The 269,582-nt window shown below is 42.4% G+C and overlaps 1 protein-coding gene and 1 non-coding gene across 4 annotated transcripts; one reads left to right on the top strand and one right to left on the bottom strand.

Moving 5' to 3' along the window:
* The first annotated feature begins 66,016 nt into the window (after window positions 1-66,016).
* Window positions 66,017-66,131, top strand: LOC134379356 (small nucleolar RNA SNORD22). The gene has a single exon (XR_010023756.1). It is a non-coding gene; the product is annotated as a small nucleolar RNA SNORD22 (small nucleolar RNA).
* A 76,051-nt stretch (window positions 66,132-142,182) lies between these two features.
* Window positions 142,183-268,811, bottom strand: FOXO3 (forkhead box O3). Of its 3 annotated transcripts, none has more exons than XM_063096404.1 (4): window positions 268,735-268,811; window positions 265,056-265,798; window positions 160,519-161,954; window positions 142,183-146,831 (listed from the first exon to the last, which is right to left on the bottom strand). In XM_063096404.1, the coding sequence occupies exons 2-3, from the start codon at window positions 265,671-265,673 to the stop codon at window positions 160,554-160,556; spliced, it is 2,019 nt and encodes a 672-aa protein (XP_062952474.1). In that variant the 5' UTR covers window positions 265,674-265,798; window positions 268,735-268,811; the 3' UTR covers window positions 142,183-146,831; window positions 160,519-160,553. The 3 variants fall into 3 exon arrangements, with proteins under 3 accessions (XP_062952474.1, XP_062952473.1, XP_062952475.1); XM_063096403.1 differs by lacking the exon at window positions 268,735-268,811 and adding an exon at window positions 266,861-267,057; XM_063096405.1 differs by lacking the exons at window positions 265,056-265,798; window positions 268,735-268,811 and adding an exon at window positions 167,362-167,514.
* Window positions 268,812-269,582: the final 771 nt, after the last annotated feature.

Raw genomic sequence — 269,582 nt, 5'->3', positions numbered from 1 at the left:
CCATGGATGGGGACTCTGGACACAGGTGGGTGCAGTGCTCTTGCACTGCTTGCTTGTAATTCCTTCCCTGCCCCTAAAACTTCAGGCATCACCCCAGCTTCCACTGCCCCTTTAGATGGGTCCCAAAGAAAATCTCCCACATCTGCCCCAGTGACTCTGAGAGAGCAGACTTACCCAATGCAGCCTGCTCAGTGCTGCCACAGGATGCAGCTTTAGCTTTCCTGGGATTGAGTCAGGCTCCAGTTCTCTGAGCCACCTAACTCTGACAGGCTTCCCTGGGAAGCCTCTCTCGCTGGCTTGAGATGAAGGAGGTAGAACCCCACACTCCTTTCTCCAAAGAAATTTCCTCACACATCCTCCCCTCCACTCTCTGACACCTTATTTTTAAGCCTAGGTCTGCGTAAGGGGTCCAGAATCGTGGAGGCGGTCTGTATGTGCCTTTGTAACCTGCCCTATGGAGACTCTGCCTCACCTTCACTTGGAACTGATGATTATACAATTACCATCTCAGTGGAAACGTCAGCTTAAAAACCTGTTGTACAGCCAATTGCTAGCTATGGTCTTGCACCCTAGGATCTTGGTCTAAAATAGACTTTGTAAGCACACTTCTGGAACCTGAAGCTAGCCAGCTCAGTCAGCCAGGAAATGTCTGCCCGGCAAATTAGAACAATTGAAAAGAATGACAAGGTCAGAATAATAGGAGGCAATTATGTGAAGCAGTAAAGCTACCCAGCTTACCTCACTGATAGACGCTATATGAAAAAATATTTAGGCACTCATAACAATGGCATATTATACTGACCTGGCTGTTCCTCCATGGTTACTTGATGACTATTTAACAGACTTTTACATAGTTAAGCTTTGTAAGAGGCTTACAAAGAAACAAATTGTTGACATGTTTGATATACCTTTGACTTAAAGAGGAAAACAAAATATTGTAAGTATCTGACATTTATAAAGCACTTTATAGTTTCCAAATTGCTTTCATTTGGAACATTTCATTTCTATTGTTTTATTTGGAGTTTACTATAAGCCTGAGAAGTAGTTCAGCAATTATTATTCCAATTTGACAGTGGGAAAAACTGAGGTTCAGAGAGGGTAAGTGATCTTCCCACAGGCACATAGCTAGTAAAAAGATCTGAGACCTGGTATTCTTGATGCCCAAGTCCAGTGGGCATTCTACCATTGTACATGCATAAATACGATGTTTTAGGCTGAGGCCTCTTGTCCACAGCATTGAGTGGTACTTCCTAGGCTACTGAAGCTTTAAGAAGTGTTCTTTATTTTCTCCTCTCACTTATCCTGCAGTATATGCTGTGTGGGACTACAAGAATCAAGAGGAATTTAAAAATCTTTACATTCGCTTGAAAATGTCTGCTGAATTTCTGGATTTTAGTTAAGGTGAGAATTATATAGGCACTAGATTGGGGAATAATATAATCTTATATACTCTGACGCAAAAGTGCAACGAAATGTTGAACTCATAGAGTCTGGATAAAAAAAGCATCTACTAGTAGATTTTACAGCTTATGTCATAGTTTACATCACACACCTCATATTTAATATCTATAGCTCATCTTGATTTATCTGTTAGATATATTCTTGAAAAGATACAGGTTAAATAAATACTTCATTAATGCTCAAAATTTCCCCAAATGATTTTGATGACTATTAAAGAGGTGTGACTCACAGGGAAAAATATTGCTTCTAGCATGGAATAAAAATCACCAATTTAGAATTCTAATTCACTTCAAGACAATTTCTACTTTTGTCAATATGGAATCATGGTGCTTTAATGATATTTATCACACAATTCCTGTGAGGAGTTCATCAAATTGGTAGCTTCTGCAATCTTTACACACAAATTTAAAGGCACAAATACATTAAAATGCAACTTGGTGGAAATTTACAATGCAGTGAAAATTAACTAACTTCATGTAACTGGATAGACACAAGATTGTGAAATTGTTCTTAAACTTAGCTGAAAAAGTTACATGAAAATCCTCTATTTAATGGGACTCATCTATTACCTGTGCACCTTAATTATTATTTTACTTTTAAGCATGTGATCCCTGCCGACATCACCACCACCCCAGGCCAGGTACTCCATAGAGCAGTCAAGTTGTTGACAGGGAGGCTGATGAACAAGCATCCTTTTAATTACTAGTTGACTATAAAGAGTCTCTAACTCCTTAGTGTGTCATTGGAGTGGGGAGGGTTCTAGTTTTCAGGGAGTGAGTCAGTAGGACTATAACTATGAATTGCTTCATCCTGAACAACTGCTGAAGTACCTCCCTTATGTGAAAAGAGACCAACTATGACAATCAGAAACCCACTGCTCTTTGTCCAGCTCACCTGTGAGACATTACTAAGTGAGCATGCCTGGATCTCCTGGGAGCTTTTGACTGCAAATAACACAATATCCCATCAAAAGTAGCTTAAATACCAAGGACATTTATTGTTTTGTTTAACAATAAATCTGGAAGTGGGATGTTTCAGGGTTGGTCCTGCAGCTCAGGGATCAAGGGACATCAGTCAGGCCTCCCTACATGGTTATGAGATGGCTGTGGCAGCACTAAGTTGTGCATTCTCACAGATAGTGTCAAAGATCAGGGAACAGAGAGAAGGTGTCCATATTCATCTCAACACTGGGGAGGAAAAAAATTCCCAGAAGCCACTTAGCCATGTTGTCCTTACATCTCATTGGCCAGATTGTGTCATGTGCCCATATGCCAGTCCGTGGCAGAGATGAATGGGGTTACTATTACTGTGATTGATTTAGATCAATCAAGGTTCATCCCTTGGGGTTTTGGGGAAGAGCCCAGTTTCTCTGACCATTTTGCTGCCACAACCTGAACCAAACCAATTCTGTTCAATCCTGGCTGCAGAATAGAATCACCTGGAGAAAACCACTTCAAAAACCATCTCTGCCCAGCACCACTCAGATATTCCGGGGGATGTGGGGCACAGGAGGGTGAGTTCAGTGTTTTTTAGAGCTGCTGAGGAAACTGAAATGTGCAGCAGCCAGCGTGGAGAACCCCAGCCCTAGTAAAGGCCAGAGGTCCCCTGTTTGAGAGCCTCAGTCAGGACCCAACAGGCAGCAGAGCTGTTGAAAGAATCCTTGGCTTTCAGAACAGAAGGATTAGAGAGGAGGCTAATTATGCATGACCCAGAGATGAAAAACACTGCCTCACATACTCAGGGTGCTACCCTCAATGTCCCTTCTTCCTGTTACCACGCCATCTGGGGCGCGTTTTACATGTAGTCTACAACTGGCCCCTGTGGCCCCACTCCACTCTCCTCCTGCTCCAAGCCCACGCTACACTCAACAACCAAAGTGAGTGTCATAAGCCAGGGTCCTGGACATACCCTCCCCATCCCCTCTACTCATGAGCTCTCAATGTCAGCTCATTGACCACCAAATTCGATCTCAGATGCCCCATGATCTGCACAACAGCATGTACTTCTATCTTATTATGATAACTAGGATTAATTTGGGGGTTTTATGTAATAGGCCTTGTGCTAAGTGCTTTGGTTATTTAAATCAGTAACTCTTCCAGCCTTCAAGTACTACTCTTATCCTCATTTTACATGCACAGAAGTGGTTTAGTTTCTTCCCTTATCCAGATCACACAGGTGGTAAAAGTGGTGGATCTAGGACTCAAGCCCAGCTCGTGGGCCTCCGGAACTCATATTCCTACACACACAACATGCTCAATCAAACCAGACCACCGCCATCGCCTGGACACCTTCTGCATTTCCCCACTTCTGTGCCTTGGCTTTGGATGGCCCCTCCTCCAGGATACTCAGCCAGGATGTTAACTCAGCACTGGGTGCCCGTCTGGAAGGACTGCAAAGAGGAGCTTACCTTGGAGTAGTCCACAGGAGAGAGAAAGATCAAGGGCACCTGCCCACCTCCTCCTGTCTCCTGTTTTCTGTTGGTCAAGTTCATGGTAGATCTAGTCAGCATCCACCTTTTGTGGCTTTCTTTAGAAATGCCCCATGGCCCAGGAGGAGGAGCAGAAAAAGTGTGGATGGGGATGACTAGGACTGAGGACAGCCGGAGGATGAGGTCTGAAGGGGCAGGCCACAGGCCTAAGGCTGGATGGGAAGTGAAGGGAGAGGAGTGGTGGTCTGTGAGGGCAGGCGAGGCTGGAGAACAGAGGTGACTCAAGGGTGCCAGGCAGACAAGGCGGGCTGAGGAAGGGAAGTGAGAAGTGTGCTTGGTGGAAAGAGTCCTGGACTGGAAGTCAGGAGACTTTATTAATTCAAGTGCTGCTTCTGTCACCCCTTAGCTGTGTGCCAGCAAGCACATCACTCAATAGCTACAGCTCTCTTTTCCTTGAGATGTGTAAGTTGATCTAAATGACCCTCAAGATACAGCTGAGATCTGGCATTCGTGGGAGGAGGCTGTAGTCAGAGAGGGGGCTGAGGGCTGGAGATTTCAGAGGTGGCTCTGATGTGAGAGCCAGATGACGAGGTCCAAGGTGTGGCCTGGCCAGTTACTGTCCTGGAGAAAGTCAGGGTAGTCGGAGGCCCAAGGAGGCCAGAGGATGCACAGGGAGGGGATGGAAGGAGAGAGGCCTGTCCTGTCAGTAGTTTGTACCCCAAGACCCACACGCTGTGCCAGTAACACTTGTGTGCAGAATGATTTGTGTGTGCCACCCATAGAAGCTGGCAGCACAGAGAAGGCTGCGAGCCCCAGGGCTTGAGGCTCCAGAAGAGATATGCTCCTGCTTCTCTTGTGTGATGATGGCAGTGAGTTGCTCTTAGAAGGAACCCCCTAAGCAGTCTGGTGACCCGTGGGTTTAAAGGAGGTCTCCCAGGACACTTATTTGCCTCTCCTTGGTGCTCACATTGTTTTTTTTTTTTTTTTTAATGTACTTATATACTGTTGAGTTACTAGCCCAAGAATATATTATCTTGGCAATATGACAAGAAGGAAAATTTAAATAAAGAAAAGTTTAATTTAACTGTGATCACCCAAGGAAATGTAAAGTCCAGCTACAGGTTTCAATATTCAGACAGAAGCAATTCCAGCAGGTCCCAAATCTAGCTGAATACATCTGGGCTTCTAATAACAAGATCTTTATGAGCTGAAGATAATAAGCACACATCTTTGTTGACATGAGAATACTGGTACAATTCTTTGTTATTTAGATAAAATGTATTGCATAAATAAGGTATATGATATTATCTGCCAAAAATGCAGAAGTTGTAGTCACAAAAATTTAAACCTCATGATAATCATTGCACTCGCAAATTACTTTTCTTCATCAGAGCTCAAAACACTTCAAATTTCATAGAACTACGTACACACACACACACACACACACACACAAACAATGCATATGAAACAGGGGAAATGTAAATATGGTGATGGGTTGTGTCAATCAAAATCCAGGCTGTGGTATTGTACTATAGTTCTACAAGATGTTACCATTGGGGAAACTGGACAATTGGTGCATGGGACCTCTTGGGACCTTTTTATATTGTTTCTTATGACTGCACGTGAATCTACAATGATCTCAAAATAAAAGTTTTAAAAAAACCACTTCACTCTCTCAATTCCTATTTCATCTCTCTCTGCAAGGCTCATAGGTGAAAGGCGATGCAAACACAGAGGAAATACCATTTTGGAAATAAATAGGAAGACGATCCCATGATGCAGTGTGGATAAAACAATTTCCCTCTGAAACTTGAAAACCAATAGACTAGCCTTAATCACCCAGGAAGAGTGAATTTGAGTACTGAAAGTCATTCAGTGAAATTATTCTTTCTAGGCTTTTTTAAGTTCACACACAGAGAATGTCATAATGAACAGTTGTGTTGATCACCATTCTTATTAGGGTATGAAAGGAAACAAATTTTTCCATTTTCATTTTGATTCTGAGAGCTCAAATTCAAGTTTTTCTGTTTTTATTTTGATTTTGAGAGCTCAAACTCAAATCTTTCTGTTTTCATTTTGATTTTGAGAGCTCTGACTCAAATTAAGAGAATAAATTCTTGGCATAGACAGCAGTGTCCATAGCAGCTCATTTTCTATCAGGAGCACAGACTTCCTGGCTCCTCTAGGACCTGCTGCTCTCTGTCCATTGGCTGCAGCTGCCCTAGGTCTCCCACTGGTCCTTCCTTCCCCTGCCCTCTAATTAAGCCTCCAGGGTCAAGCCCCCCCACAACCACTTGCTCACCATGTGATGCACCATCTCCCACGGCAGCCTTGCACCCAAATGAAAGCTCTGCCAGGCTTTGCACTAAGTGGCTTATGTTCTTAGGAAGGGATGTGATTGCATCTTCTACCAGCTGGTCTCCTAGAGCAGTTCCAGACAGAGCATGCTGCAGGTCTCCTGCCAGGAACGACCCTGAGGTCATCATCAGCAATGGCGAAAGCTCATCCTGAACTGATCAATGTCATTTCATGTTTTCCAAGCACTCGGTACAGGAGGTCCCTGTACAGAGGCACAGGTCTTGCTTTCAAGGACCTTACCAAGAAGAAAGATTCATGCCTCTGTAGGAAGTTTTCAAAGCTGCCCCAAACCATTTCCTTTCTGGTCATCGTTTGTTCCCCTGTGTATTATGCTTCCAGGTCATCTGGGTCACAGAGTGGGAAACCAAGAAGAAGAGAATGGCAATGCTAAGTTAAATAGATTGGTGATCATCCTCACAGCAGAGATCTTATCCTTCTGGCTCACCTTTGGGCATCCTCAATACCAGAATGGCAGCTGGAACATATAGACGTTCAATAAATATTTGTTGAATAAATGAACAAATGAACGTGAGCTTGAGAATGTGATATTCAGGGTCAGAGTGTCAAAATGTGCAACGCTTATGTGCCAGGACATGGTTCCACTGCAGTCACCCCCCAGACCCCCTCTATCCTCCCCACCCTCTGTCCTGCTGGTTATTTCTGGGAGTGCCTATGGCTGTGCTGTCTCATCTGTATTCAGGAGAAAGTCTGCTCCCACCCCTGCACTCCTGCCAGCCCAAGGCCCCTCACGTGCCCAGCTGCAGGTGCCCTTCCTTCAGGAGAGTGTGCCTCTGCTGGCCTCCCCTCTGTGCATCCTGGGGTGGGAGTGGTGGGGCAGTTTCTCCTGATTCTGTACCCACCTTGTCTCTGGGCTCTGAGGCCGCACTGCTTCTGCCTGGAATGTCCCAGACAGAGCCACTCACAGAGCACCCTCAGCTTCTCACCTGCACCTCCTGCACACAGGCCTGGCTTAGGGACAGACCCTTCTTCATCTCTCTCATTTCCTTGTCTCTTTTCCTTTCTCTGCAGCAATAAACAAACTCCTTCCTTTTCCATCCCATTGAGCCAAAATCTCTCCTACAAACAGAGACCTGCAGGGGTCACCAGCCTCCCAAATGAAAAGTCAGCAAGGCCGAGGTGAACCATCTGGGAAAGCACCAGGCTATGGGCCTGGGGTCTGAGCTGAGGCCTTGCACTTCTGTTGTTAACCACTTTGCAATGGAAGAAATTTGGGGAGCTCCGTGGCCTCAGTTTCTGGGTCTGTGAAGTAAAGTGGGTCTGTGGTACCACAAGACATTTGAGGGAGAAGACAGTGAAGACAAAAGGCACAGGAAGGAAATGGAGGGGTGGGGGAGTGAATGAATAGCAAGAAAGGCAGGAAGAGAGTGTGACTCTGGGCGCTGGGAGGAAACAGCCCTCCCCAGAAGCTGCGGAGGGTAGCCTAATGGTGAGCGCACAGGGAGAAGAATCCTCTTAGGGTGGGCTGGCCACACTCCTGGCCAAGATTTTCTAGAAGAAAGGCATTAGTCTTACTCATTACCTTCCACTGATATTAATGTTGTTAGTAAAATGCAGCACCTGGGTTTCTGCATTTTTCCCAGCTTTAACCACAGAACTGGGCCTTAGCTGTGCTTGCATTGGAGGAAAATGAAACTGAGGTTGGAGTAACCTTCGCGGCAGGATGGATGCCACAGGTGGAGTTTCAGGGTCTCAAAGTCTGAAAGGCAATCGAGTTCTCTCCTCACTTGTTTCTCCTCCTCCTGCTCCTCCTTTTCTTTTTCTTTCTCTTTTCCTTCCTTCCTCCCTCTCTCTCTCTTTCTTCCTTTTCTTTCTCTGTTTCTCTCTCCTCCTCCTCGTCTCCCTGCCCTCCCCTCCCCTTTCCCCTCCTCAAACAAAAATGTAACCCCAAACTACTGACTTTCTCTTCAGTCTATCGACCCTTACTGGCTTCTGTGGTTATATAAGCTCTCCATTTTGGCATAGTTGAGAATTATTTCTTCCATTATGTAGCAAGGCCTAGGTGGCCCAAGGGACATGTTTTTCTTCCTCTTCCCAGTCACATTTACCTGAGGCCCCAGTGAGATTTCTGGAAGAAAACGAAACATGACGGCCTTTGGGACTGATGTTCAGGCCCTGGGAGACCAGGGAATACATGTCAGTGGTGGGGGACACCTTTTTAAAAAATTTTGTTTTAAACTCTTTTGTTATTAAGGTGGAATTCACATAATGAAAAATTAACCATTTTCAAGTACACAGTTCAGTGGCATTTGGTACATTCATAATGTATACAACCATTACCCCATCTAGCTCCAAAACATTGTCATCACTCCTGAAGGACACATTAAGCAGTCACTCCCAGTTTCCCCTTCCTCCCAGCCCCTGGCAACCATCAATCTGCTTTCTGTCTGTCTGGATTTATCTATTCTTAACATTTCATATAAATGGGATCACATAATATGCAACATATTGTATTTGGCTTCTCTTATTTGGTATATATTTTTCAAGGCTCATCCATGTGTCATTACTTCATTTCTTTTTAAGGGCTGAATAATACTCTGTTCTATGGATATACCACATTTTGCGTATCCATTCATCAACTGATGGACATTTGGATTGTTTCACCTTTTAGCTATTGTGAATTGTGTTGCTATTCATGTACAAGTTTTTGTGTGGACGTAAGTTTTTATTCCACCTCTGAGTGGAATTGCTGGGTCATATGGTAATTCTATGTACAATATTTTGAGGAAATACCGAACTGTTTTTCATAGGGCTGCACCATTTTACATTCTCTCTAGCAATGTTTGAGGGTTCCAATTTCTCCACATCCTAGCCAATGCTTACTATTTCTCATGTTTTTGACTGTAGTCACCCTAATGAGCGTGAAGCGCTATCTCGATGTGGTTTTAGTTTGCATTTCCCTGATGTCTAATGATATAGCGTATCTTTCCATGTGCATGTTGATCATTTGTATATCTTCTTTGGAGAAATGTTGATTCAAGTCATTTGGCCATTTTTAAATTGGGTTATTTTTCTTTTTGTTTTTGGGTCATAAGAGTTCTTTATATATTCTGGATATTAGGTCTTTTTCATATGTATGATTTGCAAACATTTTCTTTCATTGCATAGGTTTTCTTTTCACTATTTTGACAGTGTCTTTTGATGTACAAAAGAGTTTTTAATTTTGATGAGGACTAACTAAACTTTTTTCCCCATGTGTTGCTTATGCTTTTGGGATGATACCTAAGAATCCATTGCTAAATCCTTGAAGATTTTCTCCTGTTTTCTTCTAAGGGTTTTATAGTTTTAGCTCTTACATTTATGCCTTTGATCCATTTTGAGTTAATTTTTATACATGGTGTAGGTAGTGGTCAAACTTCATTCTTTCACATGTGGCTCTCCAGTTGTCCCAGCTGTTGAAAAGGGGAGAAACTTTTCTGAGGCAACAAGGCATTGTGTCACTTAAATGTCCTTTGATGCAGGGCCAGGGGAACTGGAGTCGTTTTTCAGGAAAAAGGGCTATATGTTCTTGAGGGCATGAGTTTATTAGAGAGCGACTACACGGTGGTTGCTGTAATGTGCTGAGGTAACAGAGCCCACTCCTCCTCAGGCAGGACAGTTTCAGCAGACACCTGAAGCGTGACATGAGGGTAGGGACAGTAACCAGAAGAGAGGTAGCTAGCTCTTGCAGGCAACAAAATCTAAGTATGCTGAGGCAGTAGCAATGGTGGCTTTAGGCCACCAGGGGGCAGAGCAGAGGTAGTTACCAAGCGGGAGTACATTAAATGGTCACCGTGGAGCACTTTACAGCCAGAGGGGCCTCTGCTAGCCGAAGTAAGGGACTTAGAAAACATTGGCTTCAGCATTTCCACTGGTGGATGCTTGGAACCGAAAACTATTTTTGATACTTTTTGCTTGTCCTCCCCCAGGACGGCACAGCCTGGAAAAGCAAGAGTTACAATTAATTTCCCTTTTCAAAATGCAGTTCAAAAAAGAACTTTCTGTTTTCCAGGACCCCAACTTTCTGTGAGAAATTCTATACTAGCATTCAAAATTAAGCCATGTTTGCCAAAATGTAAATTTCTTTCAATGGCTATTTTCTTAAAAAAGTGACTGCTTATTTTTGTAGCAGAGAAAATAAGAGAAAAAAGGAGGAGTAATTTATCTGAAAAATAGCAATTTTATTTTGTGGATGTGTTGTCCCAAAGGACAACCTGCAATATTAATCTATTTCAAATTTTTCAAATGTCAAGAATACAACAGTTTACATTTACTGTCACAAATTTGGAGAACATTTTTCATTATGCAGTAAGCAGAACATTTGAAATTAAACGTTCAGCAATGTTCAGACAAATGAAGAAATCCCCTCCCCCAGGCCATCCGTTGACATAACTAGGACAATCCAATATAATAACCCTCTAAAAGGATTAATTCTGCCTAAAACCAGCTCCTGAGGAAAACCACATAGCACTTTCTGAAACAGTCTTGATAACAAGCACATCTTTATTACATTTACAACCCTTGAGGCTGGTGCTGACGATGTCTCGAAGGCCCTATGACAGCGCTAAACGTGGAAGTCTTCACAATCAGAATCCCAGAAAAAGCTCAGTAATAATTAAAATCTACAAAATAAAACAGCAATCAGGTTCTACTTTGCTTCTATTAAATAAAATATTGAAAACATACCCATTGCTGGCGATGGGGTAGTGAATCTTATCCACACATACACTGCAGATGGTAATGTAAAACAGTGATGCTCGGCAAAGCCATTTGAAATTTACATGATTCAGAGATTTACATTAGCTAAAAGAAGGATAATGTTTTATGCCTTTTAACACAAAATTAATATAAGAACTTCTGTAACCCAGAAGCCTCCTAAATATCTAGTTAGGGTGGTGTGGTTAGGTGAAATACAGTGTGCCCACTTACTGCCTATAAAGGCAAAGAAGAGGCATTGAGATATGCAAATAATACAGTATTAAGAGGCATAAGGAGCTCTGTGAGGCAGGAGGAAGAGCAGAGTTACAAATGCAGTTTTTCTTCTGTTACTTAAAGTATCATTAACATTGGTACAATGATTTTTGTTTCATAAAAATGTTAAATAAATTGCAGGGAAGTCCCATTATTACCTTTGGGTTATATGCAAGAGGATACAAAGGCAAGCATATATAGCATTTTGGTTTTTAAAACTTTAAATTTAGGCTTGGCTTGGTTTGGTTAGACTAGTCTGTGATTTGTTTCCATACAGGATTAAGTTACACCTACCCATTAGGCCGTGGTGGTGGGGCAGGGGGGTTGGGGGATAGCAGGGTAGCTCATGATGTCAAGCCATTCAGTGGAAATGCTTAGGGAGAGAGACAGTAAGGGCAGACTTCTGGAGAAAGGTCCTTGAGCCATCACAAGGAAGATAGTGGTAGAAAGGAAGCTGAGTTTGCAGCAGAATACCACTTCTGGAGCATCTTCCATATTTTATATTGTGTAACTGGTACACTGGGGTGCATGGCAGACAATACAACACCCTGGTGTTTTGCAATGCAAAGTATCTACTGGTCCCCTACTGTTGTAGAGATGGTTTTGCCTACATGACAGCAATTCTTAACTTCTTCCTTGCAGAATTCCTGGTAATGAACAACAGAAGTCACTCAAGCTAGTTTAAGCCAGAAAGGAACTTATCCAGGGACATAGGGAGCTCACAGAATCCCTAGGAAAAGTGGAAAATAATGCTTGAAGGCTACATAACCTGGAACAATACCCAAATTGTACCAACAAACCGCTCCAGTGGAGACCTGTGCCCGTTGCCACCTACAACACGGGTGCTATGCACAGGATGTTACCACTCAGCTGTCTCTGAAAACTGGACTGTCTTTCCCCAATGCTCCCCCACATTCACCAGAGAACAGATTCTGCCTGGTACCTAATTCCTCACTTGGCTTGGGTCTGAATTCAAGTCTTATGCAGGTGTGTCTGCATGGTGGCACCTAGGTAGCCTGCCTGCACCCAACACATCTGCCCCCTGGGAAGGTGAGTTCTGCTTCTATCTTTAGCGCAGGACTCATAATGTGAGAAATTCCTCAAATATGGGGAGCCTCAAATGTGACAAATGTCCACTATTTGCTCACAAAACCCCACCCAACTTTGTCCCGTTGTCCATTTTACTCTTTGTGGCATGGGCTCTTGGGAAGCCTGGCCCCATTCCCAGCTATCTTAATTAAGGCAACTGTGGAAATTCCATTTCCCTTGATGGTTACTCACAAAAGAGGCATGTGACCCAGCTGTGGCCAATGAGTCACGAGGACACGTTAGCTGAGGAATTTCCAGGAAAGGTTTCTTAGTTCTTCAAAAGAGACACAAGGACACAATAATTCCTTTGTTCTGCATCCGGATAGTGGTGTGCGAGGACTGAAGCCCAGAGCTGCTGCAGCCATCCAGTGACTGACACTTAAAATGGCAGAGCAGAAAATGGAGTTAATCTGGATCCTTGATAAAATAACTTGACCACTCAATCAACCAACCTGTGTCCATCCTATCTCAGAATTATTCTTATGTAAAATAATAACATTTCTTTATTGTATTATTTGTGCCAGTTGAGGTTTTCTTGTTACTTGCAGCCAAAGCATCCTGATCTATTCACTCTGTGTCCAGCACTGCAACGATGGCTGTGACAGACAGGGACACAAGGCATGTTCATCTCCTTGAGCCTGGGGAGTCTGTGGATGTTGATTGGTGAAAATAAAATGGATGTAAAGCGTGGCCATATTTGAAAAGGCCCTTCTGAACAGCTCTCCCTCCCAGAAGTGAACCCAGCATCATTTTCCTTCTGCACCAGCACCCTTTTTCCATTTGTGGAGTTTCCTTTTGTCCATTATGTTCAGTAATTGGAAACAACCTGCCCTATCACTGAGAAAGCTGAAGGGGTTTCTGGAGGTTCTTCCTAGCAGATAGTTCCTGTCACTCCCGGAGCAGCCAGGAGCAGGCTCAAGACCCAAGCTCAGCCAAGCAGACTCTTTCTCCCAAGGCTTTACACTCCAACTGAGTGACTCGGGCACAGAAAATAGTGATGGGTGTTCATTCATCCCAGAAAACTCCCACTCTAGTCCTACTACTTGCCTGAGACTGCTGAGTTATTCTAGCTGCCTGGTTGCCCAAAGCTGTCTTGGAGGAATATCTGTACTGTTTCTAAAACTACCATGTTCCCAGGAAACAGAGATTTCAACCACCCCACAACCCCAGTAGTCTAGGTAGAGACATTCCAGTGTGAAAGCTTACACACTTGAAGAAAACCCAAATTAGAATCTTATGAAAATTCCACCTCTTTCTTTCTCTAAGGATTGTGTCAGTGAATTTATACTGAAGTGTTCTTTATATGTGAAATCCATCCTATTTCTTCTTCTTGCACCCCATCAAAATTGGAGTGTTTAAATTATAAAATAAAAGGACTGATATAAAACAAGCTGTTAAAATTAAATAAACTCACCAAGAAGTTTACAGATCAACTGTTCATGAAATGTTTAGATTTATAAATTTCAGGGAATATTGGTATCCCAGATCTTTGCTTGTTGGGATCTTGAGGACAATTATTTGAAATATTTTTTAAAGTATTTTATTTCCAGGAACTGTAATAATGAGAACATTTGACATCCAAGGGCAAGAGAAATAAATATTGAGGATCTGGAAGAAAAAGAAAACCTTTTCATATCTTTTTTTTTTTTTTTTTTAAAGGATGACCGGTAAGGGGATCTCAACCCTTGGCTTGGTGTTGTCCGCACCACGCTCAGCCAGTGAGCGAACCGGCCATCCCTATATAGGATCCGAACCCGCGGCCTTGGTGTTATCAGCACCGCACTCTCCCGAGTGAGCCACGGGCCGGCCCTTTTCATATCTTAATTTGGAATTTTTTACTTGCATAATTTTTTAAAACTGTGGTAAAATACACATAACATAAAATTTACTATCTTAACCATTTCTAAGTGTACAGTTCAGTGGAATTTTTTAAAAATTAGACAATTTAATGTTTTGGGTTTATCAAATATATTCCCATAAATATGCTAACATGAAGGCTTGGACATTCTCAAATAAAACCAAAATTCTTTAGTCTATTCCCTGAAGAAATGTTAGTTAAAAAGCTCAGTACTAAGACTGCATTACGGTGATGACCTCTCTTCTATTTTTGAACATTGAAACAAATGAAAATGATACAAGAAATTGAGGGACACATTCATGATGCAAACCACTTAATTTCTCATTTTTAACCTCCAGCCAATTAAAAATGCTGGTTAATGTTCAGCGGGTCTTGCTGTAGTTGAATGGAATTAAATATGAACTATTACATTTTAAAACTTTTGCTATGGAAAATTCCCAGTGGGTACAAAGTGAATAGAACAGTATAACGAACCCCCATCTACTCAACTCCCCACTTCAACAATTATCAATATTCTGTTTTTGTTTGATCTATATCACCACACCCCACTCATGTACAGCCAATTATCAGAATTTTTACTGTTAGTTCTTTTAGATAAAATTTTAACACATTCAGATGTGCAAATATTAACTGTACAATTTTGACTATCTTTATGCCAATACCACACTGACTATATTAATGTAGCTTTATAGTGTATGTCTTGTATAGAAGGTGTATTAGTATCCTGAATCTGCTGTAACAAATTACCAAAAACAATGACTTCAAACACAAATTTATTCTCTTAAAGTACTGGAGGGCAGAAGTCTGAGATGAGTGTTAAGGGTCTAAAATCAAGGTGTAAACAGTACTGGTTCCTTCTGGAGGCTCCAGGGAAGAATCCATTACTTACCTCTTTCACCTCTGAAAGGCTGCCAACATTCCCTGGCTTGTGGCTACATCACTCCAATCTCTGCTTCTGTCCTCATATAACCTCTGACTCTAGTCCTACTGCCTTCTTCTTATAAGAACCCTTATATTCATCTCACCCAGGTAATCTAGGATATTCACCCAGGATATTCTCTTACATCAGGGTCCTTAATGCATCTGTAAAATGTCTTTTGCCACATAAGGTAAAATATTCACAGGTTCTGGGGATTAGAACATGGACATCTTTGGTGGGGGGACCATCATTCAGCCTACCACAGTAGGTAAGCCCTTTGTCCTTATTCAAGAATGTTTTGGCTATTTTAGGCCTTTTGCATTTTCACATATATTTGAGAATGGAGGGCAATTAACATATTAAAAATATTAAGTCATCCAACATATAAACATAGTATAACCCTTCATTCATTTAGGAGTCTCTTAATTTCCATCAGCAATATTTTATAGTTTTCAGCATAGAGGTTTTGCAATTCATGTAGAGGTCTTTTGTTAAATTTATTTCTAAATATTTTATAATTTATTGCTCTTATAAATGAAATTGTGTTGGTTTTTATTTTATTTTTCAATGATTTTCTGCTGGTATATAAAAATATAAATGATCTTTATAGATTTTGTATCTTGAGATCCTTGCTAAACTCATTTTTTAGTTTTAGATTTTTGCTGTTATGATTGCTAATTCCTTGGATTTTTCTATGTAAACAACCATGACACATGCAAATATGGACACTTTTACTTCTTTATTAATCTTTATAATTTTTATTTTGTTTTCTTGCCTTGTAACAACTATAGCAATGGCTAAGACTCCCATACAATGTTGAATAGAAATGGATCCAAACTTCAAACTTTATCTTCCCCATGGGGGTCAGCCACTGAAATTCCACTAAATTTCAGCTGTTTTTTCAATAGAGCCATGGGGTGTTTCCACACAAGTATTATCAAATGGTCAGCATAAAATTTTGTTTTATTTTTTAATAAAGATTTGGTATTTCCTACCTCTGGGTCTCCTTCCCTTCCTAAATCTCCCCTCCCTCAGACTCTGCCATCTGATTCTCAACCCAGTGGGCTGTGGATTTTCATCCTCCCTAAACCGTGCACAGATTGGGGAGTTATCGAAAGCAAAAAGCAGCTGCAAACTAGCGAACCTCACCAGGGTAGATTCCTGTCTAGTTTCTCTCAGCTTTTGGTTATTATTCAGTGCTTTCTAATAGTCCTTTTTATCAATAACTTTTCCAGATATCATAATTGTCATTTGAGAAGGGTTTTCTAATGAAAGTCCTCTGTCACTATTGGGTATTATTTTTAAATATCCAAAATACTAGAAGCTGTTTATCAAGAACCTTAAAGTTACCCAAATGCTCATACTGGGATCCCAGCTTTTAGAGGTTACTTCAAAAAGTCTGTGGAAAAATAAAATTGAAAGATAATATGAATCTTTCCATCAACTTTTTGAAGTGCCCTCCTACATAGGACAAAGTAAAGCGTAATCTGGCCTCAGTACAAAAAAGTATACTGAATATGTATAAAGAAACACAAAGTACATTCCTTTGATGATGGCTCCTGACAATTCTGCTCCCTTTTGGCAAGGCGATGTAAGATACAAGACAAAACAGTCTGGGGTAGGTGGCATGTGCCAGTATGGGGATCCAAACTGTTGACCTTGGTGTTATAACACCATGCTCTAAACAACTGAGTTAACCAGCCAGCCCTGCCATATAACTCATCAGTAGTGAGCAGTGAGTATCCCACATCCAAGTCCTTGGCCCAACCAGCCTACCAGCAGCTGATAGCCTTAATTATGAGAACTTCAGGAGGAAAGATTTGTGTGGAAGGTGGACAATGGAACGATACACAAACAGATGCTATATCCCATCCAGAAACAGAGAACTGCAGGCAAGGTGGGAAGAAAAGTGCTTTGAAGGACATATGATTTCAAGCATGAAACAAATGGTTACACTTGACAAGGGGGTGATGTAGGGAGGATGAATGATAGGAAAAAAGGAGAGAAAGTATCCCTGTATGCCTATTACTTTCATATCCAAATTTCCTAAAATAACCTCTATCAATATCCCCCTTTATAAATTCAGATTGAGGCTTAGAGAGGTAACCAGCTTAAGTGACTCTAGTATGTTTCACATACCACCAGGGCAATGGTTGTAGATTTTTAAAAGTTAAAGTTCAAGTTGCTAAATCTTTTGCCTTTGATGGATGACAAAGTGGTTACTAAAGGCATTCAAGAGACACAGAGAAAGTGCCACTGTTTAAAAATCTCTAACTGCTCTACACATGCTCATAATCTATTAATCAATCAACCCTCTAGTCAGTTAATTAGAGTTTTCAGTGTATTAAAAAGCTACTCTTAAAAAATAAAATCTATTCCTGGGAGGCTTGTATATCAGTCATGCACATCATCCTATTAATGATTCCACTGACCTGGCTTTCCTCTTACTAGCTATCTGAGATACAAATGTGACATCTTTTGGGAGTGGAAGGGAAGAAGGTCGACTGTGGAACCAGTGGCACTTGGCAGAAGACTTTGGGGGAAGCACAGGGAGGCATTAGGCACCAGAGAATATCATGGCTTTCAGAGGGCAGAAAGAGGGAAAATGTCAGTTATCAAGAAGATGTTAAAAACTATTTTGCCACTTTTAACTTTTCTGGGGTCTTTGTGGTGGCAACTTTCACTACCATAATAACCACTGTTGAAAATCTTGCATGTGATGCTGCCATGAAGAACAAGTTCTTATGATCTGTCTTTCTCACAAAGCTACTCTCATTGGGTTGACTTATGAAAAAAAATAAGCATGGTGCTTACAGAGAGCTGGACCACAGACTTAACTGAGGGTTCTCCTGCTACTCTATGGATTCAAGCACATGTGGCCCATCATGGTGGGTACTGGATTAACTAACCCTAAATAAAAGAGGTGGGGTGAAGTTTCTGGCACACAGGCACTAAGGGACTAGGGTTAGATTTTGCACATACTGTGAAACGTGTAGACAGTTGTGTTCCCTTCTTGCCTTGGTCCCCAAGAAACTCAGAGCCAAATTTAGAACTTCAAGAATTTCTGGCACACATTTCTGTATACTAACTTTACTGTTGTCTTTATCTTACTATTCCACCCTTATTTTCCCTTTGCCCTATCTCCTTGTTGTTTTTAGTTTGAAATATTGTGTATATTTGTATAAAACCAACTCAAATCCTCTTGGGAGTAAGATGAGGGGAATAAATAAGTAAGGCCTCTTTAGATTGTCTTTTAATAGCCTGAGCATACATCTTTATTTGGAAAGAACTGGAGCTATTTGGTATTCTTTGTCAAATAAGTTAAAGAGTAAGCCGTGCTTTTAAATAGGAAAATGGGGGACTGCCCTTATTGCCCAGCAGAAGGCATCCATGAGGTCCTAAGTAGGAGCCACGGGCAGCTCCCACCACCTGGCAGAAGGCAAGAGGACACACAGGATCCTGGATAGGAGCCATGGACATCCCCCACTGCCTGGCAGAAGCCAGAAGCACACCAAAAACACCACTTCTGCGTGGGTGGCCCACCACACCAACACCACAGCCACAGCTGCTACAAAAGCAGCTCACTGCCACAGTAGCAGCCAAAGCCACTGTGCAGGTGGCCCACCAGACACTCGACATTGACACAAGGAGAGTCACTAGTGGACACCAGAAAAAAGAGAGGAAGTCTCTCTCCTCTAAGCCCAATCCAGAGTAATAGAAGAAGCAATGCTCTACCAGATGTCCAAACATCAATGTAGAGATACTAAAATGCAAAAATACAAAAAAATATGATACCACCAAAAAAATACAATTATTCTCTAATATCAGACTCTATAAGCAGGAAAATCCTTGTAATGATGGAAAAGAAATTCTGAGCAACAATTTTATGGAAACTCAATAAGATACGAGAAGACTCAAAGAGACAACATAATGAAACAAGAGAAAAAATCCAGGATGTGAAGGAGGAAGTTTACAAAGAAATTAATACCTTAAAAAAGAATGCAGCAGAACTCATGGAACTGAAACATTCACTCAACAAAATAGAAAACACAACTGATAGCTTAAGCAGCAAGCTAGACGAAGCAGAAGAAAGAATTTCTGATCTTGAAGATAGTCTTTGCAAAATAACACAGGCAGACAAAAAAAGAAAGAAAAAAATAACTTTAAAAAGTGAAGAAAATCTAAGAGGCTAGCAGACATCCTTAAGCACAAAAACATTCAAATCATGGGTGTTCTGGAAAGGGAGGAGAGAGGAAAATGCAATGAAAAACTAATCAATGAAATAATGATGGAAAACTTCCCAGGTATAGAGAGACATGAAACTTCACATCCAGGAGGCTCAAAGATTCCAAAATAGATTCAACCCAAAAAAATCCTCTGTGAGACACATTATAGTCAGATTGGCAAAACTCAAAGACCAAAAGACAATCCTAAAAGCAGCAAGAGAAGAGCATCAAGTCACATATAAGGGGGCCCTTATCAGACTAACAGCAGACTTCTCAACAGAAACTCTACATGCCAGAAGAAAACGGAATGATATATTCCAAATATTAAAAGAAAAAAAAAATGCCAGCCAAGAATATTATACCTAGCAAGGCTATCCTTCAGAAATGAGACAGAAATGGTGTATTTTCCAGACAAACAAAAACTGTGGGAGTTCACTACCACATGACCATCCCTACAAGAAATCTTCAAGGAAGTCCTGCATGTAGAATTCAAAAAATGATAATCCCTACCACAAATACACAAAAAAGAACAAAACCCTCTGGTAGAACAAACATGTAAATGACAAAGAGGAAACTAAACCTTACCACCTCAAAAACCAACAAACATCAAAGACAAATGATAAAGGGGGAAGAAAGGAACAAAAAATATTTAAAACATCCAAAAAAATTGATAAAATGTCAGGAGTAAGACAATACCTTTTATGAATAACACTAAATGTAAATGGATTAAACTCCCCACTCAAAAGACACAGACTGACTGACTGGATTAAAAAGCTAGACCCAACTATATGCTATCTTCAAAAGACTCACCTCATCTGTAAAGACACAAACAGACTAATAGTGAAGGGATGGAAAAAGATATACCACACAAATGGAAACCAAAAATGAGGAGGAGTAGCAATGCTTTTTCAGATAAAATAGTCTTTAAACCAAAAAACAAAAAAAGACAAAGAAGGCCACTATATAATGATAAAGGGATCTATTCAGCAGGAAGACATAACAGTCATAAATATATATGTACCCAACACTGGATCACCCAGTTATATAAAGCAAACACTATTAGGCCTATACAAAGAGATATACCCCAATATAACAATAGTAGGAGACCTGAACACCCCTCTCTGAGCACTTGATCATCTAGGAAACAAATCAATAGAGAAACACAGGATTTAAACTATACTCTAGACCAACTAGATCTGGCAGATATCTAGAAAATATTTTATCCAACGACTACAGAATATGCATTCTTCTCATCAGCACATGGAACATTCACCAGGACAGACCATTTGAAACAAATCAAGTCTCAACAAATTTTTAAAAATTGAAATCATTTCAAGTTTCTTTTCAGAGCTCAATGGATTGAAACTAGAAATCAATAACAAGTGAAACTCAGGAAACTGTATAAACACATGGAAATTAAACAACATGCTCCTCAATGACCTTTGGGTCCAAGAAGAAATTAAACAGGAAATCAAAAACTTTCATGAAACTAATGAAAATAAATTCATATCATACCCAAACCTGTGGGATTACTGCAAAATCAGTGCTAAGAGAGAAGTCTATTGTAATAAATACTTACATCAAAAGAATAGAAAGATTTCAGATAAACAACCTAACACTACACCTCAAAGAACTAGAAAAACAAGAACAATCCAATCCCAAAATTAGTAGACAGAAAGAAATAATTAAAATCACAGCAGAACTGGGCCGAGCCCGTGGCGCACTTGGGAGAGTGCTGCGCTGGGAGTGCAGCGACGCTCCCGCCATGGGCTCAGATCCTATATAGGAATGGCCGGTGCACTCACTGGCTGAGTGCCGGTCACGAAAAAGACAAAAAAAAAAAAAAAAAAAATCACAGCAGAACTAAATGAAATAAAGACCCAAAATATGATACAAAAAATCAATAAAACAAAAAGTTGTTTTTTTGAGAAGATAAACAAAATAGACAAGCCATTAGATAGGCTAACTAAAAGGAAGAGAGAAGACATGAATAACAAAAATCAGAAATGAAAAAGGAGACATTACAATCTATACCACAGAAATACAAAGAATCATTAGAGACTATTAAAAACAACTATATGCCAACAAATTTGAAAACCTGGAGGAAATGGATAAATGTTTGGACACATACAAACTATCATCACTGAACCAAGAAAAATAGAAAGCTGAAACAGACCAATAACAAGCAACAAGATTGAAGCAGTAATCAGCAGTCTCCCAACAAAGAAAAGCCCAGGACTGGATGGCTTTACTACTGAATTCTACCAGATATTTAAAGAGGAACTAACGCTAGTTCTCTTCAAACTATTCCAAAAAATTGAAACAGAGGCCATTCGCCAAACTTATTCTATGAGGCCAGGATCACCGTGATACTAAAATCAGAAAAAGATACAGCAAAAAAGAAAATTAAAGGCCAATATCTCTGATGAACATGGATGCAAAAATCCTCAATAAAGTGTTTGCAATCACAATACAGCAACACATCAAAAAAATTATACACCATGATCAAGTGGGATTCATCTCAGGGATGCAAGGATGGCTTGACATACTCAAGTCAATAAATGTGATACACCACATCAACAAAACCAAGGACAAAAACCATATGATTATCTCAATAGATGCAGAAAAGACATTTGACAAAATTCAACAACATTTCATGATAAAGACTCAGAAAATTAGGTACAGAAGAAAAGTATCTCAACACAATAAAAACCATACAACTCATCCTGAAGGGGATGTTAGGAAGGGGAACAAGACAAGGATGCCCACTCTCTCCACCCCTATTTAACATAATATTGGAAGTACTAGCTTTGGTGAATGTTGAAGCAGTGACTGTAATGAACTACTTAGAGACAATAACAGTTGCAACTGAGGGAATAGGAGTGACCATTCACTAAGCTAGTGAAGGCTGAGTCAAAGTCCCATGGATATTTATTACGAAAGCTGTGAGAAAAGTATGCAAACAGGGGTAAAGGCGGGGGGGAGCCCCCAGGGCAGAACTTCCTGAAATTTTATTTGAACCAACTATACTGCATACTCCGTTGAGTTCAAGGATGCAGCAGTTTCTAACAGCTGGTGTTATCATTTTGAGAAATACTGTGTGCAGCACATCCCACATGGGTACTGGCACCTTGTGTCTCTTCTGGCTGTGGCCAGAGGTCATGGCCATCCTCTTAGCAGAACATATCACAAGATGTTAACCCTCTACAACCAGCCAGAGTGATCAGGCAAGAGAAAGAAATAAAGGGCATCCAGGTTGGAAAAGACAAAGTCAAACTGTCCCTGTTTGCAGATGACATGATCCTACATATAGAAAAACTTAAAGCTTCTACCAAAAAACTCTTAGAGCTGATAAGCAATTTCAGTAAAGTTGCAGGATACTAAATCAACATGCAAAAATTAGTAGCATTTCTATACTCCAACAATGAACTAGCAGAAAAAAAAATCAAGAAAGCAAGTGCATTTACAACTGTCACCAAAAAAATAAAATACCTAGGTATCAATTTAACCAAGGAGGTAAAAGATCCCTACAATGAGAACTACAAATCACTGTTGAAAGGAATTAAAGAGGACACAAAAAGATGGAAAGACATTCCATGCTCTTGGATCAGAAGAATTAACATCATGATGATATCCATACTACCCAAAGCAATCTACAGATTCAATGCAATCCCCATCAAAATACCAATGACGGTCTTCACAGAAATAGAAAAAACAATCCTAACATTCATATGGAACAACAAAAGACCTTGAGTAGCCAAAGCAATCCTGAGCAAAAATAAATAAATCTGGAGGCATTATCTGACTTCAAATGATACTACAAAGCTATAATAACCAAAACAGCATGGTACTGGCATAAAAACAGATACTCAGACCAATGGAACAGAATAGAGAACCCAGAAATCAACCCACATACTTACAACCAACTGATATTTGACAAGGGAAACAGGAGCATATGTTGGAGAAAGGACAGCCTCTTCAATAAGAGGTGCTGGGAAAACTGTACATCCACATGTAGAAGGATGAAACTAAACCTGTACGTCTTGCCATATACTGAAATCAACTCAAAATGGGTTAAAGACATACAGAAGACCCAAAACTATAAAACTTCTAAAAGAAAACATAGGGGAAACACTTCTGGAAGTAAGACTGGGAATACTTTATAAATAAGACCCCAAAAGCACAGGTAACAAAAGAAAAAAATAAATAAATGGGATTATCTCAAACTAAAAAAGCTTCTGCACAGCAAAAGAAACAGTTAACAGTGCAAAAAGACAACCTACAGAATGGAAGAAAACATTTGCAAACTATGCATCTGACAAGGGATTAATATCCAGAATATTCAAGGAACTCAAACAACTTCACAGTAAAAAAAAACAAGTAAACTGATTTTAAAATGGGCAAAGGAGCTGAATAGGCATTTCCCGAAGGAAAATATACAAATGGCCAACAGACATATGAAAAAATGCTCAACATCATTAAGCATCAGGGAAATGCAAATCAAAACCATACTGAGGTATCATCTCACATTGGTTAGACTTGCCAGTATCAAAAAGACAGAGAATACCAAATGCTGGCGAGGATGTGGAGAAAGGGGATCCCTCCTACACTGTTGGTGGGACTGTAAATTAGTACAACCATTATGGAAAACAGTATGGAGTTTCCTCAAACTACAGACAGAACTACCATACAATTCAGCAATCCTGCTGCTGGGTATATACCCAAAGTAACAGAAATTATGTCAAAGGGACATCTGTACTCCCATGTTCTTTGCAGCTCTATTTACAATAACTAATAGTTTGACCCAACCTAAATGTCCATTGACAGATGACTGGATTAGGAAAATGTGGTATATCTACACAATGGCATACGACTCTGCCATAAAAAGGAATGAAATTCTGCCATTTGCAGCAACGTGGATAAACTTAAAGAAAATTATGTTAAGTGAAATAAACCAGGTACAGAGAGAGAAATACCACATGTCTTCATTCATAAGTGGGAGATGGAAAAAAAAAAAAGAAAGAAAGATACAACAATGACAATAATTCCTTGGACATTTGAAGAGAGAAAATGGAACTAAGGCTACCAGAGGTGGGAAAGGGTCCGGTGGTGGGAGGAGGGGAGTGGAGACTGTGTAGGGAGAAATTGGTAAAGGGCCACAAAAAAAGTTCACATTGTGTAGTGATAAAATTAAAAATAAGTAAATAAATAAATAGGAAAATGATTTTTACACGTACCCAATGGTCTCCTGCCCATCTCAAAGCTGTTTCCTTTGGTTTTTCAAGATTCTTTTCTATCCAGATCAAATTCCTCTATTAGCCTTTTCTGATTTGGATTTAGTTGTGTCGACTAGCTTCTAACTTTATGAAAGTAACAATTAGAGAAAATGAGTAAAAATTGCAGAAACATCACACTTTGGTTTGCCAAAATAATGAAAGTTTTATCCTGAAAAGTGATGAAATTAAAAAGTCGTCTTACTTGGTAGGTTATGGAGTTCCTAACCCTGAGGGCTTAAGTAATTTGCACAGACAACTTCCATGATGGTATGGGCACAAACCTCTAACTACCTTATAAAAAATTATTTTTTGTGACCCACCAAAAACCAACATACATATATTGCAAGACAAAATGAGAGAAATGCCATGAAGACAGAATAGCACTTGAGAATGCAGAAGAGGAGAAGGTCTGGTTTGGGGGCTGAAATCAGCACAGTCTTGGAAGAGCAGAGCTGGAGAAGGCTGTTATTTCTACATAGACAACAGCAAAGAACCAGTGAGGCTGTCGAGACCTGCCAGAGAGATCGCAGGAAGGGGGACTCACTGAAGGATCTGTAACTGGAGAGTGGTGTGTTCTATAGGATGGTAATAAAATTTTTATTTAATTTTATTTAGTTCCATATTAGGATTTGAGGTGGTTTATGACAAAAACCACAAAACTATTTTTTTAAAAAAGAAGTGGAATGAAAATTACGTCTCAACTTATACTCCTGCAAACTGAGAATGAACCAGTCTATTCTTAAGCTACCATGGCCTTGTTTTGACCCTACAAGGTATATAAATAACTTGAATCATGAAGAGAAGTAACCAGAAGTCAAAGAGCATGTTTGGGAGGGCAGGTCCCCTTAGCTAAGCAACGTGACATTTTAACCTCCCTGCTTTCATTTGGATTGCCGGGGTCCACCTCTGAGAAGAGTGCTGATATTTTAATAGTATTGTTACGCAACAAGCTTCCTTTTATTTTACCAAATTTTCTCTCTGACTTGCAGCTTTCCTGACACTACCAGATTCCCTGTCAGGAATAGCTCTTAAATTAAATTGCTTCCTTGACTTCTCCAGCATCTAAAGTTAAGGAAGCAATATGTTTCTAATTCTCTTTTGGGTTCTTGTTCTCAAGTCAAACCTTTTGCTCTGTTACGTTATTGATGCTGCATTTTATGTCCCCAAAATGCCTGTCATGGCTTTCCTATACAATACCTTTATTAACAAAAAGGATGATTTCAATGACACATTTCCTTGGCAGACGTCTTATCAGTAGAGGTAAAAATAACACAGAGGTGGAGGGAAGGTAAGGGATAAGAAATAAGGCCAGGAAGTTTGGTACAAAGAAATCATGAAATATCATCTAAAATACTGTCACTTGTATGATAACGAATGTATTTAGGAGTCTCAGGGTCAGGGACAGGCGAGGAGAGGAACAACTGAAGGAGGCAGGAAGGAGGTGGCGCTGCCTCTGGGTAAGGAAGTGAATGTGAAAGGGGCAACAGAGGCAGGAGCTCCTCCTCCCACTGGCTTTTTTGGGACCAGGCGCTGGGCCACCCTCCTTGGGGAAAACGGGACCATTAGGCTTCTGGCTCCCTCCCCCAAAGTTGCCTAGGGGCCACAAGACCACCACATAGGCCTGGGACAATTCCAGGGACACTTACTGACCCAGAGCCCTTGCTCTGAAAATGGAACATTTCAACCTGACCCTATTGAGACCGAAAACTCCTTTCAGTAGAGCAAAAGCCTTTCATTTCAGTTAACAATAAAAGCCTTAAAACATGAAAGCCTGGCAGGGTAGCACTTTCTGTGAATAAGCTGGTTACCTTATCCCTCCCTCTAGCCAAAGGGGGCATGGTTGGAGGGGTCTGGAGGCTGCCCTCAAGGTGGGCGGTCAAGAGAGAGGGAGGGTTTGCAGAGTGAGTCTACAAGTGAGGAGGGACCTAGAAGGCATCACAACTTCGGGGAGACACCTGGTCACCTTCTGTGGAGTGGAGACAGAACAAGCTGTGCCCTGGGGCGTTTGGGCCCAAGGCAGGCATTGCTGGGCCACATGACCCCCCGTTTTTTAACGTAAATTAACCCATGGCCAGCAAGCAACGTTTCAAATGGCAGAGCCTCTATCGGTCTTTCCGGTCTTTCCGTTCCTCTTTCCTGCCGATGGCAGGCTGTCCTCTGGTGGTGTAGGTCCAGGTACCGCCAGCTACTGTTTTCATGCAGGCGTCACAGTGCTAGATCCGCCTAGTTTGTCTCTTCATTGTGATTTTGCTACAGAAGGCGCAGGGGTACTTGGCTACAGGCTGATTTAAATTTTCTTCACCGTTTTCCTGAGAGAAGAAGCCCTATAACCAGTCCTGTATTACTGAAGATTCTGACCCACCATGTCTCCACTACAAACTACCTGTGAGCCCAGCGAGGAAGCCACCCCCTTTATTTTAATGTCAACCAATCATTGTATAAATTGACTTCGTCCCCAGGAGATTTGTTCATGAGGTAACATAAAATTTGCTATTTTTAAAGTAACTTATTTACATTAATTCAGAGAGTGGTATTTCAACCATTGAAACATTAATACACAGACTCAAAAAGCAAAACCCAGGCAAAACCCAGTTCAGAGTGCTGTAGAGGGCCAGGTTCAAGGTCAAGATGAGAATTCCTGGGGAACAATCCCAGAGCCCCCTGCTTCACTGCCAAAGGATGCTCCTTTCCTTTACACACCAGCTTTCCTGCCTCAAAACAGGAGCTGCGTGCTTTACAGAAATGTGAGGTGTGTGTTATCCTCCTCCTAAGGCAGCAGGTAAGGCCCTCACTGGAAGCCACGCCACTGGGAAGTACAAAGCTGGGGTTGAAGCCGGGCCGGGGAGACTGTGGTCCTCTTTCCCCTGAGCACAGTGTCTGTGGCCTGCGGGGCCTGCCCGTTCACCCAGGGCCCAAGGAGGCAGCCCTTCTCGTGGGGAGTCCACCCTTGGGGGACAGGCAGAGACCTTCTACAGCTGGGCTTTGGGCTAATGTTTGTGAAAGGGCCCCTTTTTAATGGGAGATCAGTCAGGATGAAGAAGGGTCTGCCTGCCCTGCCCCTCCACCCACCCCGGGTGGCTGGGACGGGGGGAGGCTGGGCCTCTTGACCTGGCCAGTTACTCAGACATTCCAGCATGATGATTTCCCTCCTTCTAGAAGTGCGGAAATCACCTTCTAGATTTTGTCTTATTTTCCTTTTCAATATGTGTGATGCAAATGACTGTCTCTAATTATCAGAACAAAATATTAAATCACACCTTATAGCTCCCCGCTGACTCTAGCGGTCATCTATAGTCTTTACCTTGGTCTTCATTCCATTTTCTTCAGGACAGTGCTTCTCAAATGTGGCGTGGGGGCCAGCAGCATCCTCGCCCCCTGGGATTTGGTTACAAATACAGATCCTCAGGGCCCACCCCAGACCTGCCCAATCAGAAACTGGGGGTAAGGCCTGGGAATCTGTGTTTCAGCAAGTCCTCCAGGACCTTGATGCAGCTAAGGTTTGAGAAGCATGCCTCTGAAGACTATAAATGACAAATTAACTAGTTTCTATTTAAACCTCCATACTGATAGAATGAGATCCTGTGCTAAAGTGTTTACACGTTTTGGACACCTTTGTGGACCAACCTAAGTGTCTTATCAGCTACTAGACCTGCATCCGCTCCCAATCACTCCTCCTATAACCTGCAATTTTCCCTTTCAAAATCTACCTGGCCTACATTTCTTAGGGCCCTAATTTCTGAGACCAATTTATTAGTTAATGTTTTGTCCCTCCATCCTCACCTTGGCTAACATGCTTTTCAACAGGGAAGACATTAATTAAATAAGCACACAAAAATAATGCAAAGTAATATTTTGTTTTTTTGCTTTCTATGAACTCACAACCTTCTCCCTAGCGTGACTGGAACAGAGGACTAGAATCATTTCAGAAACAATACAAACAGAAAAAAATTAATATTAGGTTCTGGTATCCAAAATAAGAGTTGAAACAAAATAATAGGCTTGAAAGTCAGGCCAAAAAAAAAAAAGATATTCTAAAAAATTAGCTCCTTCTTAACATATTAAAGACTATGCATGGTGAGGTATTAGATCATGAACGTTTACGTAATGGAAATTGCAGGTAGACAGCAATGGGGATTTTTTTTTAATCCCATCCCTCTGGCTCTGAGGAATGATGGGAGGTGGAAGGAGCTCTGTCAGCTCTGGGGCCTACTCACCACTCTCTGGTCTTGGCCCAGAGGAGGTGTTCAGGCCAGACTGAAGGAAACCCTGAAGATAGGAGGGCTGGGTCCTGTTCCCCATCTGGGATCTTGGTGGGGACTGCTGTAGAGGTCAAAATAGGGCAGCCTTGCATTGTTAGAGGGCAGAGAGAGGGTCTAGTCTGTCCTCTTGAGCATCCTTTTGCTCCCATGAGCCAGGAGATTTGCCAGGGCCCTAATGTGACTAGGAGCAAAATAACCTTGCAGCAAGGCCGTGGTGGCAGCCTGGGCCAGGTCCCAGAGGTACTGTGTGGCAGGGACTCAGACCTATCTGTGATGACGGAGAGAGGCAAGGAGACACTGGACCCACAGGGAGGGCCAGTGGGCTCCCAAATCGGCTGAAAAAGACCACACCAGGAGTTCACAGAAAGCTGAGACCAGCAGAACACCAAACCAGCTCAGCCACATCTTGGGGGTAACCAAGAGTGTTCACACACAGAGGTCAGCATGAGGCCAGGAGGCGCTTCCCACCCCCAACTGACATGACATCCGTAAAGCCTCTCCTGCCCCACCCCAGTACCCTGCACCAAATACCTTCTAAGAGAGGAGCAGAGGAAGGAGGGGAATCTGGAAGACGGAGCAATTTAACCATGAGACAGAAGTTACCCTGAAGAAACAGTATTTAAATCATGGCATCTAAGTCTTACAGTGGTTGGAGTCAACCTAGTTTCTCTTTCTCACTACCTAGTGGATGGGGGGCTCGTGAGAACAGTGGTAGACGTTATCTTTGTACACATGAGTGTAGTGATCAGAAGTCCTGCTACTCCCTGGGCACCACCTGGACTAAACTTGGTACTCTCATCCTGTTTATTTTCCATAAACTAAGCCCCATGCCTCCCCTAGAGGAGCCCGCTGATACCCAGGAGAGAGTATGGGGTGTCAGGATCAGGGAAAATGTTAGACCCACTCAGTTTCCTTAGTTTCCACCCCTACCAAGTTATATTTCCAACACATGGTCTCACTCTAAGGACAGGTGAGAGGCTGGAGAGGGCTGGGGGGGTAGGGGGGGCATGGAGCAACTCCAGGTTGCAGGCAGTTGTAGGAGGCACAAAGTACCAAGAACTGCAGGCCTGGAAGGCTGGGGGCTCCGAGCTCATCCAGTTCAATCCCCTCACTGAACAGACCAGGAAACTGAGGCTAACCAAATCGTAAAAGCAAGACTTGAGCCCAGGTTTGGGGCTCCCTGTCTTTTGCAGCCCTCCCTGGGGGAGGGGGCAGCGGCTGAGGAGTGGGCTCCACGGAGACACCGGTTCCTGTCGCCTTTCCTGCCCTTCAGGCAGCCTTGAGAGTGGAACCCAGTTCCAGTTCGTTCTGTTCTTTTCAAAATAAAAATAAAAAATTAACATTACAATTTCAATTAACCTTTTCCACTGTTTGGCATCATCCTAGTCCCTGGGTTCTGTATTCCTCTAACCACAAATCATACTGTTTGCCTGTTAATTGGTTGTAAATCAAACCTTTTACAGCCTATTAAATCACACCAGATTGACTAGGTTGCTTTCGCAAAGTCAGCATTTTAGGCAAACATGGTCGTTCCTTCTTGTCTACCAACTTTGGCAACGGGGCAGAGTTTCTTTGTGGGGATTGTGGACATTAGAGCTGACCGTATTTAAGGCTCCAAGCTAAATTTAGTCCTCCCAGCTGGTTGTTATTCCAGCAACTAAGTGTGGGCTTGCCCAGCTGTATTTTAAGCTGAGCACCAAATTTCCCTCTGTTTGGTTTTGTTGTGTTCTGCAGGATTTTGCTTTAGCTACCAAAAATATAAAGGATTTTCTTGTGGATTTTTAAATAAATAAGTTCAACCAGAGTGAGCAAAAACCAACCGTCCAGCACGGACATGGGAATCTGAGATTTGAAGTGACCTGTCCAGCTAGTGAAGGACACTCTCTGACTGCCAGGTTAATTGTCTGAGATCAAGGGAATAAGGAAGGCCTTGATTGCTAATTTGCATGTTCAGAAAGCTTACTGTTAAGAAGCACTTCCAAAATGTTCAAAACCCTGTGCTTAAGTACAAAACAGTGTACATCTTATGCTACCATCTGTGTAGGAAAATAGAAAATATATGTTTGTATATGCAGATAATATTTCTGGAAACACTCACAAGGAGCTGGCAATGCTGATTGCCTCTGGAGAGAAAAACTGAAAGACTGAAGGCCAGAGGGTTGTGTTATTTTTTTCTTTTTGACTGTGTGTATGCATTACTTACAGTTTTCATGCTTTAAAAATGTTTTATTTGGGTAGTGCATCTGTCCATTAACATGTAAAATCACGGCTTCATTATTCCATATTGCCACAGCGGTATGTAATGTAGCACCTTCCAACTCAAAAACTCTTGGGGAGAGCAAGCCAAGAATTACAAGTGTGTGAGCACATATACATGTGTTCACAGCATACACGCGTATGCACACGCAGTGACACGCTTCATTTTTTCAGCACATAATTACACTCGTGTAGGTTTTAAAAATAGAGCACTGAGTAAAAAGGCTGGAAGCAAAATGCCAAAATGTTAATAATACTTAATTCTACATGGTGGGAAAATGAGTAATTGCTATTTTCTCTTTTATATTTGTGTGCATTTAAAAAAATTCAACCCAAAGTTTTCTCCTAAAAATAGCTTCTGACCCTGTGTTTTTTAAAGGTAGACTCTGACACAGGAAGACTGTAAAGGAATCCACATAGGAGCAAGTTGCCAAATTTTAATATTCAGTATCTTATTAGAAGCACCTGGATTTCTTCTAATTTTCACTTTTTTGACATCATTCAGGGATGACTCATATTTGCTAACGTCTCACCCTTAGATCAGCTCATTTCAGCTTAACAAATGCTTATCAAACAAGTATTGTGGGCTTACAGAGGACTGGGTGCTACGGGTACCGAGATGAATGAGAAGTGACGTAGCTCTATTCATGTAGGAAATAATTATCTTTTCCTTAAGAATTTTCTGAAGCAAGACAACGTTTGCATTGACTCTAAGCTTTAAATGCAATGCTTTTCAATCATCAGAGTTCCCTGCAGCCAAGGCTTCACGTTCTCCTCCTGCAATCTTCCCACATGGCCTCATTGTTCAGGCTCCATCCTCACTTGAAGGACGGAGGCGGGACAGGGTGACCTTCAAGGGCCGTTGGATCGCTCTCTTTTGCTGGCTAGCCCCATGCAACAACACAATAAGACTGACACGGTAACATGGTAAAGAAAAAGAAGACAGTGAATCCTGGAAACTGAGAACCAAATTTATTAGCAAAGTAATCAGAGTATATTCTACTTTGGCATTGTAACCTCCTTGACCAGTTGTGAACTCGAGGCCAGTGTATGGACCATCTCAGTAACTCACTCCCAGCTGTATCTAGAAAGAGGCTAAATGCTGTGGCCCGGGCAGAAGGTGGCAATGAATGCAGGTGAGGAAGGGCCCTCTGGTTCTTCACCCTGACTACTCACTCACTCCCCTTTGCTGGTTGCTTTTTCTCCCTCTAAATGTTGGGACAGCACCAGAGCTCAGTCCCCAGACTCCTTTTCTCCCTGCACTTGCTCCCTAGGTGATCCCATCCACTCTCACAGCTTAAATACTGCTCTATGCTGAGAACCTCGAATGTCAGGGATCCAGCCTGGATCGGTCCCCTGAGCCGCAGGCTCCCAATTCCAACCCCCTCCTCACCATCTCCACTTGGGTGTCTAACTTTAAACAACACCTCACCTCCCACTCGGTACTGCTCCTCTCAATGTCTCCCCGTTTCAGCTCCTCCAGCCTCCCAGTTGCTAATGCCAAAAACTGTGGTGTTATCTGCGATTCCTCTCTTCCTCTCAGGTGCCACCTCAGATCCATGAGCATAGTATGTTGGTTGCACTTGTTAGATAAACTCAGGATCCAATCCCTTTCTCGTCACCTTCCTGCCGTCACTCCAGCCCAAGCCACCCTCCACCTGTTATGGCAATACCTTCCTTACTGCCCTCCCAGCTTCCACCCTTGCCCTTTGCCACTCTCTTCACAGGATCGCCAGCAGACTGGTCGGTTTAAAACACGAGTCAGGTTATGTTACTCCTCTAATCAAACTTTAAGGGCTTCCCATTCATATCACTCAGAATACAAGTCCAAGCTCCTCCAATAGCCTGCTGATGAGCCTTACACGATCTGTCCACTGCCCCCACCATTGTTTCTCTGAAGTCATCTACCACTGACCCCCATACTCACTCTGCTCCAGCCGCACGGACCTCCTTGCTATTCCTCTAAACACAAGCATATTTCCACCTCAAGGCCTCTGCACTTTCTGTTTCATCTATCTAGATCATTCTCCCTGTATTCACAGATTATCTTGTACCTCCTTAAGATCTTATGCTCAAATGCCATGTCTTCAGGCAGGCCTACCTTGACTTACCCTGTTGAAAACTGCAACACCCTCCCCACCCCCAGCACTCCTTTCCCTCTTCCTTGTTTTATCTTTCTCTTTACCACTATAGGATACACTCTATATCTTAATTACTTAGTTATTAGTTATTATCTGCCACCACAGTAAAAGCAAACTGCTTGAGGGTAGAGATGTTTGATTTTATAGTTCACTACTGTACACTAGTGCCTGGCACATGATAGGTACTCAAAAAAAACTGTAGGATGAGTGTTGTTTTTAAAAAATACTTGAACTTGGTCTTGAGGGGACGATGGGGGTGGTGGGGACTACAGTGACCACCACCACAGATTCAATTAATTACCCTGAAGGAGTCCGGTCAAGACAGTGGAATAGACAGTCCCCAGTGACACACTCTACCACAATCAACGAATTTACAACTATTAAAAAGCAACAACAGCCAAGCTGGGGCCACTAGAGCTCAGGGGAAGAGGAGAGACCTACAGAGTGCATGAAGGCGGGAGAAGCCACAATGAGAGAAAGAAAGGATGACTCCCACCACTTCAAGCCCCGGCTGCTTCAGGCTGGCCTTGTTGAGCACATGGAGCAGGAGCTGGCAAAAGCCACAGCTGTGCTCTTTGGATGGTGTTGTTTGGAGGCTGCAGGGGAGAAGAGGGCCTTGGTGGCCCTCGGGCCTACAAGACCACTAATCGGTTTCCTGTGGAACCACATAGGAGCAAGGAGCCACAACAACTGAAGAAAGGAGCCTCTCAGAGACCAGTGAGTCATCACAAGGGACTAGCACATGGCCTGTCCGATGGGAAGTGTCTGGAGTGCAGGAGGTAGGGGATACTGGCCCACTAGGGGAACACTGGGGCACAGCAAGGACAGCTGATCCACTCCCCAATCAGTCCAGGACCGCTCAGTGGAGACTGGTCAGGAATAAAGATCTGCAGGGGGAGCAGTTTGCTGAAAAGACTCAGGCCCAGACCAGAGTTTCCACACAACCCAGGTGTACCGGACCTCACAAGACCCATAAGTGCTTACAAGGTCAACAATTAAAACCTGAGCTGCACAAAAAGCCTTCCCTAGGGAATCGGCAGCAAAGCAGCAATTTAGCTCAACCACAGGGCTCAAGTGCTGGTCCCCATGGGAAGTTCCCCTTCTGGAAGTGGGCAAAGGACAGCAAATTGTTCCAGTGCAGAGTTTAAGGGGTGCGAACAGTGAATAAACCAACTCAGAATTGAAAGAAAAAACAAAATACCTACAGATTACAGACAAAGTTTGATATTAACTAGTAAAGGTCTAACACCACCAAAGAACACCTATAAAACCTAGAAGGACTGGAAGCCCCCTGGGCTCCCAAGCCAGGGAAAGGGGAGGGCTGGGGGCCTCAGCCATGCCTCCTGACATCCACAACCAGCCCAGCGATGACCAACAAGCCACTGTAGGAAGTTCCCCAGGCTTCCAAGCAATGGTGGTGGGGGGCCAAGGGCCTCAGACATGCCACCCCCGACATCAGCAGCCAGCCCAGCAGTGACCACCAAACCACTGCAGGAAACACCCTGGTCTCCCCTGCAGGAATGAGGGGGGTGCCACAGGCCTCAGCCATGCTCCCCCTTCTTCCTCCTTCTCCCACCCTATTTCCTTCCTTCCCCTTTTCCCCCTCTCCCCAACTGCTCTGCAACATCTTAGAATGTAAAAAAGTATATATATTAATAAATATAAATAAAACAATGAGCCCCACATCTAGATCTCTGACCTCCAAATTTATATTACTAGCTGCCTGATTAATGTATCTATGTGGGTGTTCTGGGTTTATACCTCATGCAGCAATCTTTTTGTATTTCTCATATCAGATATAGTAGGTCATTACCTACCATTCACCCAGTCATCCAGATGAGAAACTGATCGATTACACTTGTGTAAATGTGTACTGAGTACCTATCCTGTGCTATCCAGTAGGTCAGACACTAGCACACAGGGCACTGCACATGGCATCTTTCCTCAAGGAGCCTAGTTTGGTGCAATAAGCTTGGTGATAGAGAAATGTACAGGGTGCTATTGTCCAGTTTTCCATTTTTCTACTTTTTATGATTAAAATAGTATATGCTCCTTATAAACAATTTTATTAAATAAAGTAGAAAATGAAAGTCACTGTAATTTCACATTCAACAGAGAATTGCTACTAATAGGTTGGAGTACAGTATATTCCTTGTGTTAGTCCATTTTGGTGTTGCTTATAACAAAATACCTGGATCTGGGTGATTTATAAAGAAAACAAAATTTATTGCTTACAGTTTCTGAGGCTGGGAAGTCCAAAGTCCATCTGGTGGTGGTGCCAGTGACCCAGGGGTCTCACATTGCAAGATGGTGGAAGCAGAGAGAGCAGAGAGGCAGACACTCTTCTTTCACAGCCCTCAGAACCATACCCCTGACCACCATTTTTAATCCATTCACCACGGCATGGGGCATGGTCCGACAATCCAATCACCTCTTCAAGGCTCCACCTTTCAATTACCATAACAGGATTTTTCATCCTCTTAACAGTCACAGTGGGGGCTAAGCTTCTAATACATAAAACTTGGGGGACACAATTCAAGCTTCAGTGAGTTTTGGGGAGACATAATTCAATCCATTACATTCCTCTAGACATTTTTCTCTATATATTTAAAGATAGCTAAGACTTACTGAATTCTTACAAATTCTACCAACCTCTAAGCTTTAAAATTAATTCATATTAACCTCACAATGATCCTCTGAGGTAGGTACTATTATTATTCCCATTTTACAGACAAGGAAACTGAGGTTGAATGAGGTCAAATAAGATCCCACAGGTTGTGAGGTGCCTATCAGTCAACTTAGGTTGAGTTATGCTAAGGTAACAGGCATCTCCAAAGTCTCAGCAGCTGACAATAACAAAGGTTTGTTTCTTGCTTATGCTAATTTCAACCATAAGTCAGCCGTGGCTCTGCTCTGTGTTGTCTTTGTTCCAGGCCCCAGGCTGGAGCTGAAGGAGCACCCTCCATCTGGGGCTTAGCCGACCATCACAATTCAGGGAAAAGAACACAGCAGAAGCAAAGGGTAGCTCTTTAAACATCTCCTTGGAAGGGACGTATATCACTTCTGCTCTCCTTTTATTACCAAAGTAGGTCATATGACCAGCGTGGTATTAATGAACAGAAAAGAGTAACCTTCCCCCAGGGAGGGACAGTAAAGGTTTTTCAACAATAACACAATCCACTGAAAGTACTGAGCTGGGATTTTAACCCAGTGACTCTTCAGAGCTTAAAAGCTTAACTACCATACATATATATTTTTAACCCTAAAAGTATAAATTCTACACAAACTGCTGAGTAACCTCGTTTTTCATGTAATTTATATTGGACATGTGGCTGTATCAGTTCATGCAGACTTATTCTCTTTTCAAGGCAGCGGGGTTTCACATGGGGTATCCCCATCCTGCCTATTGAGACCCTCTTCATTCTTCAGAATCCCCCCAGAACCTCGCCCCGAATGCATCCCGCTTCACCAGCATTCTTGTCATGTTTGCTCTGCACCTCACTTGTGTCACCTAAGTGCTTGTCTTAGAGTTATTTGTATACACGTCTGTTTCCCTCACCAGATTTTGAGCACCTCGAAGCAGGAATCATATCTACATATAGATAAAGACTTTTATCTTTCTGTTCCTGGGAGTGCTCAACAGAGACCAGATACCATTTGTCTATTTTGCAGTTTTGTGGAATTATCTTCTTCGCTATCTCTGTCACTTCATTGCCTGCATTGTTCCTTTTGTTTCAATTATATTGGTGACCCCTTCAGAAGTCATGCAAAATTTGTTAAAGGAGTCTTCCAATAGTTCTGCTTTCCCATACTCATGAAAATTACATCAGCAATATCAACATTAAGGAAACAAAAGGGCAATATTACAGGAGAAACACAAAACAAATATAATAATTGCTCTAAATCCATATCATCATCAAGGCTTCCCCTCCCCTCCCTACAGCAAAAGATGCTGAATGAATGGTGCCTAATCTTTAAGAACAGAGCTGTCGGAACAGTGCTGGGGGCTGAAGCCCAGAATGAAGCTGCAGTGCCAGGAGTCCTCGCTAATTATCTAAGAGAGGGTCTTGCCATATGCACTCAAACATGCAGAACACTCTCAGGGTTGAAAAGCTCCCTTTCATGTGCCCAGAATGTTTATTTTTTTAAGAGTGGCAAATAAAAATGGATTTCTAATCTGCATCACAAACAGGCAGCACCATGCTTTGAAGGAAAGCTGTTCTCTGACACAAAGGCCATGGCCATCTGGAAGAAAAGCCACCCTCCTAAGCAGATCAGCTGAGGTTCCATTGCACTGGGGCGGATTGGTCCGGAAACAGGCATCTTGCCTTTATTAACTTATCCCATCGTTAACAGTAATCAGCATTGTCCTCTCCATCTAATTCCTACTGAGCACCTGTGTATGTGGCATTGCACAGCCTCTCCCTGGGAGACCCTAAGGACAAATGCGGCATCCGCTCTTGTCCCAAAGCCAGCTTTGTCAGCAGGAGGTACTTTGGAAAAGTAGGTGTGAGCAGGACCAAAACCAACCAAACCCAACACAATTTTTTAAAGTGCAGGGTGTGTGTACAGGTGCACTGTCAAGCCCTTGCTGATAACAAGGTGCTCTCAGGGGCCTCCCCTTCCTTCCTCATGACCTGTCCCCTGCTCAGGCCCCTCAGTGATGCAGCCAGATTTCTGCCCTCACCTGCAGTGCGACCAAGCTCTCGCCTCAGTGCTGAGCCTGCTCCTGCTGCAGGGACCCAGGGAGGGTGTGAAACCAGCTGTCTGCTGGCCACATGGACTGTTATCACCACTCACCACGCCACTTCCTGTCACGTATCCTGTGCCAAAGCTGTGTCAAGCCCCTTACATTTTTCACAGTGTCTTTAGCATCATTTCCTGAACCTGCTGCAAAGACGGCATCCATGCTGAGAACTCTTCTGCAAAGTTTCAGTGGTTACTGGGGCCACAGACTTCCAGATGCGGGAGCAAACACTATTCTCTTATCAGTGAGAGAGGCCAGCTTTCCTGTGACACCCCAGTAATTGGCAAACCAGAGCAAGTTTGTTTTTATCTAAGCAGAGACCTGATCTTCCAGTAAAAACAAAACAACAAAACTCATTTAAGAATGGAACCATCCCCTAGCCCCCCATGATTTAGCACTAGATGATTTTCTGCAGCCTGCCTCCTTTCTTGAGTCTACATGGAGGGACTAGAAGCTTGGTTCAATGCACAGGTGGTGAGCGTGTAAGTCTCTGCTCAGCCCAGCTCACTGTAAATAATGCAGCCTGACAAGATTTCTCCTCGCCTCTTGCCTCACCCTTTCGGCCCCGCTTGCTTACATCAGCCTGGTCGGATTTAAATAGCTAATTGTGCCATGTTCTCCTGGATACAAACCACCTGATTGGCCACCTCCCCAGCTAGCCTCTACCTACTGAAAGGCAGGAGGTAGAGCTTTGGGGCCAATGGCTGCTAGAGCTCAGCTATTGCTGGAGTCCAATGGGTTTTCTGTCACTAAGGGAGGGAAAAACTTAGAGGCACGAGAGGTCTGTTCACGCATGGCGATACTTGCATGCCTGGGCAATAAATTGTGTTGTGTTAATCGTACTACGTTCTGGGTATAAAGGGGAAAGATAGTGAATATCCTTTGTTCTCTGCTATTCAACTACAAATAGATTAGACAATCAAACTCAGCGGTTAACTGATGGAATCATTTCAGCTCTAAGGGGGAAAAAATAAATGATGAATAGGAAATCTCTGGAAACTGCAGCCTTTCCCTTTTCTTTTTAAAGATAAGTTAGCTATGTCCTTGGGGCAGTGAAACATTGCATAAATATCAAGCTGAGTTTAACTCCATTGTGCTCCACAATGGACACTTTTAATTATTTTAACTTTTTTTAAAGAAATGAATTATGAGTTAAGCAGTCTGCTAAGCCATGTCATCTTCAATAAGAACCCTTGCAAAGAAAAAGGCTGTAAGAGAAAACTGAGGAAGGTAAGAGCGAGACTAATGTAACCCACCGGAATCATATCATTCTAGAATTTTAATTAAATAAATTTAAAAGCACTGGAGAGCCATCTGCACAAATAATAGGCTGAAAGTTACGAGGCTGTGTTTAATACTGTAATCCTTGTTTAAAGGAAAACTGGAAAACCTTAACCCTATATGCAATCTGCAAAGAACATAAACACAGTGGAAGCAGGAGATGTGCACAGAGAGACCACTGGCTTCTGATTTAGGAAGACTGTTATTAAACTCCTGGAAGAAGGTGTGAGGTGTGAGATAAGGTAAAGTGGAAATTATGCATATGTCTTTACAGAGAAATTAAGCCACAATCCAAAATGCTGTGTTTTAAGTTTATAGAGACAGAAAGTAGATTTCTCTACTACAGAGACAGAAAGTAGATTTCTCTACTATACTATAGAGACAGAAAGTAGATTTGCCTAGAGCTGGGAGGTGAGCAGGGGCAGACTGGGGAGCAACTGCTAATGGATAGGGTTTTCTTTTGGGAGATAATAAAATGTTCTAAAATTAGTAGTGATGTTTGCACAACTCTGTGAACCTACTAAAAACCATTGAACTGTACACTTTAAACGGGTGCATTTTATGTTATGTAAAGTATACTTGATAAGGCTGTTAAAAATGCAAACATACATATATAAATGGCCAATAATCATAAGAATGTTTGCATTAAAAAAAATTAAGCCACAATCAATTTAAAAGATAAGAATAAAACTGAAAGCTCATTTCATTTTATAAGGAATAAAACTAATCCCTGTAAAGTCACCTACTTATATGACGAGATACTTGGGATAGACACTACATGGTCTAAATAGTCACTATTGAGCTAATTAAGGCCTTTTGTAAGACCCCACAACCTTGTCAGGCCAGGCCTGGGTACTTTCATTGATTAGGGTAAGCATACCAAAGCATACTAAAGCATACCAAAGAACTATATTCAGGAACGCACGGGTGATAGGTTAAAAAAAACAATCCACTTTGGATGTAGCTGAGGCCACTGGGTGGAATACTTTCACAGTCCTAGCGACATTCAAATGTAGGCTTCCAAATCTTAAAGCAAAATCAGATAACCATCTTATTCCGAATAATTAATACATAAACTGCAGTGACTTTATACTTCAGGGCTCCCTAAATGAAATGTGATTTTCCTTGTTGTGATGTAATAATGCTGGGTAGAATGTTAGTTACATTATTTTTTATACTTTTTGTATATTTAAACTATTTCACAGTTTTTAAAGTCTACATACCATTTGACCCAATAATTCCACTTACAGGAATTTATTTATTTTTATAGATATGCTTATATATTAGCATTGTTTATAATAACAAGATTGCAAACAACCTGAAAGTTCCTTTAAATGGTATGGATATTATGCTATATCCATGCAGGAGAAAACCATGCTGCCCATCCTAAGAATGAAGCATCCCTGACCACACTCCCCAATACATTGTTAGAAACAAAAGCAAGGAGAAGAACAGAATATACAAAATGCCGCTGTGTGTGTGTGTTTTAAAGGTTACAAATGAAATGTATGCAGGCAATATCTTTAGAATGCTGTACCCTACCCTACCCCCCCTCACAAAAAGGATAACAGGGGTGGCCTCTGGGGAGAAATAGGGTGGCTGGGAGACCGGGATGTGAGAGGAACTTGCATCAATGTCTTCACCAGGTTTTTAGTTTTTTTCCATTTAAATCAAGTTTATTGATACAGCATTTCATGAGTTTTGACAAGTGGTTGTTATGCTCTTTTGTACTCTGATCTTATGCATGTATTACAAAAAATAATTTTAAGTAAAATTATCTGTTTGAGCCAGATCCTTCAGAAGTTCTACAGCATAAAGCCTTTACAAAAATACTTTCTTTGGTCTGTGCACTAGTATTAGAGGTCACTTTGGGAAGATCAGTTATTCCAATCTTAAAGGTAAATGTCTTCTATGACAGTGAATCACCTGGGAAAGCTGGAGAGTGCAGGAGAAGGGAGGTGACTGGGAGAAGAGAGAGCCAGGGGCTGCCCTTGCTTCTAAGAACTGAAAGCACCTCTGCCTAGCACAGAGGATGAGACTAGAAATATCTTTTTTTATAATCACCATATCAAAAGGCAAGGAGGTCCTTCTGAAACACTATAACCCAAAGTTTCCAAACCCTTCTAGATACATAAGAATTAATCAGTGTGCTAAGGCCAATTTAGTGTTGTGACTGTGCCTTCTGCCAGCTTAGGAGGTGGATTCCATTTTGCCTCAAGTGGTTTGAAACTTTCTATGTCAACTTGGTCAGGGGACTTTGGCCCCTGCTCTGTCAGGAAGGCCCTATGAGGTACCAGAAGCAAAGTAAGGAGGACTGTGGCAGAGTATGGTAAAAGGGCTGGGACTCCACAGAGCAGGGACATGGCGAATTAACCCACCAGAGAGAGGTGAGGCCAGAAGCCAAACATGTGTGAGGAAGAGGTTGGAGCCATTACGACGGTCCTCCCTGAGCTACCTAAGGCGTGACCAGCTTGTGACCAAACATTGTCATATCATATACTCTAGTTGTCTCACATTCGCGGAACCTGTTTCCTGACCTAGAACACAAGCTTCCCAAGCAAAGAGAACCTCCCTCCTTCTCTTCCTCTCCCTCTTCCTCTTTCCCCTCCTCCTTTGATCCCCAAAACACTCAGCAAATGTGAAGAAAGAGAAAGGAAGGAAGGAAAAATGAACGCACAGAACTATTGCCTAAATGCCAGTGGAGTTGTTAAGGTAAGCATATAGTAACGTGAATATAGAATTTAAATTAGAGCAGAGCTAAACCTGAATGTTAGCCTTTTGGACAGTCTATCTGGAGGAGTTACACACTAGACAGGTGGGTGGAAGTGTGACTTCCTCGTGTCAGCTGACTCCAGGAATCACTGAGCACAGAGGGCAGCCCTCCAGACCTTCCCGCCCTTCTCCCGCTCACGTGGGGAAGGTAAGACCGCTTTCCTGTTGGTGCAGCCCACCCAGGGATGGATCCAGCTCCACCACTGCCTGGCTGTGCAACCTTGCACAAGGTACTTAACTCCTTGTGCTTCATTTTCTTCAACTAGATAAGAAGGCTAATAAAATTACCTCCTTCACAAGGTTATTATGAAGACTAGATTTAACATATATAAATATAAACATATATTAATAGAGGTGTGTGCTTAGCATACCAGACACACAGAGCCCATATGAGAATATTAACCATTATAATTATTCACATCACTAATTCCTTAAGGTTTCCCCCACCTGAAGTAGTTTAGTGACATTAACAATGGGCCCACCATTCTGCCAATAACTCAAGCATTCTCTGTGCTCTGGGTAATGATGGCATGTGCAATATTATGTTGCAGGGGACAGACTAATTGATGTTGCTTCATAGAGATGGGATTGCTCTACATTATGGTGGCTGTACAATCAACAAGACCCTCCAAGGAGGGTCTTCTTATATGACCCTCTTATGAGAACTTCTTATATGCACTGCACATATAAGGATGATGGTCACTAAAGTGTGCTTACAGGAAGACCCCATTTTCTGTGACAAATATCACAAGAGAAAGAATTCATGAGGACAGCCGAGTAAAGGCAGCATTTGCCATCATGCCTCAAGCATGAGGCAGCCTCATCTTTGCAGACACTGGCTACCCTCAGCAAAGGCAGAGTAATCCTGCATCAGTGTATTATATTCTTCCAATGGGCTCATCTATCTAATGTGAATTCAATTTAGAGGATGCTGCCAGACAGAATTAAACATATTAAGTTTGAAAAATTACAGGGAAAGTGTGTTTATAATAGTACCATTTTGATTGAATCAATTTTCTAAGCATTTATCTTTTAAGAGTCCTAGAGGTCTTTCTTATAGGGTGTGCCTCCCAGAAAGACTTTGTGTTACACCATCTGCTGCAAGAAAGGATCCCAGAATGTTTTATTTGGGGTCTTCAATAGCTGTCCAAGGGGACTGCTGAAGAACAAAAGCGCGTGAAATATCACTTACCACAGACATTTCCACAAGCAATTATTCCATTCCTTACCTGTATTAATTATTAATCTGTGTATTCTAGGGAGGTCAGATAACAGAAAAAGGGTTATGATGGGACATGATTAATGATAACTTCTCAAATACTAAATGAGGATAACCCACACGATGGCAACAGTTCTGATTAAGATACTTATACAAGAAATAATGACAATCTTTTATGAAGCACCTGATATTCGCCAGACTTTGCACAAAGCATTTTATGTATACCATATCATTGGTTCTTCATGACAATGATGATGGGTATATTTTATAGATGATGAAAGTAAGACTCAGAAAAACTCCATGAGGTTAAAATAAGTTGCCCAAGTCCCATAACTGGTTAATAGCAAAGTTCATTTGAACCCAAGTCTGGTTGATTCCAAAGCACATACTGTTTTGCATCATACTGACCTCTCAGTTTCAACAGGTGAAAGTGAGACAGTGAATTATAATCATGAAATATGTGGTCTTTTCCCACCACCATTTTCAGAGGATATTCTCTTAACATAAATCCAATCATTTGACAAATATTTATATTTAAAAAAAAATTGTCACCTTAGGGCCACTCTCTATTTTTACAGGGTCTGATTAGGAGAGGTATAGTGTCTTTTTTATGAAAATATTTTTCCCCTGTATGAAACTCCAGTCCTCCTTTTAAGATTGAGTATTCTTTTTGAAGAGAGTCAACTCCCTTAATTTATATTAAATAAAAAAAGCACAAAGAACTGGAATATAGAACTGAAAAGTATTTGAAATACAGTTCAGAATATTTTTTTAAGTGACAAAAATAAGGACTCTGGGAGAGTAAAACGAGAAGATATAATGTCAACAGGAGTCCTAAAGAGAAAAGCTAGAGAGAATGCAATTTTCAAAAAGTTGAGGGATCCTAAGATGGCGCTGGCTGCGGCAGTTGGCGCGGAATAGCTGAGGTGGAAAAGGTGGCCACTAGGCCTTAGGCAGCCGGGAAACTTGTGGACCTTCCTCTTGCCGTCTCTTAAGGGTGGACCGCTGCTGGTGGCCGGTCGTGGGGGCTGACCGCCACGTTGCCCCCGGCAGGAGAGGCTGCCTCACTTACAGGCAACAGCTTTGAAGTGTGGAGCAGGAAAAGAACTGATTCTTAGCTACAAAAGCGAGTCTCTAAACAGGGAACACGGCGCCAGGGCTGCTGTGGATGCAGCCAGGATCCCGGAGGCCGGGGCCGCGCTGAAGGCGGCCATCTGCCCTATTCAGGATTCGAGGTTTCAGGCCGGCATAAAAGAAGATTCCTGGGAGCGCCCGAGCTGCGCCGCTGGACCGAGTGAGCAGCCCGAGGTGAGTGACCCCTGGCCGGCCCTGCTGGGGGGCGGATGCCCGCCCGGCTTCTGCCTGCCCCACCGGGCCACTCAACAGCCCCGGGGCTGCCTCCATTTTCTCTGGTGGCGGCAGCTCTGGCCCGGCTCGGCCCAGCCTGTCCTCCTCGCCTGGCTTGGCTCCTCACTGAGCTCCTCCTTCCCACTTGCTTGCCCTGGCGCGGGGCTTCCCAGGGCCTGCAGGCCAGCCTCCCCTCCCACTCCCTCTGCAGTTCTCTGGCAGGGCTGGTGGCATGGGGCATCCCCGGCCAGCGTCAGGAGGGCAAGGAAGTATGGGCTGGGCCAACTGTCACTCCACCGCACCCTAGGCTCCAGCCCCTGGTAAACTTCCTGTTACCGGGAGGCAGACACCATCTCTGCGGCCACCAGTTCAGAAAAACGCCTAACTGATTTCTGGTTAGGAATAGTGTGGTCAGAGAGTTCCCGAGTTCGCTTGAACCTGCCAGAGAGCTGACTGCGGGCAGGCACCAGACTCGGTCCACGCTGAGGGGATTCAAAGGTGAACCATGTGCTGCGGCCTCCTCCCCTGAGGAGCTCACGCTCTGGTGTAGGAGATAAGACAAGTACACAAATAACCGCGATACCAGGAGGAAGGTGATAAGTCCCAAGAAAGACCTACACAGTGCTACAAAGGCACCCAGAGTGACTGGTCGTCTGCGCCTAGCAGACACCTGGTAGACTTCCTGGGTGAGGCGGTGCCGAGCAGGGTCTTGAAGGCCCAGCTGATAGACGAGGGATGCAGAAGACACGTCCCAGCCCAGCCCAGTGTGCACAGAGCGGGGAGACGTCCAGCTAGGGAGGCAGAGACTCAACAGAAACCACACACCCTTTGGGGCCGCCACTGCATGATCCAGTAGCCCAGGCCGGAGCACACAGAACAGGGGGAAGTCCTGCATGGGAAGTAGAAGCTCAGCAGAGACCACACACCCTGCGGTACTGCCCCATGATCCAGCAGCCCAGCAGAGTCCAAGGTGACCAGAAAGGTGGCTCCCCGGAGAGATCCAAGACCTGAGGCAACCACACACACAAGGCACTAGAGGCCAACTGAGCAGTCACGGAGGTAGCCATACCAAATTGGCAACCACAGCAACATCTTAGTTAGTCAATAGACTCAAACCAGTGGACTGTGAAACCCCCTGCCACAATGAATAAACATCAAAAAAAAGATACCAGAAATACAAAAAATCAAGAAAGTACACCACCAAAAGTTAATAAATCTCAAACTCTAGATCCTATAGAACAAGAAGCCCTTGAAATGACTGACAAGGAATTTCGAGTGATAATTCTAAGGAAACTGAATGAGATACAAGAAAACTCAGCTAGACATCATGATGAAACGAGGAAAAGTATACAGGACCTGAATGAGGAAATGTACAAGGAAATCAATGTCCTGAAAAAAAATGTAGCAGAACTTGCCGAACTGAAGAAGTTATTCAGCAAAATAAAAAACACAATGGAGAGTTTAACCAGCAGGCTTGTCAAAGTTGAAGAGAGAACCTCTGAACTTGAAGATGGGCTGTTTGAAATAACACAAGCAGGCAAAAAAATAAAGAAAAAAGAATCAAAGACATTGAAGAAAATCTGAGAGAGATATCAGACAACCTTAAGTGCTCAAATATCCGAGTCACGGGTATTCCAGATGAGGAGGAAAACGGAGATTGCATTGAAAACATATTCAACAAAATAGTGGCAGAAAACTTCCCAGGTATAGGAAAAATCACAGATCTTCAGATCCAGGAAGCTCAACGATCTCCAAACGTATTCAACCCAAAAAGGCCTTCTTCAAGACATGTTATAGTCAAATTGGCAAAACTCAGAGACAAAGAGAGAATCTTAAAAGCCACAAGAGAGAAGCATCAAATCACCTATAAGGGAGCCCCAATCAGGCTAACATCAGACTTTTCATCACAAACCCTAAAAGCTAGAAAGGAATGGGATGATATATTCAAAATACTAAAAGACAAAGATTGCCAGCCAAGAATACTCTACCCGGCAAGGCTATCCTTCCGAAATGAAGGGCAAATAGTATATTTCTCAGACAAACAAAAACTGCGGGAGTTCACTACCACACAACCACTCTTACAAGAAATCCTCAAAGGAGTACTGGGTTTGGTTCCTGAAAAATAACTACCACTGCCATAAAAACCCAAGAAAAATCAAAACCCACTAGTATAATAAAAATGGCATTCATGAAGAGAAAACAAGCAAACAAAAACGCTATCTACAACCTAAGGAACCAACAAACACAGAAACCAAACAGTAAATCAGAAAGCAAGGAACAAAAGACACCTAAGACAACCAAACAACCAATAAAATGCTAGGAATAAATCATCACCTTTCAATAACAACTCTTAATGTAAAAAGCTTAAATTCCCCAATCAAAAGACACAGACTGGCTGACTGGATCAAAAAGCAGGACCCAACTATATGCTGCCTACAAGAAACCCACCTCACCCATAAAGATTCACATTGACTAAGAGTGAAAGGATGGAAAAAGATTTACCATGCAAACAGAAAAGAAAAACGAGATGGAGTAGCTATTCTTATATCTGACAAAATAGACTTTAAACTAAAAACCATAAAAAGAGACAATGAGGGACACTACTTAATGATAAAAGGACTGATCCATCAAGAAGACATAACAATCATAAACATGTACGCACCCAATGTTGGAGCAGCCAGATTTATAAAACAAACTCTATTAGACCTAAAGAAGGAAATAGACACTAATACCATAATAGCAGGGGACCTGAACACCCCACTGTCAATATTGGACAGATCATCTAGGCAAAGAATCAGCAGAGAAACACAAGATCTAAACAATACTCTAGACCAATTGGACTAGGCAGGTATCTACAGAACATTCCACCCAACAACCTCAGAATATTCATTCTTCTCATCAGCACATGGATCATTCTCCAGGATAGATCACATATTAGGTCACAAATCAAGTCTCAACAAATTCAAAAAAATTGGAATTATCCCATGTATTTTCTCAGACCACCATGGATTAAAACTAGAAATTAATAACAAACGAAACTCTGGGCCGAGCCCGTGGCGCACTCAGGAGAGTGCGGCGCTGGGAGCGCAGTGATGCTCTCGCCGCCAGTTCGGATCCTATATGGGGATGGCCGGTGCACTCACTGGACGATACAAGAAGATGGAAAGATATCCCATGCTCTTGGATTGGAAGAATCAACATAGTGAAAATGTCCATACTACCCAAAGTGATATACAAATTCAATGCAATCCGCATCAAAATTCCAAAGACATTTTTCTCAGAAATGGAAAAAACTATCCAGACATTTATATGGAACAATAAAAGACCACACATAGCCAAAGCAATGCTGAGCAAAAAAAATAAAGCTGGAGGCATAACACTACCTGACTTTAAGCTATACTACAAAGCTATAATAACCAAAACAGGATGGTACTGGCATAAAAACAGACACACTGATCAATGGAATAGAATAGAGAATCCAGAAATCAACCCACACACTTATTGCCATCTGATCTTTAACAAAGGCACCAAGCCTATTCACTGGGGAAGGGACTGCCTCTTCAGCAAATGGTGCTGGGATTACTGGATATCCATATGCAGGAGAATGAAAGTAGACCCATGCCTCTCACCATATACTAAAATCAACTCAAAATGGATTAAGGATTTAAATATACACCCTGAAACAATAAAACTTCTTAAAGAAAAAATAGGAGAAACACTTCAGGAAATAGGACTGGACACAGACTTCATGAATACGACCCCAAAAGCATGGGCAACCAAGGGAAAAATAAACAAATGGGATTATATCAAACTAAAAAGCTTCTGCACAGCAAAAGAAACAATTAACAGAGTTAAAAGACAACCAACAGAGTGGGAGAAAATATTTGCAAAATATACATATGACAAAGGATTAATATCCAGAATATATAAGGAACTCAAAACAACTTTACAAGAAAAAAACAACCCAATTAAAAAATGAGCAAAAGAGCTAAGTAGGCATTTCTCTAAGGAAGATATACAAATGGCCAACAGACATATGAAAAAATGCTCAACATCACTCAGCATCCGGGAAATGCAAATTAAAACCACACTGAGATACCATCTAACCCCAGTTAGGATGGCTAAAATCCAAAAGACTCTGAACGATAAATGCTGGCGAGGCTGCAGAGGAAAAGGAACTCTCATACATTGTTGGTGGGACTGCAAAAGGGTGCAGCCTCTATGGAAAATGGTATGGAGGTTCCTCAAACAATTGCAGATAGATCTACGATATGACCCAGCTATCCCACTGCTGGGAATATACCCAGAGGAATGGAAATCATCAAGTCGAAGGTATACCTGTTCCCCAATGTTCATCGCAGCACTCTTTAGAATAGCCAAGAGTTGGAACGAGCCCAAATGTCCATCATCGGATGAGTGGATACGGAAAATGTGGTATATCTACACAATGGAATACTACTCAGCTATAAAAACGAATGAAATACTGCCATTTGCAACAACATGGATGGACCTTGAGAGAATTATATTAAGTGAAACGAGTCAGGCACAGAAAGAGAAATACCACATGTTCTCACTTATTTGTGGGAGCTAAAAATTAATATATAAATTCACACACACACACACACAAAAAACCGGGTGGGGGGAAGAAGATATAACAACCACAATTCCTTGAAGTTGATATGACAAGCAAACAGAAAGGACATTGTTGGGGGGGAGGGAGGAGAGGGAGGAGGGAGGGAGGTTTTGGTAAGGGGCAACAATAATCAACCACAATGTACATCGACAAAATAAAATTTAAAAAAATAAATAAAATAATTAATCAGTTAATTTTTTTAAAAAGTTGATAGCTGAGTGTTCTAGAATTAAAACAGAAATTCTCAGATTGAAGAACAACAAACATTGAATAGAATAAGTAAAATAAGCCCCATTTTGATACATCCGGTGAAACTATGGAGCCATGAAAATTAACTTGAGAACAACTTTAAAACAAACAGAAAAAAGGGCACTTTGTTTGCAAAGGAACAACAATTAGACTGAGTGTTGACAACTCAGTAGGTCAAATTAAAGCCAAAATATAATAGAAAAATATCTTCAGAAGTGCTGATCTAAAATTCTATGCCCAATTATGTTATCATTCAACAGAGAGTGAAATTAAAATATTTTCATTCAGGGACTAAGAGAATTTTCCATTCACAGATTCTTTATGAAAGAACTACTTAATGATATACTTCATGGAAAAGGAAAAATGAACCCATGAGAAAAGAGTCAAGAAGCAATAAATTAGCCATGAGTAATCTAAAAGTGAAGAAAAGAGAACAATTTCATTTACACTAGAGTTAAAAAGAATAAACTAGTTAGGAATAAATTTAACAAAACAAATATAAAACTTATACTATGAAAACTACAAGATATTGTTGAAGAAAAAATAAGAATCTTAAATAATTGGAAGGACATGTTCTTGGATTGAAAGACTTAATATTATTCAAACGGCAGTACTCACATATTCATCTACAGATTCAATCCCTATCAAAATCCCAGCTGGCATTTCTTTGCAAAATTGAAAAGATGATACTAAAATTCACATGTAACTGAAGGAATCCAGAATAGACAGAACAATCTTATATATATAAAAAAAAAAGAACCAAGTTGGAGGACTAACACTTCTAGATTTCAAAACTTATTACAAAGTTACAGTACTGAATACAGTATGGTAATAGCTTAAGAATAGACATACAAATCAATGGAATAGACTTGCAGTCCAAAAATATTTTATTTTTATGTTTTATAAAATTTAGTTTTTATTAAATAAAAATTTTGTTTTAATTTTATTTTAATAAAAATAACTTATTTTAATAGTGTATTTTTATTAAATATATTTTACTTTATTTACCCTGCACTTACTGCCAATAGATTTTTGACAAGGGTGCAAGACATTAAATGGGAAAAGAAGAACCTTTTCCAACAAACGGTATTGGGATAACTGAATACCCATATGCAAAAAAATAAAGTTGGACCCCTTCCTCACTCCATACACAAAAGCTAACTAAAAATGGGATCTCAAACCTAGATGTAACACCTACAACTATAAAATTCTTAGAAAAAAAATAAGGATAAATCTTCATGACCTTGGGTTAGGCGAAACCTTCTTGCATATAACACCAAAAGCATAAGCAACAAAAGAGAAAAAATACATAATTCAGGCTTCATCAAATTTAAAACCTTTGTGCTTTGAAGAACACCAACAAGAAAATGAAGACAACTCACAGAATGGGAAAAACTATTTGTAATCATATATTAGATAAGGGATTTGTATCTACAATCTATAAAGAATACTTAAACTCAATAATAGAAAGACAAATAACCCAACTTGAAAATAAGCAAAGTATTTGAATCTCCAAAGAAAATATACATATGATAAATAAACACATAAAAAGATGTTCAACATTAGTCATTAGGGAAATAGAAACCCAAACCAGAATGAGATACCACTTCACACGCTAGAAAGGCAACAATCAAAGACAGATAATAACAAGTGTTGGCAAGAATGTGAAGAAACTAGAACCCTCATACATTGTTGGTGGAAATGTAAAATGGTACAGCTTCTTTGGAAAACAGTCTGGCAGTTCCCCAAAAGGCTAAATTGAAAGTTACCATCTGACTCAATAATTCCATTTGTTGATACTCATATACACCCAAGAGAAATGAAATGTATGTGTCCACACAAAAACTTGTATGTGAATGTTCATGCAGCATCATTCATAGTAGCCAATAAGTAGAAAAAACCCAAATGTTCATCAACTGATTAATGAGTAAGTAAAATGTGGTATATGCGTGCAATGAAATATAATTGAGCCATAAAAAGTACTGATACATACTGCAACATGGATGAACCTTGAAAACAGTGTGCTATATGAAAGAAATCAGTCACAAAAGACCAATATTGTGTGATTCCACATCTCTGAAATATCTAGAATAGGCAAATCCATGGCAACAGAAGAAAGATTAGTGGTTGCCTAGGACTGGGAGGGTTGGGTGAAAATGGAGAATGACTTAATGAGTCTGAGGTTTCTTTCTGGACTCCCGAAGATGTTCTGAAGTTGATTGTGCTGAAGGTTGCACAACTCTGTGAATATACTAAAAAGCATTGAATTGTATACTTTAAATGGGTAAACTGTATGTGAATTATATTTCAATGAAGTGTTTTAAAAAGAAGCAACTGACAGTAAAAAAAGTTGATAAATATAAAGTCAAAACAAGCATTGACTATATGAAACAACAGTAATAAAACACTAATGGAGATTACAGAAAAAAAAGATAAAACTAAAATAGTAGAAACAGTAATGTGTGAGAAGACTAGAAAAATGATTATAAATAAAACATAAGATTTTTATTTTGTTTGAAAGGAAAGCAAGTGTATTGACTAACTTACAAGACTGTTGAACAGTATGTTTGTTAAATTTAAAAGTAAATATGAAAAAATAGAAATATAGTCATTTGAAGGACAACACAATCAGTTGTACAGAAGGCAGAAAAGGAGAAAAAGCAAAAAAACATGATAAACAGAAAGCACAAAATAAGATTAAAGAATAAGTTCATCATAGTATGTAATCACAATAATATAAATGGACTAAATTCACCAGTTAAAAGCCTGAGACTCAGATTTAACTTAAATAAATGCAGCTATATATGTCGTTTTTTTAAAATTGCATTTTCTAACTGTTCCTGGTAATTAGAATGAAATTGCATTTGAATATCTTCCCTTGTCTTGTTCCTGACTTTAAACAGGATGCTTTTAGCATTTTACCATTAAGAATAATATTTGCTTTAAGGTTTCAGTAGATGCCCCTTTTCAGGTTAAGGAATTTTTTTCTTCTATACCTATTTCTCTAAGAGAAATTATATTCAGAGCATTGAAAGAAAATAACTGTTAATGTGCAATTCTATACACAGTTAAACTAACATTCAAGAGTGGGGATAAAATAAAAAGATCCACCATTTACAACACTATAAAAAAACTATAAGCTACCTAGAAATAAATCTAACAAAAGATATGAAAAATTTTTATGGAGAAAGCTCTAAAACTTTATTGAAAGATATAAAGGAAACCCTTAATAAATGTAGGGTTCATGTATGGGAAGATAATGGGTTTGGTGGCAGTTTTCCTAAATTTACCCTATAAACAGAATAAATTCTGTTCAAAATCTCTGGGGAATTTTTTTCACTTACTTTGATAAGCAGATCAGAAAATCCATTTAGAAGAATGAAGGGCCAAGAGTAGCCAAAACAATTTTGAAACAGTATAAAGAGAAAGGATTTACTCTAACAGATATCAAGACTTATGACAGTGCTACAGTAATTTAAATGCTCTGGTATCAGCATTTGTATAAATAGACAGATTTTCTCAAAAATGTAGAAACACTCACATGGAAATAGGAACTTGGAATATGACAGAAGTGAAGTTGCAAATTAGAGGAGACAGGATGATTATTCAATAAATGGCACTGGAACTATTAGCTAATATATATTCAAAGAGAAAGATTAGATTCATACCTCACCACATGAACAAAAATAAACTTTAGATGTGTTAAGGGAAAGCTGTAAGCATTTAAACAGAACTATAAAAAAATATTTATATGACATACAAGAAGGGCAGGGTTTCTTTAACAAAAGAAAAGCAAAAATCATCACGGAAAATGATAAATTGAACTATGTAATTATAAAAAACTTCTTAATGACAAATGAGTAACAGCAAAGTAAAAAGACATAGACTTGGAGAAAATAGCTGCTTCCCACATTTCCAACCAAGGTTTACGATCTAAAGTGTACAATAAGTTTCCTACAAGTAAGCAAGAAAAAGAGAAGCAATCAAACACCAAAAAGGCAAAGGATATGAACAAGCAATTGGCAGAATGGTCTATACACATGCAAATGTGCTCAACCTCATTGGTAGTCAAGGAGATACAAATTAAGACAAATGGATAATATTTCATGCCTATTAGAGTGGGAGTTTATTTTTAAAACTCTGGCAACACCAAGAGTTAGTGAGAATGGAGAAATGAAAACTTACATCCACTGCTTGTGGGAGCATAAAATGATATAACCACGTAGAGAGCAATTTGGCAACACCTGGTAAAGTTAATGTATAACCTATGACCAACGATACCACGACTATGTGTCTAGAAGTTCCCAAGAGACACGTGGGCCCAAGGAGATATGAGCAAAAGAACGTTCTTTTCCGCACTCCTTCTGATGATTAAAAAATGGAAACCAGCTACCTGACCTTAAGGAGTAAAATGGGCAAGTAAAATGTGGATCATTCGTACAAAGTAACACTACACAGCCATTAAAATGAGTGAACTAATCTATATCACTTACATGGATAAATCTAAACTATGTAATGATAAGATAAAAGACACAAAACAAATATTTATATGTGATACAATTTTCGTAATATTTAAAATACTTGAAAAATAGTACATACTATTTATGAATATATTAAAGATACCAAAATCTTCCTGGTTATGATTCGTACCTATGAAGCAGAGAGAAAAAAGTCTCCTAATACAGGCATCCTAATATTACAACATCTAGAGAGGCCCTTAAACTTATACCTCATAAAAGATAAAAAGGATTTTTTTGAGAACAACTGAGCCACTAATGGGAATTCAGCACTATTTATGTGCTTATGTACAAAGAATCCTAAAGGACTTTCGATGGGTTCCGGTATTAATTGCCAGTTTCTCTTCACTAAGGAACTGGTGATAATAACCCTCCATCAGGGGGCTTAAGATAATGGTTCTGACCAGGTTCCTGTCTTCTTCTGCAGGTGCTGGGTTATTCTTCCTCACCCAGCCTGGTTGTACCAGAAAATCTTCTTCCTGCTTCTGATGGATTCATTCTTGTGTTTCCTTCCACATTCACCAGAAGTATAGGCCTGGCATGCTAAGGTTTACCTGATCATTTCTGTAGAAGTCTCTCCATCCCAGCTCTGCCTCTCTGATAATTGCCCAGGCCTGTGCGAGTGCTATTTGTGGATGCTGCTTCCCTGGGCAAGTTTAGCTTTCCTGTGGGTGCTGCGATGCTGGGAAGAGGGCCTTTAAACCCCCTTTGGCTTAGAGTGATAGAACCATAATCCTTCCTGAGTTACTCCATTAAACACACACATACACAGGTGTGTACACACATGTGCACACACATGCTTGCATATACACACACATACATACACAAATACACGCAAACACAATTATATACAAACACATGAACACACATGTGCACAAACATACATGAAGAAACACACAGAAATACCTATACCACTCCTTTCTCTGCAAGGAGTTGGGGCTGCTTATCACTCAAAATCCAGTATTGTGTAGATATTGTGTGGCAGATTGGACATTACAATGGAACACAGTGGGAGTAACAGAATTTGCTATTTACAACAAACACATAGGTCTCAAATATCAAAGTCAACTGTATGATACCACTGGAACCATTGTAATGGAATACCCCTTCCACACCCCCAAACTCAAATCCTGTGAATTTTCTTTTTCACTTTGGGAGCAGAGTTGATCTAATTCTACTCTTCAGTTCTTATCCCATTACCATTACTTATGGACTTAATGGGTTTGATATTTGCCCAGTTGTTATTTATTCTATTGCTTTTCTATAGGGATGGCACAACAAGATAATGTTTGTCTCTGCTATGTTACACTGATTCATATTTATTAAGCAGCCATCAAATTTTAGGTGGGAATTCGCTGTGGCACCTAGCAGCCAACTGATGTGGACATCTGTTTGATGATGGGCCCAGAGATGTATGTTATATTATTTCCTTTGTATACAGAACTTACCCCACGAGATCACACTCTTGTGGGGAAAAAAAATTGTCTGTTAAATTGGGAAATTGCTCATTTATCATGAATGAGTTAAGGTGTTGTCACCTGCAAGCAGACTGTGAGGTGACTTCCATGAGGACCCCTTTCCACATTGAGACCCAGTCTGTGTGACCAAACCCCACATGCAGGCTTCCCTGGAACCTGGCCCATAGGTGGCAGTCTCCCTTCATTGTTTCTGGACCGCAAACTCGGGAAGGGCAACCTGTGATACCAGTTTCTTTTGCTCTTTTCTTTGGGTTTCCTAATATTTAACGTTCCTTCCACTCAACTGCCCCCTCCTCTGCACAGAGAAGGCAGAGACTAGATTACTAGAGTGGAGCAATTGACAATAGAAACTTCACCTGGAACCAGCCACAGTCAGAAGAGCTGGGTTGTGCCTCTTTGTGCGATTAACTGAAGCCCTCTTGCAGAACTGCTCTGTAATGGCCAGATGAAACGTCTTTATAAACAGAAAATAAAGCTTCCACAAATTGTCATACTTTTAAAAATCAATCACGCTGATGCAAGTTTTTATACTCCCTGCTTTGTCTTGCCTCCCCTCCCTGCAGACACTCCCCCCCCACACACACACAATTTAGGATTAATCTTTGGAGGTGGAGTATAATCAGGCATTCTCCCCCAAATACGTCCCATCCCTTGCCTAGCCTCTTGCGGAGCATATTCAACCAGATAGAGAATAGTCATAGGCAGAGATGAGGAGAGAGTGTGGGGGAGAGGGTATGTGAATCCCTCTGCCCCTCCTATCCTTATGCAGAGAATTACAGCTGGGGAGTCAAAGGGAAACCAACAGGTCGAGAAAAGGGGCTCCAGCTTCTCACCTCCCTTCTACCGCACTCAGCCCGCGCCCAAGGAGGGAAGGCAGGCAGACCGCAGGCACTTCGGGGCAGACCTGCCCAGTGGGTTTCTAATCAGCCTGCACTGCCTGGTCTGGCCCTCACTGTTTATGGAGCCAAAGGGAGTTTAAATCATTAGCAAGTGTCAAAATGCCTGAGGATTGTGCTTGTCTATGAAGCCAAATGGAGTGGTTCATTAGCATTTGTAAAAACTGCCTTGACAAAAAAAAGGTTGAACCTGGTGCTGGGCTGGATTTTGTGTGTTCCACTTGAATTAGCAAGTAGAATACCTTTAAAATCTTATCAACACCTGGATTCTGAAAAGAACACCTGCTAAGGAAGCTGGAAAGAGGCTTTCCCTGCTTCAGGCTGCTTCTCCTCCCCAGACTAGAGACTTAAATTAGATACCTGTCCCCGCTTCCTTCTCCAGATGTGAGTAGGGCTCAGAGATTGCTGCTTAGGCTCAGGGACAAAGCAGATACAGGATGTCCTGAGTCAGCAAGCATTCCTGACTCAGAGGTAGCCGGTGGTCAGCCTGTTCTAAAAGGGGCCAAATTCATGTTCCTCCAAATGACTAGACCCTGGGGTATGTGGGGTTGGAAATAGAGAGTGCAATGGAGGAGGAGGTGGTAGAAGTGGAGGGAGTAGAGATGGGGAGCAGGAGATAAAGGGTGACGTGGAGGTGGTTGAGTTGGCAGAGGTGGAAGGGGTGGAAGGAATGTAGGGGGAGAAGGGGGAGGGGAAGAAGGGATGGAGGGGGAGGGGGAGGAGAGACCTGGCAGAAGCCTGGTTCAAGTTGGAAATTCCAGAGAGCAGCCATGGCTGTAACAGGGGGCCTCTGGCACACACGAGTCTTCTGGGGAACAGTCTTACTCACTGTCCTAGCTGTTTTGCACACACCTGGACTCACTGGATATGTTCTAGAGGAATCAAATCTGACCTCTTCCTGCTAGGCTGACTTCAGGGGAGACAGTCCCTCCTGACTAGCTAGGTGGTGTTCGACCTCACCTGGTGGCTGGAAGCCTGTGAGGTGGGCCAGCTATTCAAGGATGCAGACTCCGGGCACATACCCACAGGGAGCTGAGGTCACCTCACTTTTAACTCTAGTTATATTTGAGGTGGAAAGATCTGGTCATTTATGAGATAGATTCTATCAGGAGGGTCCATTGTCTCAGTGGCCACTTTGATTTATGAAAGAGGAAATCATTACCTGAAAATGAAACTGCAAAAATGCTGTGGATGATAGGGTTAAGAAACAGGCAAAGAAACAGGATTTCAGCTTAATTTCTTCCATCTGAATTAGAGCTTAGTCAACTCTAATTCCATGCATTACCATCCTGCATCTTTCGTTGACATTGGGGTGCATACAGACATGGTGAACAAACGCAGAAGGTCTGAAAACATAGTTTTCCCTTGCTAAAGATCCTTTCCCTTTAAATGCTCTGTGAATTCAGATTTCCTTTCTTATATGAAAAAAGAGCTACTTAAAAGCACCACCAAGTCCTGAAACTCTAGAAGATAAAGCCTTCGCAGGGTATCTATGTTCTGCTGGAACACAAGCCCAGACAACGTTCTTGTGTCATTCCCCACTGCTGACGTCTCATCAGACTTACTCCAGCGCATGAAATGCAGGTGCATTTCCACACCTCCATCGTTTCTGCCTGACCCTCAGCTGATGTCCCTCTCATCCTCCTCCACGTATCCAGATCCTTCTTAATCCTCTGAGTCTGTCTCAAATCTCACTTCCTTTTGAAGCCTGATCCCTCTGGGTAAGTCACCCAGCCCCATCTATGCTCTCGTGGCTCTCAGGAGCTCCATGGCACCTTTCGTGCTCACCACCTTGACCTTCAGCCAACCTGTGCCTGTGCCTGCCTTTCTGCTCCAGATTCTGAAGTTCCTGGAAGCATCCTCCATGTCTCAGTGTATTTCCTGTAATACCCAGCCCAATGTATCCCAGTCAGTAAAGCTCAACAATTGCTGGTGGGGTTTCAAGTCAAACCATGTTAGCTTATGAGAATAAACTCAAGTATCAGGCCTAATCCTGCCCCATTCAATGAAAGAGGCACCACTCATTCATTTCTAAGAGAAGAAAATTAGTCATTTAAGACTTGAAATGAATTAGCTAATGAAGAGAGGGACAACAAATGTTCAGCCAAAAGGAATTACATTGGTCGTGTTGCCAGAGTCACCATGAGACAAGCAGTCTCAGGGCTGTCCGCAATGCAAATGAGACAGCACTTCTGAAAGTAATTTTATAAAATGTCTCAAGAGCCTTAAAATTTTTAAATTACACACGTGGCTCACATTCTATTTCTATTGGACAATTCAGTATTAGACAATTGCATCAAAAAAAGACAAAGAAAATTGCTAGTCACCTAGAATTACTAGTGATTTTAGTTTTGTTCTTTAAACTCTTCTGTACGCTTTCTGTTTTCTCAAGGAACATTCATTTCTGACTGGTGATTTTGGCCCAAGGACTCCCACTGGCCTTGTCATAATTTCCTTCCTTCTCTCTCTTCACAGGGGTCAGATCTTCATCACAGTCTGAGGGCTTTCCCTGCCATTTCTGGCTCCTTCCCCATTTTCCCTTACAGGTGTGTTCCCCAACAAATCACTTGCACATCTTGAAGTTTCAGATAGACTATGTAATCAGCATATCGAATTCTGAAAGAATGTTCTAGTAATATTTTTGTCATTGTTTTATATTTATAGATTAACTTAGGGAGAATTGAGTTCTTTGCAATGTTGAGTACTCCTATCCAAGAACAAAATGTCTTTCCATTTTTAAGCCTTCATTTGCATTAAAAAATTTTTTGTATGTAGTCCTTGCATAATTTTCTTTTAAATTTGTTATGGACAATTTGTTTATTTCTACTGTACATGAGGTCTTTCTTCCATCACATTCTAACTAGTTATTTTTTTCTACATTATTAGACTATTAATTTCCTAATATTAACTCTGTACAAAGCTTCATAAATAAATTTGTCTTTTATTTATAATAGATTTTTAGTTGATTCTCTTGGATTTTTCAGGTAAACAATACCATCTACAAAAAAATGATCATTTTAACCTCCTACTTTCAAGTTTTCATGCCTCTAATTTTTTTCTCTTGTTTAATTATACTGCCTAGTGTTTCAAATACATTGTTAAAAATAATGGTAGTAATAAATATTTTTATCTATTTTCTGACTTTAATGGGACTGTTTCTTTTACTCTGAATTTTTACATCAATATTCATAAGTGAGATTGGACTATGATTTTACTTTTTGTTGCCACTTTTGTCAGATTTTTAATATCAATGTTATATTGGCTTCATAAGAATTTGCACCTTTGATTCTTTTCCTTTGTTCTGAAACAGCTAAAATAGCATTGAAATTACTAGTTCTTTAAAAGTTCATAGAATCTGCCTGAGAAACTCTATGGGCCTATTGCTATTTGGGGGTTAGCTCATTAATAACATCTTCTAATTCCTCCATGTTAATTGGTCTGTTTAGATTTTCTTTCTGTTCTGACCAGTTTCAGCAATATATATTTCCCAGGAAAACAACCATTTGGGCATTTATTTACATGGAGTTAAGGAAAGCAGCCATTTATGATTCCTTCAATTTTATTTCTCAAAATTTTGTATATTTATGCTTTCTCTCATTCTTCTTGATTAGATGAACTATTCTCTGTATATTCTATTATTTTTCCCCTAGAGAACCAGTTCTTAGATCGATTTATTTTTTAGTATTGCCATTTTTCTTTCTTTCTCTCTCTCCTTTTTTTTTTTTTTTTTTTTGGTGGCTGGCCAGTACAGGGATCAAACCCTGGACCTTGGTGTTATCAGCCCCATGCTCTAACCAACTGAGCTAACTGGCCATCCCTTATCATTTTGTTGCTTAAGCTATTTTTTTTTTTTTTCCCTCTGAAAGATGACCTGTAAGGGGATCTTAACCCTTGACTTGGTGTTGTCAGCACCACACTCTCCCAAGTGAGCCACGGGCTGGCCCTTGCTTAAGCTATTTTTAACTGGCTTTTCTTTCTATCAACTGCATCCAAGATAATCCTAGCCACACACACAAAAAGAAGTCTTGGGGACAATGGAAGGACCAATTCTGAAGGGCTGGTATCGCCAAGAGGTCGTACTCAGATGGGGTTTTGCAGGACAGATAGGATTTGGACAAGTAGAGAGGAAGGGGGAGGGTATTTTAGTCAGTGATCAAAGGCTAAGAAGGCTAAGAAGAAACGCAGATTCAGTTACATGTCTTGCAAGGAACACCTAAATCCACCCTGATCTGTACCTCGAATCAGCCTGTGCACTCTGAAATGGGAAGAGCTGGGTGACAAACAGGAAGAACTGTAACTCTAGGGGTCTAAGCCATCTTGTACTTCCCCAAAGTGCAGGACACAAGAATGAGAAAGACTTTTCCTACCAGTGTATAAGAGGTGAGTACCAAAGGTCAAGTATGGGATCTCACCAGCAGGCAGTAAGGTAGACAGGGCCTGGCTGCAGTAAGTACCGGAGTTCTGGAGGCAGCTGGAGTGGCAAAAATATACAAAATAAAGGCGACTAAAAACAACATCAACACACAAAAAAATAGGGATTGGCATCCCCCAAATCAAATAAGGTTGAATTTAAGGCAAGAAGCATTAAACAAGACAAAACACTATGTTTTAGAATGATGAAGGTGTTAACCACAATGAAGATCTAGCAGTTATAAATATATATGCAGTAAATTATACAGCAACAAATTTATAAGGCAGAAAATACAATGATAAATAGAAAAATATTAATGTGGGTATATACCTAGGAGTAGAATTGTTGATTATAGGGAATATTCAGCTTTGGTAGATGCTTCTGAATAGTTTTCCAAATTTTTGTACCCGTTTGTATTCCACCAGCAGTTTATGAGCATTTTAGATGTCCCAAATCTTCTTCAACACTTGGTACTGCCAATAATTTAAATTTTAGTCATTCTAGCACATGCAGGGTTTTATTTCATTACAGTTTTAATTTGCATTTTCCTAATACTAATGATGCTAAAGATTTTGTTGCATATTTTCTCATCATTTGGATATCTTTTATGAAGGGCAGTTCAAATATCTGGCTCCCATTTTTAAAAAAATAATGAGCTGTCTTTAGTCTTCTTACAGACATATGGGAAGTCTTTATACAGTTTAGATATACAGCCCATTGTCAACTGTATACATAACAAATGTCTTTTCCCACTCTGTGGCTTGTATTTATGTTTATTTAGTGGTTTCTTTTAATAAAGAAGAATTTTATTTTAATGAAGTCCAGTTCAATCAATTGGCTGATTTTTCAATATTTTCCTTTCAGATAATTAATGTATTTTCTGGCCTCCCTCAATGCCATGAAGATATTCTTCAATGTTGTTTTTCAAAGCTCTACTGTTTATATTTTACATTAAGGTCTTAATCCATCTGCAATTGATTTTTGTGTATAGCATGAGCTAGGGGTCAAGATTCATTTTTTTCTCATATGTATATCCAAATAACTCAGCTCATTGTTTATTGAAAAGACCATTTTCCCCCACAGCATTGCAATGGCAGCTTTGTTAAAAATCAAATGACTGTACATTTCTGGATCTAGACTTTTTTGTTGTTGTTGTTCCATTGCTCTATTCATCTATACTTGAGGCAAAACCATTCTGTTTTAATTACTGTAGCTTTATAATATGTCTTCATCTTTGGTAGTGTTAAGAAAATGTTTTTTCTTCAAATTCATCTTTGCTCTTCATGGCCTTTTGCCTTTCCATAAATGTATTTTTAAATTAGTTTGTCACTTTCCACAAAAAGCTGGGCTTTTGACTGGAATTGTATTTAATTCTCTCAGAGACCCTATCCCCTTGAATCCTAGCTGCCTTGACATTTCTCCATGATCAAACAGCTGTTTTTATGTATAGATTTATGGTTATTCCTGTTGGAGGGTAGTCTGATACCAGCCACTCCACTGTAGTCAGAAGGAGAAGCCCTTTGTAAGATTTCTAACACAATTTCATAAAAAAGAAGTTTCATGATAAGAAATCTATGTGACAAACTTTTACTCTGCAGACTGTGTAAAGTTAAAATCTTACTTTATTCAACAGGATCCATTTGTCTGCGACTGAGAGAAGGTATAACCCAAATTGGGTTAAACAAACAAACAAAAAAAATTATTGGCTCATGTAACTGAAAAATTCAGGAGGAAGATCACTGTATACAAAATTCCAAATGAAGTTTATCAGGATCCAATTTATCTCCCTCTCTCTGCCCCACTTCCTGTTTGTTGCCATTCTCAAACAGGCTCATGACCATAGATGGCTGTTGGCAACGCCCTGAACTACACCCTTCCAGGTCTGCACCCAGCGGAAAATGAGTGTTTTTGTTCCAGAATACTTGGGGGAAATCTTACTGGCTCTAACTGAGTCACTGCCCATTCCAGGACCAATTACATTGCCATGGTACATCTGATGGGTTGAACAGGTCAGGTTTCTGATTCCCGAGCCAGGTATAGATTTAGCTCCTCTAGAAATCCATGGACTGAGAATGTAGTTCCCAAGCAGGAAGTTGGGGTGTGGTTACCAAGAAAAAGGTAAATGAATGCTGGACAACTAACAGGGCAAATGTCCATGTCACTGGCCAAATCCATTGTCTAAATTTACATTAGCTAAAGGCAGTTGGAAGATCATAGTCTTCCTCCTCTTTCCATGATCCTGCTTCTAGGATTGTGACCTCCCACTGCCTTCACACTGCCACGTGCGTTACACTCATGGTTTCCAGGACACACGCATAGCCCTTCCAATCCTAGCATGTCCTCACCTATGTGTTTTCCTCTCCCTCTTACTCAGAAGCCCGAGCAAAGGCTGGAGTTGGGGAGCTGGTGGATAAGATGGGTTTTACCCCCTCATTGTCACCATCTTCTTTTGCTCTCACTATCCCAACAGGACAGGAATTGATGACCAGGCTGAGCTTCCTACCTCTACTATTTACTGCTCTGATTCTGAACACATCCCTTCACCACTTTGAGTCTTAATTTCCTCAGCTGAAAATGGGGCTAATTACATTCGCTTAACCTCTTTCCAGGCAATACCTCTAAAAAGAGTTCTATAATACAGGGAGAGTAAGCAGGGGACAGGTCTGGAGACTATATCCTTTTGAATGGCTGTTGAAGTTGCCGGTGATGCTTCTGCTAGAGAAATCTTAAAATGTGGGAGTTGTTTTTAAGCATTTCAATGATTGTGAAGGTTAAAAAAAATTTTGAAAATGTTTAATAGACTGAAGCTCTAAAGAGATGCTGAACTGTATTATGGGCCCCAGACAGATCACTGTAAAGCTCTTTTTCTATCCCAAGTGTTGTTTGTGTATCGCACTTGTCAAGGGTTTCCACCCTGGGGAACAAAAGCACAAAAGTTTCACTGAAGTCCTTTGGCCTAATCCTCTTAAGAGTCATTGAAGCCTCTCTGAATTGATCAGAGCTAGTCAAGTACCTTCTTAAGACTGGAGACTCTTTTAAATTTTCCTACTGCTCCTAGTTCTGACAAACCCACTTAAGTTTTCTCACTACCCACCATCGCCCATACCCCACTTGGAGCTAGAGACGTTGCCCAAGGTAAGGTAGCAGGATGTGGCTGGACAGGGATCTTTCTAGAATCCACCCTCCCTCCACAGGGCCAGAAGGAGCTAAGACTGCACAATCACAATGCGTACAGCTGCAGAGGCCTCTTAAAAATACAAGTTTTGACAACCTTGCAAGAAGAAGAGGACAGTGTCTGAGCAAGAGTTGTATGCCCAGGAAGGAGTGGCAGGTCTGTAAGTGGAATCAGGAAAATCAGGTGTGCCTCCTGGCACAGGTGCATAACCCAGGATTGAAGTAATAAGACTAAATGCCTTAGTGATCTTTACATATGCAGAGTCTAGAATAGTGCCTGGCTTAGTGGCCATTCTGTTGGAATTGATGGTTGGGGTGGAAAGGAACTGATAGATTTAAGAGATAGATAGTAGGCAAATAAAATGTGTGACTGGTTGAACATGAAAGATGAGGATAAAGACAGAGTAAGCTATGGCTTTAGATGCAGGAACATCAGCAGGTTAGAAGGAGTTGATTTGGTTGAGATGACTAAGACTTCAATGTACAGCTTTAGTTGGAAGACATGGTAGGTGAGCTTTGGAAACCCTATCAGATATTTTACAATGTGATGTGGTTTCTTAATGGAAAGTTTATATAAAATCCTAATAGCTTTTGACTGTAAAATGTTAAATCAATAGAACATTTCTTACAGAAACTTTCCTTTAGACATATAGCACAGACTACTAGACACCCCCTCCCCAGTTCTTCCTTACTAATGGAATTCTGATTTTGTCTTAAGCAGCAATGAATCCTGCTCAGTATTTGCAGTGTTCCAGCCTCCTTTGCCAGATGACCACCAGACGAAATTAGCCAATGAGACATAAGTGAAAGCTGTTGGGTAGGTCTTATGGGAAAGGTCTTTAAAGAGGGGGCACTCACTAACTAGCATGCACATTTTGCTCTTGGCTCTTGTGAACTTGATGGCTAAAGTTCCAGCAGCCCCCTGATGACCACAAGGCAGCAAACCATATGCTAAAGATGACAGACAAAAAGATTGAAAGCATTGTGAAGCCCTGCATGCCCACCCTCAAGACTGATACTTAACATGAAAAATTTAGACCCTAATTTTTTTTATGTCCCTGTTCTTCAGGTCTCTGTTACTTAACAGCCAAATGCAACTTCTTGTTGATATACCATATTCCTAAAAATAATAAAAGACCTTTAACTTTAAGTTTTAAGGTTTGGCAAAAGTAATAAGTGTCTTAGTCTATTTAAGCTTCTATAACAGAACACCGTAGTCTGGGTGGCTTTATAATAAACAACAAACATTTATTTCTCACAGTTCTGGAGGCTGAGAAGTCCCAGATCAAGGCACCAGAGGATTCGTTGTCAGTGAGGGCCTGCTTCCTGATCTATATATGAAGGGCCATCTTTTTGTTGTGTCCTCATGTGGTAGAAGGGGCAAGAGAACTCTCTGGGGTCTCTTTTATTAGGGCAGCAATATCATTCATGAAGACTCCACCCTCATGAACCTAATCACCTCCCAAATGCTTCACCTCCTAATAGCATCATGTTGGAGGTTAGGATTTCAACATTTTAATTTTGGAGGGATACAAACACTCCATCCATAAAGATGAAAATAAGGTCTTAGTTCTTGATTCAAAACAGCAGTAAGTATCAATCCTATATACTTGTCTATCATTTTAAGAATCTCAAAAGAAGCCTTTGGGAGCCTGGTGACATTAGTCGCTAACACAGTCCATTGGCCTACTCGTACCTCTTTTCTAAAAGAATGGCAGAACAGCATATCTCAAATACTTCATAATTCAAGACTGTAACCCTTGTTCATGACAATCACTTTGAGTTTCTAATGAGGAATTGGTCAATGGACACAAAGAACGATTGTGTATTGTAATGATGAATAAGCTAACTTTACTGATCTAACCACCAATTATTGAAAAACAATGTTGTACCCCCACATGTATGTATAATAAAAAAATAAAATAAAATAATAAAAAATAAAACCACCTGTATATGTTTTCAGTGCCAAAGAGTCTAATAAATTCCAAGAGCATCCAGGCTCTTATAGCAATCACATCCTAGGGAAATCAGTTATTAAGGGGAAAAAAAGAGGCACCGGACACCACATTCACATCAGGCTCCTTCTTGGCCCTTAAAACCAAGTGGACTCACTGGGGTAACTGGGGGAAAGGATGAAAACTTGTTCCATAAGGAACTGTCTGAGGTACATCAAATGCCTGCAGGTAGACAGCATTTGCTTAGCTTTTCTTGGCCTGTCCATTAACAACCGTAGCTAGAATAGCTTTGGTTGTTTTGGATACTTTGCTAATTGGAAACTTTTCTGATTCAGGAGCAGCGTATTCCTGTCTACCAAGGAAAAGTCTCCAGAATTAAGAGGTACTGTTACCAGTAACCTGCTTGTTGGTTCAAAGGTCTAGCACCTTATCTGGATCCCAAGAATAATTTGAAGGAAACTGTAGGTTATGCTTCTGTTCAGCTCCAGGCTGAAGTTAGCAGTCTGAGGAAAGAACACGGTGCATATAAATGGAATCCAAGTCTGTTGGAGGTCATCAGAAAGAGAATTTTCAAGTCTTTTCTTGTACAGCCTAGCTGTTCAAGTTAATATACAACCATTTTAGTTTTCCTAATAAAGCTGCTTTTATTTAAAAAAAATTTTTTCTTTTAAAAACCAGGTGGGAACTCTTGTTTGATTGAAAGCCCATGTCAGAAATGTGCCTCTTTACCACACGCCCAGCTCCACTCGGCCCCTGACCACCAAACTGGCCAGGCCTAACTCTAGTTCTCAGGGGACAGTCTCTGATGGGTCCAGCCCAACTTGTAGATGGGTCCCCCCTTAATCAAGTACATACTGGACCAGGGAGGGGCAGGGCTTTGTGATACAAACAGGGCTGAGGAGCCCACCCATGTGGGTTTGGCCAAGGGGTGTAGCAATTCTTAAAGCTAGAGAGGATGGGCTGTGGGTGCGGAAGGGAGTCCAGACGAAACCCAACTGCAGGTTATAAGAAAAAACAGCAGCGGTATATATGCCACTCAAAATGCAAATACGCCCTTCAGGAAGGTACCCTTTGTAGGAAGCCAGTCTGGTTTGTCCTTGAAACTTCGGGCATCATCTCTGCTGTGCTCTAAGCCTAAGAGATGAGCTTCGTTTTGCCAATAGCTTCTACTGATGGGGGGTTCATTACTCAAGCACCTGAATAGTCCTGGTTAAAAGATAAATTTCTTTTCTCCAGATTTGTTCAGCTGATCTACTAAGTCACAAAAAAAGGCTCTAAAAAGAAAAAATAAAAGAGAAAAATCTCATCCCTTGATAATAATAATTATTGTTTTTTGGTGGCTGGCCAGTGCAGGGATCCAAACCCTTGACCCTGGTGTTACACTCAACCCTTAACTTCCTTAATTTTTTAAAGAAAGAAAGAAAATAAATAAATAAATCCAAGCTCACAGACCTTCCAGCTCTCCCGATTTACTTAGAACAATCTCGCATTCGAGGGTGACCCCGTTTCAGAAGCTGCCTCTGAATTTCTTCCTCATCCCGTGAGTCTTTGGTACTTCAGTGTCCTCAGCTGTGAAATGGAAATAAAACACATTCAAAAGTCTTAGCAAAACTGCATTATTGTGTCCAGACGTACAGAGAGGGACAGGCAGAGCTTAAAGCTTGACTCGAAGACAACAAAGCATGTGTATAGACAGACGCTTCTGCGCCCTCCTGGGAACGGTCGAAAGTGAGTGTTGATGAAGGAATGCTGGGGAACCCCTGCGGCTCCTCTCTAGCACAGCACAACCCTGCTTTACACAGCATTTAGTTTCCATCACGCGCATTCTCCCATTTGCTAGGCTGCTGGTATCAGTCAAGAGACCCCCCTTTAGCTCCAATCTCATACGGTGCAGGAACCCTCTGTACCAGTCCCTGGCAGGAGGTCAGGCTGCCACCACCGCACATCTGACAAGAAGGAGCTCGTCACCTCAGAAGATCCCTCACCCCATCCCTCCTCTGCTCCTGGTTTTACAGCTAAACTCTGCCTCCCTCTAGTTTCGATTCACAGACCTAGCTCTGGCCCTGCAGCTAACCACAGAGATTATGCACTTCCTCATCCTCCTGACCATTTAATTATGTAAAAACCACCGTCATGTCACTGCACTGAGTAGCCTTCTTTACAGGCCATACAACCCCTGACATAGACCATAATTTCCCAACTATTTACCTGGCTCCAGTTTGGCAATGACCTTATTGAGAGCATTCTTCTAGAGCCCAGTGCTCACCTGACTGTGTGTGCAAGCCCAAGGTGGGTCCTTTTTCTGGGCCCTGCACCCACCTCTGTCAGGACAGCCCGTGGTTGTGCTAACTTTTTTGTCAGTCTCCAATCACATTGAGCCTCGAGTCAAAACTCCTAAGTATTTAGCTTTCCCAAATCCTTTCTACATGTAAGCAAGATGTGGATCAAGAGCAAATGCTGCCACTGGTGCAATTACTGTTAAACCCAGGTATGATTCTGTCCATTTACCTTATAGGTTTCATCTACATGTTCCAACCAGTCTCGAGAGCTTCCAGAAACCTCATCTGTCATTTGTCATTGTTAGCTGCACTCTCCAGCTTTGCGGCATTCACAGACTTGACGGGTCTGCTCTTTCTTTATTCTAGCCATTGATACAATGAAATAAAACTTGGCTGTTATACCAAGGGGATGAGCAGGTGTGATTGAATCTGTCTTATAGATTATAGACCTTATTTGCTCAAGGTCCATGCAATGGACCTAGTGCTGTGGAGCTGGCCCTAGAACTCTGGTCTCCTGAAGCCCAGGGTGGAGATTTTCCCACAGTGCTATGGGGCAGCTGCATGGGACACTTTCCTTCCCCAAGCCCTGCCACACCTGAGTGTATGCTCATCCTCCATTCAGCAGGAAGGGTCACTACACAATTGTCAAGGTGAGAAACCATGTTTATTACTTTGCGTGAGTGACACAAAGGGCTACAGCAAACAGCAAAGTTGTTCTCCACTCATATCCACTCCTAGATTTCAAGGGTCTGTGACCAAACCCAGCTAGATACTTCCCCTCCACGTATCCCCCTGTACCTGGCTGGCTCACCATGATGGGACAGACACAGTCAAACCTAGGCATTAAGAGACTTGGGTACTAATGCTCGTTCCACCAGGTATAATTCCTTGACCTTGTTTGACACAAGCCATTTAATTTCACTGAGCCTCAGTTTTCTCATCTAAAGTAAGGGACCACACCACCCTAACTTACAGGGTTGATTTGAGCATCAGAGAGAATGAATATAAAAAATTTTTGAAAACTATCCCATGCTTTGCAAAGGTAGGCATATTGTTATTATCCAATGAATATAAAGAACTCCAAAGTGAGTCAGTGCCACTTAAAATTCCTTTTTAAAGCAGTTCATTGTATCCTAACATATTTATTCATTTCTTTTTCTCTTAAAGTCTCAACAAAAACTGAATATTAAGAATGCGTGCAGGGAGAGCACTGAATACAAATTAACTATTCAGTGTTCTTTAGTGACTTTGGCACGGAAGTGTACACCTATTAAAATACCCCAGTCAGAGCAGGCACATACACTGCTGATAACTCCAGCAGGCAATGACCTTGGCACCATTACAAGGGCAATATTTTCAAATGGATGAACTATTCCTGAACAAAGTGTCCAGTGTACTAGGAATAAACAGGCTTTTCATCAACCAAGCCCGTGTGTTTTCTGGTTCTAACAACCTTTCCCAGAGATAGTGTCAGAGGCTGGGGAGCACCAGGAAGCCGCACATCCTCAGCAACCTGCCAGAGCTAGCTCATCCCTCCTTAAGACTCCTGCAACTGAACAGGCCCCCAAACCTCCCTCCTCTCTTCTGAGGGTTTCATGATTTCTTTCGTGCACTCTTGCAGAAGTAGAACCTAATGCTGCTCTTTGCGCCCCTAGTCAGATCTCAGCAGGCTGGAGGGTGGAAGGTGAGGGTTGGGAATCAGCCCTCCCCGTGGTGTGAAATAGAGCCCTGGAGCCTCATGAGCAAGAGCCTGTGTGGAGGCTCACGTAAGACAGCACCAAGCGTCTTCAAGGCCAATTCTTTGAGAAGGTGGACAACTCACGCAGGACAGTCCAAAACAGGGTACACAACAGGCTTTGAAGACAAAATCCTTGAGACGAAATTCACTGGGAGAGAAAGAAAGGATTCTGGGTTTACAAGAAACGAAGCACACACATGCAAAATTCAACTGGTAAAACTTGCTTTCTCACGTGGGCCATTTAGCTGTTTGTTCGTCATTCATTCCACAAATATTTATTGAGCACCTACTGTGTGCCTAACACTTCTATGTTCTGAGAACACAGAATAAAAAAATCCAAAGTCTTCGTCCACCTTACATTCTGGTGCGAGTAGACAAACAACAAACAAATAATTAAGTAAATATATAGGTAGTGAAAAGTGCTGAGAGGCATAGGCAGTATAGGTGTGGGCGGGCATGAGTATGAATCAGGGAAAGCCTCGCTGTTAAGGCAAATTTGACCAGAAGTCTGAAGGAGGTGAGGGAGTGAGCTATGACTATCTGGGCGAGTGGATTCTAGGCGAGAGCACGCTTTAAACAGCAGGGAAGATAGTATTACAGGAACGGATTGAGCCGAGGGGAGATCAAAAGAGATGAAGTCAAAGGAATAATGGGGAGCCTCATCATGTCAGGCCTGTGCACCATTTTAAGAAGTTTGGTTTCAAATCTGAGTGATCTGGGAAATATTGTAGGGGTGGGAGGGGGGTTTGGAAGAGAAAAGTGAGATAATCCGATTAATGTGTAGGAAGATCATCCTGGCTGTTCTAATGAGAACAGAATGCATACAGGAAAGAACGTGAGCAGAGAGACTGTTCAGAGGAGAATGCAACAATCCAAGCAAGAGGTGGTGGTGCTGGCCTGCACCACAACAGCAGTAGCGTGAGGATGAGATGAGGATCTGGATATTTTTAAGGTCAGACCTATAAAATTTAATAATAATAGGAAGTGGGAAATGAGAGATAGAGGCAAGGATTAGTTCATAGTTTTTGACCCAAGCAACTGGAAGGATGGAGTTAACATTTCCTGGGAAGAGGAAGACTATGGGTGAAACAGGTTTAAAGGCATCAGGTTTTGGATATGTTAAGGGTGAAGTGACTATTGGACACCAAATGGAGCTGGCTAGTAGGCAGTGGGATAAGCAAGGGTTGGGTCCAGGCTAGAGATGTAAACTTGGGAATCAAGGTCGTAGAGAAGGTATTGAAAGCCAAGAGTGAGGTTGATGCTAACAGAGGAGGGAGGACTAACAGAGAAGAGATCCAAGGACTGAGCCCAGGGACAATCTTACACAAAGATCACAAAGGTGAACCAGCAAAGGATATTAAAGTGAGTTAAAGAATTAAAAAGAAAAGGCCTAGAGAATATGTGAAGAAAATTTCTCAAGAAGAAACCATTGATTAACTTTGCCAAATGCTGCTATTTGGTCACATGTGATAATAACTGAGAATTGACTATTGGATTTAGAAATTTTGAGGTCACTGGCAACTTAGTTAGAGCAGGCTTACTTCTCTAACAAATAACCTCCAAATCAATAACTTAGCACAATAGAAAGCTTATTTCTCACTCATGTCACAGTCCAATCAAGTACATGTTTGGTACATGGCCTTCTACATGGTGATTTGGGTACACAGGCCCTTTCCATCTTCAGCATGTGGATTCCATGGTCACCTCAGAAAGGAAAGGTATGGTCCATATAGAAGCATACCTGTGCTCAGATGCTTCAGCCTGAAGGCGACACATTACCCTCCTCACATTCCTATGGCAAGCACTAGTCACATGGCCTCATTTGGATGCAAAGTAATTGGGAAATGTTATTTAGTTTTATACCCTGGAAAGGAAACAGTTTGCTGACCACCTAGCCAGTTTCTGCCACAATGACCTTGGCAAGAGCAGTTTTGGAGGATGGTGGAAGCAAAGACTGATTGAAGGGAGTTCAAGAGAAAAAAGGGAAGTAGAGAAATGAGTGGTAGCTCAAGCGGAATTTGGGATGGACCGAGGTTGCTTGTTTTCTTTCCAGCTTCTTTGCAGAGAAGGAAGTGTGATGTTGCACAGAGAGAAGGGACAGCCACTGGAGGGATAATGTGAGTCACTGGCAAAGAAAGGGATCTAGCTCAGTGGCTCTCAAACTCCATCCTGCACAAGAATCCCCTGGGGAGCCGGTTGAAACTGATCCCTGGGCCCCACCTCAGAGATGCTGACTCAGCTGGTCTGAGTGCGGCTGGAGGATTTGCATTTCTGACGATCTCCTAGGTGTGCTGGAGCTGTCAGTCAGGATTCAGGCCCTCGCTTTGAGTATCACTGATAGGCACGTGGGAAATTCACCCCTTGTAGTCTGAGGCAGAGCAGAGCGGGTAGGCAGAGATGGAGGTGGAAGGTGGGCATGGTGGTGGAAGGATGGGGAACTTGTCAGTTCATTGCTCTATTATCCCAGTAAATTCGGATGCAAGGTCATCAGCCGAGAGTGAGGATGGGGGAGGATGTGTTGAGGGTTTGAGGAGGGAGAAGAAAATGTGAAATTGTTGTCTCGGAGAGTGGGAAAATAGGTGGCATAGAGAAGCTAAATGCGAGTGTCAGGCAAGCACCAGGGAGCCACTTGCAGTTAGTGAGGCTGGACTTAAGTAAGACCTGGCAGCCACACCAGCTGGGCAGGTGCAGACACGGGGGGCGAGAGGAGGATTCAGCCCGGGCTGTGGTTTTGCCGAAAGGTACAACAAAGGGAGAAAGGAGTCAAAGGGAGTTGATGTGTGGGTGGGGTCACAAGGACAGACCAGACCACAGCATGTCAGTGGGTAGAGAGGGCAGTGAGGACTTGCAGGTGGTGGTGAGGGGCTCGAATCAATCGAGTGTGGATTCCAGACGCTGAAGAATCAATGGAGCTAGAAGACCGAGCAGGAAGGAGAAAACTGTGATAGGAGAGTGGGCCGTTTGAAACTGAGGTTGTGAAGGGGACACAATGGTTGATAACGACAAAGTCAAGGGCATGGCCATGGAGCGAGTGGCCAAGACACCACAAAGGACGAGATCGCTGAAGAAGAGCAAGAAGAACTGGGCGGCTGAGTATCAGGACGGTGTTGGTGGGTAACGAAATCACCAGGGATTGTTACCATGTATTGTTGGAAAGAGCACTGAGAGCCGTTGTTTTCAAACCTGGTGCTCTAAGGTGGGGAGGAACGCAAATTCTGGGTCCCCAGGCAAAAATGTCCCCGTGGGTCTCTTTCTGGCGCTGATTGCAAAATAAGCAGAAAACCAGCAGGGGCTGCAGGGGAGATGCTGAGCCAGCCGCGTTTTCCTGGGAAGGGCCCAGCGCCCCCCAGCTGCTTCCCTACTGATGTGAAGAAGTGAGAGCCACGGGGAGACGCCGAGAAACCCGGGGGACTCACGGTGGCCGCGAGTGCTCACTGTAGTTCTCCACACATGGAACCGGGGGCTGCTGATATGACACCTTGGAGTTCATATTGAACGACTGTGCATGTCCCAGTGCAGAAAAGACTAAACACAGACTTTGAGCTGGGAGATCTAGAAGGAATACCCCAGCAGCGTCAGTGGCGAGTGCGAGGGTCGCGAGGAACTGAGGTGGTGGACACCAGCCATGGCCACCAGGGCAGTGCCTCCGTCAGCTCCCCGCCCGAGGAGCCCGCTCCATGACAGGGCTGTGCCAAGACAGAAAACGGCAGCTTTGATCCATCCCCGGGAATGAACATCGTCCCTCCCTGCTCTCACCAGAGCAGAGCTGCCGTCCCCAAGTCCTCACCGTGTGGGAGCTGCACCGAACTGTGCCCAGAACTGTGGAGCGTGTTCCTCCCTCTGCCAGGCCGGGCCCATCCCCGAGGCAGAAAGAGGGCCAGGCTCCACATCGTCCTCTCCATGCACCCCCAGGCAAGAATCCAAGCAAGAACCGGCTGCAGATCAGCGCCCAGGCGTGGGCTGGCGGTGGGGCGGCCGGTGCTCAGCCGCGCTTGAATCCCATCTAGCCAGTATGAGATGATAGAGAGAGAAAGGAAGGACAGGAAGGGGGTACCCCCAAAGTCCACCGTGGTCAGCTCTGGGTCACAGGATTATGGATGACTTTTCCGTTTTCTAAATGTTCTGAAATTAGTATGTGTTACTAATGTATATTTTAAAAAACTCCTCTTAAGTTTGTTTTGAAACACTGAGTTGGATGGGTGAGCCTTGACAAGGAGCACACCAACCTTACAAGACCATTCCAAGCAAACTGCTAAAGACTCAGCTTGCACACAGTGGTGCTCAGCAGAGGCAAGTCCAGGAGACTTGGGTGAGATTCAGTGTCAGCATCGCCTGACAGTCACATCCTCTCAGTTGCCCAATTACAGATAGCCAGAGCCCCCAAACCTGCAGGAATGGAAGAGACAGGAGAGAGAGGATCCTTAGTGTCACCTCCAGTCTGTGACTCTCTGTCTGACCTAGAGTGTGTTGACTGGAGCACCCTTGTGGAGTCCACCTGCCTCATGAGCAAAGGGCATCATTACATTGCTGCTGGCCAGCATAGCAAACAGGGATCCTGGACTACCTAGCCTGAAGTAGATTTCATTTCCACCCCCTGTGGTGTGGATTGTTAAATTTAAGTGTAGTTCCACAATGCTGCATTACCCTTGACCTGATGTCTGCAGTCTGGTTCAAAGACCTCTGGTTTAATATAAACACAATGACCTCGGATCAAGGACACGCCCTAGAAGAAATTGTTAAATAAATAAAATGCATCTTTGGACATCTCCCTGAAAAGGAAAGAGTGGCTACTTTTTATCAGGACACCTTACTTTGTAGGGTCCCACGCAGGTACCCACTGAAGTACTTCCCCATCCTGAGACCCTGTCCCTCAGGATTTCCTTTCTGCATGGGTGGCCTAATCTGAGAGACTCGTTCACATGCTGAGGTAGTAATAGCCAGACATGGTCACACCTCTCCACATATTGAAATTGCATCTTAATTCAGGCCTTTTTCTAGAAAGACGTTGCCTTACCCAAATAAAACGCTAATGATAGAAATTTTAGGTTGACCTACTGGATGTCAGTAGGGGAGGATTTTCAAGATATAGTGAAGGGTCAGGAGTCCCCCTAAAATAATAACACTTTACTTATACTTAAATATGCCTCTGTCAACAAGAATGTTGGCTTACTGGAAGATTAAGCTGCTTTAAATCCTTTATGGAGTGACAAGCGATTGCTAAATAAATAAAAGAAAAAGGAAGGAAGAAAAAGTTGATAAGGAAAGAAAAAAGAAAATAAGGATCTAGTAAAATGGGGGACTGATTCTTAAAACACATATCCATATTCTTTCCTCTGCTTCTCTCATCCTATGCAAGGGGCAAGATTCAAGTCTTACTTTTTAAGTATTATTTTCTAGAACAGCAGTTCTCAAGGATCCTCGGGGTCCTTGAACCCATTTTAGGGAATCCTTGAGGACAAAACTATTTTCATAATAATAAGACACAATCTGCCTTTTCACTCAGTTGAGTCTTCCAGAGGCTGCATGATGTGCGATGACATCTGCTATTGTTTGAATGTCCCCCCAAGCTCATGTTGGAGCTTAATTCCCAACATTGTATTTGAAAAGTGGAGCTTTTAGGAGGTGAGTGGACCATGATGGCTATGCGCTCATGAATGGATTAATACATTTATGGATTAATGAGTTAAAGGATAAATGGTTATCATGGGAGTGGCACTAGGAGCTTTGTAAGGAAAGCAAGTGAAAATGTTGTCACACTCTTGCCCAGCCCTTATTAGGTAATACCCTGGGTCACCACAGGACTCTAGAGAGTCCACACCATGAAGAAGTCCCTCACCAGATATCCTCCCTGGACCTTGGACTTCCCAGCCTCCAAAACTGTAAGAAATAAATTTCACTTCTTTATAAATTACCCAGTTTCAGGTATTCTGTTATCAGCAACAAAAATGGATTAACATAACAGCATTGCATCACAAAGGGTTCTATGGTCCAAAAAGTTTGGGAAGTGCTTTAGACTCAGAGAATTCACAATGTCTATTGGTATATTAAAGGCTTTGAGAAGTTCTGCAGTAAAAAACCTGTTCAACTTATTTAATAAAACACTTCAAATTTATTTGACTATAGAATTTTGGTTTGGTTTAGTTTGGTTAGTTTAACACCCGTTGTTATCATATTTTGGGAAATGCTCCTCCACGGGTAAGATACTAAGCCAGCATTCTTCTGACCAAGGAGTTTATTAGTGATCTGTCATTGGTACCTGCAGTGAATAGTCAAAGAAAGGGTATTAGTATATCAGTATAGTGTAGCAGTCGAGAACAGACCCAGGCAGCCTGGCCAGTTAGCTCAGTTGGGTAGAGTGCAGCCTCATAATCCCAAAGACATAGGTTCAGGTCCCTGAACTGGCCAGCCTGCAAAAAAAAGAACAGAGCCAGACTGCCTGGGCTCAAACCCTAAACCTGTCCCTTTCTACCTGTGACTTTAGGAAAGTTACTTAGCTTCTCTGTTCCTTTTATTCCTCATACATAAAATGGGAAAGATCACACACAAGAGGGTACTTCAGAAAGTTCATGTAAAAATAGAAAAGAAAATACAAACATTTCCATGAACTTTTTGAATAACCCTCCCGTGTGTGTGTGTGTGTGTGTGTGTGTGTGTGTGTGTTAGAACAATGTGTCTTGTTCATAGTAAATGCTATACACGAATTAGCTTTGATCTATTGCTGTGTCAAACATGCTGCTCTAATGTCAGGATTCGAAGCGAGGCCATTAACCAGTGGTGTGACCTGAGACAGGTCTCCTGTCTGCCATGGACTTCAGTTTATCCATGTTTCAAATTAGAAAGTAAGATGGGCAATCACTGAAGCCCTTTCTAGTGCTGATATTCTCTGATCACACACATTCCTTGCAGAAGGTGGCACGAACCTGGGGAATAGCAGGAGAAAGAACGAAGGGAGGTAGAGGGTGGCTTAAGGGCCCTCAGGTCCTGGAAAGCATCAATAAGGGATGAAGGGGCTCACAGAATGGAATGTGGGCCTTTGAGGACAGAGTTCATCTGCTCCCAAGTTCTGCTTCCCACTGACCGGCTTCTCGCCCTGCCCAGGTGTGAAGGAGAAAGAGTCGGGGCTTGCTACCCTTACCAACGCCGCACCACCACTCCACCACACCAGCAGCTAAACTGGCTCTTGAGATGAGGACCTGGCTACAGAGAGGAATATGCTCTTTTGAGGACACTTCCACTCCTGCCCCAGCCCCGGAGAAAGCTTTTGGACATCTAACCTTGGTAAGACACAATAGTGGCTGCCTCTATAAAAATTCCTCCAATGTTACTTGATCACAGTTGGGGATGAAGAGGATGCACAGACTAAAAAAACTAAAAATGTCTGCATAAGACAGAGCTTTGAATTACTGGCAGCTGTAGGCCAAGGTAGAGAGCCCAACATAATGCTTAAGAGGCTAAATTGGGAACATTTGAATGCTTGGTTTTACTTGTGCCTAAAAAAGCAAGTAGCAGCTCAGCTGCCAGATGTTGGAGAACTTCGGCATGAAGTTCGTGGTCATGGTTTCAGCAACACTTTTGCAGGTGACTACACATCAAAAGGAATGACTTGCTTTCCTAAAACTGTTTCTACGGAAAGAGTCTGGTGGCTTTCATTTTTCACTTTCACTGAAGAAGTTAAATTTGGGAACACCTAAAAGAATCTCAACTCAGATGTGACTGACTGTAGGGCTTGTCAGTAAAGAAGGGATTTCTGAGAACTGTGGTTTCATAAGAGCTCGGTTCCCTGTCACTAAGGCCTTTGAGTAATCACTGAACCACCCTCTCCCTAATGTGGTGTATCAGTTAGGAATTGCTTTCAGTTGCTAGTAACTGAACTGATTACAGAGGCTTATACATATACAGGTTTATTTTTGTCATGTCGTGAGAAGTGCAGACATGGGTAACTATTGGCTTTGGCTTAATGGCTCAAGAAAATCAGGGCTGAGTCTTTGTGATTCTTTTAGTCTTTTCTTCATAGCCTCAACATGCCTTTTGCAGCTCCAGCCATCATACCCACATCCCAAACAACAGGAACAAGAAGGATGGAATGGCAAACATAGCTTTCCCAGAAGTCCCATCCAACAACTTCCACTTTCATCTTCTTCAAGAGAGGCAGGAAAGCAGTCTTTTCACTGGATACGTGTTAACTGGAATAACACTGGGGCTCTGTTACTAAGAAAGAAGGTGAGGGTGGGTATCAGATGGGAAAGTAGCTCTTTCTGCATGGGGCTTTCTAGCGAGGAGTATTTAGCCAAGAAATAGCTGCCTAGACTGCTCCTTCTGGAAGAGCTTGTTATGTGAAAGAGCAGGCATCTGGGGGAGACTCAGTTTACCCATGAAACTGACTTCCAGGCCTCTCTCATTCTGAGAGGGATTCCCAAGTCAACTTGGTTAGGAAAGGAGAGTATTCAGGAAATAGGGAAAACTCCGAAAAGCGATGGATTCCCTCCTTGGTCACAGGCATGTGCTCAGCAGCGAGCACACAAAGATGATGTGCACGGTGAGAGCAGACGCTCAGCCACTGCTGCTGCTGGAGTGAGGCAGGGGACCAGTGAAGAAAACATGGCTCGGAACCTTGAGAACCTTACAGTCTAGAAGAGAGAGACAAAACGTGTAAACTGAAAAGTTAGAAAGGCTAAGTAGAAGTCATCCCTGGGCACAGAGAAGGTAGAAGGTATTGCCACCAGGATGCTCCCAAAGGTTTCAGAGAGGACAGGGAAGATGTGGGGTTTGCTGGATGACCAGAGGGGAATGGGGTGTCTTGGGATGGGGAGGTGGTTATTGTCTAGCCACCTGGTAGGGCTCCCTCAACTGGCAAGAGAAGCAGCCCTTGGCCTGAATTCTCAAGGACCATCATGGATCCCAAACAAATGTCATCCCAAGGTTTCCAGCTCTCCATCAGCCATGTAAAACAAAGAAGTGGAATTTAACAAGATCTAACAAAAACCGTGGACAGGCATGCACATAAAAATACCATAGCCAAGAACCAAAATACCGACTTCTGTTACAAGAGGGAAAAAACTCTTTCACTGATGTATAGGGGGATGGGTTGAAGAAAAGGGGACATTTTGTACTGGATTTTCTTCTTGGGCTTTCTGCAGATTTGGGAGCACAAACAGCTAGCAGACAACTGAATTCTACAGACAAGCAAAGTGGGAAGGTATAGGAATGACTGGTTAAGTCTACGCGCTTCCACCTGCTATTCCATGCCTCCAGCTGTTACCATATGTGTACAGATGTTAAAGTCACAATAAATGTCAGGGTGAGCAGCTGTGGAATAATTCACACCTTTGTTCGTTTTCTGGCACCCCCCCCATCAGATCACATTGCTTAAGTAATGGCCCTCCCGCCCTCCCCCTGTACAGCAAGGTCACAGCAGAGAGAACAGCCAGTTTTACTCTTGCGGGAAGTTAGCAGAACTGCAAACTGACTGCTCTGTGCTTTGGATAGGTCATGAAATTTTTAGTCTCTAAAGCTAGCTTTTCTAATGGTTAGAATTTTAAAATATTTCTTCTCCCTAAGGATACCTTTTAATCACACAGATTATCAAGGCACGCAAGAGCAAAGACTGATTCCATTCTGTCTTCAGTGCTGTATTTACATCGTGAGAGGCTGAGAACATGGGAAGAAGTTAGTGTAGTGACTATCTGGGTTCAAATCCCGGCTCTGCCACTTGTTCCCTGTGTGAACTTGGATATGTTATTTAACCAATCTGTGCCTCAATTTTCTCATTTGTAAAGTGGAACTAATAAAAGTGTCTACCCCTTAGCACTATGAGGATTAAATGAATTGACCAATGTAAACTGATTAGCACAGTCCTAGTAACAGATGTTAGTTATTATTAAATAACTAACCCTGAATGTAATCATGTGCTTGTTTACCTTTGTGTCTTCTTAAGGGTTAATCCTTAAGGGTTAAATCCTGTGGGGATCTGCTGTATGTTTGCCCAGTTAAGTTCTCAGCAAGGAAAGGGCCTGGGTCTTCTGCATGCCTCTCTTCTCTCTTCCACTTGTCCTTCCTACCACCAGAATCTTCTATAGTTCAGGGAACAAACAGGTCTGCTGGCCACAGGTAAGTCACTGACCCACCTGTACTCAACAGCAGATGAGGATGGAAGAGAGGCTGAAGGACGGCACAGAACAGGGGTTGGGGGGGCCTCCACTTTTCTGCAAAACTGGTAGAGTTGCTATACTACACCATTGCAGTCTATCTAAGGCATCCAATTATTTGTGCATCTGCTTAAATAGCAGCTTGCTCTCGGGGAAAGAGACTAGCAGTCCTGGCCTAGCCCCTTGTGACACCAAACAGGCCAGCCCTGCTCTTGGGAGCCCTGCCCAGAGGTCTGGTCTGGGAGGAGCAGCCAGCTACACAGAGAGAGTTGGATCCTCTCCATGTAATGGGATTGACTCTAAAAGAACAAAGTTGCTCTCAACACCTGCTCACCCTCTCACAGCCATGAAGGCCAAAAGGAGAATGGGTAATTGCCAACCACAGGCAATGAAAGAAAAAGAAAAAAGTCAGTAGCCATTAGTTCAGCATCTTCCCCACTGCCCTTTCATGGAGGGAGATCAATGCAGGCCGCACCACGCCCGAGGCTGGGCGGAGAGCTGGGAACAGTGGAATGGCTCAAAGGGCAGCAGGAGGGAAAGGACAGAGGGATCTGCAAAAGCAGCCCACGGTAATCTCCTTTTCTGTGTGAGCTAGCTTGAAATGGGTTTCTACGACTTCGTACCCGCTCTCATTTGCAATATATTTTGTGAGAACATGGACCCCAGCACAAGCAGAATGGCTTGATCATTTCAGAGGAGCTGTAAGGTGGCTCAGGTCTCCAGAGGCACTGCAGCCGGCCCAGCCCCATTCACTGACAGGGCCCTCCAGCCTCTCCTTTGCTGACTTTGGTTGCACTACCCAGTGATGGCCAGCCTCCGCAGAGCTCACAAAACAGAACTCAGGGGAGACAGCAAGCATGGGGACACTAGGAAAGGACAGCCTCAAAATCGAATCTTCCTCTTCCATTGACTGTTGCAATCACACCACTAGGCGTTGCCATGATGTTTGCAGAAGGCATCTCTCCTGGTTCCCGCCCAGCTCACACCCACAGGTATGGACAAAGGATGACCAAGTTTATCCTGTGTGACCCCTGCCCACACTCATGACTCACTGAACGAGGAATGCACACCCAGCCCAGGCTGAACCAACTGAATTAGGACCCACCATGAAAGCCTGGGCTTTTGGCTTGAACAGAGGATATACAGTCACAGGAGCCACGGGGCCGCCATGCTTGGCCCTGCAAGCTAGGACCACAGCAGAAGCCAGCTTGCAGAGAGGAGAGAGAGAGAGAGAAACACTAACAGATGGATAGTCAGAGAGCAGCCACATGGAGTAAGCTGCCTGCAGTCTCAGCTCTCCAGACCCCAGTTCTGAATCCAGCCTCACCCCCTGCCATGGTTTCTGAAAGGTATCCTTGTCTCAGTTCAGTGCCTTCTTTTTGCTTACTTGATTAGGTTTCTATTACGTTAGAGTTTCCACTAAGGCAGTGATTCACAGTTTACTGAACGCTTTCATGTGTTATCTTGTTTGGATTTTGCTTCTCACGCTAGGTAGAGGGCAAGGGAAGTCTCATCATCTCATTTTATGGCCAAAGAAGACCAGGTGATGACCGCTCAAGGTCTTGCAGGAAGGGAGGCAGGTCCTTGACCCAGACCCAGCATGACCACCCCACACCACGCCCCCTTGACTCTGGGGGTGTGCTTCCAGGAAAGGGGCCTCTGGCACCAGGGTGTCATCAAAAGCAATGTGCTGCATTCCTAAACACAATCGTGTATTCCAAGGGGAAAATAGGAGTTTTGCTTGATCGTTTGTGCACGGCCTTCATGAGCCTGACTTTGTAAACAAAGTGCATCGATTGAAAAAAGCAGAACCAGGTGTGGTGGAGAAATCTCCCCCTTATAAAAGTATGTGAAACCTGGAATATTATGGTGTAGGGAAAGTGAAGAAAAGTGGTCAGGGCCCCTCAGATGTTCAGAATCTTGCTGAGCACTTGATGTAAATATGCACATGTGCCCAGGTGTCCTGGGTTATGGACTTAAGTATAAAGGATGAGTGGCTCTGATCCACAGTGCCCCCCACCCCAGGGATGCCCTTAGTGGGGGGGGGGACGATGAGGAGGCTGCTACTACTGCTGGAGGCTGTTGCTGTAAGCTGTTGCTACCAGGACCCTTGGGACCCTCCAGGAAGCCACCGCCACTGTTGCTGGATCTGTTGTAAGCTGCTGCTGCTGCTGAGGACTGACCTCATGTCGTCTGCCAGTGGCTCTCGGGATCTTTCCCAATTACTTAGAGCATGGACCTGCGTGTAAGGGGTCTGGTGACTCAGCCTGGCATGTGAGGGGACTGGTGACTCAGCCTAACATGTGAGGGATCTGTGATCCAGTTTGTACAACAAGTTTGAAGGGTCTATGAGCCCTAGCCCAATGGGACAATTGGCTGTATTGGCAAGAATCCGACAATAATCCCAACCAGACAATTAGCGTAGTCTATAGCAATACATATGGTATTATTTAAACATTTTACATACTCTTTCTGAGACACTTGTGAATGATGGGCAGACAGGTTACATTTCTCTTCCCGCCCTTTGCCTAGTCCACACTCTGATGGTGTCCACCTGAAGTAGACTAACTGGGAAATTAGAACTCTCCTGCCAGCATGTGTGTGTGCTCCAACACACACATGCGAACACATGCACACACACAAACACACATGTTTGTGGATACCATTTTTAAAAAACAGCTTTATTGAGATATCATAGGGAAAATATAGGAAAATGGTCAGGGCCCCTCAGATGTTCAGAACCTTGCCGAGCATTTGATGTAAATATGCACGTGAACCCAGGTGTTCCTTGGTTATTGTCTAATGTAATTGCGCGTGTGTACTCAGATGTCCCGGGTTATGACTTAAGTATAAAGGATGAGTGGCTCTGCTCCACAGGGAGGCCACTACTGCTGCTGGAGACTGTTGCTGCCAGTGCCCTGCAATGCCCCGAAAGGGCACCACCACCACCGCTGCTGCTGCTGCTGCTACTGCTGAGGACTGAGCTCGTGTCATCTGCCAATAACTCCCAGGATCTTTCCCAATTACCTAGCATGGACCTGCATATGAAGTGTCTATGACCTAGCCCGGTACATGATGGGTCTGGTGACCCAGTCTGTACAATGGGTTTGAAGGGTCCCTGTTAGCACTAACCCCTAGCCCGGACAATATGAATGTAAAACTTAGTGTGATTAAAATAATGAAACATTTTGGCTTTAATTATGAATTGCTTTAACAGTACAATTGACTATTATAGGAGTCCGACAGTAGCTCCAACCAGACAATTCACGTAGCTATGCCTAGCCATACAATTGACGTAGTCACTTAGCAATTTTAGCCCAACAATTGGCATCATCAGCAGGATTCCAGGCAGGTAAAATAGCCTGACAACTGGTGTTGTGGGTAGGATGCCAAGCAGGTAGAGGAGCCATTAGCCCCTTGGGAGGGGGAGGAAACATGGCTAGCCTTGGGTATGTGGTGCCCAGTGGCTGCTTTCCTATTGAATGGGGTCTGGCTGTTGCTTATTGTACTGCAAGCCAACATGGACTAGAAACCCCATGAAGCACCACAGTTTCAAGATTGGTAGCAGAAAGCAGACAGGTTGGAAATGTGAGTACATGCCCTGGAGGCTGAAGTACAGCAACAGACCACTCCTGCTCCCAACACCTGGGACGATGATGAACCCAATGGTAAGTTGGGGGAGACTGTGCATCTCCTGAAATGACCTGCTCATCAGAAAGTGAAGCACGAGCAGCCTATAGGACCAGTAGGCAACCCACAAGTGACCCAATTCACTACCTATGTCCCATATACCCAGGTCGAATTGGTTGGTTTGGGGAAACAGTAAAGCAGCAGAAACAGGGAGAGCCCCTGGCTGCTGCAGCTAAGGGACCTAGGGGTGGATGGTGTGATGTGCTCTGGAGAAGATGTAGTAAAGGCATGTCACATTTGTCCAAAGGCAGATGGCTCACTGGGTGCCACTTAAACCTGAGAAAAGAGTGCCACATGCAGATGGGCAGATGACCCGAGGACGGGTGCCCCTACAGTATTTCAAGTATGTTTTAACCTGGTGAAAAGATGGAAAAGTTAACCAACCTTACTATGTACCTGTCTCTGTGGCAGCAGTTACAGGATAGCTGCAGATATGCACAAGGGCAGGACAACCACTCTTTGATGAGGTGGGTGAATGCAGCTTTTCGAACTGTGTGGGTGAACACTGTAGAACTGCCTGAGACTGTGAGTGAATGGCAGGCTTATGCCGAGCTGATTCACATAATTCAGGAGCCGAGCTGATTCACATAATTCAGGAGCCGGGGATGGGGCAGCTAGATGCTAATAGCCAAGACAATGAGAAAGGCCCTGAGGGCATTTCAGAAGTTTGGAGGAGCACCCCTCCCATCACAGACCTTGAGGCTTAGGAGATCTGGGTTTCTCCAGAGGGCAGACCTGAGGCATCACTGCCCTCAGGGAAACTGTTCCCTACATCTCAGCTACTCTGGCTGAGCAGCCCTGCCTTGGGTGGCTCCAAGTGTGGTTCATGCAGGAGCTCTGGAAAGCATAAGCCAGAAACCTTGATGATGGTCAGGTTGTGTTAAGTTTGCAGGCTGGCAGAACATGAGAGCAGTGGAGGCATGGCAGCCTCCACCCAGATTTCAGAAGATGCATAGAAGGCAGAGAGACCTGCTGCAGGGGTGGAGCCGCTGCGGAGGTCATCTATGGAGCAATGTGGAGAGAAAAGTGGGGTTGGGGCCCCACAGCAAGCCTCCACTGGGGAAATGTCTAGTGGAACCAGGATGTCAGGACTGTCACCAGGAACCCAAAACTGTGGGGCTGCTGGGAGCATGTAGTGCCAGCCTGGAAAAGCAGCAGGGACCAGGGCAGTTCAAAGGGCTGCAACTGGCGGAGCTGTAGGATGAGGTTGCCCAATGCTTTGGGGGCCCAGATGCCCCAGTGTGTTGAATGTCTGCCCCACTGGGTTTCAGATTTGTTTGGGGCTGGTTTTTCCTTTCTATTCCTCCTTTTTGGAATGGGAATGTGTACCCAGTGTCTGTCCCACTGTATCTTGGACGTAGATAAACTTGTTTATTTTTTACAAGTACACAGCTGAAAGGAGTTTTGTCTTTAGTCTCAGATGAGACTTTGGACTTTTGAGTTGGAGCTGGAACAAGCTAAAGACTGTTGGGATGGAGTATGTAGTATGTGAATGCAAGGGTCACTTATCCTCACTAAGGGAACATTGGGGAAGATTCTGAATGAGTAGATTGTACAGCGAGGGACCCTGAAGGGGTGGATTATAGGGAAAATATAGGAAAATGGTCAGGGCCCCTCAGATGTTCAGAATCTTCTTGAATATTTGATGTAAATATGCATGTGTGCCCAGGTGTTCCTTGGTTATTGTCTAATGTAATTGTGCATGTGCACCCAGGTGTCCTGGGTTACGGACTTAGGTATAAAGGATGAGCAGCTCTGATCCACAGTGCTCTCCACCCCCAGTATCCCCCTGGGAGGGGGCCACAGGGAGGTTGCTACTGCTGCTGGAGGCTGTTGCTGCCAGTGCCCCTGGGATGCCCCAAGAGGCCACAGCCACTGCTGTTTCTGTTGCTACTGCTGCTACTGCTGAGGACTGAGCTTGTGTTGTCTGCCAATAGCTCCCAGGATTTTTCCCAATTACCTAGCATAGACCTGCATGTGAGGGGTCTGTGACTCAGCCCAGCATGTGAGGGGTCTGGTGACCCAGTCTGTACAGTGGGTTTGAAAGGTCCCTGTTAGTCCTAACCCCTAGCCTGCACAATATGAATGTAAAACTTAGCATGACTAAAATAAGGAAACATTTTTGGCTTTAGTTATGAATTGCTTTAACAATACAATTGGCTACAACAGCAGGAGTCTGACAATGGCCCTAACCCAACAATTGGCGTAGTCTGTAGCAATACAGATATAAATTCTGATACCATGCAATTCACCCATTTAAAATGCACTATTCATGATTTGGGGCCATCATGTTTAATTGTTATATAACAAAATTTGCCATGTTTACCATTTTCAGTGGCATTAATTACATTTACAATGTTGCGCAATCACTACCACCATCTATTTCTCATGAATACCATTTTTTGGTCCCTCTCTCTATTTCCTTTCTTTTTATTTAAGGAAAATGGGCAAGTCCATCTTCCCTCCGGCCCTGGCTTTCCCCGCACATGCACACCCCCTGCACTGCTTTGCATTCCTCCACTTAGCCCACGACGGCCAGCACTTGAAGGCAAGGATTGACCTGAGCATAGGTGAATTTCTACCTGCTCCCAAGTGTCTATAACACAGAATAACCTGCTTCTGGGGTGTTCCTTGGGAGCTAAATTCCCCTGCCTGACGGGGAACTGCTTGAGAACAGAGCTGTATTTCCTCAGTCAAGCCCTGGGATTTGCAGCAGGAGCTCAGTGAATGTCTGCAGAATAGCCTGGGGGCCCCCGAAGCTCTCCCTTACACTGTCTGACCCAGATGCAAGCACCTGTAGGGGGTTCTCAAGGAATCTCTCTCCAGCTGAGTGTTAGATCTTGAATGTTTTCTTTCTTCTTCTCTTTATCTCCTTTGCATTCCTCCTGTAACTTCTCATTTGTCTTATTGTGAGAAAAGAACCTACTGGAAATTCAATCTGATTGGGTGCTAATGTGAGCTCAGCATTTTGATGATCTTCCCCACAGCTGTTGGGGGATGGCACTCTTTACAGGGTATTAAGTACCAGATCCTTATTTCTGGGCTCTGGGGGAAGGGCAAGAGGGTTCCTAGTAATCCATTCAAAGAGGAAGAGATGGAAGAAGGATGAATGATTTTCTAGAAGGGAAAGCACAGTCCTCAAGCAGAACCTCGTGTCGCTCTGCACAGGACTGACATGAACCTGCCTGGAAGGCTCCCAATAAGCCCTATCTTCTCCGCCACCAAAAGCTATCCTTTGGTGATGTCAACACTGTCATTCACCATGAGTATGGACAATCAACAGCCAAGTCTCCATGTGAGGATCTTTTATGTAATTTAATGTACTAGCCTGACAACCCCCCAAAAAGGGGTAATAGCTCCTGGGTGTTGCTTTTCTCTAATCCTGTGATTAGAGAAGAGCATACTGTTGCTAGGTGCCTATTTTTCTACCTTTCAAATATAAAATGACTAATTGTGTATATTTCATAACACATCTGCAAGTACGTAGTTTTTCTTATACTTTGATGCCCTTTAAAATATTATCTGCCAACACTTGGACTACATGCTGGTATGCAAATTAGACATAATAAAGGACAAAGGGAGAAGTTCTTTGCTCTTGAAAAATTATATGTATAAGGTTAAGGAGATTTATATATGACATCAGGGAACTCGGGTTAGAATGCAAAACTTTATAAATGTAATATGTGGCAACAGTACGGATTCTCTGGTATTTTTCCCTGAACAAGATCAAAACTTTTCATCTATGCTGAGGTTTCATTAGATGAAAAAAATTTTTCACAAAATTGAAATGCATAGAATCCAACCTCAGGAACAAGGCAGATATTCTAAGTCAAATGTTTTTCATTGGCGATGCCAAGAACAGGAGCAGTGTTTTAAAAACATATGACTTTGCATTTAAAAAATCAAGTTAAATTGAATACTTCAATGAGTTATTCATTAAAGCTGAGAAAGTGGGCACTTTTATTTTCTGGATAAGGTGGAAATTGCTGGAAAATTCAATCTAATAGAAGAAAATTCACAAAAAAGGAAAAAATTTACACACACACACACTGTACACATACACCCTTCATAGAATTATGAATACTCTATAAACAAAATGTTTTTAATCCAGCCTGGTCAAATAATGGGATATGATTTAGCAGATATTATGACTATAGGAACCTGTCTCTATCTTAGGGCATATATCCCTTTAATATTAAAATAGAAGCATAATTCAGTTTGTACTTGCTAAAGAATCAGAAATCAGCAAAATGTACTCAACACTAAAACAACTCTGATTAGGTTATCCACGATGACTCAAAGGTGCTTTAGGGTCTTGTAGCACTTGGGACCAGTATTACAAACTGTCTTGTTAGTTATGCACTGGTGCAGAATAACAGAGTTCCAGTTGAGTCATCAAATTTCGATGTTCTTGAAAGGTTTCAAGTAGGCAGCAATCGGTCAATCCACCCAGCACACCTAGAAGAGGGCAGGGTCCACATCAGTTTGGCTCAGATTGGGTACACCTTGGCATGGCCCTGGTTATGTACTCGTTGGATAAGTGTTTGCTGAATACTCTTATGAACAAATGAGTGAATAACAGAAACTTAAGTCGGATTTTCTGTTTGAGAATTTCTGCTGATGTCCAAAGCTGAGATGGGTAACGAGTGGCCCCATACTCTGAGATGCAGCTTACCATCCATTCAGGACTTGTTAATAGTCAGCCAAAACAGATGGATATAGATACAGAGATAGTTTTGGATTTATTGTAAGGGATTTCTAGTAAAAAATACAGTGCATTTATTTTCCTTTTACTCATTGAGGGGGAGGGAATGGACTGCTGCTCCCATCTTTGAGCCAAGTAAGAATGGTTTCAAGAGGATCACTGGAGATCCTCTTGAGTTGGGGAAGTTGGACAGGAGCAGAGAGTCTAAAAATCTCCCTTCCTGGTGGATCCTTGCTGAGCTTCAGGGTCTTGAAGTCCTGCCCTGGCTGCCACCATCTTGGAGAGCAAAAAGCTCTTGGGCAAGGCTCGCACTTCAGAGATTGCTGGGACAGAATGTAAAATATTCCCATGGGTCACATGGACTCTGAGGATGGTAGTTGAGCTTGAGTCCTCTTGATAGACCCCAGCCAAGGGCCTTGACTGCTAGGACCAGGTGAACCTAACATTAGATGGCCATGTGGGGTGTCCCATTGGCACGAGAGCTGAAGGGGAATCATAAGAGTCGCCAGAGAGGACACTCTTCCAAGTCCAGCCCAGGACCTGGGAGGTAAGGGTGAGGGGATCCAAGGAACCCACCAACGTGCCTTACAAGAGAAAGAACTGGCATCTGAGCATCTGCATTCAGAGGACAGTGACAGCTGAATGACAACAGCCGCAGCTAAGTGAAGAGGCAGTTTTGCTCCTTTCTCTTTTTTCCCCGCTGTCTGCCCTGCCTTGGGAGCCAGAAGCAGCTAGTGAAAGGCAAGAGACAAAGCAACAACAAAAGACAGACTGTGCTATTTTTCTGGGCTTGGGTCAGGCTTGAACTGGAGGGAAGGGGAAATAGCTTGGAATTTGATGGGAAACTGCTTTAAATGTATATTGGACTGGGCTCTTTTAATACTCTAATATGCAAACAGTTCATCAATACCTGAAAGGGACTGAATAGTTATGGGGTCTTCCTGCGATGCTGACCAGTGAAAGAAGATCTGACAGAGTGGGTTGGAAGGGCAGTGATTCAGGGGGAGGGGTGGGAGAGCTGCTATTTCCTGGTTATACCCCATCAAGTCCAGCCTGTCTGATACATTCAATTCCATTTGAAAGGCAAATGGAAGAATGAATGAATGAAATTCTGCATAATTTGATTGGCATCATAGCTACCTATCCAGTGCCCCCTGCCTACTCTACATAAACAAGAGTCCAGACGAGGTCTTCCCTTCAGCTGCAGGCAGAGGATAAGATGAGGTCTTTCCACCAGCTTTGGAGGTGAGGCTGGGAGGTCACCAGGTCAGTGAGTCAGGGACGGTTGACCTCGGCTACTCCTGACTTCTCCCAGGTGTGCTGTGGGTTGATCATTCACCATCTCCTTATCAAACAGCATAAATGCCGAGTGTTACTTTGGCCCCAATAAGAAATGACTTTCAAGGGGCAAGTTATCAAAATCCAGGTGTGACTTATCACCCTATGTTTGGTACAAAAATAGACACTCCCTGGACAATAAGCCTGAGAACCACTGTAAGAAGTGTAGAAACCCCTACCCCTGTGGCTCTGTGTATCATGGGGGAGCAACCCTGAGCGAGAAGGATGAATATGCCTGTTTTAATCATTTCTCTTGCAATGAGCACAGCACAGGTTCTTTTGTAGAGGTGTCAGTGAAATTAAGTTGGCAGGAAGATCCCTTCTAATCCTACTATTTAAGTGCAGGCTCAAGGTGGGCTCCACAGCACTGTCCTTGTTTCCTTCTGTAACCTGAATGCAGTGCCCTGGAACTGACTGATCACTTGTCTATCTCTTCTTCTAGGGCAGGAGTTTTATTTTATTCATGATTCTTCCCTAAGTGCCGGGGACAGAGTAGACCCTCGACAAATGCTGGCTAAGTGAATGAACTTGATTTGCTCTGATGGGTCTCCCTGACACAGGTGGAGCTGGGTAACAGACCTGTTCTCCAGAGGGAGTAGCTGAGGCACAGGCAGGTGGGGGAGTTTGGCCAAGGTCCCATGGTAAAGCAGGTGGACAGGTGAGACTAGAACAGGCCAATGGGCCTCAAAACATAACTATGAAGCCAGATGTCTCAATCAACACAAGCCAAAGCTATTTGCCTGGAGGCCAGGGCACCTTCTCAGCGCACAGGCTCTTAGCACGGAGCCCCAGACAGTCATAATGCCACTACCTCTGTTTAGTGGCATTTTACAGGTTACCAAATGGTTTCATAGCCATCAACTTGCTTCCTGTTCACAGTGACCCAGAGGGTGGCACAGCAGACATTATCGTTGACATTTTACAGGTCCAGAGAGGTTAAATGATGTGCCTAAGGATGCTCAGCTATTAAAGGAGGAAGGCACAATGACCTCAGATCATGCAATCCCAAATCTGTGAACTTTCCACCAAACCTGGTCAAATCCAACCAAACAAGAGCAGCTGGAGCATGTCCAGGACCAACCCCAAAGTCCCTCAAAGTTGTGCATCAGTGGCAGGAGAGACTTATTTCCATTTCCATGCATCTTTTAGGGATTCCTTCAACTCCACCTCACATGGGCTCACCCGGGAAGCGTGATGACATAGTCCCGCCTGGGCCCCTAGTTGTAGACCAGGAGCCTGTTTGCAGAATCCAGTTCCAAGTTGGGCCTCCACAGCTTGTGCTGTGCCTGGGAAGGACAGATTGCCGGGATACAGAAGTGGCTCTGGAGGGAACACACTTGCCATATGGGAGAGGCTACTGTGCCAGCACTGTCATTTTCCACTCCAAAATGTCAGGCAAGAAGTGAGACTGACAGCCTTCTTCCCCTGGTGTCTCCAATGTGCGTGCTTCTGTTTCTACTGGCAACGTCCAATATGTGTAGTTCTCTTCAGAGGAGCATCTGGGCATAAAGATAAAAGAGCTCCTGAAATTTGGCATATTCAGGGGTCTAATTTACAAAGTTGGGACCAGGATATGGAATGGCTTTCAAGGTTTCGTTCAGATTGTTAAGAGATGCCAAAAGATGTCTTTTTATGTTCAGCTGGCTACATCTCTTAATGTCAATACCAGCTTAATGCCGAAAGTAACAGATGACACACTGTAATATCTTGCCCAGTTAATTTTTAAAAGGAAATTTAGGAAGAGGGCCTGAAATTTTTTTTGTTTTTTAATGACAAAGCATATTTAGACAGACTAAATTCAGCAAGATAAGTAAATATAAGTTCAGAGACTGCAATTTACCAAAACTCATTTTAAAAGCAAGAGGAGACATGAAAGATAAAAATTCTACTTAAATTCAAACAGTTTCCAAGGAAAATTCCTGTAGTCTTGAAGAATAATAAAGGTTCATGAATATATTTGGAATTTCTGAATGGTAGGACTGTTTCCCGAGAGCATTTTTAACATCCCATGTGAAAAATGAGAACAAGGCCTCAATTGTTTGGTAAAGAGCAAAAAACCCTTTGGTTTAAGAAAAAGAGAGACTTACTGTAAGAGTCAAAAATGCTGTAAGGGGCTGGAGTTTTACGTGAAATATGGGTGTTTTTGCCAGAAAATTTTTTCCTTAATGCTACATGTAAAGAATGTATATCACAATCACCTCTATTTTTTAAAAAAAATCCATTTCATGCCATCTTGAATCCTCTGAATTTTCCTTTGACTTACTAGCCCTGCATGAGGTGCAGGGGTCTGGGGCTCTGCTGGGTAGGGCCTGCCAGGCACACTGGGCCAAACCCTTCTCATGTCTTTGTGGGACCCCAGGCCATCTGCAGTTAGCCTCCAAATCCTTGTGCCTTGGTACCAAATGTGCAGAGGAGATAGGGCTCAGGGGGATATTGGGGCCACACCTCGGGAGTTTTGTACCCTGGTGAGAATTTAGAGTTGATTCTGGAGTGGGCGGCAAAGCTTTGGGAGCAAAGGAATGATGAAGTTCTCAGGGGCCCATGGGTGGACTCAGAGGACCCCCAAAGCCTCTGAAACTGTACCCATTCCTGTGCTCATGCATGGTTTGTGCGGGTGAGCTTGAGGATACATCCACAGCTCTCTCTAGTTTCTCAAAAGACCTCCCTGTTCTGGGGCCAAGTTCTGTGGGTGCTCACTGCCACCGCCACCCTTGTCCCCCACCATCTACCTCCCAGACACAGAGCACAAATGATGCTCCTCTGGACACAAGTCAGCCATTAAAACAGAGAGCAGGGGTTCCGGAGGCCCATCCAGGCTCCTGTGGGACACCCTCATCTTTTTAGGTTACCAAACTACCTAAGGGCATTTATTTACCCCAAACTGTAATGTCAAATGAGTGAAAGAATAATTGCCAAACAACTTCCGCAACAAGGTTCAGATTTTGAACTTTTCCCCTTTGGCAACGTCATCTCAATTATTTAAAACAAAGCAGCAAACTCTACCAACCTATAGTTTCCGACTCCTCTGGTGACCCCAAAGCAGACTGGCGCCTCTCATCCCCGCCTTCTCTCTCCCTCACCGCCACCGCCAGCAGCAAACCATAGAACTCGGTTGGGCCTTTTCAATTTTTGTACTTAGTGAGAGTAAATGTGGCCTCCTTCCCTTTACCTCACCCCCTCACTCTTTTCCTTGTCCCTCTTTATTGGGCCAGCCTGCAAGTCTTGCCCCCAGGCTCTTGGTTCTAGAGACCAACAGTAGCAATTGAGTTTTCCCAAACAAAGCCCATGCCCCACCTGACATCAATTTTAGCTGTTTTTCTACAACTATGAACCATTGTCACAGACAGCATCAGGTTGCTAATTAGGAGCCCTTTGCTTCAAGAGCTGGGGGCAGCTAAGTGTCATCTTCAGGGCCCCAGGAAGTGGGAAAGAGGTGCCCAGAGCCTGGATGAGGGCAGGGGGAGCATTTGTTGAATCTTACCTCACCGAAGTGTGGCTTCCGGAGTAGTTTGGCTAATTTCAGAAGTATGGAGGCTGGAGGCCTGAAACGCCACTCAGAAAGGAGTACTTCTTGGATTTAAAGTGTATAAACATAATGAACCAAGCATCTATTACTATGTGCCAAGCACTGGGTTGGATTTAGAGCCTCAATAATGCATGTGTGTCTGCACCTCTCTGCAGGCACTGGATGTTGTTTCCACCTCCTGCCACAGTAGATCCTGTCCTCTCCCTCACCTGACTGTAGGACCCTGCAAGCTGCAGGTGCCTGAGTCACTTTTGAACAACCCCCACACACATACACATAGACACACACACACACCCACAGTGCTCTCACACAAGGTTTTGAAGTTTTGCTTCAAAAAGTTGGCGGAAAAGTTGAATGAAGAGAGAATACAAATCCTTCCATGAACTTTTTGAACACCCCTCATAGATGTCAGTAAATTCACATGAAAGAGAATTTGCTCATTCAGATGTTCATTGAATTCTGGTTATGCATCACTGTGTCAAGCCCTGAAGAGAGACTTAGAGAAATAAGTCCAGCCCCTACACTCCAGAAGTCTATATAACCAGGGTGGATGTGAACAGAAGAGCTAACTTGAGGTAATATGACCCAAGACCTAAGCAAAGGAGGAAGTAAACAAATGAACAGGCATGGAATGAGTCTGGCAAAACTTTTCTCTGACTGGCAGGGCAAAGGTGCCCTGAGGGCAAGGACTTGTTCTACTTACTTCCCCCTCTTCTGAAGAAGCCAAAGGGAAAAGAAGAACCAGCACCCTGGCCCCCAACAGAAGCAGAATGTACCTGGACACTAGCCCTTTCCTCTCTCCCACCTCATCTGTGTGGCTCTGGCAAGCTGGACACTCACCCCGTTTTGCTCAGAAACATGGAAAGGTCAGGACACTCCAGTGTCCTGCAGACAGGTATACTGGGAAGAATAAGATAGGAGGAGGTGGATTTTAAGGGTAAGTTCATAGGTAGAACTGCAAGTTTTCAGAACTTGCCCAAAGTTTTACACACACACACACACACACACACACACACACACACTCACACACACACACTCACACACTCACACCCTCACACTCCATCCATCCATCTATTGCCCTTTGCACTTTGTTTTTAGAAGTAAAAATAAAGAAAACAGAGAGCCAGAGTATTAATGGGGTGGAAGGAATGGGGGGGGGGTCTTCCTGTTTCAATATAAATTGTCAGCCAAGGAAAACAGCACTCTCTCCTCACACTCTCCCTGGGAGCATCCCCTCTTTGCTCTTTCTACAAAGTATTGGGTTTCATGAGAAAAACTAAAACAAAACACACACTACATATTATGAGTTTTTGAGTCAGTACAGTCAGTCCTTCACACATCACCCCTAATCGACTCTCCCCACCCAGTACTTTCTAATTTTAGAACTAAGAGCATGGAACTTGACACTGGGTATGTTTCCATTTACCATGAAAGGCGTGTTTCTCCCTAAACAACTGGAGGGCAGGCTTGGAAAACAGGTTTAAAGACCAGACTTGTAGAACTCTGGCACGGCAATTCTCTGGAAATGTCCACTGTCCCACCAAGAGGCAGGTAGTATTGAGAAGGAATGTGTGTTCTGGCTCCTTTCAAGTGTAATGATTTAATTTTAAAAGTTTCAATTCATAAAATAGTCCAGCTAATTTTCCAAGGAAAATTGGCATATTTTGCTTTTTTTCAGTCTTCAAAGAATATCTGGGCCATGAAAAAAATTTATACTGAATTTCCTTAAAAGACAGTTGGGCAATGTGCCTTATGAGGGAGGATAGAATGGTGAAAAAAGCAAGTTTCGGGGCCGGCCCGTGGCTCACTCAGGAGAGTGCGGTGCTGATAACACCAAGGCCCCGGGTTCGGATCCCATAATACGGATGGCCGGTTCGCTCACTGGCTGAGCGTGGTGCTGACAACACCAAGTCAAGGGTTAAGATCCCCTTACCAGTCATCTTTAAAAAAATAAATAAATAAAATAAATAAAAAAAGAAAAAAGCAAGTTTAACAGGAATATAGACTTTTTTTATGGTTTAGAAATTAGAGATCAGTTTAGCTTCCGTGATATTTACAAATAAAAAACAAAGACATCAGTTTCTTTTAGTTTTGGAAAAAAACACTTCAGCAGACTATAGTCCATTCCTATAGTTTGTAGATTTATAGATTTAGAAGCTATTTCTACAAAAGGAAAAACAAAGTCAATTGTGAAGCTAACATTTCACACCTACATGGGGGTCCTCTTTGTCACAAGTATAGGTCAGGTCCTTTTATTGCCACATCTATAATCAAATAACCAATATTTCCCTTTAATCATCATGGTATAAGGGGAAAAGCCAGAAAACATACTCAATGTAGTTTGGTTTTGTTTTTGTTTTTTTAAAAAAGATGACCAGTAAGGGGATCTTAACCCTTGACTTGGTGTTGTCAGCACCACACTCAGCCAGTGAGCGCACCGGCCATCCCTACATAGGATCCAAACCTGCGGCCTTGGCTTCCAGCACCGCACTCTCCCGAGTGAGCCACAGGCCGGCCCTCAATGTGGTTTTAAAAAACCACACAGGACTCTCGCCTGTGCAGTCTCCCCAAGACCTGCCTCCCACCAGCCCACCCCTCTATCACCTGTCCCCCAGGCATGACCCGCTTTTCTTTCCATTCATCACTGCTACTCCCAACAAAGAACATCTTTCTTCCCTCATGACCAGTTCCTGGGCAAGGAACTGGTCAACTCCTCAACTCCTCCCTTCTTTTTTTGATTTAAAAAAAATTTTTTTTTTATTTTTTAATTTTATTTTGTCGATATACATTGTGGTTGGTTATTGTTGCCCCTTACCAAAACCTCCCTCCCTCCTCCCTCTCCCTCTCCTCCCTCCCCGCCAACAATGTCCTTTCTGTTTGCTTGTCATATCAACTTCAAGTAATTGTGGTTGTTATATCTTCTCCCCCCCCCCCCGGTTTTGTGTGTGTGTGTGTGTGTGTGTGTGTGAATTTATATATTAATTTTTAGCTCCCACCAATAAGTGAGAACATGTGGTATTTCTCTTTCTGTGCCTGACTTGTTTCACTTAATATAATTCTCTCAAGGTCCATCCATGTTGTTGCAAATGGCAGTATTTCATTCATTTTTATAGCTGAGTAGTATTCCATTGTGTAGATGTACCACATTTTCCGTATCCACTCATCTGATGATGGGCATTTGGGCTGGTTCCAACTCTTGGCTATTGTAAAGAGTGCTGCAATGAACATTGGGGAACAGGTATACCTTCGACTTGATGATTTCCATTCCTCTGGGTATATTCCCAACAGTGAGATAGCTGGGTTGTATGGTAGATCTATCTGCAATTGTTTGAGGAACCTCCATACCATTTTCCATAGAGGCTGCACCATTTTGCAGTCCCACCAACAATGTATGAGAGTTCCTTTTTCTCCGCAACCTCGCCAGCATTTATCGTTCAGGGTCTTTTGGATTTTAGCCATCCCAACTGGGGTGAGATGGTATCTCAGTGTGGTTTTAATTTGCATTTCCTGGATGCTGAGTGACATTGAGCATTTTTTCATATGTCTGTTAGCCATTTGTATAGCTTCCTTAGAGAAATGCCTACTTAGCTCTTTTGCCCATTTTTTTTTTTTTTTTTTTTTTTTTTTTAAAAAGATGACCGGTAAGGGGATCTTAACCCTTGACTTGGTGTTGTCAGCACCACGCTCACCCAGTGAGCAAACCGGCCATCCCTATATGGGATCCGAACCCGCGGCCTTGGCGCTCCCAGCGCCACACTCTCCCGAGTGAGCCACGGGCTCAGCCCATTTTTGCCCATTTTTTAATTGGGTTGCTTTTTTTTTCTTGTAAAGTTGTTTGAGTTCCTTATATATTCTGGATATTAATCCTTTGTCAGATGTATATTTTGCAAATATTTTCTCCCACTCTGTTGGTTGTCTTTTAACTCTGTTAATTGTTTCTTTTGCTGTGCAGAAGCTTTTTTTAGTTTGACTCAACTCCTCCCTTCTACCTCATTCCTCAAAACAAGAAATAAGTAATCCCTTCCTCTTTAATTTAAAGGACTTACTGCTCATCCCTCTGTGAAGGTCGATGGTGGGTGGCGAAAGTAACAAAGATGAGGAAGACATCAAAGTTCAAGGAATCTCCCCACGCTGTCCAAGGCATGCCTTGATCAAGCCTGACTTTTTCCTTCTTCTGTCACCTTCTGTAGCTTCTTTCTGTTGGTACTGGATGTTCAGCAAACCTGTAGATTCTGGCACTCACCTTAAAATTGGTCTGGGTTCCCTGCTGGAAGAGCTCTCGGAATTCTTGGCTATTGTCTAAGGTTCACCTACAGACGCTCCTGCTCCTCCATCCCGTGCCTGCAGCAGAATCGGCCAAACAATCACAGATCAGTTTCCTAGTGAGCCTCGACGCTGCCCTAGAATCCTTCTTAACAAGGTGCTATAAGCAGCCACTAAGAGCTCTTTGGATTTGGAGTGCAAGATGGATTTATTTGTCATTCCTGTTCTCCCTTGGCAGCTGTCCTGCTGCTCTGAGTGAGACACATTCATCAGCCAGTTACGAAGTTTGTATCCACCTGCCAGTAAAGCGTGGCTTCTTTGCCTCTGGTCTTAGAAAATGTCTTTAACAGACAGCCGTTTGGCCTACTCACCCCAACTCCCCACCAGGGTGTGCCAGGACTGAATTTTTTAGCAAATGTAAATGTTTACCCGATTAGGGCATACAGATGAGTCAGAGGCACTACCTATAAGAAATTTGAGACATTTGGTCTAAACATAGAAAAGTGAGTTCACCTACTGCAGATGGAAGGGTTTATTCAAGTGAGTGGAGGCGATGGGTGTGCCTGCTTTCCACTGGATGCTCTTCGGAAGACGTGAACTTGGCGAGCCGGGCTCCTCGCATGCATGAAGCGGTGGAGACAGTGACTGAGACGGTGAGTTTCCTGCATGCTCGTGACCTCCACTGCGGCTAGTTTGTGGGGCACTTGGAAGAAGTTAAAGCAGGGTGTGCATATCCAGTTTATTTTAATGCAGGCAAAAAAAAAAAAAAATGGCTAGGGCGTAGAGAAAACTTAGATTCACCAAGCAGCATCCTCAGATCCAAGTCTTGTTAGAATTAGCGTGCTCTGAGGTGGCCCGTGAGGTTGTGCCTTCTTGCTATGATATAAATCATCTGGATGCATTAAATTGAAGCTGCTGGAGAAAGGAGAGCTTTTCTACTGTGAACCTGGAAGTACAGGCATCCAGATTCACACAGGCATGTGGTCTGCAAAGAGAACAGAGCCAGCCTGTCTTTCCCATTCCTGAACTGCCCTGGGTGCCACAGAATTGAAACACTGCAGAGCTATTTGGAGAAAATGAAGTCACAACTTAAGAAGAGTCATAGATTAAGTGATATGAATCCTGCGTAAGTTTCTCTGGCTGCCTCTGGAGTTTAAGCCAGTGTCGGTCCCACGAGGGTGACTCAGTTTCGTGAGATTGACCACCTAGGAGACACAGTATTTCTGAAGCCTTGGAGATACATGTCAGAACCATAGTTGAGTTGTCTGCCATGAGCCGAACTCTATGCCTCACTTGTATCACGAATTGGCTAGAGTCAAGTTAAACCCACATCCGAAATTGAAGCATGTTTTTAATTTAATACATCCCATAGTGCTTGAGGATAATTCAGACTTCTAAATACCAGTAATCTCTTGATTTGGCCACAAATGACTCAAGACTAATTCTAGGCCATAAACATATTACAACCTGAAAAAAATTACTTGGACTGCTTCTGTGTTACTGATACATGTTTGAGTAGCTAAAACCATTTACTATTAAATGTGTCATGCAGCAGCATACACAAATATGGATTTCTGATGGGATGATTCACAAATGAAAAAGAAATTACACACTCCTCTCTTCAGGTAATGCCTGGGCCTAAGCTCTCTGGAGTCTACATATTGCTGAAGTTAATGTTTCTCCTTTTAACTCACTTTTCTTTTCATTTCAGCCAAATAACTTTTACTTAAATTCAATAAGACCCAAGGCTTCGGTTTCTGATTCCAGTTGGAAAAGCCCTTCTAGTTTCACTGCCATTTGCCAAGGTGATGTGATCGACACATCCAGTGACTAGCAGAGGGCCTGGCCCTTCCTGTTGTGGGTCATTAGCCCCTCCCCCAGCCTCCACTTCTCCTCACAGCCCCCACCCCACCCACTCCCTGCAAGCCATCTTCTGGAATTACTCTGAATTCACCGAGGGACGTGGAACCATCCCAGTGGCCCATTCCTTTGATCCTCCGCCATCTTGCCCTCCATTCCTGACACTATGGGAGTCCTGACTAATATCGTTCATCCTCCCAGGCTGGGTTCTCTGGCTTTTCTGTGGGTTTCACTCTCTCTGCCAAATGGGCCTCATGCCTCGAGAAATTTGGGCACCTTTTCCCATTTATATAAAAGGAAGATGCGGAAAAGAGAGCATTTATTAGAAAAGAATCCCAGATAGTCCATTTCTGGATCTGCCACTAACTCCCTCTGTGGCATGAAAAAGGTCATATCCAGGGTCTCTGGTTTCGCTTCTTCATCTCTCACAGGACGGGTAGGGCTGGGACACCTCCAAGGTCCTGCCCAGGTCTAGCAAGATAGAATCTACCCTCCCTGGGCGAGCCCTGGAAAGTGGCCTCCACGGACCTAACCCCTTGTGGTGGAGGGGACCAAGTGGCTGGTACCGCCCTGTGCATGGTACCCGAAGAGGCAGTGAGAGGAAGAGCAGAGTGACAGAACTTGGTGGGGCCTCCAGCTAGAGCTCTGAGAAAAGGACAGATGAAATAACAAGGAACATTTGTGTGGCACTTCGCAGCTTAGACAGGCTTCCACTTAAGTCGTTTAGAAGGGAGGGGAGCATTTCCAGCACAATCTCCATTTTACAGACAATAAAGTTGAGGTTCAGAAGCTGAGTGACCTGTCTAAAGTCCCACAACTAGGAAATGGTAGAGCCTGCCTCGAAATGTAGCTCTCTTTGCACTGCCCTGGGATGACTAAGTTCCTCCTTGACCACTTGGCTCTTCCTGACACTGACCACCCCAGGGGCAACAATACGACTTGGCCCAATGACCCTTCACCCTGCCATGCCACCTTTCAGGCCGCAGAGTGCCTTGTGGGGACATTTCTTTTTTTGGAATACATTTTTACTCTACGCTACTATTATTTATGTTCTTTAGTTTCATTTATCAAAGCTTTTCATCATGTCTTTACAACTTAATTTCACCTCTAAAGAAAAGTCATGGACTTGTGGGTGGGGAAGAGGCCCAAAGTGAGGGATAGGTTGACTAGGATCTTAAATGTGAAACACAGACAGAGCAGCATTTCTTAACCTTAGGAAGTATGGCACTCTCTTTTAAAAAACAAGTACAACAAAACCCTCAGGCCTCTTAGCATTGATTTAAATTATTTTCACAATGTTTTGTTTCTTGAATATGTCCAAACTAAACATAAAGTAGATATGAAATTAAATAAAAAGCTCCTCAAGTTTATGGCTCTCAGGTAAGTGTCTAGTTTTGCTGAAACAATGTAAATTTAACACTGGATTAAATGATAGCTGAAATGTGGTCTGCAACTGTTTGGCACTGGACTTCAGTAATGCTATTAGCAGAGGACACCTGTGCACCCGGGTACATCGTGGGCACTAATAACTTCAGGGCTTTTTTTTTTTTTTTTTTGCTACGTCAGGGTTGTCAGATTCATACTCAACCAAAGCTATGCCAGGAGCAATTCCTGAAATCCTGCTCTAGTTGTGGCCATCTAAGACTTCTGCCTTTCCCATTTGAAGACGAGGTTCATGTCCTGCTGGCCAATTCTTGTTGCAAGCTGTTATATAAAAGGAGGTAAAACATGACTGTGTGTGATATGACTGCATCCATGTGAATGTTGACTTTTGTGTCCAGCAGGCTGCCATGCCCAGGTCTCCCAGTTCTCAGGGACAATGCCTTTGCATTTGCAAATGCAGCCACGTGCCCTGAAGAGCAGGCAGCTCTCAGGTCTTGGTGGTCACTCAGGTGATCCAGAAGAGGCTCATATAATTTTTTTTTTTTGGATCATCATTACAGAAATCTCACTACTGCACAGACCTGTGGAGAAGGGATGGTTTAGAATACAAGATGTCAAGTCACATCTTGAGTTAAAATTCTACCTCTGCTTTTTGATAACTCTATTGCCCAACTACAAGCCACCTAACCTCCCTGCACATTAACTTCTCCATCTAAAAACAATGGAAATGATAATGCTTGCTCCTCTAATCTGATGGAATTGCTACAATGCAGTAGTTCTCAAAGTGTGGTTCCCAGGCCAGTGTCAGTAGCATGACCTGGAACTTGTCTAAAATACACATTCTACCCCAAACCTACAGAATCAGAAACTCTGGGTGAGGCCCAGCAATCAGGTGACCCTAATGGCCTCCAAAGTCTGAGAAGCATTGCTGTAAAACAGTGAGCTGATGACTACAGTGTCTGCAGACTTGCCTGCATCATCACTTTGAGAACCACTGTTCTCTATAAATGTTGGTTACTATCTTGTCACGCAGGCTCCCATGAAAACACAAACACCCCCAAAGTGGCAAACACCTTAAGTTTTAACAGGTGTCAGTCATTCTTAACAAGCATAACAGATGGTTAGCTAAGAATCAACCCTTTCCAGAACAGAAACTTAGGAAGGTTGTCAGTGTATGGTGGACAAGGGACCAGGAGGGAGAGAAAGGAAAGGAGCTTGGAGTCACACAGACTTGGGGTTGAACTTCAGCTCTGCATTTACAAGCTACATGACCTCAGGCAAGGACATCATAGGGATTATGATGATGACCTCCATAGGGTTATCGGGAGGATTAAAGGACACACCACATACAAAGCACGCAGTGAAACGCATGGTTCGTGCAGGTATTCAGTAAGTGATACCTAACATTAGTAGCACGGTGTCCAGGCACTTGAGACTACTGCCCACGACTGGTCCTCACTCCCACGTCGCTCACTGCCCCTCCCTACCACCCTATCTATTATTGTTATCACTAACATTATCCCCATCAACATCGTCACCCCTTCTGCCTGAGTTTCCTGACCACAGGCTTAAAACTGCTGTCCTAAGATTAACCACCAAGGAAGGAAAGGGAAGAATTCCTAGAATGACACAGCTGCTTCAAGGTGTGGGCTGGGTCATGCTCTGGTCCCCAGAGGTGGCACTGGTGTGTGCCACATTTTGACACCTGAAGGATGGCAGGCAACCAGAGGAACAGGTCCTTCCTCTACATCCACCCATGGACTGACAACCCCCAGAGGGTGGGCCCAAGGGAGGGACTCAAGCAGAAAAGCACCTGGAAGACAGAGGGAGAAGGCACATGAGGTCAGGTCCAAGCCCTCACAGCAGCCCTACAAGGCACCTCCTGCAGGGGGGCCCCTGAGGGGACCTCCTCCTTTGGGGACAGGTGATGTAGGTAGGATGGAAACCTGGGCCCCAGTGAGAAGCTCCATGTTGTTAGAATCACTCACTCCGGAAGGGGTGAGGCCAGGAGGCCGAACAGGTTCTGTGGTGAAGAACTGTGGGGGCGGCTGGGGAGGCCTCCCTGAGGGCAGCTGTCCACCCACCCCCCTCCTGGGCCTGGAGGTGTGGCAGGTAGGCCTGAGGTGGGCGGAGTGGCCAGCAGCCACCCACGGCCTTTGTCCATTGTTAACCACTGGTGGATCCGGCCCACCCAGATTTTATCTCTCAGGTGTCTCGGGCACCTGTCTGCCCAGGTTGGGGCCTCCAAGATGGGTCATGTGGGCTTGGCTTTTCTTCCCTGGAATGACTCAGGGCCTGTGGGCTGAGAGTCACCCTCAGCTCCCCTTCCACTAATGAGAGGAGGTCAGATTCCTTTAGATTTAGTAAGGACACTCCTCGGGGCTGACTTTTGTTACCCATCCGCAGTAGCAATTCTCCTTTAATGAGCAGAGAGCCACACCCTTCTCAGAGTGGAGAGTGGGGGTGGCCCTTCCAGGTGGCACGTGAGCAGGGCTGATTTCACAACGGCCAGCCCACAGGTGAGAGACTTGACAGGCAGGCCTGGCGTGAGCAGTCTGGGAGGGACACAGCCTCCTGGGCCTGCTGGGCCAGCCCTCCCGGCCCTCCCACCCAGGCCCTCCCACCCAGGCTGCAACACCTCCGAGCCCCACCTGCGCAAACAGCTGCAGGGCAGTGCTGCTGCCGCGTGGGAGGCGGAGGAATGGTGGAGGAGCTGGGCACTGGGGGCCCCCGTCGGACTCGACTGGACACCAGACGAAGCCATCGGTGGGAATGGCGCGGCCGGAAGGCCCCCCTGCCATCCGTCTCTCCATTCCTCCGTGCAGCGCTGCAACCCCAGCAACAGCAGGAAAGTAGTAGTGACCTCATCTGCAGCTCAGGATGGTTGAGGGACACGTCTGGGGTCACATGTTGGTAAGGGGTAGAATGTGTACCCAATCCATGAGGCCCTTTTAAAATTTTTGAACATTTTTTAGAAAATTAAAATTGCACATGCTTCGGGCTGACCCTGTGGCTCACTGGGGAGAGTGCGGGGCTGGGAGCGCCGAGGCCGCGGGTTCGGATCCTATGTAGGGATGGCCGGTGCGCTCACTGGCTGAGCGCGGTGCGGGCGACACCAGGCCGAGGGTTACGATCCCCTTGCCGGTCAAAAAACAAGAGCAAAACAAAACCAAAAAATCGCACATGCTTCTCCGTACTCTCTTTGCAACTTCCTGTGAATCTATAATTATTTCAAAATATGAAGTTTAAAAAGAGCCTATGTGGAGCCCCAATGTACAAAATACTAGGGCACCTCAAAAAGTTCGTGGAAAGGTTTGTATTATCTTTCAATGCTATTTTTCTAGACTTATTGAAGTATCCTCGTATATCAACAAGACACTGTTAGCAGTCTGGAGAGTGGCTCCCCTTTCCGGGGCAGCGTTAACAGGGAGCATGAGGGCATCCAGAGACTGGGATGTTCTGCTTCTGGAGCTGGGGTTGGGTCCACAGGTGTGTTTGGTTCGTAAATACCCATGGAGCTGTGCATTTATGACTGGTGCACTTTTCTGTATAAATGTCAAACTTTCAAAGTTACCAGTATATCAAAATGGAAGTGCTCTAGTTAAACAGGAAGAGGGGCTAGAATTTGCTCAGCTTCTCCTACCCCCCCCCCAACCCCTAGGACCCCGGAATTCTGGGGAGTGCAATTTGGAATCTGGGTTATGATTTCTCCTATAACACAGACCTCAGCCTCCAGCCCTGCGGCAATTGTCCTATTGCCATTTCCCATTATTTCGTTACAAACCGAAGCCCTCAGTTAAAAACCGCCATTCAAATGACTGCGAAGAAGCACATTCATCCTGGGTGTGGAGGCTACCACAGCAGGACGCTGGGCGACAAAGGAGAGGCAGGCTCTTGGTCTAGCACGGGGTAGGGCAGCCTTATATTGAAAGAATCGAGTTACAGTGAAGGATTCCCAAAGAAAAGTGGATACGAAAAGGCATTAATGACGCGAAAGGAATTGGATCAGACTTACAATCACAGAGAGCTGGAAACAATGTCCATTCATTATGTCTTGCAAATAAAAGCCAACTGACAAAGTCCAAAAAACAAACCTCACTCACACTCCAGGTTGGCATGTACTTTCATTTCCACTTTATTTGGCTTTTAGGAAGAGTTCTGGATTGAACGTGCACTTTTGATCAGCATACCTTAGCTGGGTTGTTTCTGCCCTCCTGCTTGGAGGACGCAGCTATGGCTTTTTCCTTTAATACACCAAGTTAGTTTCGGCTGTTACCTGCCCACTACTGTGCCTGGAGTCAGCAGTAGCTGCCAACACAAAACTAAGGGCAGAAGTTAGCCCAGTGTGAGGTTAATTGGACCAAATTAAACCCATTACGGTTTAACAGACTCTCTCAGACGTCTATGCGAAGAAGGCTTAAGTAGGCTCCCCCAGGACTTAGGAAAGTTTGGCGGTGAAGTTGCTCTTGCTGTTTACAGTAGCACGGCCCCTGTTTTATTTATCAAACAGCTACACTATGGACTGCTGTGGGGTGAAGTTGTTAGACAAAAGAGAGTCTTTTACATGATCCTATTTCTAGAAGAAGCTATTTTCTGAGGAGGGTAGGAAGTGACACAAGCAGTGAATCAGACTAATGACCCAACCAAGGAGGGGAGAGGGAAGGGAGCAACACAGGTGTCAGGGTCTCAACTTGGTGACATGGCTTTTTTGTGAGGTTCTTTCCAGTTCAACACCTCGCCAATTAATTTCAAGGAAAGCAACTTGTTTCACTGAATTTTCAGGCTAAGTGGAAAATTCTTTTTTTTTTTTTTTAATGGCATTTATCATGAGAGATGCCCTCCCAGGACCCTTTCTACCTGGGTCCCATCTCCTGCTGAAGAAAGACTGGGAGGTTCCAACTGGCTGAGGTGCAAGTAGCCCATGGTGGCAATAACTCTAGTTACAAAACCCAGCTCCATCTTAGAAAGATGCACCAAAGGGCTGCATCAAGTTGAGGAGGATGACAGTGTGGTTTCTCTGGGCTTTCAGGACATTGGTTTTGTTGGGTACAATCTTGGGTGACATATTTTAAAAGTAACACTGACATATCAGAATCCTTCCAGAAAAGAGAACGACATGGTAAAGTCTGTGAGAGCTGTGTCAGTTGACAAGAACAGAGATGTGTAACCCAGAGAAGAGAGGACTTATCTGGGGGTAGGGCAAGGATGTGGTCCCTGCCAGAAGAGCTAGGACCCCTGGTAGTAGCTCTGATGGGGGCTTGTTTAGTACCCAACTCCTGCATAGGGTTTTCTCATGTTTCCGGCACTGATTTAAACCCAGGACATACTCTGAACTCATACTATGAACTCACATCAACCTTTTGGGGTACTGTTATTACCATCTTCATTTTACAGATATGGAAATAGGCACAGAGAAGTTAAGTCATTTGCCCAAAGTCACACAGCTGCTAATGACAGAGCTGGAATTTAAGCCCTGGGTTTCTCAACCTCAGCACTATTGACATTTGGGGCTGGGTAATTCTTTGTTGTGGGGGGCTGTCCTGTTCATTGCAGAATGTTTAGTGGTATCCATGGCCTCTACCCACCAGACACCAGTAGCATTCCCCAGTTCTAACAATCAAATGTCTCCAGTCATTGCCAAATGTTCCCTGGAGGGTGAAATCGCCCTCAGTTGAGAAGCACTAAGCAAGAGTTTGCTGAGACGGGACAGCCAACTCATGGAGGAGCGAGAGCTCCTGCTCCTGCGCTCCTGATCAACCCACTGAGGCCGTCTACACCCTCAACCCTTTGTGATGCTCATCCTGATGCCCCTGGACCCCGCACTGCCTAGAGACATTCTGCCCCTAGAGGTTGTTTGATTTTTAATGTTTCCAACATTTCCTAATTTTATTGTCATTTGCCACTGTGTCCCAAAAGTTGAGAGCCAAAGGTAATTCTGATTCACTGGGGCAAAAGCTGAGGAAAGGCCTAAAGTTGACCTAGCACTTTCCATAGGTGATCCCAGTGAGGTAGATACTTTTATCCTCATTGTATGGATGAGAAAACTGAGGCTCAGAAAGTTTATGACTTGCCAAGCTTTATGACTTGCTAATAAGTAATGGAGTCAAGATTTGTAGCCAGATCTGTCAGCACCAAAATCCATATGCTCTATGAGGGGCAAAGATTGGGGCAGACACTCAGAGAAAAGCTCAGACACACAGTGCTCGCAGGATAGCATGAGCCAGAGGGGTGGGGATAGGGGACAAGAGGCAGGAGACCTGCTGTCTTCACCCTCCTGGGAGACAGCTTCGTGTCATAGCCACTGTGGCAGGGGCTGAGGCCAGGGTTGAGGAGCACACTTGGGGGCTATGTATGCATGCCATACCCCCTGTCCAGCTCAGGCCCTGTCCTCTCTCTCCTGGACCACTGGCCCCCTCTGCCTCCACTGTGTCCTCTCCAGCTCCCAGAGCAACCTATTGAAATTACAGATCTGCCCATGTCACTCCCTGCTCCAAGTCCTCCATGGCTGTCCTCTCAGAGTAAACGCCTAAATCCTCTGAGACCAGACTCACCCAGCCCTCTTGCTCCCTGACCTAATTTCCCCGTCCCCCACATGCACTCCTCCTGGGTGTTTCTGGACTTCCTCGCTCATTCCCTATGGCAAGCTCTTTGTGTCAAACCAAGAGCTCGAATGGGATATTTGTGAATATGGAAAGTCTTAGAGCCTTTTTCTTTATTGTCTAAGCTCCAGGTTGGCCAAATCCTCTCCTTCCGTGATGTGCTCCTTGTGAGGCCAACATAGTGCCTGTCACATTGTAAGACTCAATTAAAATTTGATGAATGCGTATTTAACAAGCATATAATTTATGTTCTCATCCAAAATGAGAAAATGCCAAGCAGACAAGGCAGGGGCGGGCAGTGGCCAGCAGACAGCACCCTCTGGGTGACATCAGGCCCTTCACCCACACCACTTGGGTTGTTCAACCTCTGGGCACCATCCTCCTGCCCTGAGTCTTACTCACCAGGGTGCAGGGAGCGTGCATCAAACACCTGCGAAAGTCCCTTTAACCCGTCTATACACTCCTTTGCTCTCCCAAGCCACGAACCCTTTATGAAAGAAAATAAGCCTAGTCTTGATGGCTTTCCTGGCTTTTAGTGGTTCCCCTTCCTTAAGTTCATAAAGCCTCTTGTCACTTTACTGTTTAATGACTTAACCCTTAGGAAACAGGGACCCAGCTCTGAACAAATGTGCCCAAGACACATGTAATTATTTTTCAACTTTATTAAGGTGTAATTAACACTCAATAAACTGCAAATATTAAAATTGTACAATTTGATAAATTTTAGCTTATGTTTACACTCATGAACTATCACCACAATCAAGACATTGAACATTTCCCTACCCCCAAAGATTTATTTGTGTTCCTGTGCAGTCTATCCCTTTCTCCACCCCATCCCTAAGCAACCACTGATCTGCTTTCTATCACTATAGATTATTGTGCATTTTTAAAAACTTTATATAAATGGAATCACACTGTACATGTATTTTGGGGGGTGGTCTGGCTTCTTTTACCCAGTGTAATGATTTTAAGATTCATCTGCGTGTTGCATTTAGCAATAGTTTGTTCCTTTTTATTGCTGAGTATATCTACTGTATCAATATACCACAATTTGTTTATCCATTCACCTGCTGATGGACATTTGGATTGTTTCCCGTTTGGGACTATTTCAAACAAGGCTGCTATGAACATTTATGTATAGCTTTTCTGTGGACTGTGTATTTATTTTTCTTGGATAAATACCTAGAAGTAGAATGGCTGGGTCATTTGGTTGATGAGTATTTAACTTTTCAATAAACTACCAAACTGTTTTTCAAAGCAGTTGCACCATTTGATTTTCCGACCAACAATGCACAATAACTCCATTTGCCCCACATTCTGGCCAATATTTAGCATAAGTCAGGTAGGGAAAGTCCTCCAACTTTGTTCTTTTTAAAGTTAACTTTGGTTATCTTATGTCCTTTGCATTACTATATGCATTTTAGAATCATCTTCTCAATTTTTAAAAAGTATCTTCTTGGGATTTTTGATTGAGAATACGTTGAATCAATTTGGGGCAAGTTGTCATTTTAACAACATTGAGTCTTCCAGTCAATGAGCATAGTATAACTTTCCATTCAGTTATGACCTGTTTAATTTCTTTCAACAATAACTTGCAGTTCTGTTTAGAAGCCTTGGACATCTTTTGTGAGATTTATTTCTAACTATTTTATTTTACAGTTTTGTGGTGCTATAAATGGAATTGCTTTTTAAAAATTTTGTTTTCCAATTGTTTGCTGTTAGCATATAAGAATGCAATTGATTTTGTATCCTGCAACCTCACTAAATTCACTTATTAGTTTTAGTAGTTATTTTGTAGATTCCCTGGGACTTTATATATAATCATAATATCTACAAATAGAAACAGTTTTATTTGTTCCTCCTTGATCTTCATGTCTTTTACTTATTTTTCTTCCCTTATTGCAATATTTAGGACCTCCAGTACAAAGATGAGTAGAAGCAGACATCCTTGCCTTATTCCTGATTTTAGGAAGAAAGCATTCAGCCTTTCATTATTGAGTATAATGGTTGCTGTTGATTTTTTGTAAATGTCCTTTATCTGTTTAAGGAAGCTTCTAGTTGCTGGGAGTACTTATAAACGGGCCCGAATTTTGTCAAATGCTTTTTCAACATTGACTGAAATGATTAATATAGAAGGAAAACTAACAGGTGTAATTTTCTGGAGGTAAGAGAAAGTGTGGAGTATGAGATTCTACCACCATGGAAAGCCTCAGACATCTTCGGGAAAAGGAGAAAGAGTGATGTAAACATTAGAAAGAGCGTAAGCTTAGCAGTCAGTAGAGTCCCAGCTCTACATCTTGCTGTAAGAGAGTTAACTTAATCATTTTGAGCCTCAGTCTTCTCATCTGTAAGATGAAGGGAATAATACCTAACTTAAAAAGGTTGTGGTGAGGGTTAAATTTAAAAATACATGCACACTGTCTGGTACATATCAACAATAGACGCAGTTGCATCTGCTGCTGGATATGAAACTCTAGAGGCACTGGTCCTTAAGGATGAAGATAAAGTGGCATGTAAACTGTGGTGACAAAGACAAACATCTCAATCCTCCTTTGGCTGAGGGTGGTGAAAAATATTTATGTGAATGCATGGATAAAGACCTTCTCTTTACTTCTTTCCTTTGTGTCTTGATGATCCTGAGTACCAGATGACTAGGTAAAAAGCCATATATATCCAAAAATGACATTTTTTTTTTTTTAGTAAAACAAAATGCTCAGATGATGATGTATCCAAATCCAGAATATATAAAACCCATCTTTTGTAAGAAAGCTATGAATCTAAAAAGCATTCAATCATAGGTTAAAAGAGAATTCCTGAAGTCTAAATGCATAGTCATAGACCACTCAAATTTTGGATTTCAAATTCAATTTTTAAACTATCTTTAAAATTGTCACAGTAATTGGGTCATCCAATCCTTGGAACAACTTATACTGGGAGTAAGATATTTGAGCATATCTCAATGTATATTAGATTCAATCAGGAATATTAATAGTGTGATGTGAATAAAAGGGTCCTAAGGTCAAGGAAATGTGCACACACTGAGGTGATCATAGTTAAACATTCTTTTAAAGTCACAGGATTTTAGGGCCGGCCCGTGGCTCACTCGGTAGAGTGCGGTGCTGATAACACCAAGGCCACGGGTTCGGATCCTATATAGGGATGGCCGGTTTGCTCACTGGCTGAGCATGGTGCTGACAACACCAAGCCAAGGGTTGAGATCCCCTTACCGGTCATCTTTTTTTAAAAAAAATAATAATAAAAAAAAATAAAGTCACAGGATTTTAAGATATTAATGTGCAAAGTGAATCTACAAGAAGAATATATATATACAGACTGAGGAGTTTCCCAAACATATTTGATTCCAGAACTCACTGTCTCTTTGACAATTCACTGTCTCTTTGGGTCCAAAAAGATAAACTTTAGGAAAGCCTCATATAGCTCTTACTTATACTTGAGTGACATCATATTTCAGAAGTTTTAACCTCCAAATCAAACAAATCAAAATCAAGAATTTGGGCATGTTCACTCCTTGTAAGGAGCCCATCCCTTAGCAATCTCAGATGAGGAAGAAACCTAACATAGAATGCTAACCACTTTGTGTATTCCATCTAAATTAATCATCTTAACATTCCTCTCACATTGGCATTATTATCTCCATTCGGCAGCAGTGGGAGAAAATTAAGTAGCTTGTCCAGAGTCACATAGCTTGCAGAAGAATACGAAAGGGAGTTCAGTCTGCTGGCACTAGGCTAGAAGTTCATTATAGTTGCCTCCATCCACCTGAGGTGAGCTGGTCACTGGGACAAAAATGGACAGAGACACAGGTGCAAGTTCCTCCTGAAGGATAGCAATGTGCAGGTGCAGGTGGCTCACCCCACCCAACCTTCCTTACAGGTGGGGCTTTGGAAGGAAGAGAGAATGAATGCGTAGGTGTTAAGGAACTTTGAGCTCCCTGAACAAAAGGTCTTTGTTTTCTGGAGACACCAGATATTTTCAGAAGCTAATCATCACTCAGAACTGCCATTCCGGCCTCACAAATGTTAGATTTCAGATTTGCAAGGCTTTTAACCCAGCCTTTTTTGACCTTACCATTTACATATGACCAGTACATTTAGGAAGGAAGTAGGCAGAAGTCCTTCCTCAGATGTTCACGTAAATATTCTTCACTATCCCTAGCCCTGCTCAGTTTTAAGTGGAATGGGGAGAGAGCGAGAACAGCACAAGCCTTGAAGATTCAGGAAATTGTGGTGGAGGAGAGTGAGGAAAATGTTAGCCTGCTATTCAAAATTAAAAGTCATTCACAAGGTGGGTGCTTGATTGTATCAATCAGCAAGTCATTGCCAGAGTGTGGAGAGGAAAAGGCCTCACTGAAGGAAGCTAAGTGTAATTTAATAATCCTACTGAGACACGAAACACTGTCCTCAAATGTTTGGAAATGTGACTTCAAGTGTACTTTATCAGTAGAGGGGAGAACTCGGGTTTGCCTTTATTTTGTAGTTGCTGGACCTTACCACACTATCCCCAGGTTCTATGTGAAAGCAGCAGAGAGCTACTAAAACAGGGTCGAAGGTAGTAGAGAAAAGGGAAACATGAAGAAGTAAAGAGGTGAGTAATTTGACAACTGTAGCTACTTTCCCCACAAGGCATCTGCCATATCTGAAGCAGTACAGAGATGCTGAGCAACTCAGCAGGACTCTTGGCAGTTTTACAGAGCTGAGGACACAAAAATTGGAATTCAGAGCTTGTCAAGAGGGAGGGGGTCCTAGAAAATATCCCAGCCTTTCAACTGGAACCTTGAAGGGCCATATGCTGGTAGGAAAGCTAGCCTGGAAACAGACTGGCACTCCCAGAGACTAAAACTCAATCTGAATCATTTCAATCTCAGAGTAGATTAAGGAGATATTCTTCTGGCTAACTGCCTACCAGCAACAAAAGCAAATCCACTCTGGAGGAAGGTATCATCTATAACCTCAAATTATCACTACAATTTTTTACACACGTTAAATTTTTTAAAATTACCAGGCATACCAGGAGATAGAACCAAGTGATTGAAAACCAAAAGAAAAAATGTTATGATTTAAACAGATATGTAGAATCTGTTTTAAGAAGAACCAAATGAAAATTCTAGGAATGATATTAAGAACTCAGTAGAGGGGCTTCAAAGAGAAAATTGAAGAGAATAACTGAAGAGAAAATTCATGAACTTGAACATAAATCAGAAGAAAATATCCAGACATCAATGTAATTGCAGCAAGGTAAAAAGTTTAGAAAATACAGAAATGAGCCTAAGAGATATATGGGACCCTGTGTAAATATTTGTATAATTAGAGTACTGGCAGGAAAGAAGAGAGACAATGTAGCATGTATTTGAAGAGAAAAATGGCTGAGGATTTAAAATTGATAAAAGACATAAAGCCAGATCCAGGAGGTGCCACAAACCCCCAGCAGGTGAATACAGAGAAAAACACAGTGAGGCACATCACAGTAAAACAGCTGAAAAGTAGAACAAAGAAAAAAATTATAAAAGCAGCTAGTGTAAAGCAAAATGAAACAAAACAAAACACATTATGTGCAGAGACACAATACTCAGCTAATTTTTCAACAAAAACAATGGAAGCCAAGAACAATGAAATAGCACCTTTAAAAGACCAAATAATATTAAGAATAATAATGGCTAGCCTAAAATTTTATATCCAGGGAAAATATCATTCAAAAATAAAAGTGAGATAAAGACAATTCTGGTCAGACAAAAACTGAGATAATTTATAACTAGCTGACAGACACTAAAGGAATAAGTAAACAGAGTTTTTCAGGTGTACAGAAAAGAAGTCCAGATAGAAGTAGGGAAACGCAGAATGGAATGAAGAGAGCAAACATGGGAAAACCTAGATTAATATTGACTCTAGGAAATAATAACAATAATATCTTGAGAATTCGAATATGTGTTGAATTAAAATACACGACAATACACAAAAGATAAAAAGGAGGAAAATGGAGTTTCCAAAGTATTCCAATGTCCTTAACATTATTTTCCAGGAATTGTAAAAAGTACTAATTTATATTGCACTTTAATAAATCAAGGATGCATGTTGTAGTATTTAGGTCTAGGAGCATATATTTAATTCTACAAAGAAAAGGAGTCTTGTGCTCATGTTAGAAGGTAGTCTTGATTTGTCTACCTCGCTCTCTGAGAAATTTATTTCTTCCAACAGCCTGATTTTCAATCAACATAGAAAGATTAATAAAATATTTAATAGCAGGAGGAGTTAACTTATAGATCTTGTTATCCCAAGTGACTATACAAGGTTAAAATAATAAATAGATTTTTTTAAAGTTTTGTATAAATTCATGGGTGTTAGTTTCTTAATTGGCTATGAAAAAGAAGATAGGATACTTGGGGTATTGCTCCCACTTTTAACGTTGACTTCCCTGAGGACAACCATGTGGTCCACTACAGGTGGACTTTGGGTCTGACTCTGTGTAGCCTTTCTTAGGTTATTAATAGTAAGCTGGCCAGCAACCTGGCTCAGAAGCATAGGCTTTTCAGCTACCAAGATGAAGTCTCTGAGGATCCAAGTGTTTGCCTCACTACCATTAAATTAATAATATTGTTAAAGACCGTGTGTTTACATATGGGAGCAATCAAGGTCATAACACTTAACATAATTTTTGGAGTTGGTGACCTGGCTGTCCCTAGTTTTAGTCCCAGGTCTACCCCTAATCTGCTAGGAGAAATTGGGCATTGGGCATCCCACTCAATATATCTGAGCTCCTTCCATAAATGGGGATACAAAGACCACGGTTATTTGGGGAGCTGAGAAGTGGTATGAAAGCCCTTGGTCAAGTATGATGCACTGTTCAAATATGAGGTATTGCTATTAGTTTTGTCCTCAAAGTAAAAAAATGGTGCTCTGGTTCCCACATTTTACTGTCAGAAAGATTTCTCTAGTACAGTAAGAAGCCCTAAGACAGAAGAATATTGTGGTCAAAAACTTTGGAATCGGTGAATACCTTACAGCCTTTGGAGATTCCCGGTGCTCATTAGCCTTTTTTGCCTCCAGAAGTATAAACACTCGCCAGCCTCTGAAAGGCCCTGAGAAGTCCTGCAGTGAAGAAATCAGTTTAAGTATGTTTTATCCAGTGATTTCCAACCTAATCTGACCAGTGACGCCTCTTCGTGTAACACCCCACTACACCTCTCATACTGTCCTTGTGTGGCCTCATCCATACTCATGACTTCGGTAACCCTCATACGACAGTGACTCCCCAGCTAATATTTCCAGTCTGGACTTCTCCCCTGAGGTTCAGTCCTATCCACTCAGTAACTTCCACTTAGGTGTCTCAAGGACAACTCAAACTCAATCTGTCCAAAGAGTCTAAAATAAAAATCAGTACCCTCCATCTCAAACCTGGATCTTCCGCAGGTTTCCTAATATGATGAATGGCCCCAGCATCCATCTAATTCCATAAGCCTGAAACCTTGACCCCTCCCTCCCCCGTACCCTTCACATCCCCTGAAGTCAGTCTGTCACAATTTCCTGCCCAATTTACACCCTAAATACATCTCAAGCCCATCCTATTCACTCGAGCCCATTGCCGCCACCCTGGGCCAGGCTACCGTGAGCTCACACCTGGACGATTACAACAGGCTCCTAACTAGTCTCCCTGCTCGCTCTCTGATCCCCTCAGTCTATCTTCCAGGAAGGAGCAGGATATGTTTTCAAAATCCAAGGCTAATTCCTGTCTCTGACCTTCTAACGATTTCTCCTTGCTCTTATGTCCTCTGTGCCCCCAGGTTTCTTCTGTTTCTGCAGATGTCCCCTCACAGGGCCTTTGCGCATGCCTTTCCCAAAGCTTTGAATGTTCCCACCCTGCCCCCACTCCATTCCCTTTGCCTATTTATCTTTTGCTCATCCTCTAGATTTCAATCCAAGTACCACTTCCTTAGGGAAGCTGCCCCCCAGACTTAGGACCCTGGCACACACCCCCACACGGGCATCTCCTTCATTCTGCTTCCCAACTTATACATTTGGTTTGTATCATTTAAATTAATGTCTTTTCTCCCCCACGAGACTGTACCTCACTTCATGAGGGTAAGACCTTGCCTGTTTTACTCAATATTATCTATCAGAAAGCTCCACAAGGATTTTTTTTGTAGGAGAAAATCCCTCTTCTCAACACATCTCACATGTCCATTTCTGCTCTCTCACCTCACTGGTCTCCAACTTCTTCAGAAAACAAAAGCCCAACTATTAAGTTAACTTCCTCTTATATCTCCAAAGATTAAAACATTTTACTGACTTCTCCAAAGAGCTCTTCCACTTGCTCTGTCATCAAACTCATATTGCGGCTGTGCACAGGCTACAGCCCACCTGCTCCAGGAGGCCTTGTGCATGTAGATGGCAGTGGGCGCAGCACCCCCTGGAGTGGCGAGGTGCTGTGACCTGGGACTACTCTGCCTTATCTTTCATCAGAAGGTTAATTATTTCCATCTGATTAAAGTATCTGACCCAGAACAGTTTTGGGGGCTAATTTGTATCAATATTCTTGGCCCCATTGCATGCCCCCAGTGCACACAGACAGAAACATGCTGAAGCATTTGCATGGATCCTCAGGTGAAACGGAGTGCTTTGGTCTGCTTGCTTACTCTGGTTTGGTTTGATTCTCAGGCCAGCCCCTATCTTTCCCAACCTCAGGCCTTAGCACAGGCTGTTCTCTCTGCCCAGGAAGGCCAAGCCACCCACGCCTCTCCTCCTCTCCTGCGGTTGAACTCCTTCCTACCCATCCTCCAGGCCTAAATTTCCACGCTACTTCTTCAGAGGGATCTTTCCTGACAAGTCAGTTTAATGTAGATCACCCTGCTGTTCTCTCTCATAGCATTTCACGCTTTCCCTTCAGGACATCCATCACAATTTGTGTTTCCATACTTACGTGTATTCTTATCTGTTTAACAGTTATCACCCTACTAAACCATAAACTCCATAAGGACAGGGCCAGTGTCTGTTTGCAGCACTATACCTGTTTACAGAGCAGGCATTCATTCCATAAGTGTGTACTGAAAGCAAGAAGCTATGAATGAACCGATGAATGTGGCTGCTCTCAAAACAGCTTCTGAGCCTTGGAAATCTGCCCAGCTTGAAAACAACTCCAAGCCCAAGCAAAACTTAAGGAAGTGTAATTGGAAGAAATTATTTGTGTCTTGAACTTGTCAATGCCAATTCTCTATTTTGATTTGTTTTTTCACCTCTTGGGTTCAGAGTGACCTTGCCAGTCCCTAACCTCCTGGGGCACATACTTCCTTCTGCCCTATAATAATAGGCTGCCTGGGGGCTCACTGGGCTGTTGTTTAAAAAGGCCCCAGGTGGCTGCTCCTCTCCAACTGGATGCAGAGACTGAAGGGTAGAAAGCGGCTAGCCTGAGTGAGCCACAGTGCCAGGACGAAAGCCAGGCCTTTGCTCGACTGCCCGCTGCACCTGGAGCAGCCCCTCTGTCCCCAGCTGAGGAAGTCAGGCGGCCATGGGATGCAGGGCATTTGCCATTCTGATGTTTAAGTTTATACACACAGAGACATGGTTTACTTGAGTTGATAAGAAAGTGCTACTTGGCTGGGCTCCACAGCAAAGCCAAGGGCAAGCCCAGAAGCTCCTTTGATTCTATGCCAATTCAGGAATCCAGTGGATATTAATATTAGTCGATATCACTAATGGTTTCATTTGGCATTTTCATGAGGAAATCTTGGCTTTGCTTGGTTGTGGGGCCAGCAGTTGGGGCCAGCACAGAGAAGGGCGCTGAAATGTGGCAACAGCCCCCTGTTGGTTTGGATGTTCTAAAACCTCTTCCCCAGGCTCGAGTCACCATTAAAACACACCTTCACTTACAGCTCTTTTGCTCAAAGAAGATTAAATTTTAGCTCCTGAGAAGTAGTTTGTCAGGACTTTCTTGATCACTACGTGAATTTGAATTTGGCTTGGAGATTTGTGGTTCTGAATTCCCACTAACCCTGATTCGCAATCACAGACAAGACTTGTGTATGGAATTAATGTCCTTGTTAGACCAAAATCTCTTGGAGGGTGAGGCCTGTGTTCTCTTCACTGAGGGAGTGGCGTCTGCCTCACAGTAGGCTCTCTTATATGATTACTGAATTAATAAACAAATTGGTAAATGATTTAAGATAGCGTAGTTTTCCATTAAGAGCCCAGACTCAGGAACCACGTGCCTGGATTCAAATGCCAGTCAGCTGTGTGACCAGGGGTGGGTGACTTAACTTCTCAGTAGCTTGGTTTTCCCCTCTGTACAATGGGTATGGCATGAATATACCTCCTTCAAGACTAAGGGGAGGACTACATAAGTTAGGCTGTGGACAACTCTCAGAGCAGTGGTGGGTGGGCACGTAGTGTTTCTTCATTGCCTTTTCTACTGACTGTGACATTAAAGCTTGGCATCTGGCAGGCACAAGCTCTCCTCGAATTTGTCTCCTTCTCCTCATACAGTCCTGGAGGAGATGAATTTTGTTGTGCCTGAATTAGCTTGAAACCCTTCATTCTCATTCCTAACTCAAGTGTCTATGTGTCCGCAGGTGGGGTTTGCAAACTGCTCGAGCTGTTTGCACAAAAAAGTGCTGAGTCCCTTAAAAATCTCCCTGTGAGGAGCAAGAAGAGATACAGATTCTTTTTTCTGAAGCAAAGCTGACAATTTATCACCACCTGTCAAAACCTCCCTCTAAGGCATCACTTCTCAAACTTTTAAAACTCTCTCCCTGTCGGCCTAGTCAGAATGACAAAATCCAGAGTCATTCTCAAGAGAGGGGAGTGACAGGAATGGGATGGTGGCTGGAAGCCAGACATATAATGCTTTAGCAGGGAGGGAGGGAGGGAGGGACAGCTGGGGCTCTCAGGGAAAGAGTCTGCAAGCCACCCAATGTAGGCACCCACAGTCTTCAAATGGCTGCTGCTGTGGGTCACTTTAGTTCGGAGGAACTGCTTTCTGCAGGCTGAGAAATCTTTCAATTCTTCATTTGTTTATTCAACATATATTTATCGAGCACTTACTGCGTGCCAAGTACTGGGAGGCAGAAGTGACCGAGACAGACGTCTCCGCCTTCACAAAGCTTGCATTCTCCTATCATTAATGTCTGCCACTTACTGAAAATACTGCTCACCCAGGAAGGGTTCCACTGAACGCACAGAAGTTCCTCAGGGATTCTCTAAGTCTAAGCTACTGTAACATGCCCATGGTTATCAGCATGTCAGCAAGAATCAGTTGGCTTCTTTGGCCATGGGGAAAATATACTGGGAACTCTTCTTCCCCGTGTGAGTCTCAGTCCTGGTACTGGGAAACCCAAAGCTCCAGTCAGTCTGTGCCATGCTCAAGAGTTAAAGCTCCACACCTCAAATCCATTAGGAAGGCCACTATAAAAACAAAACAAACAGAAAATAACAAGTGTTAGAGAGGATGTGGAAAAATTGGAATCCTTGTGTACCGCTGGTGGGATTATAAAATGGTGCAACTGCTATGGAAAACAGTATGGAAGTTCCTCAGAAAATTAAAAATAGACCTACCATATGGTTTAGCGATGCCATTTCTGGGTATATATCCAAAAGAATTGAAAGCAGAGTCTCCAAGAGATATTTGTCCATTCATATTCATAACAGCATTCTTCAAAACAGCCAAGAGGTAGAAACACCCAAGTATCTGTGGATGAATGAATTAATAAACTAAATGTCCTGTATACATACCTTGAAATATGATCCAGCCCTTAAAAAGGGAGGAAATCCTGTCACATGATGCAACATGGATGAACCCTGAGGACATTATGCTAAGTGAAGTAAGCCAGTCACAAAAAAGACATAAACTGCATAATGCCACATATATGAGGTATCTAAAATAGTGAAATTCATAGAAACAGGAAGTAGAATGGTGGTTGCTAGGGGCAGTGGGGAAGGGGAAATGGGACTTGTTTAATGGGTACAGAGTTTCAGTTTTACACGATGAAAAAGTTCTAGATGTTGAATGCACAGCAATGTGAATACTTAACACTACTTAATACTGAATAGTGCACTTAAAAATAGTTAAGATGGTAAATTTTATGTTATGTATTTTTTACTACAATTAAAAAAATGAAAAAATAAAAAGAGCTAAGGCTCCAGTGGCCAGTGGCTGCAGCCCAGACCCAATGGGAGGAGCAGGAGGGGTGTGTAGTGTGTGTAGGGAAGGTGGCAGGTGGGGAAGGTCCTGATCTGCCTCCACCCTGTTTCCAGAGGTCCTGGAAGCCCAGTCACTAGAGAGTCTGGGGTTATTTTTACTTGGAGGAGACCACTAAAGGAAGCGAATTGGGGCCCAGTGGCTGTTGAGTGTCCCTGCCCAGTCTCCAAGTCCTCAATTTTCTATCACAAGAGAAGAAATACAACACAGTGCAGAACAAGCTTCCAACAGTTCAGATCCCATCTCTTCCACTTACTTAGCTATGTGACCTTGGGCAAGGTACCTGATGTCTCAAGTGCCTCAGTTTCCTCATCTGTAAAATGGGGGTGGTAATAGTACCCACATCATAGGCATAGAGCGAGGATTAAATGAATCATCCTATGGAAGCCCTTAGCATTTTGCCCAACATGCTGTTAGTGTTTGGAAAGTCCAGGAATTCTTGACAGGGTTGAAGTGCGTGTGTATGGTGGAATTCATGTAGCAATATAAGAACTGGGTATCCAGGTGGCACTATGTTCAGAGAAAATGTGACTACTTCTCGCTGGGAGAACCTTATCGCCTGAACTGATCCTTCCCCAGTCAGAGAGCAGAGTGATACTGCGCATTATCCAAAGCTCAGCCATGCAAGGCCAACTTAAGAGCAGGTGGAATGACAGCAGGATGGAGGGGTGGCATGTGCCTCCCTAACCATGGCTCCCCTAGACATATTGCATTTTCCTTTTCTGCATACCCACTGCTGGGAAGGAGGAGGCAGCTCAGGTGTGTGGGAGGTAACAGGCCACATGTGCAGGAAGCTGCAGGTGCCTCAGGCTGGGGCCTTGGGACACATGCCATTTCTTGGGCCTGGCGCCTCCCATCCAGGCTCCAGTCTCCTCTGAAGAATCACCCAGTCCAACTCCTGAGGGTGCATTTTAAAACCGGTTCTTCCAGCTATTAACCCTGCAACTCCTGAGATAACACACGCCCAGGTGGAGCTAATTATGGTGGGACAGAGATCAGGACTCTAGGAATTCAGCACCAGCCTCCCTTGCAGGGCTTGGGGCCTCGGTGGGCCTGCACAGGCGTCAGCTCAGAGCCCACATCTGATCAGGACCCCACTCTCTGTAAGCTGCTCCAGGAGTTTGCACCTGGTCTTGAAGAGCTTGGGAATCCTGCAAGGTGACTGCTGAGTAATCCTAACACCTAAAGATGAAGGAGGCGGATGAAGGACCATTTATTGAGCAATTACTCCGTCTGCACTGCAGGGCACTTTACACTCATTATCTCCATTCTCCCAACCATCCTGTGAGGTGGGTTCAATTATTATTCCCATTTTACAGATAAGAAAACTGAGACTCAGAGGTGCTAAGGTGCTTGTTTAAGGTCCCCTGCCTTTGAGTGATGGAGCTGGTATTTAAACCCAGATCTGTCAGACTCCAAATCCTACTCATAGCAGCTTCCAATCCTTGCATCACAAAAAAAGATAAAACGATCAACCTTATGTATTTTGCACTGCCTTATAATAATTGCTAGTGTTAGATGTTGATGATAAGAGCAATGTACTAATGATGTGAAACAGTCAAAATCTTAAAACTTGCCACCTACAATGGGATCAGGTCACTCCTTTTTTCAGAAGTCTTCAATGACTTCTCTACTTACCAGATAAAGTTCAAACTCTTTAGTGTACAATAAAAAACACTAAAGAGAATATGACAAAATGCCAAACTCCTGTTTCCCTTTTCTCTTTTAAGAATGATCTTCAGTCTGGAAAGAGAAAAATAACCCTACAGACTTGGAATTAGAGTCCACGACTGAGAAGATGACCAAGAAGCAGGACAGCGTTAGAAGGGCACCCAGATTTCCTTACCTGACCCTGACGCCCAGCCCCAGTCTGGGGCATGGAGGGAGCAGTAAGTCAGATTACTCAGCTGCTGGTGTTAATCTTCCACAACCAAAGAAAGGGGTTAGGCAAAAGTCCCAGTTTTCAAAAGAGAAAACACTTTGGATACTGCAAACTATAAACCTACAAGCATGAAGGGGAATCCCTGTAAAATTGTAGTGCATGCTATTAAGCAAATAGTTTGTGCCCCTTAGAAATAGGAGCTCAGATGGCTGAAGAGCTATAGGGCCCACTAGAGGAAACAAGTCATGCCAGTCTCTCCTCATTTCCTCTCCCATGGGGTTGCGAGGCTGGTAGAACAGGGAGATGTTGCTGATGTGGTGTATCTGGATTTAGTAAGACAGCTGATAATGCGCCTTGTGACTTCCTTGCAGATAAAATTGGAAAATTATGAGCTAGAGGCACTTTTAGTTAGAAGAACTCATAACTGGTTGAACACATAAACCTGAATGCTTATAGATAGTAACTCAGAGGAGGTGAATCTCTAGTGATGGGCAGCAAGGCTCTGCCCGCAGCCCTGTGGTTTTGGACATTGTTGATCAGTAACTTAAAGGGCAGGTGATGCAGCATCGGGGTGGATAACTAACAATTTGGATGCCAGAAATAGGAACCACACCAAGGGAAACAATGGGCAGGATCTAACAGGATAAAATTTAAGTGGGATAAATAGAAAGTACTGGACTTTGGTTTAACAAAGCAGTGGTGCAGGGTGAAAAGGACATAAGGATTTTAGCTGACTAAAAATGCAATGTGAGTTCATAGGAATCAAGCCATAGTAAGTGGCTCATGGCTCTGCCTTCGTGATGCCAGATCCCTCCTTAGCACCATGTGCAGGGTCCTCCAGATGTGATCTGGCTGCAAGTCATTTGACAGATTCTGGAATGTGCCATGTCCTTGCTCACCTCCATACGTACCTCTGCACATGGCTCCACTTCTCTGGTTCGGCTGCTGGATTCCTCTTCACTCTTTAAGATGCAGCTCAGCAGCCCGACCTGGGTGGAGCCTTTCGAGAAGCCACAGGACACTCACTCCGCGGTGCTCCCTTGTGGCACTCACCACGTTTTGTGAAAATGCTCGATTCCCCTCCTTCACAGAGCTGTACACTCCTTGAGGGCAGGGGCTACCTTGTTCACAGAGTGGGTGTTCAACAAATGTTTGTGGCATGGGTCCGGCTGCCCAAAGGCTCTCCTCCCTTTCGTTGTGCATGTACAGGAATGATGGGCAGAAATGACTTCCCAATTCTGCTCATATGGGGCAGGTCAGAGAACTCAAACATGGGTTTCAGTTCTGGGCCTCACACTTCAAAAGAGATAATGAGGCAGGGCAGAGTGATCCCACAAAAAGACAAGAAGGGTGATAAGGGACCTAGACACTCTACTGCGTGAGAAAAAGTGAGAAAGATGGCACTGTTCAGCCAGAGAGACAGAAGGCTTAGATGAGGATGCGAGAGCTGTCATCAAATGTCCTGCAGACCCTCAAGGTCTGGGGGCCAGGGTCTTCGAGAACATGCTGAAAGCCTGGACACAGGTCTACATGTGGCATGATTTTCACGGCATGGGAGGCAGAGCAGGGTGGTGAAGACGAGCCTGCTCATGCTTCTGGGTGCCGGCTGTGCCACTTACTAGCTGAGTGGCCTTGAGCAAGTTGCTTCATCCCTTGTCTGTTTCCTTATCTGTGAAATGGAGATAAAAATATTACCCGTTTCACAGAAAGATTAAATGTGACAATACACGAAATGTGTTTAGAACAAAGTCTGCCATAGTCAATAAATATTAGCTTAAAAAATCTAAGGGTGTGCCATCCCCCGAAGCCAAAAGGAGTTCACCCCAGAGAGCCATAGACACACGATTAAGAAGCCCTGGCCTCAGCTTCTCTGTGCAGTTGCAGATCCTGGCCACGTGTTTGGCCTGTGAGCATCGTGGGTCCGAGCCTTCCAATTCTTCCTCCTTTGCCTGAGCCCCATCCTCTCAGAGCCCAACTTCTGCTTTTTAAAAATAATTAATTGCCAAAAAGCAATTGTGTATATTTATGGGATACAATGTGAAGTTTTGAGATATGTATACATTGCAGAAAGATTAAATCAAGCTAATTAACATATCCATCACCTTACCAACTTATTGTGTGTGTGTGTGTGTGTTAAGAACATTTAAAATCGAATAGATTTCAAATTGGCAATTTTGAAATAGACAATACAATATCTAATCTCTGCTTTTTAAAGAACCAGCTCACTTTGGCCCAGGCCCATCCTTAACATTTGCGGGGGCTGGGGCAGGAGTACAAATGTCGGTCCCCAATACAAGAAAGTTATATATTAAGGTAACAACTGCTAAATAAAATATGTTCTATCCTCATAACTCAACAACTACACCTTCATAATAACCTGGAAGTCTAGGTTCCAATTTAGAATTCTCAGACTCCTTGAAATTCTGGGTTGGAATGTCATAGCATGGGGAGAGCTGGCACGGGTCCTCCAGCCTCTGGCCTTCAGCCTGTCCCCCTTCTTTTCACATCCTCAGATATATCCGTCATCGTGAGGGGCCTCACATGGAGTGTGTGGGCACCCCAGCCTGTGTGGGGTAAGCTATGTTTACAACCACAGCCTTCTCTTCCCTCTCTACTCCCGGCAAATGGTCACCTCCAGCATATACTATAGGAGTGGCCCATCCTCGGAAGGACAGACAAGGCCGGGCAGGGCCTGGAAACACGCTCAGGACTGTTTGGGCAGGGAGTTGGAGTGACCTGAGCACCCAGAGCCAGGCGTGGGGTGGCCAGTTCCCCTTGGCTCTTGCAATCCTGGCCTTTTAAAGGTGGGGCTCAGAGCAGGGGCTCTGGTCCAGGCCTGAGGGCGGCGCTGTTCCTGGTACCCTTTGAGGCCTCCGTGCCTCCCTTCAGGTGCCGCCCAGCACCATGGGTTAGAGTGGGGACCCAGTGTTAGCCTTCGTGGAGCACCACTTAGGGAGAGAGTGAGATCTTTGTACCCCAGGGTTAGTTTACAGAGACACAGAGGGTGGAACAGACTCAGAGAAGAGGAAAGCAGGGGCAAGTCCTGAGGGCCGCAGCAGGGAGAAGGTGCTGGAGGCTTCAGTATGTGGAGGGAGGCCCGGGAGGCTTCAGGCCTTCTGGTCTTTGGCACTGGTCCTGGGCCTGTTCGCCCTCGGGTCCCTCAGATCCCTTCCTGGCCTCCCCTCTGCTGGGAATGGCAGGGACCTGGCCTTGCAGGCTGCGCTTCCCAGGATGCTGGGCCAGTGGAGGCCCTGGCAAGAGATGGGAGGATGGGTGGGAAGCTGGGCATTTCTTCCCTGCTCTTCTGCCTTGGGTGCCATCTCTGGCAGCAGCTGCATTTCTCTCATGGCCCTGGCTCCTGCTGGGCCTGCACATTCCTTCTGGTGACCTTGGTGCCTGGCCTTGGTGAGCCTGCTGCCTCCCTTGGTCCCTCCTGCCTCAGGCCATGGTGGCTTCCTGTTGTTGCTGATCTCTGGGTTGCCTCACTGTCCCCTGGTTGACTTCCTAACCTTTCTTATCACCTGTGTAATCAACTCCCTGCATTAGATCCCTCCTGTTTTATATCTTCAATTCCATATGACTTCAATTTTAGTATTAAGACCAAAACTAATGCATTGATTACCCACATGTATACAGAGAGGAAATGGTTTCAGAGAAGCTAAATGATTTTCTAACGTTACCAGGTACTAGATGATAGGACAAACAGAATTTGAATCTAAGTTTGCTTCACTCCCTAGTTTGTTCTCTTTCCAATCTGCCTTACTGCCTTTTGGAAATACTGCAGGATGACATTTACTGTGTGAGCAGCTGGGGAAAGGAGAGTTCACGGGGTGAAGACAGCTTCTGACCCCCTAAAATCACTCCAGCAGTCACCTCCTCACTGCTAGGAGCCAGGAATACATGTAATTTCTTAAACTTTCATTTTAAATATTTTCAGAAAATCTGAATAGAAAGAAATTTCACTGAGTCCACACAAGACTATCAGTCAAACTACTGGAAATAGATGTAAACTGTTGGCTTGATGAAAAGCTGGGTGAGACGCTATGACTTTTTGAGAAACAAGAAGCCAGGCTAAAAGGAAATGCCTGCTAGAATTAGGCAATATTAAAATTTAATCCAGTTAATACCAATGCAAACAATTCTTTCCTTCTCCGTCTCTCTTTCTCTCTTTCTCTCTCTCTCTCTCTCTGTGCTTCCTTCACCTGTCTTTTAAAACCTACATCCAGTGGCTCCTAGCAAATACTCTTGCATCACAAGATAGATTGGGGGGTCATTGTTCCCAAGGCAAAGAACTTGTTTTTCCCATTTCATGGAAGGCTGTGGCGGGGAGGGAGGGGCGAAAAAGGGGAGCAGAAGGAAGGAGATTAGGTTCATGGCATAATTTTTCTTAATTTTAAGAAATCTTTTAATTTTTAAAAAAATCACCTGAAACACTTAAGTGGACTAGAATCTAGACTCTACTATGTGATCTGATTTATCATAAGTTTACTTATTAATAATTGAAGGTGTGTCACGGAGTGGCAGGGTCTTTAGTCATTCTGCCCTAGAACAAGCTTGGGAACCACTGCCTTAAAAAGCATGCTGTGAGGACCGCCTGTGCATGCCACATGCATTTTGTTCCAGGAAGGGAGCCACTCTGAGGTCTGGTGTGGTGGCCCTTAGCTTCCCAGACTTGCCAAGCCCCAACTCTCCCGACCCTCCACATACACCATTGAGCACCAGACCACGAGTGCCCCAGCGCCATTTTGGTTCAGAAAACATTGTTGTTCCAAGTAGAGGGAACCTGCTGGAGTTAACATGAGCCATACACATCTCTGAGGGGGTGATTCTGGGGTGACTGGGAAACACCTAGAGGGTTTAGGAAGTGCCTTCCCTGCTCTGGTTTGGGGAGAGAGACTGTGTTGCTGGTCAATGTCTTCTTTCTGTCCATTGCTCCTTGAACTAACCCAAAAAGGCAGCCAAGACCAATGAGTGAATTATTAAAGCTCATCAGCTTCACCTTCCAAGCCTGGGAGTGGAGGAAGAATAGCAGCTCCAGTTAAGGGTGCAGAATCCCTGGAAATATCCTCTGGAGCCTGAGGTCTTCACTCCCCACCCCTCAGGACCTCACTTCATCCTTCCTCTATCCCTCTATCTCCTTCCCTCAACTGTTTGCTAGAGAAGAGGAGTCTTGTCAAATACAGCATAACAAAGACCTGGCCTATCTTGCTGTGTGCTTTACCAAGGACAAAATAATTCCCCAAGAATCAATAGTTGGTGGCATTTGAAGATCCCATCCCAAACCCATCTCATTAAACCAGGCCATTCTGTTCAATATTTGCATCACAGCCAGGGAGGGGTTAATGGGATCCAAATGTATCCTGTAGGTGAGTGTCTTTTACCAATTCTAATAAGTCACCAGTATTGGCAGGTTGCAGGCCAATTTTTCAGAACAGCCAATATTTAATAGACTACCTCAGATGATTAAGTGAAATGATTTCTTGGAGCAGTCCCAGAGATAGCTCTAAAAGTTGTCTCAGCTAATTATCTCAAAACTAAAAGAGAGACTCATAATGCTACTTGCCAGTTTAAATATGGTTTCTGCCAAGATTAAGGCTTCTTTTTTTTTTTTTTAAAGATGACAAGTAAGGGGATCTTAACCCTTGACTTGGTGTTGTCAGCACCACGCTCTCCCAAGTGAGCCAACCAGCCATCCCTATATAGGGATCCAAACCCGTGGCCTTGGTGTTATCAGCACCACACTCTCCCAAGTGAGCCACAGACCGGCCCAAGGCTTCTTAATCTAGGCTCTTCATGCCCAGAATAACCGTGGTTGGGCCACAGAGAGTGAGTGCCTTAGATTTATACAAAGTTTGTGTGCAATTGTGTCCGTTTCCATCAGATCCCCAAGTGGACCCATGCCTCTATAGAGGACAAAACTGCTGACCTGGATTTTCGGTGCCATTTATTTTACTGGTCTATTTCTACAATCTGGTTAATTTTTCATTTTGGTTTCTGCTTTAATCCTCTTCCACTAGACGGCCTTTGCATATGGACCTCTGGACCCAAGAGAGCTCCTAGATGGTTTATCAAACTGTTTTTGCAGCTAAGAAAGAGATGGCATCATTTGTTTGGGAAACTAACACCTCACTGCCCATTCTTCCCCACTTCCCTCCCCTGCAATGTTAAAACAAATCTAAACCTGGGAATAGTATGGCAAAGCTCAGCAACTTCAAAACAAAGACAAGGCCCAACTAAAAAAAAAAAGGGAATCTCCAAGCCTCAAACTACTTCCCCAGTGGTCTTTCCAGTGGGAACTACTAACAAAATTATTTGACAGCATAGACTAACAATGAGCCTGAGCTCCTCCCACTGTGTGCTTCCTAGTGGAGGGGAGGAAATGTCTAAAGTAAAGCGCAGAGAAGTTTCAGGAAAACAAAGAGGAGAAGGAGAAAAGGGAACAACCACAAGCTTGTGTCAGCTGTCCCCGGGTATCAGGGATCTGCTTTATTTGCATTCAGCAGACACCAAATAATTGCAGGTTTGGGCCATAAAAATAAGTTGGGTGACAGACATGAGATAAAGATGGAATGAGGATGATATGGCACTGATGGTCGAAGACCCTGCCAAAGAGAAGTGAAGGGGAGATCTAGGCTACTTGTCCAAAAAAGCAGAAATGTATGCCAAACACCAGGCTGGGCACAGAACGTGGCAATCCCACTTCAACCTCAGCTCTCAGCAGACTCCAGAGCCCGACACTCCACAGTCTTCCGACTCCTCCAGACTATGTGCTTAGTAAACACTGCGTGCCTCTTTCTTGCTAACGAACAAAATTCTGTTTAGCTCCCTCTGTACTCCAAAGAATTTTGTTTCCACCAGTGAAAGTGGTATTGGGTGGCTGAAGTATAGACTCTAGAATAGGTCTACCTCCGTTCAAATCTTGGCCCTGACACCTGGGTGACCTTGGGCAAATCATTTAACCTTTCTGAGCCTCACTCTCCTCATTGTGAAATGGGGATGATGATAATAATAATCAAGATGACCTGAGGTAATGCTAGCAAAGCGCTTGGCAAAAAACGAAAGCAAAATACATGTTGGCTATGGCTATTATTTAACTTAATTCAGGGTATAGGAAGGTCTCACATGGTTCTCACCTATTGGTTCCCATATTGGAGAGGCAGCCTCAGGAGTGTTATAGGAGGGAAAAGGAGGGTAGGAAACATGGAGGTTCCTTGGTTTCATGGGTGGGCATAAGTTTAATCCAACAATAACGATGCTCCTACAGCTGGTATGTAGAACTTTTTGGAGAAATGTTGCAAAATTTAGGAATATGGGAAGCCATTAGCCAGGTGTCCTGTTTTCACTCCTCTCTGGGGGGGAGCTGATTCTACTTCAAGGACATCACAGGCCTCAACTTCCCCCACCTGCCCCCTCCAGAAACGCTGAGGCTGGATGGCCTTATGCTGTTGGTGAAGCAGAGGATGCCTCCCACCCTCATGGTCAGAAGTGCTCCTCTGTGGAGTGCCGGGCCTCCTGCTCATCAAAATCTCTACTCAGTAAACTGTTAAGTATAAATTTTTAGTTCTTAGTGTGACTTGAGTTAATGTGTCATTTTATCTGAGTGCATTTGCACCTTATGCCTTACCTGCACTCTGGAACGAAAGGCTTATGCCCCCATGAAAGCCAAGAAACGGCAATAAGAAGGGGAGAAGTAGTAGGCAGCCATCCCATGAGTCAAAAGAACCCATTCCCACTTCCGGTTCTCATTAGCTGTGTGGCTTAGGGTAATTTATTTTCCCTCCATTGTCCTTGAAAACCTCATTAAAGGGCCTCTAAAGTCCCTCCCAACCCTAAAAATTGTACCTGTGACAGTGGTTTTAATTGGTCCCAGAAATCGCCCACAGGCATATACAGTCAGCCCAGGCAGCTTTGAACACCTCACCCTCCAGGGTGCCTTGACCCCAAGCCCCATGCGAGGCTCCCCTCACCCCACCTTCAGGGCAGGGCCTCACCTGAGCCAGGCTCCGAGGGTGCTGGTTTCCCAGCCCCCTCTCCAGCCTCACTGTGCAGCCCCCTCCCATCCTCCCCCTCCCAATCCCCATTTCCTCTTTGGCAGATTGATGATGCAGTTCAAAGAAGGAAGGATGATATAACAGCTCTCCTTCTCCCTCCCTCTCCCAACCCCCTCTCCCAACCGACTTCACCTAACTGGCTCAGGGCCAAGCAGTTTTGTTCTCCGTGGCCTCCCATATGTAAAAATACTCCAGGCCCCAGCCTCCCGCCTGGAACGTGGCGTCAGCTTCCAAAGCACTGGTCAGCCGTCACTGGTGGGCGGGAAGGAGGCAGCCCTGTGAGGTGCTGGAGTCTAATTAAGTGCCGAGGAAACAAGCTGTAGGCTTCAATTTTAGTCCTGAAAATAGCAAGGGGCCCAGGATTCCTCTCTGTGGCCTGAGCTGTGACAAGATTTGTCTCCCTCTGCCTGCTCAGTGGAGAGAAGTAAGCGTTCACTGGCGGCTGCAGCTGGAGGCCAGGAAGTGGAGAAGGGAGTGGGAGAAACAGGCTTCAGGGAGAGGGAGACGCAGGCCCAGGGGCATGGGATATCCACACTCTTCCCACCCTAGCCCTGTCTCTAGAATGCACTGACATCCAACAGTTCTGGGTCCTACCAAATGTACCTCTGGAGCCCCGAGTGGCTAAGAATGCTAAACTCTGGCCCAAGTTGAGGTAAGGCTCTGGGAGGATAAGAGAATACACATCACAGTTTCATGCATAATCAATCCTCTTGGGCAATGAGGATGAGGAAAAACATCAACAAACGGGTAAGTGGAGATAAAAGCTTCTTCGAGTCAATGGAATGTCTGGCTGGCTCAGTTAGATGTTAGGCTCCTGCGTGAGATCCTGTCCACCTCTCCGCCTGGTGCTAAGGGAACAGGCACGGGAACAGCTAACCACACAAGTCAAGGTGCAAGAAGAGGGAGGGGGTGCGGGAACGGGAATGGAAGGTAGAGGCGGTCATGAGCTTGGCCACTCAGGTAACTTGAGGCTTGCTCGCGCCCTCCTAGCTCTTCTCTCACTAAATTGTCACTGGTGTCCCCCTCCCCCATTAGACCATGTGGGGTAAGCTCCATGGCACAGGGGCTCTCTATTATCCCCTCCCCAGTGCACAGCAAGCACATGGCTGGGATGCTCTTGCTTCTCTGCAGCCTCCCCTTCATAACAGCCAGCGCTGGATTTGCTTTATATTGGCATGAGCACCCTTACCTGCAGCACCAAAGGGGATGGCATGAAGCCATGATCAAGAACAAGCCGAATGAGCGAACACACTCACCCAGCCTGCCTTCTGCACGCCATGTGCCTACTCAGAGGCCACACGGAACTGGGATGAGCCCTCAGCATCCACGCGGCTGTGAAGACAAATGTTACGTACACCTAACAGTACACCAGTGCTCGCTGCTTCTGGAGAATAGTTGGAATAAAAAGGAAGAAGGAACTCAAAGGAAATCAAACTCAGAGGGCGGGAGGGAGGGCTGTCACCTACCACTCTTTTGCAAGAGCCTGTCCATCATGGTAAAGTTGCGGAGTGGGCAGATCCCTGTCCAAAAGCCCCTCCGGCTCACTCTTGCAGAGACCTTCAGCGTGAGTGCCTCCTTCAGATCCCTTCGGTCACTCCATCAGCGCCTTCCAGGCACCTACCACAGCTGCCTGTGGTGGGCACAGTGCAGGCACACTACAGCATGACTAGTGCTGGGGTGGGGGTGCAGAGGGCGGAAGCACCCGTGGCTGCCAGGGGTCATGGAAGGCTTCACTGAGGGGTTGCCCTCTCCAAGCAAGCTGCCTCTCCATTTCTCCCTCTTCTCTAACCCCTGCTGTCAGAGGACACATTTCACTCTCCAGAGCACCTCTGGCACCCTGGTCTCTCTGCTTTTCTGCTCTCAGGAGCTGCCTCAGGGCCCTGCTCGTCATAACACAGTCCCTGTCTCTCAGGCAGAGAATGAGGCCAGAAGACAGGTGAAACTGGGGCAAGAATGATAATGCTGAGAAGTGGGGGGGAGTGGGGTGGCTGAGAAGCACACTTTACCCTCAAGCCCCACCCTGTGGGTACCTGTCCCAGCCCCCGACTGTGCTTGTGGAGACTTGCCACCCTGTGGCCAAATCACAAAGTCCTGATTGGAAGATCCCCTTTTCTAACCAACTGGGCTCAACATCAGTAGCAACACCGCTCCACAAGAAGTGGCAAGTCATTTCCTGCAGGAACCACCAGCACCAGGGCTCAAAAGCCAAGTTCAGACACTAAGGACTCCCTTGTGGAGGGTAAAACCTAGTTCAGAAATAAGAAAAACAAAGTTTTCAACCTGTTTCCTCCATGGGAGATACCCTCTGTGCCCCTCCTCACAGCTGCTAGGCCTCCTTCCCTGGCTGGCCCCTCAATAGGAACTAATGGTCCCCAGCTGTGCCAGTTTCCAGGCCTCCTTGTTAACCCCTTGGTTTCTTCCTTCACTGCCAGAAAAAAAACTAGGTCTCAGAAACCCTGTGAAGTGCTGAGAGGCAGAGGGCCCCTGCCACACATAGTTAAGGGTGTGCGCATTGTACAGCTTCCTTTAATAAACCAAATTAATAATAATTGCTGCCATTTATGGAGTGCCTCCTGTGCTTTACCCACTTGATTATTAGTTCTTCTGTCACCTCTTATCTTTACAGCAACACTGGGAGGGAGGAATTGTTTCATCCACTTCTAAATGAGAACCTTGAGGCTGTGCAGTGGGGCAGGTAGAGGCATGATTTAAACTCGGCTGTTCTCTTTTTGCCCATCTTATCACTTACTTTGAACAAAATCAGATTCTCAAATATGCAGATTAAAGAGATCACCACCACCCCTGTGTTGTCCATCTGTAGAAGTTTTAAAACTTTAAAACCAGAAAACAGTAGGCTGAGAATGGGAAGAATTGGGATTTCTCCCCAGCCAAATGAGCTTGTTGACTTTGGACAAGTACCAGTTTCTTTGCGCTTCGGCAACCTTATCTTTAAAATGGTGCTAATAAAAATATCTGCCTTTCTTCCCTCTTGGGCTTGTTGGAAGATCAAATAGATCCAGTTGGACGAAAACGTTGTAAATTGTAGATGGCCAAGAAGACAGACGATGACTCCCCATGAGACACACCACACTGTAAGACTGAGAGGCTCAACCAGATTGCTTCAGAGTGAGTCTGGTTCTGATCTTCCAATAGCCCTTCATTTTATTTGTTAGAAACAGGCTCTGAGGCATTCTGTACAACCCTGATATTTTTACGATTTTGGAAGACCAGAAGGTTTATCATAATGACAATCTTAAGTCCTTCATGGCTGAATCTGGATGGTTAAACAGGAGACCTGTTGGTAGGAATCAAGTGTGAGCCATTTTCTTTGACCCACCACCTACCCCCTCTTATCACACCAGCACTAAATGAGATTTTTATCCTCCCATGAAAAAGAGTCAGGTCATTAAATCTGGATCACTGAGTTTATCACCAAAACCCAGAAACCCAAATGTTCCTCAGTTGGGGAATGGGTAAACAACCATGGTACACTCATACAAAGAATATCAGCAGTAAAATTAAATGAAATACTGTTACGTGCAACAACGTGTATGAGTCTCAAATGCTTTATGCCAAGTGAAAGAAGCCAGATTCAAAAGGCTACGTACTGTATGATCACATTTAGATGATATTGCTCTGGCAGGGTGTGGGTGTGGGTGTGAGGGATGCTCTTTATGTCCCCATCTCAGAAGAATCCCATAGGGAGGCTCCTGGTACAGTCTTTTCCTTTTCCTCAGGGTTCTGGGAAGAGCCACTTGGGCCATTTTCAGGTGCTCCTGGCCGTCCTCTTTGGGGTGAAAAACATGAGAGAGATGATAGGGATTCTTTGGGCCTCTGGACTGTTTGCAATTTGTAGACACCTTGAGCCTCCTGGCACACAAGAATTTTGCTCAACATCTGTCTGAGCACTAGTGTGAATGAACAGAACAAATGGCAGAGGGAGGTCAGCAAAGCCATGAGGACACCCATGAACAGAGCTGCTGGTCCAAGCCCTTCTCCCTTGCAGCTCCCTTCAGCCAAGGGCTCCCACTCAAGCCCAGGTCTGGATCTCAAGGGTCTTCCAGATCCAATGGCATGAATCCAACCTGGTTTAAGAGGACATATTAGTTTTCCACCACTGCTGTAACAAATCACCACGAACTTAGTGGCTTAAAACAACACAAACTAGGACTGGCCCATGGCTCACTTGAGAGAGTGTGGTGCTGATAACACCAAGGCCATGGGTTAAGATCCCCTTACTGGTCATCTTTTTTAAAAAAACAAACAAAAAACCCCACAAACTTACTATCTTATGATTCTAGAGGTCAGAAGTCCAGAACGGGTCTCCAGAATGGGCTAAAATCAAGGTGCTGGCAGGGCTGTGTTCTTTCTGAAGGCTCTAGGCAGGAATCCATCAGATGCCTCCCTCATTCCGTGACTTGTGGCCCTTCCTCCATCTTCAAAGCCAGCAACTGCCTGTCAAGTACTTCTTACAATGCCACTCTCTGGTTCTGACTTTTCTGCCTCCCTCTGCCCCATTTCAGGACCCTTGTGATTACATTGGGCCCACCCAAATAATCTTTTTAGTAAAAGTCCATTGATTAGCAACCTTAATTCCCTCTTGCTATATAATCTAACACATTCAGTTTCCAGGGATTAGGATGTGGATATCCTTGGGGGCATTATTCTGCTCACACAGAGGACATCCCTAAGTTGGCGGGCATTTTTACCTTTTTCCCACAGGGATTTCTAAACTTTCGTGTACTTCAGAATCATGGGAGACAACGTTTGAAAAGACAGAATTTTATGCTCCATCAGATTCTGATTCAGTACTTCTGGCAAGGACCCAAGGAATCTGAATTTTCAGCAAGTACCCTCATGCTTTCCTGATACACAGACCCAAAGACCACATTTTGAAAGATCTACTTTCCTTTGTCTTTGGATAGGGTATAGTGGCTACATTTTAAGAACCTGATTACAAAATCTATGATCTATGATTTATTGAGCAATTCCAATGTACTAACACAGCTAAGTTTATCAAGCTCTTACTACGTGCCAAATTTTGTTCTAAGTGCTGTCCGTGTGTCATCTCATTTAATTCTCACAATAACACAGAGGTAGGGCTATTATTATCTCTATTTCATAGATAAGAAAAGGGAAGCTCAGGGGGTTAGGTAACTTACCTAACGTTTTACAGGCAAAGCCAGATTCCTATCCATCACCCTCCTTTTATTTTTCTAAAGCTTGAGCTTTAACCACTAACTCTAGCACAGTGCTGACACATAGTAGGCCCTCAATAAATATGTGTTGAATTGCAGGGTGAATAAATAGGTAGGTGCTTTGCATGCATTAACTCTAATCCTCATAAGAATCTTCAAGGGAGGTATTATCATTATCCCCAGGAAACAGACAAGGACCCCTGAGCTTGGAGATTTAAATCCCCATAACTCTGTCTAACTCCAAAATCCATATGCTTCTCACTACACCAGGGAGCCTACCAGCCACAATCCACATGTTCTCACAACAGATTGTTTTCTCGTTGTACATTTATTACTACAGAAAAAGCTTACCATTATAAAACTTATTTTTTTTTGTTTTTTGTTTTTGGCAGCTGGCCAGTACAGGGATTGAACTCTGAACCTTGGTGTTATCTATACCACCAAGCCAACTGGCCAGCCCTGCCATTGCTTTGGGTTCTATAGATTATAAGTGGCTTCTATCAACAAGAACCTAATTTTACTAAATCAGGTCTGAGTGGTGTCTCTACCACCCAGGGAAGATGTTTTTACTCCCTTAGAGGTGGAGCTATTCCTGGGTATAGTCAAGCCTTGTGGGGAGGTGGCCTGAAGCTTTACACTCAGGGAGGCACAAACACAGCAATTAAAAGCTTCAAACCACTCTGGTAGGCCCTCTTTAATTAAATTCTTCTCCAAACACCCAGGCAGGGCCACAACAGTGCCCTGGGCAGGAAGGGGTCTGTTGAGGAAATGCCATCTGGGCCCATCCTAGAGGTAGCAACATCAGAGGGCTCCTCTCCCTCTCTCTCTGTGTGTCTGTGTCTCTCTGTCTCTCTCTCTTTCTGTCCCTCTCTCTCTCTCTCACACACACACACACACACACACACACACACACACACACACAGTCACTCACTCACTCACTCACTCAGGTACCAGAAACAGTTCCCCTTCATTACATGGGCCAGTTCCAGGCTGCTGCCATTCCGTGCTTCCTTCAAACTAGCAGCAAATCACTCTGGCCTCCTGTCTTCATCAAACAGACCTTCCAGCTGAGCCACCATGGGCCCCTGTATCATGTCACTTTTTTAGGATAGAAAACTGGACTCAATGGTACACCAGGAGGGTTACAGGACTGACATCTGAGTAGGGGACACCCCCTCCTCTGAAATGGATGCCACAGAACAAGCCCCTCTCCACTCCCCCTGGGACTCCCATCCTCCTTGCTCCATCTCTACCTCCAAGCCCCCTTTTCTCTCTTCTATCCTTTCTCTTTCTCCATTCTTTCCCCATTCCCTTAGATGCACCCTCTGCCCCAACTCTCTCCCCAGGGTCCCACTGCCTTAATCATGTGGCTTTGGAGGCCTGGGGCAGAAGGGCAGGTTGCAGCAAGGAACAATGAACCTTCAACCCCACCTTGGACTCTGCCTCAGTTTTCCTTCTGGAAAATGAATGTCTTAGCATTCACCAGCTTCCTGACTCAGAGCAGTGTCTGTGGTTCTGATCTCGCTTTGTGGTTCATAAAGGGGCTCATATTTGTGGGCTCAAATGTGGTCCATTTCTGGGCTCACCATGACCTAAGGTGGTCACCAGTCAGCAAGCTGGTGAATGCTAAGTACAGAACATTTGTGAGTGTACTTTGCAGATGGGGAAACTGACACACAGTGAGAGGGGGAAATGACTCATTCAAGGCCACACAGCTTTGGGTGGCAGAGCCAGGACTAGAAACAAATCTTCCCCCTCTCGTCATGGCATTCGAGTTCTTTGTGATAATGACAATGGTTCTATGGTACACAGCAGGCCACAAGAGCAGAAAAACCAACCTTATAAGTGGGTTACCTTTCATTCTTAATTACGATGCAATCTAATTATACTGCTGGAGTTCATTAATGCCAGATTAATTTGTTGTATGTTCTTTTATGATTAAGAAAACAACCACCCATGGAATGCAGGCCAATGAGACGTGTCTAAAGAGAAGAGGACCTCGATGAAGGGCTTGCTCCCAACTTGCTCGAAGTGCTGGCCACTCTCACATGATCCTTACAACCCTGCAAGACAGGCAGCCTTGTTTCCAAAGGTGCAAAGAAGTTAGTTGACTCATGTATCATCATTTGGCAAGGATCAAACTGAGGTCTGCCCATTCCAGAGTTGTTTCCTTCCCCTCCCGCATGGCACAGGCTCCCCACAGAGATGCAAGGGCTTATTCCTATTTTGTGACTTGGCTTCCTCTTCTAGAAAAGCCTGCTCCCTGGTTTCTGTGTACGCTAACGAGAGACCCCCTACCCTACCCCAGCTGCTAACCTGTACAGTGGGGGCAGTGGGGGGGTGTTAGAGCTTCTCCTTTGGAAGAGCAAGTTGCCCCACTTGGGAGGAGGAGCCAGTGACACCCATGAGGCCCCCAAGCCATGGGGACAGTCTGCTCTGGAAGCTGGCTGGCTTGCCCAGGGGCACCCGTGGGCAGGAGACTGGCTAGGAGCAGCACTGCTCTTCCATGCCCAGCCGGGCTGTCCTCCAGGTGGTTGTGCAATCTTGCTATGAATAGGTCTGGGTGTGTGGTTTGAGGCCAAAGAGACCAGACTTGTTTCCTTTGGAGTGACAGCTTCCCTCTGGAATTCTGGGAGGTGAGGGAGCGCAGCTGTAAGGTCAGGCTGCTGACCCTGAGCCTGGGCTGTCGAAGCTGGTGGTGTGAGGGGAGGAGCCTGTGGCCAGACTGGATGGACAGGTTGCCAGCAAGTCTCCTCAGTGTGCAGGAATCACCTGCGTGCCTAGGACTCCTTTTCCCTCCCTAGCAGTTACTAGGGCACCCTGACTCTGAAACCTCCCTCCCATCCTCCACCTCTCATTCCTACTTCCTTCATCTGGGCTCTTGTCATCTTAGGTATGAACTTAAAGAAGTCTGCAGGAGGAAAATGAAAAATATTTGCAATTTTATTTTTAAAATATTAAAATTATGAGGCTGTGGGAAAACAGGGATTCTCATACATTGTTGGTGTTTGTGATGTGAACTGGTACATTAGATCGCAATTTGGTCAGCCTCTATAGAAATTACAAATGTATATTCCCTTTGACTCAGCAATTCTGCTTGGGCATTAATCCTACAAAGATACTTGCACATGTAAGAAAATAATATATGTATAAGGTTATTTGCTGCAGTGTCACTGGTAATAACAAACATTTGGAAACAATACAATGTCCACTATCAACAGGGTATTGCTGGTTAAGTCAGTTACATTATACATTAGTACAATGAAATATGATGTTAACTACAAAAAAGAATGAGGAAGCTTTCTGTGTACTATCTCCTCCATGTGAGAAAGTCATAAAAAAGGCAAGATGCCCAAGAGTGTGTATAAAGTACTTTTTGTATAATAATAAGGTGAAAATAGGAATTTGTGTTTTTATTACTTGTAGGTACATAAGAAGTTCTGGAAGGATACACAAGAAACTTTGGGGTGGGAGGAACTAGGCAGAGAGGGGACAAAGATGAGAAGAAAACGTTCCTTATATGTATATTTTTGTGCTTTCTGGCTTTTTGAATCATGGGAATGTGTTATCTGTCCAAATATTAAAATACAGTGCAACAAAATGAAGATAATGTGACAAAAAATTCCATAACCCAATTGCCCAAATGAACATTTGTCTTTTGGGAACATGTCCGACCACGAGAACCCTCCTTCCCTACTTGGTTTGGGGGAGTTACCCAGTGGATGTATCTTGGTGGGAGGAAGTGCCCCTCTTCCCCTGCTGGAGTAGGCTACCCCTTCCTGATATCTGCCTCCTGCCAGTTGGGGCTGAAGCAGCAGGAGACTCAGATGCTCTCTGACTTTGGTGGCAACAGTGAGGTCCCAAGTCCTATGGTGAAGCCAATAGTGTCCAGGAAACAGGAATTATTTCTATCTTTACATTTTACCTTTTAGTAATCCAGTCATAGCTTTACACTGGTACATACTGCTTGTTTCAATATATAAAGTTATAAGAGCAACAGGTAATTGCATTTCTAAGAGTGCATCCAATATGAGCATTTTCTATGTACAGTTCTCCGTATCTGTGGGTTCCCTATCTACGGATTCAATCAACCATAAATCAAAACTTTGGGAGGAAAAATCAATAAAAAATAATACAAATAAAATATAGCGTAACAACTATTTACATAGTATTTACAATGTATTAGGTATTATAAGTAATCTAGAGATGATTTAAAGTATATGGGAGGATGTGCATAGGTTGTATGCAAATACTGTGCCATTTTATATCAGGGACTTGAGCATCTCTGGATTTTAGAATCTGTGGAGTGTCCTAGAAGCAATCTGCTGTGGATACCAAGGGACGACTATACATGAATAGTTTCCATAGTCATTATTTTAGTAGATGCATAGTATTCCTTTCTTCTGTTTAGGGACTTCGTATACTGTGATCTTCAAAACGTTAATAGGAGGAAGTTAAAGAAAACCAAATTTCCAAAGACAAGAGTTTGCAATGATACTATTCATTTATCAGTCAGGTTCCTTTTTAAGTGTAGTTATCTCATTATCTCTACTTTTCCTCCCTAATACCCTTCTCCCATCATATTCCCTCCAATCTCAAAAGAGGAGGAGCAAAGCCTCTCCACCTCCACTCTTTAGAAGCTGCATTTATCTTTATAAATGCAATACATTCCCACATTGGCAAATTAAAATAGTACACAAGGTGAAGCGTTGAAAGCCAAACTCCCTTGCCTCCCTCCCCAAGACTTACCCATTACCAAGTGTCTTGTGATTTCTTCTAGATCAGAGCTTCCCAACTTGTTCAGAAAGTTACAGGCATGTGAGCAGCATATAGGGCCTGTGGCTGTGAGTCCAGGGCCAGTCACCTGAAACCTGGAGCAGCTTTCTCTGCCTTTCCAGTGGGCCACGTAAATATCATTTTCAGTGGGTGCCATTTGTGGAAATAGTTCTAGAATTGCCATGGCTTCTCACTTCCTCAACATCCTCCTTCTAGAACCCTCTCTCCTACATACAGTGTGCCCCAGGGCCCTTACTAAAGGCCAACTCTGATCAGGTCACTGCCCCTGCTGATTTCCCATACTCTTTATCAACAAGTCCAAGCTCCTTGGTCTGTAATTTTCTGGCAACCTTCTTTTCTTACCTAACTTCTCACCTATATTCTTTGAGCTCTTTATGTCCCAAACAAGCTGGCTATTCACTGTTTCCTGAGCATGTTCCAATCTTCTCTGTCTCCTGCCTTTGCCCCAAAGATTTATCACTTCAGCTAGAAAGCCCAACCCATTTCTCCTTTCAGCTCAAGTGTTAACTTCCTCTGGGCTAGCCCAGCTCTAATTCCTCTGTCCCTGCATCCTACCCTGAGCAGCATTCATGGGACTCATTTGCTTGGGAACACATGCCAGCAGGCCTGCCTATTCCTGCTCAGCCCCTTCAACCCATCTCACCAGGATAGGCACAGTGCCTGGCACAGGTAGGTGCCTGTGGATAAATGAATGTAGGATTCACAGAGATCCTGCGCCAATACAAAAAGTGCACTGAGATTTCTCTTCCCCGAGTTGGGGAGTCCTCAGAGATGGAAGGCAAAAACTAACAGTTCTGAGCCATTACTATGTGATAGACACTAGGCAGAACCATACACACACACACATTTACTTTTCTTCAGGTCTTAAAATTGCTGATGGTCTTCCTCTTTTAATTTTTGAATGAGAAAAATCCAGGGGAAAGTATTCTTCCTCCAGCTCCCAATGTGTCTGGCCCTCTGAGCCCAGTACCACTGCTTCTCTTGAAGGAGATGGAAGCAGAGGTGGAGTGGGCCCCTTTCTGAGTGCTCCCCTCTTCACCGCCCCCACTGCCATCCCCAGGGCTGAGCTGAGAGGCACCTAGAGCACCAGAGACCACTCCACTCCCTACCCCTACTCCATAGCCATCTCCCTTCTTTTCCAAGTCTCAGGCAGTGGTGGTGTGTGTGGCTGGCAGATAGTGGCTATGAATTCTACCGTCTTCCACCTTTGACTCCTGTATTCCAGCTGCAGTGTGGGTGACTCGGCTGATACATGCCAAAGTAGCATTTGCTGGCTTAAAGCTTTGCCCTCACTACTTGAATACTTGCAAAATCAAATCCCATAAGTGTTTTAGACACTAACTAGTCCGAATTCTTCTTTTAAACAAGCTGAAGCAGGGAATCAGCGAGAATTGGCTATTTCTCAAGGTGGAGCAGATAGACTCTACCTAGAGTATAAGCTCACAGAGGGAAGACCCAGGTCTATTCTCTGGGTACCCGTCACAGGGTCTGGCCCACTGCCACACTTGAGATTGACTTAGGAACTGTTGATCATTAGATTAACTTTAGCTAGTTTTTGGTTGCACTTTAACTTGGTTTTGGAAAACTCTCTGAGAATCTTGTAACTGGTAATAGATTTCCATCTTTAATCTTTTGGGAGACAGAATCAAAACTGGGCAGCAATCTCAAGTGAAGTATCCTTTCCAAGTTGGCTTCGGTAATAGATGGTGAGGTTTTACCTTTATAGTAATTAAAACAATGGTAAGGAAAAACTTACGGGAGCATGACTCTTCAACGCAGAATTTATCCCAAAGGGCCAACTTTAAAATCTTTTTCACCTCTTTGATCTGAAATAAGAGCCCACTGTGTTGCTTGGGGCCTTAAATCAGACTCCGAGGGTTTTCTATAAGCTGAAAAATTTTTACAGTATGTCTATTAAAATGAAAAATATAACCCAGGCTACTAAGAATAGTTTTACAGAGCTGACCAGTTAGCTTACTTGGGAGAGCATGGTACTAATAACAGCAAGGTCAAGGGTTCAGATCCCATACTGGCCACCCGCCAAAAAAAAGAAAAAAAACGGTTTTACAGTAGGGTGGAGTTCTCCCTAACTTAATTGAGGAGGCCCTAAATGTACACACAGAGGAAATATTTATGCTATTGCCACCAGAAGTCTGAAGTATTGAGTTTGACTTTCAGTATGCAGAAGGGCATTGTTGATGACCAGTGTTCATTTGCTGGACTCACATAAGGACCATATTAGGGTTAAACCACTGACAGGTTAAAACCTCTAACCCACAGTGAAGGCACAGTCTAAATCCCGCCTCTTTTCTTAAAAACTCCTCCGGGACAATATGACTCAGCACACACCAAAAGTGGCTATCAGCCACCATGAACAATGCTATAAATCTGCTCTTATTAAATTGTCTGGTTGTCTGTGGAGGTCAACAGGGGGCCAGAGAAAAAGCTTACTGGGTTCATTTAGTTTAGAGATGGCATGATAGAGTCTCTCAGCTTTGTGCCTCTCCCAGCCTGTGAAGTAATTCCACAGGAAGACCTTGAGATAAACTCAGCCATTTCATTCCTAAGGAAAAAGAAAGGGGAAGGGAGAACAAAAAGACATGTTGGAGTAAGAGTGTCATTGATGCTTTATTTACATGCGTCAGCATCTCTTTTACAAACTAGATTACGGTTTTAAATGGAATACACAAGGCAATATCTACAAACACCAAGGAAAGTAAGTACTGCATCTCTATTTCATTTGGAAAGGGAAAGATTCCCAAATCAAACTGGTTTTGATCCTTGAGAAGAAAGGCGGCAGAGTTAATTCTGGCAATATATGGTTAGACAAAATCCTCAGTAAGAATGTAATATGATAGTGTTCGCTATGAAACAAAGGATGAGGTGTTTCAAACCGAAGTATGAACTGCTTGATTCTTAGGTGTTGAATATGGCCATGCACCATATTTAATTCTAGTTTGTATGGGGTATGAGCAAGAAATTGAAACAGATAAGACAGTTTTACAGATACTGTATACAGATTTTTTTTTCCATTCATGCAACTTTTTTTCTTAAAAAAAGTTAAACATGTGAAGCCAAAATGCACAATACATTTTTTTTTTTAATAGTAACTAATTTTTCTGGTCCTCTTTCATATCTGTTTACATTTCCCGTGTACACAATGTGCTAGGACAAGTATACAAGAGAAGACTGATTGCCAGGCAATGAGATAATGTTAGAGGAATAAGTGACCAGACAGTTTTTAAAGCAGCTGCACAAGTATTTCTGGAGTGTGGCAGAGGCCTTGTAACCAATCATTCATCAAAGAAAAATACGTACAAATAAAACTAACACAAGGAAAGAAAATATGCCATTCATTCAAACTGCATATAATGTTACCCACTTAAGATTTAGATCAAATGTAATATACTCTTTTTAGTTACTAGGGCATCTGCTTTAAGATCTTGTTTGACAGACATGATTCCAGAAGAACTTTACTGTCCACTCATAGTACCCTGCCTCCCCCAGTCTCCTGGAGAGGCTGCCTTTTTCGTACCTCTTTACCAGTGATTGCATTTCTACAAAAAATTTGTCTAATTAAAAAAAATTTATGTCTAATCATATGATGTTCCCCAACTACAGCAAGAAAAAGAGAATCAGAGTTCACAGCTGTCGGGGTTTTCTTTTTGCTTGTAGAGAAAAAAGGTAACATTCCAACTGCCCCTTGCCAGCCCTTGGCACCAGCATGTGGAATGGAGGACTTGCTTTTTGAATGCTTTACTCCTGATGGTGTTTTCCAAGAGATTCAAATGTGCCTTATTCTTTAGGTGGGGTTCATTAAGTAGAGGCAAAATCTGTCCCTACCATCCTTATACTGTGTACAAGTTTGGAAGCCACCTGAAATCACACCCTGAGACAGGCATATCTGTCCTGAGTTGTGAGCCATGATGTCCTCTCCTTAGGGTGGGGAAGTAACACACACACTGCTAAAACTCAACAAACACACACCAAGTCTGCCTTGTACCACTTGTGTATACATGATCCTCCCATTAACAGGAAAGACAAACTTCTGAATTTTTTTTAACAATGTGTTTCAGCAATCATTTTATTGCAGAGGATGCAATAGAGGAGACCAAGCTCAAATTCATTCATAGTTCTTGGGATATGCTGAAACTGGCGGGCAGCTCTCACACCAGGACAGCGAAGGCTTGTGCTAAAGCTCTTTTCTAGCTTTGGCAAAAGGTATCAGGTTCTGTGGTCTTGAAGAGAACAGAGCCCAAGAGTGCATGTCATGTTGTCAACATCAGGTACTCTTCTAGTTTCCCATCAAAAAGTAGAAGGCTCCCTAGAGCAGCTTATTTAGAGGCTGAGGGTAGCCCGGGATAGTTCTCATCAGGATTCAAATGTTACAGCTGCCAGGCCCTCTGAGGCTACTAGGTATTCTGCTAAGATTCTCCAAATCAGAAAACTTACTGTTAGGAACCGATGACACTCAGAAGGTGACGCAGTGGCTGACAGTTGGCCCATTCTGAAAGCAGGGTCTCAGGGAGCCTGGTCTCTGTGTGGGCAGCCAGCTGAGGGCAGGGATGCCATGATCTTGGACAGGACTAACCACTTGATTCTTGCCTAATCCTTCTCTTGGGGCTGCTAGGTCTCACGACAATGATGCTGCACTTGACTTTGCCCTTGTCTCAGCTCTCTACAATACTCTACACATAGATGCTGTCTGAGTTATTTAAAAAAGAAAACAAATTCCCCCTCCATCCCTGATCTGTTTTGTGGCAGCCCTGCCCACCTCTGTCCTTCCCTCAGCTGTTTCAGATTAAATTATAATCTGGTTCTAGGACATTTTGTAAGATATTCTGCCTGAAATCCAACAAACATAAGGAAAAAAAGAATGAGATCCCACATGTCTGAATGGAATTCAACATTTTAAAGTTGAGAAACATTGGAGGGTTGCCTTTCTCACTCCCAAAGTAGCTCCCAAGGTCTATAAAACTGCAAAGGCAAGGAGCTATTTCATTAGTTTGCTTATTTCTTTGAACTCAGGAGAGAAAGTCTCAGGGTTCTCACGCTGGAAGCAGTCCATATTCTCCCTTGTATCTGATCTCTCTTCACTCCCTTTCCCCCTGCTCCCCACCAGCTGCTCCCATGCCTCTGCAATCCATCCTCACCCAGGGCAGCACCGCTTAGGGAGACAGAAAGGCAGCCCTCTTTCACTGATACTGGACAGTTCTTTTGTACAGCAGACTACTAAAGAATCACGGAAGTGGCTAGCACTATTATAAAGAAATATAGTAAGCAAGTATGGCTCATTGACAAGCAGACCACATGAATAGAATACATATTTTTAAAAATTATACATACTTTTAAAATGAAGATTATAAACGTGTAGCAGTTTAGAAAAGGTGATATGCTACAGGTCTACTATAACCACAATTGCACAATAATTTACAGATTCAGTAAAAGGCAGGGTGAAATCAACAGGGCTATTGCTCAAACATGACAACCCAAGCAAGGCAGGAGACGTGTGACAATACCAAATGGAACTCTCATTATGCAAAGAGCTGTGATTACCACCAATGTCACCCCAGAGGAGTTATAAAGCAAAGGTATACAAGGGGGCCCCTGGCGGATGGTAGTGGGTGCAGGGGTCAGGTGGAACGTCTGTGTTGGTGCCCACTGCCACGGTGCAAGCATCAGCAAGAACTCAAGCAGGGAAGTCTGTGCTGAAATACTAGCCTGTATTCCTAACGCCCATGCATAAGGTTCCATTTTTGTACTGTACATGATAAAATATATTTATACATTTATATGCCTAATGCTTTTTATGCAAAGAAAAGAGTCTTCATATATCACTTTGGAGAAGTATGCATATGCTGTGCTAATCAGAGCATCATTACACCAGTTTTATATGTACCAAAGGTGTTCCCAACTATTCTGTCTACCAAAGAGGGTAACAAATATAACCACACTTTCCAGGTTGAACAGAAAGCACCTATACAGCACCATAACTTTTTGAAAACAAAATGAAATCCACAGAAGCAGGAAAGTAAAAAAAAAAAAAAGAAAGAAAAAGAAAAACTGCCCTAATCTTGTACTTCCATTGCATCACTTGTACAATGACAACCTAAGCGTATTAAAAAAAAATTAGTTTGTATGCTATTGCCTCTCACTCATACACTTCTAGTGATCAGATTATACACAGCAAGGTGGAAAATAATCAAGGATGTGTATCTAAGAGAACAGTGAAGTTACAACTTCCTTAGCATTGACTTGAGTCTGTTATCTTCACACATTTCTCACTGCAAGCTTAATGCTCACCTGTAAGTTCATTTCTCCTGCAAAGCAAAACAGGACTCCTCTTCTCCCCCCATGTCTTTTCTCTTTAAATCCTTTTGTGGCATTTGGCAATGAGTGGAGAGCTGAACTGATTTCTTTCCTGAAAAGACCCTAGTTTCTAACCAACAGACCAACACTGTTTACCACATTAGCTGAAGCTACTGACAGGAGACCAGGCCCTACTGACCTGGCAGCTGGAGACCAGGTGCTGGGGTCTCTTCCACAGACCACCCTGACTCAAAACTGAGAACACACTGGGTCAAACGCCATGCTCCCCTTGTTTCGCCTACGCATGGTTCAGTTGTGGACGGGTGCGCAAAGCAAACAATTGTGCCATTGTTCAGTTTTTAGAAAAGAATAACTTTCTACCAAACAAAAGAAGAAAGGAAATCCCCCTCTAGTTTATGTAATGTGTTAGCTGATGGAGTTCCATGGGCTCAAGAGCTTGTGATGCCCAAAGCCGGAATGGTAACTGGTACATTTTTCTTCTGTTTTTAAATTTGCCAGGGGAAGGATGGTTACCATTTTAACAGAAAAATACTGCAAGTTAATGCGTGTGAAAAACTCAGAAAGTCAAAGAAGAACAAACACAAGAACGACACTTAAAACATCCCATACACCATTGCAATATTAAAACACCACAGAATTGCCAACGGGGGGCTCAAGGTGTGCTCTGAGCGAGGGTGGGCGGTGCTGAGGGTCCTCCGCTGGCATGTGGCTCGTCACCCCGTACAAGGAAGATTTTGCATACTTTATAGAATTCTGTTCAAGGGTAAGTGCTTCACCCGGAGTAAAGGGCCATTAACAGTCTCTGCTGGGTTAGGAAAATGGTGTGGGATTCACAAAGGTGTTAAGCTGTAAACGGTATCACTGTCCACTTGCTGAGAGCAGATTTGGCAAAGGGTTTTCTCTGTAGGTCTTGTGTCAGTTTGAGGGTCTAGAGGAGAAAAGAAAACCAGAGATTAAGGGCCTTCAAATAGCAACAGTGGGCACCTTGGGGTCGCACTTCATCAGCCTCAGTCTCCTCATTCACCCACCTCAGAGTCCAGGGCATGTGCAGTAAAACTGTTTGGCTACACCAGCATCAAAGGTCTGAAAAGCTGAGGACAAAGCGTGAAGACTACTTACCTTATTTCTTATTTTGTACTTATCACAAGATGCTCTAAAGTTGAAAAGCTCAAAAGAAATGGCATCATTTGTTTTGGGAGATGAAAAAAGAAAGGCAGATTATTGGTGTTTTAGTGGGCCCTTTTAAGTTTGGGATGTCCAAGGTACAGATGGGGCTTAGTGCTAAACTTCTGGACTGAGGAGTTTCCTGGGACATGGGACTTTCATGCTAAAACCAGGAAAGCTGGTCACCCTAAGAACATCAGCTATACTTCTAGGGTTCTCTCCCACTGGCTGTGTGGACAAACAGCTTGCTTACCATCTTTCCCAATAATATCCCAATACCAGGGGAGATGAAATGGCCACTCTCTACAAAAGCTTAATAAGTCTGCACTGCTGGGTGTGGGCAGCCTTAACTTGCCCTACCATAAGTCATCTCTAAGTGGGCTGTCTTAAGAATTTGATTTTTATATTAAAATTTTGCAGAGAAAAACTTGTATGACACACACTTATAGCCAAACAAATCCCCCACATCCCATTAACAATTAACATTACTATTATTTTGCCTCCAACAGTTGTTGATGGAAAAGCACAAAGGAGATCTTCTCAGAGCATCTGAATTTACACAAGTCTTATCAGACTTCATGTGACCACTGAGCCCATAAAAGCTAGAGGATTTTTTAAAAAGCATACTCATAGAGATATAACTAAAGGAAATAACATGACAGGCCTCAAGACAAAATCTTTTGTTCATGGAGAGTGTTGGCTGTCATGGCAGTAAAAATATGGCTCTAGGACAAGAAATGGATATAAAAAGTGGTAATGAAGCAACACAAACTCATGATCTTCTCACCAGACAAGGTGAGTAAGTAATGAAAAATGTACCAATAAGCTGACACACACGAACGCATCACAATGTCTGCTGCTCCTCCCTCTAGAGGACGTACCATACGTTCATCCGCAATTTTCACAAGTATACTTGTGACTTCAATCTCTTCTGTGACTCAGTTTTTGCTGGCAATCTTATCCATCACTACTGATATTTGCAAACACAGGACTTGGTATTTATAATAATACATATCCATGGTCATATTTACCCTTCTTATAGCTCCAAATAGAAGAATTTAGGTTGTTTTACTGGAGGCAAAGATAATAAAGCAGGAAAAGAACGTCTTTTCTTCTCACCTATCTCTAGTATTTAGTTACCTTGGCTGATGGTTTTTGTAAAGCAAAATTATCTTAAACTATAAAACAGTGGCTTGCTGATTTCAGAGGGAGAAAAAGCTAAAGTACACACCAGATCTCAGAATCTATGAGGAATTTTACCTGGTAGAGCTAATGCTAGTCCAGCTACTCTATTTGGATCCCAGAAGCATGAACGGACAGGGGCTCTGATACAGTCCTTTGGAAGGAGATTTGGTTTTCTCTTTGACAATAACTCTTAATAAACCATAATCTAACATCGCTATGCAATTAGTCATCAGGGGACTATGGTCCCCAAGTCCTGATCCTGACTTACTGTTAAGTGCCAAGGGAGAAGTTGTAAAGTATTACCTAATTCGGACCCCCTCCCCCAGTTCCCTTTGGTGTTAATTATTCAGCCACGGAAACCAGTGCATAATGGGAAGGTGACACACTTCATTCCCCAAGTACAGAGGCAGCACATGCAGCTTGCTCTAATGCTGGGACTGGGCCAACATAGGAGGGAAGGAGACACAGGGTACCCATAAACCCCCAACATGGCATCATGCTAAGTAGAACAGGCTGTCAGCCCTAAAACCAGGGGCAGGGGGCCCACATGGGGCAGTCTAAAGCAACAACCAACAACAATTTCCAGGCCAAAAACCCATTCCCTCAACAAAAGGCCCAGAATCTTTAGGGAACTTCATCATTAAAAAGGAGATGCACTAATCATCACTCTTTCCCTTTCTGCAGAATGGGGCTGGGGCCACCTGTTACACTATGTCCTGGAACTTCCTCCAAGGTCTCCCAGGCAAGGCCCTCTAAGGGACACCTGCTCAGGAAACTGCCTCTGTGCCTATAGGCTGAGTTGGCAGAAGCCCAGGCCCAGACCGAGAGGCAGCTCTTACAGAGGACAAATTTAATGTAGAAACTCCCACTCCACAGAACAGAAAGGCAACTACTTATCTCTGTGATAGAAGGAAAACTGATTGTAAAATATTGTGAAAACATAAAAGAATCACATAAATACAAGCATCCTTCTAAGAGGAACACCAGAATCACCATTCATGAAGACGACCAAGGTAATAAAAATAATCATAAGGAAAGCAACGACTAATCCGTCTTAGACTTTTAATGGCTCTTTTGTAGCTCAGTGTTTACACGTTTATCTGACTCAACCATGGACAGCAAGAGTAGACGGAGCACATTAAATGATGAAACCAGCCACTCAGCGAGGGATTCAAGGATACTTAGCTGGCGTGCAAGTTTCATGGGTTTTAAGGAAACTCATATCATTCTTACATTGTTTAAAGCATGACATTTTAGTTCACTGCGAGGTTTACATGTACTTGTTGATGCCCTTCTAGTTGAAAACACATCAGATTAAGCATAATTTTTAGAAGGAAAAAGGAAGCATATAGCTGATGAAATTACAGCTGTCACTTCATACTTACCAGGCAATATGCCAATTAACAATACATTTTAAAATATTGTCCTGTTCCATCAGTGACTTTTTTTTTTATTTGGACTGGTAAGGGGATTGCAAACCTCGGCTTGGTGTCGTCCACACCACGCTCAGCCAGTGAGTGCACCGGCCATCCCTATATAGGATCCGAACCCGCGGCCTCGGTGCTAACCACACTGCACTCACCTGAGTGAGCCACGGGGCCAGCCCCCATCAGTGACTTTTATTAATAGGGAGAAGATACTCTCTTCTCCCTCCCTGCCCAATAAATAAGTTTGAAATCAGACTGTTGATGCAAAGAAAATGAAATGGAGAGACCAAATAAATGATGAGGCTCATTCTAAAAATATCCGTAGATGCTGTCATCTGGTCTCTGGTGAGAGCAAGTCCCTCTATAATCTTGGCATCTATAGGGAAGACAAGTTTCTGCCTAATTATCACCACTAACTCACATGATGTTCTAAGAAAGGGAAATGCCTCCAAAAACTCTACACAAAACATAACAACCCCAATGAACTTTAATCTGGGAATAAAACATAAATGTTCCTACTACTATCCTCCCACAACTTCCACTGTGACTTTTCAGTAGCATTTTTATCTTCCTGGCAGAAAAGAAAGGAACAAGACCCCAAGACTAAATATGACATGAAAGGAAAAAAGAGAGCAGGATGAAACTGTCACACCCACAAATCTATGAAAGTTATCAACCGTTTTCTGACCTACAACTAAAAGATGTTCAGAAGAAATGCTGCCTGAAAAAAAAATTAAAATGGAACACTTTCCTTACTGTTTAAAAATAAAAATAAAAATAATTTAAGTCAAACTTGTAATCCCTGGGGCAGGCTGGGGACTAAATATGAAACATTTAGGATAGAGAAGGAATTGATGTTCACTCACTCCACCAGGAAGCCTCACATGGAGGTATGGGTTTCAGAGTTGGAATGTTTCCACCAAGTATGAGCAAAGAAACCTGCCAGCCCCCATCTCTGTTTCACTCCCAGAAGGACTTCAGGGACATCCAATTTGGCATGAGCCACGGTCACCTGAAGCATCCTTCAAGGCTTTTGTAGTTGGTGTTATCCTGAGGGGGGAGAAAACCATCTCTGCAGGTCCTGGGGTAGGCAGCCACATCTAATTTTGGAGAACCAAAATGGCAGCAGTTCCCTTCGAGTTCATCTTCACAGGCAAAACATCACGTGGCTCAGGAAAACATGCAAATGAGCACAACACGCTGGCTTAATTTCATCATTTTTAAATGTCTTCTGGGTTGGTACAGGTGAGGAAGAGTACTTAAGAGAAGTTTGTGAAAACCGGCCTGATGGTCATGGATGGCAGAGGCCTGACTGATGGAAATCCAGCCCTCACCTGCCATGCTGGCCAAACAGTGCCTTCCTCCAGGTTTGTCAGAAAGGAGGAAGTGGGAGGTGCAGCTCTGTAAAAATCCATGTTGGTAAATGCTGTCAACTTGCCATTTTAGGCACTGAACAATTTATGAGGGAAACAGAACATGTATGTAAGTTTTAGCCAGGCTGGAGGCCAGATTTGTATTCAGTTGAGGAGCATCCCTCAAGGAAAGCCAAATTTCCAGGAAACCCAGCCCAGAGGCTCTGGTACCTTCTACTTGGCATGTAAATACTTATTGAGAAGGTGAAGATGTTATAGGAAAGCTTAGATGAGAAACTTTTAATAGCAAAGGTGATGCTCAGGATGATACCGGAAAGGTACTCAACTATACACACTACTTAAAAAAATTTTTTTTAAAAAGTTTAGTTTGTGTAAAAGAAAAGCTTGACTTGTGTGAGTACTGCTTTGTGCTACCGTCCAGTAATTCCTAGGCTTTTTCAAGGTGTCAAGATGCAGCCTGTTTGTGAAGGCTGGTGACAGGCCCCTCAAGAGCCTTTACCTCCAGGACACTTCAAAGCCTGGACCTAGCCTGGTCTGCCCTTTCAGCCAGCCTGTATGCTGTGCTGATAAGACCCAAGGGAAAAACGAGGAGAGAAGTGGCCATCCTACCCCAGCACTTCACAGCTGAGGAACAAAGCGCTGGGGGCACTTGCAGAGAGGCACCTACAAAGTTGCTTAAACTTTAGGAACTACTGATGACTAAAATAAGTTTAGGTTAAGAATGTCTTATCTGCCTTTACAATGGGGCAAGGATTACGTTAACTAATATTGTGTATCCAGAGTTGACTATGGAGACTGACATGGTAGAAGTAAGATAGGTATAGCTTTACTGTCAACAGCAAAGTTGCAGAGATATCTTATTTTCTTAAGATTCTTAGATTTTCAAACTACATAGAGTAAGTAGTAAAGTTTTGGATTATGTTCATTTAAAAAACCATTTTTAAGGCAAAAAGCCTTTAAGGGGCAGTTGAATCCTCTCTGAACTCATGGTTATTTAACCTTAATTATAATATCCAAAAATCTTAGCTGGCAAAGACCCGTGAGATCAAGTTCCACCATCCTCATCCTCACTGTATCTCCGCTGCTACTGCTAGAACCAAAGCCTCTGCTTGTCTGATGGGTCAGGGTCAGTAACACTGTCTGGATGGCTCTTCTCCCCACCTCTGTGACTCACAAATACATTCAGCCAGCTCCTCCAGCCCGACCTTCCCTAGGCTGCCCTCTGCTGAACTCCTATGCCACTCACCTGACACCTAACCATAGTGCCTGGAATGGCTATTTTTTCACAGATTTTGAGCTCCCAATATGTTGAACTCCTTGAAAGCAGAGCAAAGTCTTCAAATCAAATGCTTAATGGAACACCATATAGTGCTGTCTTAGATATGGTATTTGCCCTCAAGCAGCATATATTCCAGCGAGGGAAACAATGTTTTCTTCCTGTCCTAAGTAGCCTGGAAAGTTGAAAGTACAAAATAGGAACATGGTAAATGCTGGCTGAATAAACAAATGAACCATGCTGCTGGAAGAGCCCTCTCTTCCTCTCTGCCAGTTTGAATAGCCAGCATCCTTTTACTGCTACTGCTTCCATGACCTGCTCACATTTGCCAAGAATTAGTCTTATCTGAGTCCAGGCAGAATTTATCGCTTGTGGGGCAAGACCCAGGATTTGTAATGTTTTGGGGGGAAGACGGTTTCTGATTATTAAGTTTCTAAATCTATTTCTTATAAGATGAAATCAATATAAGGCACAAAATTTTTACATTCAACTAATTCTCAAGAATTTACCTTCTCCCATCTTTTCTGCACATATACATCCTTTATCACCAGCCCCCAAATTAAGTCTTACTATTCTAAGTGTCAACTTGCTGTCATTAATAAAGTGACTCACCATTTAAAAACAAAAGGGAACTGTAGTCCAGGAGGAATTGCTTAGAGCCATCAACCATGACCTGCATATCACAATGTTGATGTTTGCTGGGTGTGACCCTATCCTGCATGACTCTTCACTGCATTTACTGGGGTGTGGGGTGTGTGTGGTGGAGGTGAGGGGATGAATGATGAGTGTGTGCAGGCTGGGGTGCTCTAGATCACTTGAGGGTGGGCAGAAGAAGTGTAAGTGTAATCAAAAGTCCATCTAAGGGTTCAGCTTCCAGGTACAGAAGAAAGGGGTCTCCAAATTCCTCTTTCACTGCTTTAGATATATAAGGTTTGCAGAGACAATCTAATTTTCCCAAGTGATTCTGAAATTGAACTTTGAGTTTCACAAAGAGTACAAAAAACTCATCCATCTGTAAGGTATGACCAGGACATACACGTGACACAGATGATGGCCAAGAAGCGACCATTACACCGGTGCAACAGAGGAGAGAAACCAAGAGGGAACTTAAAGGAGACACTCTAGGGTGGCTCCAAGACTGAGAAAGAAAAAGGATTGTCCTGAGGTCAGTCTGGCCAGGTGTGCAGATTCTAGGAATGGGGTCAATCCACATTTGTGTGGCCCTCATCTCACTGCTTGGCATGCACGTGCACCGTAGCTCTAGCCTTCTCTTTCTGGCCACTGATTTCCCCTGAGGAATCAAATCAAATATTCCACACAGACATGAATACCTTTTTTTTTTTTTTTAAATCTTACAGCCCAGACTTCTTTCATCAGAGAAAAAGAAAGGGAGAAGGAGAGGAGAGGAAAGGGAGAGAGAGAAGACACACCAACAACATGCAAACCTTCAATCAAATCAAGACTGGCAATTAAAATTTTATCCTTCAGAAACACTAGAATTACCCTCTGAGACTTCATGACTAAGTGATTCCCATCCTAAAATAAGTGAATATCATGGATTTTAGCAAAAAAGAGGTTATAAGAAAAAAAAAAAAAAAGAAAAGAAAATCTACAGTTAGAGTACGGTCCACATCTATTACTGGGAGAAGAAAAAAAACCAAACACCTGCAACCCAGTGCCCAGTGGCTCTTTACAGAATGGCAGTCCCAGGTTTGACTGCTGCTGCTTTAGGAAGAAAGCATTTAGAGAAGAATAGTCTATTTTCTTTGGGTTTTTACCAACTTAGAGTTGAAAGAGATCTTAAAGGTACAGTGACTATATTTTCTGAACCCCAAATTGTGTCACATTTGTCAAAAAGAAGTAAACCACCAGCTTTTGCAAGATCGAAGGCCACACAGCTGCCAGCATCATGCTGTTCTGTGGCAGTCTTCCTGCTCCCAGGAAAGCCCTAGGAAGGACTGGAACAACTCTTTATGTGTCTGAGTGGCTGGGATGGAAGGCAAAGGTCAGATTTCCACAACATGAGAGGTTCAGGCGAGGCAGCATGAAAAGGGGCAGGGTGAGGCTTTTCCCTCTGTGACTGGCTACTGGCCCCTGACGATACTGACAGGTACCCACCCTAAAGATAGCGGAAGCCGGACAAGCGAGGACTTCTCAGGCAATCCTTTAAGGATGCCAATGGAACACTCTGGGTACCACATACAAATCTCCTCATGCCAACTGTGGCAGTAGTTCCCTTTGTTGGTGGGAAAAAACAGCCTCTCTAATGGGTACCCCCAAATTGGTAGGCAGGACTTCTAAGGGACATCAACTCCAGGAACCAAAGGTTTCACACAACAGGCAATTGCTATACCTTTTTAATGAAAAGAAACTTGGTTGTTTCTAGTTTATTGAGGAAAGTAGTCACTCTTTCTGCCAATAGTGTAAGACTGGTTTGGCTGCTTCCTATACTCTGTATTAACCTCTGGAGCCATTTTAAATCACAATAAACATTAAATAGGTTTTTAAAAAGGTGCCAAAAGACATTAGCTTATATTAGAGCTAGTACTTACAAGAGTTCTGCAAGGTAAGTTTTAGTTTTAACCCCATTTTACAGATAAGCAAACTGAGACTGAGTGACAATGACTGCCATGAAAATGGCAGCCTTTTACAACTCCCACAGCTCCTCTGTCATACCACAGGACCTCGTTTAACTCATAGTGGACTGCAGAGAAGGCCTTTTTTTTTTTTTTAAACCCACAGCTCCCCTTAGAGCAGAGCCCCAGGGATAGTGTGCTGAAGTGGGAGGCTGGCTCATGTCCAACTGTGATGAACTAACCAGCTCTAGAAATCAAACATGAACTCAAGCAAGTGACCTGTGGGATATTTAAAAGAAACCAGCATCTGGACTCAGCCTGAACTCTCTGGTCTATTAATATGGAGCTCTTGAGTAGCAGGGTCTGCATTTTTATCCCCCAAAGATAAATGTGATAAAGGAATAGAACCCATGAAAGTAGGGTTGTCCCAAAAAACCAGGCACGTAAGGTCGCCACACCACATGGGGCCTTTGCTCCAGCCTTGCATGTAGGGGAGACTTTTACTCTGACATATGGTCACAACCACTGCCACCACTTTCTCAACCAGTCCATACACTCCTCGAGGGGGAAGACCCTATTTTATTCACCTCTATTCCCTGTGTCTAGCTGGCACTCAATACATGAGCTTTGCTTAATGAATTCATGCGTTTCTTGAGCATGTTTACCAACACAGGGTCTACCACTTTGCCAGGGAGCTGACTCATCCATGGGTAGAACCCACTCCATGGCTAAGAAACGCTTGATATCTGACAATGGCATGCAAAACACTCAGCAAGAATGGGGAGGAATAGGGCAAAAGATCCACAGTCCTCAAGGGAGCTAAAGACCTTTCAGCCACACTCTATGGCAGGACTTTTCAAGGGGGTTCCTTGGAATTCTGGTCCTATAGCTTCTTGAAGAAAAAGGATTTGATTCAAGATATCAAATAAATTTAGGAAACAATGCATAACATAATGGCCTACCCAAGAAGTTGATGTGTAATTAACTTTTAAGGCTCTGAGAAGTCCTGCTGGAAATACCCAATTTCTCCATTTAACGTGGCATTTCCTAAACTTATTTGACCAATGAATCCATTTCCTACTTCACACCCATGAATATCTTGAGGATCTTGTATTTTAGGAAACATTTTGAGAAACAATGACCTATAGGACTTCTAAATACTAATTTGTAAAACAAGTATTTAATTCATTTTAGTTTCTGAAAGCTTAAACTTCAAACAACTTGGTTGATGGGGGAAAGCAATGCTTTGAAATCAAACGAACACAACAAAACCAGAGTGAAGTGGGTGGTATCTCTTGCTTACCAGAACTCTGCAAGATAAATTTTAATTTTAACCCCATTTTACAAATAAGCAAACTGAGGTGGAGAACCTCCATCTTGTAAGGAAAATCTAATAAACATGTGTCTCCAAACCGGGGAAGAGAACGCAGTCAGCAAACATCCTCCCACCTGCCCCAGAGCCAAGGAGGACCTCTGGCAGGCATTCTCTCCAGTGATGGCATAGAAGTAGATCCCAACAAGCCCCTTTCTCCTATCTCCATGTAAAAAGGTAAGCCTGTGAGCCCTGGGGGAAGACTCTAGTTATAGAAAACATTTACAAGATGCTGACTGCTGAGCATTATGAACACTCTAAAAAGAAGCATTTAATGGGAGCTTAAAGTTTCCAAGAACTACAAGTATTAATTCTGGTGGTTTCTGCCTCATTTATCTATGTTCCACATAAGCTCTATGACCAAAAGAGACCTTTCAGAAAGCCCATTATAAATGCAACTGCTTGAAGCAGGAGCTACTCAGGCTCTGTCCCCATGTTTAGCAGGCTGGCCAGAAGTGAGCACAGGTACATTATAAATCCAACAGGCCCAGGAAGAGCTGGATGTTACTGCTTTCCAAGGAAAAATAACATATATAGGGAGTACACCAGCCTCTGCAAAGAAAACTGCCTTTTGTGGCTGTATCAATTTTCCTTTATTGTCATCAACACTAAAAAGATCCTGACAGTAATTCTCTCCATGAATGACAGTTCAGACTTAGAGCTTTTCAAAAAGGTAAGAATAAAGATTCCTGCAGATGAAGAATTCCTCAGACTGATATACTGTAACAGTCACAAGTGCAAATAACAGAATGCATTCTCCATGCAATACATAACAGATTCATATTTACCACTCATTATATTCCCTAAAACAGAAATACTTACATCAAGAAAAAACATGGCATAGATAGCCTATGTTACCTGTATTTGGTTATTCTTAGTCCTATACCCCAACATAAATTTTAAAGACATAATACAATCACAGCATTCAAACATAAGTCAAATAAACATCCAAGATTTACTCCTTTTGGAAAGTAGCTAACATATAAATTTTAAATGGCTTCCAACACTTGAGCCTGCTGTCTCCACCTGAGTATACCACTATTTCTTTGTCGTTCCATATCATCACATATCACCTCACCAGGGCCATTTCACAGACATAATGTTAGGTTTCAAGTTTAAAATTATACATACTTTGCACCTTTAAAACTCTATGATTCTGTCTTCTGACAGCTGAGAATCCTAATACCTCTAAGAGATTCATTAGTGATTGTGACCAGTGGCAGAAACAGGAAGAGAACTACCCCTCCCCTCTCCACACGTAGGCTTTTCCTGGTGGATGTTTTCCAATCGTTATCATAAAGTACTTTAAACACAAAACTAAATACTGGGCTGGTCCCTAATGGGTCTCCAAATGCCAAAAGATAAAGATGAATGAAAGGGCTTGTGAATTTAGGCATCTTTTGACATCAAAACTAGGATGAGACTGAAACTGCTTTCCCACTGAGAGGACACAAGGGTCAAATTCAAAAGGGCTTACTGGAGGCTTGGGCTTGCAGACACCACCCCAGCTCATGACTATCTCTGTATGTGCAGGTGCAAGCTTTATGAGCACCTGAGAGAAGACAGTCCCATTCATACCCCAGTAGCTGGCACTTATAAACTGGTATGGCTATTTTTTCTTTTCCAGACAGACCCATAGGTTCAAAGGATTTTACACATGGTCTAAAATGAAAGACGTGTGAAACACCCAGCCCTCCAGAGAGGCATCTTACTACAACTCCCAGAAAGACTGGTTGTCAACTGGACAGAACTGCTCTGTTAACGACACAGAGAGGCTCTGGTGCAGGGCCATGTAACATTCTATTAGTAAGCCAAGCAGTTAGTCCAGAGAAATACTTAAAAATAGCCAAACCAAGAAAGTCATTTCCAACTTGTGGGAAGCTGAGGCACTTAATTTGAGAGAAGTGAGATGTGAGATTCTGACCTCAAGCCTATTGTGTGAATTTAGGAGAGTCTTCAATAAAGTGACAACCACAAGTTAAGTAAAAAATACACTTCAGGCCACATATGCTCCTGGCTGTTTAGAGGAACAATTTATTCCAAGGCAAAATGGAAATCCTAAACCCAGAAACCAGACTCCTTCACAGCTCCCCATGTCCTTAGGATGCTACTTCCCTTCGGTATGACCACAGAGCTTCTGGGAAAATTTGGTGACTCTTCATCTTTAACTGAAAAATAAACTCCCCCAAAATGTTCTGAGGAAAAGATGACCCTACGGTTCCATTAGAGCATAATAAGGAAATGCATTATTCCCAAGGTAGTAATTTATTTAAATCTCCTTTCAAAGATTTTTGCACAATCTTTTAGAATTACATATACACAAGAAAGGTCTGCTATTCAACTAAAAGGGAAACAAAACTACACTTGAGAAACTCGACAAAAATTGATAGTACATTTCCTTCTGAACTCATTCTTTCCAACAAACTAGAAAGTGGCCTCCTTACAATTACACTCAAATTAAAACTTGTTTCTTAAAGGAAGACAAACGATTTATTCTTATAAAAGCAAAATATCTAAATTTCTAAAGTCAAATCTCCACCAGTCTCAGTTCTGATATGACACTGAACTGGCTGTCATGGAAGTACTGTCACCCTAATTAGCTTCCATTACAGTCTTTTTTACCATCTCAAGGGCTATTAAATAACAGAAAACAGACGTCTGAGTTCCATTAGGGGTCTGTGTATGCCTGGGAAGGCTGAGAAGCTTTAACATTACAACCCTCTTGACATTCCCCTTTCTACATCTATCCATGAGCTGGAGGGAGCTCACCATAGGAGACCCTTGTAATTCCTTCACCATGGCAGAGAGTTAAACAAGGCTCAAGGCTCAAGTTTTTTGGCTTTGAATTCCATTTCTCTTTCACATTACTTGAAGGGTGTAAGCAGCTTGCTGAGATAGAAACAAACAGAAAGGAGCTGAGGCACAGAACAGAGCCCATTACAGGGGGGTGTCTGGGGTGCAAACCCATTGGCAGAAGATTCCAGTGTTCATCTTACTTCTTGAGGAAGAGAGTTTCAAGGCAAACTTGTCTATTATCTGCTATTGTGGCTCTGGTTCAGAGCATTTCCCATTTTTTTACCATCTAGAGAAAATTAGGAGCTACTATGGTTCAAGCCGTTTAAGAAATATGGATTCCAGCTGTGTGACCCTGCACAAACTACTTAACCTCTCTGAACTCCCTGCTTGCTCATATGTCAGTATACCTAATTGCACCGTACATATTTCAGCTCAGTGTAGTTTTTAAAGCACTTTTGTGTACTTTAGTTCATTTAATTCTTACAATAACCATGTGAAGTTAACAGGCTATTATCCTCATTTTATAAAACTGTAAATTGAGACTCATAGTAAACAACACACCCACAATGGTAGCTGTAAAGGGGTGGAAGTGGGACTGAACCCTTAACTCCTGATTCTAATCAAATGTTTTCCTTGCCAAATCACACTCACTGCCTGATCTTTCTGGTTCCAACAGCATTAAAATATCACAATTTAATAAAAAAATCTCTGTCATCACTCACAAGTCATATCACAGTTTGAAACCTGACATCACTTATAAGTTGGAGAACAAGGAGCTCCCTCATATAAAAACTTGTGTTTTCAACTTAATTCCTTTTTTTTTTTTTTTTTTTTTTTTTAAAATATGTGTAGATCCTGAGTGCTAACTAATAAAGATGCTTAGTATTACAGTGAAGAATAATCTAACAGATCTTGCTTCTGGTGGAAATACTCAGTCCAGAAATGCACATTCTACAGTTTAAGGAGAAGTACCTGTAAATAGTATACACTGTAACACCAAAGACTGACAAAGGCAGCACTGCACCTGAGAGTCTCTCTAAGGGAGTCCTTTGGCCGGGGTTCTTGATCTTGAAGTATGACCTAAGCTTCCCCTTCCTCCCCTTCCTTCTATTCCCCTCCATTCATCCATCGAGTAGGGGGACCTGTGTCACAGGTCAGCAAGAATGACAGGACACAAAGAAGAATGAACTCTCTGAATGTGTGTGTGTTCTTTTTACTGGCAGTAAAATTTCTGAACTGTCACCAAACTATGGGGAGGGGTAACTGACAGCCCTATTTGGTTTGCAGGTACAACTTTGAGATGAACTGGCTGGGAGCGACATTACTGGGTACCGCTGCTCCATGGCTCTCAATGTGGAGCAAAGTTCAAAGTAAAGAGAAAAAGGCTTCCGTTGCTCCCCCATCATCCCCGACTTGTTATTTGTATGCATAGCATTGGGCACTGACCTGCTTTGCCCACTTCCCCTTTCCTCAGTGATCCTTCAGCCTGGCACCCAGCTCTGAGATGAGGCTTGCTTAGCACCAGTGAAGTTCCCCACGTTCAAACCAACAACGTTCTGTGTAGAGATAAGGGAATCAAAGTTAAAATCCAACCCATCAGCATCCATGAGTTCACTACGGATAATGGACTCCATGTCACATTCCAAGCTCCCATTGAACATGTCCAGGTCCAAGTCGCTGGGGAACTTCTCATGGCCCATGACAGGAAGGTTTGCACTAGTTGAGTACAAGGAGGAGCCTGAGAGAGAGTCCGAGAGGGTTTGCATAGACTGGCTGACAGGAGACTGCTGCTGGTGTTTGGCTGACCCAAGGCTGCTGGAGTCACTCAAGCCCATGTTGCTGACAGAATTTGACAAGGCACGGCTGCCACCGAGAGCGCCCTGGGTTTGGTGCTGGTGGTGGAGCAAGTTCTGATTGACCAAACTCCCCTGATTAGGCTGGGCAGCAAAGGACATCATTGGGTCACTGCGAAGCATCACGTTCCGGCGGGAGTTCTGGGCAGACACAGCAGTGCTGGCCTGAGACATCAAGGGGTCCGACTGGGTCATCATGACATCGCTGTGGCTGAGCGAGTCCGAAGTAAGCAGGTCCTGGAGTGTCTGGTTGCCATAGTGTGACATGGAAGAGAAGGTGGCTGGCTTATTCTCTTGGATAGTCTGCATGGGAGACTGGCGCAAGGAGTTCAGAGATGAGGGTCCAAACACCGTGCTGTTAAAGGAGCTGGTTGGAGAGCCCAGGCCAGAGCCCTTGGTGGTGTACGGGAAGCTAGAGCTCCGCTGCATGAGCCCCCCAGTGGGCGAAGGCTGGGACGATGGGAGAGTGATATTATCCAGCAAGTCGTCCATGAGGTTGTCAGCCAGTCCATCATTCAGATTCATGGTGCCTGCCATGTCGGTCAGCCGTGGCAGCTCCACGGTGCACGGCTTGCTGACTGAGGGCGATAGGCTGGCTGAGCTGCTGTAGAGCATGGGGGAGAGCGGTGCATCGTCGTCCTGGACATCATCCAACTCTGTGCTTGCCAGGATGGGTGACAGGCGGCCACTGACTGTGCTGGCATTGGAATTTGTACGCGAACGAAAGTCCGTCCACGCATCCAGCTCATCACTGCTGCGTGACGTGGGGCTGCCAGGCCACTTTGACAGCTGGGAAGGACTGTCATCAGCTGACTCTGGGGCTGTCTGCAAGGCTGCCTTCTTCTTGGTTGCACGGCCCCGGCTCTTGGTATACTTGTTGCTGTTGTCCATGGAGACAGCCCGTCGTCGGGGTGCCTTCCCACTCTTCCCCCCATCAGGGTTGATGATCCACCAAGAGCTCTTGCCAGTCCCCTCATTCTGGACCCGCATGAATCGACTGTGCAATGACAGGTTGTGTCGAATAGAATTCTGCAGAGAAAAGGGAAAATGCAGAACATGAGCCAGAATGGTCCAAAACTGAGCACTCAGAAGAAATACTTAACTGGACGACTCATTCTGAAAAGCCTCCTCAATTTCAAAGGCTAAAAGAAAAAAGAAATGAATTAAAAAAGACAAACACCTGCATGACCCTCCTTGACTTGCAATAAAACAATAACATGTTAAATGCCAGGTTTCGTACTGAGGAGGTGGGGATATGGTTTCATATCCAGGAGAAGTGTATAAGCTCACTGACATTGTTTTTCCCAAATTCCTAAGTTTTATTGTCTTTCCTGTAATTACATTTCCTACACTGAATTTCACACTTGCCATCTATTACCACACCACTCCCTCCCCCTTACTTTGCAACAAACCTCCCTTGCTCTCTGAGGGGCTATTTTATTCTCTTATGGTCCCCTCCTCCACTAGTATAGAGGCAGCATCTACCTTTTCTTAACTACTTCTAGTAACTCAGAAATGGTGTGAATTTTTTTACCTATCCTTTCTAAGATTCCATCTTGTCCTGCCACAATTTCATGCCTTATTATATAACATTTGGCAGATATGAGAAAAAAAATGGTAGAGCAAGTTTTACTGGGTTTATAAAAGAAGTAGGCAAGTCTCTTATTCAGAATAATTTAAATTATTTATATAGATACAATGGGCTGAGCATAGTAACTTTGTTCCAAAGAGTACAGTATGAAAACGGGAAAAAAGAGTAACTTTACAGTGGAGAAACCTGACAAACACTGTTTCAGCTGGGTGATCAAGGTCAACATCAACAGAGATAAGCCATGTTCATAGTATGCATCCTTGATATGACATGATGTAAACGGTACGTTCTTCTGTGGTCTGCCTTCCAAAACCCATAACCCCCAGTCTAATCATGTGAAAAACAACAGACAAATCCCAATTAAGGGACATTTACAAAATGCCTGTTGAGTACTCCTCAAATGTCACAGCCAAGAGGAAACTAAGGAGCATGATAGCTAAATGTAATATGGTGTGCAGAACAGAAAAAGTCATTAGGTCATAATGAAGGAAATCTGAATAAAAATAATAATGTATCAATATTGGTTCATAAGTTGTGACAAACATACCATACTGTAAGATTTTTAACAATAGGGGAACCTTGATATTGGGTATATGGGACCTCAGTACTATCTATGCAACATTTCTTTAAATCTAAAACTGTTCTTAAATAAAAGGTTTACTAAAAAAAATATTAGGGCAAAATACCCTCAAAACCCTAATGACTGCACCCATCTTGCAAGAACCCTCCTCATGGCCTGGTAGATATGCTCAGTTGACAGGGATGACCCAAATTCAGTTCTGTCTCTGCCAGTGACCAACCATGTGACTTGAACAAATAATTTAATCTGTCCACAACAACTGCAGTTCCCCATCTTTATTTTGGTCACAATAACATTCCAGCTACCCCTCCCTGGCAGGGATGATGTAAGGATGATATGTGATAATACACATCGGAAGCTAGTCATGCTATGAAGTCAGGGTGTTCTTACTATTATAAAGCACAGAGTCCAAGGAGAGAGCTCACGTCTGGGGCAGGCTCACTGTAACCTGTAAAATGCTACATCATGCGCAGTAAAAAAGAGGATTTGATGGTGCACAACTAGAACAGCACCTGCAGGCCAGATGAGTTTTAATTTGCAAGGTCAAGATAAAAGGTGTTGCCTGATGCTGTATATTTAAATATGAACAATCTTAAAAGCTACCATATTTTTTTAAAAATTGGCAATCACCAACTGTATTTATGTAAAGATACAAATACATGTGTTCCACCAGAATGTTTTTAAAACACAGAAGTCAGCAGTATTTTGCTATAAGTAAATAACTCAAAATACTCAAAGTGCTTCACATGTACGTTCCCATGAAAGAAGAACTGCAGTTCAGGTTGGGCAATGAGCACTAGCAATTGTGGGTCATAAACTGGCATTTCTACAGGTGCCACAAAGATGCATTTGAGAGAAGAAAATAGGCAACATGCTGAGCATCTGATAAAACAAATGTTACCCAAGAGACTACATATTCTGCTTTCCTTTTACGGTTTTTTAAAAAATTAATGGCATCTCTACTAATGGTTCAGAAATTAACAATTCTTTAAAAAGTAAAACACCTTCTCTATGAAATAGGTATGAAGCATGCTCTTAACATGCACTCTGCAGGGTTCAGAAAGCGGGCAAGTGCCAGGTGGTTCTACTATTGAGTAATTAGATGACTAGATATATTAAATAAAAACTTAAACTCAAATTTCTGGGTGAAAAAAAATAGGGAGGTTCTGAGGCTATGTGGGGCACTGTGGACACCTGTGCCAGCCCTGGCCAGCCCCCTTTGCTCTAGATTCTGGAAAAAGTTCATACCAATACCCAGAATTAACAAGAACGACCAATCGTAAGTATCTAGCTATCCCCCCTTAAAAAAGCATTCAGGGAGGGATATTTTTTTTTTTTAAATGTATTTTAGTTTCACCAATTCCTGAGAAAAAGGATGAAATATTCTATAGAACTCCAAAATGCCCCATATGGATTTTCTGATGGCAATCTATTATTATGACTCTAACTTCCAACAAGGTATGTGTATAATTTTATATAATTACAAGCGACAATTAGTTAAAATTTGGAGACAGATATTAAGCATCTGTAAAGGCATGTGGTCAAGGGGCTGGAAGAGCCACATCCAGGACTAGAACCACGGGTGTCAGGACAGGGAAGGACTGTGGAGACTGTCCACCCATCAGGATACTGAATTGCAAGGGTAAAGAAATGAGGGTCTGCCAGATTACAGCACTATCCATTACTAAGCCATAGGTTTTAGATTCACTCTCCGTGAACCTTATAATAAACCTGCAGAGTTAGTATATCAGTGCCCTAATTGTATACATGAAGACTCAGGCTGAGAAATATTTAATAACTTAACACAAAGTCCCATAGCTAGCATCTATAAAAACTAAATCTGAAATTGGGTTTCCCAACTCTAATCTGATGCTTTTTCTACATCCCTTCACAGACCTGTCACCAAATTATTTAGAAGTCACCATTTAATCTATTCGTGCTAACAGCTAAATAAGGAAACAACTAAAGAAACTAACATTTAAGAAAGAAGAGAGATACAAAATTACAATCTTATTGTAATTTCGTTTATGAAATAGGGGAATAACTTGGTGGATCCTTCCTAAAATATTTTAAAAGGACTTTAAAAAAAAAAATTCTGTCTTTCAGAAAAGCAATCTTGAAAGTGCAAGCTCACTCTACAGCACATGCTTGTCTTTAAGAAAGGCAGATAGCATAGCATTCATTTTAATGAGGGGCAGTGATTACCACACAAACCAATGTTACATAGCCTTAGATTCTGAATCAAAGACCAACTTATTAAATGGGTGATTAGTTTCAGTGTCCAGTCTTTGCCTGACTCTCATTTTAGAGGGTTATTAGTAGCAGAATACATTCCCGGAGGCTTATTACCTACAGAATGCTCAGACAGGTTTTTCTAGTTTCCTTACTAAGACACACAAAAATTGTGCCACCATCATCCTCATAGTCCCCTATCTCAGCAGCCTTCTAGTCATACAGGCTGGCCAGCCATCCATTTATAAAATCCATAATCTGAACGTGGGGCACTGACAAAGGCCAATAAATATGGCTCAGCTGTCCAATTCTAGATCAAATGCTCCTTCACCCTGCCAAGGTCAGATGCCAGAAATGCAATCTATTGTTTTCCTCACAGGTCGTGATTCTAATTACTGGCTTTCCTACCTAAATTCTGGTGAAGGTGGAAAGATAAATAAATAGATGCCAGACAAAACACCAGAACTGCAACGCTTCTCCACACTTTCCCTGATACCAAAAGTTAAAGGTGACATGTTTTCTGTAAGATTTCAAAGGGCCCTTTTCCCACCTCAATCCTAGGAAAATAACCATTAAAAATATTCCATGTTATCTCGGTTGGTTAGAGGGAGGTGTTAGTAACATCAAGGTCCAGGGTTTGATCCCTGTTACCGGCCAGCTGCAAAAAAGAAAAAAAAAAAAAATCTATGGTTTTCTACTAATTCATATAGTATCTTACTGAATAGTCTACATTTCTAAGATTCTACATTTCTTTTGGGATTGGGAGCTAAAGGTAAAGAAGGAATTGTTTGATAGAACTGAAATGATTTTTCTAATCACATCCAAATACACATTTTGAAATACCTGTGAGGCAGGACAACGTTAACTGATCAAAGAATTAGGGATGTGCTTTCCTTAAGGCTAAGGTGATAAGATACACATTACCAACCAGGACTCCTATAGCTCAGGCCATCTGTCATCATGTTTACTTACTAAAGGAGACAAGAAGCTACGATGAACTCAACGCAAAACCATGTGAATAGTTCAGGTTATTTACATCCACTACGTACTTTAGAAATCAAGATTCTGATAAATTACAAGAAAGCAAACATTTAGCTTTGGGGACAAGTATACCAGTTTTCCCCCCAACTTGGGCCTAAAGATTTAGAGAACCCTTCAAACAGCTCTATCACAATGTATCTGAAGAGAGAGCAGAGATAAGAATACTCTCCATCTCACTGTTATGTCAATCTTTTTTATTAAATGATTTACACCCAAGCAAGCCCCACAATGGGGCAGAAACCCATTAGGTGTAGTTAATTAGCAACAGGACTGGCAAATCTGTGTCCTGTGCAATTGCAGCTGCCATTAGTGGCACAAACCTTCAGGGAGGCATGTGCAGGAGGCGTGTGAAAGAGGTGGCATGATGGAATTCACATTTTGGGGTCATGCTGCCTGCCTCACATGCACCACTGCCTAGAGGTCCCTCTGCTTGGCCCATCTTGAAAAAAAAATCATCATTAAGATGACTCTACTTATCAGAATCTGGTAATTATTTTTCTTGCCATAATGAAGACAGTTTTCTATTGCAAGATACATTTATTGCTAATGCTAAAATGTCTATGATCCCTATGTATATGCCAATTGGTGGTGAAGACAGATGGACTCAAAACAGATTAGGTGTCAAGGAGAAGCTGCCCAAAATGAAAAAGTATTCTACCAATAATTTACAAACCGGATAATACACACAAGCAATTTAAGGTGCCCAATGGCAGGAGGCAGTGTGATGCTGAAGAAAGACCAAAGTCTTTGACATCAGCCAGGTCTGTTCTAGAATCCTCGTTCTGGCATTTGCCTATGACCTTGGGCAACTGACTTAACCTCAGCTGCCCCTTTGGTAAAATGGGGATAAAAGCACTATCTCTAGGATCTTTGGGGAGAACAAATGAAGCTCTGCATGCAAACAACTCAGCAGAGTGCCAAGCACAAAAGCAGCTCTCAAAAACTGCTAGATCCCACATGCGGAAGCAGTGACATCACAAAGGTGAACTTACTGTTTTCCGAGCATCACATACTTTAAGCCAAAGGTGAAAGGGCGGCTCCTTCCAGGAAAGTATTTCAAACTTTTAAAAGTATTTCAGAGGTGCTGTGCCAGTCAGGAGTAACTGGTAATTTCCTAACAGTCGCTGCCCTATGTCCGCTTCAGCCTCTTCCAAATGTTTACCTTGTGGAGACTGTCCACTAACCCAGACACCAGCTGTATGTGCTTCCCCTGGAACACAGAGAGGTTTTTGTCTGGAAGCAACATGTGGTATCAATTTATCTTTCTCAGCAACGGCAAAAAGAAATCTACTCACGTTAAAAATAAAAAGGGAGTTGTGTAATTTAACCCTTAAAAGACCCTGATTTAAAAAAAAAAAAAAAAAAGGACAACCCTCATTTTTCTTTTTTCTTTTCTTTTTTTTGGGGGGAGGGGGTGAAGGAGCTGTCTAGAGAGCAGCATGGTTGTCAACTCTGGAGCCAGGCCCACTACCCACCAGGCAGGTTGCAGGCATATCCTAGTACTTACAAGGGATTTCGAGAAGCACTGCAAAGGACTGCCTTTAATTACAGTGCTTATCTACCTTTGTACAAGACCAGCATTTCAAATAGGACTCACTGCTTGACTTGTGGGCACTGACAATTCAGAATGAGGTTACCAGATACCTCAATTCTAATAAACACATCTGCTGAACCACAGATGACAAAGGTCATTTGCACAGTCAATGGAAACCATGAATGAGACCCAGAGGTCTGGGTGCCACAGCAGAGCAAAGAGCCTCAGGAGAGGGCCTGCACAGGTGCCTTTGGTTTATAATGACAGGCTCTTTCAAAGGCAGCTCTCTGGACTAGGCCCTTGATTTCTCTTCAGTAGTTCTTTGCCCTGGCTGCCATCAGAATCACCTGGGGAGACTTTAAACATTCACATCCCATTCCCAGAGATTCTGATTCAATTGGCATGGGTACAGGTACATTTTTAAAACTCCCCAGATTATCCTGATGTGCAATCAGGGCCAAGAACCCCTGGAATTTCCCCCTTTCACTTCCATTTGCTGAGAATCTGATTCCAGCCTAATGATTCCTAGTCTTCCCAGGTCTGGCACAGTCATGTCCTTTAAATCCTAGTTTTCATCATTCACAAGATAACGGTAAGAATTGGGGTCAGACATTAAAGGTGTGATTGTATGTGCAGAGTAAAATGAAGAGTTAGAACAATCTGCAGATAACTGAGACTCAGATCTGCTTTTTCTTAAAAAAATGATGAGGTAAGGAAGAATCCTTGACCTTACACTGCCATGTGGACGGTCACTTCATTCTGCCCTGTGATGCTTCTCCACCCAGCACGCATAAGCACAGACAGAAAAGAGGGCATGTGGACTTTCACAAAACCAGGAATTAATATATGCCAAAGAAGGAAGGGTGGAACAGTATCTAATCGCTGTAATTTTCTTAGACATGCCACAGTCTAGTTTTTAGCTGCCTACTCTTTCCCACTAGATTTTATCTACTTTGCAACTAATATGTTGTTCTTCAAAAGCAAGTACAGAAAGTATGATAGCATAAAGCAGACTTGAAATCAGAAAGTTATTATTCCATATATAATACCAGCTATGATGGCCAAAGACAAGCCTTTGAGATCGAGAAGAAAACGTAAACAAACCTTCATATAAAGAACTGCACAATCAACCTTGATGTGTATAATAAGTTCCAGTCTAACTCCACTTAGTCTTGTCTAAAACTCATAAAAGTTTAAACCATTAGGTGATTTTTTTTTAATGATGTTCTAAAATAGATATTGTCGGGAACTTGGCTGAAAGATTAAATTTTCAGCTAGAAACAAGATTTCCCGTTAAATTTGCTGACAATAATCCTCTATGCACAAAGATCTCCTCTGGAAACTAACATTTGTTTTAAGTTTTCATGCAGTAAGCAAGTGACAGGTTCTGGTGTCTCATTAGGAGAAAAAAAAAAGTAATCACCTCGTGATAAGAATAATTAATCCATTTTCTATCCAAACACGAAGAGACACATGAGACTTTCCTAGGGGAGGAAGGGCTGGGCAGACAATTATCCTGCCCCCCAAATGAAAAAAAAAAATCCTACAAGGGAAGAAAGTTCTCTAAATAGCATGAAAAAGATAGCTACCACTATACTGCTGATACTTTTGCTGCTTTCAAAGTGTGGTTTTTAATTTTTAATTTTTTTTATTTAGCAATCTTCTTTTCCAGCTCTTCCACAGCTGTTTCTGCTCTTGGAGGGCAAGAGGGAACATTCCATTCCTCACAGCCAAACCTGCACTTCCGGCACACAGAGAACCCTGGCAGCCTTGCAACTTCTGCCCACGCCCACTCCCTGAAGCACCCTGCCCCTCCCACCAAACCCTCCCACTTCTAACCCTGTGTCCTTCTGCCCACAGACTGAGGAAGAAGCAGTTAAGGGCATGTAGTCAACGAAATGACAGTCCCCAGAGAGCAGGTTCAAGTTGCAGCATTTGGCTGCCCCTGCTCTTTCTCTAAGCTTCTCCCCTCATGTTATTAAATCCATTTCCCCTTACCACACAGGGCTCAGAAAACACATGCTACTGAAATTCCCTTTTAAGACCATGTACAGCTAGCCATACTAAATGGATGCCTCAAAGGGTTAAAAGCCATAAAGCTATAGAACACTCTTGACACTGACTCTGCAAAGTAGAACAGAAAGTTTTATTATTAACATAATATTCACCTAGATTTAAAAAATAATAAGGCTGCACCTTTCTCCAGTTTGAAAACTTCTCACGTGTAGAAATGGAGAGAATTGGAAATATGCACCCAAAATTCAGGAACACATCAGATAGTTTAGAATTATTTTCATGACATGAGACAAGTGATCAGGGCAGGAAGCACAGTAAAAATATTAGGACTGGGGAAAATGGAGAGGGCTGTAAAACCTTCTTGTATTGTGAAACAAGTAGCCCAAACTTTACAGTGAAAGAAACTAAGGACCAAAGAGGTAGTGGGACATACCTGAATTCAATCAGCTAGTAAATGGCAACAGAGCTGAAACAAGCTCAGATGTTCTTGTCTTGAGGTATAAAAGTAATACCGCCCAGAAACAGAACATTAGTACCAGTGTCTGGATTACCACACCAATTGAAGGGATAAAATGCAGGAAGCATAAAGGGTGGATAATTCCTTCCTTCCTTCATCCATCCATCCATCCACCCATCCATCTTCAGTCTGCCCTGTTTTACAACTTGAGGAATAGAAGTCTGTTTCTTTTAACACAAATTGAGCTCCTTAAACCAGATACCATGTTTTACTGTAGCTTTATCACCTGCCATGGAGCAGTACATAGCAGGTGCTCAAAAACATTTTGTTTAATTAATGAATTAGTGGAAAGGGGGCAGGAGCCACAAAATAGACCTGAATTATTCTTTAAAATGAGATGTAATATGACATGAGACCAATGAATGGTCCTCATGTGAGTGAAGATGGAAGTAAGCTTCCATTACAAAATCTAAAGTAACATCTGGGTTGTTTTACAGTTGACAAGTCTCACCCTGGGTATTAACTTCAGTTATACAACCCAGTCTTCAAAAACATGATGATATATATTCTAATAAGTAGGCTTAAGGTTCTCTACACCAAGGGATGGTAAGAGGGGCAACATGAGTGTGTGGGCTCCTTGATGGAGCAGGCCTAAGCAGAAGGCGCAATCAGGTCCATCCAGGATGAAGAGCTGAATCCCTCCCTCCTGTCTTGCAATGCTATGGGGCCACCATTACTTGGTAATGAGGTTGGCTCAGAGTCCTCAGAGACATACTCAAAGCCACAGACAACACACCCTGGTTCTAAGTCTCCTCCAAGCAAGCACATAAGTTAACAAGGGAAATCCAAAACATAGTCTACTTCACCTGCAATCTGAAGGAAATTAATGTATTTGGTGCCTAGCAGGGCCAATGCTCTGTGCTTGACAAATCTAATCTCATTTTATTTTCACAACAAGCCTGTTGGGAGGAAACTGAGGTGCAGAAAGGTTAAGCAACTTTTCTAGTGGGCAGTGGTGCTAGAAATCAAGCCTGAGGCTAACGCCAAAAGCAAAGCTCTTACCACAGCGCTGTGCGTGTCCCCTCTGATGCCACCAAACTGCCCAAGGAGGAAGGCACCACTACCAGGTAACCAAGGAATGGAAAGCTCTAAAGACTACAAAATCTATGGAATTGAATTAAATGTTCTGCACATGATCCCTAGGATTACCAAAGGCAGGGAAAAGGTGGAAAAATGACAAGCAACGAAGCAAGCCTTGTTGGAACCAGATCTGCCCATCTGCTAAAGCTAATGTTTTGGAAATGACACTTTTTCTCAGACACACCCCAACAGGGACACTACTGGCATGTCCTAATCAGAGCTGGGACCACCACTTTTGGGCAAGGACCAAACATGATTTCAACCGTAAACTGTTAAGTACCCTGCCTTCCTCAGTGGCACATCTGGTGGCTTCTGTGCTCAGAGAGAATTAAGCTGTGAGTCAAGCCACTGCTACCTGGCTGTCCCTGGCAGTGCTGTGCAGGCCCTTACACAGCTGGCACCATGCTGTGGATCCTCAAGCCAGAGACACCAGGCAAATGTCTGCTATTGCCCTGAATCTTGCTATTATGAGGCTTAATCTGAAACAGGGACTCAGCTCTATACTATTTAAAACATGTAATTAGTTTATTACTGAGCCAGAAAAGATTAGCTTGTTTTAAAACTATGTGAGTCTTAAAATATGATGCCTTTTGCCTGCCAGCTGACATGATCAGGATGCTTCTGTTTAACCTCAATCAAAAACTTTGGTAGAAAACTGCTTTAATGTTACATATGCATGCTATTTTATTATTTGTCTTCTGGCATCAAAACCTACAGAAACAGAAATCACTCACAATGCAAGCACATTAAAGCGATGGATGTGGAGGTGCTGAGTGGGTGGGTTAAACAGTTTGAGAGTTTGACATCTGAAATCCAGGAAAACTGCTTTTCTCATCTTAGTTTACAATCCCATCCTTCACATGAAATTTACCAGCCTTAGCATCACACATACAAACACAACTGTTTCCCGCTCTTCAGATGTTATGGCTCAGAAAAAATTCTTTTTTGTCTTGTTATTTCAAGAGCAGCCAATTTCTTTTTGGTAGTTGAAATATATGCCAATGTGTGGGCACAGTCACACAGCTACGCATAGTCCCACACCCTGGAAAGACTGAGAGAGGTGGAGAAACATTTTTCAGCTAGGGAAGGAAAAGGTTTGGGCTAGCATTTAGAAAGCAGACAAGTGTATATGCATTTGGAAGCAGGCTATCTTCCAAGGGTCAGTATAAATAACCCTAACAGTCAGCATAAATCAAGGTGTTACTGCTGAAAGAAGTAGAGAAAGTTAAGTAAATGCCACGCAACAGAATATCTCATGTTGGCTACTGAAAACAAAACAATCCCTGGACTTTTTCTTTATGGGGATGAAGAGTACCACACAGTCAATTCTGCAAAATGACTCAGGCCAATAGCATCCTCTGCCCCCTCCACACCCTATGAAATTCAGCTAATGAAGAGCCTTCTGAGGAACTGCCTTCTCTAACCTCTAACCTCATCTGCACGTGTAGTATTTCCCTGTACTGGTTTTGCAAGATTTTTTTCTTGTTTAAAACCACAGGATGCAAAGTGGCTAATGACCAGTATAATGATACTGCTAAATGCTGAGTTAATCAATCATTTATTCCAAGATAGTCCTGGGTGCCAATTACACACACAGAAGAGTACCAGACAGCTCAAAAATCCACATATAATGATCAAATAAGGAAAGGAAAGGACATTTCCACTGACTAAAGAACCAGGCACTTATTCCATTTTTCTGAAAAAGTATCCACTGAGCCACTCAGATACTCATACATTTTAACTTAAAATCTAGGATGCTCCCAAATGTGCAAGTTAATATTAGCACTGCTCCCTACACTATGATGAATGAAGCAGGTTAAATGTGCATGAGATAAATCAGTTTTTCTAAAGGCCATGACAGAAATGCAATATTTTAGTAATATTATCTGCTAGGCTCTAATCTGCTTCATGGGCACTGCTAGATAAGCTTGAAGGCACTTAGGAAACTGGCAACACCAGCATCAGTAGTGTAATATCGATCACCCCAAGGGAAGGAGGGATATTATTATCTGGCAAGGACAGTCACATAAGAGACTACAAAAGCTAAACATATAGTAGAAATAAAAATTCCTGTAACTGGGTACTCTAAAAGCTAAAAGACTTTAGGAGACAGTTCTTTCAGATCCTATTTATGGCTGAAAGAGGCTGGAGGAGACAGAAGGGTCTCAAGAATAAGGTCAGTTATTCTTGGAGAGTTTGGAGTGAGCCCACTATTCATTCAGCAGGTGACATAGTGCTCCAGGGCTCCCAGTCCCCACACACTAGCTATCAGTGACTCTAAGATGATTCCTGAAGATGCAGGACCCTTGGCCTTATAACTACCTCCTTGGTTGTCTGACTTGGCAGGTTTAGCACTTAGGTTCTCTCCCTCAACTTCCTGCAGCCCGTTCTCTGGACCTTCTGATGCTTCCGACGACACTTTCCCCTTAGTCAGGCTGTTCATTTGCTACCAGGAACTGTGTGTGGGCTCATAGCACAACCAGGTACTAGGTCTTTCCCTGAGGCTCAACAAATCATTGTACTTATAGGGGCCACTGAGATTAATCCCTTCACATCAACACAAGAGAGGAAAATTACACAGAAACAGATGTTGCTGAGCCATTTTCAGGTTCAAAGGTACCTTCAAGTAACATACTTCCAACTTTCTGGGGCATTATGTGGAATATTATTACCCTATATTATTAGCTATTTCTCCAGAAACAAGTTCATCAGGGTCTTTTAAACAGCTGTAAGCTCAGTACTCCAAAGTAAGAAAGACAGCTGAGGCCTGATGTTATATTCTGGATACAAATGGAAGTGAAAATTAACAAATGCATGCTGGGAGACAATCCCCCTGATCTCTAGTGTTTCTGCATGTCTTGCAAGCAAAAATACTAATGGCCCTAAAAAAGTACTAATGGACTATCTTTCAGTACTAATGGCCCTAAAAAAGCATTAATGGACTATCTTTCAAGGATGCTTGCTTGCATTTGCACAATGAACAGCCTTGAAAGATAGTGAGTGTCTCCCTCAGTGCTTACTGCCCACTACAAAATATGTAGGATCCCTAAACTCAGGGTTCCTGCACAACCCACTAGATGTGCAGGCAGCAACCTGGGCCCACTAGTTTCACCCTCATGGGACTTGGGGGCAAGGAGGAAACTGATGCACAATCTGCTATTGCTCATGCTGCTTGCTGTGCCATGAGTGAATAATAAATTCCTTTGCTCTGACCCAAGAGTCTTGTGGCCAGCAGGTTCAAATCTCAGACCCTTGCAGTTTTGACAGTTCGTTGTTTCAGCTTATGAACTGCTGACATTTCCTTTACTACAAATGATGAAATTGGGCAACTCGTCATCAGCCAACTTTCTTCTCTACCCCTACATAAATGAGAAATACAAGATAATGGGATGAAGAAGGAAAGGGGGGCCACCAGCAAGAGAGGCAGACACACATGGTTCTAGCACTCTGTTCTGAGCTGGCTCTGCTGAGGACCCTTAAGGTTTTATGACAATAAGGCACTGGGGAGGGAGTGGGGAAAAAAGAAGCTCCCCAGATGCAGTCATTTTGCAGTGTTCCCTCTGCATCCATCACCATCTTTTTCAGCTGCTGTTCAATGTTGTGGTTTGCTTGTGAAGAGTAGAGTTGAGTGAGCAACAGGTTTAGGTTTACTTCTTCTTACCTTCCTCTTCTGGCAGACACAGGAGCAGACCACCTTATGTCTGCCTTTCCCCCTGTCTCTGACAACTGAGCTGTCCCATCTCAAGGCAGTCTTCATGGTAACATCTGTTGAGTTTCTGCAGGGTCCTGATCTCCATGATGGAGCCCTGGGCCATTCTCAGGGGGAAGAATTTCTCCTTTCTTCTTCCTTGAGTTGTCTACAGGCTGCCCCAATTTAACCCTGGTAGAAACGTTTTCAGGTCTCTCCCCTGCCATAGTGACTTTGAGGTTGTAATGTGTCATGTATGTAAAAACCTAGGGTTCCCTCCTCTTTCCACTTTAGCTCTTCCACCTAAATTTTCTTCATTCTTTTGACGATATTTAGCAGCTTTAGATCTACAACGAGGGAAACATTCTAGGCAGTTCCCGTGAACCAATAGCAAACACATGCAATACACACTTACATACTCTCTCCAAGTTACCAAAAGAAGAGTATTTTCTAGCTTATTAACTATGAACCAGGAGTCTTTGATATGAAATACAAAAACCTTATAAGATTTCATATGCCTCACTTTTCACTACTGATTTAAGCCAGGCATGGTCTGGGACAAAGAAAATCGGTATTTTCTTTTCCCTTCCCTTTCCTTTTGGATAACCTACTTCCATTTTGGCAAACAGAGGAGTATATTTACTATGGTGTTCACATGCATTTACACATCCAATGTCTCTGGAATGATACTGGATTGTTGTCACATGGCCAAATAATGTACTCTTTGAGAAATAATTATCCATCAGAATGCTATAAAATGTGCCAAGAGTTCCATTCTGCTCACACTGTGTGGTATTTTGGCCGCCAAACACAAAAAGCTCTCTTTGGTTACTCTTTACATCAATCAGAAAATTACATTAATTTGCTGTGATGCTACTTGTGGACATGCATAGAAAAAAATGCAGACATACAGGAGATTAGGGTCAACTCACTCCACCTGGGCAGCAGGTCATCAGTATAGGCACTCCAGATACAACAAACTTTACAGAGCAACCCCAGTTTGGGCTAGGTAGCAAGGGCTGCAGAAATAAGGAAGTAATAGCAACAACTTGCAAGTAATAAATTTTTAGTGCTTTCAGTCTAGGGCAGCTGCCAAAATAATTTGGCAAAAGCCTTCATTTTAAAACATCAACTTAAGCTACAGTGAAGTATTCTTACTATAGTAAATAGGTTTTAGTTTGTCTAACTCTACATAATAGGTCTAAAAATAGAGAAAAAAAATAAGGTTTAAAATTTAGATACCATTTGGACATTTAAAGTGTCCTGTAGCTTCTCTATATTATCTTACAGCTCTCTTCTATGTGGTACTATGTTTAGTGATAATTATTAAGATATTTCTTGTAGGGGGAAAAGGTGCAAAAAATATGGAAAAGTCACATAAGATCATATAAGAAGTGGGAAGAGTTAAATAGCAAACATAAGCACATTTAAAAAAAAAAAGTTGAAGATGCCTGGCACATGGAAGACTCTCAATATATTTTCTTGAAAAGATAAATGAATTCCTCCTTTATTTTCTTTTTTGAACTAAACTGTGCTAAGTAAGGTTAACATCTACAATAAAATGCAGGAAATCTAGCACTAAAGAAGTAGACATTCTCTTTCCAGATTCTCTACCTCCAATGAAACCTACCTATCTTTAGTACTGAAAGGCTCAATAATAAAGTATCAGATTTAAATAAACTAGATTGTCTGCTATAAACTTCAGAAGCATTTAGAAGTTCAAAATGTGGGTAGAAAAAAAGTTTTATTAGAAGTTGTACTTGTGCTTCAAGTGGACTACACAATTCTGGTTTAGTAGTAGAGAACACTTTATTTTTAATTAAGATTCAGGAAAATAAACATTTGCATTGACTGGTAAAAGTGTTAAGTGGGTGCACATTTTTTAAAGGATTTTTTATCAATATCTATCAATGTTAAAAATGCACATAACCTTTGACATAGTAGAACAGACTATTCTCTTACTCTTCCTTACTTACAAAATGCTAATTTTTGGCTGGGCCCAGGAAAAAACAAACTACATTTCCCAGCTTTCCTTAGTTAGATGTGATCATGTGACTTAGTTCTGGAAGTGGAATGACATGGAAGTGAAAGAGTTCCATGGAATTTGAGGAAGACTGTCTAAAGGCAGCTGACTCGGCCGAGCTCTGCCTTTCTTCTTCCTTTTGGCTTACACCTAGATGGACCACGAGGAGACCTGGAGGATGAGGATGAAGGCCACCTGCTTAGACAGGGGAGCGCAATTTAAAAGGAGACTGATCCTCAATCACTTTTTCTAGTGGCCATATCAGCCTTAGATTTTTTTCACATGAGAATAAATCACTATTAAGTTTAGGTTTTCTGTTACACATAACCAAACCTGGTTGTAACTGATAGACCCAACAATTCTATTTTTAGAAATTAATCTTACTAATACACCCTTCTGCTTGTGTTATCTTGTGTGTATACACAAGTGTGCTCAACTTCTCTCAACTTCTGCATATTTTAGATTTATAACAAAAAATAGCTAATTATAAAATTCCAAGTATTAATAATGGCAATTAGGTTTCTGATCACATTAAGTAAGACAATACGATAGAAACACCTAGCAAGAAAAAACTTTATGTGCCTACCCCCCATCTAACTTGATGTATGTGTCATCAGGCACTTTGATTATGTGCTGGACACTATCATCTTCCAATGTTACAGCCTGGCAGGCCTAGCAATAATTCTCTTGTCTCCAAACTTTTACAAGCTCTGATGTGGAGGCCACTAAGGATAGGAAATCAGCACATTTGCGAGTAAAGGGGCTATATATATTATGGGGCTATTAACACTTCCTGTTTTGGGTCAACCTGGATTTCAAAGAAAAGAGCACTTTTGGGTATTCAAGACATAAAAATGAAACATGGGAAAGATAGCTTGGAGAGACATACGGTCTTAATTAACTTCTACTGGAAATTAATTTTATGGTAACAAAATATATAAGGTTATTTCTACCAATCATGGGAATTATGCCTGGGCCACTGCTTTAGCAACAATTTTCACATAACTATCAGAAAACATCAACAGCCAGTGAGCACAAAATATCTACACCATACCACAATGTCATAACTTGGACAAAGACTTATGGTCTTCTGATTTTGGAGAAGTCATGAACACGAAATAAACAAAAAGTAAGGCAGTCTCCATTCAAGTTCAGAGCATCAAATCCAAAAATAAAAATGCTATCCAATAAGAAAATTAAAAGTCTCATATCTGAACATTATGGGCTGGTACCCAGTAAGAGTATTTTATCTTAATTCCATACTCCCACTGAACCAAATTGTGGTCAGTTATCCTTCCCTAAAATGAATTTTCAAAAGTTAGGAAGTGAGTAAACAAAAAGCTGTCACAAAGCTCTTCGAATATGAATGCTATACAGGAATAAAACCTTTACTGCATTAATATACCACAGAACTGTCCCAATTTTCCCTGGATATTGAAAACACTGTCTATGAAAGCCTAGTAAATAGGACAGCATTACTAATGTTTATCTGTGCTACTGAGCTGCCTAATTTAGTCAATATGTAAGAAAGAACATGATGGGAAAATAGCCCAAAGTATTGCTAGTTAGGTATGTACTTGTTGGGTTTTAGTCATCGAATCTGAAGACAGGGCCATCCCCAGGAGAAGAAAAAAGATGGCTAATTTACTCAGAGGAAAGGAGGTTACTTAGTAACTGAAATTTTATACACATTTTACTGATAAATGCTACATAGTTGCTCCCCTATGCCTGTGTGGGAAGAAAAACATTTATTTCAGAGTTTAAACTGTCCCTCTAAATATCGTTTAACACCTTCTTGCTATGCTATTGAGTCCACTCCTGATACTTCATAAATCAAACTGTAAAGTCTTGGCCCTCCGAAACTGACCCTGTGGCATCAACACTCCTTGCTAGAGGGTAAGGCCCCTGGGCCAGCACTACCAAACTACTTTGGTGTTTCCCATGAAACTCCTATCATAGAGCTGGGCACTCCACGGACACTCTTTTTCATTGAGCTGTTAACTGCACTAAAGGAAATTTTTAAAAGGAATAAAGCCCTCCAAATCACATTATATGTTTAATGAACTAATAACTGTTTTGGAAAGTAATTTAAGTTTATTAATATTTTTCCTTACATGTAAATGTTTCTATCTTCAAGTCTCAATTTCTTCTTGCTTAGGGATTTGCGCAGAACATCCAGGATGCTCCATCCTGATTGCTTCCCAGGATCTAACACCTGGCACTAACTTTAGACTTCTAATCATTAACTTAGACGACTCTAAGGTTTGAGGTGACCATGGCACAATTCCATAGAAGACCTCAACTGACAGAGGTGGTAGATCTAGGTTGGCAGATGGTAGAAGGAATAAAAACAAAGGTCCAGACCTCCCCCCACCCTCACCTGCACTGTCAGGGCTGGAGTGGTATAGGAAGAACTGGAGGCGCCTTGCATACACACAAGTCATTCAAACAGGTTATTTACTGAGGTCCTTCCATGTACCCAGTGTACAAACATGACTGAACAAACAGACATGGTCCCTGGTCTCATTTATGGATTTTATAATTTCATGGGGTAAGGGAGAGATAAGGGACAAACATTAATTAAAATAAATACATACATAATTAAAAATGCTGAAAAGTGCTCTAAAGGAAAACAAGAGAGTACCGTGAGAGAAAATAACGAGGTGGATTGGGTAGACCTAAGACTTACACTGGAAAATCAAGAAGGATCTAAGACCTGGAGGATGAGCAACCAAGTAACAAAAAGTTACCAGAATAGATGAATTTACCTAGAGAGAAAAATAGAGAAGAGAAAATCTGAGAGGTTCCCCTTGAAGTCAGTCATTCAATATGAAGTCAGGTAGAGGACAGGGACCAGACAAAGGAGAATGAACAGGAACCACTAGATGGGAGGGGAGTGTGGAGATTATGGCCATGAGAACATAGTGCTTCAAGAAAGAGAGAGTGGTCACTATGCAAAGATATAGAAAGAGGAGGAGGCTGAAGGGTATTGAATTTTGGCAACAAAGAGATGATCAGTGGTCACCCTGGCAACAGCAGTCTCAGGAGCACTAGGGGCAGAAGCCAGGGAAAATACCAGCAAGGGATCACTAATAATACTAAAAGTTAACTAAGTGCTTATTATATTCTAAGCACCATTCTAAGGGTTTTATATGCATTGTCTCTTTTAAGTCCTCACAACAATGGGGGTAACAGTGTCCTCATCTTACAGATGAGAAAACTGAAGCTTGCAGAAACTTGCCCAAGATGACATGGATAAGAACTCAAACTAAAAGAAATAAAGAATCATAATAATACATTAAACTTTCAAAAAAGAGAGAGAGAAGAGAACTGTGTTTATTAGAGGTGGGAAAGGGAGAGAGAGTGGGAAGGAGGGCTGGTGAGAAACTAGTTAAGGGTCACAAAGACTTACTATGTTTTGTAAACACAAGTATACTAATTATCCTGATTTGATCACCACATATTGTACACATGTATTGATACTCAATTCTGTACCCCACAAATACATTTAATCAATCAATCAATAAAAGAACTCAAGGGTCTGGCTCTAGAGCCTAAGCACAATGCAGTGAAGGCCTCCAGGGGTGAAAAGAACAGGACCCAGGGCTTACGGGCAGGGATGGCATTTCCCCAGCCCTCAATTCACATGCTGGCCTTTCCTAGCAGAGGACATGAGATGGGGCAAAATAATTCTACAGTCTCTACTGGTACACTGGGGAATGGCCACATGATCAGTCCTCCTTCCATCTTACAAAAATACTATCTAGGGGCAGGTATATCCCAGAATGCATACTTTGATAATTTCCCACTTGCTTTTCCACTATTCATCAATGAGAGATCCCTGAAAATTATTTCATCTTAGAGATAATCTGAGGGGCAAACACAGCTGAACTCTGTGCTGAGGTCAGGTCTTCATTCTTCCTTAACTTTCTGCAGTTCGGCTCTGGATGGTACCACTTTTAATTAGTGGGCACACCTGCTACAGGTTAGGCAAGGGCGAAGCAAAGTAAAACCCATGAATCATTCTTGCTGTCTGTCCTCTCTTCCTACAGTCTGGTCAGGAAGGAAAGTTGAGCAAAGAGAAAAAACTGTTGGATGCCTCTGAACAGTCCTCTTGTTCCACAATCAGGAACACAAACTAACAAAAAACAAAACAGAATAGCAGTTGTTGAACTTATTGTTTACATAGTGAAATTATAAGAATGAACTAAAAACGAAGTCATCCTCTGCAGAACAGCACTATGTAAAAACTGGTGTGGAATAAAATTACTCCTACAGTAAAGCTTTCCATATAAGTTACAAAAAGATGGGGAAATGAATTTGAAAATCTATTTTACGACTCTGTCTCTTTGGATTTCAAAGTGAAGAGCCCTTAGAAATTCTTTAGCTAGGAAGCTAAAATGTACTTATCAGACCATGTGAAATGCATATTATGTTCAGGATTCTTGCAAATGAGCTCAATCTGTATGCAAAGACCAGAAACAAACAAGCTGCAACAATAACAAAAACTGAAGTTGCATTAGTTGGGGATGAATTGACTTTATGGAACCACTAATTGGACTCAGCTGGACTGGGATCAGAGCATTCTACCTGTGTCTCTTCCAGCAATTGTCCAAAGTAATGCAAGTTAAGAGTTAAAATTATAGTCTCGGTGACAGCATGTAGAGGGGACCTACTGCCATACACAAATTATTCCAATTTTTCAAAGTCTTTTGTCATTTGCTAGCTTTGAATTGGGTGAGAGCTTCTGAACTTTTTGGTTTTCACTCTTTCCCTTGATTAGCAAAGTAATACATGTTTATTTCTAAAAATCTGGCAAGATTAGGAAAGCATAAAGACTACAAAAAAAAAAAAAAAAATCATACAATTGACCCTCCAGATACAACCTTTGTCGATTTTGCTACTTATTTTCTAGTTTCTTGTTTATATGGCTGAGAACATCTTGCATGCTATCCTGATCTGCTCACCCCCCACCCCCCAATTAGTGTTATATTACAAGCAGTTCCTCTTGGCAGTAAACCCTTTTAAGTATATTTCTTAAATTTTCACTGACCTGTGCCATTCATTGTTTAGTTGGGTACTGCTCTCAAAGTCTGTATTGATGTTTTATGTATTCCTGCATTCTTCTTCCTAAATTCCATGCAGAACATAAATATGCAGAATGTTCTTCCAGTTAACACATTTGTATGTACAGGTTTTAATACAAAGAGTAGCATTTGTATTCAACACAAAGTTTTTTTTTTAGATAAAAAGTTCTCCTTTATCAGCAAAACACAAGAGGGATTTTGAAGACAGAATGTTACCTGTTGTGTTTTGGGTGACAGCTCAGGCTCTACCACACACATCACACTTGAGGATACCTCTCACATACTCATATTTCAATGGCTGCATATGTACTCCTAACTGCTCACATCCAATCCTGCTTGCTATGGGGGCAACCAAGCCACCAAGAGAAGGACAAGACCCCAAAATGGAGTAAGGCGAGTTACACCTTAAATTTGTATCAAGTAGTCATAATTCTGTCTGGTTGATAAGTTAAGCGTTGTTATCCTATTTGATGTCGGAGAAAAAAATGGCAGAGAGAAGTTGAGACAGAACTTTAGAATGGGAAGAGGTTTTAGAGCTCACCTGACCCAATAGTTTTCAAACTGTTTATGGAGCCAAGAGGTTCTTTAGGGATCTAGTCTGGAGAAGCAGACCAACTCACCAAAATTCAACATGTTCCACCCCACTCAGATCACTGCTGTGGTCCTCTGCATTTGGAAGCAGGTGCCCCATTTTTAATAACAGAATTGTTTTACATGGTGCTTCGCCGTTTTGAACTAGTCTCTATTTCATGGTGTATGGTTTTCTGTTTGAAGCTGCTCTTCCAAGTAGACTGGGAACTCGGAGACCAAGGAATACATTTTCTACTCTTTCTGCACCTCAGAGCAATTGACATAGTTTACATACAGGGTGGTGTTAGTAAATATTTAGAAAGTAAAATCCACAGCTAAGCAATAGGATCAACCAGGACCACAATGTATTGATCATCCAAGTTTTGTCCTCTTAAAATAAGGGAACGCTCTGGCTGGAAGGCCCAGAGCCTCTTCCCCCAGCACCACCAGTCTTCCCTCAGGGCCCCAAAGCCCCTGTGAAGACTGTGGCATTTCTCAGGACTGCATTTGAACATCACTGCTCCACACCACACCTTTATACTCCCTGTCCCACTCATCTCAAAACACCATATAGATGTGTGCAGGGGATACATATAAGCATGCATATAATGACATTACTGGAAATGTGGGAAACGTTAAAATGTTACTTATATTCCAGCTACCCTAACTTAACCATTGTTGACAATGATACATTTTTGTTTTCATTTTTCTTCTGTTTGTTTTGCAAATTTGAAAACATAACTTTCTGTCCTATTCAACTGACTTGACATTGGATATGTATTTACTTAACACATTAAATTTATTAATACTTGTGAGGATTCCAGGATGTTCTTTTTGATAAATGGCTACCTTCTGAAATATGTTGCAAAATTTGAACATTTTAATCATGAAGTAAGGAAAAAATTTTAATGAGGATAACATTAGCTATAGGGGAAGAAGACAGAAAAGAGAAAGAGGCAGAAAAGGGGAAGAGGAAAGAACACACTGCCGACTTTCAGGTGGGGAGAAAAATCCAGGGGAAAGAGAGAGAGATGCTAAGGAAATTCTTGGCAGAAATAGTCTTACCGAGCCACAACTCTAGAAAAAAAACTATATCTATCTTTATCAGGAGTCTGATATGTATAACCAACCCATACAGACTTAACTCATCTAGTACACTTTTATTTATACATCCATGAAAACATTCAGAGGCTAATTACACCATATTGACCAGCTTTGCTCCCCACTATTCTGGGGGAGGATCAAAGGCTGGATTTAGACACTTTTAAGTCTGTAACAAGGTACATGGAAAGCAGGACTCTAGGACAAAACCCTCTGCCTGCTTTCTAACTTTGTGTTCCATATTGTTTCACTGGACCCAGCAGCACCTCAAGAAACTGCTGATTCACATGTTCACACATGGAACTCGATCTTAAAATGGATAACTATTTTCTCAAGTGGGGCTAAAATAGCCAAACAATGAAGGAAGACAAAAGTAGGCACTTAAACAATAACAAAAACCTGTTATATGTGTTTCTCCTTTAATAGCTCAATTTATTTTTTTGCCAACCTTAGGGAAAACTTTATTAAGGGAAGACATAAAGTTTTAAACTGAAATAAAAGACAAAGGCAACTGTGGCAGAACCCTGCCCAACACCCCCAAACACTCTCCCTTTGTAGAAGTATCCTTCTCCCCCAAGTTCATTCCTGCACGGTGAAGAGATCTGCAGATCCATCTGCAGGGCGTGCTTATCCTCAACAGCTGGGATTTACATAGAGGTGGCTCAATGGGACTGCCTAGGAGGAAACTGCAGAGCTGCACAAGTCACAAATTCTTCCAGGGAATACAAATAAGGCTGCATGGGCACAGAACATGAAGTGAGTCCAATGCTCTCATCAGGGGCTGCCAGCCTGGGTGGTTTTGCTTCCTGTGGTTTCTCACCTGGCATGTACCAAAGGAAGGCCCCTTCTTGGGTGGTGAGTTCACTTCTCACAAATGTCCAGTGTACCCTAGAGACCTTCATCCCACTTCCCAGAATGCACAGTGGTGAAGGGTTGGTCTGTTCTAGTCACCTCCTCACTCCGAATCTAGGATATTAGCACACAAGCACTAAAAAAATCAGGGTCTCTGAGATACTTGGTCTCCTGCCTCATCCACGACCACCATCACCATGCCCCCAACATGGGCTTGACACAGGTCTGCCCTATTAGCAGAATGTTTAACTTGTAAGGCATGCTGGGTTCATCCTTCCCTGCTGCTATATGAACAGGTGAAAGTGATCTCCTGTAGAGAGGTCTGGTGAATAAACACAAAGAAGTGAACATCTTACATCCACACTTCCTGAGACATCACATTAACACCTTTATGCGTGCATACCGCACAAGCTCACTAACCCCAACATCTACAGATACACGGTCACCCACAGAGTGGGACTTGGGCACAAGGACCACCTCAATCTCCGGGTCTTCCTCTCCAGAAGCAGGGTGGAGGCATGGAGGAGCTAGTTACGTTTTGGAAGCAGCCCATGAACCCATCCCTCAGAACAATCCATCTTCTCTCCCCTCAAACAGAGAAGGCTTGCCTCCTTAGCTGAGGGGTGACACAGCTTAATCCAACACAGATAATCAATCAGGAGTAGAAATAGCTTTCTTTTGTCTGAGACATCTCATCAAAGGAACCAAAAGCTATGCTTTCTAAAAATCTTCCTTTTTCTTATTGTCTGTAAACACCCCAGTCATTGTAACTAACTCATCCTCCATGACCTAGCCGAATCCCTCAGATAAAAGCAGTAGGTCAACACGTTCCAGAAAACACTAATTCTGCTCTATTTCACTGCCTTTAATTCTGACTGCCTTCCTGCCATCTCCCTTGACCCATGAGGGCTTCTCTCCCATTCCACAACTGTGAGAGTGCTGAGTGCTGGCCATTTCACCACTCCAGCTGCAAGGTGAAATGCCACGGTAAGATGGGCTTCTCTAACAGAAAGAGGAGACACTTGTCAGCGCCTCCTGTAGTTCAGCTCTTGACGTGTCTAACAAAACTTCTAGTTATGAAATCAGCATTTTATTACTATTTTTACTTAATAAATTTTAAACGGACCAAAAAAATTACACAGAATATAACAAACACCCATGTACCCACTGCTCAACTTTAGCAAACCTTAGTATTTTGCCACATTTGTGTCAAATAAATTTTTAATAATTTTTTTAAAGATATAGGTGAAACACCCCGTGTATTCCCTGCTCATTCCATTTCTCTTCCATCTTCCTCACAGGCAGCCTCCATACTAAAGTTAGTATTTATTATATCTATAAAAATTTAATTTTTGCTACATAAGTATATTACATAAAAAATACATAATACTGTTTTGCATGTTTTAAAGCTGCGTAAATGGCATCACACTGCCTATGTTGTTATACAACTTGCATGTTTTGCTCAATTAAAAAAAACTTTTTCTTATGGAAAGTTTCAAACATATGCAAAAGTAGAAAGAATGTCATAATGACCCCCATAAACCCAGCATCCAGCCTCATGGCCAATCTTATATCTATATATTGGTTATTTTATCTATCATCCCCTAGCCACTCACCCCCGTCTGGCCCCCCAATCACTCTGAAACAAATCTCATACATGCAAACACTTTAAAGGTTGAGTTTCTACTGGAGCTGGCTTTTTTCCTAAAGAGAAGCCACGGCAGAAGGGGGGAAAAATCCCAACACACAACCTCAACCACACTAGGAATTACAGTTCAAATCATTAACAGATGGAGCCAATAGGGCAAAAAGGAATGCCAGCTGTGGTTAGGCCCAGTGGTCTGAGCATGAGCTTCTCCTTCCCAGTGGCTTTGGTGCAGGGAGGAAGTCATCCCTGAACCTTTCCATTGCCCACTACACCTCTATCCCAGCTCAGTCTTATCCCTGAATACTTGAACCATACAAGATAATACCCTTTTGCCACCAAAGAGAAACCCCATCCTCACCCTCCTTCATGTACTCAATACCTGAACTGTGTCTCCACATAACTTTATACGGACACATGTAATAGCTAATGTTTACCAAGTGTTTTCTTCGTACCAGGCATTTTTTTTAATGCCTTACATTGCACAATTAACTCATTTTATTGTTACTATTTATTTTTGGAGGGGGGGTGCCTGGCCGGTACAGGGATGCAAAAAACAGCCATCATTATTTTGGTAATTAACTCATTTTATAGTTGAGAAAACTGAAGAACAGAATTCAGTAATTCTCCCAAGGTCAAATAGAGTAACTCCCCCAAGGTCAAATAGCTAATAAATGGAAACATGTACTGCACCCAGGTGGACTGGCTTCAGGGCCCACACTGCCTCCTTAGCAAAAAAGACCAATTCCAGTAGAAATGTAAAAAAGCTATATATACTTGCTGGATGTTTTGGAGGCAATGAAAACTCCGCTAGCAAGTATGTGATAAAAATCTGAGTGACAGAGCCAGACTTAGGGCTGTCTGTGGACTGCTCTGGGCAGTTGGTTCTCAGCTCTTTGATATTCAACTTTTCCTTTTAAGAGGTTGCAATGAAATTGACTTCTGTGTAAGAGAAGTAAAAAACAGTACAAAGGTAGACAAAAACCATTCATTAGTCCAGCTTCTCCCCTCAACTTTACCCTTAACAGCTACTTATAACAGAAAACCGAAAAAGAGCAGATCATGCTATTAATGCCTGAAAACACATGACCATCCTTCATCTTGAGAATGTGGTATCACCATCTCAAAGAGCTCATTGTACTGCATGCACAAAAGGGGGCAGAATTATAATGACCTAAGTATTTGACCTTCATGCAGTAAATGCATCAAAGCTTGGTTCCCTAACAATTTTGGGGCATTTATAATAGAAATTGGTCTTTAAGGAAGAAATGTCATCTTTCTTTTATGAACAAAATCAAGAATTTTACTCAGTAGCTTTTTAGGCTGTATATAACTTAAATGTTATGTTCTTTATAATAAACACAAAATCTTTCTTAAAAAATCAGCAGATAAGATAAACCCTTCTCATCTATTTGCCAATAACACTCCCCCCCCCCCCCGTCCCCACACCCTCTGTTCTCTCTACTGCAGGAGCCAAAGTTCCTTACTCAAGGATTTTTCACTGTGATCACAATGTTTACTTGCAATTTCTAAAGGAAAATAAACACTATTGCCCCAATGTTTCACATTAATTCAGTTCAATATTTATTGAACTAAATGCTGAAATGTAACAGTGAACAAGATACTCAGAGAGCATTTTATTTTGAATATAGAGAGGAATTCTCTTTTTTGCTTAAATTACTGGCTTATGAACCCTCAACTGAGAGGACATCGTCCATCTGAAATTTTAGTTTCTTACGGGGAAGAAAAATTTACAAGGGGTGGTGATTGGGTAGAGAAGAGACAGGTAAAAAAAGACTGTAAAAAGCTAACATGCTATTTTATAGGTTTTAAAAACAGTTTTATAAAGTACACATAAACCATTTTAAAGCTCCAATACATTCTTGGTAAAGTGTAAACCTCTCCATAACATTCCTCCAAAAGAAGGGAAAAAAATACTAAGGTGTCCACTAGAAAGTTGAAGTTTTCTACACTGTACTCCATTCCCATACTCTACATTTACATATGTCAGGCATGATGACCTGGAGAAACAGAGATGGGTGGCACCAGTGGACCACCAGTTCAAACATGGGTCAGCTTTCTCTTCTACTGTGAACTTCATTTGCCATTGGTATGTCTCACTGACTAGATATGGGAAGTTATAGGAGTTTCTGCAGGTCCTATCCTGACTAAGGTGCACTAAAAGCCGTATGAAGCCATGTTATGGTAACTTGAATAATGCAATGCACAGTGAGCTAGGAGAAGAGAAAAATTACTCAAGAAACAATTGTATGGAATAAATCTAGGTGCAGAAAAGAGCATGATTGCTATTGTATGGGAAAGTATTATGTTTCTGTACTAACTTTCAGAGTGCTAAAATTTCAAAGACTTCTTAGGCAATCTCTCATAAATGCAGAAGTATCCCACCAACTGGCTAACTGTTGACCTCTCCTGTTACGTGGCTATACTTTACTTATCCTGTCATCCTGTTGGTCATGGTCTGCTTCCAAAAAGAAATTTAAGGCTGCTGGGACTACAATTTATTCATCTTTGGAGTCCCCACAGTGCCTAGCACCAGGTCTAAACCAAACTCAGTGCTCACTAATATTTTTATTTGTCTTTAATTTAATTAAGGAGGCTTTCCCTGTTGTAATACAATGTGAAGCACGTGGCACTACCAACTAAAAAAAAAGGCTGAACCTGAATCTAATCAAGCCTCTAGAGCTAATTTCCAGTTTCAGGAAATTCAGGCGATAGAGGAACAAGATAATGACACCACAAAAAAACAGATATATCCAGAATGTGGGACATTCTGTAGGACAACTGGCCCAGTTTCTGCAGCAAGTCAATGGCATGGACAGGGGGGGGAGGGGCAGGGAAAGGGAATTGGAACTGGTCTTGATTAAAAGACACAGCACCCAAGCGCCATGTGCAGACCTTGTTTGAATACTGATTCTAACAACCATAAAAGGACCTTTTTTTATACAACGGAGAATTGTTTTTATTACAAAGTGGGCATTAAATGATACCGACAAAATATGTTAACTATTGTTTGGTGTAAGAATATGTCCATGTTTTATCAAGGTACACACTGCAGTATTAGCTGAAATAACTTGAGGGCTAGGATTTGCTTTAAAATTCTCAGAAAAGCAAAAATAGGAAAAGAAAAATCAAAAAGAATAAAAGGGATAGATTAAGCAAATGAGGCAAAATCACGATAACTGTTGAATATATATACTCCATATTTTGAATATACTCCAATTTTTTCATAGTTTTTAAATTAAGGAGACTCAATAACAGTAACTAAAAAATATTTATGCATAAACTAAGCAGATACTTTCAAACCTCTCTAACCACATTCTCATATTTATCAGTGAAGGAACTTAAACTGGCAAACTGTTCATAGATCCTCACACCTGAGATTTTGGGGAAAGAGAAAATAAGAGTGCACAGGCACACTAAAGTCAGCTCTTTCACACCCCAACAGCCAGTATCTGAGAGAGGATCTGCTCCTGAGAAACACCCAGAAATGAGACAACATTCACTTCAGAGCCAGTTCATTGTACAATAGAATCAAGCTTTCCTTTCTGATTACCTCTGCTAAATATTTTTTACAAGTCCAAAACATTTTATATACTTTCAGGTGAGTAATACATAGCAATTCTATCAGCAGTGTCCATCCTTAAAAGAATCCTCTGCTATCCTGTCAGCAGGCCACTTGGCACATTTCTAATACCAGGAAGGGCAGCAGTTACACTCAGGCCTTTTGAGGAAACTCTTGATTCTGATAAGAACAAAACACAAGAAACTTAGGTAGGACAAGAGAGTGTCAAAAGGAACTTTATTGTAAGCATAGCACCATACTTTTCATAGGCTTATTATCTAACTTCCTATCAAAGGTGCTTAAAGACAGGTGCTACTTTATTCATTTTTTTAAAGCCCAAGAAAACCATAGAAAAAGAGCTGGCTCCTCGCTTAATGTCTTGTGTCAGGGGAAAAAAAAATGTTTTCAAAAATTATAGAATCATCAAAAAGATAATACAAGTCTTTCCATTAACTTTTTGAAGTACCCTGTGTAAGACAGGCCCTAATTTATCTGGAAGCAGCTTGACAATCCCAGCCATCCAGAACACTTTCCATGCTGCACTGGTCCAGAAAATCATTCATAATTTACAGACTAAACTCCAATGGTACAGGGATGTGTGTGTCCTGCTTGCCACTATGTTCCTCAGTATATAAAACACGCTCAATTGAATGCAAACAAATGTATCCACAATCCTGACTGCCTCAGTCTTCTGTCTTCTGAAAACCAGATAATTTAGAAAATACTGAGGATTTCTAGAGTCACAAGGAATTCTTGGGCAAGGAGCCTAAGCTCTCTGTGCCTTCTTTTGGTAAAATGGGGATAATAATAGAATTTATGCTACAGGATTAGGTTAATTCATCTCGACCCTCTGTGCTGCTTGAGTTTTATCAGGGAGTTGACTGAGAATATGGTGGGAGAGCTAAGGTTCAAATGCTTGGAGAACGTGAGTGAAGAGAGGCGGGGCCACAAGGATGAAATTCTAAGGGACCAAAGTCTGGAGGACGATGTCTTCTCCTGAGGAAGAATCCGATGGGTCCACAGCAAGGTCTACAGAAGAACTACAGGAAATACAGGAGAGTTCTGGAAACTGGGAAGTCCAAGATCAAGGCACCAGCAGATTTGGCATTTGATGAGGACCTGCTTCCTGGTTTATAGATGGCTGTCTTCTCCTCGTAACTTCACAGGGCCGAAGGGACAAAGGATCTCCATGGGGTCGCTTTTATTTATTTGAAAAATAACTGATTATACATATTTGTGGAGTAGAGTTGAATATCAATACCTGTGTACAATGTGTAATGATCGAATCAGGATAATTAGCACATTCATCATTACAAGATATAATCATTCTTTGTGTCCACTGACCAATTTCTTGCTAGCCCACCTCCCCTTCCCCACTTCTAATAACTACAGTTCTGTTCTCTCCTTTTGGAAGTTCAAGGAACTATTGTGATCTTCCATTTTTTAGCTCCCACTTATGAATGAGGACATAGAGGTCTCCTTTATAAGGGCACTAATCCCATTGTAAAGGAACTAATCATCTTCCAAAGACCCCACCTTCTGATACCATCACTTTGGGAGTTAGGATTTCAACACATGAATTTTGGGGGGACATAAACATTCAGTTCGTTGCACTTTGTATCCATGGAAATTTTCAGAATTTTCTCAGAAAACCTAGAAGCTGAGTTTTACAAATGGTTCCTAGAGTCAGTACCCTGGAATCAGATAGGCTATGTTCAAATTCACTTACTAGCATGCTTGATCCTGGGACAAGTTACTTCTCTGATTCTTGATTTTCCTCATCTTTGAAATAGAATGATTATGGGAATTAAATGAGGTAACAATGTATGCGAATGTAGTTTGTAGAGTGCTATTTAAATATTAGTTGTTATTCTTCTCTTGTCTTATTCCCTAGAAGATTAAATTGGATATCTTGTTTAAAAAAAGAGAGAGAGAGAGAAAGAGAAAGAAAATACTGATGGTCCTTGATGATAAACTAAGTTCCAGACTTAATTTAAGAAACCAGTCTAATTTAATACATTTTAGAAAGACTGCTACTAAAATATCTAAAATTAATGGGCTTGGGTATTTACATATGTTTTTAAAAAGACAAAAACAAAATCTTCTATCTAATGAAAAGCAATAAAGGATCCTAAAGCCCAAGATTATTTTCTGCATTCTAATCCATTATTTAACAAACAGCCTTTCTGAAATGACTACTTGAGGAGTATAATGACTGCTGGTGGCAAGGGGAGAGAAAAAAGGAAGAAAGGAGCAGCAGAGTTTGAGAAGATATAATAGAGCTTTTTCTTCTTCCATTAAAAAAAAATTCTTATATATAAAATGAAACAGGTTACAAAGAGTTAATTACAGAGAGGAGTGGCAAGACTTATGCATAAGTTGATCCAACTTAGAGAAAGGAAGTGGACATGCAGAACTAGCTGACCCAACAAAGACAGGCCTTAGTCACAAGACAATTAACATAAAGGGACAGGGACAGGCAAAGATGCTTCTACTATTTCCTCCTACCCCAAGGCACAAAAGCTCAGGTGATCCCATTAGACACAAATGCCTAATGTTTCCTTTGCTCAAGCAGGTTCCCAGTGTCACTATGGACACCCAAAATGTTCAAATTCTTTTGAAAGTCTCATAAAGGCATCCCTCGGGCACCACCACTATCCCCCCACCCCAATCTAGTACATTCTCTTTCCCCTTATTTATCCACCTTAACCTTTTTGTCTCAACCTAATCCCTGGCCACTCCTACCTAACACCTCTGTCATCTCAAGATTTTTCCTTATTCCCTATTTTCACCACTCTGCCTTCTTTCTCTTCCAACCTGCTCTTCTCTCTTCTATCTTCCTTGTAACATCCTCTTCACACCGTTCTCACAATTGTTCCCACTCTTACTTGGATCCCTCAAAATATTCTTTACCCACCCCCTTCCCCTCTCCATGCTGTACCTAGAAGTCTGTTTTGTAGTCTACGATCAAACCAGAAGAAACAATCTTCTCTTACAGTAAGTCAACAGAGAGTTCAGACCAACATAATATAAAATAATTGATAATGTTAAAAAAAAATTTTAGGATCTTCAAGGAGGCCCCTAAAGCTTCAGGTGAACTTTTTCTATTCCAGGGCCAGAAGTACAGAATTTAGATAACCAAACAAACGTATGTGAATCAATCTAACGGTATATATTTCTAATCTTTTTATCATAGGCTCATCATCAAGGCCACAGGGATTTACAGAAGAAAAAGATTTTTCACTGGTTTATTATCTAAATTCCTATCAGAGATGCTTAAAGTGCTACTTTATCCATTAAAAAGCCTGAGAAACAGGGCTGGCCTGTCGCTCACTCAGGAGAGTGTGGTGCTGATAACACCAAGGCCACAGGTTCGGATCCCATATAGGGATGGCTGGTTAGCTCACTGGGTGAGCATGGTGCTGACGACACCAAGTGAAGGGTTAAGATCCCCTTACCAGTCATCTTTTAAAGGGGAAAAAAAAAAAAAAAAAAAGATGGTGTTTTCTTAAAGATTATAAAATAATACCGCTGAAGGAGAGGTCTTACCATGAAGCATAAATATTACCTAACTAAAGCTTCTACCTCCTCTCCTAATCCCTTTTGAAAAGATAGAATATTTGGTAATAATATTATCATCCTCTGACTTGGCAGTTCTAACAAAGTATAACACGCTGGATAAGACAGTAAAAGGAGAGAAAAAACAAAAAACGTCTCCTATACTGACACCCCAAACTACTAGGCCTCTTCCCACTGGCAGTTCTTCCCCTACCCCTGCGAGTCCACTGTGGCTCAGATCTTAGGACACTCAAAGGAAGAAGGTGCCAGAAAATTACCCAACCTTTATTCTCAACCTTACTTGTCTTTTCTATGAACCTGAACTGGGAGAAGGTCTTAGAAGGGTCTTTTACAATCCAGAAGGCAACTTTCATCTTTCACCCTGGAGAATGCTGCCAGCTTCCTCCTCTGTTCCACTCTCTGATTGTTGCTGGTGGTTAATAATACCACCATCGCCAACAGTCATGGATAATTTTTAATTTACTTTTTGCTAGGAACTATACTAAGCACTTAATACGCAGAGCTTCAACTTAATCCTCAACTAGGATATACCTATGTGAAATGGGGTCAGAGAGGTTACAGAATTTGCTCAAGGTCCTCAGCCAGTAAGCCAAGGGGTTCACACTGGAGCCTGGGTCTGTCAGATTCTTAAACCCAAACTTTTAACCACTACATGACCTTATGCAAAAAGGACCCTCCATGCCTTCATCCCAACTCCAAAGGTTCAAAGGCCCCTAGAGGTCAGAAGACCACCAGCACTCACCGAGTAAAAACCTTTTCACCCACCCAAGGTCCTTCCCACCTTTTGCCTTTTGGCTGTCAGTGCCTGTGGGGGAGGAAGGAGATATCCTCCCCACCCTGTCCCTAGGTAGCATACTGTTCCACTTCATAATTATAACCGGCTGGAGTGTGAGTTGAAGCTCTTTGAATACCACTAAACCCATTTAGAACTTTGATGGAGCCTCCTTCCTCCCACCTGTCTCCACCTCGCATCCTGGGCACAGCAAGTAGAGCTGGAAAAGAAGCGTGTACCAAGCAAAGCAGTTCACTGGCGAGACACCACTCTTCCTGCCCACCTCCCCCAAAGCCCCGAGTGACATTCCTTTCCAATAACCACCAAAATGTCCTGGCCCTGCTGTTCCTCTCTTGTGTGACAGAAAAAGATTTTAAAAATGGGTTACTGTGGATCAGCCATTAGAAAGCCCTGCTGAGCTCATGTTTTTATCTCAGTTAATACTTAAATATGCACAGCCAGAGACAAGTTCATATAGGGCCTTTTTTTGGGGGGGGGGGGGGTCTCCGCCAGGAGCTTTCCTAGATAGTTTACAGACATTATTTCACTAAACCACAATCTTAAGAAGTTCTTATTATAGAGAGGAAACTGAGTCTTAGTGCTCTATCTCCAGAGTAATAATTATATATCACTGTGTGCCACATTCTGTTCTAAGCACTTTAAATGTGCATATATTGACTCCTTTAATCCTCACACAGCCCTAAGAGATATGTGATACTACTAACAAATAAGCAAACTGGGGAAAGGCATCAAGTCTGTGCCCAAAGTAATACAGATGATAAATAAAAGAGTGAGCATTTAAACAAAAGCATCAGGCTCCAACATCTTCACTTTCAGTCATTGAGCTACACTACACATTTACTACCTGGATTTTTGTTTGTTATTTTACTATTTTTTGGTGTTATTTCTCCAACAAGACTGCAAGCTCTTGAGGACAGGGACCACTTTTCACACCCCACTGAGTCATTAGTATTGTGAACCAGCAGGCAGAGACATCAGTAAATAATTAAGTCTGGTACAATATGGGAGAGGGATCGACTGCTGGGAGCTTCTCACCCTCAGCTCTACTGCTCTGTCCAGCCTCCAGCCCCTCCCACCCCAGAACCTCAAGGGAGCCCTGACCAGCCGGTATGTGTCCATTCTGCTGATATGCAAAGGGAGACTAGTACGGACTGAAAATGGTCTACCATAAAGATCAGATTCCTTTACTCCCTATTTCCAAACCACTGGAGTGCAAACTGGCCTGTAACATCTTGCTTCATTCCCTGCCTGGTGTCCGTAAGAGCTAAAAGCCTTCTCTCCTGCTAGACTTAGGAGCAGCCTCAGAAGCTGCCATCAATCAGCATGTCAGCATGCCAGAGGGCATCTACAACCACCCCTGCCCTACAGGATATAAAGAACAAACCCTTTGACCTGATCCTCAAGGCCTCTCCCAGGCTCCAGTCTACCTTTTGGTAGACCTGTTCTCTTTCCTTCCCACTATATACCCATACCAGGGGTTCCCACTGCTCAGTCATTTACTTATTTGACAGATATTTAGTGAGTACCTACTTTACAACAGACTCTCTGTTAGGGGTTGGAAATACAGGGCAAACTAGAGACACGAAGTCCCTGCCCTCATGGAACTCATCTATCCCTCCTCACCTAAAAAAATTCTGGCCACCCTTCAAGGCTCAGCTCACATGCCACCTCCTATATGAACCCTTTAAGGATAACCCTGCTTTTAAGTATCTGGTTGATAGGGTTTACAGAGGATGTAAAAGTTATCTGAAATCCTAATCAAAACACTGGCACGGCCAGCTGGGGAACAGAAAATTCTTTATTAGTGATTAACAAGATTATCCTCACAGGACATTTCACTTTGAAATATGCAGAGTGGGTATAGGCTTAAAAAAAAAAGCCATGAAATCAATGATTCCTGGAAACAAAAATTATCAGAGAAGGCAGAGTGCCCTGTGACACTGTAATTTATAAGCTGATTTTATCTTTCCCTCCCTGTCTATATAGTTGTTCTTCATCTCAAAAATCAATGACCTCCCTATTTATGTCTGATATATGTGCCCAAGTCATTAAGCTAGGAACAAGGATTGAAATAATGAGGCTTGCCTTAAAGAAGTAACAGATATTCCAGAAAACAGTGTCCACTTGCTAGGAGGATAGGGTGCCACAGATATCTGGGCTGGCAACACAACCAACAAGTTCTGCCACCTCAGGAAAGAAAGCAGCATCCTGAGATCACACTGGTAACAATGAATCGCCAACTGATACGCCTCACCTATCTTGTGCATAGGAAAATAAGGGGATTACATATAAGTGAAATTTTCAAATAACTAACGCTCACTTCTCAATGCCAAAACATTAAAATGTTAGCCATTTTAAAAGAGTGTACTGGACATAATCTAACCTTCTCTAGCTCTCCCAGGGTCACACTGAAGTACGCTCCTACATGAAATAGCCCCAGACTCCTTCCTCCCAGTGCTTCACACAGCTTCCTCCCCCCACCCCCACCTCCCTCGAATCAGCTGTCGACCTAGGAAGACTTGAAAGGAAAAGCAGCAAACTAAGCTTAGGTAACATACCAGTGGAAATGAGACATAATTCTATTCCAAAATGCTCTGGCCTCCCTTACAAGGAGGCAAGAGGCAGGGAAAAAAACTTTAACGTACTGAGCACCTGTGGCAGGGCAGGCACTGAGTCAGCACTACATCACCTCGTTTAAATAACCCAGGACACAGTAATACTCTTTTTTTATTTTACAGATAAGACAACTGAGTCCTGGCACAGTTGTCGCTCACCCAAGGTCTCACAGCTGGTGGGGGCACGGCGAGGATGGGTCCCCCACCTTCTGACTCCCAGTCGTAGCACCTTCCTGCTGTGACACAAAGTTGACACTGGGGGAGTGAGGTCTTGCCAGAGGACCCTGACAAATGCAGCAGAGCTGAGACTTCTCACCACAGCTTCCCAGGGCAAGGATTTTTTTAGTTTTAGAGAAATAATTCCTTTCACCATACCATTTTTTTCCTCATCAAATCTTTTAAAAGTTCAAATTTACTGATTAATGTAAATGATTAAGTGAAGATAGGTATCTACTATCAGATACATGAATGCACCTTTAACTGTGGTCCTGTTTAGCTCAACCTAGGATTTGCACTAGTTTTCAAACCTAAGGAGTGAAATTAATTGTTGTGACTATACAAGAGCAGACTATCAAACTATGCATATACATAGTTTTATCAACATTCCTGCTTAAATTATAATAAACACCAGATAAAATGTTTAATCCTACGCATATAGCATGCGTTCAATGAATAAACCTTTTAGTCTGAGTCCTTAAAAATGTCAAGCAACTGCAAAAAAATTTTATGTATATATGAAACGGCACCCATTTCCATTCAGTTAAGAATGCACTTGTGATTTACTTGACCTCCACTTTTATTTACAGGAAAAAAGTTTAAGAAGTATGAAACATACCTAAAGCTTTAACAAAATGCAATACTGACTTTAACTCTTTACACTTCGATTATTTCCTTCAAAAATGAAGTGGCAATTTAATTTCTTATTTCAAAGCCCACATACAGGGATGTGCCCTGCACCTACAAATGATTTTTTCTAAAAACTGCACCCATCCTGAACCCAAAGCTTTCTTCTTGCCACTATTTATTAGGCAAGAAACCTACTGGTCTGATAAACTTAATGATTTTCCCCTTCCCATCTTGAAATATAATTATAAAACCTAATCTTCATTTGGACTTCCTTGGATTTGTACCAAAAGAGCTGTATTTTTCTAGAATAGAGTTTTTTGTTTGTTTTGTGTGTGTGTGTGTTGTTTTGTTTTTCACCTTTAATCTATCCTAAGAAATGTCTCATCAGAACAAGGAAAGGAGATACACCCTAAATTCCATCAACCACAGGCTTCAAAGCCTTTGGCACAAGGTAAGTCCTTGAAAAGACCAGAGTGCAATCTGACCTGGGTATACAAACTTGGACCTTGCTCACCAAGTAAGTGAAAGAATTTCTCTATCAGAACATTCCCAAAATATCAAACAGGTTCATGGGAAGAATGAAATTCCCTTGCCCCTGCAGCCCCAACACTATTTTACAATTTTCCTGGTGCATTTTGCATACAATCCAGATGCAACAATGACTGCCACCTGCCCATTAACTTGATGCCTGTTTTTACTGAGGAATACAAAATTTCTCAGTCACTTCTAAATCCACGTAATAAACCAACGAAACTAGCAGGTTGTTCTTATTTTTTAGATGAAAAGAGAAAACTCTTATATTGACGGTTCATAAAGAAACATTAAGAACAGTTAGCATCATAAAAAAGACTTTTCTTAAGTCCAGTTTATGAACCCACAGCTAAAGACCTGAATTTCCTTCCCTAACCCTTTATCTTAGTAGCTGAAATTATTCACTCCTTAATGAAACAGCACCAACTGGTATATACTTCAATTGTTACAACTGTGTTTTCTACAAAGGTTAGACAATTGACACAAGTGTGTATTTCTCTGCCTTCTGAGAAAGAGGCTGTGTGATTCTGTACAGTAAGGACATCAAGAAAGCAAATATCCAGGAGCAAAAAGTCTGAGAAAGCCTGCCCAATTGAAGACCAGGCCAGATGGCCAGGTCAGGCATCTGTCAGTTCTAAGCCTAAGACAATGCTTAGGGAGGGATCTGGAGGTGGCAATCTCTCCACCCACACTGAGGAGGTGAGTCATTAGGAAGGAAAGATTTACATGTGCAGGTGGATTCACTAAAGCCTGCCTGCCACTAGTACCCTCTACTCACCCTCAAAATATCAACAGCTCCTACCACACTCAACAGAAATCCTGAAAGGAGGCCAGCTTACAAGCTTATCAGAGAAGGCTCTCAAGACATCCAGGGCTCCCAATGTCTGCCCTGGTAACATCACCAGAATTCTCCCTAAGTCCAGGTGCTGGAAACCATCTGCAGATGCTGGCAGGCTTCTGAGGCATGCTCTAGTCCCCCCACATGTCCCAGATAAGGAAGGGAACTGTGCCACAGAAGGGAGGCGACACACTCGCACCTGTCAGGGTTCAGACTGCCTTCTGTGCCCTCTCCTGCTGTTCTGGGTGGCCCATCGTTCTGCAGCTCAGGAAGGGGAACACTTCCAACTTTTTTTTAAAAGGCCCTCTTATGCACAATTACAGAAGAAGCAAGTTTCTGGAAGAATGCCTGAATGACAGTGCACAGGAGGCCCCAGCTCTCTCACAGACATTACGTGAAGTGAGTCACTTGGTCTACGTCTGCTGCTGTTGCTACTGCCACCCTTGCTCAGAGTAAACGCAGAAGGCAAACTGATCCACATGGGATCTGTGGAAACCGGATGTGTAAGATTACCACAGCGACGGGGAAGGGGAGGCCAGTAAAAGTTCCTGCTGCCTCCCACACATGCTGGCTCCTTTCCCTGAGGGGCAGAAAGGCTCCACTCGTCTGTGTGGTAGGGGAGAGAAGAGGGGATAGGGGAAATAACAGGAAGGGGGAGGAAACAGAGATGTTAAAAAAAAGAAACTACCCCTAAAAATCTCAACTCAACCATACCCACATAATAATTCTCCAAGGGGCAGGGACTCCTTCCTCAGATTTGATCCCAAGGGGAAATTACTCTGGACAAGATCTACCATCCTTCCCTCCCCCCACCCTCTCCTGGCTGATTCAAGTGGACTCTCAGGCACAAAGCAACCCTCAAAACGGAAAGGTTCCACTCTCCCCGAACATCTTGCTCTCCTCCGAGAGGAAATTAAGGAGCACTGGCCTGATCACTCCTCAGAGTTTCAGAGGCCTCTGACCCTTTCTTCCCAACTCTCCATACAAAACTTGGGATTTACTCCTCAGCTGCATCAGGCCCACAATTACCCCTAATGTCATATGAACACGAGACCTGTGGCCACATTCAGGAGAACTCTTTCCAGTACTACCTGTCAAGCACTTAAATGGCCTAACTGCAGGGGTGCTAAAGACCTCTTACCTCCAGTTTTCTCCCCCGCATACTTGTGAAATGGCCTGTGTCCTTGACAGGCTTCAGGCAAGGCTTCTCAGCCTTGACACTACTGACATTTTGAGCTGGATCATTCAGTTGTGGGACTGAATCATTCAGTTGCAGTCCTATGCACTGCAGGATGTTTAGCAACATCCCTGGCCTCTACTCACTAGACTTGAGTAGCAATCCCCCCACCCCCAAGTTGTGACAAAGTGTCTAAATGTCCCTTGTGGGGAAAACCATACCTCCTCACCCCCATGCTTGAGAACCACTGGCTCAAGATGTCACCTGGGCATATTCTCCTTGTAAATCCCCATATTCTTATAGGGAGAAGACCTGAACTGCTACAACCTATTAAGACTTCAGTGTGAATTAATCTGTGTTCTGAAAGGAATATAGCCTGACAAGGATATAATTAAACTGAGAGGGCTCAGCCTTTGGGACAGGGCTGAAGTGGGAGCTGAGAATGGAGAATGCCGCCGAAAGAAACACAGCACAAAATGAAACGGCCGACTTCCCATTTGAAGCACAGGACTTTAAGCTGTTTCACCCCTGTTTATGAGGAAACAGAACGGAATTCAAGTCTCTGTCTCATCCAAGGAATACAGACGTGACACTGTAAGAAGCTAACAGAACCTCAGAGAGGCCAAACTACACCAAACATCCACAATCAAAGGTTCCAACTAGACCTGACTAATGAAATGAAGCCAAAAATTCCAGCATTTCTATTAAGGAAGGTCTCTAGGAGCACTAGACCAAGTGCCTTGGTGTCCCACATAGAAAAACCATTTAATAAGTGAGACACAAGCTTTCCGTGTCTCTGTGAGAGTTTACACAAGTGAAATGATTCTGCTGGTGGCCTACAGAGACTTGGCACCACATTTAAAAAGCAACTAACAATTAGTATTCTAGGAGATCTGGACAATATACAAAAGAGTAAAACATTCCTGCTGACAAGTTGGGAAGAGAAAAAATTAATTACACATTCATCAATATCTTTATTACCACCTAATAGCAGCAGCTAAACTTTATTGGAAGCTTATAATTTGCCTATGCTATGCACTTTATATCCATTATCTCTTTCAATTCTTATGAAAATCCAACAATATAGGGAGTATTACTATCACCATTCTATAACTGAATAAAAATTGAGGTTCATAAAGACTAAGTGACTTGTCCAAGGTCATACAGTTGATAAGTGGTGGGCTGGGATTCAAATAGACTCCTTTCATTCCAAACTCATATCCATAACCACTGTGCAATGCTGCAGTAAAGACCACAACTCTGCAAGAGTGCAGAAAGGCCAGAGTGCCGAGGCTGGTAGATCACTGGGATCTTAAAGGAAAGCCAAAGATTAGGGGAGGCAAAGAAGAAAAAATGCTTCCAAGGCAAAAAGCTCTTTAAAAATTAGCTCCATGTCTCATAGCAGCTTAACCAGCTACTGGAAATGCTACTGCCCACAAGAGAATCAAAGTCTTTCTTTAAAAGGATTCAGGGGTTCGAGTGAACAGGGTGCTGCAGGCAGGCACAGACGATGGCCAATAAATGCTTTTTCTTCCAGGAATGAGTATCTTCCTTTCTAGAGTGTTTAAAATGTTAGCTTCCTTTTCACAACCATGCCAATCTCTCAGTCAGTGGGTCATCATCTTTTGGAGTCATGGACTTCTCTGAGAGTCTAAAGAATGCTACACGCCCACATCCCAGAAAAATGCTCATATACACAATTTCCTGCTTACCATTTTCGGAACACTTAAAAGGCCCTTACACTTTACAAAGTCAGGAGGATGTGGACCCCTAATTTGGCCCTAGGCTTGGATTTCACTTTCTCAGGCACTTTCATTCTAATAATCTATCTACTTCTTCCAAAGTAATAAACTGGAGAAAAACGTGGTGAAAGATTCACTCCAATAATTTTTCACTGCAATAGCTGAGGCACATCATGCACTATAAACTTATTTAATTATTTCTTCTGGATGTTGTCTTGTGAATTACAGTGTGAACTGTGCCTCCTGCCATGGTCTTAAGACTGACCAAGGAAATTGCTGGTGTGGCTTGGTGATATCTGACGCCTTTCTGACTCACACAAACAGACAACCAGAAAGGTCATTGGCCTGCTCACACAAGAAGGGGCACCATGCATGTTCCCCACTGGTCCCACATGACTACAGCCTGGATGAACTGCTGCTCCTCATGGGCAACTTCTAGCTCTTCAGGCAGAGCAAGGACATCCAAGCCTGGTTTCCAAAGAGTTTAATGGCGATTACACTGGTTTGGTGATTCACTAAGTAGTACAGGATGTGCCCAATTATACACTATTTTTTTCAATCTTATTTCATAAATTCCAATTTCACAAGAACACAGATTCTCCATCCAAACAAAATTATCCAACCCTAACAATTAAAATACTAGTTGTCCACAAAATTCTCTTTGGAAGCAGGGGTATAAATAAGATGTTTTTAATAGCATTTTAATATGTTTGGTTGTATCATTCATTTGAACATTTAATTACCTACATTCTGGATACTGTGGGAAGCTACGGGCACAGAGAGTGTCAAGAATCAGTGATAAACTATGCGACAAAGACACCAGTATAGGCCCTGTATCAAATAAAACAACTTTTATCAAGTAAAAACATTTATAGTATTAATTTTGTTCTCCTCTACTCCCAACCCGATTAAAAACTACAACTTGAGATCTTTTTGTAATAAGCTGCTAACAGCCACTGCTATTGACTGAGAAAGAAAAATAAAAGAAAATTGTTATTACTATAAACGAATTATTAGTTCTTTCCAAGATAAATAACGACCTGATGTTCTCATTCTCAGAAGCGTGGCTTCATAATACAAATGATCCCAGCTCCATCCGAAAAACATCATTCATTCAAATACATTGGCTGTGCACAGTGTCTACTGTCTATATCGATAAAGTACTATGGGAAAAACACAGGCACCCCATCTGTACAAAACAGGTAACTTTAGCTTTTAGGGGAAACTTTTGCATCCTACATGGAACAAAATGCCACTTACCACCACACATTTTCCTACTGAAGAAATTTTCTCCCTCCTATTTAAGGAAAAGGATATACAAAAAGTTATGTATTATTAAAAGTGTTAAGGAAAAATGTCCTACATATAAAAACAAATCAAAAGGCAACATAAAACCATGTTAAGACCTCAAGACAGGAATCAGTCAATGATGCTGTGCATTTCTGGGCTCCTGAATATAAGCATGGTCTGTTTTTATGACCCCAAAACATACAATAAAAGGAATAACTATTAACTTAAAGATCTAACTGTTAGAATTGCTTTGGGGAAAGAACCATGCTCTCAGCCAAGGAATGTTATTTAACTATTCTGCACTAACAGTGATCTGTGGAAATTCCCTATGACTCCATGCAAGCTTGGCCCTACCCTATAAATTTAACCTGTAAGGAACCAAGACATGTTTAGGTACTGAGGCCTCATGAAGGTGGTGCCATGTCTGAGCTTGGCATGTATAGAAGACTCATTTGTCAGGCTTTGCGACCAAGCTTAAGTGAGATTTCGGAGTAAGGCACGCCAAATTAAAACTCTTAAGGACCATTAATCACACCCTCATGATTTCAGATAAAGCAATACAACATATGCTTATGTAGGTCTGGTCTTTATTCTCAATCAGAGGTATTAGTTTCCTTCTGCAACAGTGTATAGAAAGAATTTTCAAAAGTGGGGCAAGCATGGTTCAACCCATTCATTATTTTTAGTAATTAAAAAAATACAGATACGACTATGAAAGTTTTGTTATTCTTGGTCACAAATAAACAGATGGCCAGTGAGGAAATTAGACCAACTTTACATCTGAGATATACTATATTCTACTTTCAGTTTCTGAATGTCAAAGCTTGGGAGATAAATCCAAGAATCCCATCTATAACCAGAATAGGAAAACTATTTTTATTTCATTTGTTTGACATATTCCAACTGCTAAGAAGTAGGAATGAGCAGAAGTAATGCCTAGGAGGGCATCCAGCACTCCGTGGGTATTCGATAAATATTATTTGGATGACTAAAAGAATGAGAAGGGGCAATTATTCAAACAATGACCAGCATATTGAAAATTCTTGTGTCTCTTCCTCAAATCATATATTCTCTCAGAAAGTAAAGATAACCATGTCTGTGATATACACGCAGAATACTTTCTGTCTTAGCCCCATGTTAAACTAACTTCTTTTGTCCCATTCTTCCTCTAACAGGCTCTGCTGTAAAGAGTTAATATAGTAGTGGATATTGGCATTCGTATTACATGTATCATAGATTCCATCTATGATAGGAGTAACAAGTAGAAAAGCGGACAAAATATATAAGACAATTGTCTTCAGACATTGGACAACAGGCAGTGCAAGACTTAACTTTTGAGAAAAGTGAAACAAATGAGGCAAGCCCCGTATTTGCCTGAACTTACTGCCAGGAGGCAGTTTCCAGCACAGAGAAGAGGGAACTCAGAGTACGGGCTCACTGAGTAAAGGTAGCAGAGATCAGTAATCAGGGAAGCCATAATCAAGGGATAAGATGGCTAGAACTGGCAGGGCAATAACACCCAGGAGGAGGAAGTAGCACAGAGGTCTCCTAGAGCCTTAGACTGATCTGCACACGTGAGAGAAAGCTACCTGAAGTCGGGATAGAAACACCAGAAAGCAGTTGGTTTAAGAAAGTCCCAGAACTCACACAGCTTAGGAATAGTTCAGGTTTCCATTAGCAAAAACAAATAATTCATAACACACATGACATTAGGTAAAGTCCTCAGAAGAATATCGCCTTAATACTGTGACTAAATCATTCCTGGACTAATGGCTGCTCTGGACACATCCTAACGAAGCTTACATGCTAGCTTCAAAATGATACAACTGATTCCAAGTAAGTTAACTGTTAAGTGGTGAACTTAAAGTTTAGCACTTTTTATAAGAATACAACAAAACCCAGTACTCAACAATGTAAAATTCACAATGTCTGGTATCTAAGCAAAAATTAGCAGGCATGTGAAAGAACAGGTAAATATGAGCCATAATCAGGAGAAAAATCATTCAACAGAAACAGACTCATAAATAACAAAAGACAATGGAATTAGCAGACAAGGGCTTTAAAAAAGTCATTATAATGGTGAAACAAGTCATCATAATGGTGCAGATTCTTTTAAAAACAGCTTGGCAGTTCCTCAAAAGGTTAAAGAGTTACGATATGATGCAACAATTCTACTCCTAGGCATATACCCAAGGAGATGAAACTATATGTCCACACAAAAACTTGCAACAAATGTTTACAGCAGCATTATTTATAATGGCCAAAAAGTAAAAACTCAAATGTTCATCAACTGATGAATGGACAAATAAAATGTGGTATATCTATGCAAGGGAGTATTACTTAGCAATAATAAGAAATGTAATGCTACAACACAGATGAACCTTGAAAACAATATACTAAATGAAAGAAAACAATCACAAAGGACCACACGTTATATGATTCTATTGATACAAAATGTCCAGAATAGTCTTTATAAATTGAACATTTCATATCTATATAGGCTGGAGAGGAGTGGGAAAAAATGGGGAGTGACTGCTAATGGATACAGAGTTTCTTTGTAGGGTGATAAAAATATTCTAAGCTTTGATTGTGGTGATGACTGCACAACTCTGTGAGTGCACAAAAAACCATTAATTTGTACACTTTAAAATGAGTAAATTATAGGGCAATGTAAATTATGGCTCAATACAGCTGTTAAAAAGTTATTATACTCCCTCATATGTGGAAAATATATATTTATTTTTAAAGTGGTTCTTATAGAAGTAGAGAGTAAAATAATGGTTACCATGGGGGGGGGGACGGGCAGAGAACTAATGGGTACAAAACAATGTTATCTACCCTAAGTGAACCACTGTGCCATATATGCATGTATTGAAACAACTCATTGTACACCACAAATATGTACAAGTAAATGTTAAATTTTTTTTAAAAGTTATTATAAATATGAGTATACTCCATTAATAAGAAAGTAGAGCAAAAAAGCAAGTAGGGAAATGAAAGATGCAAAACAAACACAGTAGCATTCCCAGTGAAGAAAAATAAAATATGAATTGAAAAATACACATGAGAGTAACAGCAGAATACACATTGCAGAAGATCAGTAAACTTTAAAACACACCAATATTCTAAAGCCATACCACCCTGAACGCACCTGATTTCAGAAGACACAACTGCAATTATCCCAAATGAAGCAGAGAAAAAGACCAAAAAAAAAAAAAAAAAAAAAAAGGCAGAGTATCAGTGATCTGTGGGGACAATATTAAATTGTCTAACATACATGTAAATTGGGGTCACAAAAGAAGAGGAGAGAGGGAGAGGATAGAAAAAAATATTTAAAGAAATAATGGCAAACTTTTAAAAATTTTGATAAAAATTATCAATGCTCATATTCAACAAAACTCAACAAATCCCAAACAGAGAAAATAAAATCACATGAAGGCACATTATAATCAAAACCAGTGATAAAGAAAAATATTTAAAAGAAGCCGGGGGAAAAAAAGACATTAAGAGGAATAAAAACAGAATGAGAGCAAATTGTTTTCAGAGACTGTGAAAGCCAAAAGTCAATGGAGGAGCATCCTTAACAAAAGAGGGAAAAAGCTATCAACCTAGAAATTTACACCCAGTAAAAAAGTCTTTGAAAAATGAAGATAAAGACTTTTTCAGACAACAAAACTGAGAATTCACTGTCAGCAGAGCTACACTGAAAGCAATGTCTTAAGTTCATCAAGCACAAAGAAAATTATACCAGATGGATATGTGAATTTAAATAAAGGAATGACAAGGTGGATATAATCAACATATGAATAAATATAAAGAACATTTTCCTCAATTTTTATTTATTTTAATTTTTTTAAATTTTAACTTCTCAATATACATTGTAGTTGATGTTTGTGACCCTTTACTTCCCTCTCTCCCCTCCCCCCACCACATCATATCTGTTCACTTGTCTTAACAGGTTCAAGGAATTGTTGTGATTGTTGTGTCTTCTTCCCCTGTCCCCTTGTTTGTTCGTTAATTTATTTTTAGCTCTCACAAACAGGTGAGAACATGTGGTATTTCTCTTTCTGTGCCTGACTTGTTTCACTTAATACAAGTTTCTCTAAGTCCAACCATGTGGTTGCGAATGGTAGTATTTCACTCTATTTTATAGCAGAGTAGAATTCCATTGTATAGATATACCAGTTTCCTTATCACTCAACTTTAATCTTTTAAAAAGATGACTACTTAAAGCAAAAACAATATATTGTGAGGTTTATAACATACGTAGAAGTAAAATAGCACTAAGAATAGTAAGAAAGAGATGGCCGTATATTATTTCAAGGGTCTTACACTCTACGTAAAGTGGTACTGTATATTATTGGAAAACTGACTATAATCAGTTAAAGATGTATAAATCCTGGAGCAACCATTAAAAAATAACAAAGAGGTGTAACTAGTAAGCCAAGACTAGAGATAACATGGATTCATTAAAACAAAACCACTCAGGCGGGCGGGCACTGGACGTCTGGCAAGGCGCGCGCGGGTGACTGGCGGGCAAGCGGCTCGAGGGCTCCAGGTTGCGGTTCGCATGGGCACCTGCCGTCCCAGGGAGGGGGTTCAGACTAGACTGCCGTTCAGGGGCCGGGGCTGCTGTTGATGCAGCCAGGATCCCGGAGGCTGGGGCGGCACTGAAGGCAGCCAGCTGCCCTATTCAGGATTCGAGGTTTCAGGCCAGCATAAAAGAAAATTCCTGGGAGCGCCCGAGCTGCGCTGCAGGACCAACTGAGCAGCCCGAGGCAGCGGCGGCGGCCTAGAACGGGGACAGTGACAAAGCAGAGGCAGAGAGGGAGCCGCCCGACCCAGCACAGCCCTGTGAGTGACCCCCGGCCCAGCCCTGCTCGGGGGGCAGACGCCCGCCCGGCTTCCGCCTGCCCCACTGGGCCACTCACCGCCCCCAGGGCTGCCTCCATTTTCTCAGGTGGTGGCAGCTCCGGCCCGGCTCAGCCAAGCCTGTCCTCCTTGCCCGGCTCGGCTCCTCACTGATCCTTCCCACTTGCTTGCCCCGGCGTGGGGCTTCCCAGGGCCTGCGGGCCGGCCTCCCCTCTCACTCCCTCCGCGGTTCTCTGGCAGGGCTGGTGGCATGGGGCATCCCCGGCCAGCGTCGGGAGGGCAAGGAAGTACGGGCTGGGCCGACTGTCACTCCACCGCACCCTGGGCTCCAGCCTCCGGTAAACTTCCTGTTACTGGGAGGCAGATACCATCTCTGCAGCCACCAGTTCGGAAAAATGCCTAAACGATTTCTGGTTAGGAATAGTGTGGTTGGAGAGTTCCCAAGTTCGCTTGAACCTGCTGGAGAGCTGACTGCGGGTGGGCGCCGGACTCGGTCAGCTCCGCGGGGATACAAAGGTGAACTGTGTGCTGTGGGCTCCTCCCCCGGGGAGCTCACGCTCTGGTGTGGGAGATAAGACAAGTACACAAATAACCACGATACCAGGAGGAAGGTGATAAGTCCCGAGAAAGATCTGCACAGTGCTACAAAGGCACCCAGAGCGACCGGTTGTCTGTGCCTAGCAGAAACCTGGTAGACTTCCTGGGCGAGGCGGTGCCGAGCAGGGTCTTGAGGGCCCAGCTGATAGACGAGGGTTGCAGAAGACACGTCCCAGCCCAGCCCAGTACGCACAAAGCGGGGAGATGTGCGGCCAGGGAGGCGGAGACTCGACAGAAACCACACACCCTGTGGAGTCGCCACTGCACGATCCAACAGCCCAGGCCAGAGCACACGGAACATGGAGAAGTCCTGCACGGGAAGTGAAAGCTCAACAGAGATCACACACCCTGTGGTACGTGATCCAGCAGCCCAGCAGAGTCCAAGCTGACCAGAGAGGTGACTCACCAGAGAGGCCCAAGACCCGAGGCAACCATACACACAAGGCACTAGAGGCCAATTGAGCAGTCACGGAGGTAGCCATACCAAATTGGCAACCACAGCAACATCTTAGTCAGTCAATAGTCTCAAACCGGTGGACTGTGAAACCCTCTGCCACAATGAATAAACATAAAAAAAAAAGATACCAGAAATACAAAAAATCAAGAAAGTACACCACCAAAAGTTAATAAATCTCAAACTCTAGATCCTATAGAACAAGAAGCCCTTGAAATGACTGACAAGGAATTTCGAGTGATAATTCTAAGGAAACTGAATGAGATACAAGAAAACTCAGCTAGACATCATGATGAAATGAGGAAAAGTATACAGAACCTGAAAGAGGAAATGTACAAGGAAATCAATGTCCTGAAAAAAAATGTAGCAGAACTTGCTGAACTGAAGAAGTTATTCAGCGAAATAAAAAACACAATGGAGAGTTTAACCAGCAGGCTTGTCGAAGTTGAAGAGAGAACCTCTGAACTTGAAGATGGGCTGTTTGAAATAACACAAGCAGACAAAAAGAAAGAAAACAGAATCAAAGACATTGAAGAAAATCTGAGAGAGATATCAGACAACCTTAAGCGCTCAAATATCCAAGTCATGGGTATTCCAGAGGGGAGGAAAAGGAGATTGCATTGAAAACATATTCAACAAAATAGTGGCAGAAAACTTCCCAGGTATAGGAAAAATCACAGATCTTCAGATCCAGGAAGCTCAACGATCTCCAAACGTATTCAACCCAAAAAGGCCTTCTCCAAGACATGTTATAGTCAAATTGGCAAAACTCAAAGACAAAGAGAGAATCTTAAAAGCTGCAAGAGAGAAGTATCAAATCACCTATAAGGGAGCCCCAATCAGGCTAACATCGGACTTTTCATCACAAACCCTAAAAGCCAGAAAGGAATGGGATGATATATTCAAAATACTAAAAGACAAAGACTGCCAGCCAAGAATACTCTACCCTGCAAGGCTATCCTTCCGAAATGAAGGGCAAATAGTATATTTCTCAGACAAACAAAAACTGTGGGAGTTCACTACCACATGACCACCCTTACAAGAAATCCTCAAGGGAGTACTGGGTTTGGTTCCTGAAAAATAACTACCACTGCCATAAAAACCCAAGAAAAATCAAAACCCACTAGTATAATAAAAATGGCATTCATGAAGAGAAAACAAACAAACAAAAACACTATCTACAACCTAAGGAACCAGCAAACACAGAAACCAAACAGTAAATCAGAAAGCAAGGAACAAAAGACACCTAAGACAACCAAACAACCAATAAAATGCTAGGAATAAATCAACACCTTTCAATAACAACTCTTAATGTAAAAGGCTTAAATTCCCCAATCAAAAGACACACACTGGCTGACTGGATCAAAAAGGAGGACCCAACTATATGCTGCCTACAAGAGACCCACCTCACCCATAAAGATTCACACAGACTAAGAGTGAAAGGATGGAAAAAGATTTACCATGCAAACAGAAAAGAAAAACGAGCTGGAGTAGCTATTCTTATATCTGACAAAATAGACTTTAAACTAAAAACCATAAAAAGAGACAATGAGGGACACTACTTAATGATAAAAGGACTGATCCATCAAGAAGACATAACAATCATAAATATGTGCGCACCCAATGTTGGAGCAGCCAGATTTATAAAACAAACTCTATTAGACCTAAAGAAGGAAATAGACACTAATACCATAATAGCAGGGGGCCTGAACACCCCACTGTCAATATTAGACAGATCATCTAGGCAAAGAATCAGCAGAGAAACACAAGATCTAAACAAGACTCTAGACCAATTGGAATTGGCAGATATCTACAGAACATTCCATCCAACAACCTCAGAATATTCATTCTTCTCATCAGCACATGGATCATTCTCCAGGATAGATCACATATTAGGTCACAAATCAAGTCTCAATAAATTCAAAAAAATTCGAATTATCCCATGTATTTTCTCAGACCACAATGGATTAAAACTAGAAATTAATAACAAACGAAACTCTGGAAACTATATATACACATGGAAATTAAACAGCATTCTACTTAATGACATATGAGTCCAAGAAAAAATCAAGCAGGAAATCAAAAAATTTATTGAAACTAATTAAAATAATGATACATCATACCAAAACCTGTGGGATACTGCAAAAGCAGTATTAAGGGGGAAATTTATTGCATTAAATGCTCACCTCAGAAGAATGGAAAGATGGCAAGTGAACAACCTAACACTTCACATTAAAGAACTAGAAAAACAAGAACAATCCAAACCTAATGTCAGCAGACGGAAAGAAATCATTAAGATCAGAGCAGAACTGAATGAAATTGAAACCCAGAAAACAATACAAAAGATCAATGAATCAAAAAGTTGGTTTTTTGAAAAGATAAATAAAATTGACAAACCATTAGCATGGCTAACAAAAGAAAGAAGAGAGAAGACTCAAATAACAAAAATTAGAAATGAAAAAGGCGATATTACAACTGATTCATCTGAAATACAAGGAATCATTCAAGACTACTATAAACAACTATATGCCAACAAATTTGAAAATCTGGAGGAAATGGATAAATTTCTGGACACACACAAGCTCCCAAAACTGAACCATGAAGGGCTGAGCCCGTGGCGCACTTGGTAGAGAGCGGCGCTGGGAGCGCTGCGACGCTCCTGCCACGGGTTCGGATCCTATATAGGACTGGCCGAGTGCCGGTCACGAAAAGGACAAAAAAAAAAAAAAAAAACTGAACCATGAAGATGTAGAAAATTTGAACAGACCAATAACAGTAAAGGAGATTGAAGCTGTTATCAGAAGGCTCCCAACAAAGAAAAGCGCAGGACCAGATGTATTCACAGCAGAATTTTACCAAACATTCAAAGAGGAATTGACACCGATTCTTTACAAACTATTCCAAAAGATTGAAACAGACGCAAATCTCCCAAACTCATTCTATGAAGCAAACATCATCCTGATACCAAAACCAGGTAAAGATATAACCAAAAAAGAAAACTACAGGCCGATATCCTTGATGAATATAGATGCAAAAATCCTCACTAAAATACAAGCAAACAGAATACAGCAACACATAAGTAAAATTATTCACCATGATCAAGTGGGATTCATCCCAGGGATGCAAGGTTGGTTCAACATACGCAAATCAATAAATGTGATACACCATATCAATAAAGTCAAACACAAGGACCATATGATCATCTCTATAGATGCTGAAAAAACATTTGATAAAGTTCAGCACTCATTCATGACAAAGACCCTCTATAAGTTAGGTATAGAGGGAAAGTATCTCAACATAATTACAGCCATATATGCCAAACCCACTGCCAATATCATCCTGAATGGGGAAAAGCTGAAAGCTTTTCCTTTAAGAACAGGAACTAGACAAGGATGCCCACTCTCACCACTCCTATTCAACATAGTGTTGGAAGTACTAGCCAGAGCAATCAGAGAAGAGAAGGAAATAAAGGGCATCCAGATTGGAAAAGATGAAGTCAAACTGTCCCTGTTTGCAGATGACATGATCCTATATATTGAACAGCCTAAAACCTCTACAAAAAAACTCTTGGAATTGACAAATGATTTCAGCACAGTAGCAGGATACAAAATCAATGAGAAATCAAAAAAGCCTGCCCATTTACAATAGCCACCAAAAAAATAAAATACTTAGGAATTGAGTTAACCAAGTAGGTGAAAAATCTCTATAATGAGAACTACAACCCACTGCTGAGAGAAATTAGAGAGGATACAAGAAGATGGAAAGATATCCCATGCTCTTGGATTGGAAGAATCAACATAGTGAAAATGTCCATACTACCCAAAGTGATATACAAATTCAATGCAATCCCCATCAAAATTCCAAAGACAGTTTTCTCAGAACTGGAAAAAACTATCCAGACATTTATATGGAATAATAAAAGACCACGCATAGCCAAAGCGATGCTGAGCAAAAAAAATAAAGCTGGAGGCATAACACTACCTGACTTTAAGCTATACTACAAAGGTATAATCACCAATACAGTATGGTACTGGCATAAAAACAGACACACTGATCAACGGAATAGAATAGAGAATGCAGAAATCAACCCACACACTTACTGCCATTTGATCTTTGACAAAGGCATCAAGCCTATTCACTGGGAAAGGGACTGCCTCTTCAGCAAATGGTGCTGGGATAACTGGATATCCATATGCAGGAGAATGAAACTAGACCCATACCTCTCACCATATACTAAAATCAACTCAAAATAGATTAAGGATTTAAATATACACCCTGAAACAATAAAACTTCTTAAAGAAAACATAGGAGAAACACTTCAGGAAATAGGACTGGACACAGACTTCATGAATACGACCCCAAAAGCACGGGCAACCAAAGGAAAAATAAACAAATGGGATTATATCAAACTAAAAAGCTTCTGCACAGCAAAAGAAACAATTAACAGAGTTGAAAGACAACCAACAGAGTGGGAGAAAATATTTGCAAAATATACATCTGACAAAGGATTAAAATCCAGAATATATAAGGAACTCAAACAACTTTACAAGAAAAAAACAAGCAACCCACTTAAAAAATGGGCAAAAGAGCTAACTAGGCATTTGTCTAAGGAAGATATACAAATGGCCAACAGACATATGAAAAAATGCTCAACATCACTCAGCATCCGGGAAATGCAAATCAAAACCACACTGAGATACCATCTAACCCCAGTGAGGATGGCTAAAATCCAAAAGACTATGAACGATAAATGCTGGCGAGGTTGCGGAGAAAAAGGAACCCTCATACATTGTTGTTGGGACTGCAAAATGGTGCAGCCTCTGTGGAAAATGGTATGGAGGTTCCTCAAACAATTGCAGATAGATCTACCATACGACCCAGCTATCCCACTGTTGGGAATATACCCAGAGGAATGGAAATCACCAAGTTGAAGGTATACCTGTTCCCCAATGTTCATCGCAGCACTCTTTACAATAGCCAAGAGTTGGAACCAGCCCAAATGTCCATCATCAGATGAGTGGATACGGAAAATGTGGTACACATCTACACAATGGAATACTACTCAGCTATAAAAATGAATGAAATACTGCCATTTGCAACAACATGGATGGACCTTGAGAGAATTATATTAAGTGAAACAAGTCAGGCACAGAAAGAGAAATACCACATGTTCTCACTTATTGGTGGGAGCTAAAAATTAATATATAAATTCACACACACACACACACAAAAACGGGGGGGGGAAGAAGATATAACAAACACAATTACTCGAAGTTGATACGACAAGCAAACAGAAAGGACATTGTTGGGGGGGAGGGAGGAGAGGGAGGAGCGAGGGAGGTTTTGGTGATGGGCAACAATAATCAGCCACAATGTATATCAACAAAATAAAATTTAAAAATAAATAAATAATAAATAATAAATAATAAACAATAAATAAATAAATAAAAACCACTCAAAAGAATGCAGGAATAAAGAAAGGACATAAAGAACAGATTTCACAAATAGGAAGCTAATAGCAAGATGGTAGATTTAAACCCAAACATATCATAATTATATTATATGAAATGGTCTTTGAATAAAACCAAAAAACCCTCCAAAGCAAAGGCAGAGGTTGTCAAATTGGTTTAAAAACAACAAAAACAAAAAGACCCAACTATTTGTTGTCTGCATGGAAACCACTTCAAATAAAATATAAGGAGGGGAAAAGATCTATCAACACAAACACTAATCAAAAGAAAGCTGGAAAAACTATATTAATAAAGCCTATGTTAAAATGGATTTTAAGAGGAAATATTGCTAAGGATGAAGAGAGACATTCTATAATAACAGAAGAGTCAATGTATTAAGAGGATGTAACAACCTTAAATGTTTACCTGCCTAATAACAGAATTTAAAATACATGAAGCAGTATATAATTACTTGTCAATTAAAAAAATTTTTTTTCAAACTACATGAAGCAAAATCTATTAGAATTGAAGAAAAGGAGACAAATCCAGAATTACAGCTGGATGTTTTAACACTGCGTTTACAGTAACTGACAGAACATGTAGTCAGAAAATGAACTTGACCAACTTGACCTAATTGACATTTATAGAACACATCACCCAAAACAACAGAAAATACATCCTTTTCAAATACACACAAAATGCTCAACAAGATAGACCATATTCTTGGCCATAAAACAAGTCTCAATAAATTTAAAAGGACTGAAATAACACAAAATAGGTTCTCTAACCACAAAAGAATTAAATAAGAAAACAATAAGAGGAGGATATCTGGAAAATCTTCCAAATACTTGGAAATTAAATAATTCACTTCTAAACAAACCACAGTCCAAAAAGAAATCAGAAGGTAAATTAGAAATTATTTTGATCTGAACATAAAAACAAACTTTGCTGGATGCAGCTAAAGCAGTTCTAGCAGGGAATTTATAGCTTTTAATGTTTATATTAGGAAAAAAGTTCTCAAATAAATAAATGATCTAAGCACCCACTTTAAGATAAACAGCAAACTAAACTCACAACATGCAGAAGGAAAGAAATACTGTAAAAAAGAGCAAAAACCATTAAAACTAAAAACATAAAAGCAATAGAGAAAAAAAAGCAATAGAAAAAAAAAATCAATGAAACAAAATGTTGATTCTTTAAAAAGATCAATAAAATTTAAAGGCACTAGCCAGACTAATAAAGGGAAAAAAAAAAAAAAAAAAGAATTAAGACAAATGATCAACAACAGGAATGAAAATGAAATCACTACAAATGATGTATATATTAAAAGTATAATAAGGGAATATTATGAGCAACTTTATGACCATCGATTTGACAACCTGGAGAAAATGGACAAATCCCCTGAAAGGCACAAACTATCAAAACTCACTCAAGAAGAAATACAAGGGTACTCCAAAAAGTTCATGGAAAGATTCACATTGTCTTTTATTTTCCATGAACTTTGTTAAGTACCCTTATAGATAGGCCAATAGCACTGTATCTATTAAATAAATTAAATTAGCAGTTAAATACCTTCTCACAAAGAAAACTCCAGGCTCTGATAGCTTCATTGTTGTTGAATTCTACCAAACATTTAAGGAAGAGATAATACCAATTCTACCAAAAGTAGAACAAGGAACATTTTCCAACTCATTTTATGAAATCACCATTATCTCAATATCAAAACCAGACAAAGATATTATAAGAAACTTATAGATCAATATATCCCACATGAAGACACACACAAAAATCCTTAACGAAATTTTAGCAACTTGAATCTCACAATGACATACAAGATAACACATCATGACTAAGTGGAAATCAGACAATGAATTTCATCATATTCATATTTAACTTTAAAAAAAAAGCACCATATGATCATCTCAGATGTGGAAAAGGCATCTGACAAAATTCAATATCCACTCATGCTTTAAAAAACAAACAAACAACCACTCAACACAGAAGAATAGAGGTAACTTCCTCAACTTGATGAAGAACATATATGCAACAGTTACACCCAACATCATATTTAACAGTGAAGGACTGAATGCTTTCCTCTTAAGATTGTGAACATGGCTAGGATCTCTACTTTTACCACCGCTATTCAACAATGTACTAAAGAGGTCCTAGCCAGTGAAGTAAGGCAAGAAAAAGAAATAAAAGGTATAGCAATTAAAAACACATAAAACTCTATTTACAGACATGATCAAAGTAAAAAAATCCTAATCTACAAAAAAGGGTATTACAATTAGTACGTGAGTTCAGCAAAGTTACAGGAGTTAAGGTCAATATACAAAAACCAATTAATTATACTTCTATATACTAGAAACAAACAATTGGAAACTATAAATTTTAAAACACTATTTACAATAGCATCAAAATATGAAATTCTTATACATTAAACAAAAAATGCGTAAAAACTATACTCTAAAAGTAAAACACTGCTGAGAGAAATTAAAGACCAGATCTAGAATAATCCAAACGATTCTGAAAAATAACTGAATTGAAAGACTTATACTACCTGCTGAGATGAACAATAAAGCTACAGTAATAAAGATAGTATGGTATTGGTATAAGAAAAGACACACAGATCAAAAGAACAGAGGGTCCAGAAATAGACTAAGGTGTCAAGGCAGTTCAATGGATAATGAATCTAGACTTTTACACAAAATACTAAAATTAACTCCAAATGGAACAAAGACTTAAATTTAAGAGCTAAAACTATGCAGCTTATTGAAGAAAACGGGAAAAATGTGACCACAGATTAGACAAAAATTTCTTAGGTCAGAAAAGGCACAAACCAGACTTCAACCAAAATTTAAAATTTGCTCTTCAAAAGACACTGTTAACAGAAAAAAATATTTGCAAAACTTATTTCTGATAAAATACTTGTAATCAGAATACTTAAGGGTCTCCTATAATAATTTTTTTTTTTTTGGCAAAAGATTTCAATAGACATTTCACTAAAGAAGATATAAAAATTACAAACAGGCATATGAAAAGATGAGTACTAAAATTATTAGTCATTAAGCAAATGCAAATTAAAACTACAGTGAGATATCTACCTCTGCACATTCACTGCATTCTATAACAGAAAAAAGTAAAAGACTGGCAATTACAAGTGCTGGAGAGAATGTGCAACAACTAGAACTCTCATACATTGCAGGTGAAAATGCGAAATGGTACATCCACTCTGGAAAAGTTTGGCAGTTTCTTCTCAAGTTAAATATACACCTCACATATGACCCAGCAATCCTACTCTGAGGTATTTATCCCAAAGAAATGAACAAATATATCCCCAAAAGACTTGAACATAAATATTCACGGCAGCTTTATTCATAATAGTCAAAAACTGGAAACAACCCAATGTCCATGTACTGGTGAATGGATAAAATATTGTGGAACATCATACAATGGCACACTTCTTAGCAGTTAAAAAGAATGAACCACTGATAAAAGGCATGGATGAATCTCAAATACACTATGCTAAATGAAAGGTGCTAAGACAAAAGGCCACATACAGAATGACTCCATTTATATGAAATTCTAGAAAAGGCAAAAAGCAGCTCAGCAGCTGCCAGGGGCCCAGAGTAGGGGGAGGGGACCTACTGAAAAGCCATGAGGGGATTTTTTTGTGGTGATTAAAATATTTTAAATGTTTTATCATGATTGCGGTGTTGGTTATACAACTGTACACATTAACACAAATTGGTAAATTTTATTCTTTTGAAATTATAATAAATCGGATTAAATTTTTCCACAGATGAATTTCAAAATGGATCATTAAAAAAATAAAAATAAAAAAGGCAATTTTATTTCACTGTAAAATTATCCAAATGCCAAAACAGTAGAATTGCAGGAAAAAAGTCCTTATCCACTCTGGGTTACAAGATGGGGGAGGGGAAAAACAGGAACAAAAAGTGTAAGCACTAGAAAAATGTGGGGGACTGCTCTCTGACTGTAGACTGTACTGACAAGCTTCAGACTTTGCCCAGTCCCTACCCACTTACATCTATTTGTAAAGGCCACAGAATATGAGTGTGTTCTCTCTTACACACACACACACACACACACACACACACACACACCCCCCGAACGCACGCGTGCGCACGCAAGTACACACCCACGCAACACCTCATTCTTCTTCCCTCTTTGATTCAGAGCACAAAGGTGAAGAGGCTCAGCTGAGAGGTCTAGTCTCATGACTCTCATTTGTACTTAAGAACACTGACCTCCCCTTTTGAGTCCATTGAGTTTCTTATGGGGCAAATTTCCCTGTAGTCAGTTACTGTAAGTCCCTGGTTAGGAGCCCACAGAACCTAAGCAATTTACAGGACTCAGATTCAGTCCTTTTATTTTAAAATTATAAAAACAACAACTATAACATTAAAGAATATTAAAATAAAGAAGAAAATGTGGCTCTTAAACAGGGAAATAGCTATATAAATTATAAATCCATCCAATCCTTGCCCTATTAAAAGCAATAATTTAAAATAGACATTATAAAGCCTATATATAGAGGGGAAAAACACAAATCAAATCTTTCACTGTAGCTAAGTAAATAATACATATGCATATGAAAAAATCTGCAAGGATCTCATGTAAATTAGGAGGGGTTGTGACAGGTTTCCCAATTTTCTTTTCAAAAGTATATGTGTGTTTTTTTTTTTTAAACCAACATGCGTATCTCCTGAGTTTAATAAAAGGACTCTAGACTAGGCAAGAAGAAAATCTGTTGTCAATGGTTAAGTCCTCTAGGTGTCTTAGCAGCATGTTCTTATATGTGTTGTTAAGCTCTACAGTACACCTGAAGGAACTGTAATGGTAGGTCCCACTAACAGGGTGTGACCTGAAGAAACAGGTGAGAACATCAAACTGTTTCCCAGTTTAAGAGAGGTCACTTTGTTGGCCCTACGTGGCTGACCCACAAACACAAATACCTTAGCCTTAAAGGTGATCAGTAGCATCATAGAGAAATGCAGTGAGAAAAAAATTCACTTGCCCATCTGGTGCTCAGCCTCCCCACCTCCCTTCTTAACAAAACTACCTGCAGTCTCAGTAGTGCATTTTCACTACCACCTTGAAAGGTAATAGACAGGGCAAATAGTATTTTGGCTAATTTTAAAGCTAAAGAGATCAAGACTAGGGCTTTACAATGTTGCCCAAGGTGACTCAGCTACTAAGCAGCTAAACATGGACTAGAACCTGGGTCCATCGGCACCAAGTATGTAACACCTTGTTGCCTCTCCGGCAATGGTGAACATTACCTCCAGTCACCGCAACCACTCCTACCCACTGCCTTCCTAGGAACAACTCCTGGGATCTGTCTAGTCTCTAACACCCACTAAAATAAAACCTTTTGGAAGTGACGTGACAATTCACCATTCATCTAGGGGTAGGGTTAAAAATAGTGAGGCTTAGAGATAATCCATTTACTCAGCTTACCAGTTTTAAACCATAGCTTTACTAAATGTGAATTACAATAGGCTGATCTTAGAGACATTTAAGAACTAACCTCCAATAACCTCTTCTGCATCATGTCCACTGGTCCATTTGGATTAAGGCAAAACCAACCAAAGATATTCTTAACAGCTTGAGGTCCAGCTAACAAACCTCTGCAGCTGACGGAAGCACCCTGGCTACCCTCAGCATAAACAAAACAAAACACGCTCTATAATGTTGAGAATTGACTGCTTTAGCAACTATTCAGAGTTTGAAATAAATCTGGCCAGTTTTCTGACTGTGAATGGGGAAGTATAGGCACATACACACAAAAAAGTTTAGCTTTCTTCCTTTCTCTGTCTGAAAACAGCATATTCTTCAAACTTTCTGAAGAGTTTACTATTAGAGATGCTAAACCCTATAAAAGTACCAAGGCCAAAAGAAGAGCCTTTAAATTGTTCTCCACTTATAAACACACTGGAGTGGTTTTCAAATAAACCCAAAGACAGCTAAAAGGGATCCTAAATGGTACACTCTGTTCAGAAACCATAGAGTTGGCTAGCAGGTAGGATATTTGGTTTCCTGATTTCCGTCAGAGTATTTTTGTTTCTGGATTTTGTTTTTGATAGAAAAACTGCAGTAGCATCAGAAAAGGGTGGGGGCTTTTTGTTTTGTTTTAACACAACAAGTTATAAAAAGTTCTTTTTGTATCCTTCTACTTTATTTGGATTGTATCTCTAATCTCGTCCATGTTCCATTTCCTTCTGTGGGCAAAAAAGATAATTCACAGTTAGAAATTAGCCTCACTGGCAGAACTACTTGTAAGACCAAAAAATAGGTCTGTGATAGCCAATTCTCAATCATTTTTAAGTAAAGTGAGAGTGTCATTTAATTAATCCAAGGATCAGTTTTCCAAATACTCTACAAGTATTCTAAAGATGATTCTGAGTATAAAACACAGAAACTTGAGGTGATCTTAGGACTACTGGGAGTATGCATATAAGGTTCTACATTGCTTTTGGTGAATAAAATGAGGAAACTGGACTAGAATTTCTACAAGCCTCTCAACTCTGACATTCTGTGATCCCAAGGTCCTTGGGAAATGGCAGCAAATAGGACAGGACTGAAGGTTAGACCTGCCATCAACTTTCCAAATGCCACTCACTGCTCTGCCCCCAGAAACTGGTAATGATCAAAATTAGTTATTCTAGGATTATCTACTGTTAAAGAACATGCATTTCTATTAGGATATGATCTCGGGGGGAGCGGGGGTGGTGGTGGTAGAGAGGGAGGTTTGTCTTCTGTTCACTGATATATTTTCCAAGACCAGAACAGTACCTAGGCACATAGTATCAATGAATATTTAATGAGTAAATTAACAAATTTCTTCCTTAGCATTTGAGGTAAGGCATCCAAAGAATTTAATCTGTGAGTCCCTAAAGGAAGGGGAGTGCTTATATCCTACATATCAGATAGCAGAAAAATTAGGATATAGGGACTCCCTTGGACTTTAGAGACTTAGCAGAATTTATCCACATTCATGTGGGCATCTAGATAGAGCAAGGTAAACACGGTTAGAAACAAACACATTTTACAATCCCATTTTGAAGACATGTAACCTTTCAAGGGTCAGAAAACACAACACCAGCAAAGCAAGTTTCTGAAGAAGGGAGTGTAGGAATTATTCTTTACAGTATTTCAATTCATGATAAAAAAATTTTTATCTCTGAAGTATGTTATGCCCTTTTAGGTATAGAAGACAAAACATACAAGTTAATTAAAAAGTCCATGAGTTTTAAACTCCGTGAATCTGAGAACCAATGACAACACCTTGATCCTAAATATTCCAATATCCCAAGGGTTCATTTGTTTTTTAAACATAACAAAAACCAAACAAATAAAAAAACATGGACACCTGCTGGCTGAACCATCATCGTCTTCTTCAACTTACTCCTGCTGAGCTATCTTTATGAGACCCCTACCTCCCCCTGTCACAGCAGGCATCAGAAATGAAAATCACATACAACAGTGATCAAACAGTCCGCCTACATGAGCCATGAAAATTAGAATGTGCTAAAGGTGATCAAAACACACATTTTAACAATTTAAAACATGCAGACTGATCACTAAGCCCTTGGTAAAAGTAGGACAGGCTGGTTAAAAGGACTAGAAAAAGTTTGCTGGCTCTCTGGCTTTCTGAACCTGCTTGTTCACAAGGCTGCTTCCTGGGAAGGAGAAGAGAGTTTTTAAGGGGGTTTTCTGTAGACAAGCCTTAATTACAGTGTGGCAGAACTGTACAAACACATCAAATTTCAGAAGATTTTTTTTTTCCTTTTCTCCTTTTGATTTTTGTTCTACCAGTGGCATTGCCACTGTGTGTCAAGAACCCTAAGAGTTTAGGATGAGGGGGAGAAATATCACAATTGCAGAGGCCTGATTACTATGCAGAAAACACCACCCTACCAGACAGACTTGCCAGTGAACCGCCCTTGGGAAGAGGAGCCAGGGTACAGTCTGTCGTGGTGAACAAAAGGGGTGATGTACTGTGGAATTAGTTTCAGAACAAATTCCTCATCTCCAAAGTTTCTAGATTTCTAAGCAGGAGCAGCAATTAGTCTTTAACTGACAAGAACATTACTGACAATCAAGGAAGAAGCTCTGAGGAGTCTCCTATGGTATGGTAATACACAGAACTCAGTCTTCAAATCCTCAATACCAAATTACTTGTTTTTTTAACCCTGTCCCACCTCTTTTAAATTTATAACTGCTCATTTCACACCGAAGTTTCTTTGTGGCAAAAACTATCTTAAGTTACATAAGTCTTCATTCTAATTCTTACATTAAAACTCCCAAAACATTTTACCAATGACAATTGGCAAAGAAATTATCTATCAAGTATTACATGCTCAAATTACAAAATAAAAAAAAATTTTTTTTTGGTCTTTTGAATGATTTGAAAGCACCACATTTTACAAAATAATTGGATCTTGTGACTTCTCCCTTCAACGTAATTTTCTTCTAATTTGCTGTCCTACATGCTAATTTGCCTCATGTGACATTTCCATACTCACCCCCTCCAAATTGTTCAGCCACCCTGGCCTGGTCCCTCATTTTACCCAGGCAGTTAATCAAAACAGAAAACATCCCAATATTCCCTGTGCTAAAACAAAAATAAACACACATATTCTCCTCCGAGGATCATTCCTGAATCACCTATGAAATAAAGAAAATCAGACCTGTACTCCCAGTCTTACTTACTAGAATGTCAGCTTAGGCAAGCTTTTAATCTAATCCTGTTTCCTTCTCTGAGAAATGAACAACTTTCAAGGTGTGGGTTAGAAATACTGTATGTAAAGGAAACTAGTACAGTGTCTGACACATGAGTGCTCAAAGAATTAGTAGTAGTTAAACATAAAGATCCCCATAATAAAATATAATGTGACTATGAACTTCACTAATCTCAACTAAAAAGTTTATTTTGGCCTAAGCAACATCTTAAGTTTAAAAATAAGAATTAGTAAAGCCAAGAAGCATGTCCCTGTGGTGGAACAGTATAAAGAAAATCTGCAAAACAGAAGCATTTGACTTTAAATATTTTTCTCTCTTCTTATCGGAGCCATTGTAATCCACAGGTGTGCCATGTCACAAGTTGAGGTAATGCTTAAAATCACCACCAACTGATGACATTCAGATATGCTACATGAAGGCATCTCCGTAGTGATAAACTAGAGCTAAGACAATTTTCCAGATACCAAAAAAAAAGGGCCCAAATCAAACCAAAAGCAAAAAAAACAACAACAAAACCCAAAACCCAACCATCAAAAACTTGAGGGAGCCTGAAACATCCAGACTGGCTATTTTCTTTGGCTGAATTCACAGGTTATTGTTCAACTTCAGTTCTAGCATAGACCCTAAAACCATTATATTTATTTGTTGCGCAAACAAAATAATGAAAAATAAAAGTGAATTGATTACTTTTCGTTCACAAATGTCAATGTCAAAAGCAATATTACACACTAATAAACCATATGAAGCTTCCACACTTTAATATACTTCAGCTGAAGGCATGTTAAACATTATCCAAATCCAAAAAGAACACAAAATAAGTGGGGAAGTTCCTCCGCACAGTCATCCAAAGGTATAATAATCACAAAAATGTACCCTGCCACTGAAAAGGACAAAGGAACCCAATTACTTTCACCTCATTTATTCACCAAGAAATATACTAACAGTTGATACTGTCATCTTCCAGTTTTTATTACGTATTACATCCACTGTAATTCTAAATTTTCATGAGAAAATCTTTCCTAAAATATCTATGTAATAAATCTTGGTTGTTTAAAATAAAAAGTTTGTTTCTCCTCTAGCTCCTTATGACATCCTCAATAAACTAATTTTGCACTATGCAGACTGCTCCCCTAACAGCCACTCAGATTAGAATCAAACATCATTTTAGTCAAAAGTTGTCTGAGGGGAGTTCTGGTCAAGATGGCAGAATAGAAGGTCCCCAGAGTCACTCTCTCCCACAAATCAACCAATTAACAACTATAAAAATGTAACATCAGCCAAGCTGGGGCTGCTGGAGCTCAGGGGAAGAGGAGGAGAGACCTACAGAGTTCATGAAGGTGAAAGAAACCACGATGAGAGAAAGAAAAAACTGCTCCAGCGTTTTGGGCGGCGCCTGCTTTAATGCTGGAGCCTCTGAGCGCATGGAGCAGGAGCTGGCAGAAGCCGCAGCTGTGCCCTTCAGATGGAGTTACTCAGAGGCGGTAGGGGAGAAGACGACTTTGGCGGCTCCCAGGACAGCAAGACCACTAACAGGGTTCCCATGGGCTTACACAAGAGGAGCCAGAACAGCTGAAAAAGGGGGGCCATTCAGAGGCTGGTGAGTCAACACAAGGGACCAGCGCAGGGTCTGTCCCTTGGAAAGTGTTTGGAGCACAGGCAGTGGGGGGAGACAGGCCCACTGGGAGAAAACACAGCAAGGACAACTGATCCGCCACCCAATCAGCGCAGGACCACTCAGAGGAGACTGGTCAGGAATGCAGAATTGCATGGGGTGCAGTTTGATGCAAAACTCAGGCCCAGATCAGAGTTTCTACACAATTCAGGTACACTGAGTCTCTGGAGAGCCGGAAGTACCTATAAGGTCAACCATTAAACCCTGAGCTGCACAAAAAGCCTTCCCTAGGGAAACAGCAGCAAAGCAGCAATTTAGCTGAACCACACAGCTCAAGTACTGGTTCCCACAGGAAGTTCCCCCATTTTAGAAGTAAGCAAAGGACAAAAAATTAGTTCCGGCCCAGGCACACCACCAGCACCTTGGGGCCCGCCAGAGGATATGAGGCATGGAGCCAGGGACAGGACCCCCACCCACAACCACTCACAACACCAGCACTTGGGGACTGCCCAGGAACTGGAGGTTTAGAGCCAGAGACCAGACCCCACTCCCACATCCAGGCACACCGCCAGCATCTTGGGGCCCGCTCAGGGGCCCAGGGCATGCAGCCGGGACCAGATACCCTTCCCACAACCAGACACACTGTGCCAGTGTCATGGGGCCCTCCCAGGGACCCGAGGCATGGAGAAGGGGACTGGACCCCACACCCACAACAAGGCACACCACACCAGTACCTCAGGGCCTTCCCAGGGACCCGAGGCATGAAGAAGGGGGCTGGACTCCGTCCCACAACCAGCCACGCTGCACCAGTGCCATGGGGCCCTCCCAGGGACCCAAGGCATAGAGAAGGGGACCGACCCCCTGCTACAACCAGGCACACTGCACCAGCACCTGGGGGCCCACCTGGGACATGGAGCCGGGGACCGGATACCCCTACCCACAACCAGGCACACCGTGCCAGCACCTCAGGGCCCACCTGGGGACCCAGGGCATAGAGCCAAAGACCAGATCCCCCCCCCCCCACAACCAGGCACACTGTGCCAAGCACCTCAGGATCCACTTGGGCACCCGAAGCATGGAGCTCAGGACCAGACATTTCTCACAACCAGGCACACTGCCAGCACCAAGGAGCATGCCAAAAACATCACCTGCATGTGGGTGGCTCACCACAGCCACCACAACACCATGGCTGCCACAAAAGCGGCTAGATGCCACAACCACCACACAGATAGTCCTCCAGACACTAGAGTGCATTGACATAAGGAGAGCGTCACCAGAGATAAAGAAAAGAAGAGGATGTCTCTCTCCACAAAGCCCATTGCAGAGTGACAGAAGCAGCAGCTGCTCTTTGATAATATTGGGGGACCTGATCACACCTCTCAGCATTGTACAGATCATCTAGGCAACAAATCAACAGAGTAACCATTATTCTTTCAGAAGGAGAGAAGAAATCTAGGGTAATTAGAGGGAGGAGGAGGGAGGAAGAGGGGGAGGGGGAGAGATTGGACAAGGGGCAAAAAGAATAATTATGATTTGTAACAGTATATATGCTAGTAACATCGATTTGATGAACATATCTTAATGTTGAACCCCAAAAATACATATAATCAATTTTGACTCAATAAAAAATTTAAAAAAAAATTTTTTTTTAAGTTGTCTGAGGGTCTGATGCTGCTGCTGTTTGCATTTGATTATCCTCAACCACATTGAGAGTAGCTTAAGCCATCATCCCTAGTCAATGTCATAGTCAAAGATAATTCTAGGAGTTTTTGGATTTGTAGATATTCCCATGATTTTTTTTTTTTTCCCCTGACCAGTAAGGGGATCGCAACCCTCAGCACGGTGTGGTCTGCACCACGTTCAGCCAGTGAGTGCACCGGCCATCCCTATATAGGATCTGAACCCGCGGCCTCAGCGCCACCAGCGCTGCACTCTCCCGAGTGAGCCACAGGGCCGGCCCCCATGATCATTTTTTAAAAATGCTTTTTAAATTTAAAAAAAAAAAAAGTTACTTATCCTGTACCATGCTGAAAGTTTTTATTTCAAAAATAGAACTAAACTCAGAGCTTCAATAAAATTGACATATTCCAGGGCCCTTCCACTACCCTGAAGGAAATGATGGCATACACCTAAATGATGGCTGAGCTCAAAGAAAATGATTTATCCAGAACTCTCCAATGACCACCCCCTCTCCTCTTTAGCAGAGTTCTCTCCCTGCATCTTCTTTATACCAGAAATCATGCTTTGGAAAATCAATTATATATAATACCTGGAGATAAGAATGACCAACTGGATGTTCAATACTGTCCTTTTCTAGGCAAAATGTGTGTGAAAGTTCTAGATACTTAACGTTAAGCTCACCAATGCTGTAAGAATCATGATAAACTGGATGACAAGGAAAATAAAGGGGTTCTTTATCATCCCTGAGAAAGAACAGTTTTCATGAATGACACTTTACTTCATCCACTCATTTCATTATACTCATTATTAGTTTTTAGCTACAAACTTGCAGAAGGTACTCAAATGGCTGAATAAGAGTTTCTTATAAACTTTAAAAAGAGAAATGCCCGATTCTGCCAGTCTCCTTTATTTGTTTATTTGTAAGAACAGTCTGTTTTTGTCATAGGACACTAACTTAGCACCAGCGTTGTTAGTCAACACAATCTCATCTGAAATCACCCAACCTTCTTTTAGAGTGATTAACAATAAAACAACTTTTACTGAAGTTGGACTGATTCACCTTAAATATGGTACCAGAGGTAAAGGAGAAAAAAATAATTACAAGGGCTGGCCTGTGGCTCACTTGGGAGAGTGTGGTGTTGGTAACATCAAGGCCACGGATTCAGATCCCTATATAAGGATGGCCGGTTGGCTCACTTGGGAGAGCGTGGTGCTGACAACACCAAGTCAAGGGTTAAGATCCCCTTACCAGTCATCTTTAAAAATAATAATAATAATAACAGATCTCAAGACGCAAAAAAGAGAAAAGTCTTACACTGGTGGAATGTCGTGTGCCATATTTCACCAGAAAGTATGTTTCAAACCAAAGACTTTATTTATCTCAGAAAACACAAATACATTTTCCAGGTTTTTGTAGATATATATATATTATTAACCCTGTCTTACTCCTTCAAAGTCACTGCCTAGTCATGGAAAAACTAAAACACCTTAGCATAAAAAGGGGGAAGAAAAGCATCTCCCTCACCATTCTATCTTCTCTTAGCAGTTCCATTAAAAGACTACTTAACTTTCAGCTCTAAGCACCTCAAATGGACTCCTGTGCTGCATCACACACACACGCACACACACATGCAAATGTGCACACGCACACACACTCACCGATATTGTTTATATTAATGAGCCTTTACAAAAAGTGATTCACATCTCGAAGGGTTTTTTTGTTTCTTTTTAATGCTATCGGTAATGACAGCACACTTTTGTCTAATTCGTTTGGACAAAGATGAGGGACAAATAAGAGAACCTCCATGTACAACAGGCAGACTCAACGCAGTTCCTTGTCATTCTTCATACCCATTCTATAACAAATCTTCTGAGGCTCTACAAAACCACGTCAGTAGAATCCCAGACTTCATGCAAAAACAAGATCTTGGTGGTATCTGTTATTCCAAAAGATTTTCTTAGGCCAAGTGGGACTGGCAAACTAATAGTCAAGCTTTAAGCGTATGCTGCTACACCGGTATGGTAGAAATTTACAAAGATTTTTGAAAGTAACAATGCTCTGGTGTTGGCAAGGGTATAACAAATGGGCACTTTCATATATTGCTGGTAGTAGTTTAGAATGTTTTTAAGAAAGAAAAACGAGAGTTACTAGAAAAAGCAAAGTTTTACAATTTTGTTTACTCTGAGGCACTGATTCCACTTCTAGAAATAAAAAAAGATGTGCATTCAGATTTACCTATAAGATTTTCATCAGTGATATTTATAACAGCAGAAAAACTAGGGGGAAAAACCCTTAACAATCCATCTAGAAGTAATCAGCTAAATAAGTGATACATTTATTTCACACAATTAAAAATAATGCCATACAACAAAATATTATGCCATCATTAAAATGAAGTCATTGGGCATTTATCCCAGAAAAATGAAAACTTATGTTCACACAAAAAAAACTGTACATGAATGTTCACGGCAGCTTTATTCAAAATAGCCAACAACTGGAAACAACCCAGATATCTATTAACTGATGAATGGATAAATGTGATATATCCATATAATGGAACACTATTCAGTAATAAATAGGAACAAACTACTGATACATGTAACAACTTAGATAAATCTCCAGGGAATTAGGCTTAATGGAAAAAGCCAATCTCAAAAGGCCATAATACTGTATGATTCCACTTAAATCACATTCTTGAAATGACAAAATTATAAAGTGAAGAACAGATTAATGGTTGCCAGGGGTCACAGGGTGTAGGTGGGGGAAAGTAAGTAGATATAGTTATTAAAGAACAACAGTAGGGATGATTGTGGTGATGGTCTGTTTCTCGGCTGAGTCAATGTCAGTGTCCCAAGATACATGTTTTGCCAGATGTAACCACTGGGGGAAACTGGATAACGGTATATGGGAGCTCTCTGTTTTGTTGCCTACAATTGGATGTGAATCTACAATTATCTGAAAATAGGATGTTTAATTTTAAAAAATAAAGTTATTGATGGTCATTTAATGACATAGAAAAGTATTCATAATCTTTCCTCCTTTACGAAAATTAGCCAAGACATCTAACTACAAAGTCCCTGAGGCTTAAATGAAAAACCAGGTTTTAGAAACGTATGTATTTAACCCCAGTCAATGCAACAACCAGGAAATAAGCACAAAGAAATGTCAACAGTAATTAACTGTAGAATTATAGGTGATTTTTTTCTTCATTTTGCAATCCATGGCTTCCAAATTTTCTACAATGAACACAGATACGTTCATCATATGAGGAAATAAAGTTGTAAAGGCTTCTATCTATGGAACGGCAATTTGGGTGAAGCTGGTCCTCCCAGGTACCACAACAACGTTTTGTCAGTAGTCTTTTAAAGCAAGTAGCTTACCCCTCAGAGGTCTTGAAAGGTAGGAGTATCTAGCAACAAGTGGTACTGGGCAGCAATTCAATCTTGCTCTAATAGAGATTGACTCAGACTCAGAAGGATCTTTAAGAGTAGAACCAGCTACCCAATATTTTCTTGCTGAAATGTGGCTTCACTAAGGAAGGAGACTTGAGATGGGACAATCCACATTCACAGTCAAGAGTACGTGAGATCGAAGGAAGAGGACGAAATGTGTCTAAAGAAATGGGATAGCCCTTAACAGAAATCACTGTATATGGTGGATATAGGGTGCACTTGCTTCTCAAATACTTCTAAAACATATCTACTTATTCTAAAGCATTTCTAAGTTTGTGAGGCAGGTTTTAATGGACTAGGATTTTTTTTTTAAAAAAAGGAGAGTGGGGAGAAGGATTTTAGAAAACTAGATCTATTGAACTGCAGTCAAAAGTTGGCATACTGAACCTGGGAAAGTCTTCTGTGGCTGACTGTGAGGAAAAAGACCACAAAGAAGCATCTCTGTGGAAACACAACACTCTGGTCGAGTCCCAGGGCAAGACACATATTGAGTGAAAGGTCATTGTGAGAAACATTATGAAAAGCCAATAAACTTAAACTATTTATGCTGTTTCCTAATCAAAATGCTGAACACCATTCAAATAATAAGAAATAATTATATTCAAAACGTAAATCCACAAACTACAGTTGTGATATGTACACACGCACACACAAATATGCTAGGCATAGCTGAGAGAATACAGATGTATAGAAATTAATATATTTCTTGGTCCTGGAATAAGCAGCAAAATTAATACCTAGCAAGATTACATTTTTTTCTTTTAATAGAACTGCCCTCTCTTAAAGAAAACCCCAATAAAAAAGGTGATGTTTTTGAAGAACAATACCAAACCTGTTTCAATTCAGAAGGGTCATTTACTTACTAACAGGAATAACAAGAGTGAAAGAAAAATGAAGGAAAGGGAAAAAAAACAACTTGCTCTCACAACGTTCCTCTAGTCTAAGAATAAGCAAACAGCTCTCATTCCATTTTCTAATGAACCTGTTTCTTATGTAATAACTGTTAGTAACCTTTTTTATTAATTACATATAAAAGGAAAAGGGAAAGAGAAAGAATATGCACGGATTAGAATTAGAGAAATCCCTTGCTGGCCATCATAAGAAGTCAAGAGGGGTATGTACGGACATGTAGAGCCCCGGCCCTAGGATGGCACTGTCCAAGGGCCAGCAGACTGCAGTATCAGGAAAAGAGATTATCAACCATCTGCATCTTGCTATATAAATCTGGTTGGGCATTCCTGGAAGCCATGTTTCTGCCAAACCAATTCCATGAATGGGAACCTTCCCAGAATATTTTGAGATCTTTCCCTAAATTTTTGTTTCCATGATGATGAATTTCCAGTAAGTCAATCACCATAAAATGTGTAACATTCACCCTTTCTCCCCCGCAACCAAATCTGTAGAGCTCCAAACCTTTTGAAAGTATGCTTCTGACTCATGTTGTACTTAACTTTGTTCAAGAGAAAGCTTTAGATTTTTCCCCCCGTTTCTCAGCAGGCCCCAGCACAGAAAGCTGGTTCAGAGCAATGGGTCAGTGTGTCCCAATGTCTCTTTTTTGTGCATCCTGCTTGTGGCTGCCTCAGTTCAGTTTATCACTCGGCAGCTGCTTGGTAATCCCCTGTCATCCCCACCCTACAAATGTCCATATCAGCAGAGCTGGGTAGCAACAAGTCAGCAGAATTCAGCCAATTCATTCCTCCTCTGGGGCTGAGGTGACACAAGTGAAGATGAAGAACCCCCTGAAGAACACAATTCTAGACACAGCAAAAAGACTGCTTCAAACTGAGAGAAGTATGGGGGTGTTTCCCTCTCCAAGTTGAGGGAGATAGAAGAGGGGAGGAAGAAGGCAAGGGTTAAAGCAGAGAGAACCACAGTGTTGCTTATTATGAACTGCAAAGGAATGCAATCCTTAAAGGAAAATACATGTCCCACCAAATAACTGAGAACCTCCAAACTCTAAGGAGAATTACATTTTTACTTTCTTATTCTGTCTTATTTTCTTTAGTTTGAATGTTCCATAAATTCTAGCTTAGAATTTATGTGTTTAAAAGAGGTTATTTAACAAATATAAGTAGCTTCAACAAAGAAAGAAGAATCAAGAATCACTAATTTAAAAAACCCAAAAGCATGAATTCTAATTCTAGTACCTCTTTAGTACTATAGTAGGTGGCACGCAATGGATTCTGATACATCCCAAAAGTCAGGCAGACTTAAGAGCTTATTAAAAATTGGAGGAAACATGAGGTTGGTTCCTGAAATAGCTCTCTGGCTACCTCACTACTACGGCTGGACTCAGCCATATACATACAGATCTACAGTATGAGCCACCAAGGCCTGCAGGATATCTGTGTAAAAAAATTCGTAAAAAATATTAAAACACCGGGAACCTAACCACAAAAATGTTGAGCTCAGGGGACTGATAAAGCAATGTGTAGGTAGTGGAATCAAAGTACCCCATGCCCTGTAGTGCTAGCTTAAATTTAGCCTGTGGAATCCATAATTTCACTGATAAAGCAATGTGTAGGTAGTGGAATCAAAGTACCCCATGCCCTGTAGTGCTAGCTTAAATTTAGCCTGTGGAATCCATAATTTCACATAGTCATTATACAGAATGGGTCTGAATACCACAAGGCAACATGGAGATGTTCTGACCCAATTAAAAAACAGCACAATCATTTTGTTTAATAAGAAAGCAATTTCTCTTAAATAAGCATCCTCACAGATAAAAAGAAAAATGCCTTCCACATTCAGAATCACAAGCAATTTCTTTGTGCTTACGTCTTTCACCTACACCTAACCTGGTGTGCTTCTGGATACAATGGGGACAGAGAAGTTGAAAAGAGTATATCCCTAGGTAACATTATTTCTAATGGCTGAATTGGACACTGTTAGGCCTGGCTCCCTCTCTCACCAGCCTCTCAGCCTCTGTGTCACTAACACAGTCCAGTGGTATCACCCACATTCTAGCACGTCCCCTCTGGGACAAGTTAAGACACAACTGCATGGCCCAGTCATGTTCCCACTAGGATGCTGCCATCTCCAAAGTGAAATTTTCCCTCCAGTCCTTTGGGATTTTCTCTGCTTACTGTGCATAACAGCCACACTTCAGACTCTAAAAAGTTAGAAAGTTATCTAGCCCAACATTTCATTTCCCAAGGTGTGTTCTGCTGATAACTGTTTTCTGCAAAAAAGCACCCCCTGGACCTAAAAACAGTCTGGGATTTGCTGGGTTAAATGATATAAAACAGGTTTCTTTAATGCAGAGTCCAATCTGCTAACATGCCTCTTGAAGCTCCTGAAGGGCAACAGTGTATTAGTATTTTCCAGATCCATTTTTTAACCGCAGATCCCTTTTTTAGTAAAATGTGTGATTAGGCTAGTGTTCTAGATGCTCTCAAATTCCCTGTAACTTTGCCTATGGACAGATGCACATTTACCTTCCTCTTTCCTCTAAACGTCCCTTCTTAGTGCCCCATCTCTGATTTCTATTTCTTGCTTAAACTTGCCCATTACCTTTGCAAACAATCATTTTTGAGGAGATGTTCATTCACCAACCCATAACTTTTCAAGTAATCTGGGCATTTTTCTCTCTATGAGTCCACATTCCTACTTTTATTTTGAACTTTTTTTTAAAGAGTATTAACCAAGAGTATATGGACACAATTTAGAGGGCCCATAAGTCCCGAAATCATATAAAAATCACACACAAAATATCTCACATAACCACATTTTTCTGGAGGACAGGCAGCACAAAGGGGTCTGTTATTCCTCAAAATCACTGTCAAATAATAGCAAAAATGGTATTATAAAAATGTTTTTTAATGCTAAGGGACAACAGAATGGAGAAGAGAAATGTAGGAAATAAAGTATTCGACCTTTATGGTAAAATAATACACACTGATAGATCATAAGTTTTGGGGGCATTCTTCACAGTAAGGGAACATTTTAGGAAAAAGAAAATAAGGATGGCAAGTTTAAACTAAAAGGACAAACAAGGGAAGCAGAGTCCAGGCAGTCTGACAGAATGAAGTGGACCAGGAATGCCACCCTTGAAATCTTTCTTACTCGAATCTTGAAATATCCTATACTTGGCCCATTAATGCAAAATCAATTTCCAGCAGAATTATGACACTCACCGCTAATAAGATAAAATGGCTGCTTGGCATTTTAAAACCAGCAGGGCTCTCGTGCCTGTATGCAAATAGATAAGTCACTATGATTTCATGTTGTGTGCAAAAAGCTCCCTCAGACAGCATTAGTTAAAACAGAAGAACAGGTTTTACCCTGAAATCTTAGTAACGAGAGACATAAGAAGGCAATTCTATAACGTTTCTGCTTTCTTTGATCCTTTCTTTTTTAGAATGATCTACCTTTACGATTTGTATTAACAAACTGTCATCCCTCCAGAAAGATAAACTTCTATGACAGAAAGAGAGAGAGAACATCAAATAATAAAAGTTACTGAAACTATAAAAACTTATTTAAATGGTCTCAATGAAAAGACAAAGGTGTCCCATGTGCCCAGTAGCTTTTGTTGGATTTTTAAAAAAGAAAAACATGTTGTATTTCATACAAAGCAATGAGAATACTTGGGAAATTAATTCAATATAACCACCAGAGTTTTTTTTATACAATGAAAAGTATTTTTTTTTCACTCTACTTCCTTCTTCAGAAATACTTCTAGTATTCCAGAAAACTCAATTTGCATTCCACATCAGTACCTAAAAGCAATATTATGCTTACATTTCTCATAAACTCAACAGAAATAAGCAGAAGCCTTTTGGCCTCAACAACCTGTGGCTTGATGAGGGTTTGCCTGGGTGGGGGTAAGAAAACGGGGAAGTCACACCCTGGGGGAAAAAAAGAAAAATCTCTCCTTGAGAACAACATTAAAATGCCAGGAGGATAAACTGAACTCTTAGTTCCTGCTAGTGTTGTTTGGGGAACGACTGTGAAAATATCTTGAAGCATCTCCACCAAAATCACCTTTTCCCTGACACTACAGATCTCTCAAACATGTGTGCTGAAGAGGTTTCACAAAGGAAGGGAGAGCTGCCCTCCAAAACTTTGCTCAGGTGTAGCCCATTCTTAACTCCCAGCACAGGGGCCAGCAGGAGTCATGTTTAGAAAGAGCTCGAGCTCTGCCAGATTCAACACAGCTCTACTTGGGGAAGTGAGGCATGCCAGCACCCAGCCGTCCTGTTCTATACCTACTCAGTCCCTGAGACACACCAGACCCACAGGTCCGTGGGGCTCAAGGCAGCAAGAAGAACTAAGAAAACAGCTGGCAAGACAGAGCTTGGATCTGCCATCATATTGTGAGAGTTTAGAAAGCAGTAAAACAAAAACGACATGAGAAAACAGGAACATGAGAGGGCGGCAAAGATAAGGAGGGAGACGTGGCTGAGTGGGCAGAAGGGAAGACTGCTGCATGCCTCTTACCTGACGAGGCCCGGGGGCGGGAGGACCGGTGCTGTCCAGGCTCCATGAGGCCCCTTCACGCCTTCATTCTGTTAGTAAGAAACCGAAACTCCAGGACCTTGACAGTTTTGTTTCCTTTATTTGGCTTCTAAACCTTAGGACTATGAAACAAGCTTTTGATATGCTACAACCCTCCTGAGAAGAAGAGGGGGAACAGAGTTTCCTTTTTCCTTCTCAAGTTTCTCAAACTTCACCTGTTTTCATCTTTTTGTAAACAAACGTATAACTTAAACTAAAAATCTCAAGCTGCCCTTTCACATCCACTTAAAATTAATTTTCCAACAACTTTTTGGGGAGGCAAAAACAAGACAGAGAAAAAGAATATCAGCACACAACTTTCTGCCATCTCCTCTCACACTGCTTTAGTAATTTTAAGAAAAGTCAAAGTTAACACAAATGCAAAACCAACAGATGCCCAAAAGAAATACCCAGCAAAGGAAAAAATTACTTTTCCATCCTCCACCAATTATTTAGCTTTCCTTAAGCCCAATTAACCTTCTGACACAACCTTTTCTCACTTTCATCTACTTAAAAAAAAAACAGTAAGATCTAAAATACCTGTATACATCTTTTGATAAACTAGGAAATTGAAGAACATCTTGTTACTATAATATGTAATACTCCCTTCTAAGAAAAAGTACTTCTACCAAATCCAGCTAACATGATCCATTAAGAACTAGTCCTTTGGGGCCAAGCCCGTGGCGCACTCGGGAGAGTGCAGCGCTGGGAGCGCGGCGATGCTCCCGCCGCGGGTTCGGATCCTATATAGGAATGGCCGGGGCACTCACTGGCTGAGTGCAGGTCACGAAAAAGACAAAAAAAAAAAAAAAAAAAAAAAAAAAGAACTAGTCCTTTCCTAGAAGCTATCATTGACTAGACATGGAGGACTTGAACTTTGAAAAGGAACACAGAGTGATGCTGATAACACCAAGATCCTGAACGAACCCTGGACCAGCCAGCCGCAAAAAAATAAAAACGAACAATATTCCCAATATCTGGATGTTCAAGTTGCCCCTAAATTATACATTCTTAAACATGCATCCATTTCTCTGTGGACACACTAGGAAAATACCCTCTCTAAATTCTAATGGGATTGAGATTAAAGACTGGAGAGCAATGAATGCACTAAGAATCCTCCTCCTCCTCTTACCCTCTCAATTACTACCTGTACCAACCACTCTCAGTGCCCTCCCAACAAATGGCTTCTCAGAGACTCCGAAACCACAACACATGTGCAACCTGCAGCCCCAGCTGTGGCAGACAAATGCCAGAAGAAAAATTCATGACTTGCAGTATTCACACAGAAGCTTAGATAGGTGTGAGGAACCATGGCACATCTATCCGAGGAACACATCCCCTCCTCACACACTACACTCACACTTTCTGCACACATCCATTCCAGAAACCCACCAATGCTTGCAGAAACCCCTACATAAAAAATAACTTGAGGTGAATTTAAAATGCATACTTGTCTATTACTAACAAAGACTGTAAATTTCTGAAGAGAAAACTTCTGTGGCTCAAATCACAGAACAAGGAGGAAAGAAGAAGAGATGGGAAGACTCTGGAGTAATGGTGAAACAGTAATAACTGAAGAAATGCAAACACAGAGGCCTAGTTTACAGTGCCGTAAAAACTGGCCTACATGGATTATTACGGTACACAAAGAAATTCCAGCCATAACCTTTTCTAAACCTTTCTTTCTGTTTAAATCAACTTTATGAGGTATAACTTACATATGAAAAAATGCCCCATTTTAAGCATAGTTAGATGAATTTTGGCAAATGTATATGCACCAGTGTAACCACCAATACAATAAAGATATAAAACATTTTCATTTCTCCCAAAAAAGTTCCTTATGCCCTTTTGCAGTGCCTCCTACTACCCCCATGGCCCCTGGCAATTGCTGATATGCTTTCTGTCACCACAGGTTAGTTCTGCATTTTCCAGAATTTCATAGAAATGGAATCAAATAGTATGTACTCTTCTGTGTCAGGCTTTTTTCTCTCAGCTTGTTTTTGGAATTCATCCATGTTATGTATCAGTTGGCTTGTTCCTTATTGCTGAGTAGTATTCCCTTTGTATCGATATTCCACAATTTTCCAAACTTTTTTTTTTTTTTTTATAAAAAGAAGGCAGAGCTTGCCTTTAAAACATACACGTAAAATTTTCTAAAGATACCATCATTTCTTCCGTTCAAGGTAATTGGAACCTATAAGTAACAATGTAAAGTGCAGATCCCAAAACTTTGGGTTCAGGAACACAAAGTTTGTTTCACCTCCGTATATAATAATTTGTTCAATCAGATGGAAAGAAAAACAATAACTTGAGATTTTTGTTTACTGCCAGCTAAAGATGTTATTTCAAGCTGCTGAAGAACTATGAGGAAACTGTATCCAAGCAAATTTTCATGTGCTGCTTCCTGAATGCCTGACCGAAAAGTGAACTTTGGGACTACTGTTTAATTTGGGTTCTGATCCTTCTGCTTTTTCCTGATTATTCAGAATTTTGGATTTCATGCTGACTCCTGAGTTACCCTACCAACCAAAGTGGTGGACATGATGGGATTTTCCTGAGGTGGACTGCCATGAGAAGTCCTGTTCAGAAAAGAAAATAAATAAAACATTTAAATTTTGTTTAAGCTACCTACGTAAATCATGCAAGACTGTTAGTATTTCCAAGGGAATACAATTTGGAAAACATTGTTCTAACAAATATACAAAGTATATACCTCCCAGAGTACTTAGTTTCAGGATGGTTGCCTGTCTATAACAGGCATGGTTACCCTCAATGTAAATGGACCACAGTTTTCCCAATGTTGTATATAAAATGAAAACAGAAGTTTTAAAAGGTCACCTAGTGAGTCCCAGCTACACCTGGGTTGTGAAATGAGAAACTCTAATACCCACAGATGCAAAAGGAAATCTTTCACCCCCAGCCCCCATCTCCAAGCCCCCAATAGATCTTTATAGTAGTCACAAGGGCAGGCAGCAACGTTTTCTGAAGGGAAGGGCCTGGAGTGAGAAGGCTATTTCCTGACCTCTCTGCCTCACTAATGAGCTTGGTGCTCTGGGCCCACCACCAAGTTCTGGGCCTCAATTTCTTCTTCTGTCAAATGAGGAGGCTGAGTTAGAATGAGCTCTAAGGTTCCCTCCAGCATGAAAGCTATAATATGAGGCTCATAAAAGAGCCACAATTCCAAGATTAAAATGAGACAAGTTGCATTATTTTCAAACCATAAGAGAATTTGTGAGTAAGGCATCCAATTCTCCATTCATAACTCTTTAGCACTGTAGTCGCTAAATAAGTACTTTTCCTTTGTCTGTCTATAACTTCTTCCCTCACATCTGAGTATTATCCCTCAAAAAAAAAAGATTTAAGTTAAATCCTGTTAATGAATTCTAGTCTTCACTTTTAACTTTATATATCTATGTGTCCTGTTTTTGTCTGAATACTATTGTTTAAAGTTTATTATGACACTATACAGAATATAATATCCTTTGATTAAGAATAAATTTCTTGGTACCTGCTGGCTGCCTGCCGCTTTCCACTGTGAGTAGAAGCAGCCTGAGACCCGCACCAGATACAGTTGTCCCACAATCGTAAGCCAAATAAACCTGTTCTTTATAAAAAATAATAATAATAATAAATAAATAAATTTCTTTATGCCAATAGCAAGATAGAAGGTGAAAAAAGTTCTTTGAAAAAAATACCACCTGCTTTTGCAACAGTTCATCCCGGCCACATGATTTTATTTTGATTATTCATGAAATTGAAAAGGTTCACTCTTAAACTTGACTAACATTCAATATGAAATAGTTTTATTTTTTGTTTTTGCATTTTTTTTTTTTCTTTTTTACACACTTGCAGTTGGAAGGTTCTATCTTAGAAGCAGAACAAGGAAACACTGTATTATCCAAAAGCCCCTTAAATTTCCCATAAGCATTTGACAAAAGCACTGCTTTCCCAAATATTAGTCACAGAAACACGCTGAGCAGCCAGCCACCCCTGCCTGATTCACTCCTCCTCTTGCTCCTGAAGTTAATGGCAGCAAAAGCTGAGGTTCCACTTCAGGCTAGACTGCAGGGGAGTGGGCCTGCAGGCATGTACTGGAACCCCGGAAAAGGGTGCAAGGCTGAGAAATAATGCCTGCACTCCAAGAACAAAAGCCTGTCCCATGATGAAGCACTTTCCAAGACGGTTGGGAATGACAGGGCTGAGAGAGAACGCTGGCTGGAGTGTTTGTGCAAGCACCCGGTCCTTCTTAGTACTGAATGTACTGAGGAAATAAACAAGGATGGGGCTGTGCTTGTGTCTGTGTAGCCCAGGGCAGCCAAGGCCTGGCTGGTCAAGACTCCTGGCTCCCAAGCAGGAGCACTTACGTCACAGAGCTTCAAAATGTGGGCTGTGTGTGACCAGGAAAAATTACAAAGGACAGTTTAAATACAGCCTATGCTTCTCTCTACCACTTTGATTTTTTTCCCCCAAAACAATAATTTTGTGAAGAAGCTGGAACATAGAAAACAGCTACACGTGGAACAAATGGTCCACAGAAATAGTACCCACAGGCCCCTGACACTACCCATTCTTCTCCTCAAAACAGATTCAGATCAAACTACTCCAACTCCCCTGGACCCAAAACAAGTTTGGCTATTTTGTCTTAGAAAACACCCTCAGGAATATACATCAATTTATAAATGTTCTACTGCAGAACCTACAACACGGTTTACCTAATGAACGTTAAGGAACTAAGATACTGTCATTACTTTCCACCAAAAATTGTAAGTATTCCTTCAAACTTTTCCATGTTCCAGTCACATCAGAACAAACCATGTGTTGTTTTGTTTTGCCTAGTTGCAGAAAATAATCCCAGCACAGCAGAAAGCAGTGCTAAAGCTCTAGCATCCTGCTGAGGCTTTGAGTATAAGGGCAAGACCCAGTCCAGTCAAGCAGTATTTTCTGTTTCTCCAGCCTACTATATTCTAGGAGGCCCAGCCCACTATTTCCCAGTCAGCGGGGTACTGTAGCCTGACTCACCACAAAGACAGTTTCTGTGTGTGTGTGTGTGTGTGTGTGTGTGTGTGTGTGTGTGTGTGTGTGTGTGTGTGTGTGTGTGTGTGTGTGTGTGTGTGTGTGTGTGTGTGTGTGTGTGTGTGTGTGTGTGTGTGTGTGTGTGTGTGTGTGTCTTGATATTTTAAGTTTCTTCTTAGCCTCTGCCTTTTTGGGGGGGGGGGGGCGGGGGAGGTGGCTAGGGGCTGTAAAGTAGAAGCAGTACTGACCAGAGAGAAGAAAGGAGAAAGCACCATCTGTATCAACACACGCATATCTCATTTTATGTAACAGATGCATTCTTAGTTGACTATAAATGAACTTCTGAAATAGTAAAACAGCTCATTAATTTAAAATTTTAAAACATAACAGGTCATTAAAGACATGTAATTGTACAATAACCTCAATTTATCTCTTTCTCATATAGTTTAGCGCTTTGAAAAAATAATACTATATCTAGTCAAGGTCCATGCAAATGAATCAGTAAACTAGCAAAAAAAAAAAGTCCAAGTACAGAGAAAAATATTTTAAATACATTAAAAAGTAGTTTTTCAAATACATTAAAGAGTAATTCAAAATAATTTAACTACTTAAAAAGCAATTCACACATTAGCTCTACCTTTGTTGAATTTATCAATTTAAAGGTGATAAAACACATTCTTAAATGAGGTCACCAGCATTGCAACTGGCTAGCAGATCTGTCACAGAATTTAGAGCTTTTAACTCTGTTAAAGTAGCCTTAAAAATTATCTTCATTTTTGGATGAAAGCTTACGCTTAAGAGGCAGGTCCCCTTTGCCTTACTGCAAAACAGGGTATCAGGAAGGATGGCTACACTGACAAAAAGCTACAGGAAGGAGGAAAGAGAGGAGTCCTTCTCCAGTGTGCACCAATTAATGTTGTTAGTTTCGAAACACTAGTCTGAGTCATCTCAAAGTGTAGGAATCCTTAAGGTTTCTATAAAAGTATTTGCGTGTGTCCTATGACTGACTTAACAGAACACAGGTGGGCAAAAGGAAAGTTCCAGGTTCCAGGACCAAATGTACATCAGGCAAGTCAACTAAGTACAGATAACCTCAGAGAGACGTTAAACGTTTCGTCAAGGGTTTCTGATGACAATGCAAAAGCAGGAGAGTACATTGTATTTTAAACAATGCCTTATCTGTTTGCAGGAACACAAACTGATGTAAAACAGAGGGGAGAATAAACAAGGTCAATACTGAGCCCCAGCTCCCTCTTTATAAGCAAGCTGTGGTATCAGTGTATGCATGTGGGAGTGGGTATACACACACATATATACATTTCTGTATGAATTTGCATAATATATGTACCACAGTTGGGCATACAAAGCTTCCAGTGGCTGCCCCAGTCCCAATCAATCCCCATATCTGATGCTCCTAAACGGAACCACCTTACTCCCTTGAGCAGTCTGGGACCAATTCTGCCCCAGAGAGAAGCAGTATCAGGACCCTTTCATCAGTCACCTAGAGGCCTGCCCCAGCCCTGAGCTCTTGTTCTAAGTGACAGAGACCTCTCTGAGAGTGGGGGAAACCAGAAAGTGGAGCAGGCAGAAGGCATCTGTGTTCACTCTGCCACTCAGAAGCTAGGTGAGCATGGTCAACTTGGTCCACCAAACAGCTACTGAACAAATCAAGGGCCAGCTCAGAGCCTGTTTCTTCAGCAACTAAAAAGCAATACCACCTACCTTCAGGTAAATGTGAGGATGGTGCTCAATAAATGTTAATGTACTTTCCTCACTGACTCCCTAGATCTTTCCCTGCTGCCTACTTCATGAGAACCAGGGTCTTGTCTCACACTCACTGAGTTCTGCTGGAGGGCCGAGTACACCAAGGCACTGGTGTTGAGCACTAACTATGTACCAGCCCCCTTCTATAACCCCAGCCCCTTTTACTGAGTCTGCTACTACTCCTCGGTATAGAACACTTTTTACACCAGGGCTTTTGCCTCTCTCCATCTCTTCTGATTCTTCGGTTTCCCCACCTGTCTGGAGTTCCCTCCCATGGGCTGCTTCTAGAACCTGATCCATACTGCTTCATCTGTAAATCCCAGTCATTCCCTAAGTCTGGAGTCACAGACACTCAACCAAACTCCTGGTATGTCAGAAAAGGATTTACAAGGCTAGAGAGATGGACATAAATGCACCACTCAGAATGCTCAAACAAATGGACTGGCTCAAGACCATAGAGAACCAAACTTCAAACATGAGAATGTCGTCTATTAGTGAGTCAGTGTTCTCTTTATGATGTCCTAAGAGAAAAGGTTTCTCAAGTAACAGAAAAAGCTATATTGCTTCTGTAAAAATGATTTGATTTTATTTAAAGGCCTATAAGTTTGGAAGCAAATCTTATGTTCCTTTTTGTTTCAGCTGCTATGTAACAAGAGCCAAATTTGTGACCTAACTCTAGCACCTGTCAATTACTATACTGTTCTTTCCCCTTAGGTTTCATCTCTTAATACTATATATATTTTCATAAGTTGCCATTGCCAAGGAGGAGCATAAACAAACATAAGTTTGAAATTAATATCTTTACGGAAAGGTGGTCTCTGCTTTTCCGTAGGCTTGAGTCCATCCAGGAATAGCAGATATGTGTCAGTTTTAAAGGCAATGACAGAGCCAGAAGCCTGCTGATAAAGCGGGATGGGAACGGAGTGGAAGCAGACTTAGGCATGTGTCCCTAATCTCCCTCTCATGTAGCCTTGAAGGATGAGTAAGGGCAACGGCCAGAGTGATGAGCACAGATGCCTGGGGCAACACATCGCACCACTCTGTGGAAGGGCTGAGTCCAAGTATGTTTAAAGTGGTTTAGATTTTCAGTTGGCTAAAACCTAGGAGGTTGCAAACTAATAAAATAACAGTAACGACAGCTTCTTGAATAGGCTCTGAAGCACTCTAATGAGAGTTAAAGGCATCTCTAAGTTGGAGGAAAGCATGAGGTACATCTTGCAAAGGCTCCCAGCTGTCTTGGGACAAAGAGCCCAGCCTCACTGGGCTAAGATGCTGAGGAAGGAGGCAGAGGGCCCTCCTGGAGAGGGAGGAGCCATGGGCTTACCACGAAGGCGGCTCCTGACTTAACAGTGTGCAGCTGGTCCCCAGGCCAAGCAGTTTGTGAGCCCCAACCAGCTTTGAGATATTTGAGGCTTGGATTTAGGCACCTTCAGCAGAATTTAAACTCCAGGTGGGAAACCTCAGCTCCCCAGGAGCTGGGAAGATAACACAGCAAAGATTCTTCGTGGCTTGGAGATTTTGGAAATAGCAATGCTTGGTGGCAAAGCCAAAGCCATCGATCAGGAATTCAACTTCTCATTTCAAAAGGGGCCAGCTTTATGAGCCTGTGCAGGCTACCATGTTTCAATTTCATCACTGTGAAACAGAATAAGAGTCCTGCCCTTTACCTCCCATTAGAGTGCTTCTGAGGCTATTCAGTGCTCCTTAGGAAAAGCTATCATTATTATTATTCTATTAGTCTACAACCTCCTAGGTTTTAGCCAAATGAAAATCTAAACCATTTTAAATACACATTGGACTCAGTATAATCCAAAATTGGCTCTGCATCCTAGTAAATGCAAGTTTCCAGATGGCAAGATTCTAGGTGAAATCATCAAAATACTACACGAGTGCCACATATTATTATGTGCCTTCCTCTCATTAATTCACCCAACACTCTGCATGTTAGGAATGAGCCAAGTTATCTCCTTTACAAAAGGCAGACTCAGTATTCTTTCATGGTTACACAAACAAAAAGCAAAGCCAAAGAGAAAGGAAGGACAACTCCCACCTCCCTGTACCCTGCAATCTATCAAGAGGGGTCTGTCTTTTATCACTTTTCCTTGAGGACTGCAAAAGTTCTGCAAGAAATTCTTTGATTACTTTAACACTTTTATCAACAAAAGAAAACGAACTGCAACAACACTATATTGTCAGAAATTTCATTATCAGAGGTGAAAATAATAAATGATGACACAGCTGAACACGACTTCCCATCTTTCTACACAAGGTGGGTTAGTGCAGGCTCCCAAGAAAGACTGCAACTTTTGGTTTGCATATCCCTATCACTCAATATACTGTAGACTCATCAAAAGCAACGCCCTCTTCTATGTCCATCTTTATTCCATGCACTACCCATGTACAAAAGCCAAAAGAAAGCAGATGGACGAACAATCATGGCTGTGGCCCAAGCAGCACATCCCCATGCCCTGTCCCCAAATGATCAAGTCATGGGAACCCTGGACACGCATACTTTTCCCTGGCTTTAGGCCTGAACCCAGCCCAGGCTGTGCAAACCAGCACCACTGCCACCAACCCACTGCTTAGGAAGCAGAACTTCCAAAGATCTATGTTACCAACAAAATTCTGTTCAAAGGAGTCATATTCAGATGATTTGCTGTATTTTTATCCACCTTTAAAGCTTACATAGATTAATTCACCATAGCATTAGAAATCCTATTTGCCACAAACCTTTCACACAAATCAGTGTTCATACCAAAATCTCCTGGTAACGTTAAAAGTGACCAGAAGTGGCACCTTTTGTGTTTAGTGCCAAAGCCAAAGAAATTCCTTGTTCCAAAGACTGCCACACTTCTAAGTTTGCCTAAAGAAGAGTTTAGCATTATCAGTCAGACTTTAATAGTTACAGAAAGCTGCTTTGGAGGCTTAATTCTCAATAAAAGATATCCCAGTCTACCAAACAGTATTTAACGTATGGGCTACCCAGCAATAAGACTGGTGGAACTGCAAATCTCCCTTGCAGCAAACTGCTGCCAATTAAAGCCATTGATCCAGCTAATTGTGCCTACTCCTCTGGCACAGAGTAACTAATTCTTGGAAACATTACATGCAGTGTAATTCCTTCCAAAGTCACAAGCTTCAAAGTTACAACCACTTAGAAAACTCAGGCCCCATCACTCTGGATTATATGGCTGCCTGTGGTCGTCAAGGTCTAAAGGTTTGTAAGGTAGCATCTTGGCCACCTAAAGAAGTCTCTCACAGGTACATTTCCACAGAATGCTTCCACACCGGCCACAGTGAAATAAAAAGCCTTGTTCCTTCCTAGAGAATAGGATAGTGACATTTGAAGTCTGGAATGTGTCCAGGCAGGGGCAAACACATTACAGACCCTCGTGAGACAGTGAGCAGGTCTTCCTCAGTAAAAGTGGTGGTGACCACCAAGTCAGTTCACAACTAAGAGTGGCCTCACTGTGTGGTTTCAGGTAAGCTCCTTTACATCTCTGATCCTTAATTTCCTCATCCAGAAAATGAAGGGATAAACTAGATGACATACAAGGCATTTGGTTCCAGAACTCGGGGGTTCCATCACCAATTCAGCATTAATTTGCTTCTCAGCTTAGTTCTTCCCCTAGAAAAGCCTTCAGGAAACAAGCCCAGGTGGGCTGGCCAGGGTGACCCTGCGAGTAAGGAGCACTGGCCGGCAGACAGAGGGCAGTTACCCTAACAGTGCTGAAGAACAGACAGAGGGCGTGGGATGGCCTACCACACTATTTTTTCCCGGTCAGACTTGGCTTTTCTGTCTTTATACACAGCTGTACATCTGAAGCAAGAGAAAACAAAATACTACAAGTCTTCCCTAAAAATTGTCTCCTCAAAAAAGAAATAATCTCACAGTTTAACATCCTTGAAAGGAATCACTTATCTCCATGACAAAAACCTAACTGAAAGGGATTAAGGTAAATAGAATAAATGTGTTATCTCACAGCTCATTTATTCTCTTTTAGGTCTTTTAGGACATATCTGTTTACATGCAGAGGAATACAAAATTTTTACTTTAAAAAGTCCAACCGCTTTTAAAACTGTTATTGGTCTGTAACTGAGACAGATGTTTCTGGAGTACTTACAACTGGATATAAATATTCCCAGGTAACTCCCCAGATGAAAACTCATCTCCTGCTAGAACACAGGGCTGGGAATCCTAGACTTTGCACTGGCTTCACCTTTACTTCTGTATGGTAACAAGCCCGCTGGGCCTGCCCCCACATCTGAAAAACAAGACGTTTAGGATGACCCCTAGAGTTAACCTAAAAGCTGCTGGTAGGCACTTGCTTAAGTGGCTAGTAAATAAACGGCCTATGCCAACCCAACAAAGAAAGAGGGTTGATTTCTCCTTTTTCCTGTGAGGATTAGGCATGCAGAAAAAAAAACTGTTTTTTTACCCTACATGAGAATTAAAACTATGTTTATATAATATTCCAAAAATAGCCTACATTGTTTTTAGGGCCTTTTCTCAGACAGTGTGCAGCCTATATTTTAAAATATTGAGAAAATTTTATCCTTACCATTAACCTCAGAAAAAATGGAGACACCTTATTTTTCATGCAAATGAGAAACACCAGACAACCAAGTTCTTTTAACAAAGTGTTGGCAGCAGGCCACAGATCATTCTTCATGAAAGGGTGATAATGGGGGAAAGATGGCACAGCCCATTTCCTATTCCTTTTCTTTCATTCCTTTGCCCAAACACCAAGGACTACAGGAGATTGAGTCTGCAGACAGAATGCCTCTCCCACCTTGTCAATGAAGAGATGATTCATAATTCTCAACTCCCTAGAATTCAACATCAAAACACAGAACGTTATTATTTTTTTAGTATTCCAGAACCACAAAATAACTTTGCTACTCTCTTTTCCATCTCAGTATAAGAAGAACTGCAATGGTTTGTTTTCTTCCCCAAAGTGTCTCAATAGTTCCATGACTGAGACTGAAAGTAAATTCTGTTTGCATTTTAATTATAAAGTGTGCTCATTAATGATGCCATTTAACTGGAAGTATGTATGTGTTCTTTGATAACGTTCTTTGGAGAAATAAACATGAACGGCTTAACTCTCCTCAACTCAGCCATTGTCCCTAATATTTCATCATAATCACACAATTGCATATGGCCCTCCAGCTTCTGCAAGGTATTTTTACTGGGCCATCTCCCATGCTCCTAGACCTCCTTTGCCAATCAACTAATCACCCCTATCCTCCACAACTTCTCTTCCTGCTTCCATTGTTGAACATCTGCTCAATGCAGTCACCTTCATAAACCTCTGCACATGTCCTGGGCTTTAAGGTGTAAAGCAGACGCAAAGAATGACAGCTAGACCCCACTGACCCATTGGCTTCCAAGCACAATGTGGCTGTTCACATGATGGGGATGATAGAACACAATTAGGCCACTTCCACTGCCACAGGGAAGAGGGGGAGAAAGCAAGCAGTGACCACAGGGAAGTTTAGATGCAGTTTAGAGTAAAAGCATCTCTGTGTCTCACTTCTGAATCTGCAAAAGACAACCTGGGTCACTCCTCTGGGAATATCACTTACATCTACTCTGTAGCCTGAAGAAAACTGGCAGTTTGAAGAGTCCCATCCCTAAGAAGAATCCCACTTCACAGAAGTGCAGGTCTGAAAAGCCTTTTGTGTTCAGTGTGAATGCCTGTCTACAACCTAACACTCAAGTGTACTCTTTCCATGGGTTCTGAAACAGTGACAAGTCAGGTAGAACACAGCTGTTTCAGTTCTAACAGATGATCATGCAAACACCCCTGCTTTCTCTTCCTTTAAACTAAAATGAGAAATATGACAGAAAAGCACAGCCCAGTGAGGTCTCAGGCAGTATTATAAAATCAAAATCCCCAAAAGGATTTTGGATAAATTATTGAATTTCGATTTATTTAGTCAAAGTGGAGACATATTGATGAAGGTGTCCCACCTCTATCACTTACCAATTGTATGACCTCAGTCAAGTCACTTAACCATTCCGTACCTCAATTTCAAAGAGAAAGAGCTAATATGCACAAAACTCTTAACAGTGGCACACTACTAATAAATGTTCAATTAACAATAGCTTTTAGTTACAGCCATGAAAATAATAGATAAACCTAAAGCTGTGACTGTGCACATCACACCCATTCAAACCAACACAGGATGAAGATGTAATGTTAACTTTTTTACCCCTTTTTGGTGTGAAGATGGGAATGAAAGCTTTCCAACTTCAACTGCAAACTCTGTAATTCAGTAGCACATAGAAGTAGGGACACGGGGACCTTCTCAAAACTAAGGGCCTCCTCTACAGCCTCCTAGAGGGAATTTTCAAACAGGGTTTGAGCAGATTATCGCTCTCACTACCATCTTCAGATCCGAGCTATAAAGCCAAGGACTCAGGGTCCCTCTGGGCTGGAAGCCAAGCCTTCTAGCCTGCTGCCAGGCAGTCTTTTTTCTTATGAGCCTGATTGTTTTTTAAGGCACTTTACTCCTCTGTAAGTGTACCCTTGATGCCAGATCCTTTCAAGATACACCCCTTTCCTTGACCTCAAAACATGCGGCAGAGGCCCATGCTTTTGAAAAACCAAAATGGAAATGCAACTGTCACGTGTACACACATTTCACCAGTGAGCAGTGGCAGCTGTGGAAAGCGTCTCACTGTCCTAAGCACTTCGAGTTCCCACCAGCTGTATCTGGCTGACTTCTGATCTTTAAAAGTCCCTAGCACTCTCCTGAAGTTCAATTTTGAATGCTGCTTACAGTGTTAGTAGCACAATATTTAGGACTCTCCTCCAAACTCTGACCCCAATTATAAGTCTCTCGATGCAGCATTTTCTTCTGGGTGGATCTTCTGATGCTGTTCCAGCACCTAAACCTGTCTTCTTGATCCTTCCCAAGAATCTTAGTGAATCCGAGGAGAGTGTCTTGCCTGCCCTACCCACTCCCCTGAAGAACACAGATCTCTGCCCCTCGGAAGCTCAGCACTCTCAAGCCATATTGTCTCAGATATGGCTTCAGGTAGGAAAAGGTATGCTACTAACAGCAGAAGAATTTGTAATCCAAACTAAATCTGGTGTTTTCGTTGTTTTGTTTTGTTTTTCCAATGTGTCAGATGTAAGAGTGTTTATGAATCTCAGGCAACATTCTGAAGCAGCTGCTAAGAGGTCCTGAAATGACCTTCCATTCCTGGCCAAAACCCACTGTTCTATGCACTATTTATATTCCTAAAGCCATCAGCTATGTTTGATAGGGCTGATCATGAGGCCCTGCTTAAAAGATTACAGAATCTAATGATACTGATAAGCAGCAACACTTGTTTGGATCTGTACCTGGCTTCACCTTGTGGCGGGAGAGGCCACGCACCTGTCAAGATACTGAGCCAGGATGGGTGGTGACTCCTCGCCTTTGCCTGCGTCACGAGAGCTGCACCACCCTCCCCTTCACTTCACTGACCCTCTCGCACTGATTACACCCAGCACATTTTAATCTTATCTTTCTCCCACATGTCCCACGTCCGTCTGGGGATGAGTCAGTCTGACTACTTTTGTCAGCAACTGGTCTTCAAACTCAAAACACTCCCAAAAGATCAAAACAAACAAGTAAGTTGGGGGAAAGACTGCAAAACAATCAGAATCCAACCTAAACACACACCCTTTGAACACAATGTATGCACCAGGATGAACATTTGGCTTCCTCTGTACACCTGAATCCTTTATCATTATTTTCATCCTGGAAGGAGGTTGGTACCCCTGCCTTGTGCAGACAGCTACACAGCAGCAAGGATCTGTGTGAAGTCTAGAATACTCAGAAGCTAGGGCTTTGTTACATTTCAACAGATAACACAAGTGTCTGTTCATTTTTTCCCATTTTTGTCAGGATTCTGAAGCCAAGATAGCATGAGAATTTTGAGTTTTTGACTCTCTGTCACCAGGGAATTCTACAGACTTAGCAAATGACTTAAAAAGAGTGGTTCTGAAACCTTAGCTTGTAGCAGAATCATCTGGAGAGCTTGTTAAAACTCAGATTGCTGAGTCCAGTGTTTCTGATTTAGTATGTCTGGCGTGGCCTGAGAATCTGCATTCCCAACATGTTCCTATGTGATGTTGATGCTGCTGGTCTGGTGACCACACTTTGAGAACCACTAGCTTAAAGCATCAAAATATGGTGGAACTCTCTAGTATATCAGATTAGTTTCACAAAAGAGGAATAGTAAGTTTGTGTGTCTCAAATTTCAAGTCTTATGCAATGACTTGAAATAGCACATCTCGTCTTACAAATTCCCAAAACCTTCAAAATAAGATAACTAGGGTCCACTGGAGATGAGAAAAACAAGCAGGAGTTGGAAACCTTAAAGAAACAACATGCATTTACACGAAAGAAAAGAGAGAAGATCCTAGTTAAACATAGTTGGTTATGTAATGATGCCCTTGTTTTAGAAGCCAACTGTACTCTTAGATCCCAACTCCACAGCACTCCTTTTCATATGGAGCTTCCAGGGAGCAAAATCTACCCTGTAATCTTCCCATGGAGGAGAAGGTTGAAATGGGTTTAAAAGTCAATACTAAAATAGTTGATAACTTCCACAGCCAAAATCTCTCTAATTTCTCTAAGAAAATGGTTCTCACCCCTGGCTGTATATTATAACCATCTGGGGAGCTTAAAAATATATAGTTACCTGGGCCCCACAGCTAGAGATTCTGACATAATTGCTTTAGGATGAGACTAGGTCACATCCTAAAAAAACTCATGTTTTTTAAAGCTCCCCCAGGTGATTCTAAAATGCGGCCAGGGTTGAAAACCATTAATGTAGGAGAAAAGTCAAAGACAGATGACAGATGGATGGGAAAGAGAGAAGGAGAGTAAGTGCTTTTTGGACAACATGTCATAGATATAAAAAGAAAAGCAAAGAATGGGAGCAGCTAGGAATGACCAACACAAGTTAAACAGAGGCTGTTAGATTCTGAGACTGATCTAAGGATCAACACAACATTGACTGTTTCAGGTTCAAAAACCAGAAATAGCTAGATAATCAAGGAAATGCCCTCATGTGCCAAAGACTTCGTAACAATTCAAAGAATGTATGAGAAAATCCTTATAACATGGTGTTCTTCTTTTTTTTTTTTTTAGAAGAGTTACATAGGAACTTGAGGCAAAGAGCTTTATCTTTTCACAAATCATCTAAAGATTCATCTTAGAAATCATGTGCTAGAAAAACAATAAAATTTCTCCCTCAGCAAAATTGTTTTTTAAAAGGGGAGGGAAGAGATTAAAGAAGTAACCCTCAAAACACTCAGTAGTTGAAATTATCCTCCCAGTAACCACACTGACAAATGAATTTTCAAAATTGTAAAATCATGTGATGCAGACGATAAAACCAAGATTTTTTTTTCTCTTCCGACTTGACCAGCATAGATACATGGGGTATGAAACAGAAAAATAGCTTTTTTGAAAGTTTTATGATCTTGTTTAAAGCAGAATGGTGAACATAAAACAAACCAGTGATAACAACACTGTACTGGCGTTCAATGGAAAGAGCAGAGACTCTCAGGAAGGCAACAAAGACATCAGGTGAAAATGACCTCTGCTCACATCAACAGAGCAAACACTGGGAGCCCAGAGACAAAAATCCAGATATATTTCCACTGCACTAAAAAGTTAAAACAGATTCATCCATTTAAATTTTAAAAATTTGATTAGTAAACTTAGATATAGGATAAAACTGCATCTTAAAAATAGGAATTATAATTTCTGATAAAATTACATTCATTTTGATAAAATTTGGTAATTATTCACTTTGATAAAATTCGGTAACTAATAATCATTTGATAACTAATTATTTTAAAACCAATTTAGAAGACACATTAGTTTTCCCTAGCAGCACAAGTTACCTTTTTAAATTTAACACACGGTTATCACTTATTCAGTACTGGCTGCCCACAAATTAACTCAACACATTCTCTGATTTTATAAGACTATCAGAATAAACCTCTTCCCTCATCCCGAAGAACACCTTCTAAATGTTGTCTACAGTGAAGTGCCAAATTTCACCTTAACAACTGACATGAAGGCTAAGTGTGATAAAGCCTAAAATATGGCCTAAATCACCGACCTTTCAGTCTGAAATAAGGATCTTTCTTGGAAAGGGAGTAGACTAAATAGGACTGACTTAGATAATTCAGTTCAGCAGAGGACATGCATCTATTCAAACAGAAGACTGTAAATTTATCTTTATTGGACAGGGTTGGAGGTAGAAGGCCTGACCTAGGCCACAAATTTCAAGAAACAGTATACCAGCTCACCTAGGAAGTTATCTATCAGGAGCTTAAGAGCCCAAGTGTTCTAAAGCAAGCTCACACACATTGGTATCAGCTCAAAAATAACTAAAATAATCAGGCCCATGACATTTTCCTAAGTCAATTCCAGGCTCCTCAAGGTTACATAAATGATGTACCTGATCTAACTGATCATGATTCTTTTAAAAAAATTTAGAAGAATGTTTGAGTTCAAAGCTTCAATTTTTACTTAAAGTTTTTTTTGCTTAAAATTTTATTAGTCTGTGGGCCACTATTTTCATCAGGTATATTCGTACATGACAAATTACTGTTAATGAGATGGCATGAAAAATAACTAGTGAATGAAGATATATGCCTTCTCATCTTACCATCTGAACATTCCAGCACAAAAACAAAACAAAAAAAACCAACCAGTACCCAATTCAGACTCAGATGCAAAAGCATGAATGATGAGATTAACAACAAGTCCTTGATTGGAAATAAACACTGGTGGAAAGCCCCACAACAGCTACATGGAAGGTAAAAACTCTGCAAGTCCTACAGGAACAATGAGTTTTAAATTAGGCAGAACTTTTTTTTCCCTTTTAGGAAAGTACCAACATGAAAAGGTCTAATGAGATCTAAGGAAATTGTTTCACTTTATAAAATCATCACAGTATTAGAAGAAAATTAAACTACATCGAGTTTTTTTTTAAAATATTAAATAAAATTTCTTTAAAAGGGAGGAAGGTGAACAGGAGGCTTTAAACACACATAGCCCAAGGTTAATATGAAATATGAAACCAAGGTAATTATCCAGATAATTTATGATGAAAGAAATACCATTTAAAAAATCAATTATTAGGACACTTCAGGAAAAAAGCAGTTTTGAGATTTGAATTATCTGAATTAATAACTACCACTTGATCTTTTAACGTAGTACCAGTTTTCAAGGAGACATCAAACAAGCTCAACCAGATATAACTGTATGCTCTCCTTAAACTTCAGGTTTATACCCAAAGTTGTCCCTTTAAGAGTCCACATGGGCACTGCCACCTTCAACTACAAGTGCATCCAGCTGCCTCCCCCTCCCCCACATGCTGGCTACATTCAGTTATCAGGCAGCACCTTTCTGCTGCTCACATTTATCATAGGGTTTCAAGTCTATCCTCTGGACACTATCCAGACACAGCTTATGTATCTTTACTATGAAACTGAGAGTTCTGAAACTTTTTCCCAGCATACACAGAACATGGGATAATTAGTATTCTGCCAGCCACACTTTACTTTAGGGCACATGGGTACGGCATTCCTATGGCCAATTAAAACCAACATTTTAGGTCCTACTCATGCATATTTTTATCTCGAAGACAAAAGCAGTAGGCTCTTCAGTAGAGATAAACATTTTAACCTGGCCAGCAACTTGCATTATGCGACATTTTCTGTTTCTGTCTTGGCAACCTGCTTTTAAGCCCGTTAGTAACTGCACTGCAAAGAGTCAACCACTTCACAAAATACTTTTAATACCTTTAATTATGAGATCTGATTCAGCAGCCAAACTTCTGCCAGGAATTCCCTGTAAAAGGGTTTTTTCCTGAAATCCGCTTTTCTTGGTGTTGCTATCTGCACTGATCTACCTGTTTGAATCCTACAGAAGCACAAATATCCTATTGCCCCAAGGAAGAAATTTCTCGAAGAGCCCAACCCAAAGGAGTTCTACATACCATGCATCACTCTATTATTCCAAATAGTACACTTTGTATTCACCCCATAGTAAACCATAGTCACATAAGGCAGTGACCAAACAAAATGAGAATCCCCAAACCAACAGGTTTCTGAACACATTCTCAAGCCACTCCTACTCTCTCACTAAAGGCCCAGATATTCATTGATTATTAAAAGTTGTTAGCTCATGCAAAAATCAAAGGAAGGAGCCTATATCACGGGTCCAAGTCCACTTCCCTACCAACACACAGAGAGCTGTTAGTTACTGAGTCAGCTCAGTAACTGTTTAGTTACTCTAAAGATAAGCATTCAAGACATACTCTGAAGAATTAATGTGAGAATTAGTGGTGATATATGTAAAGAATGTGGCATATAGCAGAAACTTGTAAAATGTCAGCCATTTAATTTTTTATTGTGTTACCCCACCCCACCAAAAGCCCCACCCACAACCCAGGAGGCAGTAAAGCCACAAAAAAAAAAAAAAAAAAAGAAAGGTAAAAGCTCCAAAGCCAGAGAGACCTGGATATGGAATTCTAGCAAGTTACTTTAACCACTTTGAACCATTTCTTTGTTTTTAAATTGGGGTTTACATTGAAATGCCTACCTTATAGGATCAATATTATATGTAAAAAACCTACCTGAGCATCTGGCACATAGTAAGTGCTCAATTATAGCTACTATTACTGTCATTATTATTATAACTAGGCCTGGGAATGTCTTGTGTAGACTCTTCTTTTTATTATAAAAACCAAACTGTGCCTGTAATATAATCCTGACTCCGCCCCCTAAAAATATTTTGAAATAAGGGAATAAATAGATGCAATTCTTATTCTTAAATACAGTGTCAGAACATTTCAAGCCAAACACCTACTAGGCACCTAGAAAATATCTACTGCCACTCCATGTTCTATACTTCATCAGGACAGTTGGTTTTTTGAACATAAGTAAACAGAAGAGATGTGAGCCTGAAGCCTCAGGTGTGTGAGACTTTAAAAGGCTTGAACCAAGCACAGGACAAGCTACAGGGACTCCAGAGAATTCTGAAGTAGCCTTATTACCATCATCCATGGCCATGAACCTGGTATGGCTTCATCTTCTCAAGCCCTGACAGGGACAGGGAAGGGAGGATTCTTCCTCAACACTACTCTTCCACTGAGGATCCTTGGCTCCTCTGTCCCCTCAAAGACTGACTCTTCTAAACCAAAACCCTCAGCCAGACCTCAGGGTGTTAGAGTAAACTTGACAAGCACAGCCATTCAATAAGGTGGGGCAAAGTGGAGTGGTGGCGTAACACCTTATCCAAATAGGAGAGAGAGACAAATTCTAGTAGGTCTAACTGGGAAATCAGGGAAATTCATGTCTTCCTCTGTCCCTCATAGTAGAATAAAGAAGAAATTTAAATGACCAGAAAGTAGCCTATGAATGATTATTAATATTTTAAATTTGAGTCTAAATAAAGCCTTTTTATTCTTCTCTAACTGCAACCCTGGCAGTCTCTCTCTTCCATCCCCAGGCTCCTGTGTTAGATTCCTAGGGCTGCCATAACAAATTACCACAAACTTAAGGGCTTAAAATAACAGAAATTTATTCTCTCACAGTTCTGGAGGCTAGCAGTCTGAAATCAAGGTGTTGGCAGAACCACGCTCCCTCTGAAATCTCTAGGAGAGGATCTTTTCTTGTTTCTTCCTAGCTTCCGGTGGCTCCTGATAATCATCCGTGGTCCTTGGCTTGTAATAGCATCTCTCACGATCTTTGTCTCCATCTATACATGGCCCTCTCTGGGGTCTCTGTGTGTCCTCATCTTATAGGGCCCACCTTAATCCAATATGACCTCATTTTAATTTAACTAATTACTTCTGAAAAGACCCTATTTCCAAATAAAGTCACATTCTGAGGTTCCAGGTGAACATGAATTTTAAGGGGACACTATTCAACCCACTACAACTGCCAAATCAAAATAAACCACCACCACTAAAACATGGGGCAAAGAGGCGGGAGAGGACAAACTATACCACAACAGTATTACAAAAAAGTTTATCATCTCCAGGAGATGCATGACTACCAAATTTGAACTGGAAATAATGTAGTTCTCACCTTTCTCTTACCCACGGGAAACTGTGATGCCTTGGAAGATATCAAAAGTCCCAATCAAAATAGTACTAAAACACAAAACATTCCAGTGATCTGGACACTTGACATATTCTCTAAAAGTTTGATATTAGGTATAGATGAATATTCACATAGATTATCAGGAGCAGAACAGCAAAGAAATGAAAGTTAAGAGATGGCATTTTTCAGTTAAAAGCACTCTCATTTAACAATTTGGGGATGGGAAGAGGACCATGGGTCTTAGAAAAACAAGATTTCCTGTAAAAAAAAAAAAAGTTACTTTAGGTTTTTACTCACCCCACCACACCAAATTATCCTTTTCTAATGATGACAATAAGTCTACATGGAAGTACTATATATCAGAGTTTTTTTTTGTTTTGTTTTGTTTTGTTTTTTAAATCAAGGTATTATTTTAGCTGTGTGGAGAAAAAATACTTGAGATCAGCTTAAAGAGTTGTGTACTCCCTCTGCTGGCTCTGAATTTAAAGTAAATTCTCAACGGCTTCAGAAACTATAAATTATTAATCTCTCTAGACATCTAAAACACAAGGACAAATATGAAAGGTCTTCAAAGAAATAAATAAGAAATTCCGAAGCACATACTGAAAACTGCCAAATTCATCTCTGTTGGATTTATTATGGATTCATTCCAGAGGAAAGCAAATGCATGTCATTCATTTCATTGTGGGACAGGTCACTTCCTGCTTCAGCCTTGTCCCCTACAAATATGCCACATGCCTTCCTTGTTCTGTGCTCACCTCCCCACTCCAGGACTCGGGTGTACCTGGACCCCCATGCATGGTGAGTCCACAGCAGATAACCTGGCTTCTTTCACCACAGACAATGACCCAAGAGTGTAGCAGAATTACTAGAAGTACTACAGCCCAAAAGAGAAGTTGGTCAATTTCACTTTGTAATGTTATCCCATAATAGTAACTGAGACACTGCACAGAAAAAGTCTCAAGATTAAAACCTCAAAACAGACCAAATGAAAAGTAGAACATACACACTCTAGAAGTGCCTGGCTTGAAACATACTCCAATCATACATTTGCATTTCACCAAGAAAAACTGATACATCATAGTTTTCTACAGATGCCAGCTACTGTAGTTTTTTTTCCTTCTGGGGAAAATGAGATACTGGGAAATGAAAGTTGTCTGGTCAAGAATAAAAAGGTTAAAGATATCGAGTCCTGTCTAGTGATGTAATCAGAACAGGGGTTTTCTATCAAAATCATTAGCCTAAACACCTACTCAGAAAACTAACTCAGAGCTGCAGACTGGCCCTGAAATGGTTCCTATCAAAAAGGCTTGCTAGGGCTGGCCAATGGCTCACTTGGGAGAGTGTGGTGCTGACAACACCAAGTCAAGGGTTAAGATCCCCTTACCAGTCATTAAAAAAAAAAATTAAAAAAAAAAAAAAGGCTTACTATCTCCTCTTCCTACACATGTGGCTTCTACTTCCCCATCCATGAATATAAATTCAAGTACAACTGGGACTTACACCCCCCCCAAATGGAGAACATTACAAACAACTTAGTTTTATATAACAGCTTTACTCCTTCCTGTAAGAAATGGGTAAGCTGGCGGGGGGGGGGGGGGGGGGACCAGGTAAAGGGACGTGAAAATCAACTACAATGTATATTGAGAAGAAAGAAGAAAGAAAGAAAGAGAGAAAGAGAGAGAGAGAGAGAGAGAGAGAGAGAGAAAGAGAGAAAGAGAGAAAGAGAGAGAGAAAGAGAGAGAGAAAGAAAGAGAGAAAGAAAGAGAGAAAGAAAGAGAGAAAGAAAGAAAGAAAGAAAGAAAGAAAGAAAGAAAGAAAGAAAGAAAGAAAGAAAGAAAGAAAGAAAGAAAGAAAGAAAGAGGGTAAGCAAACTTTAGGCTAGACAATTTTTTTTTTTTTTTTTTTTTTTGGTGGCTGTCGGTATGGTGCAGGGATCCAAACCCTTGACCTTGGTGTTGTCAGCACCACGCTCTCCCAAATGAGCTAACAAGCCAGCCTAGGCTAAACAATTCTATAGGGACTTTCTAAACAGTGCATATTGATGTTACATAAAGTGGGTATTCATACAGAGGTCAAACGTGATTTCATTTTTCTCTTAATGAAAGTTCATACCAAAATTAGGTTTCCCTCAGTTCTGTGGTGGGTAGTGACTGGTACTTATGAAGTTTTCAGGGATTTCTATACTAGGAAACAAGGCACTGCAAGAAACCCCACAGATAGCACAGCATCATTTCACATTACACCATATCATATCATCAATGCCAGGAGGTCTAAGGCATATTCCACCTTCATAGCTACAGGTATCCAAAAGACTCCACACGATATCAGCTCACTCCTGAGTCATACTGTCCCCTTTCAGTGTCAGAGTCCCTGAACAAAGCTATCCTCATGGGCTGAGGACCTAAAGATCCAAAAGGCAGCTCCAAGTATCAGAAATGCTTATTTGTCTGGTAGACACAGTCCCCTGCTTTTGAGGCTCTTACACTGTGCTTAGGAATATACAAGAGTCACAAGAAAATGACAAAAGAAACAGGCAGAAGTCACAGGATGGGCAGAGTAGGTGGGGTTGAGGGAGAAGGCTTTTTCAGCATGGTGAGCTGAGAGCACCTCTGGAGAATGCATGAAGAGAAACACAGTTCCTCTAGCGCAGGCGGGACTAGGAGAGGGGAGGAGCAGCAGAGAGCACAAGAAGTAAGGGCTTTCAGAATGTGAGGCAAATGGCACTGCCAGCAACAGCACTGATGCAAACAGCTGTGAAACCACAATGGCTAGCAGCAGACACTAGAGAACAGCAGTGTCCTGGGTTCCTGTGAACACACTCTTAACTTCACCCCTGCTAGCTGTGTGACCCTGTACCTGTTGCTCACACACTCCTGGCCTGCTTCGTCACCTATAAAACAGATAGTTAGATGATGTCTAAGACATCCTTCAGTTCTGAATTTTAGGCAACAAGCAACACAGATGAGTCACCTGTATCAAGGCTCCACATCCATTCTGAGGGGGGCCAATCCTATGCCAGGCCCTGGGAAACAGAATTGGGGATCCCACATCAGTCTGTGGCCACAGGTGTGGTCTAATCCAGGTGGACCTGGGTAAACTGAAGCATTTCCTAAACAGACCCAAACTACAGGAGCCTTTTACAGTGGCCTTCAATCTCCAAAGCAAGCTCAAAATGATCTGCAGAGAGTTAAAGGCCAGCTCGAAGCCAGAGCTCAACACCAACTTTGCCCTTTACCAGTAACTTCTCTGCAGAGTTGAAGCATTGAGGAAATCAGAAGCACAGATGTGAAAAAGGCAAAGAGAAGGGGCAACAAGACAAGTTCACAAAGCACAGATCTACATGTTTATTTTCTGTCTCCCATTAGAATGTGAACTCCTTTGAATTGGAACTTTATCTGTCTTGTGCTGCTACTATATCCCTGGGGCCCAGCAGAATGTCCTGTGCACAGCATGCCTTTGATAAATATTTGTTGAATGAATGAAACAGGATGTGATGCACATGGGTAAAAAGGGTCTTCTCTTTCCCATCTGTTATTCACTTACTGTACACCAGCTGACATCCACTGATACTATCCCTTTATATTTATGATCTTCTGCTTCTCCTATAGCAGCAAAAAGACAAAGAGGATCTTCAGGAACCCTCAATTTGTGATGCAGGAAAAAGGAGAAAATGAGGAGTGAAAAATAGGATCAAATATGTTCCCCCCAGGCAAGATGAGTGGGTACGAAAACAAAATAAATTCCATAGTCTCTCCAGCCCTGGGAATCTGATACACCAACAATGGGTAAGTGGGATGCCTCGCCAGAATGCACAGGCCTACACAGTCTTATTTTTGCTTTTCATCAAGATCTTTGGATGGTGTCTGCTAAACTTTTTCCATACCAAGAAACTGACTTTTTAGTGGGACAAGTCCTCTTCATTAATTTTCCAAATAAAAATATCTTGCAGGTTTTAAGTTAAGAATCACAAGCAGAGTACTAAAAAGTTTAACTACAAGATGTTCTTCTATGATGTCATTTTCTTAAAATAGAACCCTCCAAAAACCTTCTAAAAATAAGTCTGCTATAGTTTCATTTCATTTTCTTTTTTTTTTCTTTTTATTTTTTTATGTGGTTGATTATTGTGGCCAATTACCTAAACTTCATTTCATTTTCTAAGAAAGAGATAAACATATCAAAACACACACTTAGCTTCTCTTTTTAAACTCTCTCCGCTAAAAGGGGCTCACGGATCAAAGTCTAAAAGGGCCAATTTCTTCATTTCATAGGTCAATGACACAGCTTTGAAAAAGAGGAAAAACAGTCCTCCTAGTGTACTGCTTCTGTAGAAAAAGGAAGTATATTTGTTGAGAATCACTGACGAAGACAGTCCTGCCAAAGGAAATTACAAAACTGCATTTTGGCAACATGGGCCAAGCAGAAGACAGATTCTTCACACAGGACCATAAGGGGCCCTTTGGTGAGTTACTCCAAAAGGTGACTGAGGTCAAAATCATAAGTCAACACAGAATTATTATGACTTTATCATTTTGAAATTTAAAAAAATTTTTAAAACAAAGTTGCAGTTAAAGTAACATTTTCTTAATACAGTATGTTGAAAAGAAACTGGATGCGTTAATCTAAAGAACTGGAACAGTGAGGACATAAATAAGCATTATGTGACAGGTCAGCCCTCATTTTTTTACCTTGGCACAAAGCCACAAGAGTACACATTCTCACATAAACACTCATGCTCTTAAAGAATTGTCCTCTGAAGCAGCAGCAGCAGCCTTCACACAATATTCCAAATTTGTGAAATTGTGGGAACCATCCCAGAAACTCATGGCTGCCTAATATGATCTTGCCCTGACCCATGGGAAATGCAGGTGGTTTGTGCATACAGGGGGAAAAGTGATAAACAGAACTTACCAGGTAAACCCCGGAGCTCTTATAGGTCTCCACGAGACAAAAGGAACCGAGAGAACTCACTAATTCAATTCTGAGTACAGTGCAAGTAAACTTAATCTGAACTAAAGGAAATGTAACCTTTTCCCCTCTTAACCACATCTGATTATTCATTTCTACTTTAATGCCTAAGGTAAGGGAACCTGTGAGATAGCCATCATCCTTCTCCCTAGCACAGTATGCATCTGACAAATGTAAGTTAATGCAGGGCTTCCTCTATTCATCAAAATGCTATCTTTCTTGCCCCTTTTATCACTTCATAGTTCCTAAGCACTCATACTGATGGGCACTGGACAGCTATACAAACATGATCTGCTCACTCTACGTCAACATTTGCCTATGCTTCTGATGCTGAAATAATAACCAAGATGCTTTTAGATTGAGAGGCAAACATGCTTTTCAGGAAAGCAACCTCTACTTATGTAAAACTACCCATTACTTAGTAAATGACCTTTAAAAAAAAAATCAACTTAAAGAACAAAATAGTGTGATAAAGAACAAAGATATCTAGAACTACTAATTACCTCTGTACTGTATGATCTTAGAAAAGTCATTAACTTCTCTAAGAATTTGGTTCTTCACCAATAAAATGAAAAGGTAGAACTATATGAGCAAATGTCATCCTGGCTATACATGAGAATCACCTGAGAAACTTAAACGACCACCACCACCACCAATGCTAAGCCACACACCAGCCCAATTAAATCAGATTCTCTGGGTACTGGTATTTTTCCAAAGCTCCCATGTGATGCTAATATGCAACCAGAGCTGAGAACCACTCGTCTAGATTCCCATCTCCAAGGCCTCTTCTCTAATTCTTTCATTCTGTAATCTCAGGGTGATGGTTACAGGATCTCATAATGCAATGGTCCAAACAGCCACAAAAGTAAGGCCTAGGCCCTGCATACCATACACTGCATGAACACATGACCAGGAGAGGTTAACATGAATTCTAGACATTTATAAAAATAAAAAATCCTAATGCACAACTCAGAATGAAAGTAGTGTGGTTTAAATACACACGTATGCTTCCGAAATGACTAATCACGATAGGCATCAACTCCTAAACTCGGACTCATGGAAATGGGTCACAATTAGCTCCTGACCTCTCCCTTTTCCCTCTTCTTCCACCCCCACTAAACCACAAGCACAAAAAAGGCTGGCTATTAGTCATAATCAGAATATGAAACCAGCTCCAGTTTCAAAGGACCTTCTTTCTCCATCATCAAAGATTTGGAAGTTCCTGCATGGCTGCATCTTTTGATGAAGGTCATCTTACAAAAACTCTAAATTATATCCCTTTAGTTTTCAAGGATCAGTTGCCACATGATACTGATAAATGGAATTGGTGAAAAAATTTGGAAGTAAAACTACCATAAAATGTGTGTCCTGTATTAAACATATTAAGCCTTGAGGATTTTAATCTGCAGTATTTCATACGGTGTTAGTTGAAGAAAGATGAGATAGCAGGGAAGGATGAAAGAAGCCATGAGAGAAAAAAAATGGTTATGACATAAAACCACAAAGTTTATTACTAGGCCCAAAATCTCTACTGCAAGTCCTGCAAGCTATATGAAAATATAACTAGCCCAATCTCAATTCAGGGCTACATTTGGTAATACCAGTTTCTCCTGTAAATCTTCAAAAAAGTCAAATCTATTAAACTGTTATTATCTTTATCTATAAACAATATCAAGAAATGTTATTTGTGGAATTAAATTATTGTATAATCTTAAAAATCATAAGGTAAAAACCATTCCTACATTAACTTTAAATTAAAAGTCAGCTAACTTTTAACAGATTCTCTGCACCAAATCCAAACATGTAAAACTAAATTTGAAGTGTGAGGAATCTGAAAAATATTCCAAACCTCCAAATCCATATTTTCAGATACCGTACACTCACTTATTCCTGACACTGTACACTGAGATTATTAACCCTTGTCATCCACTTCGAAACGCAGTTTTAAAAGGTTAGCACATTAGCAAGCTTTGAAATGGGACTAACTCATCCTTCCTGAAAAACACTAGAATTTCATTTGCAAGATTTTGCTAAGAACAAATTAAAACGTTCCCTACATTAAATTATTTAGCTTTCTCATACAGGCGCATCAATTCAGTTCTCCATTAAGATTAAACTGTTCTTATTTTATACACCTACTGGAACCCAGGAAGACACAGGGTTCCCCAATGACAATGAAGGAGGGGAGAGAAGGAGGAAGCAACTATTTCACTGGAAAAAAAAAAGACATAATTGCAAATAGAAAAAACTGATAAGGGATGTCTATCTCCCACTGCACAGGACTCTCTTCTGCTTGGTACTGACAATCATATCTGGGGGTAAGGAACCAGGGAGGTGTGCAGGAACAGCAAGGCAGGTGGATATGAGCAGCCCAGCAGGGGCAGAGGAGTTAATCTCTTTGGATGCCCAACTGCAGGAAGTTATTACATCATAGTCCTTTCCACACCTCTCCCCCTACCACGTGTCCGTTGCCCCAAGAGGCTAAAAAGAGGAGTAGAGAGTCTATCTCTAGGTTCATTTATAAAGAGAAGCCATCACGGCCCAGCCCTCCCACCAAATCTCCCTCCCAACGGCCTAAGTGAAGCGCAGGCCCCGAGTCCCCCGCCTCAAACAGTGCCAGAGCCCAGGCCTCAGCTGGAGCAGGTGTGGCCAGTCCGCGATAAGGTAGCAAGGCTGGCCCGTTGAGGCCCCAGAACATTTCAGAGACTACTCAGGGGCAGGCTTACTGGAACGACATCTCTTAGGAGCAAAGGTGTCAACGCGGGCAAGAAAAGGGAGGTGAGCAGGAAAAGGTTTGCAATCATTACTTTTTCTAATGTGATCGATGTGACACTTGGTCCACATTCAGCTAATGACAACGCACCATGCTCCTGCTACCGACTGGAAGCCACACATCCAACCCCTCCTCCAGACACGGAGTCCCAAATACTCTCCTACACTCCACCACAGGCCCCTGCATACCCCCACTACGGTGAACTCCATTCCAAAGTTGGCCGCGGACCTACCTCAGTGCTGTTCTGGGAATCCAGCAAATGCACTCCTGCCCTTCCCTCGCCTGCGTCCCCTGCCCCCCCTCCTCACCTGGCCATGCCCGAGGCTTCCTCGGGAGCCTGATACCCCCCGCTCCGCGGCCGTCCCCAGGTTCTCCTCCTCCGGCGGTCAAAGAGGCCCCCCCCAAAGCCTCTCAGAGGAGGCTCCCCCTGCCAATCCCTCTCCCCGGCGCCCGCGGGCACGCTCCGACGAATCCAACGCGCGTCTTGCGCTGCGCAGGAGGCCCAACGGTTCTGGCCGCCAGCCTGGGGTGGGTACGCACCTTCCAGCCGGCAGAGCTGTTGCTGTCGCCCTTATCCTTGAAATAGGGCACGCAACGCACCATCCACTCGTAGATCTGGGATAGAGTGAGCCGTTTGTCCGGGGAGCTCTCGATGGCGCGGGTGATGAGGTCGGCGTAGGACAGGTTACCCCAAGCGTTCCGCCGCGACGAGCATTTCCTCGGCTGCCCCGACCCCCCAGCCGCCCCCGGTTGCGGCGGTGGCAGTGACTGCTGGGGCTGCAGGGGCGTCTGCGTCCCCCCGCTCAGCGCGCCCGCAGCGGGGGTTGGCCCGGACCCAGGGTCCTGCCCTCCCGGAGCCAGTAGTCGGGCCGAGTCCTCAAGGAGCAGCCCGGAGGCCAGCGTGCCGCTCCCGTTGCCGCCGATCACCATTGCCGAGCCGGCCCGGCCGCTACCGTCCTCTTCGTCTTCATCGTCCTCCTCCTCGGGGATCATGGAGTCGGCGGCCGTCTCCCCCGAGGGCTTGGCCGGGCTCGCCTGGAGCTCCGGCCTCTGCAGGGGCCACGTACAGGAGCGTGGCCGGCTCTGGGGCTCAAACTCCGGGTCCAGCTCCACTTCGAGCGGAGAGATCGGGGCCGGGGAGGCCGGCGCCTCTGCCATCTTCGCCGCCCGCCCGCGGCTCGGGCTCTCGCGCTCTTCTCTCGCGCCCGGGCGGGGTGCGGCGGGGGAGGGACGGGGGCGCCGCGAAGGCTCGGACTCCTGAGAGCCGCCGCTGCTGCTGCCGCCTGGGAAAGCACGAAAAGAGAAAGAAGGAGAGTTGGTTATCCCGGGCTGGAGCCCAGTCCTCGGCGAGTCCTCGCCCGCCGCCGCCGCTGCCCGACCGCACCGCACCCGCCTCCCAGGAACACGCAGACTGGAGACGTGCGTCCCGCGAACCTGGCGCAGCAGACACCGCCCCCTGGCCAGGCCGCGGGGGAGACGCAAGCGAATCGACGGCCTCGCACGGGGCAGCCCCCTCCCCCCGCCGCCGCCGGAGCTGCAGGTCTTTCCTGGACTAGGTGGCTGGGCGGGGAAGAAGGGGGAGGGGCGGGCCGGGGGAGGTGCGGCCGCGCCTTTAAAGCAGGCAGAGGCGAGAGCTAGCGCCGCCCGGCCACGGTCGGAGTCCGAGCGTGCGTGCGTTTGTTTATGTTTCGCTCTGGCCCGCTCAAGTGCCTCCCGCGGCGCCGCCGCCAAAGTCTGTGGCGTCTTCGACTCTTCTCTCCTTCGCCAGTCCTGCCGCCTCCGCGACCCCCCTGCGACCCCCCCACCCTGACCAGGGACGGCGCGGGCAGCTCCCTTCTTCCCCTCCTCGCCCGCGGGCCAGAAGGGCGAACGTGGGTCTGGGTGCAAACGGGCGCTTGTCACTTGCAAAAAAAAGAAAAGACGAAAAGAAGGGGGGCAAGCAGCCCGGCGTGTGTTTGCAATGGGTCGAGCCAGGCTTGAACAGCCACTTCAGGGTTTTGTGCGGGTTATTTTCTCGCGGACGTGGTCCCCTCCGCCCCCTTTCCAGTCAGGAACGGGGGAAGGGAGCAAGTCGGAACATAAATCTTCCAACAGGTCGGGAAGCGCCAAGTCTCCCGGGCTGCCAGAAAACCCGGACTAGCACGTTCATCACCTCCTTGCTCCCGCTGCTGCCATCTTGACAGTTTTCCCCCTTCCCTCGAGTCCTTTAAAAACAGTAGCAGGAGAGAAGGGGGGCGCGCACACCGAGTCACGGGGAGGGAAAAGGGAAGCGCCTGGCCCAGCTCGGAAGCAGATCCGGAGTCACCGGGAAGGCGGCCGCCGCGCTGCACAGCTCTGGCGCCTACCTCGGTTCCTTCCCTTCAGGGACGAGGCGGGAGGACGCACAATCCCGCGCGGGCCCGGGGCGCGGCGAGAAGGGGGCGCGTAAGCTCGGCGAAGGAGAGGCGCTCGGGCCGCCGCCGCAGCCCTCCCGGGGAACCGCCTGTCAGCCTGCGCGCCGCCGCCTTCCACATTCCTCCTCCTTCCTTCCACGAGCAGGGCGGCCGCGGCAGCAGCACAAAGTTATAGACACACGCAGGGAGCCTCAACCTAGACTGACGGCGGGCGGGCAGGCGGGTCCCCGCCCAGGGGGAGGGCTCGGCGGCGGGCCCGGGTGTGCTGCTGTGCGTGCGTGTGTGAGTGGGGTGTGTGCTCGCACGCGCCTGCGCGGCCCGGCTCCGCGGGGCTGCGGGCGTGGGTGTCGGGGCGCGCACCGCGGGCCGGGACTCGGCGGGCTCCCGCAGCAGTCCCCGCCGGGCTCCTACCCCCCTTCCCAGGGCCTCAACGACAAAGCGCGGCGCTGACGGGGACAGGAAGAAGCGCTGAGCCCCCAAGGCTCCACGGAGCGTTGTCCTGTGGCCTCCCTGACTCGGGACAGGGCGCCTGGCACCAAAGGTCCCCGGCTTGCACGTCCGCCTGCCGGGCTCTGGGCCCGCCCTGGTGTCCGATTCTAAAGAAGAACCGGACACCAGGTAACACCTGAGATAAGATGCTGACCGCAGATGACAAGCGTCACCTCAGCGTGGTAATACTGACCAGCGAAGATCGATGTTGGTGCCTACAGGACTTCGATAAGCCGTTGCCCTCGTATTTGCTCAGGCAACAAGAGGTTCGCACTGAGTCTCTTACCTTGGCCGCTCGACCACAATCGTGTTTCACTCTTCATGGCAAACGGGGGAGAAGAGTAAATAACTCGGGAAGAAAAGCAAGTTATTCCCCAGTACTAAACTCAAGAGCACATTCCCAACAATTGATACTGGGAAACAATTTTATTCTAATTTGTAAATGGCGATAAAACAGCTAATTGGGCATTTCTGACTTAAAAAAAAAAAAAAAAAGGAGGGGGGTATTAGGTATAGAACATCTTCGCAAGTCCTTATATGATCCGTGCTCCAGATCGTTCATTTATGCACTAAGAATGCTCTATGTGCCACATGCACACCAAAAGTCTATCCACTTTGGTTCATAAATATCTTTTTTTTTTTTTTTTTTTTTTTTTTTTTGTCGTTTTTTCATGACCGGCACTCAGCCAGTGAGTGCACTGGTCATTCCTATATAGGATCCGAACCCGCGGCCGGAGCGTCGCGGCGCTCCCAGCGCAGCACTCTACCGAGTGCGCCACGGTCTCGGCCCCATAAATATCTTTTTTAAAATAATAATAATAAAATCCTTCTAAGTCATTGGAGATATTTCAAAGCCTAGAAGTGGGCTCCGCAACAACCTCAAACACAAAAAGGTCCAGCAATACATATGCAGGAGTCTGCCCACCCGGCGACTCCGAGCTCCGGGCTTTACGCAGGGCCCGTCACTCAAGTGACGCGCGGCCCCGCCCCTGCACCAAGCTAGTTCGACGCGTACAAACAGATGATGTCATTGTACTCACGCGCGTGACCCGGGAGCTCTGTGCCGCGTTGCCATTCGCTGCGCCGCTTACTCGTCAAGCCACGCCGCGCGCTGACTGGCCGGAGCTACCAGTCTCCAGGCCCCAGAAGCCCCTCTCCGCCCCCCGCCCCCGCCCCCCAGCAAATAATAAACAATCGAGTAAAATTCTAAGGAAGGAAGGCGGGGAGGGAGGAGGGAAGAGAAGGCGCACCAGAAGCCAGTCCTCTGTGCTCTGACGGTGGGAGTGTTAAAAGGAGGGACAGTAGAGGACTGGAGGGATGGGACGGAAGGAGCAGACCTGGAGCTTTGGGTCCCGCCGCGGTGAGGAGGCGTCTGGGAGGAAAGTTGACAGCACTTCTCCGGGCGCGCCTGATGGTGCGGCTGGCGCTAGGGCCCCGGGGGCGGTGCGCGGCCCGTCGGGGGGCGGAGACTCAGCAGCGCCGGAGGGGCGCGGGCCGAGCCGGCCGACACGTGCGGGAGGAGGGCGGGCGCGCGCCGCAGAGGCTCGCCCAGGGCGCGCGGCCCCGGGAGCCGCGCGCGCTTGTTTACTAGCGCACGTGGGTGTTATTTTTAAATGGAATGTGGTGCTGGTGGCGCAGCCGAGTGGCGGGCGCGTGGGGCCGCCCGCGCTGGCTGGGGGACGCGGCGGGGCCTGCGCCGCGACCTCTCCGGGTGCCGCTCGCGAGGCATCTAGGCAGTCTCCACTGCGTGCTGCCAGCCAGCGGAGCCGGAGGTTCGAGCTGGGAAGTCCGACTGCGAGTTTCGCGCTCTGCCCGAGCCGCCAAGGAGCCGACGGTTTCCCGCCGCGTAACTCTGCCTTTGCTCCCGGGCTCGGCTCCCGCACTCACGTTCAGAAAACAAAGCCGCCTGCTTGTCTTTGCCCTGGAGGCCGCTCCAGGCCGGGCCCCGCGGCCACCGGTTCCGGAGCAAATCTCATAGGCAGTGTCACTGGCACACACCTGGGCCGCAAGGTGGACTCGAAACCTTGCGTGGTCTGTGTCCTCGCTCCCTTGCTTCGAATGCCCCCGTCCCCCTGTGCTCATCTCGTGGGCGTACGGCTCTGCCCGCGTACAAATATGCTTCTGCTACTTCAGGTTGTCTTTGGAAGGGGAGGTCTGGAGAAGGGGGTTCTAACTGCTTCCTGGG

This window comes from Cynocephalus volans, chromosome 5 (genome assembly GCF_027409185.1).
Source record: "Cynocephalus volans isolate mCynVol1 chromosome 5, mCynVol1.pri, whole genome shotgun sequence".
NCBI classification, from domain to species: Eukaryota; Metazoa; Chordata; class Mammalia; order Dermoptera; family Cynocephalidae; genus Cynocephalus; species Cynocephalus volans.
The sequence above is the reverse complement of the archived record's forward strand: the minus strand, read 5'-3'. Positions and strand labels throughout refer to the sequence as shown.

Excerpts from the sequence above, each read along its gene's own strand:
- FOXO3 (XM_063096404.1), bottom strand. The coding sequence starts at position 265,673 with ATGGCAGAGGCGCCGGCCTCCCCGGCCCCGATCTCTCCGCTCGAAGTG. Across the intron at positions 161,955-265,055 it reads ACAGCTCTGCCGGCTGGAAG|AATTCTATTCGACACAACCT; the intron begins GTGCGTACCCAC and ends TTTTCTCTGCAG.